Source organism: Micropterus salmoides, unplaced genomic scaffold (assembly GCF_014851395.1).
Source record: "Micropterus salmoides isolate LMB-PRFRI ecotype aquatic unplaced genomic scaffold, ASM1485139v1 Ms_hic_scaffold_6, whole genome shotgun sequence".
Taxonomy (NCBI): Eukaryota; Metazoa; Chordata; class Actinopteri; order Centrarchiformes; family Centrarchidae; genus Micropterus; species Micropterus salmoides.
Genome location: NW_024044348.1, coordinates 26,428,697 through 26,717,054, shown reverse-complemented (window position 1 = coordinate 26,717,054; position 288,358 = coordinate 26,428,697). Strand labels below are relative to the sequence as shown.

General features: G+C 40.5%; 1 protein-coding gene and 1 long non-coding RNA gene across 4 annotated transcripts; one reads left to right on the top strand and one right to left on the bottom strand.

The window, feature by feature from the left end:
- Positions 1 to 40,893: 40,893 nt before the first annotated feature.
- LOC119890752 lies at positions 40,894 to 42,808 on the top strand. Its single transcript, XR_005442295.1, has 3 exons — positions 40,894 to 41,353; positions 42,390 to 42,483; positions 42,580 to 42,808. It is a non-coding gene; the product is annotated as an uncharacterized LOC119890752 (long non-coding RNA).
- Positions 42,809 to 67,847: 25,039 nt separating this feature from the next.
- LOC119890238 (MAM domain-containing glycosylphosphatidylinositol anchor protein 1) lies at positions 67,848 to 270,349 on the bottom strand. Of its 3 annotated transcripts, none has more exons than XM_038701400.1 (18): positions 269,670 to 270,349; positions 268,427 to 268,516; positions 207,317 to 207,456; positions 184,864 to 185,038; positions 139,143 to 139,339; positions 135,512 to 135,644; positions 122,986 to 123,255; positions 120,614 to 120,943; positions 118,936 to 119,235; positions 111,467 to 111,733; positions 111,171 to 111,319; positions 101,440 to 101,620; positions 101,279 to 101,302; positions 99,478 to 99,630; positions 99,185 to 99,346; positions 91,679 to 91,809; positions 81,019 to 81,136; positions 67,848 to 71,939 (listed from the first exon to the last, which is right to left on the bottom strand). In XM_038701400.1, the coding sequence occupies exons 2-18, from the start codon at positions 268,491 to 268,493 to the stop codon at positions 71,854 to 71,856; spliced, it is 2,883 nt and encodes a 960-aa protein (XP_038557328.1). In that variant the 5' UTR covers positions 268,494 to 268,516; positions 269,670 to 270,349; the 3' UTR covers positions 67,848 to 71,853. The 3 variants fall into 3 exon arrangements, with proteins under 3 accessions (XP_038557328.1, XP_038557330.1, XP_038557329.1); XM_038701402.1 differs by having other exon boundaries at positions 81,028 to 81,136; XM_038701401.1 differs by lacking the exon at positions 269,670 to 270,349 and adding an exon at positions 269,202 to 269,337.
- Between the last annotated feature and the right edge of the window lie 18,009 nt (positions 270,350 to 288,358).

The window sequence follows — 288,358 nt, the reverse complement described above, 5'->3', positions numbered from 1 at the left end:
GATTTTGGATCTGCGGTCCCTGAACCAATCTCTGAGGAGACTAGCACTATCTCCCCGCACTTTCACCAAATGCATGGATGCAGCTCTGGCTCCGTTGAGTCTCCAGGGCATCCGCATACTGAACTACATCGACAACTGGCTCGTCCTGGCCCAGTCTCGAGAGTTAGCGGTTCCAGGAATAAATGAGAGAACCAACCGAACTCTACAAACATTTCAATGCCATGCTCTCTCTGTGGGTGCGCAGGCAAATATAGTCCCAAAAGCTACTTCCCCAAAAGTTGGTTCCACCAACTTTTGTTGCATGGTTGCCCCCTGCAGTTTGGGAGTGCTCTGAGTATCCTGGGTGAATCTAGGCTTGGAGTGCTCAGTACAACTAAAGCAAAGTAACCATAAATTGACACAACACCTCCCACTTGACCTCCTGGTTCTTCAACCCAAGGAGGTCACACCAGAACTGTGATGTGTCGGATTTAGTTACTCCATTTTTGATCCTGTTGCTACTGCTGCTCAACTGGAAGTAGTATCTGTCTGACATCCCTGTGAAGAACTGTTGCAGGTATCTTGGTTGGGTGTCACAGTTGCGACTGGGTAGCTGGGGAAGGATCAGAGATATACATCCCTCACAATTCCCTTCCTGTCAGTGTTGACGTCAATGACCCTGGCAAGCCTGAACTGACCTCTCAAGGCATTCTGGTCAGCCAACCAGACGACATCTCCAACCCACATTCCTGTGAACGGTGTGCCACTTGGTCCGGACAAACAGATTTGGTCCGGCTAACTGGCTCCATTTCCTCCAGAATCGGTCAACTTCTGTTTGGATGATTCTCACTCTTCTGTAAGGATAGCCTTTAAAATCAAAGGTCTCTGGATCTCCTCTGGGTCCAGTTCTTCCGAGCAGAAGCGAATTTGGGCTAATGTATTCCACACAGTCCTCCCGGCTCTGAGTCCTGGCATCAATAGGTCGTTCATTTGCAAGGTTGGAAGCCATATAAAGGAAAGTTTGAAACTCACCCCATGTGAAGACTCCATCACCCCCCAGATTGTGCAAAGCTCGCTTTATAATCCGACAGCAGCCTCAACAGCTCCGTTTCTGTGAGGTGAGTCTGCTGGATTGATCTTCCAGCTCCATTCTGTGCCATGCTTTGAGACTTCATCTTCAAACTTTGATTTCTCCAGTCGGTCCAGAAACATGTAGAGCTCTTTGAGGGCAGGTCTGACTCCGACGAAGTTCTTCCCAGGATCCGACCACAATTTCCTCGGATGTCCTCTCAGTGCCGTAAATCTTTGGTAGGCTAGAAGAAAGCCTTCAGCTGACTGGTCACTGACAAGGTCTGTGTGCATATCTCTGGACGCCATACAACAGAAGACGATTCCCCACACTTTGAGTTTCACTTTCTTTCTCACCTCATCCTTCACTTCATAAGGTCCAAATAGGTCCACTGTTGTGTACTCAAATGGATTGGCTGGAGTTATTCGCTCCGATGGAAGGTCACTCATGATCTGTTGGCATCTTCGGGCCTTAAGTCTCCTGCATGTCACAGTTATCAACAATCTTCTGAGCTAGTTTCCGGCCTCTTACTACCCATGCTTTCCTTCTCATCCAGAGGAGTGTGCCTGCAATTTCTTCATGATTTGCCTTATGGGCTTCTTGAGCTAGAAGAGTGGATACCCATGATGTACAGGGCAGGACTGGTACTGCAGTTTTTTCTTCATTAAAGATTTGGAATCTTCCTCCACAGAGCAAAAGTCCAGTGCTTTCCTCCCTGACCACAGCAAACCTGCTGAGTGTGGTGTCTGGTAAGGCTACCTCCATTTGAGCCGCAAGGAAGAGATCCCTGAGCGCATCCTCACATTCGATGATAGTGAGTGTAGTTTCCTTGACTCTGGACTTAATCTCAAGAGCTGAAGGAATTTCCTTCCTCTTTGGTTTGCTTGTGGTTGAGGTCTTGACCAGCATTTCCTTCCATCTTGTGGCAGCTCTCCACACCCAGGCAATGATTCTTATCAGCTTGGTTAAACTACTGAACCTACTTATGTCCAGGATTTTCCTCACTGAAGAACCAGAAGGTGGTCTCCTGACTTGGATTTGGTACCCTCCTTTCCCACTAGGGCTGCTTTGCAGATCGTCCTTCTTTTCATTAGAGATTGGGGACCTTGGCATTGTAGTGGTAGGTAGAGAATGTTGTTTTTTTTTCATCTGTGCTCGGGTCAGTCCTGCTGTAAAACATTTCCTTTGGAGCTTGTTTATGCCTTCTTTATCTTCTACAGCAACATCTCTAGCTCCATAGCTCTGGTCGCTACCATCTGAGAATGTTATTCCCCAGGGTTCTCCAATCCTTCTGACTGGTGTGAGGCTTCTATGGAAGGTAATTTGGTTGAGGCGTGTGTATTCCTCAAACAGGTGGATGGCTTCTTCTCTAAGTCTTTCAGACAGAGGTGCGTCCCATGTGTCTTGTGTTAGAGTTTTGCCTCCAGCTTCTTGAAATGCTTTTCTGACCAGAATGGCTCCTTTCTGTTTGGCAGGTGTTGCAAGGCCTATTGGGTCATACAAACTAGCTACTTGGCTAAGCAGTTGTCTTCTAGTCAATGGGTTTGGAGTTTTTCATCTCACCTCTTCTTCGACAGGATTTTGGCTCATTCTCATCTTCTTTTTTCTCTTTGAGAAGTTTATCAATGTCATGAGGTACAGTTTGTCTGGTTCGACCAGGTAACCAACTCCAAGGGCTTTGTTGTCTCCTTCTCTCATTTGGTTGGGGAGAATGAAGACTTCATCTGACGATGCTGGACGTTCTGATGTAGACGTCTGCCTCCCACTTTGGCCTGATCGGACCCACGGCTTAAGGAAGAATCCACCTGCCTTCAGTATTTCTTCGACTTTTTTGGTGGTTCTGTCTAGCTTTTCCAGGTCATTATGGGATGTCAGAATGTCATCTACATAGGAATCCTCCTCAAGGACTCTCCGTTCCTCCTCCAGATGAGTGAACATGGGCAGCCTTGCTGTCTCTCTCATGGCCAGTTGTGCGATGCACCCTGCTGGTCGATCGCCAATGTTGACCCTAGTGATGCCATATTCCTCAATTTCTTCATCTCCACTGTTTCTCCAGAGAAATCTATGGAGGTGCATCTCCAGATCTTCAAGCCACACAGAATTGTACATCTTTTTGATGTCGCCGAGGGCAGCATGGACTCCTTTCCTGAACCTTAGTAGCACTGCTCGAATGGGATTAAGTACATCAGGCCCTTTCAGGAGAAGGTCATTCATGCTGATCCCTCTAAACTTCTGTCTGCTGTTCCATACCAGTCGGACAGGTGTTGTTACAGAGTGTGGGTTTGGCGCCACCAAGTGACTGACGTACCACACTGGTCCTTTCCAGTCAGCAATGGTCTCTCTACTGAGTTTCTTTGCTGCTCTCCTTTCCACCATCTCATGGACTTGAGTTGTGTATGCTGTACGCCACTCTAGTTCTTTCTTGAGCTGTTTTTCCATCCTCAGAAACGTGGCTTCCACTGTGCTTCTGTTGTTGGGCAGGGAACTTGGATCTTCAATCCAGGGGAATTTTGTGTCCCAGTGAGGCTCCTGACTATGCGCATCTGACTTCACATAGCTGAGGCCACGCCTGATCACCTCAAGCTCTCTCTCTTCACTCAGAGTCATGTCTTTGCCTCCTGGCTGACAGTTACCACACCGGCATCCTCCACACATGGGTTCGCAGGCTCCACCAATGCTGTCCCACTTCCACCAATCCAAGAACTCCCTCCCAATAACAGTGGTTTTGGTTTCAGCTCTAGATTCTTGTATCTCAGCAATTTCTTGATACTTCACTGCTGTGATTCTCATTGATCGTGCAAAGTGAGTTTCAGAATTGTGTAGGGCCATACCCACTACTTCACAGAGATCTGGATGTGCTCCGCCAACAGTCTTTCCTAAAGGGCTTTCCCACAGGACAAGATCTCCTACCACCTTTATTCTCTGTGGAGCAAGTCTTCCTTCACGGTGGCTTATGAGAAGTTCAACATTTTCTGGTCTGTGAAGATCTTCCAGGTTGGTTTGCTTGCTTTGATCACTCTGTGAACTTTGGCAATTTCATCCAACCCATAACAGATCAGCTCATGAGCTCTTTCCGTGTCTCTAGGTGTCTTGACTCTTACCTTAAGTAAATATCTTTTGGTTCTTACTTTCATGGTCATTTCATGGTTACTTCAAGAAGCATAAGAATTACTGGTACCTCACATGTGCTTGAGTCCATCACTCCCTGTGCAGTGTGATTTTGCAGCCATATTGGTGAAGGCTCTCCTGACTTTTTCCGCCATGTCCGGGGTAAGCTCAGACATCCATATCTCTTGCTCCTCTGTGAATGTTTGCCTTCTGGTGCTGGGTCTTCCCACTTTCACAGATTCTTTCCTCTTGAATCCTCTTTTCAGGCAAAGAAAGAAATGGTGATCTGAGAGAGAGCTCCCTCTTCTGCAGTCTGTTCCTGCATAGGTGAATGTCCGTACATTCATCATCCTCTTTATGACATCTCAGACATCTTCTGCATGCTCCAAGCCTTTCGATAGCTTTCAGCTTCTCACCAGGTTCCAGTTCTTTAAACTGCTTACAAAAGAAGATCTTCTCACGATGCTTCTCCTCTCCACAGACAACACATCCTCCTTTCCTCATAGACTTTGTGGAGGCATACCTCTTCTCCAGGTACGTAGCTTTCTTTTCAGGTCTTTCACTTACACCCAATTGGTCTAGTTTCTCTAGAATGTCCTCTTGTGTCTTTAAGAATGTTAGACGGATGTTGAAGTGTTTGTCAGGTGTGACTCCATTTCTTGGATTGACCATGAACGCCAGCCAGTCCCTCTTTATATTATCTGGGATCTTGCTCTCTATGGATCTGATCACAAGGAGATTCTTTATGGCTCCCGTGCTTTCGAGCTCCGTAAGGTCATTCAGGGCCTTTTCCACAGCCTGAATTAGGTCAATTACCTTCCTTGGCTGGTGTGACTTTAAAGGAGGGATCCTCTCTAGGTCCTCAATTATCTCCAAAGCAATCGTTGGCTTGTTTCCATACCTGTTTTGAAGTACTCTAAATATGTCTTCAGCACTGTTGTATGTTGACAAGCTCAGGTCTCTACATATCCTCTCATCCACACTGTCAAGGAGTTGGAACTTCTTCACTTCCACTGATCCAGTCGGTTCTCCCTGCTTTTGCAGACTTTCCCAGTCTCTCCTCCATCTATGGAAATTTCTCCTAATCCCAGTGAATTTAGGTAGACTGGTTGGCTTTATTCTCACCACTGGTTGTGGAACTGCTGTTGGTTGAGGCTGTTGGTCTGGACCTCTTCTTTTCTCTTCTGCAATTTTTTGTGCGGTGAGGAATTCTGCTCTTCTGTTGCTCCCGAATATTCTCAGGTCTTTTAATCTGCCTTTCAGGTCTGCTGTCTGATCATGTGGGATCCATTTTTCCCAGTCTTTCAGGCTTACAGTTGCATCATGGATTAGCTTCCTCGCTCTCTCCAGCTGCAGTTCATAGCTGTCTCTATTGATAGCAGTGATGGGGCTTGCTTGGGATCTGTCACAGGCTTTTTCCGCTTCTTGGATTGCAAAGTCTACCTCCTCTTTACCATATCTTGGCCAGAGGTTGGCTTGGACTGCCTCACGGATGTCCCCCAGTCTCATGTCACACTCTTCAATTGTCTGTTCAAGTTCAGCCTGCTGGTGCTTGTTGAGCTTGACTTCTTCATCCTCCTCAGTTCCTACAGTAGACCAGCCCCGTAGTCATCATTTGCATCGCTGACATGCCTTGCCAAGGAACTAAGTTTGCTGAACTCCTCTTGAAGTTCACCTTTAATCATCTCATTTGCAGCTTTGCTCAGGTAGTTTGCTTGCTTGGTGAAAGCAGATTTAGCTAAGGTCCGCTCTTGCTTCAGTTGCTTGACTGTCTTCCCAAGAGTTTCCTTTGCCATGGTGAAAAAGTTTCCAGTCAATTCTTCCTTTGCGTTGACAGCTTGACTTCAGGCCTTTTATCCTTATTCTCACTGCCACCCATGGTTATCAACTGTCAAGTATTGTCTGTTTTTTAATTGATTACAGCTCAGCCCAAACTTGAAAACTGCTTTTCTCTCTGAAGAACGCAAAGGACAACTCAATCTTTTCACTTCTTGATTCTTTATTTTCTTTGAGATGGTTTGATAGACCAGTGATGGAATAATATGGTATAGTTTCTTGAAGGTGACTTGATAGATGATACGGTTTACGAGCAGATGCCTTCGTTCCTTGGAGGAAATCTTGGTTCCTCTCCCAAGGTCCCGTGTTGGGAGTGATCTGTCGCCGAACAATTATTTCAACAGACGCCTCACTCACGGGATGGGGCGTGGTCATGGACGGCCGCTTCGCAAGAGGCTCCTGAGAGGAGCATCATTTCTCTTGGCACATAAATTGCCTGGAAATGTTGACGGTTTTCAGAGCTCTGAGGAGTTTTCTACCCGCCCTCCGCGGTCGCCACATCCTTGTCAGAACTGACAAGTGGTCCCAGCAGAGACTGCTGTCCCTCAGAGCGATGTATATCCCTGGGACCCAGAATCAAGGAGCAGACCTGCTGTCGAGACAGGGGCTGAGGCCCGGGGAATGGAGACTCCACCCCGAGGTGGTGGAGTTATTATGCGAAGAGTTCGGCCCCGTAGACGTGGTCCTCGCTATCACCTCTCTGAGGAGGGTGGGGGATCTCCAGGCACTTTCGATTTCTCCCACGATGTCTGGAGTTTGCCCCGGGGATGCCTCCAGGTTATGTCCCTAAGGTTCCGGCCAGACTGGCAGGGTCCACGGTGCTGCAGGCGTTTCATCCCCCACCTCATGTGACGGCGGAGGACAGGAGACTTCATCTGCTCTGCCCTGTCAGAGTGCTGAGTATTTACACTCTGAGGTCTTCCCGGTGGAGGAAAGCAGACCAGTTGCTGTTGTGTTTCGGGTCCCCCAAGGCTGGGCTCCCCCCTTCTAAACACACCATCAGCAACTGGATCGTTCAGACTATTTCCCTGGCCTATCAGGCGCGCGGTTTGCCTTCACCTATGGCCGTAAGGGCGCACTCTACTCGAGGCATGGCGGCTTCTAGGGCCCTCCTCGCAGGGGCGTCACTCCAGGATTTGCGTGACACGGCTGGCTGGGCCACCCCTCACACTTTCATCCGGTTTTACAGTCTGGACCTGCCTTCTGCACCCGTGCGCCGTCAGGCTCTGCACGCTGGGGGCAGGCGGGGTTTCGGCACGGCCTAAGTGGGTATCTCGTTCTCATAGTGTCGTCACCAACGCAGTTTGAGTTCCCTCAAAGGGGAACGTCTCAGGTTACGTATGTAATCCTTGTTCCCCGAGAAGGGGAACGAGACACTACGTCGGTCTACCACACCTCACCCCGCCTGGAGTGTCTTGCTTCATAGAAAGGGCTAATGTGTCCTATGTGCCGGCGTGCTTATATACCCCCTCCGGTTACGCCGTTACACACTACCCTTCTAGTAACACCAATAGGATTGGAGTAGTTTCATTCATAGTTCAGCCCTGCCACGCCCAGAGGCGTTCCCATCGTGTCGTCACCGACACAGTGTCTCGTTCCCCTTCTCGGGGAACAAGGGTTACATACGTAACCTGAGACATTTTACAACACTATGCTTTTGACTATGGTTCACACTATTTAGCACACTCAGCACTAGTTTACACAATTTTGAGCTGTTGTACATCATTTTAAAGACCAAAGATGTGCAAGACAGTTAACTTACTTTACATCGCGTTTTGCTTCGCTAACGGTACTGTAGTAATTGATATAGGTCCTCAACAGATTCTTTTGCAGTTCAGAGATTTGACATTCAAACATCTGTTAGCTGTGAGCATCCATGTTTTTCCAAGCAGGTGCACTGGGGTGCTTTACATTAACATTTACATTTATTCACTTAGCTGACGCTTTTATCCAAAGCGACTTATAATTGCTGTGTCAGAGGTCTCTCAGAGGAACCCAGGTCTCTCACACCAAAGGCATGTGTCTTATCGACTGCGCCATCACCACCCATTAAGATTGGAAGTCTATTGACTTCCAACTTGCACATGAGGCCACTGCTCAGTTCCTGGCCAAGCTGTTCACACGAGAAGCACATTTCTGCGTGCCAGTCAGGCGATTGTGCTCCCGCTCTTTTCTAATCACAGGTAGAGCTGATCTTTATAACAACCTCATGAATTTATAATGTGACGCTTTTTATGTGTTCCTGGATACGTAGGGTGCCGTTTTCTTGTCAGATTCATTCACGGCGCACAGAGAAAGTAGTCAAAACTATTGCTGCAGATAGCGAGCTGGTCACTTCAGCCTCCTGTGTGTCCCTAGCCTAAGGGTTAAATGACCTCAACTACATTCTTTGTTTTCATAGTTTTACCAGCTGAAATCCAAACACACACTGACTATGATATTATTGCTTTTGTTGTGGTGGCAGCCCGGCTGACGGTGAGTGTCCTGGTTTTTTCTCCTTTTTATCAGTTATTCTGCCTTTTCCTTGGTTTTCTGTTCCCTGCCTGCCTGCCTGTGTTTTCTCCCCTGTGTGCTCTCTCTCTCTCCCCCTCTTCTCCTGAGCCCAGCCAACTACCTGCACCTGCATCTCATCAGCCACCTCGTCAGCCTGCCACACCTGCCAGTAATCACCTCATGCCTGCCTGCATTTCAACCCTAGTTCTCCACACCATCCTCGCTTGATCGTCGTTGCTCCATACCTGGTGCCACCTCCGTGTTCAGGCTTTCATGTTTCTTGTTTTTCCACATTTTCCCTGTACCTTGTCGTCTGTTTCCCTCCCAGGTACACTCACCCTCGTCCTCCCAGTCAGTTGGGCTCATCCACCGGCCCACTCCTCCTCAGACTTCCCTCACGGCGTCCTCCCTGTTCTCCCACCGCTCCTCGCTTCCTCAGCCCCAGTGTTCCCCGGCTCCCTGGCCCCCTGTCTCCTTGGTTCATCGTGCCTGTGCTTCCCCGACATCCACCTCTTCCTCCACTCCAGTCCCTCTACCCCTTTCTCCCTCAATAAACCTCCTTCCCTCCAAACATTGCATTTGGGTCCTCTCTGTCCCCACACCACACGACCCCGTAATAATAATAATAATAATAATAATCCTTATTTGTAGAGCACTTTTCAAAAACAAGTTACAAAGTGCTTTAACAAGTGTAAAGAATAACAAAAAAACAAGATAAGAGCATGAAAAATTAATATAAAATTAGTAAAATACAATAAAATAAAAGGGATAAAATAAAGTCAAATAAGATCGGGAAAGGCTCTCCTATAAAAGTATGTTTTAAGAAGGGATTTAAAAGAGTTCACTGACTCAGCCGACCTGATTTCCTCGGGCAGGCTGTTCCAGAGCCTCGGGGCCCTGACAGCAAACGCTCTGTCCCCTTTAGTTTTCAGTCGAGACTCTGGAACAGACAACAGACCTCTGCCCGAGGATCTCAAGGTACGTGCTGGTGCGTATGGGACTAAAAGGTCAGAAATATAACAAGGCGAGAGGCCATGAAGAGCTTTAAAAGTGATCAATAGAATTTTAAAGTCAATTCTAAAACATACTGGGAGCCAGTGTAATGAGGCTAAAATAGGAGTAATGTGGTCATATTTCTTTGTTCTGGTTAAAAGCCTGGCAGCTGAGTTCTGGACAGTCTGGAGTCGATCAATAGATTTTTGGGTTAAACAGGTGAAAAGGCTGTTGCAATAATCCAGGCGTGATGAGATGAAGGCGTGTAAAATAGTCTCGTGTCCTTAAAAGTTAACATAGATCGAATTTTTGCTATATTTCTAAGTTGATAAAAACATGATTGAACAAGCTTTGTGGTGTGCTGCTCGAAATTTAAATTACTATCAAACCAAACACCAAAGTTCTTTGCCACAGGCTTAATGTGATTTACTAGGGAACCAGCAGATGGCAGTATTTGATTTGCCATCTGCTGAGACCTGATGACCAGGATTTCTGTTTTGTCTGAGTTCAGCTGGAGGAAATTATTTGACATCCATTTTTTAACTTCACAAAGGCAGTTGTTAAGTGAACTCAGCATTCCAGGGTCTGTGGATCTGACGGGCAAGTATATTTGAGTGTCATCAGCATAAATATGAAAAGAAATGCCATGTTTATGGATAATATGTCCAAGGGGAAGCAGATACAAGGAAAACAAAATGGGTCCTAAGACCGACCCCTGAGGCACACCATATTTAACTGGACACACCATATTTAACTGGACAACACCATATTTAACTGGACAACAGCTTTGCTTGCAACCCACTAGTGGTCAGTGCAGTTTCATGATGGGCGGGTTAGCTAGGACCCATAATCATATTGGATTTGACACGTTTATGTGAGTTCAAAATGTGTTATCAAAAATATTTATTTTATTGTTTGACTGGAGAAGCAAGAGATGCATTTTTATATACAAGTACTAGTTTAGTATGTAAAAATAGATAACTGAACAATGAACACAGGGACACAGAATTAGAACGTGTAATTTCTATTTCTAAATTTACTGTGGTCAGACTTTGCAGTTGCAATAAAGACTTCAGGAAACAATTACGAATTCTGCATTTAAATCCAATTTTAATCACCAAAAACTTCCTCCCTGGAATCTGCTCCATTTTTGTTGCGTACAAATTGCCAATCCTATATCTCATGCCAAATATTTCATTAATTTCATTGATAGTAGTACAATATATAAAAAGTGACTTAAAATAAAAATATATTATTACTCTTACTGTATTTCCCACCATTTGCAATATTTCAAACCTCCAACTAAAACCACAGGTGATTTTGAAAGGAGTTGTAAATGAAGATTAATTAAGCATGTTTGAATAACCAAGACTCACTATTTAACATGATACATCACAGATATTATAGCCTTCTTGATAGTTGCTAAAATGACTCATCATGGAGTAAAAAATCGTCTCAATTGCTGGGTATGGTATAAATCACACTTTCAAAACAAGGCTTTGATAGTGTTGTCTCCCCTTTGTGTGCTCTCATTGAGATTTCCTGCTGGAGTTTGTGTTTGATAAGGCATGAAGCAGAATGGTGATTTTGTGATTTTTAATTAAAGCCGTTGGTTACATCTTTGGTTTGATTATAACAGTGTGGCATAGCTCTGTTTGCAGTGGAAGAAAGAAGCAGCTCTCTCACATCGCTTCTCATTAGAGACACTCCCGGGGCCTCATCAAAGATCCCCCCTTTCTGCCATTTCCCTCCCTCCCTTCTTCCATAATATGCCGTTTTCCCAGTACACTGCTCCGTACAGCTCCAGGACATGCTTAACAAACACACCAGCAAAACATTGCTCCTGATGCTAACTTTTCACCGTTTTGCTCCACTGCAGAAAGAATCACAGCAAAAATCTTTCACTGCAAAATTCACTCTTGCTTCTTTGCCAACAAATGAGGTTTTCGGTGACTGATGTTTGATCTGTACCGCATGAAGAAAAAAGATCCAGATTTCCCTATCCTTATGTTTTTCTAGGAAAATGGGCTCGGGGGAGAGAGACATAAACTCCACGGGAGAAAAAGCAACCCACTTTCAGGCTGTATTACCTCAATGTCACCAATGGTTTTTCACAGTAATGCACTGAAAAAAAGCCACAAGGTTATAGCATTTTATGACAATGGAAAGGACAGCATTACAACAGTTTCAAACAGCTTTAAGTTCCGACCAGCTGAATTATGAAACAGTTAACTTAGCTGGTAAATGCATTCACTTACCGAATCCAAATCCCCAAATGGGGTTTTATAAGTATAGTTAAGCCAAGATGCAATTTAAGATGACCAAAAGTACCTACAAAATAAATTTATGACAAATAATCAGGTTTGTGTCTTTAAATTGAAGCAATGAGCTGTAGGACCAATTACATGTATTTTCTGTTTGTGTTTTCTACACATACACATACTCAAACTCACACACAAACAAACTTTCATTAACCAGCCACACAAACAGTGGATGTGGAACTAGCCCAGTTGCCAGCTCATGAATCATAAGATGACAGAAAGCCAGAAAGCTTGTGTTTTCTTGGAAAGCCATTTAAGAAAAATCAGAAATAGTGAAGCAGGTAGAGAGGAGGAAGGAAGGACAGGGAGTGGAGTGGAGAAGAGTGCTTTAACTAATTCTTTAATGATATTTTCTCTGAACGTCCATGAAGGCGAGTACAAGATGTCCACATCAACAAGGCAAGGCAAGTTTTTCTGAAAAGCCATTAAAAGTGCATTTCCACCATGTGGATACCCAAAAATTGTAAGAGTCATGCAGGTGCAGTCTGAACAGACGAAAGATGGACGGAAGATGTGTTGAGTTTCTACTGTCCATGTAGTTGGGGGTGGAGCTAGACTGTTAGCACAGTGGGGGCGGAGCTTCATTGTGGGCCCACCTGCTACAAAGACATATTAACCAAGTTTACAGGACCCCAGACTCACTCCGAAAGTCCACAGAGTCTGTCTGCTTCGCTGCTGCTGGAGCAGCCTTTCTACTAAATGTTTTTGCTGAGTAGACTGAGTGTGTCCAGGAAGCGTCCCAGCGTCAAGCAGCACAGCGCAGATGAACCGGGCAGGAAATCAGACACAGAAACGGCAGAGAAACGGTAAATTTTCAAAATAAAATACCCATTATAGACTTTTGATTCTATATCAACAATAAACACAGTTAAATCAGACAAAAAAGAAACAGTTTTACTACGTAGCCTACTTAATCACACAAAAAGCACTAATCACCAAATCAACAAAATCTAAACATGTCGGCAAAGTCCGGCAGGTAAAACGCTCTTATTCTGAAATGCTCCCTGTGGTAGTTGCTAGATGCACCCATCAAGACGAGAAACGAGAGCTTTGAAGAACGTAGTAGAAGCACAAAAAGGACAATTAAAAACAAGTCATTAATGTGGGGCAGGCTACACGCTTCGCTGCAGAAATGCTCCTGAGAGGCTTCCAGTGGAAGCTGACGCCGTAAATAAACCGCACATTAAAACGTGTCTCCTTAGAATCTAGTGTGTTTGTTGGTAATTGTCGTTGTTGTTGTGGTTTATCATTGAAACCATGAGTAAAGGGACTGTTTCCTTTCATAAGAGCTGCTGAATTCTCCCGGTACAGTATATTGTCATATACCGTTGTTGTTTGTTCATGTCCACTATAATCAGCTGAGCTAAACTTCATAGTCCACGTAGTGGGCCCCCTACCAGTGTGGGCCCTGGGTCGGCCGCCCCCATGCACCCACGCTACCTCCGCTTATGCATGTAGTGGACGTGGGCGTAGCACCTCAGGGCTTTCTGCCAGAAAACCCTGATGGCCAACTTCTCCCACGTGCCACTTTTAAAAAATATAAATACTGTAAGCAATGTAAAAAAAATAAATCTTGACTTCTGGCATGAACATTACCCATAGTCATCCATCGCTGTTGCTGAAGAACTGGCAAAGCTGGTAAAGTCAGAGCTATCTCTTACTAAAGTGATATCTACAGTTTAATTGTCAATTGTGTGAATGATTATAACAAATATGGGATGAAAAATGGCTATTACTGAGGTATCTCAGCCACAGCGCTCCAATGGCTATCAGTGGACTGAAACAGATCAGTGAAAATTATTATTTATTTTACAGCTACTGAAGCTGACAAAGGGACAGCTCAGATGTTCTCATTTTTTACATTACAGGGGGACAAACTAGGTACACTTGATGGGAAAGGGTATTTCAAGTATTATTTTTTTATTATTATTCATGACTTCAGAGAGGAACATTATTTATAGTGAAACATGGCTCATGAAGTAACACCAAAGGCCTAAAGAACTGGTGCTGCCTTCTTCATTCTGCAGGATGTATGTTCCGTCCTTTGAAAACCACCAAAAAGCCTGAAAACGAGAAAAATCCCTACCAGGACTGATTTTTTTCACTAGTTTCTCTTGGTTAGACTGAACACCACATAATACAATTCTACATAAGTCTGCTATGCCAAGGACAAGCCCTTGTACGAACATGTTTCTATAGTGTGTAACACCTTGCTGCCACCCAGCATTCAAATTTGATGTACAGTTTGGGTTCATAAATCTTGACAGCACAAATCTGGCGAGAAAGGACATTGAAAACCACCAAAAATATTGCTGAAACGGGATGAGGCCAGTGAACCTAACAGAGGCCTTTATACTGTGTATTATTAGTGAGGTGAAGTGCTCGCCTCATGCACACGCTGCTCGCTGCCGAAGTTGAATTGTCTTGAACTTTTTCTGTTTACTAAATAGTTATCAGGCAGTGGTGGAAAGTAACGAAGTATAAGTACTTCATTACTGTACTTAAATAGTTTTTTTCAGTAAGAGTATTTTCTGTTGTTGCAACTTTTTACTTTCACTCCGCTACATTTACTCCGTTACATTCTGCACAAGTCCTCGTTGCATTGTTATTAGTCGCCTATGCAGTACACCTGAGTGGAGCAGCATTCAAAAACAAATGTAAAACTGATAAAGCCGACTTGGCATGAATCAACTTTGCCCAGCTGATGCGACATGCATACGAAATGCGTTCATATGCATGCATGTTCTTAAACTCGCGCATTCCAGCAAGACACATCTGTGGGACCAGTCCAGACAGGATGTGAGGGCAGTCCTCATACATCATTGTAAAACAAGACAGTGAAGTTTAGTTACAACACTGGACTAATGAAAGATGGGAAGCAGTGGATTCACATTGACTGTTAAAAAGCTGATTAGTGGGGCAGACTGGGCAATGTGGATGAACATATCTCACTAAATAATAAGCATCACATATTCAGCCCAGTCATTTTATAAATAGCATTTTATATTTGAAGATATATTGAAGGAGCCAGTTTGAATGGGCCTGATGAAGCTGACAACATTAATATATGGAAAATATCTATAATTTACAGGGGCTATGCTGAAGTTTGTCAGTAGAGTAGATCAGCCAATCATCAGCCAGTACAAGCACAGCTGATCCATATCCAGCCTCAGCCAGTACCAGCACAGACCCAGTCCAGACGTCTTTAGCAGGTCCCTCAGACCCAGGTCAAACACAGGCAGCCTCAGCCAGTATGAGCACATGACACAATGACCAGCAGATTGGCGCCCCGTCTTAACAGACTTCATGAGGTCTGAGATAGTGCGCAGAGGACTGTTCTAGAAAAAGTTTCCATTCAGGCTTATTAAAGAGGGAGGATTGTTGTGAAAGCATTGTGGTGTCAGGTGTGACTGTGCAGCAGCTCTGTTTTCGCACTGGGAGTCGCAGCCAGTTTTTGACCGAGTGGTAACATAGTTGGTAGAGTTTTGGAATATAAACATCTGAAAACTGAAGCAAACCTTGCTCTGTGTGGGACTGTGAGCTACACTTTATGAGAGGTGCAGAAGTTAACGTGTGGGTTTTTGGTGAGATTGTGAATTGAGAAGGGTTTTAGTGGGGTTTGGTTTCCACCTCCTTGTCTCATCTTAACACACCTAAAATCCCAAATGGGAGCAATAACGCAGACTTATCCTACTTGTCCTCTCGCAAATCAGTTTTCCTTATTGTGATTCAATGTAACTATATAATAATGCTGTATTCAAACCTGCCTTGAGTGAATTTAAAAAGATTTTGATGTGTAATACTTTTACTTTTGATTACTTTTAAGTAATTTTAAAACCAGGTACTTTTTCACTTTCACTTGAGTAGGTTTATACTGGATGACTTTTACTTTTACTTGAGTAACATCTTTCATCTGGTATCTGTACTTTTACTTCCACCACTGTTATCAGGACATCAAGTGGAGGGAATTCGCATGGGAGAGCATCCCGGCAAAACTAGATGAAGGCCTATCAGGTAAAGTTATGTAGCTTACAATTTTTAACATAAGTTAAATAGGCTACAGCTTTGTAGCGCACAGAAGCCGTTGCCATGGTTACTATCCATAGAGCGACTGCTGTTTTCTCACGGAGCGCTTATCTCCCTGGTTGATCACCGGGGGGAACCCACAAGGGCCAAGTGACTACTTTGCGATTTTAAGAATATTCCTAAGATCAACATCTTCCCCAATAATCAGCATTCAGTGTGTAGCTATCCACTTCGCTATGGCATTTATTGCATTTATTTCAGGTTTATTTAACAGGGAAAATGCACACTAATAATACATCAATAAATGTATAATGTGCCAGAATTAGACAAAAGGCTATTTTACATCTACTGTCCCTGGACAGATCGCAATATGTCACACCTAAAAGGATTAAAAAGGAAAAATAAAAGGATTAAAATAGTACATACAGGTTAATACAAGAAAACAAATGACTATAAATGTATAAAAAAATACTAAATCAACACACGCGCACGCGCGCGCGCACACACACACACACACACACACACACACACACACACACACTATAGCTGGGACAATGACAAACATAGGTTTAACCTATCCAAACACAAATGAGCCAGACAACCTCATAGGCATAGCACAAGAAGCACAAAGAGGCATTTAATTGTTCGCTTGTCTTGCTTTTGTTTATCTACTTCTCCCACACGCTGCATCCAACATAGTCTGCCGAAGCCTCCCTCCGCTGCTTGTTTGGGTGGGTGATTTGCAGACTGATTAACATACCACCCCTCCTGTGACCAATGGTTTGACTGTATGTTTATTCAGAGCCAGTCAGAAACAGACTTTCAAAATAATAATTATAATAATAAAAACTGAATTAACGTGAGATAAAATAAATGTCTACATGAATTAATTAATGCGTTAACGCGATAAGGATAACTCTAATTAGGATAACTAAATTATCAACTGTTACATTTCCATACAATTACAGTTTTTCTCAGTCACTTTGGTGCATTTCTCAGATCAGAATTGAAATTCTCAAAACTAATTGTTCAACCGCCACATCATGTTGTCACTTGTGCACATCAGCACTTTCTCATTGTTTTGAACAAATTGCAAATAACTTGACACACTGATGCAAATGATTATGCACAACTGTCTGCTGTTTCCTACATTATCAATTGCTTATGTCATGCTGATCACAATTAATTATACCAGTCTCTGTTGAACAATCTTACCCCCCAAAACATCTAGGCATAATTTCATTGCATTAGTCACTACATGCAAAATGGTTGAAAATATGGTATAATGGTTAAAATACTTTATTCATATCATTTGCTGATAAGTATATAGCTAAACAAAGTGTTGTTTCTTACGGACCATAAACAAAGTAGGAATAGACAACAACAACATCACAATAGCAACACTCAGACCATTCTCCCGCAATACCATAAATACCAGTAAACAGTAACAATACACAGTGAGCAGTATATATAAAACAAATGCTGTTTTCCCCTAAGAACGGGATAATTAATTTTCTTGTGATCACGAGATAACAAACCATAGGTGAATACAGGGGCTGGCAGGTGCGTTTCTTTAGAATAAACGGAGTAAAAAAATATTTGATTAGGGCTTTCGTATGTATATATAGACATTCTATACATGTCCATTTGAATTTTTTTGTAAATGTGTCCTGAATTGATGAAGATATCTGTTGTGATGTGGAAGAGAATCTGTGATACAGCAGACCGGAACGTCAGCCAAAGGGGTGTATCCCATGCAACAGTCCTGTCTCTTTCTTTTCTGTATTACAATGACATGCTCTGTCAACAAATTACAGTACGAACAGTAAAAGCATAGCTGTGATTCCTGTCCTCTCTCCTGCAATGTATAACTTTTTACTGGTGAAAGTGATATATGCCATACAAAAAAAGTGCAGCCTTGTGCATTTTCAATCATTGTCATCAAAATCTTATCAAAAGTGTACATCAGAAAATACTTACAGAGTACACTGTCATATTGACAAGATGGCTAAACATTTTGACTTGCTTGTTCATAAACAAGACACAAGGACTTGTCATTCTGATGGCACTGACAAGTTTAATGACCTAAAGATTTGCTTTTGAGAGATAGACTAAGGATTTTGAGCAAGTTATGGGCTTTTGCAGGTAAACTACTGTGTTGTGCCGTTTGTACTACCTGTTTTGAGAAATGCACTTACTGTTTTGCAAATGTTAAGGATGATTCGAGAAATGTACCAAAGCAACTGAGAAAAACTGTAAGAACAGATATTCATGGTACCCAGAGAATGGATCCTAATAACTTATTCTGTGAAATATCTCAACATCTACTACACAGATTGACAGAAATTTATGATTACCTAAAGACTTTGGTGACTTTTCTTCTAGCACCACTGTGGGGTTGACATTTGTGGTTTTTCAGTGAAACGTCTCAACAACAAAAGAAAAGATTAAAAAGGGCATCAAAATAGCATTACATTCATTGTAGCAATACAGCCAACTTAACCCCAACTGACCAGAGCAAAGTGTATCTAAAGAATTTGTCTCAACTTTCTCCCGTATCTACATGTACAAGGCAATTTGCTGTGGACATTTCACAACTCATCCACTGACGACACATGAGAGTTGTTGAGGTCACATGTGAGTTGTAAGGCTGTTCTGTAGTCATATGAAAGTGGTCTGAGTCAGAGGATGTATGGTGTGAAGGGAGGTGAAATGGCACTGTAAGCAGCTAAAAATAACTCAAAACTCGAAAAAAGATAAGAAGAAAAAGGGAATGTCCAAGACTACATAGAGTTTGCAGTACTTAGTGTTCTGGGAATTGTCTCACACAATGTGGCCTAATTATCTTCCATGCAGTAATTTGGCTATATGGTGAGACAGAACAGGGAAGAAAATTGAAAAAGGAGGAGGGAAGTTGTGAGCAAATAGATGACAGAAAACATGGTACGCCATCATTTATCCATTGTCTCTCTCACTTTCTCATTCTCTCTCCCTCTTTCACTTTGTATTCCTTTCTCTATTCACAGCAAATTGCTTTGAGACTGTTAAACCTCCTCCAGCAGAGCTCTCACCTGGGAACTGACCCGGTGTACGATCTATGCCTCATGCACTTCTAACTTTAAGTGTGTTGCCATCATCTTGGCCAATTAAGTCTCTTGTTCCCCTGAAGTCCTGCCTTCCTCCTCTAACTCTAGTCATTGGAAATGAAAATAAGGTAGAAGGTTTACCCCAGACGACAGAGGGGAATAGTCTCTTCAGGCCTGCGCCTGCTGCTGGACAAATCAAGCCTCTGATGTGTTCCTAATCTGGAGTTTAAATGTGTGAAAATGATACCACCCTGTAGAAAAGTCAATTTTTTATCATATGAGGCTAATTTCTTGTCATCTAGGCTTGTCACCCCACTGTCTGCAGCTATCATAAGTCTAATTATGTATTTTCCCAGGTCATGCATGGAGATGGGAACATGACAAGATACTGGTGTTAACCCTTTGAATACTAAAACCTTTACTGGTAAATTGCAGTGAAATGCAGAGGGAAGGATGACGTACAGAAAACATATTATTGTAAGACCTAGATTTTTAATGGTAAATTGGAATTCCATTTGTCCAGAATGGGTCATTGCTACTTCAGGTCATTGTTATTATATAGTGTATAAAGAAGCATAAATACTGTAGCTATGGCCACATAAAATATGCTTTATCTGGTGGTTTGTCCACAGCTGTTCTGTTGCTACCTATACCCTACTGCTTATGTGAGCTTGGAGAATTAAATGTCCCTCTGATATAAGTCTCATCTTCACTTATGGTCAGTGTTCTGTTTGAACATAATGGTATAATGGTAGGTTCAGAAAGCAGGAGACCGAAAAAATATAATCTATATGGTAACACTTTCTATGAAGATCATCGCTATAATGACTTATGCATATATTTATAACATTATATAATGCGTCCATAAGACTTTATAACAATTGTTATAATCACTTACAAACATGCATTAGGCACTATAGCAAAGTTCATAACGTATTATGACCTTTTGATTTAATGTTTTATAACTAATAGTAATACCAGTTTATGTCAATGTGCGACAAGAATCTCCGACCATGTTCCATAACACATTATAACCACCGACTCTGCCTCATTATAAATACACTTTAGTCACCATTTAGAATTGGTGATATAAAATGGAATAATAGCTTATAGTAATGTTTAAAGTTATATTGCATGTCTTTGTTTGCTTTAAGTAAAGTGTTAAAATATCTATCCCTGTATAATATATTACAGGTGGACATAATACCATATGAACTAATTATAAGACCTTATAACACGTAATTGATTGCTTTAAATAAAGTGACACACATTTTGCACAGGAAAACAATTTTTATTTATGTTTCTTCACTTTACGAACAATCTGTATGAATTTTGAACATTTTGCAGTTTAGCACAAAAACACAACATAATTACATCAAGAAAACTCATTCTCAGGGTGGTGAAAGATCGCTCAAGAGAAGACCTGTTGCCGACCAACATCATGTAAGAAGAGGCTCAGATGTTGTCACAGATGAATGGCGAGCCTATGGACAGGCCCTAACAGATGCAGTGGACAATTAAAGACAACCACTTCACAAAACGTTAACGTTAAAAGACATTTTAAAGTAACTGAATGGGAATACTGTTTGGGCAGTAGAATTCGATTTGATTACAATTCAGAGGGCGGTGATCAATCTTGATGCATTTTTTTTTTCTGTGTAAATTCTGGATAATTACTAAGCATTTCGTTTATACATTAAAATTCAAAAGAAATGTCTCCTCAATTGCTTAAAAGGACTAGTTTACATCCCTGATTTGCTTTAGTAGCCTCAGCTCCTCCATGGTCACCAGTGTCCTTCTTTTAACAACCAGTTGTCTGACTCCTCTGGACACTGAAATATAATTTAACTTAACTAGCAGGATATACAGTATGTGCACAGGACACCAGTTTAGCTTCAACCTGCTGTTCTCATTGCTCAACAAGTTAGGTAGTTATGACACGCAACTAATTAACATTACTCCATTACTAATTTAGATAGACGTTACACTGCAGCCAAAACCGTGCTTTACAGACCGGGATCTGTTAGCTAGCACTAACCGCCTTCACTTTTCCAGCAGTTGCGGAAACAACAGACTTAACGGACACACCGTGACCTACACTGCACATGTCTGCCTGACGGACAACTTACTAAGTAACTTTATATTTACAATATAAATAAATCTATAATATTTTCCTCCGCTAACTTTCACCGTCACGTTCTCCCCGTTCTGCTGCTCGCTCTCTTTCGCTGGCACACACACTCGCTTTGCACACAGGAACCAAAACAGCGATGAGTGTTGCTGCACGGTGTGCCGGTGAAAATCAATGTCGCAGTCATATTGATGACCGTGTAAAAGTTTAGTAGCGTGGTCATTCATTCAGCAGCGGTGAAATGCATCGAATACAACACTGGTCTCAGACCAGTAACAGAGATCACGGGTCTCTGTTATGTGCACACATCCGACTGTCCGGGTGCTGCACTTCCGCAGTTCTGAAGGTTCCGCCATTTGCGTTCCTTGAACATTATAGTATAGTACAGTATAGCTATATATACTTCTTTGCGATGCGGATATGGAAGATTCTGAATTGATTATGAATGAGAGAGAGAGCGAGCAGCAGAATGTGAAAGTTAGCGGAGGAAAATATTTAAGTTACTTCGTAAGTTGTCAGTCAGGAAGATATGTGCAGTGTAGGTCACAGTGTGTCTGTTAAGTCTGTTGTTTCATAATATAAAAATAAAAATTGTTTTCCTGTGCAAAATGTGTGTCACTTTATTTAAAGCAAACAATGACGTGTTATAAGGTCTTATAATTAGTTCATATGGTATTATGTCCACCTGTAATATATTATACAGGGATAGATATTTTAACACTTTACTTAAAGCAAACAAAGACATGCAATATAACTTTAAACATTACTATAAGCTATTATTCCATTTTATATCACTAATTCTAAATGGTGACTAAAGTGTATTCATAACGAAGCAGAGTCAGTGGTTATAATGTGTTATGGAACATGGTCGGAGATTCTTGCTGCACATTGACATAAACTGGTATTACTATTAGTTATAAAACATTAAATCAAAAGGTCATAATACGTTATGAACTTTGCTGTAGCGCCTAATGCATGTTTGTAAGTGATTATAACAATTGTTATAATGTATTATGGACGCATTATATCGTGTTATAAATATATGCATAAGTCATTAGAGCGATGACCTTCATAGAAAGTGTTACCATCTATATCTACATATTACAATGCAGTCTTATAGAGTGAATAATAAGTAGTGTGAAAAATATGTGAAATATTATGCACATTGTAAAGTTTAACATCCAATGTGAAATAAACTGCAATAAAAACAGGTGACTGATATGGACTGGTGACCTGTCCAGGATGTACCCCGCCTTTTGCCCGATGTCAGCTGGGATTGGCTCCAGCCACACCGCGACCCTGTTGCAGGATAAGTGGTTGATGATGGATGGATAGAGAAACAGGTGATTAAAAATCTACTAAATCATTATTGTCTCTAAATATTTCACATTCAGAAACAATATTTTACAGCTTTTAGCTATTCATCAATACATGTTGTATTATTAAAGTATGACCACATTAAAAATGTCATTGACCATCATTACATCTGTCACAGTTTTGATTGCCGCAATTGTGCAGAGCTCAGTGTACATAACACCAAATAAAGTCATTCGTTTCTCATTTAAAATTTATGGACCTACATCAGAATTCCCAGGTAAAAACATGAATTGTTTGGAGTTGATTTATTTGAGACTACATTTATTTACTCTTATCACTTCTGAATAGGTTAAGAATGTGTCATAAACTACCTACCAATTAAAATTGTATCATAAGCAATGCATTCCCGCTTAGTGATTGTGACTACAATATTGAGCATCACTAAATGAATGTGACTTTACTTGTTATTTTTAAATTAAACTAGAAGATTATATTAAACAATACACAGATTTATGGAAATAAATAGGTGTTGTATATCTGTTGTTGTGTTTGTCCTTGCTGCAAGGCTGAAGGTCTTCTAAATACTGGAAAATAACTGCTGATAAACTGTTAAAGTCTCTGCTTCCTTTGAGCTCAAACCATTAAACAAGTGGATTCTAAAAACATCTCTTAATAATTTATGGTATTGGAATTACAGGTGAAAAACAGTGTTATTTAGACACCTTCACTGTATTCCTTGAGCAGAACATCTGCCATAATTCAAGTCACAGTTATTTTAATCTTACTCATCTGTAGGAGGCCCTGACATCTTTATAAGAAGTACCACAATGAGTTTTAAGTATTCAAATTCAAAATGTCATGTGCATAGACATTTATTTTGATGATGCCGAAGGCAATATAATTTAGTACAGCATTTGGACTAGAGGGTTGACATGGCCATACATGTGTTTTAAGGGTAAAGAGGCTTTAGCATTGTTGTGTGGCATGCAAAGCTGTTTTCTCATTCTTCGTTCTCTGTGGTATTTTGTCCTTGTGTCATATATTCATTCATTCTGTGTTTCCTGTTTAACTTTACAACCTAGATCTCCTCTTGTTTCCATTGTTTCCATTCATGTCCTGCTTTCTCACTTGTTTGCCCCACCCTGATTGGTTTCACCTGTGTCTTGTTTCATCTATCTATATATACAACATGCAGATGTTCCTCTGTTCTTCATGTTATCTTCCTTTTCTGATGGATTATTTAGACTCTGGGTTATTGCCTTTAGTTTGCATTGTTTGGGACTGCCTGCCTCACCATTTGTAAATTATTTCACCAATTGCTATTAAACACCATAAATTGTGCCTGTTCCTTTGTTTTTCCTGTGTCTGTGACACCCTTGCCTCCTCCCTTTTGCTGTGACGTTCATTTGTGCCCTGTAATTAACTGAGCATATCTCTCTCATGATGAGAAAATAAACTGCAATTTAGCTCAGAAGGCAAATTAAGCATGTGTGTGTGTGTGTGTGTGTGTGTGTGTGTGTGGGTAGGGTAATGGTAAAACAAATGATAGCAAGAGGTTAATAAGAAGAGAATTAAAAGTGAGATTACACACTGATTAGCTTGTATGGTGCAGTTTGAACCAGAAGTAGGAGAGAGGAAAGAAAAGGAAAGGAGAGCTTGGTAGAGGAATAGAAAGGATAGACATTTTTTTGAAGGAGGGCGAGTAGAGTCTAGATGAAAGTAAACAGGGTTGCAACCTGTGCAAATGGGATATTTGTAGGCAATAAAACAAAGTTCAGTTGTGTCACATTTGTCAGGCAAGCAGAAATGCCTTCAGGAAGTGAACACGACAGGTAGCTTAAATCTTGTCTGCCTGTGTCACTCACATCACACGCTAATGAAAACACTGTAGGTTAATGTCAGTGGTTAGCTATCTAGTTTCTTATTTTATCAAATTGTTAGCTAACACTGGTGCTTTGGAATGATCAATGAAATTGAGGATTAGTTATTGTAGAGATACATTTTGACATCAATATAGAGTTTATTATTTCGGTCTTCATTCAAGTCTTTTTACAGTAAGCATGGCATTTGTTTTCACTCTGGAATCAGGAGTTTTACCCGACTAGAGATGATAATGCCGCCTGTATAGTGTCTTTGTTAATGGTTCAGCTTTGTGTGGGTCTGTGTTTCAGCGAAAATGATGGTCTTCTGTTGTGTGTGTGCAGGCCTAACTTGCTGGCAGTTTTGCTCTAGAATATTTGGTGACACCTGACTACAGAAGTTGTTGTGTGGTATGGGGCACCCATGAATGGGTGAATTTAAAGCATCAGATTTCTGTTCACTGAACCATGTGCTTGCGCACCTTGTCAAAGAGTACACACACACAAACACACTTATTAACTGTCCCCCCTACAGTGCTGTGTGTGTTTACTGATGGAGCATGGTGTAAGTCTGAGTTCCCTTCATTTTCTGCTTCATCCTAATAGAGACTACTTTCTCTTCATCATGTCCACCAGTGAGACAAGTGAGATCAAATGAATCCCACCATGCACTGGTCTTTCTGAGGCTCTCCCAGGTTGACATGAGTTCAGATTTGTCAGCATGAGATTTGATGATGTCTCCATTAGCCATGCCTGAGTAGCTAAGCCTATTAGTGAGGGGCTGGAGGTAATTGACGAAATAAAGGTAATAAAAGAGAAACGTGCTTGTAAAAGAGTGATGGAAGACTGGCAACTTGTTTGTTTGCTTGAGCCTGTTAGGTAATTTTGTAGCTCTGAACAAACCTATGGTGTAGCTGTGTCACTGCAGGTAGTGCAATAAAATGTTGGTATCAATTTTGATTTGCGCTTCTGCCTGTAAAGATCTGAGAGGCCGATGACGGAGCACTGCTGTAGCCCGGAGTGCTATAGCTCTTGAATGCTGCAGATATTGCATCGCAAAGCCCCTGACAATGCAGTCAAGCAAGGGAGTTGAGGTTGCAAAGATGAGTCAGAAACAGGTGTCTTCTGTCCACGATCTGGCACAGGAGCATTGTAAGGTCTGAGGGGGTTGTAATGGACTATCTGGGACTCGTCAGACTGATCCAGGAGGTAATGAATCCTGTATGTCACTCCAGGAAAATCCACATCAGATCCAAGGCACTCCAATACTTCAATGGGGCTTTTCCAGTGTGGAGCGAGATCTTGTTTTGTGGTCATTTAACCACACAAGGTCTTCGGACACATAGGGAGTGTGTTTGACACTGTCATACTGTTGTTTCTGCCAATTGTGGGCACAGTCTCTGTTCCATGAAGCAGCACTGAAGGCTGACAGAGGTTTCTGGGTCAATTGTGCAACATAGTCAGCAGGGGAACCTGGAGTAGATGAAGATGGTGTGTTGTTAGGCAACAGTACGTTGCCAGGCATCCTAGCTTCATGCCCACGTGTGAAGAAGAACAGAGTGAAGCCTGTTGTAGAGTGATGGCTGGTATTGTAGGCCAAAGCAACTTGGTTGAGACAGTCATCCCATTCACCTAACTGTTAAATAAGTAACTTGGCTAACTGATCAATTAGTGTTCTGTTGAACCTTTCAACCATGCCATCACACTGATGATGATATGGGCTGCTTCATGTTTTCTGGATACCCAGAGTTCAGTCTTAACGCCATGCGCCTTCCACGGTCCACTCTCCTCAACAATCAGAAACATTCCACTAAAAGAATCCTCTGCCTCTCATCAAACAGCTGATAACAATGTTTCCACGCAACAGCGAGGTCCCGGGTCAAACAGTCTTCACGAACAATCAAGACACGACCTATAGCCACACTTCAGAAAACGGTTAAAAATGTAACAATTCCGATTTAGAGTACAGACAATACAGCAAACTTTTCAAGCTAGCATGTCAGCGTGCCATGCATTCAGTTCTGTCAACACCAGCTTCTTTCCGGGTTGCGCATTACGCACGCCGTGACGTCAGCGCCACTGTTAAAGGGACTGTTCACATATTACCTCCATCTCAAGATAGCATAGAAGTCAGTACCAAAGCAAAACAGGACGTCAACCAACACCAGAATTCCGAGGCCTTCACCTCTCATCGGGGTTGACCGCGCCAGCAGCCTACGTCACACAGGACAATCACATCGAGTCGTCAGCACCCCGCCATCCAGCTCCCGAAGCTTCAGGTACCCAGCACTGGGATATGCCAGCACCCCAGCCGTCTACATCTACCAACCACAGCAGTAGGCTTCATTAGGGGCCTTTGGCCCTGGGATGCCAGCGCCACAGCTGGACACTTCCAGCAACTACAGCAGCCAGTTCCATAGGTGCCCCCAGCAACGAGATGCTAGCGCCCCCAGTCGTACACCTCGAACAACCCAGTAGAGGCATTAGGCACCGGGATGCCCATCGTCCGCTCCCATCACCCACTAACCTGACTGCACAAGATGGTCCATTACATAGTGTACTGACTGGACTGTACACACAGACTGCCATTCTCAAGAGTGCTTTATTGCTCGACCTCAGTTTACATGCAACATAATGCAACACCAGCTAAACGGCACCCTCTGTAGGTTGTCAGTATCAGTACATCTCCCATTTTTGTTTTCTTTTTTTCAATCTTGCTGCCTATTAATAACACCAGCTGCACAGAACTTTGCTGCATTATAACAGTAAATATATATATATTTTTTAACTTAACACTCTTCTGTCAGTCTTTTAGGTTTCGTTGCGTGACGATGTGGTCTTGACCTGTCTCAGTGGAAGGTGAGTGTTCTGTGCTGTTTCCAGTGACAGCTGTAAAGCTGGGTGAGTTGTGCTCTACTCCTATTTGTTAGTCCATCAGAAATGCCAATGTCTGTCCCTTCAAGACAGGTGCGTGGCACTTTCAGCAGGTGACGGCAATGCCTTCCAAAGGGAGTGTTGAATGTGCACAGTTTTGTGCTTTCCTCATCCAGTTTAATTTAGTAGAACCCTGATGATGCGTCAAGCTTGGAAAAGAAACGTGCCCCAGCCATTGCGCTTGTGATGTCTGATTTACTTGGCAGCCTGTAGTGTTCTTTTTTGATCCATTTATTCAGATCTCTTGGATCGATGTAAAGTCTCAGATCTCCGTTCTTTTTTTCCACAATGATGAGGGAATTAACCCAGTCTGTAGGTTCCTCCACTTTTCTCACTATCCCCTTGCCTATCAGGGATTTTAGTTCTCTTCTCATTCTTTCTTTCAAAGCCAATGGCACTTTCCTTGTTGCGTGGATAACCCGTTCTGCATTGTCTTTCAGTTGTATTTTGTACTGGTTAGGTAGGCAGCCGACACGGAATACATCCTTGTACTCTCTCACTATCTCAGTGGTGGAATCTGCAGATGTGTCTGCTTACCATCTGCTGCACCCCTAGTGGTAACTAGAGCACTATCAATGACATGGATTCTCTTAATAAGCCCTGGTCTTTCACTTGCTTTTAGACCTAAGATTGGCTGTCTATCCTCCTCAACTAGGACAAACAGTGCACTTTTGGTGCGCCCCTCTCCTGAAAGAGTAGCTCTGAAAACACCTTTGTATGGGATCGGTTGGTCATTAAATGCCCTTAAGTCCAATTTCTTGGGTCTCACTTTTGGCTTAATGCTCAGCTTCTTGAAGTATTTTCTTGGCAGTACATTTACTTGTGCACCTGTGTCAATTTTCATTGGTATTGTTACACCATCCACACTCAAAGGTGCTATCCATTCATCCTCATTACCGTCCATATCAGTTAGTGTTACTGCTTCGATATACAGTGGTTCTCCGTCCTCACTGTCACTTTCCTCTTGTTTCTGCCCAACAACATGTACCTTTTTCTTTGTAAAGCAGGACCTGGCAAAGTGATTTTTTCCTCCACACTTTCGACATTCTTTGCCATAAGCTGGACACTCTTGCCCACAGTGGCTACAAAACACACTCCACTGAAGTCCATCTTAGTGGAATCACTGGCTTCTTTTCCAAACGTATTCTCAGATAACCCAACTTCTTAGACGTGCTCAACATCAAGAGACATTTCAAGACCCCTGCAGCCTTCCTCTTACAGCAGACTCTCTGTCCATCTGCATCCACACCATCTGCACTGGTTACAGCATCCCTCACTTCACTTGAACCTTAGATGTCACATCCATGCTCGCTCTCTTCGGTTTCATTTCACTGCATCTCCTCTTTGCTTGACCTTCGGTGTCATGCCCGCAATTGAGTCATTCCTCAAACAATACTGCTTTCTACCAAAGCAATCCGAAGTCCAGTCAATCGGGCCAGCTTACTTCTTCAAAGTCCAGTCATCTCTGAATCCTTTAAGACCCTCGTGAACTATAGGGAATCCCACCGCACAACCATGTGAGATCATCCGAGACCGGTCTAGTAGCTACTCGATTCTGGTTCTACCAGCAGCTCTGCCAAATTACTCTTTCGCAAGGTATTCTCCCATCCATTACTTTGGTCACTCCTCCAGGATCTGAGCTGCCATTCAGGCTACCGCGGTGTCATTCCCGAGCATCCAATACAGATCATGCTCTTGGTCTTACAAAGCGTACCACCACTACATTTAAGATCTCCAGATCCCAGATCACCCAATGTTCTCTCAAATAACTGGAAGCTTTTTGGGGGTCCGTATCGTAGCTTCCCCACAACGCTTTCGAATGTCTATTCAGCTACTGCAAGCTTCATACATCTTCTGTTTGTTTATCAATAAATCATTTAATCATACCTGTTGATTGTGGTCCTTGCTAGTGATGTGGTGCTAATTAGCAGAGTTTCAGGAGCGGGACCACACATCAAGCATGTCATCGCCAGCATTTCCATAAATACCCACACGTCCTAACTCCTCCCCTTCGCTCTCATATACTGCATCCCTCCCTCCCACCCCTTTCTCTACCCTGCCTCCTGATCTCCTTCTTCCTCTCCATAGGTTTATAAGGGGGTCCGTCGTGCCAGGGTGCTACGGTGGATTTCCCTATCGTAGCTTCCCTACAGTGCTTTCGAATGTCTATTCAGCTACTGCAAGCTTCATACATCAATTCAATTTTATTTATATAGCGCCAAATCACAACAACAGTTATCTCTGAGCGCTTTTCATAAAAGAGCAGGTCTAGACTGTACTCTGTGATGATATTTACAGAAACCCAAAAGTTCCCACCAAGAGCACTAGGCAACAGAGGCAAGGAAAAACTTTTAAGAGGCAGAAACCTCGAGCAGGACGATAGCTCAGGGTAGGCGGCCATCTTCCTCGACTGGTAGAGAGAGAGAGAGAGAGAGAGAGAGAGAGAGAGAGACTACACAATATACACACAGAGGTACAGACAGTAAAGGTAATGTGACTATAGACTGAATGAATAATGGTACAGATATTTACAGTAGTGTTAATGATAATAATCGTAATGTTAATGATTATAATAACAATAATAACAATAGGACTAGTAACAATAGTTGTTGTAGCAGAGGGTGTCGAGCAGGAACACGGGGGCAGCAGGTGACTCGCAACCACAGATCCAGACTCCACAGCTCCAGAGACAGAAGCACCTGCAGGAAGTGATAGGAGGAGAGAGGAGAGGGACGAGAAAGCACAAGACTACGGGAAAGGGGAGAAGTCGAGTTAGTAACATGCATTAATGGGATGAGGTTGCATAGAGAGGGAGAGAAAGAAGAGGACAGAGGAGCTCAGTGCATCATGGGAAATTCCCTGGCAGTCTAGGCCTATAGCAGCATAACTGTCATGATCCTGTCTGCCATGTCATGTTTTGTACTTTTAGTCAGTTTCATTATCTGTTGTTTTGGTCTGTTGGGTTTTGGGGTTCTGTCTTGTCTGTCGTCTAGTGTTTAGTAACCTTTGTCATGTATGTTACCGCAGTGATCCCTCTGCATGTCTGTCTCTGTTTTCCCCCGCTCTCTCTGCCTACCTGTGCCTCGTTAGCCTCATGTCTGTCGCCTGTGTTGCTGTGTGATCGCTTGTTGTCTGCCCTTTCGTCGTGTCTCCCTGTTTTCTTTGGATTTTGGATTACCTTGTTTGTGACCAGCCACTCTGCCAGTAAGTGTGCTCGCCTTTTGTTTTCTACAATAAACCCTTTTTGAACTGTACCTCCTCTGCCTTGCATCCTGCGTTTGGGTTCTCCAACCTGCTCAACCCTGCCTTCACCACAAATCCGTGACAATAATGTGGTGTCTGAACAATAATGCTGCGATGATGTGTTGAGAAGAAATCCGCTTGACACTGTTCTTGATCATAAAAGTTTATTACATCAAGGAATTCAGCATCAATTACAAGCTCTGCAGCAGCTTGGAGAGTGACCCAGCCCGATAACCACTCTGTCTCTCTGTACATCAAACACAGCTTATATAGGACATGTTTAGGTATCTGCTAAATACCATATAAGGGCACAGTGCTGTAGGATAAGTGTAAACATCTGTTAGACACCATAGAAGGGTTCAGTCCCTTCATACACACTACTCTCTACTCCCCCTAACACTGGGTCAGAGGTCAAATTCCATTGGAGGGTTCACTCTTTACACACCCATCAATCATTACTCCCCCTTAAGAGTTCACTGAGCCTCTATCCAGCTGCTAGAGTGTTATTTTAAACTGTAATGGTCAAATGCACATATGTTATACACCACAATAACTAAGGGATGGTTCAGGACTCACCTGAGCCAGCCCTAACTATAAGCTTTATCAAAGAGAAAAGTCTTAATCCTACTCTTAAATGTGGAGATGGTGTCTGGTTCCACAGGAGAGGAGCTTGATAGCTGAACGCTCTGGCTCCCATTCTACTTTTGGAGACTCGAGGAACCACAAGTAACCCTGCATTCTGGGAGCGCAGTGCTCTGGTGGGGGTAGTAAGGTACTATGAGCTCTTTAAGATAAGATGGTGCCTGACCATTAAGAGCTTTGTAGGTGAGAAGAAGGATTTTAAATTCTATTCTGGATTTTACTGGAAGCCAATGCAGAGAAGCTAAGACAGGAGAAATGTGATCTCTTTTCCTGGTTCCTATCTGAACACGTGCTGCAGCATTCTGGATCAGCTGAAGAGTCTTAATGGACTTTTTCGAGCAGCCTGATAATAAGGAATTGCAGTAATCCAGCATAGAAGTAACAAATGCATGGACTAGTTTTCCTGCATCATTTTTAGACAGGATGTTCCTGATTTTTGCAATATATTACGTAGGTGAAAAAAGGCGGTCGTTGAAATTTGGTTAATGTGAGACTTAAACGACATGTCCTGATCAAAGATAACTCCAAGATTCCTCACAGTGTCAGATATAGTTTAACCAGAACCCAGAAGCAGACGAAGACGGGAGGTCTTTTAAAGAGTTTATTGAAGACCAGTCGAGACAAGGTGGGAGCAAGTGATTATAGCTGCGTGGCAGCCTCGAAGATAGGCAGGGGAGGCAGGCAGAGTGTAATCCTCCAGAGAAGCAGGCAGGTATGGGCACAAGGGTAGGCGTCCTTTCCAGACTAAGAAATCCAAAGAACAGAGACGAGATTAACCAAAAACACAAAGCTAGAGACCTACGGTATACAACGTAACAATCCAGCGAAGATTGAGGAGAACTGCAGGGCTTATGAAGCAGCACAGAAAGACATGATACGAATCAGGTGTGCTAATCAGTCTGGCAGACAGGTGTGTGAGCCAGCCCCATGCTTCCCCACCAGTCACGCCTTCTGCCAACCTGCCAAGGTAGAAAGTAGGTAGACCCACAAGGAAGAGAGAGAGAAAGGCGGAGCGACAGAAAAACCAAAACACACCAGCCAGCCTCACATACTCAAAAACAGAAAGTAACAAAACACAATCATCCACTCACAGACCCTCCCAGCTTAATCATAGTTTGGACATCGTGACACACGGTGGTGCTGGAGGCCAGGGCGATGCCATCAAGGGAAACTATATCTTTAGATAATGCATCACGGAGGTGCTTGGGGCCTAGAACAATAACTTCAGTTTTATCTTCAGTTTAACATTAGAAAATTACAGGTCATCCAGGTTTTAACATCCTGAAGGCACATTTGAAGTTTAGCTAACTGATGAGTTTCATCTGGCTTGATCGATAGATATGACTGAGTATCATCTGCATAACAATGAAAGTTTATGGAGTGTTTTACTGATAATATTGCCTAAAGGAAGCATATATAAAGTGAAGAGAATTGGTTTTTATGCACTGCTCCTCTTCTGTTTACCTTTGATTAAAATCATTTCGATGGTCGGGGGGCAGACACCGTCACTATAGGGTTTTCACTAAGTAACTCCTGGAATGGAGGAGCAGAGAAGTGTGTTAGACTGCGACATTGCGTAGGGTTTTGGGTGGGTAACTGCTGAAATAGAAGGGCAGAGAAGTGTTAGACTGCGACTCCTGGTCTCAACTCTGGATTGTCATGGATTTGGTCCACTAATAAACTTGGCCAGATTTCTAGAAATGAGAGCTGCTCCTTCCCAAGTGGGATGGATGCCGTCTCTCAGAATCAGACCAGGTCTTCCCCAGAAAGTCTGCCAATGAAACATCTTCTGTTTGTTTATCAATAAATCATTTAATCATACCTGTTGATTGTGGTCCTTGCTAGTTAAGGTCCTCTTTGGGTAGTTGAAGCACAAATGTGGAGGAGACAGACTGTGGAGCACACTTTAAGTCTGTATGCTCTGGAGTTGTCTGGTTAAAGGAATCTGGTTTTGGATCAGTACTGCAGGAGATGTGGTGATGTACAGAACTGACAACACAAGATGGACTTACAGGACTTGAATGTCTCTCATTAGGGTGTGAACTGGCAGGAGTCGTACAGGAGGTGCTCTGCTCTGTTGGTCTGATGTCAGCCGGGCGACGTGACATAGCATCTGCATTGAGGTGGCGGTGGCCATCTTAGTGAATTACTGTCCACTCAAAAGAATCAAGTTCAAATTCTGTAGTATTTTGATAATGGGCCAAACTTTCCCGCTATCTAAGAGGTAAAATGTTGTATTTCTCTTACTAATAATATAGTGTTCTCCTATAGTTCTTTGTCAAAAATGGCCACCCTGGGATGGAATTGTATTTGTGCCATCAGTCACCAACATTGCAAAAAAAGATTCCTGACAACAAATCAAACATTATTAGGGTGCTGTATCACCACAAGGGACCAGAAAGTCACAAAGTTCAGTAGATTATCTGATGAAAGAATAGAAGTCTTTTTTATTAGTTTAGGTTTAAAAGTCTCACAACCAGTTTGTGTTAGGATTTTTGTGATTGAGTCAACAATGTAATACAGCTGAGACAAGTGTTCATTTTAAAATCATCATTCTATTAAGTACCTTGTGAATATAATCATTTTGGTAAAAAGACAAAGCTCCCTCCCACTTGCAAATATTTTTTTTTACAATGGATAATAATTACTTAATCTGGTTTATAATAATAAAAAACTGGAAGGTAACCTGAGGAAAATGCACCAAATTACAACAAAGCTATGGTCCCTAGAATAAAATTTGCATCTTCAATTTGCACACTCTCTCTCTCAAAGCAGTTTGTAGTCATTCTACTCATTTGTAACGTGATCTATATTTCCATAATGAACATAACAGCAAGAGGTAGGAAAAAAATAACAATCTTGAATCAAATCTTTTCATTTACTCGTTTTCAGCATGCAAAGTTGTTGTTTTTTTATCAAGCACATCTGAACACAATTTAGCTCCAAAGCAAGTTTGTTCATCTTGTTTTGCGCATGCACCCTTCTTGTGTGTTTTACTTTTATTTGTTGATGTGCTCTCTCTTCTGTATTACCAGAACAAATTTAATTAGAGCTGAAGGTATACAAATCAGTGTTCACACACCAAATACTATTTGGTCCCCTAATAAAGGACTCGAAGAGAGGAAGGAAAGAATTACAAATCTGTTTTCAAGAGTTAGAAAGAGAATTGCTGCAGGAATGTGATTCTTTAACAAATGAATGTAATTTTAAAACCCGGCCCTATAGGCAAAACTGAATGGACACTACTGAAGAGTAAAAGGACAGCGTTTTCTCTGTCTTCTCCTTATTATTCCAAATGTTTTTTAAATCATAGGAATAGAAAACAGCCAAACTGAAATGTGTGGAGTCTTCACTTGATTTTTAGACAAGGAAAAGCTTTATTTATGTGACCTTTAAAGTAGGGGTTACTGTATGAAAAAACAGACAGAGAAAAACAGACTTAACTTCAATCCCAGACTGAGCCATATACTACACTTATCAGTTTGAGTTAGACAATAAAGACTTGCCATCACAGAACTCTCATGAAGTGTAATTTCAGTCTCACACAGGGATTTCTTTTTAAAACACAGACACGACAGCCTAGCACACACTCAGACCACATAATGCATTCAGTGATTAATTAAATAAACATTATGTAGTAATTTAATCTTAAAAAACAGCATAATAGGTTGAATGGTGTCTCTGTCATTGCCTCTCCAGACCAGGCGCCTGGTATTGCACTATGAAGCATTGGAAACCCAGGCAGGAATCCTTTTGCTTCACGGCTTATTTCTTTACAGCACCAAGTCACACACCAACATGACTCTTCGTCATGTACAATGTAACCAACCTTCTATTTTCAATTTGGGTGTCATGGCAGAGGTTGCAAAAAGACGGAGGAATTGAAGAGAAAAGGGGAAACTGACCAATCAAGACACCAGACAAGAGTAGTTGGGGGGGGGGGGGGGGCGAAACCGTGTCGTAGTCAGATTCAGTGGATTCCTGGTAAAAGTCTTTGGTAAAAGTTTCTATGTTGCCACGGCAAGGCAATCGATCGTTAAGCTACAAGGATGCCACCGTCAGGCTAACGTTGAGCTAACAGGTAGCTATCGGTAAGCTAACATGTAGCTGACATGCGGTCTGTCCCTGGATCAGCCAACCAGGGAGACCCCATGTGTCCACGTTGCACCACATTAGCTGCGGCTAATGACATCTAGCAACCAGTTTCATTGCTGCTCGTCGATCTCGTTGGTCAGAGCGGACCACTGGTCAGCTATGGGTTGAAAAGTAGCTGTGTGAAATCTTGTTGCTCCTTTTGTGGAAGTTGTTGAACAAATGCTGTCTGTGCCTGTCGAACCAGCCATACCAAGCACACATTTCCCACACTGTGAGCCAGCTGCTGTTAGCCAAGTGGCTAATCTGCAGCTTGAAGCTCAAAGCAACAAGCAGAGGTCCCTTCACACACCCCTCCCCACAGAAAATGTATGAGCCCACGACAGCGGACATTTCGCTTTGTACAGATATTTTTCTGAATTTTTCGGCACAGCTGATGGGCTTGGCCAGGCGGCTGCTCCTGTGGGCGCACACTCATCTGCTCTTCATCAGAGCGGAGTACATCCCTGGCGTGCTGAACAGAGGGGCAGACATCATGTGGAGGGGGGGCCCTCGCCCACATGAGTGGCACCTCCATCCCGATATGGTGGCCTAGATCTGGCTCCAGTTCGGCGTGGCAGAGGTGGATCTGTTTGCCAACTGGGAAAACACTCAGTGTGCCCTGTGGGTTTCACTGAGCCTGCGGGATGTCCCCCTGCTGGGGGTGGCCACCTTCGCGCACTCCCTGTGGCCTCCCCAGCTGCTGTATGCTTTTCCGCCAGTTCGGCTGATCCCGCGCCTTCTGGACCGCCTACAGTTTTCAGTCTTGGCGGTGATTCTGGTGGTTCCGGAGCGCACGAGCGCGTCCTGGTTTCCCTGCCTCCAGCGGTTGCTGTCACGAGGGTTTTAGTGTCAGGACGGTGTTCGCTCACCCCCTGGTGAAGCGTTTCCTGGAAGGGGTCTTACACACGCAAACCCATGCCCCTTTTGAGCCTTAGAGACGGCAGACCTGAAGTTTCTTTCGGCCAAGGTTGCCTTACTTGTCACCTGACATCGGCCAGGACGGTCAGCGATCTGTCTGCCCTCTCTACAGCTCCGTCGTGTCTCAGGATTCAGGGTGACGGCAGCTCGGCTGTCCTGTGCCCCAATCCTGCATTCATGCTTAAGAGTTTCTCCAAATCCTTTCAGTTGCCTGTGATTACTCTCTCGGGCTTCTTTCCTCCCCCCCATGGGTCTGAGGATGATGCTACATCCCACCTCCTTTGCCCAGTGCGTGTGCTGTTACTTGGCGCGTATTGGCCGCCTGGTGCCGTTCGCAGTGCCTGTTTATGCACTACAGGGAGCAGTACAAGGGACTTCCCCTGTCGGCGCAGTGCCTGTCTGTGCGAGGCTATTTCACTCTTTCGTCCGTTTCTACCTGTGGTATGTCTCCTGTTTCTCGCTGTCTTACTCAGTACTGAGTGATTTTCCCTTGTGAGTGTGCGGTGCACCCTCTCCCATGGGACGGTGGGGGGGAGCTCGCGCCGGCCCTGCTCTGTGCGCAGCTGATGCGGTCACTGTCGTGACTCCGCCTGCTTCTATGCAGCTGCTGGGCCACCTATCCGCAGGCGCACGGAGGGGTAAACCCAATAGCGATAGCCTTAGAGAGCTGTGCCTATACTTATAGAATCTGGAGTTACAGTACGTAACTACTGTTTCTTTTATTTCCTGTACCTCTTGTTCTCCTTCTAACCCATTTCAATTTGTTTTCCTCCCTTCCTCTCCCCTGGCTTTCTTTCTACTCCCTCACTTTACTTTTCATTATCTATTTTTACTGTGTCTCTCCACTTTGTCATGTTTTGTGCCTTCTCCGCCTTTCTCCTCTTCTATTCTCCCTTCTCTTCCTTTGCTCTTCCTCTCCCATTCTTCCCTCCTCTCTCCCTTCCCCACTTTACTGCACTTCCTTACACACACACACACACACACACACACATGCGCACACGCATACGCACACACACACGCACGCACAAACACCTTGACCTCAACTCCCTCCCTCATTCTCCCACAGGCCAGCTTTGTTTCTCAGTATTAATTGGCCCAGTCTTCCTTCTACTTCATTGGTCCATTAATAAATTATTTTAAGGCTGAGAGGTTAGAGGAGCTACAGGTCAGGGAAATCAAGAAACTATAGCACACAAACACATAAGCAGGCCTACAAACTCCAAATACATTGCACACATGAATAGCCTGCTAACCTTTTTATTTAAATGTAGAATGCTGAATGGGCAATAACAATAAATTTCACTCAACTTAACTTGAATACATTTACAGTTGTTAATTCCTTGCACACATCGTCGAACCAAAAAAATACAGAAATAAATAAATCACGTTACTCCTGTAGCCTTATTTATTTAAAGCTGCATTAACCAATTTAAATGCCAAGGTAAACTCACAGAAACAAAGCCCTGTCGTATTATCGGCCCAACCACTTGTAATGGCTACGCTACTACAGCTACCAGGCATAACAACAACCTGCTTCTAGCAAACACAGAGCAACATCAGGAACCTATTGGAGTTTTGTTTCTCACCACATTACCAATGTAAATGTTCACTTACATTTTAATTGTGGTGTGGTCCAAAAAGTGACCACATTATAGCAGTCACACTTTATTTTGTCTCTCTGCTGTTTTATGTCTTGCAGGTAGCGTACAGCCTTTGTTAGAGAGATTAGATGTAAGTGACTGCTGTGGTTTTATATAAAGGGATTGATGAGAGCAGTGAGATGCAACCATACAGCACAGAAAACCAAAACAATGAACTCCATTAATTTTTTTTCTCAGCTTTCAATGTTGGCATAAACAAATATTGTAAAATGCAAGCTCCAGTTTTTCTCACTGGCAAACCCCACTGTTTCACTTCCTGCCCATGGTATTCACTTTGAAATAGGCAGCCTTTTTCAAATCTCATGTCCATGGTTGTTCATATTTTGCTGTAATTGTACAGTTAACTCAGCAATGTACCAATTTCCTGGTTCCAGTAGGAAGATAATTAAAAGAAGACATCTAAAACTTTGAACTTCAAAAAGTAAATACAAAATGTATATATTTAATGGGTTCATTGCTGGAGATGTGTAACAGACCATGCAGCGTTGCACAGTTTTAGAGTTTCTGTTGAGTAAGAAATAAAGTATGAGGTGGAATTGTAGAATGTTGTCTTTTGTAACGTCCAGTGTAGCACACAGCTGCACCCTGCTCCACTTACGTTTTTTTATTCATATTGTTTTTCTTTTGTTCTCTATCTTCAATACCAAGTGTATTATACTGCCACTCCTAAGACTTTCAGTGGATTTGCTTATTTATTCCCCTATTCCCATCCTGGTTTGGACACTAACAGTGTGTGTCTGAGTATGTTGTATGTGAAGACAGAGACGTTGCCCACAGCTCTATCAGCTCAGGCTGTACTGAGACACGGTATCATTACAAAGTCCACAGTACAGCCTGAAACAAAACCAACCCACTAGGAATTCGCCCAATCCTTCTAATAACCAATCTGTCACTGCTGATCACTGTAATACATTCTGCACCAACATCCTGTCACAACAGCAAATACATTTAGAATTAAAAAATGCCTTTAACTCATCTACACATTGTGATTGCCCTGAAGTGACACTCTGGGCAAGATGTTAGTTCAGTTATAAAGCCAGTTATTGTTCTTCATGATGTTCAATAAAGTATAAAGTTCATGTTATGATTTCATAGGATATCTTTACCATACTCTATAATATTCTATTTATCAAGACACAAGTGTGGCAGAAATTGTGAAGGAAGAAAGAAAGAAAAAAGTAAAATTTGTTATTCTACCAGTGGTGGAAGAAGTAATCAATTTTCAAACTTAAGTAAAAGTACAAATACCACACGAAAAATGTTACTCAAGTAAAGGTAAAAGTCATCCAAGATAATACTACTCAAGTAAAAAAGTTCCTGGTTTTAAAAGTGCAAGTCTGTGGGACTTGCTAAAGACATCTGGACATCGGTCCGTGCTGGTACTGGCTGAGGCTGGATGTGGATAAATTGTGTTTGTACTGGCTGACAATCCCACATCTACCCTACTGAAAAACTTAAGCCCCTGTAAACCTGCTACAGGTTTATGCTGCAGACCTGACCTATACTCCCCTGTGACTGTCTGAGGTGGTAGGCAAGCCTTTAATACCAGACAAACATATTGATTGATTGACAAATTGATTGATTACTGCAGCCGTGACCTTTTTCCTGAAAAGACTGAATGAGGCAGTGCGTGTAGAGTAAATAAGGAAACCATTGGGTATCTTTGTTGCTGAATCATGAACTAAAATGGAGCCAGATGCTGGCAAGCAGCAGTATGGTTGTGGGGCAGAGGATGAGAACTTTTCTTTATTTTGGTTCCAGGCCACAAATGCTAAACAAGTCCTGATGTACAGTACCCCACTGTGTCAGACATGTTTTTAGACTAAGAAAAACCTACAAATCTCATGCAGCTACACATGCAATACACTAGTACTTCCTTAATGATTCTCTTGTGATTCTGGAAAAACTTAAAACAATACAGATTCCGCATCAAAATTTTTATTTAAGCACTGTCTTGCTGTTCCAGGTTCTGCTGTACAGAGATGACTTTGCTTTCAAGCCTCTGCTGTATTTGCTGTGTTCCTCTGTGGATGATACCATTTCCAATTTATTAAGACATGCTTTGTTTGAGAGGGTCTACAAATTAAAGTGCCGGATGTTGTCCCCCCCCCTCGCTCCACCCTCCATCTTTGTGTGTCTTTACACAGCAGAGTGTTGCAGTGAGCATGACTTTGTCTCTGAACCTCTAATATACAGCCTAGGCCCTCTGTGCTCTCCACTGTGTGTGTGTGTGTGTGTGTGTGTGTGTGTGTGTGTGTGTGTGTTCTGTTGTAGTCCTCTCTACGCTGCCAAAGAAACTCAGCCCAACTGAGTTCTTTCAATTCATTAGCTCCCCACCAACGTACCCTGCTAAAACAAGCAGAAGTGTTGGTTGTTTACTGTGTGACAATACACAACAGATTTAATAAACAATCTGATTCAGCAAATAAGCATTCCATCTTTGCTATTCTGTTTATGCTCGTTGTTCACACTTTATGAACTGGTTGTTGAACCCGTGGAACCATTTAGGAAAATTTTGTTGTAAATGTGTTTTTATTTTTCTCTTCCACTCTTGCAATATTACTATTTAGGTACAGCCATGCTAGCAGCTGTGGTGCTGTATCAAAGCAGTGCTTTCAGGTAAAATCTCTTAAGGCTAACATGCTCACAAATATGTGGTAACATGTTGATGTTAAGCAGGTAAACGTTGAAACGAAATGTTCACCATCTCATTTTAGCTTGTTAGCATGCTAGCATTTTCAAATTAGCACTTAACACAAAGTGCAACAGGGGCTAATGGGAATGTCACTGGCATTAATTTGGTCATAACCCCAAACTTTAGATATTCCAATCCATCTAGTAAATGTAGAGATTTTTCTGGTTAAGTATGCCAGACAGACTTACTGCCATCCCTAGAGCCACACCTCTAGTGTGGATAAAAACAATGAAACAAAACCCATTTTGGACATTGTGCTCTGTTTACAACAGAGGCTTACCTTGAAGGGGATATGAAATGTCCATGTTTTGGCACTGGTAGTAGCTACATATATTAGAAAAATCACCTTGCATTAAAATTTATTTTAAAAAGTTGTTAAAACCACAGATATGACAAAATTATTTTCGTAATTTCTAGCCATCTAGCAAGTGAATCGCCATTTTGGAGTGACATCACAGCCTACGTAACGGGGTTGGTTGGTTCCGTTGGTGAGTGAAGAGAGTGAAGCGTTCCTGGACCGGACTGAATACGCACTTGATTTGAAATGGAGGAAGACAAACTTGAAAGACCTTTTGAGCCCGTGTCTCCCATTGACCATTTGAGCCGATATGGCGTGGAAACAGAGCAGTGGTACGTTGCTATGTCGAACAACCGGTGGTGGTTTGGGGCGAAGAGCGGGTTGGCAACGCTACCTGGTGTCAGTGTGGCTGTTGTACTGCGATGCCCACCATGTCAGAGTCCATCTGCTGTCAAGAGGCTGATCTTGACCATGTATTGCGTGGTCAATCCTGCATCACCATGGTGCCCACATTTACCATGCTGTGCCGGGAGGTAGATGTGTTGGAGGTGGCAATGCTTTCCTTGAAGGATGTCAGAGCGGAGACACTGGAGCGTCCCATCAACAGCTGGTAAGTCAAGCTAGCTTTAACCGCCGCTGAGTGGACCGATAAGGTTAACTGTGTGCAATACAACAAATACATGTTACACGGTGTTGACAAGAGACAGCAATATGATGGCAGACATCGCGAACAATGTTTCCATGTGTAGTTTGTTAACATATAACCTTAGACGTCGTCTTTTTGTCTGGTAACGTTACTAATAAACTTCACTAGCTAAACACTAAGTTAGCGTTAGCTAGTTCATGCTTACAGATGTTAGCTAACAATGACTGTACCTAACGTTAGTTGTTCGCTGGTTCGACCAGCTTACATGCATCTTGTTAACGAGCCAGTGTGATGCAAACATGTATGAGAGGTTTAACATGATTATATGATGGTAGATGAACTATTTTATGCATAGTTTGTTTACATCACGTTGTGCAGCATGTTATGAAAACAACGTTTGGGATACCGCGGTCAAAACACCGTGGTGTTGTTGACAGTTTGATGTCGGAATATTCCTACATTCGGCCAGGTTTATTGTCAATAACTTTTGATTGAGATCATCACTACACAGCAGCCATATTCTGTAATCTGACAGAAATTATTCACACTCTTGTAATTGATAGCAGATACAAATAATACATAATTTAATGTGCTAGATTACATTACCAACGTCATTCTGCAGTGCTAAACCCACTGGGGGTTTGGGAGTTGACCTCTGGGATGACATAGGCCTTCTGTATGTTGAACCACTGTCTTTTTGAGATGGTTTCCAGGCCAATGGTGTCGCACACCTCCATGAATGGACTGCATTCATTTCCAGTGACAAATACAGCAGCAGGGACAGAAACATTGCATTCCATAATTCCTCTAACTAAAGGCTGAGAATGCCACATATAGTCATGGCCATCAATGCATTCTGTATTCATCCTAAGCCCAAATCCACTTTTGGAGACTGTCGGTGCCCTCACCAAACATTTGCCACAGCCTTCCCAATGACACACATGAAAGAGCTTGGGATTGGGATTATCTTGACTCTCTTCCATTAAACTTTCTACCTCAGACTCTTCACAGCCCTCACTGCTAAGGTCCAGATCTTGCTGAGATGACAGTGCCGTAGCTGGGGAGAGACCTTCCACAGAAGTACAATATGAATGGTAATTTTGTAATATGTGGTTGTTAACTATGTCATCCGTCAAAGTGCCTGTGCAAATGTACTGCTTATTGCCTCCCTCTTCTGTATCCTGTTCAAGTGGATCAGTCTGGGTGCTGAAACTGACTGTCGAGAGGGTGTGGACACTGCCTGTCTCCTGGTCTATCTCCTTACAGATGTCAGCTTCTGGGAAATTGCTGCTGGCCACCAGACGCATGCATGGCTGCCTAACCTGTAAACACATTTACTGTTTTTAGGTACCCAACTGATATTGACAGCCTTATCATGGAATACTTTGTACTTACATCCTGAGTATAGGTTTAAAGCATATAAAAGAATCTTATACTGAAACACTGTTTCTTGTGTTATTCATTCATTAACCATGTATAGACGTTTTGTTGCAGTGGTGGTTGGGGGTAATTATTTTTGGTTCAATGTCCATACCTGTTATGGTCTGTAGTGTTGGTTCAATCAGTGAAAGTGAGTTTTATTTGGTGTTTTATTAACATAAGAGTAACGTGAGTAACAGTAGGGAATGTTTGTTACACTTCTGAGGGATGTTAAAAAAAAAAAGATGTGTGTGTGTATATATATATATATATGTTTATTTTTTTTCTCACTAGTGCCCATTATTTCTCCCCTGGTGAGAGATTTATTTGTGATGATCAAATGTACAAAACTGTAACGTTAATTGTAACATCTATGGACAATCATGCAACTTACTACATGAGTAATCTGACTTTAACTAATGTTATAGCATATTAACTATTAACATTTAACAACTATTAACATTAATGTCAAAGAGTATATTACAGTCATGTTATAGTCATATTTATATCGTCACAGTGTGTGTGTGTATGTATACATATGGGTTGGGAGGGGTAACGTGTTTATGAATGCTGCTGTTTGGACCGAGAGAGACGCTCATAATGATCAGCTACGTTTCTATAATAGATGTTGGTGAATATTTTTTTTATTTTTTATTTTGGTGTGGGCATCTTTGATGCTGACTTCTGTGGGTCGCTGAATGCCCTACCTATCTCTTCCCTGCCTGGCTGGCACGTTTTAGCGCCCTTTCCCCACAGCCGACTGATGCCTCTGTCCCGCTGTTGTCAGAGTATGTTGGCCGGTCAGTAGAGCACACATTATAGGCAGTGAAATTGAAAACAGACGGAGCAACTTCAGGCTTTAAACAACTAGTTTACCAAACTCAAAGGTCTTCTCCTCATCGTAATCCTCCTCCAGAAAATGTTCACTGCAAACCCTGGAGTCAGCACCCATCGGAGGGCTCTCTCTCTTCAGAGCCGTTAGCCAGCGCAGCAGTACAGTTTTCCGTTTCAGCGGCAGAAAATGGACTGTTTTGTCCTTGGCTTTGACCCTGTAAAACTCGTTTTTACATCCAGGAGCAATACAATAGTGGCCTCCCTTTTGTCTTCTTCTGTCCTGTGGCTCCTCAATCTCCATCTTCCACTAAGCTACCTGTCTTTCAATGTCTCACTAACTTAACCTCTTTCTATCGCTATCTCTATCTTTCACTAGCTCTGTCTTTCACTGCGCTTTTACTGAACTCAGCCCAGACCCTTTAAAGCCAACCAACCCCGTGACGTCACAGATTATAGTACTGTACAATGGTGGCGCCCTTGCCGCGAAAAATATAAAAATATAATTACTAATAAGTTAATAAGTTAATTTTATTAATAAGTTTCTTTTTTGTTTTATATATTTACATTTGTCATGTTTCTTATATGATTAATGATTATAGTGGAAATCCATCTTGTAAATCATGTAAACTTGACTCAATGCTTCATTTCTCCTTTAAAGGAGCTACAGTAAGTTTTTGATTTTAATAAATCAAATTGTCATTGCCTTATTGTCAATGGGCTCAAAACTCACTTAGAAATGAAGCACACACCTATTTTCTCCGTTGCTTGCATCAGCCACTATTCTGCTTTTAATGTGAGGCCTCCGGGTCGGATTCAGCCAGCTAATGCTACATTAGCTCGGACCTGCCGCTGTTTGCTTTGAAATGTTCAATTTAGATTTATTGCCTTTTACTAATACTCAGGTACACAGCTTCTCCACCTCTCAGTCGCTGTAACTAACATGACCCACATAATATACAACCCAGAGGAAGAGACACTACAGTAAATTTACTTACTGCAGTCTAAGTGTTAAAAGGTGTGACACAATCTCGTTATAATATTCAGTCCAACTCACTACCCGTTTCGTTTTCATCCAATACATTTAGCTGTGCTCACATTGCTGAGCCTCCGGTGAAAGATACACAGATAGTAAATGTAGCGTGTTCACGTATGATTTTTAATAAAATTATGAAATTAATATTTCAGAAATATTGCTTCATAAAGCTCTCGTCGAAGGGCACCACTTAAAGATTTGCTGTCCGCCCAAGGCTTTAGGTCCTTGTATAGCTTGATAATTACACGAATTTCTGGTAATTCATTAGTTATTAATGGTTCAGTTATTCTAAAATCATTAAATTGAATCACTTTCAAATTTAATCAGTCAGTCTCAAATCTGAGGACCCAGGATGCTAAACAATACACACACACAAATCACTATGATCAAGGTGAAATTTATTGACTAACTAAAGGGAGTACAACAGTGTGAGTAAATATGGGAATATTACAGGAATAACAGTCAAACATGAAACAAACCAGAAGGCAATGAACAGAATATGCAATAAGCCAAGATCAGTATAATATGCTCGATGGGATTTCAGTTTGATATTGTAGAGGGAGAATATTCTATGAGAATAAGGGAACGAATGGTCGTGAATTGTGTTGCAAATTTAGTTTAAATAACCTAGGGGTTTCTTAATTACAGATGAGGACCAACTATAGGACACCAACGAGTCTCAGAATGTGGTTTGTTTTGCCTTACTTTTGTCGTAATTCCCCGTAGCAAAGGCTCACTGCCGGTTGGGCTCATTGTTGTTGTCCAGGCCCAGCTGGGCTGGCACCCCAGTGGCGTCTCAAACTGGGTTCAAACCGGTGGATTTGCTCAGGAGTCCTATGCGGGAAAACGCTTGCAGCAACGGGTGGTCAGCCCTGGCTTTGCACTCTGAGTTCGTTTGGTGTCGCTATAGCTCAGTGGAACACACTCCAGACTCGTTGGAGCCATTCAACTCGAGGCGAGGATTGGGTTTCTGGGTCAAAAGTTGCTTAGAACGGTCGGATAATGTTAAAACAACAAAATCAAATAAGACACATACATTCGCTGTAGGTTTGCGAGGCCCCGGGAATATAGGCTATTTAACGTTGCTGAGGAAATTAGGAAACTCTTCAAGATTACTTTCTTATGATTCTCTAGTCTTCAAACATCACTAAAGGATAACAACAGGGTCATTACTACTAAACTAAGAAGCAAATGCCACTAGTAACCTAGCAAGGACTATTATTTAAACAGAACAAAACACAGTTTAAACATTTGTTGGCTCAAGAAGGCAGGGATTTAACATACCTTGGCTTATCACATTTGCACATCAGCTAGAAAAAGAAGAGATTGGTGTTTTATGGCCCCAACCATCCTGTGGGAAAGGAATCAGGGTGAAGCAGGACAGCCTGATACTTTTGATGTCAGGAGGTAACCTGTGGGGGAGAGAGGGGTTGGACAGCCCTCTTGCGGTCCTGCAGAGTGTTTCCAGTGACACCTTTACGGCGAGAGGGGTTTATTAAGGTTCTTGAATACACCAACCTTAAGCGATGCATGTCTGATTGAGTCTATGCAGGTCCTTACCAAAACATCAGGCGATGTCTCTAGTTTTGCATGTCAAAAGGCCAACTCCAGGGGAGGAACCCCACCCCCCCCACACACACACACACTTTGGCAGAATCTGATCTCACCTCCACCTTCAGGTGAGAGGCTGGTTGATCCACTACGTAAAGATAGTTACTGAAAGCAGCAAGAGCTAACGATGCAGCACTTCAGCTACATGTAGTAAAGGTACCGTAATCATGTAATGAGCATGGATTAGTTCAACCTGCAGCTGATAAAACTATTACTGTAAGTAGCTTAGTTACATCTAAGCTACTTTTTATTTTTTTTAATTTTCTAGTATATATATATATATATATATACAGTATAGGCTAGATTATATTGAACCAACTTCATTCCACAGTAGCAAAAGAAGAAAGACTAAAAACCTGCTCCAGGGTGTGTGTGCATGAGAGAGAGCTAAATCAGACACACAGAAACTCTCCAACTTGCTGCCATATCATTGCAGCTGAAAGTGTTGCCTCATGCAACAAACGGAGAACCATTGTTGTTTGTATAAAGTTGTTTAATTATCACATCATTATCATTATTATTGTTTGTTATTTTAATAATTGTTCCTTTGAAAAATTCTACTGCTTGTCAAAAAGCAAGACATATTTTAATGTAATTTCATTGTTTATTAATTTTTTTTTATTGTTATGTGAATTTGTGCTCTGGCAACATTGCAACCTAAACAGCCTAAACATTCATGGCAATAGGCCTGGGAGAGAGAGAGAAATCTCTCATCTCATTCTCATGGAAACAAGCTTCCGCCACTACATATCAAAGTTTCCTCCTCACTAGAGGAAGAGGTGTCCAGGCTGGACCCTGATCATTCTCACAAGAGCTGTTAAAATAACTATCACAATAAAAAGTAAACTCAGTCGTGCGTGTCTTTATTCCCCAGCAGTAAAGTCGCAGACATCAGCCCAAGGATCGTTACGTGATGTCACACGGAAGCGCTTCCGCCTGCTGCACGTTCAGGTCCGTGTGTGGCGGTGGTGTCACTTACTGATCCTTCAGAAATGCTTGTGAAAATGTAGCTTGTGTGGAAGCTACCGTGCTACTCCTTCAATAAAAGAGCTTCGTTACTGAAAAGCTATTTGATTCAGAAAACAGCGACGCTACCGCCAAGCTACTGAGAAATGTAGTTAAACTAGTAATGGCGCTACTTGTAGCGATGCTACTGTCCAACTCTGGTTGTGTGAAGCTCTCCCTGCCTGTCTATAGCCTCTGTCACTCTGCCTTTTTTCCGGGAGGATTTTTCCGAAATGTGGCTAGCTGTGCTGAATGAAGTAACTTTAAATAGCCAGTGTTGAGTTGCCTCTGTGACGGGAACGTTGAAGTAACAGAACCAGAACACGTCTGTGTGAAAAGCCACAGCCTGCATGCTGGTGTTTCTGCGTTTATTGCAGGATTTCTGTATGGAACTGGTTGTGTTTCGGATTATGCTTGATCATGAGTTCAAGCGAGCACGCGTATGAGCACACGCCTGGTTGCAATCGTAAAACCGCACCACTAGTGGCCGCTGGAAACTCTTATAACACATTAGTCAAAATATTTTGACTAATGTCGACAGGAAGTCCAAAAGAAATAATCTTGTTTCCCCTCTTGGGTAGATATCTAAAGGACATTGAGTGATTTATTGCTTTATTCCACATTTTATACAGCATGCCTAAGTGCCTCAGGTTAGAATAATATTTCTAATATCACCTCCAGCTCTCTTTTCGCCTTCCCACTATTTCCCTCAATACATATGTACATACCACCTAATTCAGAAACCTTAACAATCTGGTTCAAAGTTCCACAGAAAGGGTAGGCAATATATTGAAAACATTAACTCTGCTATGTTTTTTTTGCTCTGTATACAAAACCTTCTTTGTCTCCATCCAAAAAGAGCCACACAAGTCTAGCTAAGCATTGAGTATGTAACACACAGCATTTTAATCTTTCATCCTCTATCACAAACTCTTGGGTCTTGTTAGACACTCAATTCCTCGTCAAAGTGGTGCCTTCAACATCTTCACCACAGGGGTCTCCCTTACCCGTTGGCATTGATGGAATTTTGTTGCTACAGTTCAACAGTAGAGGCAGCAGCAGACCGGCATTTCAGTAAAGTGCACAAAGAGGTGGAGTATTTTGGTGGTATAACAATGCCTCTCAATGAAATGCAAGTCAGGTCTAGCCAGCACCATGCTCTGGCAGACGACATCTCACCTAATAAAGTTCTGAGAAAGGAGAATATGAAAGACAGTGAGGGAGAGAGAAACAGAGAAAGCATGAGGCCAAGAGAGAGCCAATACTCTGGGAAAGAAACCGACAGACCAGAACATGCAAGGAGGCATAGCTGAGACAGAAAGAGAAAGAGCCCACAGGGGAAGAGAGAGACAGAGAGGGAGACAGAAAATAAGCAGTTTATGTTTAATCTAGCAAAGCTTTTCTGTACTTTAAATCATGCTTGTTTTGTGAAATTTGATGATTTGTTGATAATTTAGTTTATAACAGTTTTTACTGGATCAATTTTTTTGCTTCCCCTGTGGTTCGACTTCCTGGGAATTACAAATGCTATAGTTTAGCTGTCGAACTTTTCCAACAACTTTTCAATAACAGCTGAAAGATAAGCCAGTCACATCGGTGATTGTATTTAGTGTTATCTAGCTGTTAGCACCAAAGGAGAGCAAACAGACTTAGTGCAATGCTCTCTATCTGGTCCATGCTGATGCGGACTAAACAGTTTATACTGATTGTGCCTGTTTGTGTGTCTGTGTGTGTGTGTGCGTGTGTGCGCGTGTCTATGAGCACATTTATGCAGAGTGTGTGCAAACACAGGAACAGATAAGCGGGCGATTCAGACAGAGTGGGTATGAGGCTAATTGGCCGGTAATAAAACCACTGGCTTAATTACTCACACAGATATTTAGCTTGTCTGAAGCAGAAATCAGTACTGGAAAAAATCTGCACAAGGTCAGTAGTGTACTGCAGCAACTCTGTCTGTCTATCTATCTATCTATCTATCTATCTATCTGTCTATCTGTCTATCTATCTATCTATCTATCTGTCTGTCTGTCTATCTATCTAAGTTAAGTTGCTGGCCCTAAGGCTAAAATAATCAGCAAAAAGGTTTACATTTACTCATTTGGCAGACACTTTTATCCAAAGCAACTTACATTTGAGGAACAACATACAAGCATCAATTAAGTAAGAAATCTACAAGTGACAATAGATACTAATAAGAGCAGAAATAATTATTAAATAAATTATTAAGAACTATTAGTGCAACCGGCATCAATGGGGTAAATAACTAGGGAAAGAAGTAAAAATTAACAAATTTATTACAAGAGAATTGTAAAGAGATAGAACAAGAAAAGCACATGAAGTGCATGTTAGAGGTTAGGGGTTAGAGGTGTAATAAGAAGATGTGTTCTCAGAAGAGATGAGTTTTCAAGAGCTTCTTGAAATTAGAGCGTTCGTTGGAGAAGTGCAGTGGCCGAGAAGAAACGTAAGCTTGTATTGTAGAGTTTAGATAGATGGGTGCAGACCCAGTAGTCACTCTGTATGCAAACATTAGTGACTTGAATTTTATTCAGGAGGCCATGGGTAGCCAGTGAAGGTCGCTTTGTAATGGTGTGACATGAGTCGTTCTGAACCACTTGTAGAGGTTTCACCGCACATGCTGTAAGACCCACTAGGAGGGCGTTGCAATAGTCAAAGCGAGAGATAACCATGGTCTCTACCAGAAGCTGGGTGGCGTACTGAGTAGAGTAGGACGTGATTTTTTATATGTTGTATAGAGCAAAGCGACACGACCGAGAGACAGAAAAAGACAGTGGGTCATCAATCATGACACCCAAATTTGGAGTGTATGTTGAGGTGCCAAGTTTTAGTTTAATGTTATGGTGGATAGATTGCTTGGCTGGACTGACCAAGAGTTCAGTCTTATGGGTAAGATGTAGGTGTCAAGCCTTCATCCATGCGAATATGTCAGAGAGACAGTCCGTGATCTGCGCCAAGACAGTGGGGTTGTCTGGCAGGAAGGAAAGTTAGAGTTGATACCAGATGCTAAGAGAAAGATGCTAAGAAAAGCGTTGTAAAGCTGAGGGGAACTGCAGAGTCAGGTGATAATTTTCCATGGGTTTGTCACTAAGTGACCGCTTTCACATTCCACATAATAATTTAAGTCATAGTTAATCAGGAAGACTAGGTCGGAACCTAGTATTTGGATGGACTGTGTATGGTCAGTGTACTAAATTTTGGCCACACTGTTACACGGCTCAGTGGCAGTGTCTATAATGTAAATTAGAAGCCAATCCAAAATCAGCAGAATATTCTCTTGCTAGCTTGCAATGGATTTGGAATGAGTGGCAGTGAATCACCGGAACCACTGTAAAGAACAGCCAATGGGGAAACTTCAATGATGAGGAGTGGTGTTCTTTTATCACTCAGTAAGTCAGCTTTATATATTGCTAGCCCCACTTTGCTGCAGTCCAGTCAAAAATACGGCGGGATAAGACTGAAAATAAAAACTTAAAAAATGGCTGAAGTGTTGCTTCATTTACACAAAGTTACTCTGTGGTGAATGGGTATGACACGATATTGAATATATATTTTTCCTTCCTATAAATGCCACCTGAGGGCATGGTGGTGTTACCTGAAGGGACTGGGGCAGATGGCTTGATGTTTTTCCTGGTGAATAATATATATATTAATCATATATTACTATTGAAAGAAATTAAGGATTGCTGTTGCTCACAGTTCAGACAAATAAGAAGGTTACTATTTATTGTTGCACTCATAGTCATCCATTAAAGTATATTTCATTTTAAGTTCCTGCTAATTAAAATGACTACAGTGTAATGGAATAATTACTTTTAAATAAATTAAGGGAGTGCAAGACACTATAGACCATTTTGTACTTGCATCTGGCCTCTGTCCCAGTTCCACTGATGTGACTTCAGCAGTCTACTGGGTAATTTATGTAAGATCCTCCTGTACAGCACTGTCAGTGCATCTGCATGTGAACTTCCATCCATCCACCTATCGTCAACCGCTCATCCGGCATACAGGTTCGCGGGGGGCTGGAGCCTATCCCAGCTGACATCGGGCGAAAGGCAGGGTACACCCTGGACAGGTCGCCAGTCCATCGCAGGGCCACACATAGACAAACAACAACTCAGGCTCACACTCACACCTAAGGACAATTTAGGGTCACCAATTAACCTAGTCTGCATGTCTTTGGACGGTGGGAGGAAGCCGGAGCACTCGGAGAGAACCCACGCAGACAAGGGGAGAACATGCAAACTCCAATTTCTCTCAGAGGATACTCAGATGGCAAATAACTAATAACTAATAACTAGTAACTGGCCAGTGGGCAAAACACAACATGGAAAATTAGAATTATCTACAGGATTACTATACATTCCCCTTTAGAGAATTTGACAAAAAACAAAAATATCGAATTTACATGCATTGTGTCCTCTGGTTAATCCATCTGGCTTGGTGAGAGTTTGTGAGCTAGAAAACATTACAATTTCATCAAAGTTCTGCCTTGTCTGCAACTTCAAATTGCTTCTTCCATCCTTTTCCATAGTGGGCGTGGTGATGGCCCAATGGATAAGACACATACCTTTGGTATGAGAGACCCGGGTTCAATTTCCCACTGTGATTTCTCCACCAATGTGTCCCTGAGCAAGACACTTAACCCCTAGTTGCTCCAGAGGCATGTGACCTCTGATAAATAGCAATTTTAAGTCGCTTTGGATGAAAGTGTCAGCTAACTGTAAATGTTCTCAGAATGAACATTTTGCAAAAGGACCTAAAATGTGATAAATATAAGCCACATGTTGCATATTTCTAAACATTATCTGATAGAATACTTAACTTTCTACTGAACGTTGCAGTAACCACCAGTAAACCCCTCTGATTTCACTAGGCGACAAAGTCAAAAGCCTATAAATGTAAACGATCCTTTTTCCCATAACAACATTTTCACTCATGCTAATGAAGAATTTATTGTTAGACAATTTGGCAAAATAAATAAATGTTGAAAAGAAAAAAAATCTCCATAGCATCTGAGTACTACATCCAAATCAAGCACAGTAAATTGACTCAGCATGTAATCATAATCTCATTAATAGGACAGTCAGTGTCCTGCCTGCTGAGAGTACGCACTGAAATCTAGAAACTAGCTCTTCAGTGCATCCCAGAGAATCTGTACTAGTTTTTAAATCTCTTTTAAAATTAATTTCTAACAGCTGATATTCTCTCATGTATGAAGTTGCTACAGGCAACAGTAAGAGTGAAGAGTGGATAAAAGAGAATGTCCTGGCCTGGTTTTCTAAAGCTTTATTTAAGAGGGAAAATGTAGTTTTGTGAAAGGATGAGCCAATAAAGACCCCTCAGGGAATGGATGTGCTCCATGTCCTCTCCTACTAACCTCTGGCTCTCTCTGTCTCACCCCGTCCTCTCACACACACACACTGAAACACAACTGCTCTTACTGCTCTAACTCATTAAGTCCTGATCACAATGATGAACGGTCCATTTAGATAATGTGATATTTGAAAACCAAAGAATTACTTTCAAAGATTCAATTGATGATGGACTATGCCATGGACTAACCATTATTTTGCATGGAGTTCAATAGGTCTACTCTTACATTAATGCCATGGTCTTGTATTCTCACAGATACAGAGCCAATAATTTATGCAGGGCAGAACTTGGCCAATGATTAAAATTCAAAAATGAGTCAAATCTAATTTTATAAACACCTCCTATCTAGCAACTCCCACTTCTACCAGTTCAAGGCCCTTCAGTGTCAGGGGGTTGAATAAAGATAAGAGTCATCTCTGCCTGCGCTCACCAGGGCTTCAGGACAGACACCAAACAGTCTGGCCCAACCAAATCATCTCAAAACAAAAAGAAAATTATATCAAATATTACAACGAAACACCAAATTACTGAGTAAATTAGAATTCTGTCTGGCCATAAACAGAGAGTACATGACCACAGTGACTGATAGAAAACTAAGGAAAACGAAATAAAACAATGTAGAGAAAAAGCGGACACAGCTTGGCCATAGAAACCGGCCGTGACAGGCCGAACAGGCTACCCAGGGAGGCCAGGATGTGTTCACTTTGTCATAAAAAAGAGACTGAGACAGAATCACACTTCTTACTATACTGTGAGAAATATAAAGTGTGAGAAAAGTTTCCTTTGAAAAAATAAACAATTTGTATCCTGAGTTTATCTGTGGGGGCACAAGTCAGTGTGCAGTATTAGCTGCAGAATATGTTGACTGTCATACATTAAGAGAAAGAAGCTCTGTAGTAAATGTTTACAGAGAGTACATCTATAAAAGTATTACAGTATTACAGCCCAGGTTATTAATTGTTATCCATCCATCAATTATCTATACATGCTAATCTGTGCAGGGTTGCGGGACCCAATCCCAGCTGTCATTGGGTGAAAGGTGGGGTACACTCTGGACATGTTGCCAGTTCATATTGAAGTGGTCATATTGTGTTCATTTTCAGGTTCATAATTTAATTCAGCTGTTGTACAAGAATAGGTTTACAAGGTTTAATTTTCAAAAAACACCATATTTTTGTCATACTGCACATTGATTCAGCACCTCTTTTCACCCTGTGGGTTGACTGCTCTGTTTTAGCTATGGAGTGAAGCATCTCACTTCTATGTGAATTAGTTATATCAGTCTCCTAGTTAAGTACTACTAGCCAATCAGAAGCAAAGTAGGGTGGGTCCTGACAAGCTGTTGACCAGGGCTTTGGTTCAACTGTACATGTTTCCAAACCAGCTTTGCAACATGGACTGGATTAAGAGTTTCAGAGTAGTAAGTTATTAATATGTAACAAATTTATCTTTCATACGTAACGTATTGACTGTGCACTGTCTCTACATAATTGACTGCCTAACGATTGGTATGGATGTTGGGGGTGAGGGGAGGCAGCAGGTAGATGTCTTGTCACTGTGTGTGCAGCAGCTCAGTGTGCTTCTTTGAGGGTAAGCCTGACTAGCTGCTAGGCGAGCATTATGACATTTGTTACATAGTGAGGTACGTAAATTATGGAAGTAAAGGCTGGACTACAATCGAGCTGTTTTCAGGCAGTTCAGGAGTAGAGTTTTGTGGGCTTTTTCACTTTGCAAACCTATTACATGCACAAAAAAGATAACACAATAAAGGACCAGGAAAAAGCCAAAAGGTATAACGTGTCCTCTTTAATTGTTATGTAATGTCTTAATTATATTCTGTTTAATGTGATTGTTGATATTAATGCATATTTATTGCTTATCATCTGTCAATGGTTTTTGATCTGTCATGCCAAAACAGCTTATTTGAATTTGAATTTGATAACAACAATGATAATTATTACTGTATAATATCTTCAGTGGAGTGCAGATGTCCGATGTGCCTGAGGTAGTAATGCACGGATCGGCTCTGAATTCGAACTGCCACCCACCTGAACAATTTATCTTCAGTATCTTTAACATGATGTCAGAACTGTTACTTCTTCACATTCTGGTGATGATGTTACTTATTTTTTTTATGTTTCAAAGTAAAATTCTTTCGATATCGTACACATTGTACCTTTAATGATTAGAGTGGTTGCTCAGTGATTTTAAATGTTTCTATGCATGCAGTAATGTCACAGCAAATATTGTGGGACATTTAGGCACTTAGTTATAGTTATTACTTATAATTACTTATATACCATAACTTAAAGGACAGAGGAAATTCTCCAGAGGAAACAGAATTAAAGTTTTAGCTTATGAAATAAATGATTTATACAGCTCTGCCGGAGCTCAGGATGTATCAGAACGACGGCTGCTTAACTCCAAACAATTTCATTGTATGAACCTGGACTGTGTGCATGTGACCTTTTGGATGTGTAGAAGAAAACATTAATTAACATTAGATCCTGACTGATCCTGTCAGAGTGTCAGGAGATTTAAATAATCAATGAAGTTATACTGCTGTGCGTTCTGCGTAAATGTGCACGGCATCTCTCTTAATGGGGAGAGATGCTTCACCTTATGTTCCCACCTGTAACGCATCTGCTTTGAATTATAATAATAGCTTTATTTGTATAACAAACAATCAATATGAAACGCACAAACAAGTCAAAATAAAATAAAATATAAAAATAAAAATAGGCATCACAATAAATGCTTTGTTTTATTATAAAGATGTGTCTTAGGGTGTGAGATAAAACAGGGAACTGACTTTTCAAGCCGTGACAGCAAAGGCCCTGTCTTCCCCTGTGGTGTCCACATATTAAAAAGGCGTCTCATACAGACGCTGAAGGGTACCATGTGCGTCACGCTCTGTCAGGCTTTCTCATAGCGTTGGTATTTGACACCCTGAGATGTGTTAGTCATCAGTGTAACATTGAAACTGGATATATTTGCAGATAAAGTCACCAAGAGGGAGCATATAGATGAAGAATAAAATGGGAACCAGAACACTGGGGGAACCCAGAGAGCATGTTTGTGTGGGATAAACGTGAGACAGCTGTAGTCACAAAGAAAAATATATTAAATAGGTAGGACCTGAACCAGTGAAAGGCCACTGTTAGGACTTACATAACTTGTAAAATGTGGGATATGTTAAGTGTATGGTGCCTCCTGTCCTGTTTCCATAACATCATTGTGATTGGAAGCTGACGTCTCTGCTCCACGTTGATTGGTGGCTGGGGTTCCAGGTGGTGGCAGATGATTGGCTGCTCCTGAAACTTTGCTATTTAAGCAGAGAAGATGGCGGTGGCCTGTGTTCAAGGGCATCTTGTCATCTTCCTCATCTTCTAACAGGCCATAATTTAATCTTGCCTTAACTGTTAATTTACTTTGGGTTACTTTTGGTAGTAGGGGTGGACTGCCATTTCTGCTACCCTTTTTTTTCTCCTGTTTATAGTAATTAGGGAGGTCAGTTGTTTGTGGTTGTTTGTCTTTTGTTTGTTTGATAGGTTAGTGCGGATTTCCAGTTAGAATTGTTTTTTTGTTATGTTGGCCTTGGCTCACCCTGAAGTGAAATTTAGTTTATTACTGTTTTTTTCACTCTATTGTAAATAAATATTTTATTCATTCTTTTATAGTAGTTTAAGTTGGTTTAATGTGGCTCTTTGGGACTTGGGGAAGATGGAGGTTGTTTCATGTTATGTCTGGGCCCCTAGACTGGGCATAACACCACAATTAAAATGGATTCATCAGAATGTTTTATGTTTTATGACCCGGCCTTTGCACCTGGACACAGACTCTGGGGGCATGTGGGGAACAGGGAGTGCAGTGCAGACTGTGTGTCCGGCGTGTATGCATGAGAGTAGTGGAATTAAGGGGAGACAAAATGCAGGTTATATTACTCTGTAACCAGAGTAGACTAGGCTATATAGAGACAAACCTTATTCAATTTCAAAAGTCAACTTTAAAGTTGAATTGAAAACTTGACATATTGTAGATCTTTTATCTATCTTTTATCTTAATATTAATGAAGAGGTACAGTGTTTAATAAATAAAAACAAGATTGTTCAACAGCAACCTTGGCGTGTTGTTTACCTTGGACAGTGCCTTGCATCTTCCACTGACTGTCTGTTTCTTTCTGCTTGTAGTGTATTAATGGACAGTGTAGCTGCAACAACATAAGCGCAAGAATGGTATTTGTAATGTAATTTGTAATGAAGTTAAAATCTAAAGCTGAAATTCTTGAAAAATATTAACACAGAATTGGTCAATCCCATTTAAAAGTGTTGTGAATTTGTGAGTTATCAGATCAGCCTAATAGCTGCAGCAATCAGGGATGTATTTAAAATCTTTATATCCTGTTTATTCCAGGTTAAACTGGGATAACACTTAACTAAATGTATAATGGATTGGTATTGTCTTGTAAATCTAAATGTGATTAAACGTGCTTCTGTATGGCACCCTGTTTTTGTCTCTGTTGTTCTTAGTCAGAGAGTTCCTGTTTGACCTTGCCTATGCGGCACAGACCAATCGATAGCTGTGATTATAACATCAATGTGAGTCACTTGAATCCCAGCTAGATGCCAAGGAACATCAGTATTCATGAGGATAGGTCATACTCCTTGGTATTTTTTCAGTCTAAAATTAAATTGTGCTGATTATCTAACCCACTCTCGTTCTTCTACTTTACTCCTTTTCCGTATATCATTCAACAATAACTGACCTACAGAATTCGGCTTAACATGGACTTGTGGTACATACAGGAATTAGTCTACAGCCATGCCAGCAGCTCTGTAAGGATGTGTGCTTAGGCACAGCAGTTATTTGAGGTAAATACAGCATGGTAACATGACAATGCTAATGTTGGATGTTTAGCGGGTATAATATTTAACATTGTCACCATCTCAGTTTTGCACAATAGCATGCTAATATTTGACAATTAACATTGAACACAATGTGCAGCTGAGGCTGATAGATATGTCATTAATTTTTTAGCTATTTGGATATATTGGAAAATGTAAAATCTTGACCTGATAATGGTACTAGATGAAAAATTAAGATTTCGCTAAAGCATCATGGTGGTGGTAGATGAAAACTAAGATAATCACCAAAGTCTTTAGGATACATTGTCTGGGAACCATGAATGTTTGTACAAAATTGTACAAAACACTTTCTGGGGAGCAGGTGTGTTTTTACAAAATTTCACAGCAATCCATCCAATGGTTGCATAAATATTTGCGAGTGACACCTGACAGCCTAGGCACAGATGAGCATAAAGTTGCTCTGAAGGCTTATATTCTAGCAACAAGTCCACTTCACTCCTTGACCTCAAGAAGGCTTTTAATCATCAGGAAACTGCTGCTTAAACTGAGAATTGCCACCATCCTGACAGATACCTGCTGATGGATGCTGCAGACGTCATCCCGTCAAAATTACATCATGTCCTATAAAGGCAGGGAAATGTTGGAGAGGATGGTAAAACCGAATGTGAAGCATTCTGATTTTCTATATAAACTGAATAAACTCAAACTCTAGAGGTCTAGAGATTACCTAAGCATTCACACACATTGCTCCATGTTAAATGTACAGTGTTAGGCTGGAACATTTTGAACATTGTGGAGAGTATACAGAATAATATTTCAGGTCATCATAGACAGTCAACCCTTGTTATCTTGTGTGGTGGGGTTTGTAGGATTCTAATCTTCCTCCATGTAATTAAGCTTCAGACATGTTGGACAACCAAGATCATATCGGTTCTGTTTAATATTCGAACTGATGTTGGACCAATCTGACCATGATCCTCTATCTGTAATTTAAATCAGTGGTTAGTTGTGCTATTCTGAGACTTTCAGAGGTTATTTTGGGAGTTTTTAAAGTCTGCTTCAGTATTTCCAGCTTTTACACACACACACACACACACACACACATATATATATATATATATATATATATATATATATATATATATATATATAGCGAGAGAGAGAGAGAGAGTTAGCTGTTAGCAATAAACCATTTTTTCTCAGGTAGGTCAGAAAATATTCACCTCACTGACTCATAAATGGTGGAAGGAACTGCAGTTCAGTAAGAACAGCACAGGCTGTTCTTGTCCTTGAACCGAAGCTGGACACTAACCTTTTCAAGGAGTTAATCACATGGATATTCAAGTCTTTTGGAGTCCTTCATAGTAAATCACTCACCTGAGAACCTGAAACATTTATCAGAACAATTCAACATTTTACCTTCAAATTCCTGCCTCTGAGGAAGCATTTAAAGAAGCCGCAGAAGAGCAGCGTTTGATGAATAATGTAAAGAGGACAGTCATAAGGATGTAGAATTTTTCCTCCTCTATACTCAGAGTGTCTGGAATAAAGCACATAAGATCTCCAGTGGTTGAATATCAAACAAATGGTATTTACTCTTCAAGCATAACAGAAAGTTTTCTCAGTAAATTTGTCACTCCTTTGAGAGCGATGCTAACGTTAAGGTGTGTGTTTAACACAAAGCTCTCATCCATGAGATGCCTAGCCTTTCTCTATTGGAAAGAACGAATAGAAGTAACAAAGAGGGGGAGGAAAGAAGTAAAGACCTGACATGTTGTGCTGCATGTACACACCTTGACACTTAATTCTACTCTTCCCTCTGTTTGAATTTTTATTTCATTTTAACTGACCCCATAATTCTAAATATGTCCATACAAAAACGTCTGGCTACATTTTGGGGGAAATATGCTACGCAAGACATCTAGATATTTCCATGTAGATGCACAAGAACATTTAATCTTCAGTTATTCTGTTATTCTGATCTGGCAGCCTCTGCCATAGCAAGGCCTTGGCTCACCACATGATCAACGATGATAGCCCAGACTTCACTAGAGAAAACAGTTCTGCCTCCCCGTCACTGATGACCACCCATTCAACAGGCCCTTTCACCACCTCTCTGACCTCTCTGTTGTTGCCCATGACCGACTCTCTGACCTCTGTGACTTATCTGTAATTGCTCATGCCTACCTTTCTCCACCAGATCTTCCTCTTCCTTGCTGTCCTGCTCCATATTGAAAGAAATTGCCAGTGTTTATACGCCATCTTTTAATGGGTGACCAATTGATGAAATCAATCAGCAATAATAGGCATTCATGTGTTAGGTAAGGTTACATGTAATTTAAATGTTCATACGAACACACATTTTATGAAGCTTACAAACCAATTTCAAATCTATAGATTTATCAAACGGTTCAGTGATTAACCAGTAACATCAGTTGGATTAAGTGTTGGTCAAAAGTATTTATGCAAATCAGAAGAGAAGCATATCAAAAGTATTGTGAACATTGCATTCTGAAAGACAAATACTTCATATGAAAGGTATTTCTTTGATGACACACTGATTAGGTGTGGTGAAAAGGTTAGTGTGTAATTTTGTGTGTTGTACTTAGTCAATTAAACATGTGATTCCATGTTTGAAATTACAGCCTTTTTGATGATCTGCTTTGAGTTTTGTACTAAGAGTTGTGAAATTTTACTACATACTTGTGATAATAGTACCAAAGCGATCAAAAAAAACTGTAAGGCCTTGGTTCACCACATGATCAACGATAATAGCCTGGACTTCATTAGAGACTACAGTTCTGCCTTCCTCTCTCTGATGACCCACCTCTCTGATGGATCCCTTGTCCACCAGCTCTTCCTCTTCCTTACTGTCTATTGTGCTTCATACTGAAAGAAATTGCCAGTGTTTACACACTGCCTTTAAATGGGTGACCAGTTGTGGTTACAAGATGAAATCAATAATGAGTATTCATGTGTTAGATAAAGTTAAATGCAATTTAGATGTTCATAATAGGTGTGATGAAAAAGTTACTGTGTAATTTTGTGTGTTGTACTTAGTCAATTGAACATGTGATTACCTGTTTGAAAATATAGCCTTTTTGATTTTGAGTTTTGTAGTAAGAGTTGTGATATTTTACCACATATTTGCGATAATAGTACCAAAGCAATCAAAAAAGGTAAAGGTCTTTCAAATTGTTTTTGGAAAACAATGAATTTCACTGTCACTTACATTCAGTATCAACATTTTGTGACTTGCTAGATACGTTCCTTAACAAATTTTCTTGATAACATTAATAGAAAGTAATCCTTCAAAACATATTTGTTGTGGCAAATTAGTTGTATATTAATGTAACTTCTAGGAGACAGGGTTGATATGAACATGTGTCATTTTGTGGCAATTCTCAATATATAATTGGGTTATTCACAGAAACAGGCACTCAAGAACTTGCTTAGTTAGTATGGCCAGTTGTCCACATGAATGTACATCACAAGAATCCAAACGTCAAATGGATTTCTCAGGAGCAAAGCTGGGACCTCTCAATAATGAACCCAGGATAATCTTTGAATCAACAGGCACAGCAGCAAAGGCCTCCTCCCCTCTTTGTACAAGTGCCAGACAACAGGAGTCATAGGCTCAGTAAGAAATCCCACCTCCCCAGTGTCACAGACAACAAATGAAGGAGAACAGCGCAGCTCTGAACCATTCAGCCCAAACCCCTCCACCCTGAGCTCCACTAAGAGGCGGCTCAGAGTAGAAAGCACACATTAATTAGACTTCTATCTGTACATCTCTGCTTTGCTCAATTGAGAGAGAGGATTGGAGAGGAGAGAGAGTGAAAAGAGAAGAGATGGGAGAGGTGAAAGAAGAGAAGAGCTATGGATCAGCACGTCTGATACTGTGCATGAGAGCTGACACCAATCATTTCTTTTTTTCATGTGGTTAGGTTCTTTTTTTCTGTGATTTCACTATGCCTTATGAACAAAATTTTATATAAATGTAAGTGAGTGAAACATGAAAGTGGAGCTTGTGTGTGTGTGTGAGAGAGAGAGAGAGAGAGAGAGAGAGAGAGAGAGCAGCCATTTCTTGGACCTTCGGCCTTGCAGTTTATTCTGAGAGGAGAGAGCTCTCCTGTCAGAAGTCAAAGGTCAAAACAACTTGAGCAAAAATACCTGAAAACCTCAGCTGTATGACACCTTTCACTTTTCCCGGCTCTTGAGACTGAAGTAAGCAAGCTGAACAGGAACAACCTGTTACAAAAAGGTCAAAACCAAAAAGATTGTTTATACTAAGATTGAGTATATTTTTCGCCTATGTCTATTTTAGTTGGGATAGAATAGAAATGGGAGACAGCGAGAGAAGAAGAAGGACAAAAAGCTGAGGGAAAAAGGCACAAACAAATGGGGAGAAACATAAAGCAATTGCAAAACACATTTAGAGACAGTGATAATGTCAGTGCAAGTGAGTTAATCACACACCCTCAGCGCGTAAGTGAGTTGTGATTACTGTATTTGTTGTGATGGTATGACTTTGTGGTGACATCCTACACTGAGGTGCTGAAAGATTTGTGTGAGTTTTACACACATTTCACAAATTAGGGATGCATGAGATGGCAGCCTTGACAGTAGAGTCATTAGCAAGCAAGTGCTGAAATTTGTTTAGCAATTTATTAATTCTCCTTAATTGCTGTGTATGTTGCATCTACGACATGTGCAGTCTCTCATGTCCACCCAGAACACAGAACAAGAGGGTCATAAATACCATAAATACATAAAAACAAGAGTATTAAAGAAATTATTAATTCAAAAATGGTATCATTATCTTTTGTAAGTCAAAACACCAGTGTAGTTTCTACTCTGATGAAGCATATTTGATGGAACGCACATAGTTTATATTCTGTGCTCTGTGTACTATTAGTGTTTCTGTGCATATTTGTTAAGTAGTCAAACATGGTTTGGTCTATTAATCACACATAATGAGTGATACATTGTGTGTAGTAATTACTATCTTTAGGCACCTGTAACACTTCTGTAATTAACCCCATACTGTTGTGGTGTATTTTCTAGTAAAAAAGTCGCAGCAGGCAGCATCTCAGGCAGTTTTCGAGTTTGAGTGGTGATTTGAAACACTTTGCCAGCAGTGCAGTGAGTCACACATGTCCTGCAGCTATTTAATCTCTGTAGCTTCAGTATATGTGATTTTCACACTTAATGAATGTGTTTTATAGCATGAACTGTATTTGAACGGTATTTCTGGCTAAAAGTACTTGAAACACCTAGTAGAACTTAATTTCAAAGCCAACCCTTGAACTCATCATCAAATCTTGTCACTCAATCTGATGACATTAAGATGGTGCAATAGAATCACATTGAAATGTTGATTACACTTTTGTTCTTAAAAACAAATCCAATTCACTTTCATTGATGAGAATTAGATGAGAAGACTGATTTCACTGACTATGTTGTTAGGACAACATGTGTATTGCTCATGCGTTGGTGTCTGTAGCTACCTGTCTTCTTATCTTCTGTATCTTAAACCTGACTTTTATCCAGTTCTAATCCACACTTTTGCGTTACATGTTTTAGATAGAAGTTTTTATGTGGGTTAAGGATTTTATTCATCCGACATGGATTTTAAGCTAGACAACTGTACAAACTGTTCACTACAACACTCCTGCCACTATGCTAGCCTCTGGAACCCCACAACCAGCACCAGCATCTCCTCATGCCCTTTTCTCCCCAACCACACTAATAGTTGGGAACTCCATAACATAATTTCTATAACGTTACCACTCACTGCTTCCCCAGCCACCACAGCTGTCATTTAAAAAAAACTTCAGGACTTAATACCATCGCTCCCGTCCTCGATCACTCCATGTGGGAACAAATGATACAGCTCTTCACTAGTCTAAACTGACAATCAGTTTTTAACCATCTTTTTAACTTTTTAAAGCAGTTTGGAAAGTCTGTTTTTATCTTTGGTCCCATTCCCACAGTTGGTTGGGGTGCTGGCCACTTCAGTAGACTCCTTGGCCTCCACGACTGGCTCCAGTCCGCCTGCAGGGCTCACGGTGTGTGTTTCATTGATAATTTCCTGGCAAAGAATGTCACTTTTTAAGAGTGACGGACTTCACCCAAACAAACAGAAATGTTAGCTGCTCACATACAGCATGACATACTCATACATTACTTACGTGAATGCCTAATCATTCATGCAGCACACCTGGACACACCACTGAACAGAACTCAGCCTCACTGCCACTGACAACTGCCTCCACCTGCCGGCAGAAAAAGCCGTCTCCTCCCAGCGCTGTTGCAAATACTTCAATTCCTGTAATCATCACGCATAGACCTGCGATCTGAAATGTGTAAATCCCACACAGAAATCCTAATAATCTACTAAGGATTAAGACAAATGCACTTACTCCGGCACCCAGTACAAACACACTTCAAATGGCACTACTCAATGTGAGATCGCTTTCAAGAAAGACTTTTATTTGAAATTATTTTATTTTATCTGCAAATCTAGATTCTATGTTTTTAACTGAATCTTGGTTGCAAACTGACCATAGCCAGCTAGCCGAACTGAGTCCTCCTCTGTATAATTGTTTTAGCAAACCCACGGTCAGTGGTCGTGGTGGTGGCCTAGTGAGTGTGCACAGGAAAAATTTTAAATGTCATCAAGTACGATGCGATGTGATGAATTTGCTTCCTTTGAAGTTCTCACTTTTAAAGTTGGTGGCCTACAACCAACCATATTTGCTATAATTTATCACCCCCTAAAACCGCCTGATGGATTTTTGTCAGAATTTCCTGAATTTTGATCTACTCTTTTTTTAAATTATGACAGAATGGTTCTTTTTGGCAATTTTAATATTCATGTTGATGACCCCACCAATGTTAATGCAACTGACTTTTTAAATATTGCCACTTCTGTTAACTTTAAACAACATGTCTATGAGCAAACACATAACTGTGGTAATACACTGGACTTGGTTTTTACCCTGGGTGTTAGTATTTCCTCTATGGGATTACTGAATATGACCATATCTAAATGTGAATCACCCGTTACTCGTACTGCCTCACTAAGCTCCTTGTGTTCTCACATCCTTAATGAACAAAGTGTTTCAAAGTTTTGCACATTGTTTCAGAGCCAAAGCCAACACCTGTCAGATTCCCACACCAACGATCTGGCTGACCACTTCAATCATATTTGCTTGTCATCATTAAATATTATTGCTCCTCTAAAGGTTAGACCTAAGTCTACAGCTAGTAAGCAGCTCCGGATAAACGAGTATTTGCTTCCTCTTGGACACATTATCCAGAAACATGGTGTGTCTTTTCATATTTATGCTGATGACACACAGATGTACCTGCCTGTCAAATCCTGGTGAGTGGGTCCCAGCAAATGGCAAAGGAAAATACTCCCATCTGCTGGTTCCCTAGTGAATCAAATTAAGCCTGTTGCAAAGAATCTTGGTGTCTGGTTCGATAGTAGTTTAAGTTTTGAGCAGCACACCACAAAGCTTGTGCAATCATGTTTTTACCAGCTCAGAAATATATAAGCAATGTTATCCTTTAAGGACACAGACCATTTTAACAGACATACGTAAAATGGCTGTTGCATACGTGCAACAGGCTTTTTACTTGCTTAACACAAACATCTATTGATCGACTCCAGACTCTCCAGAACTCAGCTGCCAGGCTTTTAACCAGAACAAAGAAATATAATCACATCACCCCCGTTTTAGCTTGATTACACTGGCTCCCAGTATGTGAAATTTTATTGATTACTTTTCAAGCTCTTCATGGCCTCTCACCCTGTTATATCTCTGACCTTTTAGTCCCATATACACCAGCACGTACCTTGAGATCCTTGGGCAGAGGTCTTTTGTCTGTTCCAGAGTCTTGACTGAAAACTAAAGAGGACAAAGCGTTTGTAGTCAGGGCCCCGAGGCTCTGGAACAGCTCTGTCCAAGGAAATTAGGGAGTCTGAGCCAGTCCCTTCTTAAAACATACTTATAAGAAAGCCTTTCTTGATTAGATTCTTTTTATTTATTCTTTATGTGTGTTTTATTTATACTTTTAACATGTATTTTAGTCTCTTAAGTGTTTTATTGCAGTGTATTGGTTTTTATGCGTTTTAGTGCCTTTGCACTTGTTAATAAACTTTGTAACTTGTTTTTGAAAAGTGCTCTATAAATAAACAACCTGTCCAGGGTGTACCCCGCCTTTTGTCCAATGTAAGCTGGGATTGACTCCAGCCCCCTGCGACCCTGTACGCAGGATAAGCGGTTGACGATGGATGGATGGATGGATTATTATTATTATTATTATAATATCTCTCTGGTAAATACATGACTACAGCCAACAACCCTCTTACAGCCAGTTTGCTTAGATTAGCATAAAATCTGTAAACAGGGGACAACAAATCTTACATGCTTGAAAAGACTGATTCTACTGTCATATCCTTCTGTTAAATATATGTCTACAGCTAGTTAGATTAGTATAGCATAAAGTCTGCAAATGGAACAACTAATCTTATTCACTTTCATCAATGAGAGTTAGATGTGAAGACTGAACGGTGGGAAACCCTTGCCTAGCTCTGTCTGAAGATATAAATCTGCCTCCCAGCACCTCTTTCAGAAAGCTCACTAATTAACAAAAACTGAAGTGTACAATCAACAACAGTTAATTTCTGGAGTTAATGTCCTACACTCTTTCTTGGCTGAGAGAAGTAACATTACTTTTCTGAAGTCAGAAAGGCAACTCCTCAGTGATGGTAAGGCCACAGGAAGTAACTGTGCCTGTGGACAGAGTCAGCCTACCCGTTCCCCGTCTCCCTGATTGTAGATTGTTATTTAGTGGTGTATAGTGAATAGGCCTACTTGTATTTCCCAAAAGCATATTTCCTTTTCATTCAACTGCGGCAACAAACAATGATAACTAAACCTTCTTGTTTCATTACTGTTTATTTATACTTTTCATAGTCATGTTTCAAATAAATTTTCTTCAGTACATGACAGAGATTTACAACACCCAGCACTGTTTGATACCCTTCTGTCTTTTCTTCTCATTAAAGGTGGATTTCACATGTTTTGTTCCAAAATGGATCAATACATTGACCACTGTATGCCGTATGTATCATGGGTTTCGCTTTGTTTCGCTGTGACCAATGCACTGTTTCCCAAAATGTACTAATTAATGAAAGGACAATGCTTGTCACAGTGAGTTACAATAGTGAGGTAAGGCCTAAAAAAGTAGTTTATATGGTCTTATAAACCTGACAATTGTCAGGTGAGTCCTAAAAAAGTAGTTTATTTGGTCTTAAGCCATATCACTTTGAAGCTGCTTGGTGAAACAGAACACTGCAGACACCATCATGTGTGTCCACTGAAACATTGGGATGTTTTCCTAAAATAAACCTTTGACCTGGAAACCAGGGTAAGGGTCACAGCGTTTTCTGGAAAAGGTCATTCCAGTCTGTAAACCAAGGCTGTAAGACCCTAATAATGTTTTAAGCAACAACACACGGGAAGAATTAACCGGCGAGTGTTACCAGCACTCGGACACTGATTATTTCAAATTATCTTATTTCTTACGAAAAAAAGAAAAAAACTTTTGAACATGTACCTCACTTTATTACTGTTGCCAGGAGGAATATTCACTCTACTGCCACGCAGTTGCTCAGTGTATTGGCAGCTTTGAGGAGGGGGCAGAGGCTGAGTAATTCCAGACAGTCTCTTGCAGGTCAATTCTAATCAATTCAAGACAGTACAGACAGTGCAGAGGAGATTGAAGATTAACAGTCACTTTGTCATTCCAGTTATTATTATGTATCTGCATGATGGCAGAAATCTATTTGTAAGTGTGTGTGTGTGTGTGTGTGTGTGTGTGTGTAGCTCTACAGGGGGTCAGTAAGGTTACTAGCAGGAAGTGGAAATGACTAAGTTACTCACATTTAATGGACACAAACAAGAGCCCACATTTTTTGGGGGATGTGTGAGCGCGGGTGTTTCACTCACTTAATCTGCGTTAGGGGATTGCAACTGAAATAGATGTTTTGGAATAGACTGGTCTTCAAATACTAATTAAGTAGATTAACTGTGTCACCTACCTGTTAAGAGAAAATCAAACTGTTCAGGTAAATGTCATCATTACTTAATGTGGTAAATATTTAGCAACTTGTCTTTGGTTTGTCTTCAAATCAAAATCACTCAAAAATGGATTTAAAATCATCTCAAAACCACAAGAGACAACTAATAAAGCCATTATGTTTTCTAGTTAAAAACCAACGGGCTGTGAAGGTAATGCCTTTATTGAAGTTGAGTTTGGTTCTATTTATGCAATTTACAATGTTAAGCTCAAACATGTTTTGATTGACCTTCAAAATATCAGTCTGATTCATTACGTTTCTGGTGCTTAAAGTTGAATGACTCACACTTCTGAACTATTGTATGCTAATTGACAGTTGTGCTACACATTCTCCCTGTGCTAAATGACAATCAGCATGTTTAAGATGCTTGTTTGTTTGTTTGCTACCAAAGCATGCCAACTAGGACAGATATTTTCAACAAAATCTTTTGATTTCTTTGCTTTTTTCCCAATTTAATTGTATTGACAGATGTTATTTTGAAACAAATTAAGTACATTACTCTGTTATTCCCTACTGATATCATAATATTTAACTTGATTCACAAGTGATGCTTTTAGCATGTGATTTTGTTATGCAAGCCTCTCTTTGTATCTGTCCTAGCTATGACATGACCAACATGAAATGTTGCTACAGCTGTGGTTACACTCTGAATATTGTGAAATGGCAATTCCAATTATTCCGATAATTATTAAAAATATTTTTATTATTATTACTATTATTTATTACTGTTATTTTATTATTATTTATTAAAACCAGTTGCTTGATTTACATTCTGTAGAAAACAATGGTTTTCATTTGGATGGGAATTAAGCACTGCTTATGGTTAGTCAAAGTTGAGCTTAGTGTGCCAGTTGGAAGAATTTATTTGATTATTATTTGAAAAAAAAAAAGCCTGCTCTATCACAGGAGTAGGTGGATACAGTACCATTTATCTTGCCATATTGCCACATATTTTAATACTCATTGGTAAAAAGTCACAATTTGCTGCTTTGTCAGTCAACACAACGATTACAGGAAAGCTTAGCAATGGGTTGAATTATTTGCACACGTGTAGGATATGCTTTTGATATTCTATTATAATATAATACAATGCCTCACCTTAAAATGTGAGGCATAAATTGTCATAAAAAGCCAAAACACAACCAAAGCGTGTGTCAGTTTGAAATACAACAAAGGTTACAGACAGCACATCTTAAAAGGTCCACAGTGTTCTGTCTGTTCATTTGCAGCTGTTGCATGTCCAAATGCACTGAAAACAATGGTAGGATTTCCCCTGTTTCTACTGCCATTGAAATATGAGGCAATATGAGGAATGATTTGACAGTTAGCAAGATGAAATGCCATGCACATCATTTCTAAAATGTGTTTAGTACTATATGGGTAATGTACTGACCCACAATGTGTTGCTTTAGTGCTGAATAATGCTTATGATAACTCAAGCTGTTACTAAACCACATGTAGCCAATTCACTTAGTCATTTAAGCCGTTGGAATTTGAGGTATTGTAATATTTCCCCCCAAAGCTAGCACTTTTTGCTGTGCTGTGTTTTGGGAAAATGACAGGGGCCTTTTGGGGAGATTATAAAAAAGGGAAATATTGCAAGCTTAGCCTTAAGAGTATATGATTGGAGAATGAACAATTACAGGAAGGCATGTCACTCCAATTCACTTCAAAAATAGTTTCATTTAGGTACAACCTGCCATTTACCAAAGTAAATGTGTGCTGACAGTGATAAAGCTAAGATACAGGAACAGAATACATTTTTGTATACAGTAGTTGCCGAAGGGCTTCTGTGTTCTTATAATACCCTACTTTCACTGATTTGTCCAACATGCAACACAAAGTTTAGTTTTTGTGAACTAAAAGCTTGCACTGATACACTATGATGTATTACACATACAATAAAAACCAGTGCCACTCACGCCAGACTGGGAAAGCCAAACAGGCACATCATGTCTGAGTGTTATGTACTATTGACTGAAAAATCAATACAATTTGTACTGGCCACAATAAAGAAAACAAAAACAAATAAGAAACAAGTGCAACGATCAAATCAACATGACAGAGACAATAAAATACATAAGGTGTAAGACTCACATGTAATGCACATGTTAATGAAGCAGATCACCAGCAGATTACTGGAGCAGAGCGACTGGTGAATGGGGAGTTTTCTCGTGATTAGTTGAAGCATGTTGCAGCAAAACGCAAACATACTGTCCACTGTATGATGAAAATAGCTACAGCTTTAATTGTGGAACTTCATGAATGGTGAAAACACTGGTAATTATAAATGACAAATGAAGAGAGATGTGTTTTGGACACAAAATGTTTCTCTGCTATCTTAAACGCAATCATAAACTATTGTATATAGATCTATAGATATGAGTATTGCTTAACTTTAACAATCATATCTATGTGATTATGAAAATTGTTTACAGTACAGACATTCAATGTTAATTAAACAATGACAGAGAGTCTGATATGCAGTCTACACTGCACCCCCGCCAGATACTGATCTTCTCCATCTTTCACGCCTGCCGTGTGTGTGTATGGGGAATTCATCTATGACATTCAATAACCTGTGAAGAAAGAGGTGCTCTCTGACCATATAATGAACTGAACTCACTCCAGGCTCTTTCTGACCCCCTCATACCAAACCATGCTTTTCTCTTCATTTGAGACATGTACAGTTGTGGTTGATCAATCCATACATCTGAGTCATGATGTCCAGTGATGGGGAGTTCATGGTAAGGGAGCAAAAATGTGCAAGTTGCTTCCAACATCCGTCTGTTCTCCTTCTCTTTCATTCACTGATGAGACACGTAGCTGAGGCAGAGGGTGAGCTGACAGCCTGCCTGTGATGTCAGCAAGGAAAACTGAGTATGTGTTCGTATGTGTTTGTGTGCGTGTGTGTGCGTGTGTGTTCAGTATGTGCGAAGAAAAGTTGAGGTTCCTATCCAGGTGGCCCTGGTCATCCTTGCATTTCCCTCCTCGTGCTCAATTCAGGTTCTGAATCAAAAATCATCTTCTCTTCCTCTCATAAATATTAATATAATACTTTATTACCCATTGCCCTTGACCCTTATAACGCCATAAACAAAACAAAAAAAGCAAACTATCAAAAACATTGAATAGGTCTGACAAATTGCAACATCACACAATAAGTAGAATAAAACCCAAAGGAACAGCAGAGGTTGTATAAATGTTGTGCTTCTTTAATTTCACTTTGTAAAGTCCTCCACTGTCCTAGTTGTGTTTTAGTTTAAACTTTGTTATATTTAATATATATAGAGATAAATGTACACGTATGATCCGCACTGAGGTTCGTCTCTTGTGGCAAGCAGAGGGCAAGCAGAGAGGCTACCAGGAGCACCTGTCTTTTTTTCCTCCGTTTCTGGTTTGTCCTTTCCTCACCATTCATTTGTTTATTCATTCTTACATTTATCAGTTTTTTTTCTTTCTCTTTGTCATTCAGTAGCTCCCACGGTCCCAAAGGCTGGGATGGAAGGGAGATGGACTTTGTGAAGAAAGATTTTTCCCACTTTCTCTCTCTCTCTCTCTCTCTCTCTCTCCTTCACCTTCTTCCTGGAATCCCTGTTTCCTCATTTTTATTCCCTTAGGTCCTTTGTCATCTTTGGTAGAGTGTCCGACACTTTGGTGTGTCTGGGGAATAGGGTGGAGGGGCCGTCGAGGATTGCTGTTCGACGGAGTGGAGATACATGAGAGGGTGCATGTATGGATGAAGAAGGTTAGTGAAGGAGAGGAAAAGGTGACAAAGTGACACGCTGACATGGTTAAAGTGAATATAATCAGATTAATAGAGTGACAAAGGAGAGATTGTGTAGTTCGACTGTCAAAGATCATCAAGTATGTTCACCTTAAATACAGTATGAGCATCAGTTGGTTATGCTGGAGAAATCTTTAAAGAAAGCAGAGGAGAAGAAACTAGACAACAATGTTGTGTTATCTAAGCAAGAAGAATGAAATGGATGCATGAAGGATAGAAAGACAACAAGTTGAGAAGGACAGATGGTTAGGGAGACAGGTAATTAGAGGAAAGGGCAGGGAGAAGGGTAGAGAGAGAAGTAAAAGAGCGTGAATCAGAGCAGTGTCTGTCACTACAGACAGGCGGTGTTGTTGGAAGTGCTCATCATCTGTAGAGTAGTGACAGCAAGCAGGAGAGGCCAAAGGTCAGCCAGCTGGCCAATGGGAGCGAGTGTGATCCACCAATCAGAACTGTGGAAAAAAGAACAGAGTTGTCTTATTAGTTCATACATGGAAAGAAAATCCATAGTCAGCTTCTGTTATTGATTTAATGGCTTGACTCATGACTTTATAAGGTTTTATAGCAAGTTCCAACAAACACAGTCCTATATTTAGAGGCATATTGAGCAATCCAGAGGGCATTTTATACTCTAGCCATCAATTCAATTATTTTTACTCATAATTTATTTATTGATTGCTGTCAGGATGTAATTAAGAATTTCAACAAATATAACAAAACAGGCCTCCAGAATAAATTGCCTACCTTTAATATGATAATCCGTTTCATTAATGATTATTTACCACTCACAATTAAATAAATCTCTAAAACATACATCTGAATCAAGAAGCAAAAAATTGCCTTTCTTTTTCTTCCGAAATGGACTCTCTGCAGTATATATGAGATAAAGGTGTAAACTGTAGCCTAATCTTTTTATTTAATGTCATTTTACATGTCATTTCATTATTTGTCCCTTGTAAACTTAATTTTATAGGACAGGCCAACCCTGCCATTACTTTGACCAAGTAGATACATAGATAGATAGTATATATTTAACTCTTTGGCCCAGGGCTGACTGAGTGCAGCAGCATGTGCAATGAAAAAGCCCTGGTGTGGCTGAGAGTTCAAAGTGTTCTTCAAAAAGCATAATTTGGACAATACCAAACCATGTTGCCAATGTTGAAAGCAGGAGGAGGGGTTGTAGTCAAATCAATCTGTGTTTTAGGATTTCATGTGGAGAAAAGTGAGAGACTGTCAGGGAAGAAGGAAAGAGTCGAGCGGAAAAGGAAGGACAGCAAGAGAGGCACAACCAAGAATGAGGGGGCAGATGAGTAAACAAGTAATTAGAAGAAAAGTTACTGCTGATGTCAACATCACCAAAATGTGACTTGTTCTTCTCCAGGTTGTTATTGTTTATGCACAGTTAGTGCACACATCTTCCACGTGGTGTAATTGAATTGTTTGGAACACTTTCACTAATAGTAATAAGCTTTGGTTGTCCACATGAGATCATCCAACGTTTCCCATTGATTTTCTTTTATGTTAAAAATCACACGGAAGCAGTGTACCTCAACACAGTCACACTCACTTACATGCACACAATATACACAGCATTACATTAATGCAGCACTAGATTACAAATGCAAACTGCTCAAAGACAGTTTCATAAATAAAAAGTAGGTATTGTATTAAAGAGATCAATATGATTTCATATCACAGGTCCATCCTCCAGGCAGAAAATCAATATTTATAATAAAGCTTTGATCTTGGGCACACAAACACACACACACACACACACACACACACACACACACACTCATTCGTATAGTAAAGTTTACAGGCAACATATTGAACAGGAACATGATGTTTTAAAGCTCTCTATCTCTCCCCCTTCCTTTAACTCACCCTACCCCATGCTATCGCTCTCTCCGTTTCAGTGATTATGGTCTATACCGGTCTATAAAATGGAGTTTGAAAAATAATGCAATGCTATGGGCGTATGCAGTACAATGTATTTGTGTGTGTTCGTTTGTGTGTGTGTGTGTGTGTGTTTGTGTGTGGTTCCATATATGTCACATCACAGACAGTGCACATGCATTTTAATCCACTTACATAAATCTTAGCCTCTACACCTGCTTCTTAGTGCTGCAACCAACTAAAAAATCAATGTCTGTTTAGCTAGCAATATCCATATGATCACAGGCATAAAATGTATGCTCTGAATGACGGAATAACATTCAGCTCATTTAGTCATCATTTTATATATAAAGGTGTGATAGATTACATACACATATATTTTTTAATAAACAAATTCTTTCTAATTTTACTCATCATCATGAGAGCTACATAAACAATCTCCACTAAAGTTACTAACAAAAACTACTAGACTATTAGATCTACTGATAAATTTCTTGATGACAGACTTGATACTTATTCCGCTTCCAAAAACATGTTCTCCTCCTATTTACTGCTCTGCTGATCTCATGCTGTCTCCTCTCTTCTCCTCTCCTCTGCTGCTCTGCTCTCCTCTCCTGTCTACCGACAACAATAAATGCATGTGTTCATTGTCACCATCAAATAATTAACTGTAAACATCACTGCAGCTTCCAGCACACCTGTAGCCGATAGTGATGACACAGAAACGCTTCTTTGGAGACCAGTTCAAGGGACCCTGCAATGTCATGCTCTCCCATTGGCTGTATGAACAGAAGCTGGATTTGTGGTGCATTCAAGCCAAGCAGGAACCTTCAACCTGCATTCTTTCTAATGGCCAGCAGGGAGCAACTCCACTGGCTGCGAAAAGAATTCCGGTTCCATTAGATCTAATGTCAAAATGATCCTACTTCTCACTTGATTTATTACCTCAGTAAACACTTTCCTAAGGAGTTTATCGTCTCAATCATTAGTTTCAAGTCTTCTTCAATACAGCATGATGTTAATTTTGTAAAATACGGTCCCATTTAGAGGGAAATAGACGATAAAGCAGGGTATACTTTATCACTATTGCATATCCCTACCATGGTGACCTGCTAATCAGGATACAGGTGACTCAAATCCACTGCACTGTGTAAATGTTACCAGCACCACTGAACAAGCCTAAATGCCAAACAGGAAGCTTCAAAACCATAGCCCACAAACCAATGGGTGATGTCAAGTGACTTCTTTTAACAGTCTATGGTTCAAGCACAATTAATTATATTCGTTTCATGAACACGGTTTAGTAAAAGTGTAAAACAGTTATTAGCGATTCTCCCCCCAAAAAACTGAGCAGGAACATTTTTCCCTCCCAACCTTTACTCCTGGAACGGCGTGCCTGTGCATTCTCCCCATTTCCACCACTGAACATGAGTGAATAGAAAATTGAATATACCCCTGTTATAATACATAATCCAAACTGCTTATCTGGAAGTGAGAACAAAGGTGAGCATTAACTTAAAGAGATGGTATTATGCTAATTTTCAGGTTCAAAATTCTATTTAGTGGTTGTACCAGAACAGGTTTATATGGTTTAATTTTCAAAAAGCACCATATTTTTTTGTCATACTGCACATTGCTGCAGCTCCTCTTTTCACCCTTTGTTGAAGGCTTCGTTTTAGCTATGGAGTGATACACCGTGTCTCTAAATGATCTTTGTTGGGAGTTGCACATGCGCAGTTCCTAGTTAAGGACTACTAGCCAATCAGAAGCAGAGAAGGGCAGGTCAGCGAAAAGATAACAGCTTCGATTCAGCTGAAGGCTACATGTTGCCGACCAGGTTGGCAACTTGGACTGGAGCAAGAGTTTCAGAGTGGTGAGTTATTAATCTGTAACAAAAGTATCTTTCATCCATGAAGTTTTAACCGAGCTCTGTCTCTACATCACAGTAACAACTTCATGTCCACTGACTGCTTTGAGGGTAGCTAGTGTTTTTCCACCGGTGTTTTTGAGGGCATGTCGGAGTAGTTGCTCAGCGAGTATTATGACACGTATTTTCATTGTGACGCCACAAGAAAGGGAAGTAAAGGCTGGACTACAAACGAGATGTTTTCAGGCAGTTCAGAGCAGTGTTTTCTGTGGGAGATGGGAACTCCCTTTGGGGTGGATTTTGGGCTTTTTCACTTTGCAAACCTACTAAATGCACAAAAAAGATATATAACTCAATAAAGGAGAGGGAAAAAGCCAAAAACCGTAATACCACCTCTTTAACTTAGAACTCGTGAATATCTTATTTACTGTCATTTGTAATCACATGTAACACACCTTCACAAACAGCTTTGTTTTGAGAAAACTCAATATTCTGTTGCACCTTTTACGCTAACAGTTAAAATCCTCAAATAACTGAATAATTCTCAGTTCATGTCACAGCATACTCAAACATTTAAAATGACTACCCAGACTGTCAATGTTAATGCCCATGACATCTTGATGAGGTACTTCCTGGTTGAGCTAAATTAGATTAAGCAATTTCAGAGTTCATTTTGATCTAATGTTTCACCTACGGAAAGTTCTCAGAATATGATGCAGTGGATCAACGTGATAGAAGAGCAACAATGAGGTGAGGAGGAAATGCTTTCAACAGAGGACAGAGAATACAGTAAAAAATAAAGCAGTAGGGGACAAGCTCACCTTCCACCACCTCTTATTTCAACACACGCAACTGAGCCAGGTGGAGCCCTGCGATTTATGCAGGCGGAGATGCACCAAACATGTCAGAGGCAATCATCCTTCATTTGTGGAGGACCATAGGACAAAAGTCTCCTGTGCACGCTCATAGTTAACCTGAATCTAATGTGTGTGCGTGTGAGAATGCATACACTACAGTTGTCAAATGTGTGTATTTGTAAGTTTATGTGCATTCCTGTGTGCTTCCATATCCAGTAAGTCTCCATTGAAAACACTTCACATGGGTGAATGCGCATGAATGTATCTCTGAGTGTGTTTGCAGTGAGTGAGTGTGTGTGTGTGTGTGTGTGTGTGTGTGTGTGTGTGTGTGTGTGTGTGTGTTTGTGACACACAGGTGTGATGTATCAGCTGGGTGATGCTGCCAGGTTCACCTGCTCTCCCTCCACATCCTACGAGATGCAGGGAGCTGCAGCAAAGTCTCAAAGCAGAAGTGCCTTCTGGCTCAGAAATATACCAATTCTCTCTCTCTCTCTCTCTCTCTCTCTCTCTCCCCTCTCTCTCTCACTCACACTCACACAGAGCCATGTGACACTGTGCTGTCTATCTATCTATCTATCTATCTATCTATCTATCTAAACATGTGCTGATATTGTTGTTGTTGGCAAAGGTGGTAAACATCTGGGGCCATATGTGTCATGTACGCATTAAAACACACCATTACACGCACATAAACTGGTATTAACAAAAGGAGAATGTGGGCATACTTCAGACCACAGTATGTACAGTTCTCCAAAGATAGCTGCAGGGGATATGATAAGGAGGAGATCAGTACTCAGTGCAAGTACTTGTTTGTTTAGGTTGTTTGCCAATTTCAACACTTCTGTATGTCAATCACAGTCCCATTCATTAACTTATTTAAAATATTTTTTTTACATTTGAGCCACCATTTCCGTGTTCCTGTAATCATCATTTAATTGTATCCTGAATTGTGAAGCACTTTGTAAAATCTGTTTCAATAAGAGATCTATAATGATTGATCATCTTTCTGACATTTAATAATGACTGAGATATCACCGTGATGATGGTTTACAGGTACATGTGATAAATTAGTGTTATGGTCCTATAAAAAAAGCCACAGCTGTGCATAATGGTCACCCATATCTCGAACCTTGCGATGTAGCACAGTGGGTGAGGTTGCATTATTTCTTCTTTGTCGTCCTTCTAATTGACAGGTCTAATGAGTGATGGAGCAGGCAAAAGTATTGATAATGCAAATGCATGATTCCTGTTTTTCTCAGCCGCTTTGGTGCATTTCTCAGATCAGAATTGAAATTCTCAAAACTACTTGTTCAACCTCCACATCACCACTTTTCACCACCAGTCAAAGGTTAGTGTGTTCAATCCTTACTTAGGACCACTTTTTCCTTTTTTATCTTTTTATAATCCTCTTCAACAAAGTTCTTATGAAGAGCCTGTTTCACATGCTCACAATAAAGCACATGCTGGACTGTGCGTATCCTGGCGATTGGTCCACATCCATCAACCTATGGACTTTTCATTTCCCCATCATTCCCAGGCAGAGGAAATTCCTGTGCTTCTCATTCAGAGGAATCCATTTAACAGTACACATTTCCTGACAGCTATTTCGGAACCTTTGTAATAGCTGTCGGTAAATGTGTGATTGGATTCCCCTGAATCTCTTCATAAAAACCTTGTTAAAGAGGATGATAAAAAAAAAACACACAAGAAGGAAAATAAACTCTGAGAGCACAATCTTTAGATTACAAATCCTGTGCTCTACCAGCTGAGCTAACCAGTGACACTATAACTTTTACACACCTGCCGACCACTGTGTTCAGCTTTTGTGTGTTTTCTCCAACAAAAAATGATCCTGTTATCACGGGAAACCAACATTCATTATCTCGAGATCACAAGGTACTTATCCCGTTATCACGGGAAAACGGATAAAAATAAAGATTTGAATGGTTGGCCGCTTAGGGCTTCCATAGTATTCTAACTGTATTTTTACAGTTGTTCTATGCAATGCTTTAAAACAGTCCTGTCCTTTTCTTTTCTGTATCACAATGACATTATTTGTCAACAAATTACAGTACAAACAGTACAAAAGTGTAACTGTGATTCCTGTCCTCTCTCCTGCAATGTATAAAGTTGTCCTGGTGAAAGTGATATATGCCGTACAGAAAAAGTGCAGTCTTCAGCATTTTCAATCATCGTCATCAAAACAAATGTGTACGTCAGAAAATACTTACAGAGTACACTGTTATATTGACAACATGGCTAAACATTTTGACTATCTAGTTCCTAAACAATGACACAAGGACTAGTCATTCTGATGGCTCTGACAAGTTCACTGACCTAAATATTTACTTTTGAGAGCTAGGATATTGAGCAACTTAAGAGTTTTTGCAGGTAAACCACTGTGTTGTGCTGTTTGTAGTACCTGTTTCGAGAAATGCACTTGCTGTTTTGCAAATGTTAAGGATGATGAAAAACTATAAGAGCATTTCTTCATACATTTATGGTGAACCGTGGGAGTGGAAATTAAGCTGGCACATGTGTGCCCAGCTCCACAATGACTGAGGTTTATAAAAAAGAAGCAGGCATACGTGCAGCTTTATAAATCTGACAAAAATAACATGTATGCATATTTCTATCGTTCAGTATTAATTCTTAATCTTAATCTCACATACTTGTATGAAGACAACCTTACTCAAGAACTTTGGTTCGGACTCAAATGAACCAAGTACATTCATGACCTTATAAGACTCATTACTGACTCTGTCCATCTTGCATTAATGCAATAATGGTGTTATGTTATACCTGATTTTGCACTTTCTTCTAAGTCTTGTGTCTTTTGATTTCATCATACCTGGCAAGCATGGGTGGAGTTTAATCCTTCTCTAATCCTCATTTTACCTTGCCAACTCATTGGTGGCAAAATCTGTACTCAAGATGGACCCATTTGTGTTTTTTACAGTGGCAAAGATTCTTCAGTTGCCTGATAATTACCCATCTGTCTGCACTGTATGTCTCTCCCTGCACAAAACCTGCAGGACACACATACATACACGCGCACAGTCCCAGAGCTCAAGAGTTTTCGTCTTCCTGTTTTCACCATCATCCATTATTTACTCTATCCGCCAGTGTCTTTACATGCAATATGTGCGAGATCGCTCACACTGGGGGTTTGAGGAGGTAAAAGAAGGATGTTAATAATTCACTCAGATTTTTGCAGTTTTGTGTTGTTTCCATGGCTCTGCATTTCCTTTGTAGTAGGTTTTAGCAATGAAAAAGTGAACAAGAGCATGTAGTTTCTCACTACATGTTGCTAGATCTAAAAATGAATGCATGTCTGTGCCTCCTGGAGGAGGGTCCCTCTTCTATTGCTCTTCCTTGACCGCTCAAATTGCAAAACACTAGAAATTTAGTTAGATACATGATAACATTACTGTACAGATACCAAAATAACATAACGTCAAACTAATTGGCTGATGAACAGTTAAAAGATTAGTTGTGCATTCTATCATAGTAATGAATCACATCTTTGTTTCTTGTTCAGTTTCACAGTTTCAAAGTGTCCCTACTTTACCTAAAAGAAATGGCATTGTGCAAGAAGAGAAAAGTGCCAAGTGGCTGTTGTTGTGCAAGTGTGTATGTTTGTGTTTGTATGCATGTCTTGGCTTAAACTGGAAGATTTTTCGTTTCATGTACTCTTTCTTCTTGGTTCTTCTTTGGTTCTTCTTTGATCCCTCTCTCTCTCTTTCTTAAACACACACACACGTGCACAAACACACATACTTTCGGTCACTCTCCGTCTTTGCCCTTTTCTCTATCTCTGACTCTTCTCTACACCCCAACCCTTTAGGCTATTTGAGTCTCTCTCCACACGGTTATATGGACATGCACTCATTCCTCGTAACTCTCTTTTTCTCTCTCATCCTTAAGGCATGGTGGACCATCACAAGCAGTATAAGTAGCAAAATAGTATTCTGGTATTCTATTTATGGGCAGACCCTTGGTTTGACTTGTCTAGCATGACGGCATGAGCGGTGTGGAAAAACTGTGATTAGATTATGGAGTAAAAACAACTGTTGTGGTGGGCCGATGCCCTGCCACTGTTGAATCCAGGTGTCTTTCTCTTTCTCTCACTGCACAGACATTCCTGTCTTTTTCACTCATGCTCTTCCTCATGAAATCCTTATCAGTACACACTTTCTGTTGGTCCTCTCTCTCTTTCTCTCCAAAGGGGAAATAATAGAAGCTTTTAAAGATGAAAAACTGTGCAGAGGTATAGATATAATAAAGGGTAAATGACTATTAGAGAGCAGAACATAAGAGGAAAAGAGACAGGGTATAATGAAGGTGGGTGTGGAGGAGGCAGCGGGGGTGTGCTGTGGAAACTTAGAGCTGAAAAAATAGAGGGGAATGTCAACTAAATACAACGATGGACGGCAAATGATGAGGCCTCCAAATCGCCTACATGTCGGTGCTCTGTGGTGTCCACTTGTCTCCGTCCAGCCCCCACACTGACAAGATTTTCTCTGCACAATATTCCCACACCTCCCAAACACCAAAGAAGACGTTTAGTTCTCTTTCTTTCATTCCTTCGTTCCTTTGAAAATCCTGTCTCTACAGTAATTCCCTTCTCTGCTGCCCAATTCATTTCTTTTCAGTTGAAATCAATTCAGTTAATCTCAGTTTAATTCAGCTCTGTTTCAGCTTCCTAGCAAGTGCTTTATTGGCATGTCTGCTGAAAACAAAAAAAGCTATCAACTCTTTTTTTTTATACTGTGTTCATTATTTGAGTTTCTCTTAAATGCGCCTGCACGCACAGAGCATGATGGGGGAAAACAGTAAATCACAGCTGCTTCTTTGTGATTCTTTCTCTGGGTGTTTATGTCTCTACACTAAAGAAAAAGTCTAGCTTACCTGTCTTACCTGCGCTGGCTACAGTGTTCTCCTGCTTGCACTTCCCTATGGTGATGGACACGTCGTCAATGGCAATATCCCCCTCAAAACTTGGGCCTCGAATTCCTTCAAAGACAATCTGTTTTGGGAAGAGACAAAGAGACAGACGGATGCTGGTGGGTATATCTGATAAAGTATATATCAAGTTGGTCAAAAACACAGCCATCACCCTGCTCGAACAAACTTGACTTAAACGAATGACCATCTGGAATTTTTGTCTGAATAAAATTTTACATCTAAGTAAAAATGGATGTGATAATAACTTTCATTTCAGATTGAACATTAAATATCTCAAACTGGTCAAAATAAATTAAATGGCCCTGCAATTTAAAAAGACAGTATGCTGAAACAATTAAACAAACAGCACAGATAACAACATGCAGGTAGTAGTATGCTTCAGTATTAAGTATTTATCTTCTTTCTTATCCCATAATCATTTGTGGACCCACAACAACAAAACTAAACAGGAGACTCATCTGAAAGCTTTCCAGGCGACTTCCCCATTGTAGCCGCCAGCCATCTGGTTTTGACTGACAGCCTAATTACTGTGGTGTACCAAGGCACCCAGCTAATCAGAAACCAGGAGTATTCTGTCCAGAATATGAGGAGGGAAACAGAAAATAAACAAGGAAACTTTGTTCCTCTAAAATAACAACAAAAGCAACTCTCACAACTATAGCTATTTGCTTTAACTATATTGGTGCCTTGTATTGTAATTTTAAATATAATAGCCACTGTGCTTTCTGTGTGATCATGTTGGAGGGAGTTACGATCCTACAGTAATAATAGCTTATTTGATCTGTGGTGGTTTCCAAAGAAATGGGCATTATGCACAAACCGGTGCGTGGGCCTGTTCATATAGCAACATTTTCCACTACATCTATCAACTTGCCCTTGAGCAAGGCACATAATCCTCAAGTTATTCCACTAAAATGGGGAGAGGAGCAGGTGTGACTGTGTGTATGGATGTGATGCTGATGGAAAATCTGCCTGTATGCCTGTATACATACATAACAAGAGAGACAGGAGGTCTGGCAAATACACCTGACTTTAAAAACGCCATCTGTTAACGCCAATGTGCTGCGAGTGTTTTACCCAGTGAACAGGTAGAACAGACCTGTCATCATATTGTGTGTGAATATATCAAGCTAGACCATGGGTTCAATTAACCCAGTTCTGACCCACCAAGGAGAAAAGCCTGGCCCGACCCCATATACGTTCTGAGCAAATGGAGGGTGGAGAATTGCAAAAACACCAAACAGTTCCTCATTGCTGGAGCATTCCATTACCTGTGTTTTAATCTGCGAGTGTTAGCGCCGAACAGCAATGTCAGTTTGAAGTATCAAACAAAAATTCATGGGGCAGATACCAATAGCCTATTCATTGCCATAGACAAGCACCAGCATAGCTGTGCGCATGTGAGGTAATTTCTCCAGTTCACCTCTGCAATGTAATCCTTAAAAGTTAAAGGTCAATAAAGAAAGTAACCGTCCCGCACGTATGACCAGCCTCTGGCTCAGTTACAGTAGCTCTTACTTGAGAGTTGCTGAGCATATCTTTCCATGGTTCATTTAGTCTAAGTTAACTGATTCCTGTGTGGTACGCTGACTGATGTGTTTGAGCACACACTGCAGGGCATGAATGCCATAGCCCCAACAAACTCGCACAAGCATATATACAGGTAGCCTAATTCATTTTCCTTCTGTTGCTCTATATGTGTCTCATGCTGTCCTCCTATCCAAATAGAGAGGCAATTCAATTACATTCATAAAGGGGAGGGAAACACAAGAGCGGTCCCACCTCTTTCCCACTTGCTTTCTAATTTGGTCCCCGAACGGGAGATCTTCTTTGAATGAATAAATAAAATAATTAGGAGAACCTTGAAACTGATTGGGCGGTGTGAAGGGGGAAAGAAATGAAGTTGGTCATTTGTGAAAAAGGATTATTTGATTTACAGAGGGTAGCTGTGAGGGAAAGTCAGGGGTAGCAGAGGGAAGAGGCTAATTGGTCAAGAAGCCATGGTCACCTAATTTATAAATAATACAATGCTGTTTCTTTGCTGTGTGGCTGTGGCTAACATTTCATTTTATTTCTGTACTTTATTCCTGTTGTCCATATTGTTGTATAATTAAAGATGACGAGAAAAAGAATAGGGCAAGGAAGTCCTGAGACTGGCCTTGACACACAGAACAAATAACCGTCTCCTTTGAGTTGCAAAACAACACAATCACACCGAGCATAACTTCCTCAAAGATATCAAACAGAATGGCACAGCACAAAGAAATGCAATATCCTGCTACCCAACACAGGATGGCAATATAATGATTTTAGGTGTTTATTTTTTTGGAAAGGCTCAGGAAAATAGGCCTGCGCCCTTTCACTTAATGATTACTGCTGACAGATCAAGTGTGAGTCACCAGTGCCAACAGTGCCTCACACTTAAACATCACTTCGGGGCACTTAGCTGAGGTGAAGTATATCTCAGAGTTTCTCAACCTTACAAGTGGCAAGGCTGCTTGATGTACAGTCATGGAAGATTTTTAGTATTGATATTGGCTATTGATATTTCTTTATATTCTTCATATCTTTTTTTATTAAAAACATAAAGTATTTGCAATATTTCAGTATTTCTGTGCACTAAAAAGTACATTAACAAAGAACACTTTTCTAAAATTCACTGCTAAGGGTCAGTAAGATTGTGGGATGTAAAAATTGGGTCATGGGCCGTAAAAGGCTGCTGCTGTATCTAATGTGTCTGATATTCAACTATGACATTTAAAAAATACACAAGAAATATCATACTGCTCTAGAAAGGTAGACTACAAAATCTCTACTGAGTAAAATTCTCTTAATTCACAATTCTTGTCATAACAGTGTGCACCGTGTGACACAGAGTATGTGTGAGGAAACCTTAGTGAGATAGACAGCTCAAGTATGTGTGTGTGTGAGTGTGTGTGTGAGTGTAACTACAGGATCAAAGGGTGTACAATAAAGTGTCAGGTTGGAGTTGTGAATGTGTCGTTTTGTCGAGCCTTGTAACCTTTAATGTTCCCATTGATGTGCTGTCCACATACCACAGGGGACACAGTCGTGAGAGAGAGAGAGAGAGAGAGAGTGTGTGTGTGTGTGTGTGTGTGAGAGAGAGAGACAGAGAGATGTTCAGAGACAGCTTTGAAATACCAGTGCAGAAGAGAGTCGGTGCAGTGTGAGGCACACAAATGTGGGTTGGCCTGGTTTCCAACAAGCCCCCCAGGTACCAAACACTGCGAGGAACACAGATGGCCTCTGGGTAATCCACAGAGGAGCGAGTAGGGACACAAATAATCTACTACAACATGTTATCTCTTTTATTTCCCCAACCATTGATTTTATGTGCACATGTAATTTCTGCTTTATAAGTTGGTCTCAATGAACAACCAGCTTTGAGGCCAATTCACTCTGATTATTTTAGGCTTAAGACAGGTGGTTAGACAGATGGTGGTTCTGTCGAACAATGAAAACATTAAGCACAAGTAATCGCTACAGATGATTGACAATGTCATAATGGACACGCTTTTTTCAATGTGTATGGACAGCTAAAAAAAAGCATAGTTTTCCCTGAAGATGCAGTGAACAAAACCAAGAGCAGAGAACACTCATACAGTGGTAGTTCATATTTCATGAATTTACAACTTGAATATACACTGACATTATGCGGCAATCATGGCCAGCAGGCAGTAAACAATTTAAATTCTAAATGCTTCCTTATCGGTTGGCTCCACTACTGTTTACAATAAAAGCCTTGTATTAATGTAAGCCATGGGCTGGTCTACAGCTCTTTTAGAGAGGTAGGAAGGGAAGCTGTGCTCAAAAACATCATTACTTTTGTTGGATGGAGCACAAAGAGAGGGGGAATACAGAGACGAGTGGCAGCACCTCAAAGACCTTCAGTGTATGCAGTCAGCGAGCTGTGCACAAGACCAGAAAGTTGGCGTTCTCCATGGACATGCTCTCAACATGAAGCAGAAATGAAACAAGCATCAATATGCAGTCACTCCTGCACTCTGTGGAACAAAATATTTACTTCAAAAAGCCATCCTCTGGGAGTTCAACTGAATTAGAAAATCATGAGAATGTTGTTCAAAGGGGACATAGATAATGGGGCACAATAAGGTTACTGCACTTTATTTTGCTTGGGAATTTAGGTTAATGGTTTCTTCACTTCTACAGAAAGAGAATCAACACTAAGCTGCCAAACAACGGCCACAGACACAGCCGATACTGTACTCAACGTTACATGGAGTGTTCAGCTCCAGGTCAGTTAATAGTAGCTGATACTGCAAACTGCTATTTACACTAAGAAAGGAACATTATAACATTGCTGTAGAACCCCATTCATAAAAACACAGGTTGAAATCACGCAGGGAGTCAATCTGAAAAGGTCAACATGTATTACCCTACCTGAATTTAAAGCCCTCCTCCCAACCTTGATTGAACTCTGCATGGGCATTACTCAGCTTTGGTAAACAAGCTTTTGAGATGGCAAATTAATTTAAGTTGTGAGAGTTCCCAACTTCTCTGAAAAAGAGAGACTGTAAGTCAGACCAAGTGAGGACGTAGAGTGGGGGAAACTGGAACTTAAAGCTGCGCTGCACTAATTTTACTATACATGTTAAAGCTGATTTACTACTCAGCCTTTTGAAAGCAACTGTATTATGTTTCTCTGGTTCTGAAAGAGCTTTTCAAGTTTTACTGTATCAGAATTTATGTAAAGAAGCAATGAAAATGGATGCCAAAGGCTGCCAACATTCACATCTTGCATCATTTACTTGTGAAAACACAGCAATGCCCAAACCAATCAGTTGACTCCCAGCAGCCACTACACAATCCCTGCTCATCTTTAACAGTCATCTCCTCTTTCATAAGAATCACTACTAAAAGTTTTAGATGCAGCGAGCCATAGCAATTGGAAAAATTAACTTAATAGAGCCATACTTTACCATTTCAGCTAGTAGAAAAGCAACAAAACAGCAGAACACAACAGCAGTTGTGTCAGGTAATTCCCATTGTCAACAGCAGACAGCTCAATAATTATTATTGATTGTAAGAAAACAGCACTCCCCAGAGAGACACAGAGGGAGAATAAGAGACAGATAGAGAATGGGGGAAGACAGGGCAGCTGGGATAACAACAGCAACAGTGTGGAAAGGAGAGACAGCGATGAGAGCTGAAAGAGAGTGTGGTGGACGGGCCAAAGAAGAAAACTCAAGAGAGACAGACAGGTATGGAGAAGAGAGATAAATGGGGTTCACCCTTCTTATCTCATTTCATCAGGCCCTTGGGGAGTTCGATACAGAAATAAGAAAAGGAGGAAAAGTGTGAGAAGGGGAGAGAGAGTAACAAAGTATGTTTATCAGCTTGCCTCCTCTGGCTGGTGCTGGGATCAAGGCTGCATGCTCGCTACATTATTTAACAACTTTATTTGTTACATGGCAGCAGTTTGTGTTTGTGTGTGTGTGTGTGTGAGAGAGAGAGTGTGTTAAATAGATACAGCGAACTGAATAACTTAGATACCTAGTAAAGTTAGTGTAAAAGTTTTAAAAAAAAATTTACTTGAACGACAGCACAACAAATATGCATATAAGTCATGCAACCTGAATTTAAATGATTTAATGGATCTTGCTTTAATTCACGACATTGGATACAAACAGCTGCGTCAACTTGGTAAGATATATTTTTTGCCATTATATCATAAAGGTTAAGGGTGGTGAAGATCTTAGGTTGTGTGGGTTGACAGAAAAAAACAAAGAGGTTAAAAGTATGTTGTGACAGAAATCCTTAACCAAATCTGTGCAAACTATTCTCTTGGCCTGCTGAGCCTCCACTTTTTAACAGTGTGATTTCTGCACGACTGTCACTGGTTTTCAACATTATGCCACCACTACAAGACAAACAACACAGGTTGTCCCTCTAACCAGACTGCAGCAGCAGATTTCACTGATTAGCAAGTGTTCAGCCAGAGACAGATCCTGTGATAATCCTGTGATGACCTATACATGACATTTTTTTCCAAAGCAGATATTACTTAATGTAGTGGACAAATTTCCAGGACATACTTGGTCAAGGACAAGCACACAAACATGTGATGGATTGGACAAACGTACACATGCACAAATGTGAGAGAGCAGTAAGGCCATATAAATCCAAACTCATACACCCATGTGATGGACAAAATGTACAGTAGATACAGTCCAGTATATGCATGCGCATATGAGAAAGACCACACAAGGAAGAGCGGGACAAGAGAAAAATAGTCATATACATATATGAGGCAACCTTCAGTTGCCAAGGAGACGATCCCTCTCTTGCATGAATCCTTCCTCATTCATCCATCCTGCCTCGCCTACCTTTGCCTGAGTCACGATACAAATGGGAGGGATGAATATTTAAGATGCAGTAAGTGCTTTATTGATTAAACAAACACACATTCACATGTCTCATTCCCTCTTGTTCACACACCCTCTTTGCATGTTTTTAAAACCCCTCCTGCTATGCTCACAAACACATATACATGGTTCCCCTGTCATCTTCTTGACTGTAAAAATCATATCTGTTACCAGCAGGTGATGGTGTCTGGACCAATTAAGCCGCCTGCTTTTACACTGCATAGGCACAGTCTGGAAGAAACAAGGCTCTCCCTGGTGTCTGACTCTTGGTGTCACACACTCACTCTGGCACAGTGTGTATATACACTGTATGTTAGTTGTGTGTGAGTGGTATTTTCATCTGTGACGTGTGTGTCTGTCAGCACACGTTGTATGTCCCTGTGGTGTGTTGAGTGGGTAGATTCTGTTTTTAGCTATGAGAGGTTATACCTTCAGATCCACATTTTTCCCATTTGGTCCTTAACCTGCATTTCACCCTTTCACTGACACACACACACACACACACACACACACACACACACACACACACACACACACACACACTAACACTCACAGACACATCCTGAAACATATAAACACCTCAGGCTGCCGTATTGTGGGGATATAAATAAATGCTGTTAACACACTGGATGTACAGATATGACAGGATGAATTCTACCAGCTAAAATCCTGCAGTTGTAATTTATGTATCTTGATTTTAATCCCTTGAGAATTAGTTTGTTGGAATATTGTCATAATGAATTTGAATACTGAATTAAATTGAGGGCATCATGCGAACACATTCAGTATATCAGTAATATAAGAGTATAATGTTTTTTGACACTCCCCTCATAAAACATTAGTGGTGGCTTATAATGAAGAAAATAATAATAAAAAAACCCAACAGAGTCTGATGTTCGTAAGATGTGACTTTTTGTGATAGTTACTGAATGTTCCTTCCACCCTTTGGCGTGCATCATATTGTACTAATGGCTATTCTCTTATTTTATAGCAAACATATCATGTGCTGAACAATACTAGGTATTGGTTAATATTAAACAACTGAAAAATTTAGAATTTGAACTAAATTGATAGAGGCTTGGTGTGTTGGCTTTATCTGATCATGTGGAAAAAAAATGAGATCTGGCAAAAGGGTGCCACATGACCAACCTGTTGGCTTTCTCTGCCACAAAGTGTACTGAACAAATGAGAATGGACCAGGAAGTGTGAATGGTTACATAAGAGATGACACCAAGGTAGCCACATAAGGAAAGTACTGTAAACTAATTATGTGTGTGGGTGTAGGTGTGTGTGTGTGCAGCAGTTTAAAACTTTTGTCTATAGGACTTGTTAACATCCAAATGTGATAAAATTTGCACTGTCCAACATCACAGAGGAGCCCTAAAACATACAGTATGCCGACTGTTTCTGACTTAATTTCCCCTTTAATAGTGAAAGAAACATGGTGTTGCAGAGGCATAGTTAATGAAGAGCAAATGCAGCCCCCAGCTAAGGCCTTCAGCCCACATTCATCATGGATTCAATTTCCCTCATGCACGTACAGAGAGTATCTGGAATCATTACAACACAACTAGCAGGCATCCCCTGCTCATAAATAAGCCTGTTAATTGACCTGTCATAGCTAATTGCTGCGGGGGATAGGAGACTGGTGTGTGTGTGTGTGTGTGTGTGTGTGTGTGTGTGTTTTTAAAAAAAGGTTTTGTCTGTATGTGTGCATGTGTCTGAATCTAGCACAGTGTTTACGCATGTAAATGTTTGTGTGTAAAGATAACGCAGGTATATGGAGAGAGTGTCGGGTTGAGAGTATGAACAGTTGAAGACTCTCTTTCCTGAGTTTGTTGATTTTAGAGCCATTAGTCATCAGCCTTGAGACGGCGGTCGTGAAGCGGACCAGGGCAAGAATCGACACAACTGGTCCACCTGTCCCAGCACAGGGCCAGAGATAAAGATAAGCAGAGAGAAAAAGACAAAAAACCCCACAAACACAAAGAGGAGGATAGAGGCACACAAAACAAAAAACAACATCATTTTTTGCCCTCACTTTTTTTGCCTTCTCTGTGCTGGGTTGTATTCTTACCAAGGTCCACACAAATACACACACACTCACAAATGGACATAGTGAGTGAAAAAAGAGGAAGAGGAAACATCATGTCCAGTCAGAAAGGAGGACTGAGTCATAAAGTTTACTCGGCCATATCCCTACAGGGAAGAGCTAACTGCAAGCGCAGCTGCCAAAGAGCCGATGGGACCTCGATGATGTGTCAACAGACAGTCCTCAAACACAGGCGCTTCCTCTGTTATGTCTCTCAGACTATTTTCTCCCACTATTGACTGAATGTGTCCAGTAAACTTTCAACTTCGGGTGAATTTAAACAAGGAAAAAATTTTGTACAGCTCAAACTAGCGAAGGCTGTATGTCCCTTGAGCATAATTTGAGCTTGGTCAGATTTTTAGACATTAGAAATATTTTAAAATCAATTGCTAATCAAGTACAAGCTAGTTTTGAAGGGACGGACATTAGTAAGTGAATATCCATTGAACAGCAAATCAAATATGACAGGACTAGAATTGGCCCAGGTGTAAGCCTCCTATTATTCTCACATAAACCTATTTACCTTTGTGAGTAGAAATGATTGGGATCATTCCTGTTTTTGTCAGGTGACACATCACTTCTTAAATGGCAATTTAATACCCTGTTAAGTTTGGATACATCACAACATTCTTTTCAGAAAATGCTAATAATATTATTGTAATTTTGTTGTTTTTTATGAGAGGGACTAAAAAACTGCATTTTATTCAGATTATTCATCAGAATCCCTTTCGTATTGCCAGTTTAAGCATCAATACCACTCTATCAGGTCGCCGCACTGCTAATTTAACAAGTTATTTTGTTTTTCTTATTATCTTTCTCATATGCATGCTATTTCTTTCAAATCGTTGTGAAAACTTGTTCTCCACCCTGACAGTAGCACATTCTTGATGAAGCGAATAATCCTCTGGTTACTGTGTGGATAGGCTTGCTGCTGACATTCAGCAGAAAATGAGCTGAATGTTCACTCAAAGGCTGTCATTCATCAATATTCCCCAAAAATGTGAAAATGCTCTACCCACATTTTTTTAATACATGAAAAATACACCTTAGTCTAATGGCTTGGGCTTAATTTATCTTTATCATATTTTTCATTGCCTTCATTAGTACTACTTTTGCACACATTTGTGTGGATTCATAAATAATAATGTGATACCATATTGAATCCAGTGGGCAAACTCTCTCATTGATTACTTTCTGAGACTATGATCAGCTGCAGTGGCTCAGATCCTGGCAGGGGCACTATCAGAACAGATGTTTTCCAACAACCCCGCTGCTAATAACCTTCACTTTGTTTCTAATACCTGTTGATATTTTGCCTCCACCAAGTAACAGAAAAGAGATTTTGGATATGGATATAACTCTGACATGTGTTAACTCAGTTGACTAACTCTGGTTCTTTGGAGCTTTTAATGTCACTGTGGATAATTTTCTTGTAAAGAAATGAATCAAATTCCGAGCAGAGTTTCAAGCCCAATTCTTTGTGGAATTCCTTTGATTCCCAACAGCCAGCAGAATACAAAATCCCCTGCTCTATCTAGGCTGCAGTGGAGGCTGTCCTCTTGGGGAAAGACACAGTAGAGAGAAAATGGCTTCAGTGGAGGAAATGTCTCAGAGAGAGATGGCAGGAAAAAAGGAATACAGTGAACATAAAAGCACACAATTCCATTTTTTCCTTCTTCTTAGAGCTAGCCAGAGCAGGTCTTACAATGTTGTCAGCACGGTGTCAGAAATTAACCCTCAAGAGGTGAGTCCTTGAGGCTGATTTAAATTCAGAGGATGAGTTCTTTCAACATCAAACAAAGACAGAGCACACTACATGTTTCCTCCCAATAGATGACCGGGTCATACTTTAGGTCAAGTTATGTCTCTGCATGCAACACGTTTGGGGTGCTTAGTGTGGCTGCATGGGCGTGGGAAGTATTGTAACTGCATTTAAGAAACATGGTCTTAGGTGACATCCTCTGGTCTGTTGTACTCAACTTTTTCTGTAATGGCAGACATATTCTGAAACAATGTACTGCTGGTTTAAGAGCACAAGTTGTAAACGTTCTTCACTGCTATATTGTTCTTTGGGGGGTAATTAAAGTAATCGCCAAGCCATTACCTGGAAGGGTCCACTGGGGCTGATGTCAAACAGTGCTTTTTTCCAATCCGGGCCCTGATGGCCAGACTTCGTCCACACCACAGAGTCCACAGAGGCGATGCTTCTCACTCTCAGAAGCACATTGAGAGTGCCTGTGAAAAGTATGCACACACAGCCACACAGGCAGGCAGTACAAACCATTAGAAAAAGTCAGTGAACTGAACTACTGAAGAGCAATATGTTAAGCTGGGAGCAGACTTTAATATAAAGGTGAAAAAATTTAAACAAAATGACACACACATAATATCTTATTTCCACCAACACTGACATATGTTTTAGTCTTGACAGTGAGAAGGGAGCACATATCGAAAAACTGAATAAATACAGTAGGAGCACTAAAACAATTGGCTATAATCTGAGTTGTGTCTACACCGTTGAGATGATTCAAAAAGGAGCAATTTCTGTTCAGTCTAGTATCTCACGATACCAGAAATTTAGTAGTCGATACAAAATTTTACAATTCTTGATTTCATACCATGTTATAAACAAAAACAAAACAATCAAAAAGTATAGCTCACTAACTGTAAAAAAACAAACAAAACCCCCAGCAGAGGCTACACACACACAAACACACTCACACACACCTCTACTCAGAGTGCATGCTGTAGTTTAAATTTACTAACATTGTGACAGACCATTAGTCCAGAAATATTTAGTTACAACGCTAACAACATTATGACAGATGACACAGACTGGTAAGAGGTAAAGATGGCAGCCTACTACCACGAGCTATGTTTACTGAAGTATCGGTTCTTAAGACATTCCTAGGTCAGACTGATTATCACTGGCATATATTTAGTCACCCAACATCACCAAATATCTAGCTGCTATGAAATTACCAACATCATTATAATCCCCATTTTTTTTTTGTGGGAGAGACACAGAGGGAGAGAGGGCGAGAACAAGGTATACAAGGTCCAAGGTATAACAATAGTAATGCGGTAGGGGTACAATGCATTGCACTCTACAATATATATACTAGGGTGAAGCTTTGAGTTCAGATACTGTATGTGGATGACATTTAGGTGAAAATGAAATGTATGGATGTGTGGTGACATGTCTTGAGCTCTACATTGACAGTCCAATAGATAGTTTTATATTACACTGACAGTAATGGAGCAAAAGGCTGCTGTCCTTTTTGCAAGGAAGGAAGAGAGAAAGTCCGACGGAGGTAATGAGAGAAAGGAGTGAGAGGTTCATTTTGTTTCCAGTATACACTTCACTGCCACATGATGTTTGGTTTAAATCCTAAAAAAAATTGTAACTACTGTGGAAACATGACATAAAAATCAATTGTCCTGAAACTTGAATCTCTCTCTCTTTCCCTCTCTCTCTCCATCTCTCAGGTCTCTAAGGTGTGAGAGAATCATTCATCTTCTTAATGGTCCCCAGCCAGCTCCTAATTGGAACATTAACCAACCACCAGTCTCTTAAACAAATACGCAGGCAGGGGGCACAGTATCTCAGTATTATATATTATAAATATGTGTGTGCACATAAAGTACAGGTTTTCACATAAATGTATGTTTGCCTTTGTGCACAAATGCTTGTCATTCTGTCAGGCTGGCAGTAATTAACTTCCTACTCTGTCATAAGAGAGGTGTGACTAAGGAAAGCTTACTGTTTATGGGGGCAAACAGGGAAGCTAAAAAACATGTTGAGGTTGCCCGTATGTGGTACAGAAAAAGAGGCGGTGGCAAGCAAAATCTCAATTATTACTTTAAACTCTGATAATAAACATAATTAAAACAGATTTGGTTACTTTTGTACAAACCCACTCAAGCTGTTTCTAGTCTTTACGCTAGTGCCTATTGCAGACTGCACAGCTTTCAACGGTGGCAAATCACTGTACTGTTAAAACTGCATTACTTGCTGTATTGTAATCGGGAGTCTTAAAGTCGTTGTGGTGTTGACAGTACATGACTGATTGGCGAAAGGGTGTCACACACTACACGAGCTGGCAACGAGTCTGTCACCCGACGACTCTATCTGGTCTCCAAACCACATTTTGTCAAGAAAACACACATGAGAAGTGACAGGGAAAATGACGCCAAAACACATGAGAAACAGGAGTTTTTTATTTGATATAGTTTTTTTAAATACCTATAAAACACGAAAAAGGAAAAGCCAAAGACTATGGGTGAAAGAATGGATTAGCACACCAGGCAGCAGGGATTGGCTGTGCTACAGAGAGAGTTCAAGGTGATTAAAAAAAATTAAAAGATTTTTTAATGAAAACGTAGCTCCTTGCTCTGCTATCTGCCTACTCTCATTGGCTGGATGTGGAATTGCTGACAGCTCTAGATATTTAGTATGCCAGAGATCTGTCTGGCGTCTGCGATGCCCCAGCAAGCCTCATATATGTGTCGTTGACTAGTTCACATGATCAAGTTCCGAATGGCTGAAGTGTTTCATAACTATTGCTTTAACAGCAGGATCGAGTTGTATAGTGTTCTACAGTTTGGATCATGCTCCATGCAGGTACGGACAGCAGAATGCTCACGGTGAAAATGATGTAGTGATACTGCAGCCGGAATAGTCACATTAGACAGTCACATGCAACAGTTACAGCTAGAGAGACAGCTAGATTATGAAAGTATCCTGCCCTCTCCCTTCAGGCCTCTGTCTAACAAAACTTTACATATGCAGTGGTATGCATGGGTAGGCAGGTAGGTAGTTAGACAGGCAGGTAGGTATGATACAGTATGTTTGGCTGGGCTTATAACAGGCCAGCAACAGATATCATATTTATTACTTTTTTTAGACCATTTGCATTAATTGATTGCTGTCGGGATGTTAACAGAATTTAAACAAAAATACTTCTGAAATATATTACCTAGCATAGCTTTAACTTAGAAAGGACATGGACAGCCCGTAGTTACACAACGGAGAGAAACACTCACTAATTCTGGTGTAACCCACTTTCACCTGCTCAGCCCACTCTCTCATTCTACCTCCACATATCTGTGCTTCATTGTCTCCCTCCTCACTGACCACCTATCTCTCTCTCTCTCGTATCTCTGTTGCACCCTCACCATCACTGCCTACACACACACACACACACACACACACACACACACACGCATACGCATACAACAGAGAGAAGAGAAAAGAGGACTCTGATAAGCAGTCTACTGAGTGGACTGAGGTAAAGCAGAGGGTGTTAGTAAGTGTCAGAGAGGCAAAGGAGAAGGCACAGCTCTATCAGGGCTACTTGTCCGTAGAATCATGAGTGAGGAGGACAGCAGAGACACACAACCACAAGCACAGACAGCAGTACACACACACTGCTATACTTGAACTCTATCTTTGAGATAGGTGGTGGTGTGACCCATCCACCATTGTGTCCCTGAGCAAGACATGGCCTAGTTGCTCCAGAGGCGTGCGACCTCTGACATGTATAGCAATTGTAAGTCGCTTTGGTTAAAAGTGTCAGCTAAATGAATAAATGTAAATGTAGATACAGGGCGGCTATGGCACAAGTGGTTGAGTGGGCTAGTAATCAGAGGGCAGGTTCGATTCCTGGCTTCCCCAGTCCAGTTGAAGATTCAGTGGGTTTGATACTGAAACCCAAAATGCTCCCGATGACTGTGCAGTCGGTGTGTGAGTGTGTGTATGGATAAGCGTACTGTCATCATGAGCACTTTGGATAGGAAACTGTATTACTCTTGATAAGCACCTGGCATGCTTTCACTGTGTGAATGTGACAAGTGTTGTAACCAGAAAAGCGCTCTATAAAAAGTCAATTTACAAATTATCGTTATTTATATTATCTTTTGATAATTGGGGGCCCCCTTTGCTTCTTTCCTCCCTCTGTCCCTTATCTACGCCTAAATAGGGTTCATGTTCTGTTTGTCTGAGCTTCTACTGCTAGTTAGCTTCAGAGCCAAATCAATGCTAAACAATTATAGTCCGTGGTGAGGCTTCTGTCACAACACCAAGCCGAAGCGTGTTACAAAACCTTCTGAGTAAATAACCAATTCAGGAGCATGAGAAAAATGATAAAACTAGGCTTAGCTAAATCCTTTTTTATTCAAATGTTGCTAGACAACAAGCTGATCATAACATTTTCCTGAAAATGAGAGTCTAAACCTAAAAAGTTAAAGAAGGACAATTTTAAAACAGTAAGTAGTGTCTAGAAAAGGTAACGGGAAGATTAGGTATATCGTCATATTCCTCTTCCACACCTGTAAATATTCACACAGCAAACTAATTAAAAGTCTTCATAAAACGGTAATCCAAAACAACATACAAGAGGTACAACATTTAAATAACCTCAAACCCTAATTTGTTTTCCATCACTATGAACTGAAAATAATCCAGTGATTTCAAGAAAGCTTGCCAGTAGCACTCTGCAAAACTGAGCCAGTCTAAAATACTATTCAATGCCAAACAAAACTAATTAAATGTTGTTTATTGTTGCTGCCAGCAAGCCCAAAGAGAGACACATTAAGGTGAACCGCAACACACATCACATGGGAGGTCTTTATTTGCAGCGCCGGCCTATTTCATACCTAAAATCCAAACTACTCAAAGGGCATTATGCTTTTGTTCCTCATTTTGCAAAATCCTCAAAAGAGACTTTTACCTGGTTCATATTCACATAACCTTATGGTTACAAAGTGCTGGCATATATGTGGGTTAGAAAAGAACATTTCAACAGCAATTCTAAAAATTGCTTTGTGTCAGAGTACCTAAAGCCTTCCAAAATATTCAGCCCTTTTAACACTTTGCAGTACTTTTACGCTATACAGTGGATTACATTAAAACTAAAGTACTTCAGAATAAAGCACTACCTCTTGCATCCCCTCACTACCTCTGAACATTAACAAGTTCATGACCTCTCCTGCAGCTCTCCTATTCTTTTTTACCTCCCTTCTAAGCCTCTTCATACTTGTTTGTTTGCGCATCCTTTCTTGTCGCACTTCATTTTTCTCAGTCTGTCTCTTTTTCCTACCATTCTCTTCGCTCTCTCATGCTCTTCATTAACCCTCCTTTCTTCTTGCCAAGGCTGGCCGACCCCCATCCTCTCCTCGTCTCTTCTCTCCTCTCACTGACCCCCTCTGTCTTATTCTCATCTTGTCTCTTTTCGTCATTAAGAGTCACACTGTGTCTCCCTGGCAGGAGTGTGAGCTCTGCCAAGGTAAGGCAATTAAAGTGACAACAGATTGGAACAGACTGGAAGAACAACAGAGTAAATTGAAGGAGGGCTTGTAGCAGAGCTGGGCGTAGCTGGTAACATTATGTACTAATCGTGAGCAAGCAGTGTGTGACTGATGTAGCATTGTCTTGTCCCATTGCTTTGATGTGAAAAACCAACAAGTTCTTTGAGCAAAATGCGCAATAAAAATGCTTAAGTAAGTGCTATTGTTATCCACTACAGATTACTCATAAAATGCAATTGTAACATGTAGAAATCTGTTGTAAGAGAAGATAGACAGAAGAGAGAAGGAGCATAGGAACTAAACTCTCTGTGTCTGTAGTATACCAAAGGTTAGATAACCATTTAACCAAATAATTTGAAAAGTAATAGCTAACCAGAAGTATGTAAGGAAAGTAGTAATATTGTCTTAATTTTGAAGCAACAAACATTGATTTTTCACCACTGGGGGGATAAGAACTCACATCAAACTATAGTATTGGTCCATCAAGTGCTAATTTCTAGCATGTTACAACTGCCTACTTACACATTCAGCAGGAGCACAGCAGAATGAGTATCCATTTAGAGACATGTTTTTGGCTGTCTGATGAATCAAAATCCAATATTAACTCAACTTTAAAAGGGTACAATATGTAAGAACTGGCCACCAGTCAAATTCCTAAACGAATGAAATTGGGGCAGCATAGCACCAGAATAACTACTAAATCTTACTAATGCTGGCCACACTCTTGAGCCAATTTCTGGTCCAATTGGCCCCTCCGGACAATTGCGGGGGCAGCCCCGATCCGAGGCAGTCATCAAAGTGTTGTTCATACACAGTTTTATTCTCTTTTTTCTGTTTTTCTGTGCAAAACATTGCACACACAACTAGCTGACGACGACAGTGTGTCTCCATGTTTGTTTATTTCTAAAGTCACGTTTGATTACGAGAATTTCTGGGAGATCCCAAGTCCCCTGGGTCGCCACTCTGAAATCATTTAGTATAAACGAAAAATAAAAGTGTGTGGTCCCACGTCTTGACTGAATCCTCTGGTATGTGGGTTCTTAAGATCAAAACATAAAAAATTGGTTAATTAATCGTTATGTCTGTGGCATCCCACATTTTCAAAATCGGTTAAGATTGAAGAATCCTCTAATGTGCACCAGGCATACCTGTGGCTGCAGTTAACTAGTTAGCAGAGTTAGCCATGCAGCTAGAAGTCCTATTGCTTGCTGAGTCTACCTGCACTGGGAGTTCGAGGCACTGGGGAGTGCTGATGTTTACACCTCTAGCACAGGCACTTTGGACTGCTGGGAAGAGGTTTTGAGGCCCGTCATGGATGGTCCGGGGCCAAACATAGTATCAGAGACCGAGCTGGACATTAGCATGCTTTTGTGTGTGTTTAGGGTTCTGTGCATATATGTGGGTGCATTTCCAAATTTGTGCAACTCTATGTCTATGTAAATCTCCTCACTAAATAGTATTACTCCCTGCTTGCAAGTGATATGGTTATATTCAACTTTTCACTGTTTGATTTATTACTGAATACTGATGAGACACTTTACACTCTCATTTATACGGTTAAATTTAGATCATTATTAAATAATCATATCTGGGTGAGTACACATTTGCACACTTAAATATTGTGCCCTCCTATACACAGGTCAGAATGTTACAAATGTTACAGTGAAGCCTGGGTCCTTGGGCTATGGACACATAAATCAACAATGTGTATGTGTGTGTGTTCCTTCATGTATTCACAAGTTTTACTATATGTTTTTTGTGGGGATCCATGTCTGTGTGTGTGTGTTTGTGTGTCTGTGTGTGTGTGTGTGTGTGTGTGTGCAGGTGTGTAGGCTACAAGTTGTATGCATTCTAGCTGTGTGACAGAGCATATTATGATGAACAGCTCCGCCAAATGACTGATTGTGTCTTGCTACTGCCATAAATCACCCACCCACTGCCCCCTTCAGCCACCTCCAAACACACACAAACGCACGCACAAGCAAAGTCACAAGCTAAAACAGAACTTTGCTAACACCCGCTCTTCTCTCTGTCTCTGTCTCTCCGTCTCTCCCACTCTCTAACAAACTCATACACACACACACACACACACACACCTATGATGTTGTGTCCGACAAGCTCTGCAAGCGAGGGTCAAGCACAGAGTTCAGCTGCTGACAGGAGCCCACCAATATGAGAACCCGGTTAGTATAGAGTGTCAGCATGCTCTCTACTTTTTATCCATGTGTGTTATTGTGCTATGGATGCTCGCATGTGGTAGACGACAATGTGTGTGTGCATTATTCTCTGCTGTACAACTCACCAATATGTTTGCCCTTCATGTGGTAGTAGAAGGAGACACAGTATGGGACTCTGCCTGACCCCTTGGGCCCCCTGACTGAAGTCACATTAAAAAGTGGAGAGAGCAGACGAGCCTTGTCCCCCTGAACACGTGGCCGTGACGCTTCAATGTACATGTAGTACCCTGTAAACCAACAAGACAACATTCTGTTGTCCAGAGTCTCAAATGCAAAAATACAGGTCTGTCGCTGCACTACTACGACTACTATACACATAACTGAACCTGTACATAAACTCATTACTAAGTTTCCTCACCCTCCTTGGTTCCACTGCGGTCAGTCTCAGGGCCGGTATTGGCAGATCGCTTGGGATTCTGCGTCAGGTGATTCTGTCTGGTCCAGTCAAAGACATCACTCCGGTCTTGAGAGAAACCACAGATCCGCTCATCCTCAAAACCACACACATGATCTGGGATGTGTGTGTGTGTGGGGAGAAAAAACAAGAGTGGAAAACACATATGATCAGTGACAGGTGACATCATAAACTACAGGTGACATTTCTTGTTTTTTTTCCACCCACTTTTACCAGGAAATTGATGCCAACGATTTAGCTGTATAATAACCTCTGCCATATGCACTTTAAATATGAGGATCAGACTGCCAAGCAATTACTGACAAAGTGATAGGCACAATGTAGGAGGCAGGGTATATAGGTAATGTGAAAGTTAAAGTGGATCCCACATATTATGCATATTCTGATATAAGACTCCCACATGCAAAAACTGTTAAAGGTAAGTATGATTAGGTCAGGGTATGTCAAATGTAAAAAAAAAACATAAGCAGTAGGCAATATGACTGGGAGGATGCCATCCCACCCCATAGTAGCGAAAAGAGTGCTGGGGCAGATGGATTTGTAGTTGTTCCTTTGTTCTCTTAGTTCCACCCTTCTATGAGTTTTGTCTTGGATCTCTAAACTACACAGTATAAATACTCAGGCCACCTGATCTGAATCAAGAACCTTGCGATACTTAAAAAATACTGCTACTACTAATGATAATAATAAGAAAAAAGACAAACTAAATAAAGATTAAAGAAGAGTCTTATATGTAGAAAAAAGTACCTTCTTTAAATGGGGAAATGGGGGCTTCCATTCATGTGTTAGTATGAGAAGTTTATGGAAGTTGTAGTTATTTCATTTTAAGGAGCATATATGAGAAACAGAGTAGCAGTGAGAGAATCCTGATAGAGGGGCTTCTCTCTATTGTGGTTGTCACCTTCATTAGTCCATCTGGAGGGATCTGCCATTATCAGAGACTCGCCAAGCAAATGAAGATCGAAGCTCGCGAGTACAACAACAGCTATCACAAACCATCCAAGCTGACAGATTCAGTGAAGTCTTCCCAGACACTCACACAGTTTGCTGCAGATTCATATGGCTGGCACTCCCTGCGCGGATGGCCTGCGTGCGTTTCTTTGTTTCAGGGAGCTAATCTATTACTATTCACACCCTGCTCCACTACATGCGCTCCTTTCAATTTGCACTGTTGTTCTCGCAGTCTGTTCCAATCTGCTGTTGTTTTAATTGCCTCACCCTAGCGGAGCCAACTGCCACTCCTGCCAGAAAAATGTCGCATATCGCTTAATGAAGAAAACAGACAAGATGCAATTGACTGAGAAAGAGAGAGTGATGGTAAGAGAGAGGATGAGAGGCAGGGATACACATATTTAAGGGGGTGTGTAGCATAGTTTTTATATGGTTGGATCAAGTGACTTTCAAATATTTAGCCCATCTACAATAATATAAAAGCATTAACCAGTCCCGTATACTCCAATCTTTGCCACTCTTTGATGACATTTTAAATGTCACAGACCTGCTTCCAGCCATCATTTGTTAACCCACTCTCCTCCTTAGCAACAAGATTTAATAAAGGCAGCATGGCAAACTTTGCCTTGACAAACTTGTGCTGATATTGCTTGCATCATACAAGCTAAATTAGCTTGCACCAAAATTCATTGTGCCTTCCTAACTTGACTACCCTGTCATCGGTCAGTTAACAACAGCAACACTGAAATGTGGAAATGTGGACTAGCAGAGGATGGCAATAGAGAAGTCTCACCTGAAGGTCTTGGGTAGGTGTATGCTGTAAGAAAATAGTAATGATTAACACTCAGATATGCACAATACACTTATCTATGTTTTATACATGGTATATCAATGAATATGAAAGATAATGACTTTAGATTTTCTTTGATGAAACTGGTTTTAAAGAAGACTCACGCTCTGAGTACTGTATGATGCGACTGATGTAGTCCCCAGTGCTGTAGGTGGTGATGGGGGCCAGTCGGACCTCATAGGACAGAGGGATCCTCAGGTCTGATATGGTGTAGGACATCAACACACCCTTCTCTGGCTCCTTACCCTTGAGGTCTATCTGCTTCGACAGTAGGTTCTGCTTGTTCTGGATTTGTACAGGTGAACACACACACACACACACACACACACACACACACACACACACACACAGGAATGATGCAAACATGTTAAGAAGTATACTCACAAAAATGCACAAGTGTGACTAATACACAGCACACAAAAACAGATGATCACCAGAAAACGCAGCAAATGTGAGTGAGAGGCAGAAACAGAGGCACATGTGGAGGTGTCGTTACTGTCCATATGAGGCATACCTCCCACCTTTTCTCTTTTCCTCCCCTACTTTCATCACCCTCATCTATACCACTGCCAGATTCTTACCAAATGGTAAAAGTCAACACATAGCTCCAGCTCATCTCCCATCTGGAGGGTTTTCACTACAATATTGACTGCTCGCACAGTACAACACTAATAATGCACTCAACATTTTTATGTAAACAGGCTAGCAAAGTCAAACTCGGGGGTTGAAGATCTGCTCATATTTTTCCTGTTTTCCTGGCAACAACTGCTCATCTGCAGTTAGATTAAAGCATGCCCATAACCTCAGTGTTCCACAGACATTTGATCTGTGTTGTAGAAACAACAATAATATATCTCCACACACCTTTTAATCATCATATCAACAGATTTTCCAACATCTGTTAATGGTTCTCACATTTCCATTAATTGTCAATGGAATTAGGTAGCAGCATACAGAATGTTCTGGGCATGTAGCCAGTCAACATACCTCAGGACTTGGTTTGTATCTATCTAGGACTGCGTATGTTTTCAATCTCATCTTTCATCCAAAACAAAGTAAAGCAGCTGTCAAAAGAATAATTTGTTACAATCTCTTCTTGCAAAATGCTTTGAAGGCCATCAAAAGCTGCATGTTACAGGAATGAAAATGGTTAAGATGTTAATACGGGCCTATTGTTGTCTTCTCATTTTTTTGAAAGTTTTTGTTAGTGCCACTTTTAATAGAGCTATTGTTGTGTTATTCCACCCACAGAGAGAAGGATCCATTAGCTGTGTATCTGCCTCTGATCCCAACTACTTAAAGACCTGACAGTGAGCTCAATCTAATGCATTAGGTCACCCACTCCACCATAACACCTTAGTACACCCACAGCATGCCATTAATACATGCAGCAGTAGTGTGTGTATATATGTGCGTGATTTGTACGTGTGCAAGTGTGTGTGTATGATAACTGTCTACACTACAGAGCCCTTACACTGTAAGCAATCTGAGTATAACAAGTTTGTGCACATAATATGCACTATAAATTTAGAAAATTTATATGATCTACGCCTATGACTTAATATGTTGATTGATTTACTGCCCTGAAAACCACAAAAGTTGACTATAAAAGTTAACAGACATAAATATTACCCAAAAAAGAAGCAAAATAAAAAACGTTTTATGTAACAATATGTCCATTCCAGTTTTGTCAGATATATATTATATATTATAAACCTTAAGGAAAACTGGCTACGACTATATATAGATATCGGTATATATATACACATATATTTGCTTTTCCTCCTGTCCTCTGACACTCCTATTGCCATTTGGATTTCTATCTGTTCACCATCAAATATCAAACTCAGCAAAACTGAGCTGATCGTTTCTATTGTGAAGACCATGGTGACTCCTGCTCAGGTTGCAAAGAATCTGGTATGACTCCAATTATTGTGTGAGTCCCACATAGCAGCCACAGCCAGATCCCTGCAACAACATACTTGGAATCAAATTCGTCCTTCCTCACCAGGCCCTACGCCACTAATGGTTGGTAAATTGTCTTGTCTCAGTGCCAGTCTGGCTGTTACCATTTCAGTTGCTCCAACTTTTTACCCTCTCTTGCCAGTCATGGAACATCCTTGCACAACAGCAAGTATTGTTGAATGCAGGCAGGCAGGCAAAATTTCATTTTTTTAAAACATAAACCACATTTCCACGCAATAAACAATATGCCCTCCTCTCTAATTTACATTAATAGTTGTAAATAATCCTCCTATGTAATTTTTAACTACCAATTTTCCTTGAAATCCTTTTTTTTTATGATGCTGTTGTGAGCATATACTGTAAATATTAGAGGGCATTGAGGTTCTGAGCTTTGTACGCGACTCCTGTTTGCTTGTACTATTAGCCCATTCTCATTCCCAGGGCATCAAATAATAATATTTGACGCACAAAGTACCCTTCACTTACATAACGTTACTTACTTTTCGTTTCCTAAACCTAGCCAAGTATTTTTTGTGCACAGACTTAACAAACTGCAATCATTTCACGTTAACCACCTCTTAAAAGGGCATTTCACGCAGACGCTGAAGGGTACGTTGCAGTGGCGTACTGATGGTGCAAACCAGTGCAATGCTCAGGGTCCCAGCTGATTACAAGGACTCACGAGGGACAGGGACAAATGATCGTGAACAGATGCCGTCATCCATTCATTCACACTGTGTAGGCATAATGAGTTGCTGTGCTTTTCTTTATTACTATTTGTTCTGTGGTTAGTGACATACTGTATCAGCTACTTTGTGTTATTTGTTACTGTAGGCTGGCTAAAGCTATTGCGGCCGTTTGATAATCTGAGACAGCAGGTGAGTGGAAGACAGGCTGTTAGATTTTCTTTTGCCACTTTGGCTGCTGTCCCTGGTGCTGATCAAAGGCTGCAGGTTGGAATCATTGTTGAGACCTTACACCCAGGTGTCCACCAAAGTACTTTTTGGGGTAAGGGGCACAAAAAAAATATTTGCACCAGGGCCAATCACATGTTACGCTGCTGGTTCAGGCAGCCACTGTCCAAGGTTTTGATCAAAAGTTGGTTTGCAGGATGGTGTAGTTACATGGTCAGCCTCAAAGCGTCAGTATTTGATGCCCTGGGATAAGAAGATGTTGGTACTATAGTTTGAGTAATCTAGAAATGTTCAGTTAATCTACTATTAACCTTGTCCTCATTAGAAATAAAACTCCTGCTTTCAAAATAATATACTTTAAGTATCAAGTATTGTATTAACATACTCGTTCTGCAGCAAAGGTCACAGTGGGACACCGTGTGACTGATATTATACATGACATTATTATATTGTAAATGATGATTCATTAGTGTGTAAGTAGCAAATTTTGTGATTCCCAACCACAACCTAGGGGTCAGGCAGCTCCAAATGGACACCTTTAGGAAGAGAGAAATTTTTATCTTGTCTTTGTTCTTTTGTTAAATTTGAGAAGTTTAGGGGGGAAAGGTCTTTTTGATGGAACTGCTAATAACTCACAGACATCTGAAACTTGGCAAAGGCCTAAACTATTTTTTGTAGAGGGTCACAAGCTAAATAGTTGGGATCCACCACTGGATTGATCTTGACAATATTTTGTATATTACAGTCTTATCATACATTTTTTAAATCTGTAATCTTAAACTGTAAAGTAACATCTAACCATATATGTCAAATACATCTCGTGAAGTAAATTACGAGGTATATTTCCCTGCTGGAATGGACAGTGCATCAACAGCATAGTGAAAAAGTTTTAATGGCCACGTGTATTACCAGCAAAGAGGTTGTGAAAGGAAGCAAGGTGGAGTGTACTGGATGATGCCACTAAACTAACCCCTTGTGCTGTAGGTGGTGGTACTAATCCCATTATTGGATCAAGACAGAACTACTGATACTGCTTTTATTTTCTAACTGATTGGCTTTTCTAAGTGGCAATGTGACATATGGAGGTTCTGAGTCGTTCTTTCATTGAAAGTGTACTGCTCAGCAATTTTTTCATTGTTGACACGTACAGTAGTGCTGCAGGCTTCCAGTAAATCGGCATTGTAAGAGATATTTGCCTCAGTTGCCAACTGACTACATAAACTAATACATACTTACTGTATTATTATACAGTGTGTACTATTTTAAATGGTAGCAGTCACATAGTAAAATGTATTGTGCCCCTTACGCTCACTTTCATCCGTATAAACATTTACACACTGCTCACACAGCATATGCATAATTATGTGAAATACATCAGGAAAGAAAAGCTATGCTCATGTAATATGCATAGAGTGTGTGTTAGCAGGGAGAGATGAGTTAATAATGCTGAGGAGTCTGAACTTCAGAAGGAAGTGGAATGTGCTTTCTTTATGAGTGGACAGGATCTGCGTACACACGCGCACACACACTTGTTTTGGTCCTTTTACAGTGTGTGGCAGATAGATGCCAGGAAAAATTAACCAGACGAAAATCATTACGCACCAAGTGGACCCGGAAACACACTGCATCAATGAAGTGCTGAAGTGTGACCATAGTGTGAAGTCAGCTGCACCAAATGCAGGTAACAGTGTTCCTGCCTCTGTCTGCCTCCCTCACAAAGTCAGTGGAAATAATGTGTGTGTGTGTGTGTGTGTGTGTGTGTGTTTGCGTGTGACAGGAAAAGCGATTGAGAAAGATATACAGCATACGGAAAAGGGACCAACAGAAGGAGACAGTCAAAGTGACCGGAGTGAGTGACATATGTAAAGAGGCGGCGAGGTGGTTGGATGATAGACTGATATGGAAGTCCATATACCTCTACTGACATGTCTGTGTGTGTATGTGTGTGTGCGTGCGTGTACGCATGTACCACACGCTTTCAGGAACCTAGACAGTGTTTTCAGCTGAGTCTCCATCAGACTGTCAACAAAGAAACAACAAGACAAAGAAAGTGTGAAAGAGAGTGAGAGCGAAGGAGCAGCCATGAGACAGAAACACAGTGACGTGTGTGAGAGAAATCTGGACTGACAGCGTGAGAGGAGGTGGCCGCTTCAAACACTAGGAGTGTGAGGTTAATGTTTCTATTATCCACTATTAATAGATCTCTTTCATGACCACCAGTTCACTGATATAAGGTGTGTATATGTGAACAAGTCATCATCAATGCATATATGCACTGTGTTCATGCGTTTGAGTATCTATGCTTGCATAGGCCTATGTGCTCTCTTTTTGGCCTTGTGCATTATATTATACGAGTATATCTGCATAGGTGGGTTGATTATGTACATAAATTATTCATACATTTGATTTAATGTACAACTCTAATTCATCATGAATATATCTAATTTCTCATATATATGATAATAGGGTGTGTTTGCACAGGAGTGTTTGTGTGACTGTGTGACTGTGTCTTAGTGCAGAAAGAACCTGGGTGTAGTTTTGATCTGAATCCACAAGATACACAACTCCATAGCTGCCGGCAGAGGAGTGGTCGATATAGAACTGAGGTGGAACTGTTGAGATACGTGTGGTGTGAAAAGGGAGAAAAAAGCTACAATGATGAAGAAAACAAACTTAAGAAATTTAGGATTAAAAGAAACACATATGTATATTCTGGCATGGTAGTGCTCTTTCTGTTAAGAAAATTCACTTGCTTTCTGTTTGAACACACCATCAGGGAATGAGGAAGAGATGTTCACTGAACATCAAGTTCAAGTTTAATGACTACTCACTCATAACTTCCTTCGCCCTCTTTGTTCATAAAATGAAAAGATGTCAAATTTATTATTGGCCACTGTAGACTTTTTATTTTCAAGCAGCTGTCATTCTTTTACATACATTTTATACAGTGAAGCTAACTGTCCCCCTGTTTTGTGTTGTCTGATGTTAATATATTTTTCAGTAGAGGACACATAACTTAAATTTCCCCCTCTCCTATTTAAAATATTCCTAAAATATGTGAACATATCTGCAGTTGCTTTTTTTCACACAAATTTGACTAAATTAAGTAAATGTGAATCCAGCATGATATTTATATGATATCCCTATAAATGCATATGTAAGAGAGAAGACTAATGCATTAATTGTGACAACCTGCCAGACAACCTGAGCTACCTAAGTCTGGCAAATAAAAGAAAGTTTCTGAAATGAGCATCACAGAAGGCTTAGTAAAGCTGTCTTGTTGCAAAAAGGTAAAATTATCACATATTAATTAGCTCTTACAAATTATAAAACACATATAAGAAGCCCTAGGTGTGGAGGTTGTGGTGTAGAAAAAGGGTGTAAGGACAACTTGATGAAACAAGAAGGGCCTGTCAACACAGGGGAAACCACCTGCAGGGAGAATGAAACTAAATTAAGAAGCGTAAACAGGGATTTCACAGCCAGGCAATGAGTCATGAAACCATGCCTGTCACACACACACACACACACACACACACACACACACACGGAACATACGCATTAGAGGCCATTCATATATACATAAATACATACTGGCACAAATGAGATGAAGCAAAAAAATTTGAAGCAAATGGACACACTAAAGGTGTGTGAGCAAAGTTACACCTGTGTGCTCAGACCTACGGTAAAGAGCACTGCTCTACAAGAACTGATCTGGGTCCTCTTTTATTCCCCCTGTGTGTCTGCATGTCTCCCCTGAGAACCCCTACATCATTTTGTATGTGCTAAAAAGATTGTCAAGGCGTTAAGAGGATGAGCTGGAGAACGTGTTGCAGAAATAGATGGGTTGTGAAATTGAGATGGTATTACATTTGAATGTTCTTATACTCTTTAATGGTCGAGAGGACCAGTGAGATTCACTGTTTTTCTTTAATTTGCATCTTATTTCTCTTTCGCACCCATTCATTCACTTCCCCGCTCCCTCTCACCCTCTGCTTTCCTTTTTTACTCTCTTTTTTCACCACTCTCTAATTGACATATAAAACCATGCAGGTAAAAATCTTGAAATTAAATTAAAGTTTAACAACACTTAAGAAGTCCTAAACTGCCACTTAATGCAACTCATTATTTTAACGCTGTCAGCATAACAACTCGCAGCGACTATTTATCGGCGCTATTTCAGTTGCCACGGTTCATCCAACATTAAATGCCATTAAGTCTGCACTTATAACACATTACCTCAGAGCCGGAAAAACATAAAGGGGAAGGGGAAAGTGAGAGAGAGAGAGAGAAAGAGAGTGAGAGTGAGAGAGAGAGACAGAGGAGCACAAGTGGAAGCAAGGAGGCCTGAGAGATGGCAAAGAAATAGGAAGAAACGGGGAAAAATGCAGAGATGCTGTGTATGAAATATTGGTAGAAGGACAGAGGATAAAAGGAGATGGAACAGGCATGCAATCAAATGTGCAGTGTATGCGCATGTGAAGGCCAGTGCTCATTTTCTGTCTCCCCATAGAGTCTTACTTAATGAGGTAAGCTGCCAAGTCTTAAAGTAGGAGGGGAATTAGCTATTCATCCGCACAAAAGCAAGCTGGCAGACCCTGCATTCCCTCTGTTTCTGTGTGTGTCTCTCTCTCTCTCTCTCTCTTTCTCTCACACTCACACACACACTAACCCCCAGCCAGTTGTGTATAATTCACTATTATCCTTCCTGTCTTCTGACTCAAGGCCTGTAATCTATGAATAGATGTTTGAAACAAAACAAGAAGGTGGCCTGAGGTTGCTCTCCTATTGTGGACAGAGGTTCCCAACTTCAGATAAGGGGCCTGTGCAGAGGGCTCCAAACATGTTAAGAGGGGTTAGAAACAGTAAAGCCTATGACTTTCTGGAAGATAAAAGTATACAAATATAAATATAAAAGTATATTGAGCATTACTGAGTCTGTAGGTTTTTAGATACTGCATTTACTGTTATGGAGTAGCTATGATGCATGTTACTTGTGTAATCTAAGAATGTATAAATAATATCTCCCTGAGCATATCTAGTTTTGTTTACTGGCTTAAAATCTACTTGAGGGGAGCGTATATGTTAAGGTTTTAGAGGTTATTCCAGTACATGTTTATTCAAAATTCAAGTTTGTAACTGCAAGACTAATTTAACACCTCTCACAGGGTTGTGAAAATGAAGTCATGTCAATGCAAAGTCAATCATTTGAGGACACGATGAAACATGAAAATACTCTCTTAACTGTCTCTGGACAAAATGCGAGGAGTTGGCAGTGGAAGCCTGGTCTTGTTAAGTTGTGGTTACAATGTTTTACAATTATTGTCTGTCTGGCACACAATGCAAAAATTTTGCTGTGACAGCACAGTAACTGTACGGGGAAAATTTGAAATGATGGTTAGACTGTAAGGATTTGGTTTTGTGCTGTTGTTTTTTTCCTGTGTTTATTTGATATTGTCATGGTTTGGAGTTTTGTAGTCTAGTTTATTATTTTGTTCATTCGCTTTAAGTTTTCTTAGTAACTGTCTTGTCTCTCACCGTAGTTCTTAGTCCTGTGCTTTAATTCATGTTTAGTGTTGTACTTCTGTGTTTTAATGGCGGCGCCATTCTGCATGAAAATGTGTACACGTGAACAACGCATCTTCGGCACTCTCCACCGCCAAACTTGAAGTGGAAGTTAAGCTCAACGTGCAACAGTGTCACCGTGAGCGCGTCGTCAGTGGAGCAGTCAACTAACAACAGACACAAATTCAAAAAATGCACTGCAAAGTGTTCTGCGTATATATATGTATGTATATATGTATATAAATAAGTGTATATATTGTTTTATGATATGTTATTATATATGTTACCTTATTTTAATATACACTTAATATGTTAAGTTCTACGTGTGTAGCATGAAGGGACTGCAAACTGTCTTTTTGTGATACAACCTTGTGTTGTATGACAAATAAACAACTTGTAACTTAAACTTAAAATTTCTAATATCTGGATCCAAAGTAGTTCCTATTTTAGTCTTACATTTTCAACACAAATTATTGTTCTTCACATATTTGCCACATCCAGACACAATTTTAAACTATTTATAGCACTGAGTTTCTTCTCCAAGTTCCTTCTGCCGTGTCATTTTGACATTAACAGACTCATTACTCAAGAAGGAGCCAGATGTTTAATAAAATTGTGACACTTTCCTGTGGTAGTTCCAGATAGTTTATAATTGTGTTATCAGACACATTTTAAAACATAGACATAATACAACTTCTTATCTGTAAGTACTTCCAGAAATGTTTTTTTTCCTACCAGGTTAAATCACTCTACTACTGTATGACAGGAACACACCGTCTTCAAATAAATCACCAATAGCGCTTAGTGATATGTAATATTACAAGTGATTTGCAAATGTTACTGTCTTTAGCCATTTCAAAAGATAAATGATGCAATGTAGGGTCAGAGGGGAGAGGAGAGGAGAGGAGAGGAGAAGTGGCCCTGGCATGGTTGAAATTCAGTGCAGGTCTCCATTGATTGACTGCACATGCCTGACACTCCCCAAGCTCATAAAGCCCCATGTTTACTTATCATGCACGCTTCAATATATACGGACATTTGTGTATGTGTGTTCTTGGCTACGCAAGTCATGAGCCTGTTCAGTCAAGGTAATACCAAACGTGCAAACAAAAGCATGTGACCAAAGTTTGCCATGGTTTAAGCCAGACTGATCAATGTCAGTCCCATGAGTACTTAACAAAGTCAGTGAGTTTCTGTTTGGCAAGGCATGTACCTGCCTCTTCTCTAGATCAAATGCATATACCAAAGCTTAAGTCCAGTACATCAAAGTATGTGTGCATAGTATGCATAGTGCATGAGTACCCGTGGTTTCACAGGTTTGTTTGTTTGTGTGTGTGTGTATGTGTGTCTTAAAATGTATAATTGTAAGTATGTATGTAGGAGTACTTTACCTTTTGGACATTAACCCAGTAGCCTATGATACGGTCTGTGGCCTCAGGATCTTTTTGAGTCCACTGCACGTTGTAAGAATAGTTGTTTCCTTTCAGAATTCGGACTGGATTGGGTGTGTCGTAGTAGAACTCAGCATTGTAGGGTTGTGCTGTGCAGGTGGGGGTGGGGGGGCAAATGTCACAGATTAATGATGCTGAAGAAGATAACTGCCCCGTGAATATAAAATGGATGAACACAAGATAAATTATATTACCCAACTGGATAACAAAGCACTGTCTCATGTCTGTTCACTCACCTGAGACATTAAATGTGCATGTTGATGTTCCTGCACTATTGCTGACTCTGCACTCATAAGAGCCATTGTTGGTGGGTTCAAGTTTAAACTTTAGTTCTGGCGTCTCCTTCAGATCTGGCATGGGCATGCGGATGGAGTCGCCATTTCGGAACCAGCGGATGTCGGTCAGGCGTGGTGGGTTTGATCGCAGGACTGTACACCTCAGGGTCACCATCTGATAGTTCCTAGAACGCACATCCTGGAAAACTGGGTCCAGCATAGGAGGATCTGCAAAGACAACAGAACTGTGACTTTTAGTCCAGTCAAAACATATGTTAAAGTTTTTAAACATTGTGTAACCTGCTATGTCAATTAACAAAAGGGTGAGGGGTGCAGCAGCAAAATCATGTCATATGTATGTATGTACACATTGTCCATTAACTATCTCTGCAGTCTTAACTGCAACCAATAACTTAACAGCAATGCCTGTGTTTGTTTCTTTGTTGCATACAAACATCATGCACATCATGTCATTCTTGCCACTTTTAATTGCCTGGACATGAACAGAAAAAATGCAATTATGGAAATATTCAGTCAATAATACTAAAAAGAAGACATACTTCATTACTATCTACATCAATAATTTAATCACCTAAATAAATTAAACTTTCATTTGTATTACTTTTCCTGTAGAATTTGTTTAGTATGGTGTAACTTTTACATAGCTGCATCTGTATATCAGAAAGGAAATGTTTTGGTGTACACAAATACTAATCAATACATTTGTAGACTATCAAATTTTAAAGGGGCATTATGTAGTTTTTTCACCACTAGCGGTGCGGTTCTAAGATTGCAACCAGGTGTGTGCTCGACGCGTGCTCGCTTGAACTCATGAGCGAGCATAAACCGAAACACAACCACTTTCATACAGAAATACCACAATAAACGCAGGAACACCAGCATGCTGGCCGTGGCTTTTCTTCAGACATGTTCAGGCTCTGTTACTTCGATGTTCCCTTCTCAGAGGCAGATCAACACCAGCGCCGTACCTTTCATTCAGCGCAGCGAGCCGCATATTGGCACAATACTCCCGAAAAAAGGCAGAGTGACAGCGGCTATCTGACAGGGAGAACAGACAGAGCTGGAAACTCAGGTAAACTCCCACTGCAACGTTACAGTAATAGTTTTATCAGCTGCAGGTTGAACTAATTCATGCTCGTTACATGATAACGTTACATTTACTGCATTTAGCCGACGTACTACATTGTTAGCTCGCCTGCTGCTTTTCAGTAACTATCTTTACTATCTGTGAATCTGTCTCCGGATGCTCAGCAATATTGGGTGATAATGAAACGGTTATTGAGCAGGAATGGATATTATAATGCGATTGTGTCACACTTTATAACAGTTAGACCGCAGTAAGTAACTTTACTGCAACTAGTGATAGCGGATGGCTCTTCCTCTGGGTTGTTGTGGCCGTTTTGTTGCAGTGTTTTATGTTATGTGGGTCAAGTTAGTTACAGTGCATGAGGTGGAGAAGCTGTGTACCTGAGTAACGTTATTGGTAAAACCCATAGACTGTATATAAAAACCACAATAAACATAAACTGAATGTTACGAAGCAAACAGCGGCAGGTCCGAGCTACTGCAGCATTAGCTGTCTGCTCCTGGCTGCATCACTATAGGCTAACGCTAGTAAACAAATCGCTATATATATATCCTTTCTGCAGGCTAAATCAACAGTGGCACTCAGGATATTTTGACTTTCTGTGTTTCTCCATCTTTACTAATGCTCACTTTGTTTTTACTCGACATCATCTGAACCTGTTTGGTCTGATGGGCTTCAGCACATAAACCTTTATTGTTGTTTTGGATCCTTACGTGGAGCCTGTGTTTTGCTGTGAGCCGGTTGTTTTATGGTGTTAGTGGACTGCATGTCATTAGCTGTCGTGTTGTCACTGTAGTACGAGAGAGGCTGGGGAGCGCGCACAGGGAAGAATCCAACCCGGTGACCTCACATTCAAAGCAGAATAGTGGCTGATGCAAGCAACGGTGAAAACAGGCGTGTCCTTCATTTCTAAGTGAGTTTTGAGCCCATTGACAATAATGTAATGAAAATTTGATTAATTTCATTGAAAAACTTACATATAGTCCCTTTAATATTTGTTTTGTGCTTTTCAGGGTTTGTATATTAAAGGCATTTGTTATCAACAATGCAGATGTCTTAAAAGTGTAATAATGTAGCAAATTTAAGCTTTTTTTAAATTACACAATAGGAGGCCAATAGGGACATATGCATAACTTTTTTCTCAGAGGTTGAATTTACTCAGTTAAACACCTAAAATCAGTTTACTGCCTTGTACTTCTTCAGAAGCCTTTGTAATTCTCTGCTTTCTTGGATTCAGCACATTATCCCCTTTTGTGCTGCAAAATTACTACAGCTTTTCTCACATGCATACACTGCACAAAATATTAGGGACACTTTGTTATTAAGCGTAGTTATGAGGTGAATCCATGTAAAACAAAATACTGTCCCTAATTGTTTTCCTTTTTTAAATCTATTTCCATCATAAAGGATGAGACGGAGATAAACTGAACCAGAAAAGTTTAAGAATACATTTTAGGCTTAGAGACTGAGCTTAGAGTATGTGGAAAATGCAAAATGGACTACAGTGGTGTACTTACATCACTATCAACCATGTCTCTTTTGTTCTCTACTGTATATTTTCTCACAGCATCAGAAAAAAAATTGTTTTGATCCAACAGAAAGCAACTGTTTTTCCCACAGGGGATGAGGCATTTTTATGAGGCAAGATCCCATCCCTGCTGCTAACCTATCCTAACCAGCTGTAATTAACCTGTCAGCAACAATGTGTGGCTCTGCGGTTAATGACTGACTAGCTGCTGTTGCCCTCGGGTCAGCCAAGACACAACACAGCCAAATTACTCTGCCACAAATCACCAGCCAGCTAGTTCACCCCTGGCTAATCATGTAGATAATAGACAAGATGCTAATGGTGGTATTGTCGTACTAACGGTGATGAGATCTGGTGTTAAGGCCCCTAGAGGTAAGGCGGCATGACTAGAGTCCCTTCTAAATCAAGTTTATCAGACACAGATTTGTAATTATAGTCTAATCTATGTTATGCCTGTAATTTAGACAGATAGGGTTACACATGAGCTACACAAAGAGGAGAAAAAGAGACAGAGACACACAGAGATAACAAAAGCAGAAGGGAAGGCGAGGGAAATGGAGAGATGCTCTTATTGTGCTTAATACAATGTGGAAATATCTGGGCAGAATCAACAATCTCAGGAGAAATGAAAATAATAACAGAAAGACATTCAGCAAGGAAGTTCCATAATCACAGTGATCTGTGAAATTATTTTGATTGGCTTTTTATTAGAATGCTTTATGGCCATTACTTAATCCTTGCCTTTTTTTATTTTATGTTGTATTGACTCTTGTGTATTTTATTGGCTTTATTATTATTATGGATTCCATATCTTTACATGGTTAAAGTAAAACAACAACAACAACAACAGTAACCTATAACATACTGCTTAGTTAACACTGCCAAGCTTGAATCTTCTTTTGAAATCTGAAGCTTATGAAAACACATCTCAACATTCTCTCTGTGAGTAAAGCTTTTAATGGAGTTATATAACTAAAATTCAGGAACAGGACCACACCTCTCTCTCACACTAATTCAACCACCTGTGCCCCATCCAATTCCTCCACCTGTGCCTTCCTAACCCAATCAACTGCACATGTGTATATAAGTCCATCTAACCCCTCTCGTTCTCGTTTGTCTTGTTTATGACCTCTCCGTCATAAATACTATTCATTACTGTTTTTATATCTCATATTGGAACGGTCCTTGTTAGTGAACTGTTGATTTTGTGCTATAGGTACGGGTATACACACCCAAACCAAATCCATGCTTGGAATCACAGTTACTATTCTGTTCTTGCACTCCAGTCAGAGAAACACGAGTAAGCACCTGCATACCAAAAAGGACTGGAAACCACCATAACATTTAACTTCTCCACTTCGGTGTTTCCTGTTTTTTTTTTTTAGTCTAGACTCCCAGCATGTGGATGCAGCAGATATTCAGCTTTGCGATTTCTGACTTGTGGAATCTAAGTTGTCATTTACCGCTGGGTGTCTTTTGACCTCTTGAAATGACTGTGTTACCTACATTTCCTGCAGACACAACAGCGCAGTATGAGACAGCTGAGGGATGGGGGAGCGGTCAAAGGTCATACTGTAATCCTATGGACTAATTAGTGTATGGTCACATAGCCTGCTCCTGCTTATAGACAGACACACATATGCATACTGATGGCTATCTGACTTTGGAAACAGCTGGCAAGGGTAACTAAAAAGCAGTCAAACTGTGGAGTGATGGCGAAAGGAGGGAGATGTGGGGTGGTTTGTGAGTACAAATAAATCAATCCCCAGTGGAATTTGGTAGACAAGTTATTACACTTCCTTACCTGGCCTTCAGTTTTCATTTTAATAATTTTCTAAGTTTGTTAGCAGTAGGTTTCACTTTTTCAAGTTGTGGGGTTACTTCAATTTCTAACCCAACTTTTCACATTCTCTGGAGCAATGTTTGTGCATTAATTTGCCACTCATTCGGGACTCACAGCACAACACGGCACTACTTTGTAGTCGGAAGACCATGATCCATGTAAACACACCATCGCTATATGTCTTATTTGATGCAAAATGGATTCCATCCAGGAATGCAACACCGACCAAACCAAACATTTATAGAACACAAAGAGAAAATCAATTTACATGAGACCGAGAGAGGGAGGAGGTGAGTGGAGCATAAGGTGGGATGAAGGGAGAGAGAAACAGCTCTTAAAGACGACGACAATGAAGAAGACAAATGATAGGGAAAGTGTGGTGTGAAAGTGAGAGAAGTCGATGATTGAGTACAGGAGGCGGGGAGAGAATGAGAGAATGCAGGATGCATAAAGGGAATGACAAGACAGAGGGAGGTCCTCTCTCATGGCCAGCAGTTAGCTGATTGATGATGATGAGAATGGCAATGAGGAAGAACAGCCACCTCTTGCGGAAGGGAAAGTGGGCAAGAAAAGAAGGAAAAAAAGAAAGAAGAAAAGAGGCAAGAGTGGCAAGAATCTGCGTATCCACTTAATTTCATCTGCCATAAAAAATGATGGCATCCTTCCCTAACATCAGTCAATAATGCTAAATGGAGGGGGACAAGACAAACATGATAAAATAAACAAATGAAATAAGATGGGAGCAGGCTGAAGGGCAGTGGGAGAGAAGAGAGGAATCTTTTTTCCCGCACTTTCTGTTGGCTGTAGCTAAACTGTAATGTCTACTTGTTTATAGTGTTTCTCTATCTGCCAACCCATTTCTCTCTTTTTCTCTTCTAACCTCCCAAATCACTTTATTTTTTTTATTAACACCTGCCCATGCCCTCCTCACTTTGTCCACCACCCCTAACCCTCCTTCCCTGTTTCAAGCAGCTCTCTCTTAACCCTGTTTCTCTTTCTCTCTCTCATGTATCTGTGTCATCTCTCTGTTTCTTTCTCTGTCTAGAGTGGGGTGGCCACCTGGTCCATTAATCAGACTTGGCCAGTGTGGACAGCAGAGCTCACAGGGTTGCCCTTCCACCCCGCCTGCATTAGCAAACTCAGTAAATCCTTCTTGAAGAGAGGGGAGGAGAGGAGAGAGGAGAGGGTACTGATTTTGGTGTGTTTCTCAGACAAACACACAGTTGGTTCTTCTTTCAAGCTTAACCTTTTTTCCTTAAAATTCAACAGAAACTTATAGTGGCTGTTCCAGGGTGTAATTTTAATTGCTCCACCAATATAAATAAACAGGTCCCTATCTTGCTGTTTTGCTTGATTGGCATCAAATGAATGCAGCTACATCAGCAATGACTTTGGCCCCTAACAAAAATGAGCATATTTACATAACGTGAAGGAGTTTAAGCCCAGAGAAAATGTATTTATCCAGATAGATTGACTTTATTTAATAAACTTGTGGCTAAAAGTCAGACCAAAATATAACTCAATCTACGAATTTTTGAAGTTGCTTGATAATTACAGGCCCATTCATTTTTCATCTCTTTTTGAGCTACTAGTGCATGATTTTGTGTTTTACATGTACTCTTGTTGCATTTTCTAGCTTGTAGATTTCATCACTTCAATTCACAGTAACCTTTTAACTTGACCCTGTACACATGGCACACTGGGAGCGTGCTGAAATGGGTGTATTGAATACTGAATTTGTGTTAATATAAATTTACTGAGTTAAACCAAGCACTTACCAATGCAATGAAATGCTGCTATGTACGAAATCAGGCTGCAATCTATACAGCATGGGCGCCGAAAGTCGGGAGTCTAAGGAGCCATTGAACCCCCCAACACACACACTGACACCTTCTATATGGTGAACTGATTTTGCCCTCCTGGTGTGCCATTACAATGAGCACATCCAGCGTTAGTTTATAGAAGGGGGAGACATTTTCATGCATTTGTGATAGTGTTCTTGGATGGAGTTTTTATTTGTAACCTCCTGCTACTGATACATACACTGTTTTCCTGGAAGCTAAAATAAAATACAATTCTATAAAAGAAAGAAAATTTCATGGAAAAGTTGGAGAAATGCTCAAAACCAGCACATTAGATAAATGAGGAGAATTACTTTATAGTTTGCAGAAAAAATTCAAAATCAAGTTTTTCATGTTACAGTCTCTCACGCTGTTCAGTTTCAACGGTGGGCAGGTAGATGAGCAATAGTCAGATGTGCCATTGCTTGATGCCATGAGTTCCGGCACAATTCAGGCATTGCAGAAGTAAGTAAAAGTAGGTAATCTCATGGGAAGGGAAAAGGTGTTGAAATGATGTGTTACTTTAGCAAGACAGATACTGTTCCTTTCTCAAAGCCCATCCTCTGGGAGTTTTATAATGATAGACCCCACTGGAGTGCTCACAAAGGGGAAGGGGTAGGTTTAGAGAATACTGCCTTTAAGCTTTAGTGGTGTGTCCTCATTTCCTTTAACTCTCCCTTTTTACACTCTTTACATTTCCTTATCTGACTTGAGGGTACAGAGTTTTGCGCAGAGTGTGAAGATTATGCCATTACTGGTGGTGGGGCATAAGAAAAGTGCAGTGTTTTAATGGATCTCTCGTATACAACAACAATAGCAATAAATAAATACTTAAAATTTTTCTATGTACTGCTAAAATTACTACTACTACTTTTTGATGCTACTGTTGCCTAGGGATTATTAAAGTTTGATATTATCCGGTCTTATGTTAGTAGACGATGCAGCAATGCTAGTATCTGAAAGCACTCACAACCAATCTGGACAAACTGAACTCCAAGAGATGATACATGTACTCTCAAAAGGGAGCGCTGTATTCTGGTCTACAAACAGTGGTGTTTCATGTTGTTGTAGGTTGAGCTCTTGGGTGAGCATAAGCTGATCCACACTTACACTGCACATTAAGTTGGACCTGTGCCTCTCTGCGTTTGATGTTAAGTCCGTTGTAAGGTGCAGTCTGGCACCGGTACAGTCCCATCATATCCCGGCTGACGTTCTTAAGCCTCAAGCGGCCATCAGGTGTCTCCACCATGGTCTTCCCTGATGGCATCAGCAGGTCCTTTTCTGTCCGTGACCACAGTATAGGTGGACGGGGTTTGCCATCTGCCACCAAGCACACCAGCTCAGCGTTACCTCCCTCTCTCACACTGACCACCTGACCTCCTGGTGGAACCAGCAGCACTGGAGGAGAAACTGGAGGGAAGGGAAGGGCAGAGAAAGAGGTAAAGGAATATTAAGAAAAGGTTTAAGTTTTATTTTCTCACTTCTATGTAGATTGAAGCAAACATAATTAATGTTTTTAAAATATACAATTTTATTACAATAAAAGATAAAGGAAATGTTGATGTATATATAGCTTGTAAATAATTACTAAAAAGTTAGATAGGTGAGTAGAATACAATTTCATATTATTAAAATATAAGTGCTTTTGTAGGTAAACTAAAGGAAAAATCTTGACAAAAGTTTTCATGAATATTTGTTTTCACTTTAACCTTTCTAGATTATGTGGGGATATGAATACATGCTTAAATATAAAAGAAGGGTTACAGTATATGGTATTATATAACAAGTTAGGAAGTGGACATGACGTAAAAATTACAGATGGTGTGAAAATAGAAAGTGAATAACAGAGACAGACGGGGAATAAAAAGGAAATGAAAGAAACTGTCATTTACAAGGATAATTTTATTGGACAATTAAACAGTTTTAATGCAACATAGGAACATTAAAAAGATTACTGCTCAGCATTAAGTGCTAACATTATGGTTAACCACACACCACAATGCACACAGAGACAGTTATACATCACTATAATTCTCAAATTCTTTGTGTAGTACCAACAAGGGGGGTGATGTGCATACAGAGACAGAGAAAGGGGGAAAGGTGTAGATACTGTCTGAAGAAATACTGTATTAAGGTTGTCCCTTTCAAACTACAATGTTGGTTGAAGAAAAAATCATATTCAATCTGCAATAATAATCTGTTCAAATACAAAAATATAATTCAAAGTGTGTAGTGTATATGTGTGTGTGTGTGTGTGGACTGCAGTGTCAATCTGACCCTTTCCTTGCCCTGTTGCTTGGTATACCTAGTTACTGTTTCTCTCTTTCCTAACACAAAACTAGAAAGTCACGCTGACCAAACCACAAAGCGCTATACTGTATATTGTATACAGTATGTCCTGTATACAGTATGCACATATAGAGTCCAGCACTGTAAAAAGAAAGAGTGAGAAGAGAGGAAATAGTTGAGAGGGACGGGGCAAAATGGTGTGAAAGATACCACCGAGATGAAAGACAGAGGTAAACTATGAGCATCTAACCAGTATATTTGCCCCCAAATACACTTTTGAGTGATGCTACTGATCAGCAGTTACATACATGCATTTATTTACAATCCATCAATATGTTGGTATTTGTTATTGTTTGTGGTTAAAATTGAGAAAAATGTATTGGTCCATGAAAAGACTTTTCCCTCTTGACAGTTTAAGTTAGCTATTTCACTTTCAGAAAATGGAAATTTGTCTCATTCTGACACAGATATGAAATAAAAAAGGAAAGGAAACTCTCACCGCTGTTCTGAGAGATGTTGACATCCACACGGAGCTCCGGCACCCTACTACCTGGAAAGTTCGCCACACAGCTGTAGGTAGCCAAGTCTCTGAACTTCATGTCCACAATCTCCAAGCTACTGGTGCCAGGTGCCATGTCTGGGTCACTGCGCAGCAAGATCACGCTATCTGAGTTGAAGACAAGTGCACCGTTCTTGTACCAGGTGTAGTTGACCTTGTCCTGTGGGGTGGCATCAACGTGGCACGACAGCTTGAGGTCCCGACCCATTTGGATGGTCTCGCTGTCCTTGTTGGAGTCTGGTGTAATCTGGAAGGTCAGGTTGCTCATTGCTGAGTGCGGTGGTGGTATTGGGGTGAAGAAGACAGAAGGAAGGGTTAAATAGATGGTACAGTGCGAGAGGTTGGCTGTGTTGAAGTCTTAAAAACAATGTATGGGGGAGGGATGTCACCAGCAAAATAGTTTTAATGTTCACTAATAAATGACTGAGAAAAGAGCAGAATGAATTCAAGAATTAATAAAGAAAAACAGCATTTTGTGGATATTCTTTGGGATATTTTCTTCTACATATAATATACTAACACCCAATATCTATAATCTTAGCAAATAGTACAAATACATGCATTTGAAAAATGTGTGTGCAAGTATAAAAAAAGGATAATCTCCTGACTGTTTTTCTGCCAAGGTAAAAAAAAAAAAAAAGCTACCAGAAAATCCTAACTGAGGTCGCATTGCACTGAGGTGACAGATGAATTATGTATGAGTGGTGCACAGCATCGATGAAAATGTGTGTCCTTCTACTGTAGGATTATTATATGTTTATTAATCTCTTACCTGCTACATAAACTTTGTTTTTGTTTTGAAATTACTTTGGGTCCATATATTCATGTATGTCATGTCAATAAAGTTTGTTTAAGTTTGTTAAATAGAAATTAATTTAAATTTGACAAAATAAATGGAATGACATCAAAAAGAAGGGATTGATATAGTAGTGTGAGTGAGGGAGAAGGGGAGAGTAAAAAAATTAATAGAAAAAAACATGGATGGAGGAGGGGGAAGATGGTTAATAAAGCATGTGTAGAGTGTGTGACATTGTGTGTGAGGCAAAAGGAGGGGGCAGCATGACAAAAAGAAACCAAAAGAAAATGGAAATTGAAGAGGACAGAAAGTGCGAGAGAGAGGAAGAAGCAAATTGTGAGGGAGGGAGAGACAAAGGAGCTATATACAGAATAAAATAACGGGGGGGGAACAAAATCAAGGACAAAGAGTAACTCTCACACTGTCACATTTAATTTTCAGTTTCAAAGGCTGCGTTTCCCCAACAGATTTCCATGTTGAATACAAAACAGCTCTCTGTTTTCCCACTAAGGGGAGAGACAGGCTGCTAGGAGGAGCGGAGAGCTTGATTTAAACTCCTTTTCGAGCTTGTTAACAAGATGTTTGGGATGCCATGGAGATAAAGCCGTGGCCATATGGTTAACGTGATCCTGCAACTTTACCTGGTTAGTGTGGATACAATCTTGTGTGTACATGGTATGTGGGAGCCAGTGGCTGTGTGTGCATCCAAGTGCATGTGCGACTGTGTCGCCTGCCTAGCTGCAAACTTCTATCTCAATGCATTCACTGAACACACGCACCTGTGTGTCTGTGTATGTGTGTGTGATTCAGCGTCTTGCCACCTGTGCTGGTGTGACAATGCGTTCAGGCCCATTAAGCTAACAGGAGAAATCCATCCAGCATACGTTCTCTACAGTGTTAACTAACTGAAGAGACTGTTGCTAATTGCTTCCACTCCAGTCTAACTAATTGGAGTGAATAAAGATGATTAAAGGGACTAAAACTAGCTGGAGGGGAGGGAGAATAGAAGCCTTCTGTTTTAACGGCAGGGGAATTAGAAAAAGAGAAATACTTAACCCGCCTATTCTGACAAGATTCACATCATCCTTCCATAATGAGGGAGCAACTGCTCACGTGTCACACGCAACACAAACACATATAGTACACGCACGAATGAATACAATTGCACACAACCACACATTATAGTTAATAAATCAAGCTAGCAAGGACTGGACAGATGGCACTTTCAGTAAGGTAGATAAATTCAGCTTTAAACATTTTATTGAAATAGGCATGGACTTAACTGATGAAAATGAAGAATAAAGTAATCAAACATTTTAATAATAAAGAAAAATATATCGCATATGTGTCTTTGTTTTGTCAAAAATATTTTTAAAAATCTGAATGCTATCAAAAGGAAAGAAAATAATGCACACAAATACATACTATAATTCTCAAAATACCCCTGTTAACCAAGAAATCTCCCAAAGACAGTCCCTCTGTCCTCTGGGAACAAACACACCTACGCATTACTTACTTCTGACAATGACATTGACGTTCTTGCGAGCAGGGTTGCCCACATTGTTGACAGCTGTGCAGCTGTAGAAGCCTGCGTCAGCCGGTGTGACAGCCCGCAAAATCAGGGTTGCCCCTCGAACTTGGGCGCTGAGGGGAAGGGGGCCTGGGTAACGTGACCACATCACAGTGGGGAGGGGGAAACCTGCGGTCACCTCACAAGTTAAGAGCACATCCTGCCCGGGATCCACCACCACCGTGTCGTTCACAGACAGACGGATCACTGGGGGAGCTGGGGTTTGGGGGGACACGGGGAAAGAAGAGAGAAGATATTATTACAAATGCAAATCTCTTTCTCTCTGGTTACATGGAAAATAACTAAGATGTTTTTATCTTTTGCTTTGCAACTGTTGTACAAAATTGGTGGTTTACAGATGCGGTTACATGATTTCGCATGTACAGTAAGTGATGACATTATTCAAAAGTGAGCATGGGAGTTTGTTTTACAATAATGTGTGTGTGTGTTAATACCTGTGTGTGTGTGTTAATGCCATTGTGCATTCATAAGGTTGTGTTTCAAATTTTCTCTGTGCACACAAATCAGTAAACCAAAGGCAATTCATGTCTCTGCCCCCCAGCTCTCATATCGCCCATATCTTCCCCAAGGCACTGTGTCATTTTACTATGACTGATCTAACAGGAAAAGTACTGTACAGGATGACCCAAAATGCAACTGCAGAGGGGGGAAAAAATCCTGTTGCCAGACAGAGATCGATTGTACCCCAGCAGTTTCGAAATACAAAAAAGGGCAGAGCAGTAGGAGCAAGGGGCACACACACACACACACACACACACACACACACACACACTACATAGTACAGTATTGAACAACTGATGCAGAGAATAAAAGGTAGGAATAAGCAGAAGAGAAAAGAGAGATCAATCATCTAAGAGGAGGCTTCGAGAGAGTGAGTAAAGAAAAACACCCACAGTGACAGTTATACCAGACAGGTTCTGGTATAACAGTGTGTACTGTCTGCACAATTAAAAAATAGAAGATGAAAATGAAATGCAGATTATTTTGTTACTTGGACACACATAAGACACTTTTCTCAAACTGTATGCAAACCAGGAAATCCTACACAGTTAGTTAGAAGTTACTACACAAAAGTACAGAGACTTTGTAACAGGCATTGGCTGAGCTTTCACTTTTTAAATGACAGTGGTGGCTGCAAGGCTGGACTTCGGACAAAATTTTGTCTCTGGCATTTTTTTAATTTTTGGCCCAGACCGGTCACTGCTCACAATTGGTTGAACACCACCCACCTGAACACCATTCTAAAATATGCATACTGTACTATTTCCCAAAACCACTACAAAGTGGTGTAGTAAGTGCTGTGGACAAGGTTACCAGTGGACTCACTCACTCTTGACTGACTCCTTAATACAATTTAAGTATGCCCCACAGATAGTAAAAACAGTAATCTTTACTGTATCATAATAGTTTCCACATCGGTAAAAATAACTTGTTTCCTGTTGTTATTAATTGAATGAATCATCATTCATCATCGTCATCATGGCATGGCACACCCACTAACTCCCTGTGCCCTCCCTGAGAGTCCATGTTACCCAGAATGCTAAGCTCTGCTTAGTGCTTAAACTCCCTCCTCCTGCTCACTCTGTTCCTCGGCTTCCCTGTCACACTGCTCCTCTTCCTGCTCCTCTACCCGCCAGAGGCCTCTTGCTGCATAATGGTGGGTAATTGCTAGTGCTGTTGCTGCTTTAGCAGCTTTATTATTATTTTTTTTTTATGTTTTATTATAACATCTCAGTACCCTGCCTTCTCACAGAGGTTTGGTTTCTTGGGGGGGGGGGGGGGGGGGTAAGAGATGTGATTGAGCCAGCCTAGTGTCATAGAAAATGAAACCAATGGGCTGCTGCCCCTGCTTTATGGGCCAGTCGTTACTGTTGTGGCAATAAAGTGAGCCAAGTGCCAGGTGTGATGAAGACGGCCTCAGAAACTCAGGATGACTTACACTGCATGTTTAATGAAACTCGGCCAAGGAAATTACAGTGCCAGCGTAAAAAGTGTGAACACATACATTGTCAACACCAAAATCTGAAGAAAACCTTCTTGGTCCACATTATTTATCTCTCTGCTTTCCCCTTAGTGTCTATGGTCTTCTGTAGAAGGTCATTATTAACAGTCTGCTGGATGTTTAGACTCCATTACCACACTGCATTACCTAAGTCGTGTTGCTATCTAAAGGTGTCATGAATTTGCATTTCAGTTGGTGACAGTGAGTCTGTAAACGTACAAGACTCCAAGAAAACACAGTTATTTGCTAGCCTTGACATTAAGCCATAGTGTCTTTCAGTTCTGCCAGGGAGAGAGACAGAGGCAGTGCAGGGAGCTTCTACTTCTGGGGTCCACTAGAGACTCCAAGTGTAACCTGTACTTGCGCCATACTTCACCTGTTACTGAAATAAGCCCACTAAGATTCCCCCACAGCTAGCAATAAAAAAAAAGAAAAATGAAAATGATATTCACCCCAAAGTGCGTCAGTTCACTGGGAAAATTAAACTTGCCACGTCAGAGGTGTCTACAATCTACAATCTTTTAGGAGAGGTCGACAATTTTTAGTGATAGTTTGAAGCCTATTGGCCAAAAAATATATTGTTTTATACTGAAACAGAATCAAATGAATGTAAAGTCAAACGGGTTTCCCATTACCCTCCTCTGCTGCTCCATGGAATGTGTTACGGTTAGCCTCTCAGCACCTTGTTTTAGTTTTAGTCACATACTGTATATAGGCCCTATTGTTTGGTTCAGTGCCATCAACTCAATTTCATTTGTTACTTGAGCATCACCAAACCACCCAACACTCAAGAAGTAGCCTGCTTTCAATTTTCAGGTTATTCTGATTCATTCCTCACTCATTTCTTAGTAACTACTGACAATTCAGTGTACTATATTGTAAAGTGTTACCGTTTTAAATCATGTAATATAGCAGGTCCTGTTCGGCAAAAGAAGAAAAAACTGACATGGGTATCGTGGAAAGAGAAGAGCTGAGAGCGGATCCATCTGAACAGTTTATTATTAAATTAGTAAACACACCTTGTTTATTTGTTTGTCTGTGTTTAGCAAAACTAGTACCTGCAAAAGAAAAAAAACTACTGGCAAGTGGAGGCTGATTTATGTTTAGTGGCATACTCTGGTTACACTTCCAGTACATTTTGTGTGCTGTTAAAAACCTCTTTGTAAAACAAGGTTGTCTCTTTCAATGTCACACTTTTATATGGAGAATCAAGCAGGCTTTCCCTACTGCCTAATGATGGTGAAAACCCCGTTTCACATGGTTATACTCTCTAGTTTGATGTAAAACCAATGACTTTTTAAAACATTCAAAGTGCTCCACATCACAAAGGTGGTAATCCTATCTGCAACATCTTGTAATGGGTTTTTGCCTATCTATGCCACAGGGCGTAAATGGGGTGACAGGAGGGTAACGTTGAGAGAAATGAGCTTGTGACCAAAATGTCACATGTTTAAATCCCTCGAGTGGCTACAAAAACCTTTGGCTCCCTCACCAATTACAATAAAAACACCCTGAGGCAAAGCAGTCAAGCGGCAGTTTCTCTACTCGAGCTGCTTTACTGTCCACGAGTTACTGATCTGTAGTTGTACTGTAAATGTCTCTGGTGCAAATTTGTGTATGTGTGTATAACTATACCTGCACGCATTACACATCAAACCTTGAAGAAGATGGGCTACAGCAGCAGAGGACTACACCAGATTCCACCCTTGTCAGCTAAGAACAGGAAAATGAGGCTACAATTGGCACGGGCTCACCAAAATTGGACAATAGAAGACTGGGAAAAGGTTGCCTCGTCTCGATTTCTGTTTTGACATTCAGATGATAGGACCAGAATTTGGCGTAAACAACATGTAAGCATGGAGCTGGAGCTACAGTGGAAACACCTATTTTGTTTGCCACTGTGAATTCATTCCAATTCAATGGCTGAAGACAGATGAAAGAGGCTTACATTCTCTAATAGGTTTAGATGCTTGTAGAAAATAAACAAATCCAACCTCAGAGTCAGAACCAGGTGAGCCTACGGCAAACTGAGCAAAGAATTATTTGCAGTAATGTGCGCTGTCTGTCATCTGGGCCAGTCACCTCTTTTTGCCATTAGTTAATATGGTGCCTGGGAAAATTAAAGGGCCTTGACCATATTGTACACTTTCATGCCATTTCTTAGATTATTATCACTCAAAAAATGTTAAAAAGGTACTCAGTTGTAGAGATGAAGATGGCCCTTTTCACTCAACTGCCACTTTCAGTTAATTATAATCAAGCATATTTATCAAAAAAAAATTATGTGTTTGTACTGTATAGAAGAAGAAGAAGGGATAAGTTTATAAATAAATTCATACACTTGTATCAATGTATTTTCAACATTTCATTAGAAATCAATACACGATTGAATGTGTTTTAGTAATAAGGGGATACAAGGGTTAGGTTATCCTTATTCTTACCTAATGCAGAACTGCCTGCATTCATCAATATTGTATCAAGACTTCTGTGGCCCACTTTAAGTAAATGATTTAGTGATGATAAAGTGGAATTACTAATACTCCAATTGGAATGTTTTTTGGAGCATTTATTAATGAAAGTTTAAGTAATGCATTACCATGTATTCAAATTAGCTGTTAGGGTTAGGGGCTAGAAAGCCACTTGTTATTAAGCTAATGTGAAGTCCACAACTGTAACTAATATATTTTCATAAAGTGACGATCCAGTGTGTGTCTTTCCTACAATCCTTTAATTGCAATGTCATTATCAATATTGGGTCATTAAGTTGATGATGCATTATGAATTCATACATTTTTATCATTGAGGTTCCCTTGAGCAAGGCATTTAAGCCTCATACTGCCGTTGTGAGTTGCTCATAACCAACATATCAGCGATTAATGAAAGATAAAAAAAATCGTATTATGTCATGCATCAGTTATGCATTATTTGAGAATGGGCATATGTACCCTTATTAGTTACTTTGTAATTTTTTAAACAAAACACTTGTTTACCATGAAACGTACTGAGTTGTGAACATACTGAGAATGCATTTCAAAGGCCTTAAATATTAGTATTTGAGCATTTTGAAGGAGTATACTCCAGAAAAGGGTCTTTTAAATGGGCTCTAGAGGACAAGAAGGAGGAGAATCCAGGCTTTTATCGACCTGAGAGAGTTAATCCTCAGTGAGAGACCGACCCCACAGAGTACAGGAAGCAATTCATTCCTCTAATAGACTTTATGCAGTACATCCTCTCATCTAATCTCTTTTTTAACAGATTGCAATCGCTGTAATGAAAGAGGTGCACTGAGGCTCAACAAACTAGTTTACAGATGCATGTTTCTACTAATACAAGAACGCACACAACGCTGTGCACACACACAGACAGGCTTGTGCTCTCTTAAATGGGACAAAAATGTGCATGCAGAAACGCACCCTAATGGGATATCTCTTTAGGTAACCTCACTAGTGAAGGCTCTCAAGCTGACAAGAAATTTCACTGGTGTAACAACTGCAATCAGCACATAAATAGCACTGTCCACTTCCATTGTATCAAATCACAATGCTAGGAAAATAAACCCTTGGAGGCCTGAAGAGCTTTCTTAGTATTACATGAACCTCAATAGAAACTGTGTTGCTTTCTTGTTTATATATTTATTTATATTCAGTCAGTTTATTAAATACAGTTACAGTAAAATAAAGCATCCGGGCAAATAGGATATATTGTTGCAAAGCCCTGTATGTTATCATAATTGATTATACTGGCATTTAAAGGTCCAATAATCAAAGAGAGATTTCGTGCTGCTCATGTGGTTTCCCACTGGTTAGTTATACTCAGCACTGTGTGTGTGTGTGTGTGTGTGTGTGTGTGTGTGTGTTTATTGGTAGGTTAATAAACACATATATCCTTGTGTAATATATACTGAGATTTATTTATTTTTGTTGTTCTCTTATCGGGATGGTTGTGCCCATAGCTAAATTTGTCTTTGCAGTAGACAAGTCATTCTCCACATTTGGAAACAAACACAGAAAACAGACACAAAGCAGCAGACAGTATACAGTAGATAAAGCATAATAAAAGTGTGCAACAAATAAATAAACAACTAAACAAATTAAGCATGTAATCCCAAGAACAGAAAAGGTACAGTGGAGAGAAAGTCTGGAAAGAAGAAAAAATATGTGAAGCAAAGGGGGGAGGAACTGAGGATTTGAGAATTATAGCTTCAATTTCCTGGGGATGCGTGGGTGACGGTAACAGTGGGATCAGCCAGCACTCTTCCCAAAGTAATGGGATTTATGTGCAGCACAGCGGTTTACAACCAGGTAACAAATGCCTCTCTCTTCCACACTCATACTTTCTCACTCTCTTTGTCAGTTTGTCACCTCTGTATCTTCAATATCTGCGTTTTTACCTTCCCTTACCCCCATCTCTTCACATTCATTCCTCTTTCTGCACTTTTTTGTCCAATACATTCTCTCCATCGCTTGCTTCCTCTCTCACTACCATGCTGTATGATCTGTTTAAGATTTGCAGACTTCATTTATCTATGAGTTAAAGGCAGAAGGCTTATCGGGGTGGAATCAGCTGGAAATAAAAGCTTAAAGGTTTAGATGGAGGTGTATGCTGACAGGAACCCAGGAGCAGTGGTTGTCACATTTATGTCAGTCAAAATATGGTGGGGCCTAGGGGCCTAGGGATTCGGAGGGTGACTAGCAGCCAAAACGTTGCTGCTGATCCTTGGTGCCAACAGGAGGAAATGTTCCGGGTGTGACTTGGAAAATGGAGGATTGGTGGTTATTAGCTTATCCGTATTTTGAGTGCACTGTACTGTGGCCAACCCAATACCTGACCTTGAGATATTCTAGTTATTTATAATGATATATAGATTATGTTATATGGAAAATGAACACTTTAGGACATTGATCTAAATCGCATCATGAGACAAAAAGCTATTCTCACTAGAACTCACGGGTGTAATTAATTAGTTATATGTAACACCTGTTATTTACAGCTTTCACAGGTCAAAATGTCTACTGTGAAAAAGGCCTAAAGAGAGAAGAAAGTGTGTTCTTTCTTTGTTTTTTACACTTGTGTCTTTGAACATCCATGGTAGATGTGTGCCTTTGTGTATATATACACTTATATTTGTTTATGTGCATATCAGCTATTCTTAAAAGACTTGCAGGCAATTACTGTAGCTGAAAATATACACCGTAACAGGATGAAAGAAACTTCAATCCTGCTTGATTTTGTATTTTCAGGTTCACAAATATAACCACAGTTTGATACACAAAATACAATGTAAATTTGCCAGTTTGAAGACAGTATCTTTAGTTCAGAACAGTTTGATAATATTGCATCGGAAGCCAGGACTCGTACAGGATTAGGATAGAGTGTCAAGATGCAGATTGTGACTAGAATGTTGCCAATTTAAAAAGTGCAATTGGTATCTAACATTAGTACAGTGCAGCTCATGTGTATAAATGCGTGTAATTGTGTGAAGCAGAGTACTGCTGAAAAGAGGCTGCATGTCAACTTATAATCAAAACAACATGTCGGAAAACAGGAAAGTTCAAATGCAAAGGGTATAGAAGTGAATTTCTGACATTCTTAAAGCCAGTTCCAGTGACTTCACAAAAAGCGATTAAAGCAAAATGATTATTGTCAGTGGTGTGGCTCTATATCCCCACCCTGATCCGCTGAGTGGACTGGATTTGTGACTGGTTGAGAAATGTCATATCCCAGCCTAGGCACACATCTGTTGGTTAAATAACTAAACATACATTTGTATGGAAATAAACAAAGAAACAATATAAACAAACCGTATGTATTGTAATGGATTAATTAACAAAACATTTAAATAAATTAAGTTGCCTTTTTTCAGATCTGCTCTCTCTTCCACCTGGCCACTCTCAGACATGGCTTACAGCCTTCCATAAAACTGACTGCACAGATATGGTACAGTGTCCCACCACAGAGGTTTCACAGTACTAAGGGTTATTGCAGATTGCCCATTGATCTTCAACTTTTCAAGGGGGATTTCATCCACGGAAGGATTTGCCACGTATTGATCTCATCATATATATTGCACACTTGTATGACTGTCAAATTATTGTGAAGGTATATTGTAGTAAGAGGTCCAGTAATCAATAAAAGACTGAATCAACTCTCCCAGTGTTCAGATTTACTGGCTGATTCAATTCTCTCAAGCGTGTCAAAAGATTTAAATTATGGTGTGTGTGTGTGTGTGTGTGCGTGTGTGCGTGTGTGTGTGTGTATGTGTGTGTGCGTGTGTGTGTGCGTGTTTCTTTCGGCAAACATACCTGCCACCAACATTATTCAGGAATGGAATTGAAAATTGTAGCGTAGTTGAATTTTTCTGTGATCCAGCATTTTGTTCTATTTATGTCAAGAGAACAGGAGACAAAACATCTACAGCGTTTCCAAATTATCACCTATATTGACAAATAGAGCTGAATAATGAAGCTCATGAGAGGCACAGCACTTAGGGATTGTCAGAAAGTCTCTGATCGTTATCTAAACCTGACAATTACTTACAATGTGATACTGATATGTTATTCTCCTTTTACTTTTTTATGTGGAGCAGCTCTTTTTTTCACTGCACCATTTCACTACTGTGACAATCCATACCAATTTACTGCCCAGATTAATTATTTGCCTTACTGTGTGTAGCACAGTGTTTAGCTTGAAATGAACTTGGTAAAATAAAACCTTGCTGTGTCTTCTTTTTATCAGTTCTGTTGGAAAACTTGCAAGTCACCGAAAAATGGCATGCCATTATGTGCGGTGGTGGTATTCAGGCTTTTGCTCAGGGTGAAAGGGGAGAAAATGACTCATGTGTTGATGACTGATGGCTGAAAAACCCTGGACTTTCAGAACCCTGAAATATACAGCAGTACATTTGTGAGGCATGACATTTCATTCTGCATTCTGCTACATTCTACATGCTACATTCAGTTATGGTGGAATTCAATCTATTGCAATTTACAGGATTGCTCCACCCCTCAATAAGGCCAAGGCCTCATTTCAATTGCCCCCCCCCCGTACTACACTGCTTTAAATAACATGACAAGATCCAGAGCATCGCAACTGTGTTCATTTTATGAGAGGCAGGGGAAGAGGATTTGGCCGCTGTCAGCAGTTATTGGAGGGCAGAAGCTACATACTCAAATCCCAGGTTGGGATTATGATATAAAAATCAATCAATTCCCTTGTCTCAGCACCGTGAATCAGCGGTGATGGTGTGACCTAGTTGGATGTATCTAATCTAAGCAGTGACTGACGCCACAAGGACAAAAGGGAGCTCAGTGTGGAATAACAAAATACGCTTATTAGATAAATATTTTAGTGGATAAAAACCAAAGCAGCAATTTACTGTTTGTTTTCCTTTTACAATCTCCCTATCTCTGTCTCCATGTCCATCTGTCTATTTATTTCCACTCTCTGCCCTCTGTGCATCAATTTCATTTTCTCTGGTCTCTATCTCTTTTGTAATTTTCTTTCTTTTCTGTGTTTTCCCATCCCGTGTCATTTTAGAGATCTGAGTCTTTTTTCTGAGATAACATCATGTTTATGTTACCATCTCCTGTAGCTGGAATTATTTAAAACTCTGTAGTACTTTATTCCCACTTTGCCTCTTAACATTGGTGCTGAAATATGTTCAGCCACAACAACATACAGGCCTGCAATAGTGTTTTTTTCCCTCAGTTGCATTTTTCGTTTTTCTACTTCCATTTGTATTTTTAAGTTTCAAAACACACATTATGTTATTTTGATTTTGACTGCTTCTTTTTAAATTCTTCAATGTGCGACGAGAATATAACCTGTGTGTATGGTTGGATGGCAGTATACCATTGTGTAAAGCAGTGTGTTTTCAGTCACTCAGTCAGGCTATGAGGTCCAGACAGATTGGCTGTTCTGGCAAGTCTCTAAGCCCGTATGCCAGCACCAGGCAGATATGTATTATTATGGTTTCTCTCTCTCTCTCTCTCTCTCTCTCTCTCTCTCTCTCTCTATGTTTACTGAGTCTTGGGGATACAATTGATGGAATGAGAGTGAAGAACACTCATCACATACACCTGGAGCATTAAGACCTGTTTGTTTTCCTGTAGTACCTGTTGATTTTGAACAACACTTTTTGTGACTTTTGTAAAATTTAAGAAAAGTTACAGATATGCACTGATTTGAGGGCCAGTGAGCCAAAAATGAGCTCACGATGGATAGGACTGCTGAGTGTCCTAATCTTAGTTAGACCTTTTGAGTATTACTTTAAAACATTCAGAAGCCATTCATATGTTCAAATACATCAGAACACAATTAGTCAGCCTTAATCTGCACAAATGTTTAGTCTCTATCCTTTTTATTATGTTCCATTCAGATCACTCTCTAATAAAAGCACTTCTCTTTTATCATAATTAATCATTTATCATCGCTGGTCCAATATGTCGTTTGCTCTAATTAATAGCATGTCTGTGAGCTACAGTACATTCACCTGGAGCTGATTCATTAGCGTCATTCTGTGTTCCAGAGCATTTCAGCAAGCTGTTTCCATCTCGCACTTACTCTCTTTTCATTCATTTCCTCCCCTTCCTGTATCTGTCTGCAACTACTTGTTTCTCGTTCTCAGTCTTTCACAGAGATGCCAAACTCTGTTTCCTTTCTTCTTAACTTAATCACAGAGTTTGTACTCTGAGGTTTTATCTTCTCCACCTTCAGCTCACTTTAGAAGACTTTAGCTCTTATCTGAAAAACGCCTTATTTCTCAAGTGATAACCTTTCTTTCAGTTCAAAGTCCGTAAATAAAAAGAAAAAAGTAAAGAGTCATGGACTGTTATGGTCATCATAAAAACGTAGCAAAAAACAACCCTTTTCTCTCTTTACTCTTTAGTATGTGACTGAGATGTTATGCATTCCATTGTATAATATATCATTTTATGTATAATTATTTTCTAATTTGTTTTCTTACAGCTACATTCAGTGCATTTATATATGATCTTTTTGATACAAATGAGAGACCAAACTTTCAAATTACAGGTTTAGTTGCTTGTTCAAAAATATTATTTTACACTTTAGGAGATGCGCATTTTTTCTTGCTGACAGCTAAATGAGAAGATGGATACCAGCCTCATGTCTGTATGGTAAATATGTTATGTGCAGGACTGTTTCTTGGCCGGGGGTAGTGACTGTCACACTACTGAGGTTTAGAGTAGAGCCAGTAGGTGACGTTGATCAGAGCCAGGCTAGTTATTTCCCCTTGTTTCCAGCCTTTGTGGATGCACATGATGCGCAGCCCGCCTGTTACCAACTGCTTATTTAATGATGAATGAATGTTAATGTTTCATTTTCAGTTGGTGATTTAAAGAAACTATGTTTTGGTTAAAATGCTGGTTTACTAACCTAAAGCTTCGTTTCAATTTAAGAAATCATTACAACTCTGCTATCTTTTCAAGATTTTCTTTTCAAGCTAAATTATTTATTTTCAAGACTGGATTATGACAAGACGCCCTGAGCCGTCCTCTTATCTTCAAATGGCTCTTGAGCTTGTAGAAAACAAACATGTTTCATTACAGTTGACATCAAGGACTTTCCAAATGAATACACTACTGAAAGGAATGAAATATAACTGATAATGGGTTTGAAAAATGCTATAAAGCACTTGTTGAGCAAGATTTGCCAACATAAATTCAGGCTGGCTGGCATTTAGAAAATGAGGCCAGAAGAAATGGAGAGAAGAAGAGAAAATAATAATAATAATAAAAAAAAATAAAAATACCTCACGAGCATGGGGCTTTCCGTTGTGGTGTATCAGTCTGATTGTAACAGACCCGACAGGGTTGTCAACGGCAACAATGTTGTAGTAAGTAACAGACTTGCCGGGCGATGGCGTGCAGATGGACAGAGGGGTGTAGAGTGAATTGGAGATAACAGGGAGTGTGACAACTGAATTACAGCTGACGGCCCTGAGATGAGTTCTCAGCAACAGAAAAACAAGACAGATAGACAATATGGCACGCTGGGAGGCAGACGAGGAGATAGATTGAGAGCAAGTCTGAGTGGAAAGTCAAAGGGCAGAGGAAAAACCCATGAAAAGAAAGGAAAGGAAGACACATGACGAGAGAGAGAGAGAGCAAGAGAGAGAGAGATTAAAGGAGGTGAGAAAATTAGATGAAAGGAGAATACTATTTCTTGCTAAAGTGAGGGGGAAGGCATATTAACAAAGGGAGAAAGAGACAGTGAGAGAGAGAGATTCCTGAGCCAAGACACAATGAGCATTCAGAGAAAAGTCAGATGAGATGGGAGAATCAAAGAAAGAGAAAAAAAAAAAGCCAAAGCAAGAAACTGCTAGAGGAGGAAAAGATCTTGGCTGTGTGACGCCATGTACATGTCTGTGCACACACAAGCATTTCAAGCATTTGTTTGTCTTCAGTGTACTTTCATCAACAAACTCACTTGTGGCATTTGTGAGCCTGAAGGTGACCGACTTATCCTCGATGTTACACACATTGCGGACAGACACCTGACACGTGTAATCAGCAAAGTCCTTGGGTCTTAGGTTTTTCAGCTTCAGCACCTTGGTCTCACCCTAGATGGGACAAAAAAACACATGCACACGACACCGTCATGCTAACGTCTTACGTTCTTCAAAACTTTTTTTTACCACATAATCTTTTACGTGGTAAAAATGAAAGACACGTATAAACATAAATCTAATATGGCTACATTTCCATTGCGTGACATGTAACATTTCATCAATGCGAACGCTCAGAGCTTTTCTAAACTGGGTTGTAATCTGGCGTAAAAGACACTTCAATTTTTGATGAGCCCCACTGTGATAAACAGGGTCAAAGACACACTGAGATAAACACACACAGGCACTAACACATACTGTGTTTGCATGTCCTACATGCCCTGATTATCAACTGAACTGAAGCATCACAGATCTATGAAGTAATATGGATGATGAATTGCAAGTGGCTTTCACATGAGCCCATTAGGAAAATGAAAGTGATCTGAGTGCAAAAATGAAAAGGCTAAATCCCTTCACCCTCTCCCAGACTGTTCATAAAACAATGTATCTTACTACTCCGGTAGCTTTCTCTGGGCTTTTCATGTAGACATACTTACTCTCTTGGACACACAGAAGCAATCACACAGTTATTTTTGTTATTTGGTTAACTTGCTGGCTTTTGCTGTCTAACTGATTCAGTAACTGGCTGACTGGGTGGTCAGCTACTTTCTAACTTGTCGGATTGTGTCTGTTGACAGAGAGGTCAGAACAAACATGTGACACTACAATAATTAACAATTTAGACACCGGACAAATAATTACCTGTGTGTCTGCATTCTACCGACACATTATTATGGATTATACCGGAAGTGGGCATGATTTACACCAGACTTTGTTAGAAATTTTCTAATCTGCTTTATTTTTTAGTTCACAACTGGAGGTTGTGTATACAATGGCTGTAGGCCCAAATTAATAGACTGCAAAATTTGTCTGAAGCTTAAGGCACGCTTATGTGTCGAAGCACCCTTGGCACATAAGCACGCAATTTTGAGATAATCCCTTTCTTTAGCTACTCAGTTTACCTTCTTCTGTCAAGTTGCCATGCTTGCAATATCTAGTGAAAACTGAAGAGAAGTTATCGAGGATGAGTGTCGCTGAGTCTTGAACTTCAACCAAAGTACACCTCCATGTTTTTAGCACTATAGAATGTTTTTTTAACATTATGGCGCAAATATATGTGTTCTAGCTACTCGTACTTCCTGTTCATTCTGTTTCAGATAACAATGACCTGGATTACTCTGATAGTGAAGAAATATAATCTGATTAAATTAAGGAGTGGGCAATTTACTGTTTTCTAAACCTTGTACGGCAAAGTTAATGATACTTTAGTAACAATCAATCGTCATCAATTTTTAAAAGATAAAAGCAGTATTCTCACTTCTATCCAGCGACCATGGATTACTTTGGTTGAAATTAACGGATAACAGATTTTATCAGCTGCAGCTAGCTAGGTAATTAAGACAACAAGACAATAGAGCCACTCAGGGGGTTGTGGATGTTGAAAAGACCTAAAGTTGCATGAATATGATTCATGTAGTGACATAAACAAACAAAAGTGCTCTGATGCTAGCAAGGCTATTTTGCTTACTTGAATCTTGTATATTTCAATCACCTGAGGTCCTGGTTAGCTTGGTTAACGCCTCCAAACCTACAACCTGCTCATTAGATCCCGTTCCCTCTTTTAATTGTTTTCGGTCCTGACACTCTACTGAAACTGCCTGAATCAAACGACCTACTGATTGCAGTTGATTCCGATCTAACATCATTGTTAATGCTTCTTGACTTGAGAATCAACCTCCATGTGGCCAAGCATATATCATCTGATCTATGACAATGTAAGTGAACTACATAGTGTATGGGGGTAGCTAACGAGTGAGCTATTTCTTTTCTTGGTGATGCCGCATAGATAAGATGCTTGCCTATGATGTGGAAGCCAGGGTTCAATTCCCACTGTGAGCCATCCACCAATGTGTCCCTGAGCAAGACCCATAACCCATAGTTGCTCCAGAGGTGTGCGATCTCTGACATAAATAGCAATTGTAAGTCGCTTTGGATAAAAGCGGAAGCTAAATGAATAAATGTAATGTAAATGTGATTTCTGTTGAGTTTCACACGTGCTGTACTGATGACTGCCAAACCAGGGCTCAACAATAAGGATTGCTCGACCTGCAGCCAATTCCTAAATTCATCAAAACAGAGTTATTAGTTGTTGGTTCAGCCAAACATGAGCATCTGTATGAGAACCTGAAAGTTAACATTGACGTCTGTATCATTTCCAAAACCTCTACCATCAAGAACCTTTGAGTGATTTTTGACTCTCGTCTGACATTCCAGAAGCACATGAAGGCTACTACCGAGACATCTAAGTAACATTGCCAAAATCTGCAAAATCTGATCACTGCTATCATCGCATGATGCTGAAGTTGTAATCCATGCATTTGTATCCTCCAGACTTAGATTACTGTAATGCCCTTCTCTCTGGTCTCCCCCGCTGTGCCACCAGAAGTCTTCAACTTGTCCAAACTTAAAATACCGTGCTCTCTAGTCTCAATGGACTTCTACTATATGTTAGGGAAGCAAGTTTAGTGGATATTTTTAAGTATAGACTGAAAAAAACTACTTGTACTCACGTCACTACAGCCTCTCCTAGAATTTTTGTTGGGTCGAGTACCTTTTAATATCCTCTATATATAATCTGACATTTTAAAATGTAGCTATTTTATCTATCTTGTGTCTTCTGTATTTTATCTTGGGTATTACTTTCTTTGAAAGTGTACTAAGACCATTGTGCATGGTGATTTTGCACTGTAAATAAAATGTGATTTGATTTAATTTGACTTGTATTGTTAATGACAGATAAGAAATTAAATCCACATTTACTGTAGTGGGGGTGGAGGCATGAAAATTATTTTGGCTATTTGAAGTGCGTTTGAGAATCAGTGCTGTAACCTCACGAAATACTGTAGTGTGAAATGCTCCTTGGCCTTGGAGGTAAATTACTACAATAACGCATATGTAGCTAAACATGCTAAAGATTGCATCCGATGTTACAGCAGAAATAAAAACAATACAGAATTTTACATATATACAACAGATTTTTGATCACTAGAACGCTAACAAAAAAACACACGACCCTCCAAAATCTTAAAATATGGGGTACCACTATTGTGTGGAGTAATTGACAGCTTGACAAACCTGCTGACCTACCAAGTTAAGGTTAAAGCTGTTGGACGATCGGGAGAGCAGTTTAGTGAACAGTCAATTCAACTCCTACTACCATGGTGCTTTAACAGTGATTGACAATGCTGCATGTTCAACAGGAAAAAACTAAATACACGCAAGAGACAGATTTAGAGTGAAAGATTTTTCTCAAAACAAGGAAAAAACTTCAGTAGACAAGAATACAACTCAATGGGGAGGATTTCTGAGGCTCTTCTTAAAGAGAAAGGCAGAGAGCAGAAAGTGACAGCACAGCTAGCAGTGTGTCTGTGCTGTACATGTGTTCAGGTGTACCTGAGTGTAAAGCGGTTCGTAGATGTCCACTCCGTTGTCCTTGCTTTGTTCGATGAGCATGTTCCCACGTTTCCAGATGAATCGTGCGGGAGGGTTAGAGTTGACGGTGCAGCGCAGGAACACCGTCTTCTCCTGGTAGTAACTGCCACGCACATCGCTGATGGTCTGGTGCACCGTCAGAACTGGTGTGTCAAGGTCTGCAAAACACAGCACAGCAACACAAATAAATAAAAACAGGAAGACTCCGATATTGCTGCATGTTGGAGAATATTGGTTATTACACCCCAGAAGCTTGTTCATAAAGGCCTTATTGAGCCACACACAAAAAAATTAACAGCAAGGAAACCACAAGATACAGTTTTACACTGTAAAATGATCTAGGTGGTTCAACTTAAAAACTTAAGTTCAATCGATGCCTTTAAAATTTGAGTAAACTCAACTTTAAGAAAAGCTTTGTTTCAACTCATGATGATGCTCATGATACAATTTATTTAATTAATGATAATTTATTGTTTGAATACTGTGAGTTAAAACAACTATCTATATTACATTGTCCATTCAAGGAAACTTGCTTTCTTTTGTCTAACAAACATACAATTCTACACCCCTTCAACTCACATTTTTAAGTTCAGATAACTAAATATAACACATTTCAAGTTAGTTTAACTTGGAAATGCAAGTTCACCTGCTGCCTTGCAAATGCAAGTTAACTCAACTTGAAGATTGCCTTTGTTTCAACTCATAAATTTAAGTTCATAAAGTGGATATAACTACAGTGTTCTAGTTGTCTCAATGTTAGTTAAATGAACAAGTTTGAGTTATTCTAACTCATAGTTTGAAGTTAAAGCAACTTAACCAAATTAATACTACTTTCCATTTCAAGTTAAGGGATTTAAATTCCAAATTTGTTTCAGTTTACATCTATAAAGGGCCTTAAAGACAGACCACAACAACAGCACCACTGTGCTATTATCTTCAATGACTTGTGACAAATTTCAAAAATCAGAACTTGCTATATTTATTAGACAACTATTTACAGAACAGCCTCAGAATTGTGCTTGGGAGCAATGTTTTTGATCACAACAGTGATTGATTTTTTCCTATACACAATGAATTAATGCAAGTTTAACTTTCTAAAACTCATACAGTTGAGTTAAAATCCAAAACTTGTGAGAGCTATTTCAGTTAAAAAGAAGTAGGTTGACATAACTAAATGGGTCTATGATTTTTTTCTGTGTATAAAAGCACAAATCTTTCAGTTTTCTGTTTATATGGTGTCACCTTTTCCATGCAAAACATTGGAAATATTATGTGTGGCAGGGATGAGATTTGGTAACTGGGACAAAATTGTAAATATGGGCAAACACGTGCTGTTTGTTTGGCTGAATTGCCGACCCACACTGACCAAAACTGTCCAAACAATCTGCCTATTGATCACAGCTTCCAACAAGCACCAATGTCCAAACAATCTGTGCGTTTTGCCATTCCCCTCTCTAGCTGTGACTTTCACACTTTATATATATTGCTTTCTGCCATTTTTATCTCTTCCCCCCCCTCTTTCCTCGTTTTCCCTGCACATTTCCTTCATGGGAGTGTCATCTCCCTTTTCCTCCAGTGGATAGGATTTCAGCTGCTGTCATGAGCATGGAGGCTGCTCTCCCCTGGTTTCTGCCATCTCTCCAAAACTCACTGCCACTTTCATTCCTCATCACCATCCCTCCCTCTCTATCCCCTCCTCCTCGCTCCGTGCCTCTATCTCTTACAGGGCAGAGTTGTGTGTGTGTGTTTGTGTGTGTGTGTGTAATCCCGATTCTTTGCAGCCTAATTGGACTGTTGCGGACTTCAAACATCACGGAAACAATTTCTGCCAATGCCAGGGTAGCCTTTTCCTCTCTTTTCCTGCCTTTCCATTTTACCACTCTCCTTCCCTCTCATTTCCTCTTTTCTCTTCTCTGTCCCTCACTTCCCGCGAGCAATAGAAAAGAGGTGAGAAAGCAGTTGCGTGAGTAGTGTGAGTGTAGCAGCGCCCATGTGATGGAGGAAGGAGGGAGGTATTTGTTTGTAATGTATTTTGTGGTTGGGACGTTTGGGGGTGCTGTCGAAAAGGGCGCAGCTGTCACATGACGATCGTGTCACACACACATGCACACATCCTCACATCTAGTCCTATGTCTAGGTGTGTGCAGCCTCAGTATAGCATCATGCACCTTTTTTTGTGGTTTGAAGGTTAGAGCAAATGTCAGTGAATTTTGCGACTCCAATATATATATATTTTAAACACAGGTGTTGTATGAGACTACAACTGTCTTTTTCAAATGAAAGGTGAGTCACAGCGTCTTGGAAAGATGTGATATAACTATCTTTCATGATTGGAAGCTATACAGTATGCAGAAGCCTTGCCTGAATGCCATGTGAAAGAATGTTGAGTCAGAATGGTTAAGACACTGAAACTATCATGTGAACACTACAGATGTTTCATCACATCATCTTCACAATATACTTACAACAATTTTTTTTTTTAAATGGTGAAGGGCTGTGATGTCACTTTTATATACATTCGATGCATTTGGGTAGTTTGACTGTGTTTGCTGTAAATAACTGTGCAAAATAAAACTAAGCAATATGAACATGCAGTAGAAAAACAGATCAGACCTTGCAATGACCTGAATAATTACATTGAAATCCACTGAATTGAGTGTCTTTATTAACTGCTACTGTATGTTAATTAAGAAAATTAAGGTTTTGGGAAATGAGCTGTAAAATACGTGCATGCATTTTTAAAATAAGAATTTCACTGAAATGTTTCTCAAAAAACATTTTTTAAAAAGTTTTATCATTGTGCTTAACTGACCCTATAGTGAGTTGGTGTACTTTGCCACCTTTAAAATGCTCTAAAACAGAACAAAAAGCATGCAACATTACTGTTGAGCTTTGTATACTGTGACTTGGCTAAGCTGCTTACTCTAATGCAGTGAAGTATTTTTGTGTCTCTGTTATTAGAGATTTTCTCAGTGATTCAGTTCTATGCTCTGTGAAGTGCTCACCTGTTTCCATTCCTTTCATCTCCCCGTGGACACCCTCATTTATAAAACGACAACCAACAGATTTGGACAAAAGGCCCAGCGGGAAACTAGACAGTGAGGTACCAGCAGCCTCTCTAAAAGCCTCTGCCAGCAACAGGCCATCAAACCTAGGCATCTATCAAAGATATCTTCCTCTTCGCCACGTGTGCATGTGTGTGTGTGACAAAGATCAGGCAAAAGAGCAAGGACCTTTGTATACTTCAATTTGTGAGTATGTGCATGCAAAGGTGTGTGTAGGTGTGTTTGTATGTGTGTGTGTGTGTGTGTGTGTGTGTGTGTATTTGTCCAAGACTGGCACAGGATTTTATGATTTTCACAGATCATTTGTAGCACAGGGGGAATCCTAGCTGACTAATGCCCTGGTAGTGTGTGTATGTGTGTGTGTGTGTGTGTGTACGGGTGTGTCAGAGGACTCTCTGTCACACACGCACACACAGTGAGCGCGACTATCTGCTGTCATTCTGTCTGTTTGGTGACACTACAAATGTGGTGAATGTGGAGAAAGTGGAAAGTGACAGATTGACAGACAGAAGCAGATACAGACAAGTAGATTCTCAAGAACATCACATAACGCTGATGGAATGGACAAACACTGTAGAGTCACTCAGAGCCCTACAGTGCATGTTCATATAAAGCCAAGAGGATTCTGACAGCATACCACACTGTTGCCCACTACAACACAAAAAAAATTATAATTCACAATCCCGTTTACTATTGTCATGAATAAATCCATGACAATACTTTTACAGCCTCCCCCTCCCCACATAACAATTGTGTTGTTAAAGCTTTTATAATCCAAGCTCCCAGGGTGAGTCTAACTTTACTCTGTTTGGGCCCTTAAGAAAATAGAGACACAAGATGAAACTGCAAGTGTACAGAAATACAATATGAAACTTTAATGAAGCTTCTGATTTCCCCAAAGTCCTGCCTTTGCACACAGCTTAGATCAATTGCACAGTGCTGCTTTTGTTAGCCACAGCTTTTAATGTACATCTACACTTCCAAGTTTCAAGTTACACTGGGGGTCTGGCGTTGTTTTCCACTTGGACCCCACACAGTGGTGCTGACACAAAGACATTTTAGTGCTCCCTCAGAGTGCAGCTTGGCCAAATACATGTGGATCAAGCACAAGATCACATATCTTTTACGTTTTACAAAGCTAATACTATGTGATAAAAAGTTGCACCTGCTTTCTCCAGCTCAAAGACAGCTTATCAGAATATGTGATTATTTCTGATTTATGTCTGTCTTTCAAGACAAGCCTTTGAATGTTTGTTCATACCCCGTTTTAAAAACTGTTGATTTTGGGTATTAAGGGGTCAGATTTGTCTTTTAATTAAAATAAAGTTACTTTTCTCAAGTGCTAAATTATAAATGAATCAAATGGGGGATTGAATTATGTTTGCACTTTCTTTTACTCAAAGCAAGCACTCAAAGTCTTTAAAAAAATGTTTTGTTAAATAATTTTAGTAATGTAGAAATATGTGATTGAATATGCAGCATAAAAGGAAATACATAAAGAGAGTTTACGGTTAAGAATTACATCACTGTTCCTGTGAAAACACACAGCAACTTACCAGCAGTAACAAGCCAGTATCTTTTCACTTATTACTGTTTTTACAAAAAAGTCTGCAGAGTTTGTACTGATTTTCCTTCTTGGTGCTTTGTTGTATAGTTGTCTGCGTTGGTAAAGTAAAGACATGAGATAAAAACAATGTCGTAACAACATAAAAAAAAATAGAACATACACAATGAAAGTCCCACGCAGGATTCAAATCTACAAGGTCACAGATATGGAGTTCACCTTAACTACCAAGGTCACCTGGATTTTTGTTTTTAACATAAACTCAGACAGAAAAAACAGACTGGAAACTGTAAAGCTATACATAGTGCCACTTTATCTGCTGTCATTTTAGATTTTTAACATTTGCATCATGGCAAACAACTCTATTAAGATCACACTTTAACAATAAATTAGACTTCACTTCATTAAAAAAATTATAAAGAAAATAAGAATAAGGCACATCTCTAGCACACTGTCTTCTGGTTAATTGAATTCAAAAGGGTCAAGTCAACACAGTATTTCATACAGTCTCAATCAGGCAACCAGATCCTATTAGACCAACTGCCTGTTAATGAAATCCTTTTATCATTAAAACACACTATCAAGTTATTTTACTTCTGTTTGTTCAGACTAACCTCATGTCCCAGTCCATCTTAATTATATTAACAACTGATGCAGGAAACCTTCTTATTCACTAGCATGTGCTTCAAAATTACCAACTTTTTTGAGGCATTCCCTGGAGGTTTTGCGAAAGCGGTCAGGGAGTCCAATTATGTTTACCCTTGAAAATGATGTTTGTTGTTTAATACAAATTTTGGGGCAAACTAATTTCCAGAAAACACTCCTGTACGGACTTTGTATGCTTGCTGTCTGAGGAATCGTTTGATCGGAAGTGTGATCAGAATTACAAACTTATGACACCTAGTGACTACACTACTACCAAATGCAATACACCCAGTGGAGAAATGCATGGCAGCAACAAAAAGAAAACATTATTCCCTATTGATGATCCAACATTTTTAAAAGTTTATCTGCTGTATTTTGAAATGGTGTCATACCGTTCCAAACCCCTTAGCCCTGCACAGCGGAATAAATCCTGAGTGACAATGTGGGATACAAAAAAGGATGGAAAGGAAATGATTTAATGTCACAGACATAACAGTGGTAAGTATGTATGGTATATTTTATAGACTCTCTGCAATATGTCTGCATGCCATCAGTTCTTCACAATGGTAACTGAAAAATCTGTCCCAAATAACCAGAGTAGCCTCGGTAATGATGGAAACAGAGATTTACTCAGAAGCAATCCTTCTGAGCGGTCAGGGTTGACTGAGTGCGTTTTTGTAACAAGTTGACCTCTGCTGGGTGCTTTCCCCTGCAGGAGGACGCCCTGGACTCCAAATCCTCTTTGATTTCCAATAACATGTCCTGTACTCTAATAGCTCTCTAGAAGTAGACAGCCATTAGGGGACCAAAGGGAAGATGACAGGTTCAATTGAGTGTGAGTGTGCAGTGGAGGAGAATAGGGTGTGGGGTGGAGCATGTGTGTGTTGTGTGTGGATGGTTGCGTGAGGGGATGTGATGGTGTAAGTAAGGGTAGCTATGTTTAGTATCTATTGTACAACAAAAAAGAGCAAGTGTATTAACCCCAATAAACGGAACCATAATCATTGTAATTCACTGAAGGTCAGCGCAGAGTCCATTAACAATTTGTTGAATAGTAAGTGGAAAAGAAACTGTGCATGTATGTAAAAAAGAGAAAAAGAGAGGGGGGAGTGTGACACACTGTAATCATGTTAAACAGATGTTACAATGAGCTTTTTATTTAACACAGAGCAAGTAGGTGAATATATGCTGCTGCATTGCTTTAGTACCGCCACTGAGCATAGGGCTGATCAAGTTAATACTAGGTGGAATTTCCTTTGCAAAACCAAAAGACATTAGGACATTAAATTGCTGCTTGCTCCATTTTTGTGGCTGACCCTGCAGTCTTCACTGGTAATTTTGGCTAGCAAATCAGGAAATTGGCTCACAAGAAACAACAAGACCACTTCCCTTATTTGATCATTCCTAGCTAACAGAAATTGCTCTGGTCCGTCGTATTTCTGCTCTGAGGAGCAGGGATCAAGGAAGAATGCCTAAGACATAAGAGACATAAGCAAAGATAGTCATAAGCAATGCTGCAGCTGATCGGACTGATCTGATACTACATCACAACATACTGCAGTTTTATACTGAATTGGAAAAACAACAACAGAATCAACTCAAGACTCTCAAGTTTAAGATTTGTTTTCTGATTTGATCTGTTTTGTATTTGTTTTCATGTTCACCATCTAGTTTAAAATAGCAAATCTAAGGTCTTATTGACAAAATAATCAAACTATTTTCTGAATTCATTAGAAAGAATATTATATCAAGACTAAGAGGAGAATCTGTTGTCTTTTAGCAATAAACATATTTAAATTGTAATTTCCCCTCAGTCACATGTGAGGCTTTTATTTTCACGTTTTCCACAACACTGGGGCTAATCATTTTTATGAAATATAACCTGGATCATTTAATGCTTAATTTAGAAACAGACTAACTCGGATAACTTAAATCCGTTGGAATACTTCTGGGTGTTTGAGCAAAATGTAATGGCAATCAATCCATCCACCCACTGAAAAACCTTGAAAATGAGTCCTTCAAATGAATCCAATTGAACTGGAAGCATACTCGATTCCAGTAAATCAGATTTCAGTTAAAGAAGACTGATCATCCATTGTCAGTGACTGACTTTAAATAATAACGTCCCAATATATCCAGAGCACCTTTTTTTTTTTACTGCTACAGTATATAACATGTGGACTTTTATCTACTTTGAGGATGTACAGAGATGTTTGTATGCAGCCACAATATTCTTATTATCAGCAATGTTTGATTGTAGTGATGGTCTAAAACAACAGCATACTAATGTTAAACAAATTTGTAAAAATCTGTGAAAATAAATCCAACTTTTGTGACAAGGAAAACAAAGGAAGCGTTTTTATAGGGAATTATGTTGGACATGTAGATGTAGAGACAAATGGTGCTTAACAGCTAAAAAAGAAAAAATATATGAAAAAATGACAAAAATACTGAATTTGTCAGGTGGAAAACAGCTAAAAACCACCTTCTATAGACAACTAACTCCAAACATATTTCAGTGTGCAGTCATAAGCGATAATCACACCAACTACAGAAAAAAACAACTCCGTCTGTCTCTTTTTTTTCTTGCACACAGACATACATACACAAGACATTGAAAACACATTACCACACACACATGTGCGCACATACACACAGAGAGAGAGAAAAGCCTGTGCATACAGAGAGGCACAAACAGAGGCAGACTTGCCGTTTGATCCAGCTTCGCGTCTCGTCAATTATTCAGCATTCTGCTCATAGACATCGCCTTAAACAGGGTATAAAACATGCACGAGGCCCACATTTGGAAATAATGAGAACATTGCCTGTGTTTAAAATGCAGTGTTGAGAAGTAAAGATTGATTTAGGCTGATTTTCTCTGCCCAGTTTTTCTAAGTATACCAACAAAAATCACCAGCCTTTTACATTTTCAACCCCGCAAATCATGGGTCCTTTCATTGATGCCTTAGACATCAGATGTTGGAAGAGAGGAGTAGAGATGAAACAAAATTGGCAAGACTTTTCCAGGATTATTTTTAACTTTGTATACAATGAAATGAATGGAAACTACTATATATTCTTGGTGCAATGAACAACAGCAATATGCTTTGTCTAAGTTTGCACAGAATGCACAACTATGGATATGATGAGTAAAAGCAGAATGGTCAGAGAAGAAAAAAGAGAAAACATGCAGGGACAGTGGTAGTGACATGAAGTAAGAGAAGTGTTTAGGTAAATCAGATTGTCCTCCTCCAAAATATGGCCACTGAAAATGATTAATGTTCTGATCCGATGTCACCAGAAATATATATAAAAAAGAAGAAATAATGATATTAATAGTTTCTTAGGTACTGTAGAACTTTCCTAATAATTACAAAGAACTGAAGTCTACCTATGAATCTACTGTAGCATTTTGTGTTACACCCCATATTGATAGGTTTAACAGCAAGCCACAGGACCATGTGTTAAGAACAATTACACAATGAGTCTTCTCCAAATCTGTATTTACTGAAAATGGCGCATTTCCGTTATGCCAGTGTGTAATGTACAAGCCTTAATTATGCTTTGTCAGCAAAGAGCCTGGGAAATGGTATTAAACATTCATGATGGTGTGACTATATTATTTTAGGCCATAAAAAGATTAATTTGGGCATGGTTATTTACCCTGAGTGTGACAGTGTAGCTACACAGTGGTGGTGACAGCAAAAAGGGTGTTAAGGGACAAAGAAGCATAGTTCACTCACTCAGCCTGCGGGCTAAAATAGCACATACAAATACAAAAATATACACAAAAAGGCACACGAAGTTATGCAATAACATGGGCACACACATCCAGACATGCATATGCCTACACACAAGATGCACACACCAACAAGCACACACACAAAAAACTCCTTAACGGCTAAATAACACAAGAATCTCTTCCCTCGCTGTCCCCCAGGGCAAAAACAACACTGTCCTTCTGTGCCCCTGTAAGTGCCCTCTGAAGTTATCTATGGGGAGCAGCGTGGATAAAGGATGCCCTTCTTACTCCTGCTGCGGTCATATGGATGCTTGGGTCATGTTGTGAACAGCTGAGATCCATTCATTATTTTGTGAACACTGTTTTGATGCCAAGGTTAAGAAAAAGATGCTCGGTAAAGGTGGCAAAAGAAACATGCAGTATATTTTACATTTCCATTACACCTAAACACACTCAGATAACTCTCTCTCTCTCTCTCTCTCTCTCACACACACACACACACATATTCACAAATGTGGGCACAACCAGGTGACAGATGTCTAGAGCCCAAACCCTTGGCCTTGGCTTACTGTATATTTAATTAGATTTGGGGCATGCTGGACACTGTGGACCACTGCAATATTAAGAAAAACACATATAGATACACACACAGTAATATAGGTTGTTGCTACTCTTTAAATGATCAAAATGCTTGTGTTTTATTGTGTTGTGTTGTGGGACGAACACTAGACTCAGGAGCAATCTGGACAATGCCTTTATTAAAACAACTCTAAACCACTTCTGTGCTGCTCAGATACTAAAGTGCTATTCTGGCACAACTTTACTTTACAACAAATAAATAAATAAAAACCAGGAATCTCCCAAGATAACAACAGGCTGGAAAACACAGAATGCACCATGTCTCCTCACCAGTCCAAGACCGAAGTTGGGATAGTTCTTGTCACTTTCTGTAGTTGGTTTTTGTGCCACAATGTAGAAAATGTAGAAATGTAGAAAGGCATTTATTATCTTTACTTCTAATTTCAATGTGAATTTTACAAGCAGAGTTCCTGTGGTATTTTCTTGACTTTTTCGTATTGTATTTTTGTTCTTGGTAGTTTCACCAGAGTCATAAGCTGACCTCACAAAGTTGTGGAGGTTACTGTAGAAAGCAGAGGACAAGGATACTTTTCTGCTGTTAACTTTCACAGAGCCAATGGGTGGGCTTGTGGTCAAGTGTCGAGCGACTACATCCTCTGCTTCTCTATGGCTAAATGAAACCATCCATTTACAAATCATCCATTATATCCATTATGTCATATTCCACTACATGATTTAAAATTTAAACACTGTGTAAAAAATCAGCTCAGGAAACTCCACATAATTTGAGTTGTGCATAAGTCTCATATTCCAGTCAATATGGTATCATGACAAAGATCAGAAAATATGACAGGTCAGTGGATAAAGCCTAAAAAGCTTGTGCACATTAATAATGATGTGCTAATAAATAAAGATCTATTATTTGTGGTAATAACAGCCCACAAGCTATAAATATAACTCCTGTCCATAACTGTCCTATACTATCATCCCCTGAAAATTAGTTCTTCAAGACCTAGAGCAAAGATGGTAGCCAATATCTTTAGCATCACATAACTGGCAGGTCAAAGGTTCAGCGATTCTCAGCGGCAGCTAATAACAAACCTTGCCCTCGAGCAAGACACTGAAAACCCACCTGCTCCTCCCCCTCATGGACCATTAGGTGGTGAGTAGGAATTTGCAAAGATGTCTTTTGTCACTGCAGCCACATTAACTATTTATTTACTCTGGACATAAGACAATTTAACATCTTTATGACCTTTGCAAGGCTTCATAGGGTCAAAGGTGAATTTTCACAGTAATACAATATTATAAGCTCAGCTGTGGATGCTTGCATCAGAACACATTTCAATTAACTTCACAAAATACAGTCCCCTCCAAAAGTATTGGAACGGTAAGGCAAATTCCTTTGTTTTTGTAGTTCACTGAAGACATTTGGGTTTAAGATCAAAAGATGAGTATGAGACAAGAGTTCAGAATTTCAGCTCTCAATTCCTGGTATTCACATCTAGATATGTTAAACAACTCAGGACTTACCACCCTTTGTTTGAACCCACCCATTTTTCAAGTGAGCAAAACTATTGGAACATGTGACTGACAGATGTTTCTTGTTGCCCAGTTGTTGCCTTTTAGGTTGATTTTCCAAACATTAAATAGCTCTGCATGACTAGTCTAAGTTTTCCTCCTTGGTTCAAACCTATAAAGACTGCATTTCCTGTTAAAGAGGATAAACCAACATGAAGACCAGAGAGCTGTCTATGGGAGAAAAGCAAGTCATTGTCAAGCTGAGACAAGAAGGAAAATCGACCAGAGCCATTGGACAAACATTGGGCAAAGCAAGCACAACAATTTGGAATGTCCTGAAAAAGAAAGAAACTACTGGTGTACTGAGCAACAGACGTCCAACAGGTCGGCCAAGGAAAACAACAGTAGTTGATGACAGAAATATTGCGAGAGCTGTGAAGAAAACCCCCAAAACATCAGTAAGTGATTTCACCGGTGACCTCCACAGTGCAGGGGTGAAGGTGTCACAATCCTCTGTTGGAAGAAGACTCAGAGAGCAGAAATATAGAGGCCACACCACAAGATGCAAACCACTCATCAGCAGGAAGAATCGGAAGGCCAGATTGAAATTTGCAAAGAAGTACAGAGATGAGCTGCAAAAGGTCTGCAACACAATCTATTGGACTGATGAGACCAAGATTAATTTCTAACAAAGTGTGGAGAAAGAAAGGAACTGCTTATGATCCGAAGCATACAAGGTCATCTGTGAAGCATGGTGGAGGTAATGTCATGGCTTGGGCGTGCATGGCTGCTTCTGGAACAGGCTCGTTAATATTTATTGATGATGTAACTGATGATGGTAGCAGCAGAATGAATTCAGAAGTGGACAGAAACATTTTGTCTGCCAATTTACGGAGAAATGCATTGAAACTAATCGGGAGGAAGTTTATCATGCAGCAGGACAATGAGCCAAAGCACACTGCCAACAAAACAAAGGACTTCATCAGGGGGAAAAAGTGTAGACTGGCCAAGTCAATCACCTGAACTTAACCCAATAGAGCATGCATTTCACCTCCTTAAGAGGAGACTGAAGGGAGAAACACCCCGAAACAAACAAGAACTGAAGGAAGCTGCGGTAAAAGCCTGGAATAGCATCACAAATGAAGAATGCAACAGTTTGGTCATGTCGATGTGTCGCAGGCTTGAGGCAGTTATTGCAAGCAAGGGTTAAGCCACCAAATATTAAATGTTATTTACTTTAAGATTATTTGTTCCATTACTTTGAATGCTGTGGTCTAATATAAACGGTGATACATCTAGATGTGAATACCAGGAAATAAAAGCTGAGATTCTGAACTCTTGTCTCATACTCATCTTTTGATCTTAAACCCAAATGTCTTCAGTGAACAACAAAAACAAAGGAATTTGCCTTACCGTTCCAATACTTTTGGAGGAGACTGTACCTGTGCAATACTATATACAAATATGTGAAAATATATAACAAGGACACTCATAGCTGGCAGAGTAAATAAGTAAATATGATTAAATTTAATACATCGGTAAATGACAAGGCTACCAAAACTCCCATCTCAACTCATCACACACACACAAACATCAGCATGATTGTTTGTGTGTCCAGTTGTATTGCTCACACTGATATCTTTGTATGTGTCTGCTAGTCAATGTGATCTCATTTATGGGTGTTACAGGATTAACCGTGTCTTCAGTATTTTGTTTTCACCACAATAACAGACAGAGTTTGGGAAGATTTGTGTATCTAAGTGTCAAATTATAGAAAGGACAAACCTGCATCCCCACTCTTGAAAAGTCCAAACTGAGTCAAGGTGGATCTGCTCTAGACCAAAATATAGCTTCGCAGACCACCAGCAGTCCTTCAAGTGTTATTTTAGAAACTGCCCACAGCAAAACTCTTCACAGAGCTTATTAGGCAACACTTTGAGAGAGAATAAGCCCACCTGGCTGTGGCTGTGATGGTTATTGCCTATTTTTCAGACTGATTTGTGTGGCACTCACCAGCACCAGCTCTGGCTGCACTTCAAAAGTGCTGAGCTAGCCCACTCTTAACAAAATTTAACATCATGGGTTTGTGGTAGTGCACCCACCGGATGGCCATTTCAGATTTTTGCTGGGTTTATTTTAATTCCTGCTTTCTTCCTTCTTCTTCTTCTTTCTTTTTTTACCATTTGTGTCTCTTGCAGGTTTTCTGTCCTTGCCTACAATTTCTACAGACACAAAGATTATTTCCCCAGGCTGGAACACTTGCAAAAGTTTTACAGACCTGATTTTGGGCTAGGGAGTAAAAGTGCTGTACTATTCCCATGCTATGATTCACTTTGGACTGAGGTTAAAAACAAGTACAGTTTAAGGAAAAATATTTTTTTAAGCCTGTGAAATTGGGTTTTCAGTGGTGTAATGGAATGTATTCTCACATTCAGTACAATAAAACTACTCCATTCGTAGAATATGTTGAGATCTAAAATATCTGATAACTAGTATGTACTGCATGTGTGTGTAGGTCAGAAAAGTAGTAGTGTAGTGCTTTACCCTGTAATAACGAAAAGACCTCTGAATAGCCGCTTCACAGCCAACTCCCTCCCTCCTATCACAATACGTTATTCTCTGTATCTCATTTCTCTTTATTTCTCAGTCTCTGCTAACTCTGAATCCCATTACTATTTCAAGTCCTTTTCTTCCCAAGCTGGATCTTTCCTCAGGCTAAGAGGGACCACTCTGGGCTAAATGATTTGCCTCCTCCTGTGATGTTGATATTGGTTTATTTGCTCCATTGATAGGTATTTACCTGTTAACACATCTTGCTCTTTTTCCCCTCTTCAGTTAGGTCTGTAGTAGAGTTTGTACAAAGGCTGTCACATAAGGAAATGCATTCACATACCATCTCTGACTTTCTTTGTTCTAATATTTTTCTATATTTTTCTAATCTTGGATCTTTTCTATGTTTCATGGCCATCTAATCCTCTAGTGTCTGCCCCTCCATCTCCATCCTCATCCTATTTCAATTTTTCTATCTGCCGATACAGAGGCTGTGAGCCTGCCGGGAGGCACCTCCCATACTTTATAACACTGCCTTCATTACCCAGCCCGCTGCAGCTGGCCATAAATGAAAAACTGAAGATGTCGGAGGAGGGAAGGGAGGAGAAAAGTATGGATGGATAAGGAGGATGTATAAGAAAAGAGTGGAAAGGGTCAAAAAACGTAGGAGTCAATTGTGAAAGAGATAGTAAGGATAGAGATAGAGATAGACTAGGAGTGAGCAGGCATGAGAGTGAGCAAGAGGTACATTATACAGAGAAGTGAGGAAGAGCAAAGCCATAAAATCTAAGTTGGAAGCTATTGGATACTGGCTGGATGAAAAATGCCATTGCCATAAAATAATATTAGAATTGGTCTGGCCTTATGATGTTGATGAATACAGATGCTGCCCAACGGGGTCTTTGACTAGGGGGAACTGGCTAATTTGAACAGCCATCCCACCTGTGAGGGCGGTAAAAAAATATTAAAGGAAATGTAATGAAAGGTTCACTGTCAGTTGTTTAGTTTATAGCCCCACATTTCCATCTCATAGCGGGTTAGGTGTCAGACAGAAGTCCCTCTTGATAAGAATAGCTGCCAGCGGGGTAGTTAACCATGTGTGCTGGATTTATTGTTAACGTCCCTAAAATTAACCACAAACCCAAGCAGAAATGGACCTGCTGCAGCTTTAAAAAAAATATAATGTATGACATGAATCAAACCTTCTTTCAACCTTGCACACTGAAGTTAGAGCTTAATTTAACCTCATCCCACTCCAACACATCATCAATAATTGGCCTGGAGGGGCCATGAGGACTGGCAAATTGATGATGGCCGAGTGAAAAGAGACCAACTGAAATCTGATCAGCTATATTGACTGGAGGATATTGAAAAGACAGCTGGACGTCTTAACTAATGCAACGTCAGGGTAATCCCATTTTATCACATTTGAAGTGGGTTTAAAGAAGCCATCAGCAAACCATAGGTCATTTTGATCACAGGGGAAGTAAATGAAATAAAAATTATTCTCCTTAATGGCCTAAATAAAGATCAATGGTGCAAAGCAAAGTGCTGCCACCAGTTGCAACATGTAGATTTTGATGAAGATAATTATTTTAGTTTATTTGCTAAGCATAAAAATGTGTTGGTGGCTTTTGTGCAGAGATAATTTACAAGCAATTTGCGCTGTGCTCGTCATTTGCGTCAAGCACAAGCCCTTATGGTGCAGTGCAAGCCATTAGAAATAATGGATTTCAGAGTGACGTTACATATACTTAGCAAAGTGTTTCTGCTCTTACATATGTCTTTCTTTCAGTCCCTTTCTTTTATAATCGCCTGTCTTTCTCTTACTGTAAGTTGTCAGTAACTTAGGAAACCTAACATGAACCACTTGATTTACACTTATTTTCTCTGAGAAAAATATCAGTGTGCTTCAAGAGCCAGTGTTAAGGTCAAGATAATTTCAAGCCTACACTGCATTGTATAACCTTCATAGAGAAGACAGTCAATAAATAAGGGATGAGAAAACAATGGGGAAGAAAAAAAGACACATTTAAGATAAAGCTGGCTACACGATGGCGGACAAGTGGATTGGTCTTATCTCTTCATGATGGTCTGCAGGACAGCTTACATCCAAACCATACTTCACCCTATTGTGTGTGTGTGTGTGTGTGTGTGTGTGTGTTCATGTCTGCACTAACTGTGTGCCTATATAGTGGTCTTGGTACTAAATGCCTTAATTTCTGGTGACTTAATTCATGTGTCAAATAAAAGGAAACTGGTTTTAAAATGTGAAAACAAAAATTGCAAGATTCTGATTATGTTTTTAATCTAACCCACTGGATTTAACACATTTACACACAGCTATTTCTGTCCATCAGGATATCTCCCCCTAATACATATTCTTTTATATCTCCCTGTCTCTCTATCAGTGTCTGACACACAGCCTTTTGATTGGTAAAACAGTTTTCTTATTTTGTCTCCACCCAGAAAAATGATAAAAGCCTTACCTTACTTGAACATATATGAAACATTGGCATATTGCCATCGAAAGATATGGTGTGATGGTTGCAACATCACAATGGCTCGTGCAATTTTGCTGGCATTCTATTACAATTCTGCAATATTTCCTTTCTGTTGCTGGGCTTCCTTTCATTTCTCCTTAACTCTTGCCTCCTACACCCTTTCTCCCTTCTCTTCTTTTCTCCGTCCACACCTGCCCTCTTCTCTCCTATTCCTACTTTCTCTTTCAACCTTCCCTCCTTGCTGTTTTGCCTCTCTCCTTCCTTTGCCCTCTCTTCCACGCTGCGCCTTTGTCTTTGTCAAATATACTTTATGTTGAACAAAGTCTTCAAAAAGCTCTGCTTTTAAAGGAGTTAACCGTGATGTAGTACCTCAGCGTGGAGGGGTGGTCACATGGACGACCCCAAACTGTCAGGGAAACCCATGTCACATGTTATTAGTGACTCACCACACTCAACCACTGGGAACCCAGGGTGAGGAAACTGTAGGGAGTGTGTTGCCTTGTGCATGCATGCATACATACAGTCACTTCAACCCATTCTATCAAATCCTCATAATTTTACACATTCACATAGGGATGCAAACACACCCCACACATAGAGACTGTAGGTCACCCCATATACTGTACTCACAAATCAACCATCTTGCCTCTGTTCTAACACAGTCCCTTTGAGTTGTCTTTATAATATGGACAGGCACATCTGACATGGATCTTCAAGGTATTTCAGAAGAAATTCTTTTTTTGGTGATCCACTTGTGAGCATGCTCCACAAAGGAGGTTCTTAAATAAATATAGCCATCACACAGCAGTATCTGGACAAAAGGGATACCACTACAAGTATGGGTTCTTTTCATTACGGTCCTTTGATGAAAAAGAAAGAACATAATACGGTATATTTCAAATTCTGCGTCCAATAAGATATGTGACTCTGGTTCAGTGGAAACTGTGATATGCTTTCATGATCATTGATTGTTTAAGCAGATTTGTGCGGTGTTTGTTGAATCGTAAAGAAAATCTTTGAGAGATTTCACTGACTGCGATTACAATTTCTTAAGCGCTATTAAGGAGGCCGTTGGAGCAATCTGAGCGATATGTAAAATTCTGGATCAGTTAGATTCTACCGTGTTGAGGCAATCTGACACAACTAGATGGTGCCTGAAATTTGGATAAATGAGGCCCCATTTGACAGTGTAATTCTAACATGTCATATTAAGCATATGTCTGGGAAGTAATGGCAGGCTGATTGTGGTTTGTGCTCATCACCTCCATCTGCTCATCCATCTGTCTCGACAAATACAGCTGATTTGCAAGCAAACTATGGAACTTCTCAAGTTGCACTAATTGGGGACCTTTGATAAGGCTGTGTTAAAATGACCTAATTAATGCTGTGACATAATGCTGATGGTATTCACAATTCTATACCTGCTATAGGCTATTGATATCTACATTAGCCATTGTAGCGGTCCTTCTTTATAAATGCTTGCATAATTCATAGTGTACTGCTTTTTTTGAAAACTCACTACCACTACAGTGGTAACATCACATAGCTTCAGAGTGATGGACCTCTAAAATATCTATTATCAGCGTTATTATTGATTAAAGATATTTTTTCCAATTTGAGTATTTGCTTAAATCTGCTTGCAGCACAAATATAGGAAGGGATTTGAACCCCAGCAAAACTCCGCTTGATTGATTTTGAAAAACAATCACTGCTGTAAACACTACCAAAACATTGCTATCTTGGATGACACTTTCACCTGGGATACTAACTGTTCACCTTAATATTTTCAATGCGAGATTGGGGTTATTGTTAACACTTTATGTCACACAGTTTATTGAGGAAGTGGCACCAAGCTACCAACTACTACTAATTACAACCGTGTTTGCATGACTGTCACAGGCTGTTTTTTAAGCTGCTCACAACAGTCTGTCAGAGGTGAATCAATACAGTTCAATACACAAGAATGATATAACCTCAGCTGTAGATACAATTAAAGGTATCTTAGATCAGTGCTTGTCAATATTTAATATCTTAGGATCCCACCGTATGGCCGGCCTCTGCTTTCAAAATAGTGTTTACCACTGAAGCTGGATGTGGCCTTTTAAAGTAATTGACCCATTAACTGCTCCCCAACACCAATACAATGAACACAATCGCAAACGTTCTAGCGTGCAACCATCACTGGCTCTCTAAAAGTCTGGAAAACACCTGCCACGTGTGGTGGCCATATCCTTGGCACCCATCCTGCCTATCCCTCATTGAAGCCCTGTTTGACATACAGCTATATAATTGTCCCAGCTGAACGGCCCTCCAGGGAAACCAAATGACCTTTCACAATAGAGAGGCTAGGACTAGAGCTGGATGAAGGACATAATTCTTGCATGATGAACTAAGTAACTGGTCCAAAGTAACAGCACTGTGACAGCATGTTGTGTAAGGAACAGAGCCACTGATACAGTGAGATGTTAGACACATCAATGCAAGGACATTATTCTGGAGGCATTTCAATGTGAAGCACTTCACCTGGAAGACCAGTTCTTTTATGTAACTCAATTACTTTAGGTTGTTGATGATGAAATGATTCAGGAAAATAACAATTATGAAGCCAACATTACAAATCCATAGTTTAGCAAGTTAAGTGCTTGATAGACTGAATTAAAAATATGTAGCTGTACCAAGGAATGGCAACAAAAAATGAACAGAGTATGTTGCAGGTTATAGTAGTATATTGAGCCCATTTTGAGAGATTAGCCTCCGTGGAAATCAGGTTGCAAATCAACAGCGTACCTTCAAATTTTGTTGACCTACAGCAGCCCTATTATGGAAATCAGTATAATTTGTAAGCATACTGTAGCTTTATGTGAGTAACAGGTTTTATGTTATCCACAATTACACTGTGAAAATTAGTGGCTTTAAAATACTACAATTCCAACCTGTAATTATTTGCCACTTATCAGAAAAAATATTGTAGTTTTTAATACCAGAACATGAAATTAAAATGCATCATTTCATGAAAAAAGAATAAAAACTATGTCTGCGATATTATCTGAGCTATTCCATTTGACACATTAAATTCTGCAACCTCTGTATAAATGTTTCTAAAGGACGGCATTTGAGCCAAAGCTTCCTCTTTCACAGACAACTTCACTATTGAATATTTAACATCACAAGCATTTAGCTAAACGCTGATCTCTTGAGGAACTTATAGTACAAATAACTTCACTCTTTTATGTGTATATTGCTATCTGTAACATGACAAACATCCCAGTACTACTGTGATACAAGGAGCAAAAAACCCATCTCTTGCACAAGATCAACATTTTGAGGTTTTAAAAGCAGAGAGGAATGTTTTATTCTGTTCCCTTTGCAGATCAAAATATTTGTGGGATACATTTAAGTGCTTTACCCTGTTTGGTTTGATTCATATTCGCTTGGACACAGAGAAGCCATTATCCGCAGGTGTGGCTGCCTTGATGTCTCAGTATTTTCCTCTGTCAAGGTGACACCAACCAACTTGATCAGGGAATGCATGTGTAAAAGTAAAAGATGCTTTTTGCTTGAAGCCAAAGGTTCTGCTGAAGACTCAATCAAACCCTCTAACTCACTCTGTCCCTCCCTCATGCACTCACACATGGTGTCTGGCAGCAAGAGAAAATAATTAGGCCAGGGTGGCCGTCTAAAGCATAAAGATCCATTAGTAACAGATCTTACACATTACGGGCTATCTTTACAGGGTAACTGGAGACTGTTGAGAAGGGTAAAGAGAAACAGACCATACTCCTCTTTTACTTCCACTTTATTTTCAATACTGTTAGCTAACATATATGACTGCTAGCAGTGTCCATACATGTTAGCATGTATATAATACTTTATCTTGTGTGACAAATACCTGAAGTGCACATTTGGCCAAATGCATATTTAACTGTATTCAACAAATTCAGGTAATTTCTTTTAGAAAAGGATGGCTTCTCTTTTCAGGACTCATCAGTTTCTACTTTTAGATCCTCCACACCTGCTAACAATTACCAAGAGGGACTGAATCAGGGTGCTACGCTGAAATTATGTTCACTGGAAATTTATTAACTACATATTTACACTGACAATATCAACACAGAACAATGAAATTAAAATACCAGAAAACTGCAAAAATAATGGTGAACATGATGTTTTCTGTGATTAATTTCACCAGCTTATAATGTTGCACATCAATATGGAATTTGTACTAATTTGTATATAGCAGATGTTTAGTGAAGAAAATCTGGAAAAAGAATAAAATCATGGCATTTGATAGTATGGTGTGATAAAGAAAAAAGGTATGATAAAGTCAAGTGCCTGTTAAACACATGTAATAATAACAGAGCAGAGTAATTGTGAGGACAGATGGACACTAATTAAAACAAACATGACCCCACAATACACATTCACAGTATTGTCTTGTGAATTGTTACAATATAATAAAGCCAATAATTTTAGATTTCATGATGCATTACAGATGACACGACATTGTTGTGAAAAGTGATCTGTAAACAATGTAATACTGTTAAAGTCCCCATGAAATCAAAATTTATGTTAATTTATTCTTATCACATATGCCTTGCACTATTTGTCATCAATACACTAGCATCTGGCCCAACAATGATAAAAAACATTGTTCTGTAGGAATTTTTTATGGTATTTTAGAGATTGACAGTTCCTGGAAAACAATTTTAAAATTCTGATGACTCATCCTGCACTCGGGGGCATGTATTAATTGAGCGTCCAATGAAAAGCTTTCTTATTTTTATGATGCCTCCAGAGTGGAGTGTTTCTGGGTTAGGGTGTCCAGACATCCCCATTTTCCGGGGATAGTCCCCAGTTTGGTGGCCTGTTCCCGTCTGGAGCTGTTCCCGGAAATGTCCTCATTTTTAACTGTGTTTTAATCATGTATAAGGTGTTAACAGACCTGAAATCAGATTTTACGTGGCCAGAAAGACTGGAGCATACAGGTGTCGTGCCAAAAAGTGATCGTCATCCGAAAACTGATTGCCGTCTGCAGGAGTGCCCGCAGCATGTTATAGCTGTATCTCCCAGTCTCTTTACGACTACAGTTGCTTTTATCTGGATCAAACAGACATAATGTGCAAATAAACGTCGCTTTATGTCCGTGGTAATAGCTAAGGTATGTCTCTGTGATACTTTAACGTTTCTTTTAACGGAATAATCACAATTGTATTATTATTATTGGCCAAATAAGTATTTGCAGTGTTGCCGATGGAATATGTGTTTGGTAGGTCTATATCCTTGTTTATATTTGGAAAACGGAATGTAGCCTATAATTAACATGACTTACTGCTGAGTAGGGGTGTTGCTAGAGATACAGCTCCCATGTAAATTTTTGACTTTCATATATTTTTGATTGAAGTGTATGAAATGTGTTAGTATGTGTCTTACCAGCTTCCCTTGCTTAGCCCATTAATAATGGCGCTGTTGTGTCAGACAGTGCGTTGACCAGAGCATAAGCATACACACCTATGGTACCACCTAAGAGAAATTCTGCTATGAGGCTCTCATACCTGACTTGTGAGCCATGTAAACAATTTGCTATTGCTGCAGAGTCACACCTGACACTGCAGTGCTCTCACTACTACCTTTCCTTTAAAACAGTCTGTCTCTGTAATAAGTCTGAATGGAAACCTCTTCTAGAAAATACCACTGCTGATTTGAAGGGACCTCTGCGCAAGCCTCAAGCCTCCATTAGGGTCTGAGCTGCTTGTATCTGTAGCTGCCTGTTGACCTCTGGCTGTGCTTTTACTGGCTGAGGCTGCCTGTATTTCACCTGGGTCTGTGTGACCTGCTAAATACATCTGGACTGGGTCTGTGCTAGTACTGGATTTGGATCAGCTGATTTATGATCCAGCATCTACTCTACTGACAAACTTCAGCATAGCCCCTGTAAATTAGAAATATCTTTACTTGCAAGATATTATTGTAATCAGCTGCTTCAAGCTCATTCAAACTGGCTCCCCAGATTTCCTTTAATACATTTTCAAAAGGAAAATACTATTTATAATATGACATGACTGAGTATGTAATGCCTATTATTTACTGAAAGATGTAGGCTACATCCATATTGCCCAGTCTGCCCTCCCAATTAACATTTTAATAGTCAATGTGAATCCCATGGTTTCCATCTTGCATTAGTATAGAGTTGTAACTAAACCTTCACTGAGAGATAGATAATTATTGTCTCGTTTTAAAATGATGTGGTCATATGAGGAGGGTGATCACATCCGTGTGTTGTCTGGTATGGTCCCACTAATGTTGCTGCTGGAATGCAATAATGTCTGGCTGCACACTGTAGCACCGCTCAGCTGGATGCGCGACTTTCATTTCATGCACGCGCACATGGGTATGAGGAATAGTATGAGCGCATGTTCACGCACGACGCAGTTTTCTTTTCAGTGCTGCAGCTTATAAACATTGTTGCACGTCTGCGTTTATCAAACATAATAAATAGTTGTATTTCACTCTAATATTATTAAGACAGTCTGGCAAGAAACCAAGACCAAAACAGACTGAGAAGCGAGAGAGGCACTGCAGCTACACATGCTGCTCACATCAGACTTTGAGAGGAGAGAACGAAAGTAACTCTCATTGAGTCAGTTTCTCTTCTTGTACACAGAAGCATAGTCCCTCTTAGTCCTCTCATCAATGTTATAACACTCACTTTCAACACTGACTCGTTTTTTGTGACGTTTCAAATCGCAACAAAGTGCTGTTTCACTTCAACCAGTAGTTTTATTTTGAAAGTGTAACTGGACTTTGCATATATATTATTGCTAACTTGACTGTGGAGCCCTAGAAGTAAAAAAGTGACGCCAAGGGGTCTCGACAATTTCACTTGGGCACAGCACATGGATGCAGGGGCATGTGCCCCAGTAAAAAAGGTCTAGCGACGCCTAGGCTGCTGAGTTATATATAAAATAAAGACAAGATCTCTTTTGCAATTATCCTTACGACTACATTATTTAACTTGCTGTGTACCAACCAATCCAGTCCTTTTAAATACCTGTAGTCCTGTTGAAATACCTTTGAATGGCCAATACAACCCATGTAATGTAGTATTCCATGCAGTATTGACTGAAGGGAGATTCTGCCTCAAAATGACTTTATTTCATTCAGAAGTTATATTTGACAGATTATAATTCAACTAGTATTTTTTACCTCTTAAAATAACTTTAAATGGCCAAAACAACACTTAAAATGCAGCATTCTACTTGCCAGAAAGTGATTGAAGCCTCTACTTATTGACTGAGAGGTTATTTCTCCCTCAAAATGGTTTGATTTCATTCAGAAAAGTTAAATTTGACAGATTATAAAACTGAAATTGTCCCCCTTTTTAAATTTCATATATAATACATTTTTTAATGACATACTGACCATCTAACCAAAAATGTCCCCGGTTTTCATTTCAGAAATCTGATCAACTCATTCTAGGTGCCGACTCACTCACTGATTACTGTACAAAAACAAAAAAACATCTTTACGAACTGATTTTGGTGAAACTGGATCATATTTGATGAACAACAGTATTTTCTGGTCCTCACTCTGATGTCTCCCGGCTGCCCTGCCTCAACTATCTGTGATTTACAGAGTTCGCTGATGAAAAGATAGCTTTATTGCTGCTAACGTGAAAGCTAACTGCTACTAGCTGCTGTTATCTAGTTAGCTCAATTAGCTGTCATATTAGACGGCTCTGCCTGGACTGGGAGTTCGGAACACTGGGGGAGTATTAGTGTTTACTGTTACACTTCTAATATTACTTACGCTATGGAGGTTTTCAGGCCAGCAGGGTTGTAAAGTTTATGGCCAGAGGCGGGGGACCCTGCAGGGAGTGATGTGGAGTGAGTGAATACAGTACTGAGGAAATTTAACGTTATAGAGCTTCAGGATGGACCGATAACTTTAGTTTTTGCTTAACCGTTAAATGCTGCTAACTATCTGAATGCATCTATAGCTAGTTAGCTCAGTTAACATTAGCCGGGCTGCAAGCGGTCCTAAGCTGACTCTGGTCCCAGGGTTCCAAGATCCAAACCCGGCAAGAAAACCTCCTCTGTACTGTAACATTTTTCCTCTCGTCAAACTGGCCTCTGTCGGTCTCGGATGATGTGTTTGGTCCTGGTTGCTGTGGTCACTTGGCGGGAGCTGGAACTAGTCCGCAAGACGGGGTGGGGGCGTAACGCACATTCTGCGCTATTGGCTACGGCAAATGTCAATCAATATTTGTGACAATTCCTCCCTAGCTTTGTGTTTTAACAGGAAACACATACATATCCAGAAGCAAATAGCACTCCAGTTTCCGTTTCATGGGAACTTTTAAGACAGTTTAAAACTCACATTGTTTAAATTCACAATTTGTAATTTGAATATAATGCCAGAAGTGTGATTACATATCGTATGCGTAATCAATCTTTTCTGTTAGCCTCCACTTATGATTTCACACCTTGCAAAATCAATCTACCCACACAGTGTTAAAGCGTAACTGCACGCACACACACACACACACACACACACACACACACACACACACAGAACAGTATAAAACAAAATGGAAAAGATAGTTTTATTATAAACACACTCAGAGAGGGCTGCCGTTGCCTCCTGAGCACTGAAAATAACTCCAAGGTCAGTGAGCTTCCATTAGGGATTCATACCATAGCAAAGTGCTAATTAATTAGGCCTAATGTGAGACAATAGTTGGATTGTCAGCTTGTTCCCTTGTAGTAGATACAATGCAATGTACTGCTGGACTTCTGGAGGCTATTTCAGGTCAAATGAAAGCCATTTTTTTTGCTTAATCTAGTCGCCAAAAGCTTTACTGACTATACACGCTTTTTCAGCATTGCCCTTATAAACATAGCCAGCGAAGCCACATTCCCACTGAGCAGCTTCTCTGGAGCATGTGAGGGTTAAAAGCCTTACACAGATGTCTGATAAGAAATGTGATGTAGTAATACAAACCTGCAGACACTGTTAAAGTGCTTTTGCTTTAGTCCAGTATATATTCTCAGGTGAAGAATGGAATCTCTCTGCTTTATGAAGTCATTGAATCCCCTTGTTAACGAGACACAACTTTCACAGAAAAAAACAGAACAAAGATTGCAATGTAGTTCAGCTGATGAAGAGAAGCATGTGTGACCATTACACTGATGCCACTTGACAGCTAGTCCATTAAAGGACCATAGAAATGTGTCATAAGTGCTTTATATAACTGCCAACCATTTTCAAATAATGTTACACTGTTTTTTGAATATTTTTATCCACCTTCATAAAGCATATAATCTAATTGCTAACACATTTTATTGAGTCATGCTTTAATCTCTGCTTTTATATTACATTACTGCTGTGTATGTGCAATATATTAACAACAACATATCTTTGACTAACTAATTAACCAGAATTTATGTTGATGAACTACCTACTGAAGTACCAAGTCCCTGCAGGTTGATCTTCATACTGTATTGAAAGAAGTGAAGCTTAGGGAAAGTTCAATCAATATAGACAACATGTTTCCTGTATTAACATTAAAATATCTCACAAACCTTAATCAAAGTACTTCTATTGCCTAAACCCAAATCACAGATGAGCCTCAGGATCTTGTGCTTTGTAAGCCCTTCACCAATCCTGACCACCTCAAAAACAAAACAATTGCTGATAAATAACTATGTTTGTCATAATTGGATAAACAATTTAGTGGTATATAAACAGAATTTCTAGGAGACAGGGTTGATATTTTTGTGTACATATGTAGAATAATATATAATAATAATAGAATAACTGCATTTTTTCACTGGCATACTGTGCGCTGAATCCTGCTGACATGAAAAAAAATCATCAAATAAACAGTGGGCTAAATAATTAGCTTTCTCATGAAGAAGTTATGAAAGAGACCATGAAGCTGAATGCTGAGGGGGTACAAACTCTCTCCTTCACATGTATGCAAAGGACTTGAAATATCAGAAATATGAACTTAATCAAAAATATGTATTCATGAGGAACAGGACAATAGCTGCCTCACCTTTTCATACCTCCCTGCCTTCCCATATCTGTGGAACATCTTTTGCCTGTTCAGTCATAAAAATAGGATGCACTGTGGGACAAAATTAAATTTTATAGAAAGAGATATGTGTTATTTTCCAGTGACAATAGTCCTCCTGTTGCTGCTTAGCATACACACTGAAGCACATTGACACATTCACTTACTGGTACACACATACTGTACAATTAATTTTCCTCTGAAATACAGATGGACACACTGTCTCTTTTGCTGCCACCTACGAACACACACACAGACACACACAAACATTCACACATTCAGTATCTTATTAAGTCAAGCCCATTCATCTGAAAGAGACTGTGTGAATATATGTGATTGGTAATGAAATCCACCTTAGTATTCCATCATTAGTTCTGAAGTGGATATGACAATGATATGATGATAATCTGATAGCAGTGGAGCCAATAATAATCGTATTCTCTCCCTTACAAATATCAAATGAGAACTTGGAGTGACTAGACTGGCTCCTTATGGTGCAGGTGTATTTTTACTTCATATCGTGAGTCAAATTATTTCATTTACATATTTGACTGGAGGTGAGATAGTGGTAATGAAAATCTGTTAGATGCAGAGAGAGAGCAAAGAACATGACCGATAGGCCTGTCTATTACTGTACATATTCCACCTGTTAATATTTCATATAAGCTGCACAGCTCTCCCTTGGATGTTGCTACATGAACTTTTTTATTATTTTTTTTATATACATTGCTATCTGGAGTCAAGTTAATGTATGACAATGATATGTGTTTCTTTTTAAATTACTGCTATGGACACATGAGCAAAGTGGATTTAGACAAACTTAAGTCCAGTGACATTCAGTATTCAGTTTACTGAGCTGCTGCTGAGAATGTTCAGTAAAACACAGGCTTCTGTGTACATACACACACCACTTGTTTGTTTTTAGCATGCTTGCTACTGTATGGTAAAATTAGATGTAATCATCCATCCATCAATCCATCCATTTCTGCTCATCCGGGGTTGGGTCGCAGTGGCAGCAAGCTAAGCAGGATGTTTCAGACGTCCCTTTCCCAGCAAAGTTTCCCACTTCCTCCTAACCAACAAAATAATTTAATTGTACTTAAAAACCAGGGATTTCAATATCTCTAGATGGAATAATTTGGTCTGGACAATGTATTTGTGGTATTCTATATTCACAATGTGTGACTCTGGCCACATTCTGGCCAAATGGCTGTTTGCATATTAATGCCACAACACTCAGTGTAGCATCAAGACAATCTTTTCTGATGGAGAGAGCATTGAGGCAGCAATGCTAGTGTAACATGCGCTGAATCTCAAAGTTCAAGTGAGGCAAGACTCCGGCAAGATGAAAGGAGGTGGACTCTGTGTTTTACATCAATGATGCTTGGTGCTCAAACGCAGGCAAGATGGACTCAAGATGGTCCCAGGTGTATTGTGAAGATGAAACTTTCATATTGTTATCTGGTTGCTGCTATTTACATTCACCCCAGATGCAAAAAAAAAAAAAATGCACTGTGGAATGTTTGGGGTGTATACATGTATGTATATATTTAGATAAATAACTGTATATATTGTTTTATTTTACGTGTTACCATATTTTAATTATACATACAAATTATACATATATACAAATTTTGGTTTTGTTATGCAGCCTTGTGCTGTATAATGACGAATAAACAACCTTGTACCTTGTACCTTGAAACAGTTTGATTCTATAATTTCAGTTTCCAGTGAAGTCACAGCTTTGTATGTTATAAACAGCTGGTGAAACGAGGGGGAAGCAAATTATTGTGTGCTTGTGTTTCATTGTTCTGAGCTCATACCTTGACTTCAACACACACATTTTACTTTCAGGTTCAAGTACATTGCTGCAGCAGGACACAGTTGCTACAGAGGCATTTACCATGTATTTATTAAAAGGGACCAGCCAATATTTTCAAAAGCCACACAGTGTGTGCTTCAACAATATTTCAATGTCACACCATTGATTTTTGTCATTTGAAGACTCCTTAAGGCAATAATCTACAGGTAAAAACATTCTTTTGTGCAATGGTCAATTTTTATATTTTGAAGTATTTTGCTTTCACAAAATGTCTTCTTTCAAGAAGAAAGAAAATGGCCAGATATTTTCATTTAGGTGTTTATTTAACTACACTTGTCAATTTGCATCTTTCAATTTCTCCTAAATTCACCAAAAGTTAGCATTAGATAATGCCACTTTTCCATCCATCCATTCTTTCTCTATACCTGCTTATTCATGTAGGGTAGCAGGATTGCTGGATTCAGCCCCAGCTGACATTGGGCAAGAGGCAGGGCACACCCTGGACAGGTCGCCAGTCCATCACTACCTCTTTTCCAAGACTGTCCTCACTAGAAAAATGACCATATAGGTAGTCATTTTGCGGGCTTTCACTCACGAGACTGGCTCCCGTGTGAAACAAGATTGATTTAGATTCTGTGTTAAAGGCGTTGACAGCCCCCCTGAAGCCCCTTACCATTACTCTAACCTTGTGCCAAAACCTAAGTCAGTAGATAACCCTACAGCTGCACACATCAGCAGCGCTAGCGGTTTAATCTCCTTTGTGTTGCTGTGGTCTCCACGTGTTTATTTCATGTGACATAGGTCACGTGATTTATGTAACGTAGGTCCAGTCGGAAACAAAGTTTGAAATTGCCGTTTTGAAAGGTTTGGACAAAGGTCACTGGTAGGAGCGTTAATTTAGGAAACGTATTGGGAGGCATGGTTAAAATGACCTATGCAGCCGTTTAGGTTGGAGGACTTGTCTTTTCCATATTTAAACAGAATTTCAGAAAACTTGTAATATAAAACAATTTTGTCTTAATGTAAGTAGTCAAATGGGGAAGTTTCATGGTGACATTTATTAGTTACCCTATAGCAGGGGTCGGCAAATATGTCTGGCATCGGACCAAATTTTGCTGTGACATGGCGGGCCAGAACAAAGTCAAATCATTTTAAATCCGTGCATACTTGTGTGCATGCTTAGCTCAGTTGGTACTGTGCAAGACTCCTGTTAGGAAGGTTGCAAGCTCAATTCCAACTAACTGCAAATATGTTTTTCTCCCTTGTTAAACAAATTGAATATGAGGACACTTTTCTACATGCTCACAATAAAGCATGTGCTGCAGTGTGTGCGCATCCCGGCATTTCATCCAGATTCAAAAATCTATGGATGCTTATTTTCATTTCCCTAAGGAGATTCAGGGGAATCCATTCACATGTTTACTGACGGCTTTTTCAGAGGAGTGTCTCTTGTGAATGTCCTTCAGAACTCTTCAAAGTAAAAGCTCTCAATAAACTCGAAATATTGCATTGCTGCAAAAAACCTTCTTGTGCTACTATTTAGGAGGTATAGATCATTCTGGTGAATGATTATGTTTGCGTTCTGTATGGACACTACAAGACACCGTACCTGAGGAAGTGCGCATGCGCACTAGTTTACCTGTCCTGTGTGTACATCTCTAGCCAGGTTGTTAGTATAGCTTATTGCCTGTGGCGGTGTAAGTTCATTATACTCAACAGAGGTTTATGTAATAAACACATTCGGCTTGGATTCAAATTACGCACTCCTCACTCATTTCTACAGGAGGCATAATCACTTAAGAGGAAGAGATTGTGTGAGTAACTGTAGCTGTCATGACTGAGATCTATTTCAGCACCAGCCGCTATCAATTTTTTTGTTCTTTTTTTTTTTGCTATCAAAGCAATCTGGCCACAGTCCAGATATTATTGCTGGTGGGCCAGCCAATAATCCACTGCCCTATAGTGTTTGGCACAAATCTTGCAACTGTTGTGTAGGTGCACCACAGCTGTCGCCATGTTAGCCATGTCCAATTGTGTCAGTGCTGAAAATTTATTTCACTTATTATGCAATTTCTTTCTACTTTCTAATCAACATCCTAGTTATAATCATAGATTAATTAGGTACCAAACACACACAGGGTGAGGAAGTATGAGATGACTACATGCTGTATGTCTCCTTTAAATTACAGCAGTATTATTAACTTCAACAACATATTCAACATAACAGCACTGTACTATATGCAATTTGGTAGATAGCTGAACCCAAAGTGCCTTGCTGCTAAATGAGTGCTTACATTTTTGGCAGATGGGTCCAGTGGGACCTAGACCTGACAGTGTTAGCACCATATTAAACTCACTAAGATACTGTTCAGCAGCACCATATATCACTTAAGTGGAACATTTGTACTTTCAAGCATGTAGCCTTTGGTACTGACTGCCCCAGATAGCTACTGTCAGCTCACAGTGTGCAAATCACAATGTGGATGCTCCGTTTAGGTATTCAAGTGAACTGCTTTAACCTGGAAATAGATTTCAGAAAAATAAACCAGTAATGGAAGAACAAAAGCCAGGGTTTGTGTGTTTCAAAATGTGTAGGATTCATAAAGCTCCCAGGGCCGTACCTATTATTGAGACACTAGGTCATGTCCATGGTATTTTTTTTCATCTTGTGTTTTCATACAGTTTTGCACTTCATTTAAGGCCCAATCTGCAGGCATAAATTTCATGCAGTATTTACAGTATTTACATGCTGAAAATCATCTCAACTTATAACCAAGCAGAAGGAAACCAAAACAACAAATCCCGCTAAATTAGGTCTGCCCCTTAATTGTCAACTAAAACGTTAGTCGAAGAAAAAAGTCTCGAGTCATGAGTCACATACGCATAATACACTTCTGAGTAATGAGTACTGTATCTGTAAGCCAGGTTATTTTCCGTAGCCCCAATTTACAGATGTTTTCTAAACGCCTCGCAAGCAGACTATTGGTAGGCACTGTACAGGTTACTGCGCATAGCAAAGTTAGCTGGTTTGCATTAAGATTCATTAGCCATAGATTTTAACTGTGTACTATTTTACTTTGAGAAACACGGTGAAGCAAAACCACTCAGAATACAACCTTTTGTGTGATGTAAAGTGTATATGGTTGGCGGCTGTTTACCTCTACAATCTAAAAGCTAAATAAGTGTAATGTGCATGGCTGCTGATTTAGCTCTAATAAAGCACATAAGGCCATTTGAGAGAATTTGAATTGTGGTTAAAACTAATCGTTGAACAGAGGAATTTTTAATTTTCTTTACAATTGGTACCAAGAGTCAAGTATAATCTCTTTTCAACTTTTATATGCATATTATTTATTTGGTTGTGCATTCTAATGTTATTCCCATGTTAAATTTGAGTTGGTAGATTTGAGTCAAGTGGAATTAATTTGGGTTTCTAAGAAATTGAAAACTTTGTGTACAGGAAAAGGAGAAGTGTACCAAAGAAATGATACTGAACAGAAGAACTTTATAAATGTGCTTTTATATTCACTTTTATAAGTCAGTGGTTGGTTGCGCTTACATAAAGTCTGCTACTCTTTTAGCCCTGTAAAATCACTAATCAAATCTCAAGTGAAACAAACCTGAAGAAATTAAATGAATAAAATAAATAAAATAGGAAAAAAACAAGACAACCTTGAAAAGAATGAACAGTTTTTAATCTTTGTGGGCCCCAAACTCAAAGCACTTGCCAACAAAAACAACATTTGAGAGCAACCTTCATGTACCTTTTGTTACCGGACAGTGTAAGGAGTACCTGAATGGACCTCTCTGAAAAGTGTTTGAAAGAAGGGCTGGATGTGTGTAGGACAACACACATTCAAATTCTATTTATAGTTTTTTATACCCTTCAATAGTCTGAAGAGGTCACCCTGACACCACCTCTCTTTAGCTTTTAAAGACGTTTTTTATTTAGTGCGCCACTCTACCCACTCATCTTAAGGTCATGTTTTCAAATTCTATCTCAGTCCCTCCCCTTTTTTCTCCTTCATGTCTATTTTGCCTGTGGCGGCTCCATCAAATTATTCTACATTACGTATATTACGTAATACAGAAGAAACTCATACAAAATGCAAACACATCCTGCTAAACTAATGGTGCTTTCAGACCAAAAGCGAAGCGAGCGTTTGGGGCAGTGAGTTTACATACAAAGTCAATGCAAAGACGTGTAGAGCCGCGACGCCCGACAGGGAGCGACGCGGTGCGAAGGCAAAGCCAAGGCAACGTGAATTTCTCGCGTGAGTTGAATATTTTCAGAAATTTCGTTTTTGTTGCCATAGCCTATCAACGTTGAGATTGTCCATACGTCACCGACAGCTTCAGAGCGTTGTGTGGAGAGGGCCAGGCGATTGAAAATCTGCAGGCCGGCTGACAGCTGCTAAACTTGGCTAGAGGAGCAGGGAGCAGTGCTCCAGCTTTCGGACAAATAAAACACCCGTGGTCGTACTGGACTTTGCTCACAACTACGCTGTTTGCTTAAGGGAGGAGCTCGGAGTAAACTGCTTTTATTAAATTAGCTTTTCACTTCAGTTTTTAGGATTACAACGCTGATTTATCTTCACTCGAGCTTCTCAGCAGCTAGATTCCGTACACACGCAGTTCCAGAGTTGTTAGCGTCGTTTGGCACTACATCATATTTATATAAAAACTGGACAAAACTGGACATTGCTGGGAGAAAAGAAAGCGAGGAGGTTGAACTACCTGAGTTCAGAAAACATGTGTCTGTAACTTTATTCCAGCTATCGTTGTACTTTACTGTGACCAAGTTAGCATAGCATAGCCCTGATCGATCCGAACTCCATTCAGAAAACAAACATTTTAGAAGTTGTTGTCCGGCTGTCTTGCTGGCAGACCTGACAAAGCATGAATTCAATTCAATGTTTAACAAAACTGCATCATCATAACACATAGACATAGTGTTATTTCGGCATCAGTTTGATCCGTTTATTGCTATTTAATCACAACAAAACGTTTACTTTGGGTTCATACAGCTGTAGTAATGGCAAGTTGTGTTTATTCACGTTATCGCGTTAAAATCGCCTTCTTGCGTTGTGTGTGAACACTTGCAGCGAATGTACTCACGCAAGGGAAGCGTCGCGTGGCGAAAATTCGCATTTGGTCTCAAAGCACAGTAACACATAGACAGATGTGAACAGTTGTCATGGTTGTTAGAACCACCCGTGGACAAGTCTGAACGACCATCGTCGGTATTTTCAGTGGTGGCGTAGACTCCCAGGGGGTCTACACCACCACTTATCCCCCACTTACAATGCTGTCCTTTCATTACTTCCCAGGAAAACTGAACAAGCATTTCCTTTTGGCTTAAGGTGAAGATACCAACGATGGTTGTTCAGACTTGGCCGTGGGTGGTTCTAACGACATGACGACTGTCCATAGCCAGTGGCACTAATGAACCAGTGGTATCGACAATCCTAACAAACGATCTCACAGAGGTTAAATAGCTCAGTTTCGCTACCACTCAGTCAGAACTGAAGAAGTCTCTTGGATGAGGGATGAAACATCTTCTAGTATCTTCAACCAAGTCCAGTTGCCCTTGACCTCAACCTTCGTTGGATAACTATGACCTGGACGACTGGAGAACCTTCACAGACATATCGTTGTGAAGCTGACAGAGTAGACTGACCAAGTGTGTTGGAGCATACGATTTTTAATGTCTATATTCCAGCAGTGTTTCCGGAGCACCATGCCACTTCCCCTATACAAAGTGTATTCTGTTTGTGGCACAGGATGGCACTCCCTTAAGCCTCGAATATACTCGGGAGCAGACGTAGACACAGACAGCTGCGGACCACGCGGACACAGGCTACTTCTGTTTATACTACTTTCTGCAGTCAGCTGGCGGACACGTTCCACACATGCGCAGTAGATTGGTTGGTGCCCTGGTAGCGCTAGTCGCCATGCACCTGGCGTGGACCATACACGTACCCCCTCTGATGACAATTTTTTCATCACACAGATCCTAGCGGACCCTCGCGTACTCACGGACGTGGAAAGTATAATCCTTGCCTTACACTAAATGGCAGTAAGCCCCGACTTTTGGTGCCCCTCAGTGAGATAGAGCGCTATCAATCCACTGCATTTTCCATAAAAGGAAAAACATAAAGCAAACATAGGACAGCCTTCCATCTAATATAATGGTGAGTCATTCCTTTAAGATGAGCAAGATGTTGCTTCTTGATTGAGTGAATTCAGACCATGGCTGACAGATCGAAATAGTTAATAATAATAGGTCGTTTTTTGACTGTAGCCCCGAATGTAACTCAACAACAGCAACAAAATATTTTCTATATTAATATGCAATAATCCTCATGACGCAGCCTGTCTCGCAGGTCTTCATAGAGCGGAGGCTACTCACAATAATATTGCTACATTTTGTTTGAAGTTCATGTAACGTGACACCCCCACCGTTACTCAGCGAGAGAGAGAGAGAGAGAGAGCATTGCTCACAGCTTCAGGGCTTGTCTGTGACTTCTGAATTGTCCCTAGCGAAATTGTAATCAATACATTTATATATAAATGTTAGATATAAATGTTATTGGTCAGTGTGTAGTAAGTAAGTCTATTAACGGTCGCTGCAAAGTAGTGAGAGAATATCATGACACCTGACCGTGACACAGACACCTGACGCTCTGTGTCCTGCTGTCTCTGTCTCCCTCGCTGTGAGACAATGCTGTTTTACTGTCTCAAGGATGCTTCATTCCCTCTAAAGTGGCTGTGAGCTGCACTTTATAGGAGGTGTTGAAGTAAACATTTTTGGTGATATTTATGTCTGAACAGAGTGTTTTCAGTTTCGTATTTCTTAGGATAGCCTAGCATAGGCCTATACTGACCTTGGGCTGGCCCAATCACATCTCTTACTAGTCCCCATACCCTATCCCTATGCTCGAGCTGTTTCTTGTGTTGTGGGCCAAAAAAATAAAATAATTCCCCAAATGCGTGAAAATAACCGATATATAGATATAAGCTAAAAAAAAAAAGAATAAGCGACTGATTACTGCATTACATTCTATATTCTTATCATTAAACACTTAATTTCCTGAATTCTGGAGACATTTTCTGCATCAATTTATGGTGGAAAGAGTAGGACAAAATTTAAAAATAAAGACATTTCCACCATAAATTGGTGCAGAAAATGTCTCCAGAATTCAGGAAATTAAGTGTTTAATGATCAAAATCTTGGTGAAAAGGTGCCATATGCACATCTAAAAAGACTTTAGGCTACTTCAGGCATGCCTGCATTTATGTACACTCAGCTGGGATTAATTTATATGAGAAAGTTGATCTACAGGAGAAACATATCTGACAGCCTTACTGCATTATATTACACTATATTTTTTTATTTTGAATTGTCACTGAGACATTTCCTCAATAAATTGGTGCAAAAAAATTCACCAGAATGCAGGAAATTGAGTGTTTAAAGCCTGGGGGAGGACCCCCAGACCCCCCATGTTAATATTATCAGTGCTGATTATTACCAGTAGTGTTGCTTTATAGATGTACTTTGGGTAGGCGGCAACGGGGGGTAGGGGGTGAAAACATGAAAGATTTCTGGGCTGGGCTAAGCCTCCAATGTTTAAAGAGCCTGGAAACGCCCCTGCAAGGAGCAGTTTTTAAGGGAAAGAAATTCAAGAAAATTTGATTAGAAAACAGCAACTCCTCCCCAGCATGTGTGCCCACACTGGATTTCAAGGTTACAGAGGCTTAAGGGTGATGGAATGTTGGAGAGAAATCTAAAAGTGACCTCTTACTCTCCGTTCCAAGCCCACTGGTCAAATGCAATAGGAAGATGGATATCTGAAGCTTAACAAAATAAGGGTTTTGGAGACGAGGCAAGGATGTTCACAAATTGCTAGCATGACATCAAACACTACGCTTCAGGATTGCTGCCACCAAAGACATCATCTGAAAGCTGACAGTAATGAGGTTGCTTGGGCTGGTTTTCTTTTGTTTGCTATATGATCTGAAATAAGAGGAAATCATATGTCCTTTTTACTGTCACTATATTATGATTTTGAGCCAATATCATAAGTTCTACTTTCTATTGCTGCTAAAGAAATGTTAATAATATTTTTGAAAACCAAAATCCCAGTGACCACTGAGGACTGTGGCCATGCATACTGCATTCGCACACACACACACATACAGCACAGAGTTAGTCTGGGAGTGGCATAAAAGAACATGGTGTCATGGCAGAGCAGCCAGATAAAACAGGAGACACTGCTTAAGGTAAGTGTCACAGCACTTCATCTTACGTATAAAAGTGAAGACATGCTGTGTTCTCTCCTTAATGATGGTAATTGTTATTTTGTTATCTTCTAATTTAATTTACTCATTCAATACACCATGTCAAGTGAGAAGAGTTGGTCAGATAAAAACCATTAAAGACTAAATCTAATCTAATCTAACAGGACTAAAAGTGTACAACCTACAACCGTTTTACATAAATCTGTTTTAATCTACTCTATCAATTAACATCATATAACAGTGATTAATGCCCAGGTCATAAAAGATTCACCACAGATGGGGGAAAAAAATAGTTTTCTGCTTTTCCTCCAGCACAAGAAGCAGTTTGTTTCTAATGAACTACATAATAAGTGGGTGGTAAGTTTCAAAGATGGCCACTGTGATTGAACAGGCAAAACAAAGGTTGTTTTACAGAACCATCACACCAGAAAATCCACAGAAAACACAGATTTTAATGCTTTGAGGCAAGCAGGTGTATACAGTATAAAGTAGACATGAAAGGGACTATAAGGAGAGAAGCAGATGCATTATGGTTTTCTCTTTTGAATGGCACTGTATTTTACAGTAGTCTACACAAGGTGTCTGTACTATACACCTTACTATATATCACGGACATTGAGAATCTTCATCAAACCTCCAATTTTGTTAAATTCCTGTTTCACTGTGTATAATAATACACATGTTTATATGTCAAACTAATAATGGCTCCCTTCAATAGTAGCTGTTATGGTCACAGAAGCCTGGTATTGTACACACACCTAAATGGACCAGAGCTTTCATTAATGTTATTATTTACACCTGTGCTTTTGGTGCCATTAAAAGAAACCATATTAACTGTGACAAAGACAGGCCTTTACTCCTCAGTGATTGCTATCATTTTTTATAATGACAGAACTCATTGTATTGCCTAAAAATGTCAGACGAGTAGGGTTCTTTCAAAAAAATTTGGTAAAATTGACTATTTGATCTATAAAACAAGAAGTCACCATGCACAGCAACAACAGTCAGGTGCTGGTAGATCGCAGGATCTACACTATATTGCCAAAAGTATTGTGACACCCATCTAAATAATTGAATTCAGGCGTTCCAATCACTTCCATGGCCACAGGTGTATAAAGTCAAGTACCTAGGCATGCAGACTGCTTCTACAAACATTTGTGAAAGAATGGGTCGCTCTCAGGAGCTCAATGAATGGTGATAGGTTGCCACCTGTGCAACGAGTCCATTGTGAAATTTCCTCACCAAAGGTGGAAAGTAACGAATTACTCATGTTACTGTAATTGAGTAGTTTTTTGTGTACTTGTACTTTTAAAGTAGTTTTTTATATCTGTAATTTTACTTTTACTTAAGTATATTAAAGTATTATACTTTGCAGCATTTTCAATCACATCCATTACTGAGTAAAAAAAAAGTGCAAGGAAAAACTTGCGACACTTCAAATGCAAGAGAACAGCTTTATCATGCAGTGTAAGCTGTGAAAAAATGCTGTTTTAAGTTACTGCTAATGCAAACTGAACATTTTCCACTGCTGCAGCTTCACAATAAAAGCATTTAACTAGCGAAACACAAGTTGACAGCGGACCCGTTTGAAATATTTCAGTGAGTAATGCAACAGTCAGGAGCAGACACAGTGAGCTGTTAGATAAAGAGCTGCAGGCGACAGGCTGCACACCTCCACCTTCTCAGCCAGGTAACCAACTACTTTCACTTTCGCTGTTCGCAGACTCATGTTTTGTGCAGCATAAAGTCAGATCATGACTGCTCAAATAATTATGGAAAATACCAATAACTGTTTGATAATAGCTTGTTTAGCTGCCCGAGACTTCTGTGCCCTGTGGTATTAAATAACAGCGCAGCTGCATAATAGTGTCAAAACTGGTTGATTAGCCTAATATATCATGCCAATCAAAATTACATTTACAATTACAGATTTTAACCATCACTCCTCAGTGAACTGCTTCCTTGGCTGCGGTCTGAGAGCATTTTGTAGTTAAGTAGGCCAATGTAGTAGCCTATGTAGATTTATCAATATGGATTTAGGTCTACCATGTTTTTTTGGAGTCAGTTCACACTGAGCACTAAGATAATAAAAACGTTCATTAGCAAAAGTTGAAAATATTAACAGTAATATGGGAATTATTTTTGAAAATCCGGCCCCCACAGTGTCTGCTTAGAAAAAATTGTGCCCTTTAACAAACTGGTGGTTAAAAATAAGTTTTCACAGTTTGGCAAATGGCCAAAAAGACATCGGTGCATGACAGTGTTGGTTGGAATTAGCAACTTGATGGTAACTAGTTATTTGTTATACAAACGCTTATAATCCAATTAAAATTACCAACTGTTTGAATGTAAATAGGGATATGACTTCATATCCAGTCCAGTGTTTCCCGTTTTCCCAGTCCAGTGTGGCCTGGCAGAGTCTAATCTGTTCCGCCACAATTTCCTAATGAAGCGAAAACATTTTCAAACTTCTCATTATAACATAAAGGTCTCTAACATTGTTTTTTGCCATTGATTCACACTGTGTGATCACAAAGTAAAATTGAAAGCACAATATGGTTTTGTCCCCTTATCAAATCACAAAAAACTGCATTTAATTAAATAACTATAACAAGTATAAATAAATACTAAATGAGCTACTTTTTACTTTTACTTGAGTAGATTTTTATAATAGTAAATGTACTTGTACTTAAGTAAATTTTCATCAAAGTAATAGTACTTTTACTTAAGTAGAATATTTTTGTACTCTTTCCTCCTCTGTTCCTCACTGCTAAATATTCTACGGTTAACTGTTAGTGGTAACAACATGGAAATCCAAGCCTTACATCACCAAGTGCAATGCAAAGCATTGGATGCAGTGGTGTAAAGCACGCCACCACTGGACACTAGAGCAGTACAGACGTGTTCTCTGGAGTGACAAATCACGCTTCTCTGTCTGGCAATCTGATGGACAACTCTAGGTTTGTCAGTTGCCAGGAGAACGGTACTTGCCTGACTGCATTGTGCCAAGTGAAAAGTTTGGCGGAGGGGGGGTTATGGTGTGGGGGTTGATCTTGGCCCCTTAGTTCCAGTGAAAGAAACTGTTTCACCAACAGATTTTGGACAATTTCATGCTCCCAACTTTGTGGAAACAGTTTGGGGATGGCTCCTTCCTCTTCCTACATGACTGCGCACAAGTGCACAAAGCAAGGTCCATAAAGACATGGACGAGTGAGTTTGGTGTTGAGTACCTGACTGGCCTGCACAGAGTCCTGACCTCAACCTGATAGAACACCTTTGGGATGAATTAGAGCGGAGACTGCGAGCCAGGCTTTCTCGTTTAACATCTGTGCCTGAGCTCACAAATGCGCTTCTAGAAGAATGGTTAAAAATTCCCATAAACACACTCCTAAACTTTGTGGAAAGCCTTCCCAGAAGAGATGAAGCGGTTAGTTGCAAAGGGTGGGCCAACTCCATATTAAACCCTACAGATTAAGAATGGGATGTCATTAACCTTCATGTGCATGTAAAGGCAGGTGTCCCAATATAGTGTAGCAATGAAAAATCCAAAACAAGCCACCGCACACTGAGCTGACTTTACTATGATTTATTGTGAACAATGCATTTGATCTGTTGAGAAATGGGAAAGTAGAAAGTGCAATACTGAGTTGACACATACAGTGCCCACAGTCGCATAAAAATGTCTTTTGACTATGTGGGAAAATCAACAGCACATATTGTGTTTTCTCCAGGCCAAGGAGAGTTTCAAGATTACCAGGAATTTGACTTGATCCGGAAATCAAATCATGGAACCGCAAAGTAAGAATAAAACATGTTCCGCCATATGAACTATATATCAAAATACTCCTCTTCAATATCAGTCCAGCATGAGAGCAATGACCATTCCTTCATAGACAGAACCCGAATGAGAAAATTTGACAGGGGATGAAACTAAGTAAAAGAAAGTAGAAGAGACAAATCCTATGGAGACGAGGATGAGCGACGGCGAAAACACAGCCAGACTAAGGAAATCAAGAAGAAACATGCACAAACAGAAATATATATTGAAAGAGCAACCGAGAGTAATAACAAGTAACAGAGAGAGAGAGAGAGAGGAAAATAAGCAGAGAAAGTTAAGAAGGGAGAAACATATGGAATGAGATGTGAAAGAGAAGATGAGCAAAGGGAAGAAAGTTTGTGTGAGTTTTTGCCACGCTGTGTGACTCAGACAGTAGAGTGGTGACCCAGTGATTCACCCTGTGGCTTCTGCCTCTGTCCCACTAAAAAGGTCAGAGCTTCTTTTCAAATACCTGTTACCGCTTCTTTCTTTCTCTCCCTGTCTATACCACTATACTTTACTTTCTGTGTAAAGTGTGTTTGTTTTTGTGGCTTGTACTGAATGTGTGTGTGTGTGTGTGTGTGTGTGTGTGTGTGTGTGTGTGTGTGTGAGTGTGTGTGCATACTGCGTTTCTACCCAGTGCCAGCAGCAACAGTGCCCATTCCTCCTGCTCCAGCCAGGACTGGTGTCACCCTGAAGCACAGAGACTGTGTTGTGACAGAAGACTCTGGCCAACACGGACAGACTAAATGCCACCTAGGCCGCTATTTATGGGTGTGAAAGTGTGTGTGCGTGCGTGCCACTGTCAAAAACACCAATTCTAGAGCACTTGTATTACTGCACGGGGGGTATTTCTAAAACCACAGTGCTGGAATAATAGATTACACATCCTTCTACTGACTCCAATAGCCAGTGACAGTTAGGGTGATAACTGCCAAAGCTGTGAAAGAACTTGTGTACATTTGGAGTTTCACTGTCTTATACACGATTGACTTATTCTGTCATTACTGACAATGCCACAAGAGATTATTGAAAAAGTCAGTCTGACTACTGTAACCGTATACCACCAATCAACGTCCATAAACCCGCTGAGAACTCATAGAAAAAAGATGATCCTTATAACACCAGAACTTGCCAGAGATTCTTATTCTTGTATTTGTTTGTTATTTGTCTCAGTTTTGTCTGAGGAGGACTGTCAGACTTTGAAAACCCATTCTTTGGATTACGGTAATAAAGTCTGTTTTACTGTCTTTTGCAGTGTTCTTATAAATATTATCCCATCATAATCATCATCACCATCATCATCATTACCCCCAACACTTTTCCACTTACCTGGTTGTGTCCTGAAGAGAGCAATGAATCCACAGAGAGGACTTCATCTGAACTAAGCTGAACTAACATTTTTTTCTCTAATGAATTCAGTTTTTTAAAAATCTGATGTAAGGTTAAATGTCATTGGTTGGGTTTCTGAACCAAGTCCATCCCATCAGTAGAGGCTACTCAAAGTTAAACCCCGCCTGCTCACTGTCCCACTGCCTCAGCGGTTAGAGTGCCAGGTCATTGGTCAACTGATTGATATAGCCTTTAGAATTTGTTGACTGAAGGTCCTACATGTAGGTTCATATGGAAAACAAGCTGGCAGGTAATGCAGGTAAAGAAGACAAATTGAAAAAAGGAAGGGAAGAAATGACTGAGTGAGATACGGGTAATATACAAGTGACTGTTACTTTATGTGCCTTCTATTCAAAGCAGACTATTGTATATGCACCTTTGCTCCGATCCTGAAACTCTCACACTGTCTTTTCCGTTTCAATCTGTCATTCACTCTGTCTCTCTTTATTCTTTGCTACTGTTCCTCTTGCTCTTACACACTGCACTTTGAAGTGAGAGTGTGTGCTTTTGAGAATATGTAGATACGTGAAAGTGTGTGGCATGTATGTAAATACAAAGGGTGTGTGTATGCTACATATTTGTGTTTGTATATGCGCGTGCATGCTTTCTTGCATGCCTGCTTGCATCCATGCGATTGTCTAAAAAAGCAAAGTTAAATCCGCATGCAGGGCAGATGACCTAATGCCAGACACTGCTGTGTTTGGTTGAGCCTCACAGCTGAGAGGGGAGAGACCCCAGCTGACTCACTTCATACGCAGACACACACAAACACACACACAAAAAAGGACACTGCTTCATCACGCACTGGGGTGTGTGGTTCACAGAGAAAGGCAGGAAGGAAGAAAAACATGGTGGATGAGAGGACAACATAAAAGAAGGAGGAATGAGGGAAGAAGAGAGGAAAAATAAAGAGTGAAGAGAAAGTGCAATGCTAGGTCATTTCAGTTAAAAAGGCAAAGGCATGGGAAAAAAACACAAATTGTGTGATCGAGAGAAACAGAAAGCGAGAACTAACACTCATGTTTGTACCCTGCACAGGTAACAACATGTTCTGCCCTCCAGTCCAATAACTGGTCTGTTGGATGCATCTAAATTGAAAAACATATGAGTGCCAGCAGTACTGAAAGAGTGTCTCTCTCCCCCTCTGTCTTTTGCCTGCCTAAATTCCATTTCTCCTTCTCCCTCTGTTCATTTTTCTTTTTTACCTCCTACTCCATCTGTCTTATTCTTCTTCCTCTTCTTGTTTCTCTTCTTCTCTGCTTTCTTTCGCTTTTTTTTTGAGTGGAAATTACAACTACCTCAATTCTACAATCTATTCAGCTACAATAAATCACCACTCTTTTCTAGTTCAGCCTTTTCCTATACTCGCTGCTCAGTTTTTCCTGGAATGGTCGAGTTCTTGTTAGGTAACTACACTCTGACCTGCACATCCAAGAGAGGTCAGCATTCGCATACTGTTAGTACGCTATAATTTCCCGCGCACATTGTCTATTTTTTACTTCACATTTCCCCCTACACATTCCTGCTTAAACTACACATATTCTTCTGTTTCTTCTTACACTTACACATCTTTGTTGAAAAACATCAATATACAATTTTTGACATCTCCCATTGGTTTTTGACAGGGCTTTTTGGAGCTGGAAGTTTGTGTTTATCACTAGCTGCCATCTATTCAGTTGATTTTGGCAACAAGGTGCAGTCTGGATGGAGCAGATTAGATCGGTCCTGTAAATCAAGCAAACCAAGCCCAAAAGTAATGAAATAATTATTTTTTAAATTATTGCCAGCAAGATGAATATTAGCGGGAAAATGAGCTAATCAGCTTTATTAAATGTGATATTACAAAGAGTAAGGTCTAGACCTGATCTCTTTGAAAAGTGCAGTGAGATTACATCTGTTATGATCTGGTGTTATCTAAATAAAATTGAATTGAGTATAATTGAATATACAGACAGGTGACAAATAAAAGGATATACTGAATAAAAGGGTGCAGAAACATCTGTCATAGTCTAACTGATACTGGATTTTTGAGGCTGATTTTCATATTGATGCTTTAAAAATACATCAATCTGATAACAATATATCAACCAATATTCATTCATTACACAACAAACAAGAAACATGATGGAAATACCTTAAACTTTTTTAAAAACATATTCTAACCAAGATACGTACTGAGCAGTACATTTTACAGTTAAAAAATAAACTTGCATTCCCAATGTTTGTTTCAACTGGTTTCAGAGATTCTGTGCCGGTTGCATGGAAGCTGTTTTGGCTGAACACCTTAATAAGAAACCATGTTATTTTTTTCTTTTAATTTGTCACTCATCTGTACATTAATATACATAAATTGCATTGACTTTTTTGGTACTTGTACAGTATAGAATTTGGTGGTCTTTCCAATTGTCCTGCTGTTGAAACTGCATATTCAGAGACACTGAGCCATAGAGGTTGCTGTGCCCGTGTTTCTCTTTCTTTCTCCGTCCCTACTTAGGTTGCCTCTTCCCTCACTCTCCCATCCATCTTTACCTCCACATTCATTTATTTCTCTCCAACTCTCTCTCTATTTTATCTCGGTACCCTGGGTTAATTGTTACATCGTTCTAGAACTAAAGTCGCCCTGTGCAGAAGCGTGGCTGATCGCCGCTGGGTCTAACACAGCATGGGTGTTGGGGAATTGAACAAGCATTGGCCGTCAGAGCTGGTTAGCTTCACAAAGCTCCTGTCACAACTACACACACAATACAACCTGTTTACTACCCAGGCCCCCTACAATTACCAGCTCCCCAGCAGGGGCCAAGCTAGCGCCTGGGGAGAACTAACACTAACAGCAGAAAGGGAGGAAGAAGAAGGAGGGAGGGAGAGCCCCATTAAGAGGCTGAGGCAGGGCGGTGTGTAAGTGACAAATCCTAGAGGGAAAAGCATGAGGCGAGCATGTGTGTGTGTGTCTATATGTGTGTATGCTTGCGACTGCATAGTTTGGTGTACTGAGAGAGAGATTTGATGCTAAAGGAGGGGTGGCAGACCATGGTGTTGTACTGCACACAGAGCAGAGCAGAAAAAAAGGAGATAAATTTAGCAACTGAAAGGCAGGTAATAGATGTTTAGTGTTATCGGGCCCTTGGAAAATCAACCTTTTTCTATTAGTCTATAAACCCACCATTAAAATGATTGAATCAATGAAGGCAGGAAATATCTATGCAATAAAGTGATGTAACTGACGGACAGGGGTTTTAGGGTGCTGGGAATAAAAAAAACCTTTAAAATAAACTGTATACAATTGCATGTGTTGGGTTTATGCATCAACCTGTCGCCATGACCTGGCCCCTGACACACAGGGACAGTGGGGCAGTGAAACAAGCAGCAGCACAGGGCCCCTACAACACAACACTGCTTCTCAACAACTTCTACTGTCTGTGTTACAAACAATAACCAAATACCCATTATAGAGCCCCAGACTACAGGGACAGTTCAAAAGATATGTAACAAGGTCTGAAAAGGAGAGCTGATCTCCCTAATTATAAACCGATAAGTCACTGACGTGTTACTAATTGTGGCAGGTGCTGTTGAATCAGAGGATGTGACAGAGCTAAACAGCACATTGAGGATCTCTCAGTCTCAGTAGAGTAGTTGGGACTTGGGTAAGTTGAGAAACAGTGAGTTAGGGAGCCCGTACCACCTGGACTAACTGTTATAAAACTCTTGATTTGTTCCACAGACTTCACTTTTCCCAGGAGTATCTGACAAAACAGTTTGTTCTAATTACCCTCATTGGTGGAGTACACACACCTGCATTATCCATACAGTAACCAATGGTACAATTAAGGCAAAAGTATTATCTTATCTATACCCTTTCCAAATACTCTATTTGATCTATTTGACCATACTTTTTATCCTTTCCACCATAAGTCATCAGATACCCCTGGAAGCCATTCCCACCTGAAATCTCATCCTCCATCCTATCTGTCTTTCATCTTTCCTCCTCCAATCTTTCCATCTCCCCCATCTCAGTCTTCTCTAACAGTGGGAATAGCTGTAGTGATAGTCAGCTGTGGTCTTAAAGTGGAAGGGGTTGTTTTTTTTCTCTTTCTCCCTACCCACTTACACTGCACATCTACACGGATGGACTTGATGGCAGCCACCCCCACCCCGTTGTCGGCCTTGCAGTAGTAGCGACCCCCCTGCACCCTCTGGATGCCCTCGATGCGCAGTGTCTCGTTGTAGATGGATGTTTCCTGAAACTTGTCCGATGCACTGCCTGCCGTCTTTGTCCACCGTACCTGAGGAGAACAGAGGAGGGGAGAAAATGTTAAATTGACAAAGATGCTGTCGGTGAAAGCAATGTGTTACTGAAGGGTAGTATAAGTCAAAGTGTAATGGAAGAAAGTTAAAATGTTAGAAAGAAAAATACTACTTTTGAGTTCCAAAAACCTTAAAAGGTAAAGTATAAGCAAAAAAGCTCTAATACCCAAACAAACCTTCATGTTTCCAACTTACAGACAAAATGTATGTAACGTTACTTAATTTACATGAGTTAAGTCACGAGTTATTTTACCTAAAAATGGTGCCTAAACCAACAGATGTTGCATTTTTGTTATTGTTAACTTCACCGCAGAGCCCTACACATGTAAAAACAATGCTAAAGGGTACCCAGGCTGTTAAAAAGCAATGCCATGGGGACTTGACCAAGCTCCAATATGTGACACCCTGGGAAGAGAACAGGTTGGTCTGGCCCCAATCCCATTCAAACAGATTTTCACCAATCTGGATCTGGTATAATAATATTTCCTAATACTTCTCTAACACTAATTGCCTAAAAACAAGGGCTGGGCAAGTTAACATTAACAATTATTTCATGTCACGTTAAAGACGTTTTTATTATTATTATTATTATTATTTTGAAAATCCATTGCTCACTGGCTCTGAATACGCATACAGTCAAACCAAGTGTCACAGGAGGGGTGAGATGTTGATCAGCCTGCAAATCATCCTTCCAAACAAGCAGTGGAGGGAGGCTTCAGCAGACTACTTGGATGCAACATGCAGGGAGAAGTAAGACAGCGCTCCGCGAGTAAATGTCAGGCGCTCTATGGATAGTAACCATGGCAACGGCTTCTGTGCACTACACAGCTGTAGCCTGTTTAACTTAAAATTATAGGCTTCATAACTTTACCATGCAAATTCCTTCCTGTTGGTGTCCTGATAACTATTTAGTAAACAGTAATAGATTCTGGAAACTCACAAACAACGAGAATCAGTCTCTCTTCCAATAAATTGTGCTGCATGTCGCGTACAAAAAGTTCAAGAGCAGGCGTTTGTGTGCGTGAGGCGAGCACAACTGTGACAGTTTCAAAGGAATCGCGCCCGTTTGTCGCTCCACCTTGTGCTCAACCACTTCACCTCACTCTAACAGGGATACTTGCTACTAAACATAGACTGTTCATGTTGCTCCCCGATAAAAGAAAAATGTTTCTGCAGATACTTGACTTGATTGATTGACCTGTTGCTCAGAAGGTGCCGGTTATGATGTTATGATAACTTGTTTTAACAAGCTAGATAAAAGGTAATGCCCTGGCTGTGTTAAATAGCTTTGGTTTTATATTTGAATAATTCATAAATTATAATAAATTAATGTTTAACTTGAGATTTACAAGAAATATTTTATTGCTACTGTGAGAAGAATACTGCTGGTGAAAATGAATGAATTATTTGTTTAAAGTGTTTGTAAACCACATGTTATAGCACTTTTGTGTATTTACCAGTACATTTAAAGTGCGCAACACACTACTTTAGACTTCATAATTCAATATTGTGCATAACAATGCGATTAATCGCAGAAAAACATGCGATTAATCACAATTTTTAATTGTTGTCCAGCACTACTAAAAACTAAAGCTCAGTGTTGGTGTCGATCTCTCCATCTTTGTAATGAAAATGTGGGTTCCCTGACAAAACGGTCAATTACAGTTTTTTACAACCGCTAACATCATTTTGTCTAATCTGTAGTCACATTTTCACTACTCTAAACACAATTAGCCCAACATCAGCCTGTTCATACCATACCATTAACACAATTCATTTTTACACAGAATATGCAGTCAATTAACCCATTTCTAAAATGCTAAGCTTTTCTTTATGTACAAGCTTACCCAATGCCAAAACTATGGATGTTTTTTGTGTTATTTACAAATGCTAGCACACAACATGTCAAAAGAATTTTCAAGACCTTAAATAATGTATAAAGCCTCTACCTCTGCTACAATAGCAGCTCAAAATCTATATTGAAACAGCTGATAAGCATTTCTGAATGAACATATCATTGAAACATTTGATGTTTTTTGTAATTTGGGTAAAATAGATCATCACAGCTAATTCCAATCTCAACAAGAGAGTTGAAGTTCTTTCAATTACATACACAATGCACCAAAAAGGGGACTTTCTGGAGTTGAGTCTATCCAATGAGGATACAGAACAACACGTAAAAAGGAGAGAAAGAAAGAATATTGTCTGAACAAGGAAGAAGAATAATTGGGCCAGGGAGAGGAGTAGCTGAACCAGTAAGTGTTTGTATCCAGGTGCACAGCGAGAGATGACATTACAATAAATGTGATGTGGATGAGAACATGTGGCCAAATGCTGAAGATAATATTGATTAGAACAGGACAGGCATTTTTTCTTTCCCTTCTGTGCATTTTTTTGTTGTTAGCACGTATAGCATCAATAGGGTAAATACATAGAGAAAGAAGTAAGAGTTAACGAATAGTGCAATCAATACAAGAGAATTGTAAGGAGATATAAGACAGAGGTTAGGAGTTAGTGATGTTATAAGAAGAAGTTCTCTCACAAGAGATGAGTTTTCATGAGCTTCTTGAAGTTAGAGAGGGACGCCCCTGCTCTGATGGCATGTGGTACGTAGCTCGTTCCACCATTGTGGTGTTACAGATGAAAACAGCCTGGACTGAGTTTGTTTTGTGGATGGATGGCATTGCAAGTGGCCAACAAGGAACGCAAACGTATTTGACAGTATTTTTACCCATTCTGAACCAAAAGCCACATAGGTTGGATTATTTGTTGGTCACTGGCAGCAATTTAATGCTGCTAATAAAGCTTTTACTTCTTTAATTCTGTCACTTACATTTTTTCCTTTACTCTACATTCTATAAAGTAAAGATGACTCATTCACTTTTACATAGTTTGTTGCCAAAAATGCACACATTTGACCCTCAAGCCAAAAATGTAGCGTGGTTTACAGTAAAAAGAGAATGAATTACAAAAAACAATGGATTTCACATTGTCCATCGACTGTTTATATTTAGAAATTCGTTGTGCTATGATTGATTGATCTGTTCCTCTTGGAGAGAAAACGTGCTAGTGTTTTGACAGAATGATTTGCTTTTGAGTCACGTTTGCTGTGTTTTGATAGAAATTTGAGATTTGTGTATGTAGAGAATGTTTTATTGCATTTTGAAATGTAGAGTTGGTGCTTAAAGAACAAAAGAAAATGTACTATTTGTTAAGAGTTTCAATAAAGTATCTTATGTTTAGGTAAACGCTTGTTATCAATTGACCCTTCGCTAAGCCACGGCCACCTTAGTTACTGTGGCGAAGTCCGACAAACTGTTGGCGCTGCCACTGCCTATTACTGCACTCCCTGGAGGAATATTGACAAATTTGTTGGAAAAAGCGATCTCAGAAAGAAGCAAACAGTTTTGCAGTTGCATTATACATTTGAAGGTTGTATTCAGGCTGTCAAACTGACTCAAACAGACGTGAAAAAAAATGAAAGATAGAAAAGCTAAAGCCTACCGATCACACAGTAGGCCTACAAGTGAACCACTGCATCCCCCAATGATTGAGACAAAAGACAACGATATTAACGATCATCAATGTTCCTGTAAAGTTAGGTAGACCTCTATTCATTATTACAGTTGTTACAAAGCAGAACAGTAGGGCTTTATAACATTACATTCAGTAGGAAGTTAGCTAGCGTTAGCTAACTAACATCACATTAGGAACAACCCACGGCCTACATTTTTCTGGATTTATTTTAGGTTTTGGAAAGAGAATAAATTGTGCTTCTCCTTTCAATCTTTTTAGGTAGTTGCTGTGACTATTACAAGTGGCCCAGGAACAGCATTTGACCATATCTTAAAAATACGGCAGAAGAAAGCTAGAAAACGACTCCTTTTGCATTAGAGTGAATGGGGCGCATCCATGAAAGTGTCGGACCTCTCTTAGAACGAGTCCTATACTGCGCTGTGATTGGCCAGCTATGTATTCGGGGCGTGACTTAGCGGAGGGTCAATTGAAAAGAACAGCAGTAGCATTTGATAGACAGGCCAAATAGAAATGTATCAAAGTGAAACTCAAAAACAGAAGTAAATGCTCAACAAAGACAGCAACACAATGAATCTCCAAAGCTTTTTTATACATAATGCATGAAAACTGTCCAAGATATATGCTTTTTAATGTATGTCTACATAAAGCAAATTAAGTAATAAAAAATATATAGAGAGTGCATGAGTGAGATGGAAGAGTCTTAATTTCACTGGGCAGGTCATAAACTGATCAAAATTACAAATGCAGTTATGTTTTCTATCTCTGTGGTAAAATCTCTGTCTGCTCCATACAGGGGAAGTTGATAACACCAAGCACTGTACTCATGGTGTCCACGATGCTAAATTCAGACCATTAAGAGTTTTGACAAACTCTATATGGCTTTTTCACGCTTCAATTATCCCATCAAGCCGCGGGAATGCTGCCGGGGCGACAGCTACATGATACTTTCACTTGACTAATCAAATGCACAAACATAAACGCTCGCTGCAATGATACATGAAAGCCTGTAAACTCATCAGCACTGGATTGTTACGCTCACTCTCATGTCTGTGTGTGTGTGTGCGCACAGTCCATTAATCCCTATTAACCCTTCTGTCTGTTATCAACATCGACAAGGCTATCAACCATGTCCCGTTGAGGAGGTCAGAAAGGATAATGGGCGAAAGTCACTGATACGGTGTGTGTGTGTGTGTTTGTGTGTGTGTGTGCGTCTGCAAATGTTTTTGTGAAACTGTGTATTTTCTGCTTTCATGCACAGTTGTCTGCTTGTGTTCCTGGATATGTACACAGTATACACATTCATTCCTGTGTGCAAGTGTTCGTGTGTGTGTGTGTGTGTGTGTGTGTGTGGGTTAGAAAGCAGGTTTTATGGATTAGCAGATTATCAGGGCCTGTGTAAACGCTCCCTGCCTGTTTATTCAGCTCTGTTTGTGGGAGGGATTTGGAGGAGGCAGACTGCCATTGATCAAACCAGCCAAGGTAAGCAATGATCCGTACCCAGTCTCTCCATGGTTTAGTGATTCCAGTTTGTGTGTGTGTGTGTGTGTGTGTGTGTGTGTGCGCGCATGTGTGTATGGGTGTGTGGACCTTTGTAAGCATGAAGTGTGCATCTGTGTTCTTCTGCCTTTATCCTTTTCTATTCAAGGATTATAAAATGAATGAAAATCTTACAAATTACAGATATTTTGTTTGCTTTAGCAGGGAGCATTTCTTTTGCAGGTATTTGCAGGATTAAAGTTCAGGAACATTAAGAATAGGTTCAAGTTTAGAATAATTTCAATGGTGAGATTATGTGATTGGGGCTTAGGAACAGGGGAAGTAAAACAATAAGCTAAAATCAGTTACTGTATACTTGCTGATGTGTCCCTTTTTAGTGTGTTATATGATAACATTTTGTTTGTATGTAAAAATCAGCATGTATTGTATTCAAAATATTACAGAAAGTCAATGTGGATGGAAATAGCATTTGAGTTTACAATACTGCTGGGAGTATAAGGAGATGCTGGGGTAAAAGGCATAGGGAAAGTATGCAAGGAAACCGAGAGACAAAGTGTGTGAAGAAAGAAAAACGGCGCGAGGTGGTGAAGAATACGGTAGGTAAGGAAAAGGGGAAAAATAGACTGCATGTGTGAGTGGGATATAGTTTTTTTTTCATCAAGTGAGAGCCAGAATGAGAGGGATGGATATATACAGTATCGCTGGCAGCTGTGTGATGGGGAGAGAAAAAGTGCATCACACTGGGATTCGCTACACCAGAGAAGCAGATGAAGCGAAATGGAGAGAGGTGATATAGCAAATAAAGGGGATATTGTGTGAGATGTAGATGACAGCCAGGCAGCGGAGGAGCCTATATCTGCCTGTGACACCAGCAGCTTAAAACCATCACCTGCACTCTCTTTCTCTGACCTCTTTTGGTCTCCCTCCACACCTCTTTCTTCTCTCTTCCTTCAATAGACGCGTGACACTGCTCTATTTTTTCCACTCCCGTCCCGGCGGGTTGGTCTGGATATCTCTGTCAGTCCTTTTTTCTCTCCCTCATCTTATCCCCGTCTGGGCTGCTTTTCTCTCCCTTCCTTTATTTCTTTACAAAGTACAGGGAAGCCAAACACACACACACTTGTCATCAGATCTCATGTCTAAATGCACATCCCTTTACACACATACAAAACACACTCATTCCCCCAGACTGTCTCCCCTATACAGACACACACACACACACGTGCTGGGAGATGAAGATGCATTTGTTGAGTCAGAACCTTTTATAATAATAGCGCTTACATTTGGTTAGAAGTGTAATGTGAAGGGAAGGTTCGGGATCCCCTGGGATCCAACTCGACATGAAATGCAGCAGGTTTTGTTCGCTGTTTCTGTATTCAGCTGGGGAGCTGTATGCTGTCTAGGACACAGATGTTTCAACAGGAGAACAGAGACAGTGCAGAGAATAGAAGAACAGCCTTGTCAGAGTGTTGCAGGGGGAAGTTAGGGACCAATTTGTGTTTTTATGGGAGGTTTGGCAGAATGCGCTATTAGGCCCTTTTCATTCAGTGATTATTAAATACACTAAAATACTGACCAGACCCGAGTGGGCATGTAAGTTTAGTGGTCACATTATGTGTGATCATCATTCAAAGCAATTCCCTTTTGCACAACGTGTTTTTTCCAACCAGGGCATTGCCGTTTCTGCACTGATAGAACCATAAACACAAATAACTTGTTTGATACAAATAGAGTCTAGAGTTTGGTACCCCATGTTGTCTGGTGATATATTCATTTTGAAATACATTTCACCAGGTGTTATTCAAAGACAAGTTTCAAAGTTCAAACCCAGAAAGTGACATCAATATTGTTCTGTGAAACTTGCCTCTTCCCATTTAAGGGTTGACGCTGAAACCTATTACTTTTGACACATACAGCAGCAGTCCCCTCCTGCAGTGTTCACATTGCAGCGGAGATGTTTTTCATGATTTGTTGTGCAATGTATTGTGGACTGCTGCTGTTTATATGAATTAGATAAACAAATGTTTTTGGGCATTGTCAACTATGTTGCGACCTGACAAGCAAGTCAACATTTTCTCAGCAGCAGCTCATAGCATCTCCACCACAGAAAATATTCTGTGGTCCATAATACAGATGGATATCTTAACAATACACCCAGGTGCCAGTTTATTTGTTACATACACCTTGCTAAATCCACTACAATCCAACAGCCCTGCCATAAAACCTAACTTTATGAAGCTTATAATGTTCAGTGGACAAAATAGTAGATATACCTTTCAATGTTTGGCCTCCAAAATGACAGAGTTGAATCAACACCTCTCTGACACACAGTCAACAAAAAGTGAACATTATGAGCTTCATAAAGGTAGGATTTATTGCAGAGCTCTTGTATGGGATTGCATTGGATTTCGCTTTGTGTCCCTAACAAACTGCCAACAGATACCAGCTTTAAATCAGTAAACCTGTGTTGACTTGCAGGGAAAGAGAGAAGGACATCTAACTATGCAATATGAATATGGATCACAAACCTTGAAGGGATGCTTGGGAAGAAATGAGGTACAGCTACAGAAGAGAAGCAAAGAGAAAAGAAGAGCAGAGAAGAGACAAAGTAAAAGGTGTGCTCTTAGGTGGGGGAGAAGAAGAAGGCTAATGTGTGTCAACCATACTGACGGTTTCAGTGGCGTGCAGCTGTCTGTCTAAACATCTCCTCCCTCCTATCGCTTTCTTGTCTGCGTATTTATGTGTGTATGTGGTCTTAGACTCTTAACTTTCTTCTCATCTTTCTCGTTCTGGCTGTCTCTCTCTCTCAGCTTTCCCTTCCTACAAGTCTAAAGTTGTTCTCTCATCTATCTTGCACATACACAAACACACACTCTTTCCCCCCCTCTCCTGATCTGTCTCTGAGCCTTTCACTTCTCTCCTCAGAGTGACACATCACAAAAGGATCCAGAAGATATGGTCCAATGGCCACGGCCGTCATTGCCCTGCTGTCTAAACTGGAAACTGTCAACACTACCCTACAATATACGAGAGACCTTAATACTGAATTAGCATTTAGCCTAGAAAAACGAGGTTGAGATGGTTGTTTACATCTTGCTCTTGTGTTATCAATATTCAGCACAGCTGTCACTATGCATTCTTTGGGGGGGTGATGCCCCGTCAATACTGAGAAAATACACTACCCAATATATAGTAAAAAATGTGATAAATATATCCTCCTTTTATGAATCCTGTCAACGGATCTGTCTCTTGTTATTTCCTATTTATTATCAATTTTATTAATGACAATGTAAGTTTGTGACTTACATTACATTACATCTGCGTAACAGTATTTTATTATGACGCCTTCATTTATCTCAGACGAGCCCACCTCAGCAGACATCTCTGAAGGCTAGGCAAACCATTGAGGTTGCTGCCTTAAAAAATTGATTCATATGCTTACCGAGGAGCAAAATTTCCTCCGGGAGAGACTTAAAGACAGTAAAGGTGATTTGAGGAAATTACAAGTTAAAAAATTGACTCTTAAGCTGATTGTGATGACATAACTGCTGTTGTTGTGAAAGAATCCCTTTGTTGTTAGTTTTGTACAGCTCCCTACATTTTAAGTATCTCCCTGTTTTGTAGATACAGTGGGCAGGGTTCCTTATTCATTGTAATTTACCATCAACCACGGAGTCAAATACGACTGTGTAAAGTTAAATCATTCCTTGTTTGACATCAAGCAATGCTTAGCTTGCAGGCCCCCACCCCCTACCACTGCTGCTTTCTGGGGTGTTACAGAGTTTGAATCCTTTATATTCCCTCACAGTTACTCACCATGAGCTTGCTAGGCCTGCCTTCTACAATTTATCTAACTCTTTTCTTGATGTTACACCAGCGGAGTCGACGATACAGTGCTTTATCCATCCAACTGGCTCACTTGCCGTGAATAGGCTTAAGATGGTAATCCTGTTATCGGGGAATACTACTTGGCACGGACACAGACCCACACACACAGGCACTCAGACATACACAAACACCTACATAAGCACAGGGGATGCAGCGTCTGAGGGAAAGTGTAGGAGAAGGAGAGAAAACAGTCAGACGTGACAAAATGAGAAAAAGAGTAGCGCAGGTTGATGATAGCAACCTGAACCAACGAACAGACACTGAGAAGTAATTGCTCCCGCTTTGTAACAAACAATGGCTAAATTGAATGACTTGAAGTGACAAGGTGTGGAAGACATACATAAATAAACCTGCACATGGAAATGTCTATTTTAATTATCTGTCACTGGGAGAAGAGATGGAGGTTTCGAATGAATCTGAGAGGAGAGGAAGAATAAATGGATGGTTAAAAGAGTGAGACACTAAAGTGAGTATAAATATAATTTTAAGCATCACCGCCTGAATGGACTTTACTTTGCTGATTCATGGCATCAGGTGTTAGGAAACTCAGGGAGAAGAGAGCGAAAAAATGCGTGGGAACAGGTGACTACAAGAGAGACAGCAGAGAGCTTTCTTTTCTGTTTGTGGGAGAAAAACGGGTATGAGAGTAGAAATTAGTAGAGAAAGGGGGTAAAGGAGAAGAAGTGATGAAAGAAGGAGCTCAGAAAACTGTGTATAAAGAAGAGATGAGATTAGAGGAAAGGCTGGAAGAGAAAAGAGGGTTAAGCAGGAAAGGGAGAAAAGGGATGTAAGAAAGGGTCAACAAGGGGCACAGACATATTTGGGAGAGAATGAAAGTATGATCAACAAGAAAGAATAGTAAAACAAAGACAAGACTGGACCAGAAGTAAAAAGTAAGACTGGACCAGAAGTAAAAAGTAAAAAATGACAAAAAGAAATGAAGAAAAATGAAAGGTGTAGAGCAGACATTTAAAGGGGCATTATGTAGTTTTCAGCGGCCACCAGTGGTGCGGTTCTAAGATTGCAAGCAGGTGTGTGCCCATACGTGTTCTCGCTTGAACTCACTTTCATACAGAAATCCCACAATAAACGCAGAGATACCAGCATGCAGGCTGTGGCTTTTCTCCCGACATGTTCAGGCTCTGTTACTTCAAAGTTCCCGGCTCAGAGGCAGATCAACACCTGCTCCGTACCTTTCATTCAGCACAGCGAATGAAATATATTGGCACAATACGTTACTCCCGGAAAAAAAGCAGAGTGCCAGCGGCTATAGACCGACAGGGAGAACAGACAGAGCTGGAAACTCAGGTAAAGTCCCACTGCAACGTTACGGTAATAGTTTTATCAGCTGCAGGTTGAACTAATCCATGCTCATTACATGATGACGTTACATTTACTGCATTTAGCCAACGTGCTACATCGTTAGCGCACCTGCTGCTTTCAGTAACTATCTTTACTATCTGTGTACCTTTCACCGGAGGCTCAGCAATGTCAACACGGCTAAATGTATTGGATGATAACAAAACGGTTAGTGAGCTGGACTGAATATTATAACGAGATTGTGTCACACTTTATAAAAGTTAGACCGCAGTAAGTAACTTTACTGTAGTGTTAGTGGATGGCTTTTCCTCTGTGTTGTTGTGTCGTTTTGTTGCAGTGTTTTATATTATGTGGGTCGCGTTAGTTACAGCGACTGAGAGGTGGAGAATCTGTGTACCTGAGTATCGGTAAAACTAAATTGAATGTTACGAAGCAAACAGCTGTGGATTACTGCTAACGATAGCTGTCTGCCTCTTCCCTGTATCACTATAAGTTAGGCTAGTAAACAAATAGCTCCACATTTGCTTTGTACAGTTACATCCATTCTTGCCAGCAAGAATCAACATTTTGACAGGATACCGGTGGGACACAGGATAGTAATATGGGTCGTGTTAGCTGGTGAAGTAATGTGAAAGGGATACAACTTTGCACCGGATAATGTTAGCAACTGCTCGGCGTTAGCCGGCGCACTAACGTGACTTTCTGGTGTACTATTTTTACCCGATATCATCTGAATCTCGTTTGGTCTGACAGGCTTCATCAAGAAATATTTATTGTTGTTTTTATTTTATTATGGAGTCAATGTTTTATGGTGTTAGCAGACTGCATGTCGTTAGCTGTGTTGTTGCTGTAGTCAGAGGCCTAGTCCACATGGATACGGGTATTTTTATGACCAGAGTTTTTCCTCCTTCGTTTAAAAAAAATCTCTGTCCACATGGAAACGCAAACACACGTTATCAAGCGCTGTCAAGAGCATGCCAGACCACCTGGCCACCGATATGGCCCTAACCGTAAAGCCACATTGGCCAATCAGAGCCTAATAAAATTGTAAACAAATCAGGCAGTGGCGCACAATCTGACATCAAACACAGCGCATAACGGTGCACACTCTGACGTTGCAAGGCAACCGGTGTTTCTGAAAATCCTCACCCTGTCAGGGGTTTTCAAAAATGTTCGGTTTCAGTGACCTGATACTGCATTTCTGTGAGGACGAACGGCCGAACCACTCAAAAAAAGTCACGGTTATGAAAATACCCATGTTCGTGTACACTGGGCCAGAGAGAAGCTCGGGAGTGCGCACAGGGCTGAATCTGACCGAATCCCTCTAAGTGAATTTTGAGCCCATTGACAAAGCAATGAAAATTTGAAAACTTACATATGACCCCTTTAACAGAGCCATGTCAGAAAAACTAGGTGAAAATGATATGTTTATTCATTATGTCAGTCAAAAGGCTTTTATATTATGTAATCTCCATTTAGTAATGACTGCCTGTTTAAAACAGTGGCCTAGGTAATTGAAAGGCCTGCTGTAAGTAATGTCAATATAAACATAATTGATTTCACATCAAAAAGCTCTTACATACATTACTTATTGCAGCCGTTTGTATCCGCATAAAACTGAGCAACAGTTGCCACCAGTCTGTCTTTTTTTTAGATATATTTCACTGTGAAACACATTCCAGCCCAGTGCAGAGATCTGCAGAGATCATACAGCACAAAGTTCAATAAAACTGACTCATTGATATTGAACACGCCGTCCCTCTCTCTAACCTTGTCATACAATATAGATTCCTTTATAGCTCTTTCTGCCCCTGTAATATGAGACCAAGTCCGTGATGAAATTACAGGAAGCAGAGGAATCATCAGTATTTACGATAATGATCTTTGAAAAAATATATACTGTATATTAAACTTCTGTCTTCATGAAGTCACTGATGATGATGGCGCACTAGGTTTGATTTTTGTAAGCAACAGCTCAACATGTTTTCCATTGCTTGCTCTTGAAAGACGCCAGATTTGAGTGTATTCAGAAAATCTTAGCTGCCTTCTCTCCCATGTGAAAAAAAAAAACCTTCGGACAGAATCAGCAGACATAAGCAGCTCTCTCCAAACGGTCTGGATGTCGACAGCAGTCAGCAGCAGTGTCAGCTGCTACCTTACAGGCTACGCCCATGTTGGATGTGTCAGTTGTAATGAGCAATGGCTAATTAGCACAAGCATGGGATAGCAAAATTTGAGCTCTCACTTTTGTGTGCGTGTGTCTATGTGAGTGTGTCTGTGTGTGCAGAGCAGATGATGTCATTGCTGAGTGGCATGAGGATGCCAGGATGCTGAGAAATGAAAAATGGATGGAGGGAGGGAAGTAAAGAAAGATATAAACGTTTGATTCCAGCCTTTGTGAAGGCCCTCCTGCTGTCTGTCTGTCCATCTGTTTGTTTTTCTCTGTCTAGCCACAATTTAATATAGAGTCTACTTTTTCCCCACCATTTCATTTAACTTTGTGAGCACAGACAGTTCAACATCATTGTTATTATTTTTAGCTTGACACAGGGGCTTGTCTGCAAAGTACAATGCATTACCACGACAGCAGACACCCCAGAGGCACTCAAATATAAAGACAAGGTATAGAGTCCAGTACAGAGTTATACCCCCAGACTCATCACCAGCAATATTAGTTTTTTATTCTTTTTGGTTTGTTTTTTTGCCTTGAAATCTAATTTATTCTCCTCTCCATCAATGCCTCTATGTAGCCAAGGACACAGATGCAAAGACTCATCTATCACAGACACATCTGAAGTAGTTTGGTTCTATTTTGACTAGTTTCCATTTGAAACTAAAGTTTGAAGTGAAGTGACATGGAGACATGGAACAAACGCTTCATTTTAAAGTTGCCTTAATCAAGTGCTGGATAAGTGATTGCAGTGAAAAAAGGTTGATTAGAATACTGAATTTATCCAAACACTTCTTCATGAAGGCAAGCAGCATTCCACATACTTTAAGCCACAACAGTGTCAACAGTTTTATCTCCCACACATTTTGCTTTGTCTACTTGTATAAAAGTGCCTGTATGTAGCTTAGTAAGAGAATGACCTCCCAAATACCAACACCAAACAATGTTCTATCTCCTTCTATTGGAAGAACACATTTATCCCCCCCCCCCCCCCCCCCCCTCCATTCTTGAGTTTGGAAAACACATACAGCGAACACAATGAAATCAATTTGCCAGCTCATCCTTGAGTCTTGACCCCATCTGATTCTTCCACTAGCGGTCAGCATGTACTTTGCACAGTGCAACTCATCACCGATGTTCCCAAATCTCTCTTTATTTAGTTTTCTCACTTTTCTTCTTTCTTTGTCTTTCATTTGCTCTGTGTCTTCTGTTGTTATTTACAATGATACTCTCAAACGTCATGTTGTAAATTTCATACACTCGAGCATATGGGTGTGGGTGTAACGTCTTGTTTTATTTAAGCTGGGTCGAAGCGTTTTCTTCTTGAGGTTTAACAAAGAGTTGTATCATCAAGGAGAGTCAAAGGTTGCCCAAATCTTTTTACTTACCCGTCCTCTCTACTTTCACAGTTACAGATTTTCATGTCTACAGATGCTGCATGTTCTTCTCCGTTTACTGCATCACCATATGCCCCCGCCTCATCTCCTTTATCATGTCTTCGTTCTATTTTTATCCTCCCCACTGTTCCATCTACATTTTGCTGCCATGTTTGATTATCAAACAGGGAAAACCAGGGATCTGTAAAAATACTTCAGCTACAACCTCTGCTGCTTCCTGCCTGTCTAGTGACCCCCCAACCTCTTTAACCTTTTTCTCCCCATCTTGATCTTCTGTTTCTACTCTTTCTACTCCTCTTCTTTCTGTCCCTCCGTCCAGTTAGGGGTCAGGCAGTGACCTTGTTTGCGTCCAGGTTGTGCTCCTGCTGAGTGCCTATGCAGCCTCGTGCTGCCACCTGATCAGCCTTGCTTTCAGCCTCACTATCGATCGCCTTCCACTCACCCCTCAAGGACGGAAATCCAAACCCATATTCCAGACTGCAGCCCTCATCCTCCTCCCTCCATCCCTCCCTCCTCCCTACTTCTTTCTTTTCTCTGCCTCTCCACTTTTCTCTTCTCTGACTCTCTCCACCTTTCCCTCTCTTTCATCACGCACACACACACTCTGGTCTCAAGGTTGCAATGACCAGCAGACCCATGAATAAATAATAAGGAGGTAGGAATCACTTTCAGAAAAACCATTTACTCTCCTATTGTGTTCTTGAAGAAGCCATGTGAGTGTGTGTGCAACAAGAAAAGCTTTGTGAGCGAGACTACAATGCTTTGTTAACTAAAAGCCCCGCTGTCCCTGGAGTTAACTTGAGCGATGCTACAAGCGCCTTCTAGGTGACCTCTAACACTAAGCTTTTTTCTTGTGTTACTGTCTTTCTATATCTTTCTTTCTTTGAGGAGTCATAAAATATTCAGAGAAGTAATCACTGTGCTTGACAAGAAGACAGGAGGAAATTATTGCGAATCGCTGCCTTAACGTGTTGCCTGTACTGTCTATACTCTGTACTGTAGTGCTTTAAATTTCTTAAAATGGAGTAAAGTCATATTTGTCAAGAAAAAGAAAACCATTTGAACCAGTTGTTTTGTACCTTTTTGCAAAAATATGCACACAAAATTGACTCCTCCCATACCAGGCGGCTCCTTCAGGTGAACTAACTGTTTCTGACTTGATGTAGGGCTTGTTGCAGTTGGTCTGAAGTGTTGAGAAGATAGAGGAGACAGAAAGAGTCAAGGGATGAACAAAAATAGGAGAGCAAGACAAAGAAAGGAATGAAGAGAAAAAGATCAGTTTGGAGGAGAGAAATAAGACAACTGCAAAAGAAGCGCAGAGAGGACAAAGGGAGATTTGAGGTAAAGGATAGGAAGAGTGGGAAAGACAAAGAAAGGGAGGCAGAGGCTGAAACAAAAAGAGGAAGAAAGAAAGACAGAGACAAAGAAAGACAGAAAGAGAGAGAAATGATTAGATTTCTCTCCCCTCTGTATGGATCAGGGCGAGAGCTCCCTTTTCAATCCAATCAAGCTCAGGCAAAGGTAAACAATCAGTCTTGATAAAGGATCGGATAAATCCTCAATCAGACTCATTCTCAGTAAAGCAGCTATTTACTGTGTTGGCCTCACACGCCTAAATTGGATCCTCTTTCTGAGGGAGGTGAAGAGAGAGAGAGAAAGAGAGAGAAAGTGGTTGGGAAAATCTAAATTATCTCAGTTCGAGAATAGATTAAAGTTTTGTGAGCCAAAATGGCCCTTGCCTTAAAAAATAACACTATAAGTGTTTCCCGTTAATACATCTAGACTGAAAATGCAAAAATCCACTGGCAATCAGAACTCATACATCATATTCCTATGATCTTAAATAAATCCATCAAAAAGTGGGACACGAGAAGCTCTCTCCCAAAGCTAGAAACCAGAGACAGATAAAAGATTCGGAACTGCAATGAAACAGCTTTTCTGATTAATAAAATATAAAGCTCTAATGTTTTTAAAGACTCAGTGTAGTTCCGGGGTGTTTATCGGCAAATGTATTAAAATGCTGTCTGCAAAAATTTGTAAGCGTATTGTTTCACAGACGGGTGAAGACAGAGAGCATTATGAAGACATTCAAGCTAAACTGGAGTACATCCATAAATGATAACAAAGCAGCCAGAAGACTTGAACATCCTGTGTGTCTGCCCAAACCTAGGGGCCAATACAAGCTTCTCAGAGAGGATGGGAAAAGGCAACATGGTTCACTTTGGTAGCTGTTCAACTGTTGTATTTCATTTTCTTCTTCGTGAGATGAATCCAAAAACACTCTTGCTCCAAAAGCTACAGCATCATTGCTAGTATAAAAGTAAAAAAACATAGCTTTTTTCTGAATATTTTGGCTACTGTTAATTTTATATTCCTCTGCTTTGACAATACTGACCGGTCTGCTTTGGGTCATAATCTTTTCACAACATTGCCACAACATATTTGTCTGAGATCGCTGCTACTGTAATAGGGTAAACATTGTAGACTGACTAATCTTGCATAGATGTAAATCAAATGCATAAGGCAGGCACATTTTCTAGCATGTGGAGGTGACATACAATTCTGCCAAAATGAATGCAAACTAAGCACTTCATTTTGTGTTATGAATGCTTTTCAGGCATGAATTGTTGTAAGCTCCTCGGGGTCAATGTCACGGAATATTTTCATCCCAGGGTCCCCTGAGCTTCATGGTTTGGGTATTTTGTCTCATTTCTGAACATGTAGCAAAAAAACATTAAAACACACACTGACAGAAGAAAAAGGCTTCATGAGCTTTCAGTTTTGCTTACAATGACATAAAAATATAATAAAATATTGCATCAGAAAACCACAACTGTGGTTGCAATGACAGAACAGTCCATGTGTGTAAAGAAGAGGTGGTATGGAAAGCTGTAAGGATGGGTGAAGGAGAGCTGGGGTCACAGGGATAGGGTTATCATTACAGCCAATGGAGCGCAGGGGAAACTCTGTAAGCCCAATGGGACCAACTGCAGAATGCTGCAGTGTGCTATTCTAGCAGAACACACTGGGACAGAGGTCAGCACATTCACTGTTTACTTATTTTCTACTCTTATTCTATGCTAGGCTAGTAGGATAGATGCTAACCTGACTTCTCTGGTTATTGTGTGTGTGTGTAGGTATGTGGGTGGAGGTGGAGCGGTGGGTCAGAGATTTAACCACCCAGTGGAGGGAGTCAAACCCTCATTGTGAGAACGCAACAGCTTCTACAATGTACTTTAAAAATAAAAAAAAATCTCTACTTTTTTCCTCTATAATGCTAATACATGTGTTGTGCATGCTTGCACTACATACACATATTGGTAATGTAAACTGTGCAAGTTAGGCACACACACATTGACGTGCAGACATAATTATCTTGACTTTGAATCGTTCTTTCCTCTTTATCGCAATAAGCATCACCATTTTTTTCTCTTATCTCTGTATCTTTCTTCATTCCTCTGGTGCCTAATCTTTCATCGCTCGTTTTCTCTTGCATTGTCCTCACACTGTTTCATCCTGTTGTTACTATCTAATCTCTGTCTCTCCCTCCCTCTCCTGGCATGTGTATGTGTATATACATATATGCCACCTTGTACTTGACAGCACTCTAATACATGACTGTTTCTAACTGACAACACTGACGTGTGTTGTTGTCAATATGTGCTGCATTAAACATTAAGTATAACATCATGTTGTTTATTTCAATCTATATTTACATATGTGCTGACACTGTTCAATTGTTAGTTTGACATCATCATCATCATCATCATAGGCAGGTATAATTTTAGGCAGGTAGAGGTTTAACCTGCAGTTACAAGGAAAGCCAGGGTTGACAAACTCTGACTGCCTACATTGGTGTTAAACAACACTACGACAATGATAAGATGTTGGTAAGTTGATTTGGTGTCAATTGGAGTTGGTTCGCATTTGCATGAAAAGGACATGTTAGGCAACGCAGGTAGAGTTTTTTCATAATACTGAATGCTGCGTAGTTTCCCCAGAAGAATGCACAATGATAATGTCAGAGTATAAGGAGGCATTAACGGACAAATCTAACAATGTGGGGGACAACAAAGCCATGGAGGCTTGTTGGCAGTGCATTAAGTTGTTCCTGTTGTAATTCTCTTTAATTTGTAATATGACTGATATGTAAAGGTACACCTGTGTATTAGGGCCATTGTAGGTTTAAAAAAACAAATAGGAAGAAGGGTAACAATCTAAGAAAAAAAGAGTGGTACATTTATGGGAAGAAAATCACAAATCTACAAGAAAAGGACTTGAATATGAGAGAAACTCTCTGAAGAATAGTGTTGTTTTTTTTTGTCAAAGAACTACATTGTTTCATTTTGCAAGGCTTGAGTTTCGTTCTTTTAAATTTGCCATTTTCATCTCAGATCATTACCCCCCTCTTCTGGCTCTGCGTTTTTTGGACACATAAAATAGTCTAATTCAATTATACACTTGGGCTACATCTCAGAAATTGATGAATGATTGACGCTGATTGAATGATGAATGAATAAGAAATGAATCAATGTCTGCTCCCTAAATCACAGAGGCTGCAGGGCTACCTGTATGAATGTAATGCTATTGTGTTAAGAATAACTTCATTTCAGCTGCAACCCCAATGGAAAAACACACAGGGCAACAAGTCAGGATGTGGTGTGTGTGTATGATCAAGTGGTATGTATTAATAGTTCTCATCATTATCACTGTGTACACATCTGATGTGAAGCCCACACTTATAATTGCCTATTCATGTACAGTATAGGGTAACATCAAGTTAACCATGAAGATAACCTGCTCGGAGCAGTTTAGAGATGCAGTGTAAATTGCCATAACAGCATACCTCAGGTAAAACCTACAGTATACACTTTTCTTAGTACAGGTTAATAGGAAAGTTACTCATGAAGTTACCTGGATAAGCCAGTAACCTCGCTTCATAGTGCAGGCCTCTAGTGTTTCCTCTGTTTCCCCTTCCTAGTGTTTTTGTCTATCACCTGTTTGTTCTCCCTGTGTGTGTGTGTGTGTGTGTGTGTGTGTGTGTGTGTGTGTGTGTGTGTGTGTGTGTGTCAGGGCATGGCACTCCTTCCTGTCCTCCATAGGCTCCAATCACCAAATCACCTATTATAATATTAACACCATACCAACGCTCCATTCCTTGCCAGATTGTCCGTTCACACTAGTGTAACACATGTCACAGCCTTAACTTGACAAAGTACTTTTTTGCCTTGCTAGTCTACTCTGTTTCTGACTCCTGTGTTTTTCCCGTCTGTGCCTCATGTCTTGGTCCAAAGTGAGAAGAATTCAGTTTGCCTGCATTTTTCAACAAGCACTCTGTTTTCTGCCACCTGCACAGCTCACAGCACCGTCTACCCACTCTAAAAAACTTTGAGCCTGGATTACATTTTTGCACATTTTTTGAGTCTGTCAATAAACTGCTGTTTTTTGCTTCTACTCCAGTCTCAGTGTCCGCAACTGAATCCTTAGTTCTTTCAGCCCATAACAGTATTGTGGATGTAAGAAACTAAACTGTGGGCTATTTAATAGTTGTGAATTCATAAAGTGTAAAATAAAGAAGTGAAATGGGAATTATCAGAAATTAATATTTTCTATCACCCATCACTTGTATGGGAAATCTTTCGGAAATTGTGAAACAATTTGGAGCTGACCCTTACATACATATTTTGCTGTTCAAGATGATACAGTATCTTGATGATTTGAAGACTTGAAGGTTGTTGTTTCAACCACAGTTCTTCTGTTCGAGGGCATTACACTACTAAAATGTTTTCACTGCTGCAACTCTTTCTCTTAGTCTGTTATCTGTTTCTATGTCTCTGTCTGCCTTTGTTTGTTAGTGTGTCTACATAAACATTTCGTCACAGACAGACACACACAAATATATGCACACACGCCTGCAAACCCAGGCATGCACACACTCACTCAACCAATGCCTCTTTGCTAGAGGCATTGTAAGTCTTGCTTGTGCACACACTATGTACATTTTTTATTCTGACAATGTGACCAATGTGATCATTATTCAAAATACACTCCCACCTCCGACCCAGAGTACAAGCAATCATTGACGCAATTTCCTACATCTTTGAACGGCTCCAGGGGAATATTGTGTGGTTGTGTAGTATGTGTTTTTCAGACTACGTTTTTTATAATGATTATTATTCCAGCTCCCAGTTGAAAATAAGTTTTATTAGAAGTCGGTCTGTATTTGTTTCAGGGCACATGGTAAATGTGGTGTTTGTGTGTGTGTGTGTGTGTGTGTGTGTGTGTGTGTGTGTGTGTGTGAGAGAGAGAGAGCGAGAAAGACTGACAGAAAGATGGATAGATCAAATGAGAGCGAAATTACAATGTCGACAGGTTAGGTCAAGTGTTCGGTGTGTAATTAGATATTGCAGCTACACACAAATGATTAGTTAGCATTAATTCATATGCACAGACACACAACTACACACACACACAAACACACAGACAGTCCATACACACGCAAACAGAAGAAAACAAGGCCTAGACACAGGCACTGTTTTATTTATGTTGATGTGATGCCAGTGGACATGCACCCGTGAGGAACACTGCTTTTCTCACCTCAAACACTCCCACACAAATACACACAAAACACACAGTCCCTCTGCAGTCACCTCAGTTCATTTTACATCTAGCTCTGTAAGCTCACACACACACACACACACAGACAAACACACCCTGGTTGAAAATGCTTCGCTGGAGTTCAACCCAGGAAACCAGATGTGTCCAGTGTTGGCTAAGTCTCTCTGAGTGTGTGTGCTTCTTTGAACATTTGTCTGGCTGCCTGTGCATCTATGTGTAAGTGTTTGTGAGCACATGAACATACAGTATGTACATATATTCAGGCGTGTGTGTGTTTAAATGCTCTCATACAATGAACATGTCTTTTTGAAAGAATAAAGTTCATGCTGTTGTTTAACCAACTAACTGGCTACAGTCCAAGCGCAGCATGTGCAACACAAGCTGTTGCATAATAGCATTTGTTCTTCTTCACTTATTTCCAATGTGTCTAAAAAAAACAGAAGGACATTCAGAAGCGGACAGCAAATCATTTTATACTGTGATTTATCATACATTGTATTGTAAACTTATGATCCTTTTTGTGTCTTGCTATATTTTTAGAAGCCATGTGTTGAAAATCCAGTGATGCAGCTGCACAGTTAGCATTGCTAAAAGGCAAATTGTAAATACATTGTAGCTGTTTACAGCAGGCAGAGCACATTTAACTTACCAGCTGTTCTGGAGAATTAAACCCATGACCTTTAACTTACAAGCATATTCTCTAAATCCTGAGCTACTGCTGCTCTTGTTCATCAGAACGATTTGAATAATGTTTAACCAAATATACTGAATGTGTCACTGACAACACGGGGTACTCAGGGAAGAACCAACTGATAGCAGGGCATCGTTTAGTTAGTGCCACTGTTAGGCGAATGAAGGAGGGGATTGTGTGACTCAGCACAAACAGAAGCACAGCGACACCATAAACATGACTAATGGCCCATGGATATATCATATGATTTATGTTAGCCAGAGCAGGGCGTGTTTTGTAACTGATGCTAATCATAGGATATGTCCATGTCGCTTGTAGCCTTTTCAGTCACTAGTATGTTTTACCCCAACATGCTGGCTTGAAAACAGGCACACCGTGTAAGCAAAGAGACATTTCGCCAGATTAAGGGAGGTGTTCATGCATTATAACAACATCAACAGCTTGATAAGACCTTGGGCTTTGCTATATTTGTGTCAGGAAAATGGAACTGTTGTAAAGACAGCTTGAATCTGAGATGTGCATTTATAATCCAGAAAGTTTAAGTACGAGAGGTCTACAAATTTGGAATTTCTTATGGATGGAAGCAGGCATGAGTAGTAATCATGGCTCACTGATTACACCATTTCCACAGATAGTTCTCAGCTGTGATTCGCTGGAGGATGTTATTTTTAAGAAAAAGGCATGGCTCTGATGTAGTGGATTGAACACTGATTAATATCCATATAGAAAAAATTAACCAGCCATCCTGATATTGATTATTCTATGCAATATAGCATTTCATTTAGTTGTGAAACGACACTAAATTTCATTTATATATTCTACTGATACCGAATAAACCATTTAATTAAAATAATTTTTAATTATATTCATATTTGTGCAATTTGACCAAACACTGGAAAAGCTTCATTCAACTATTAAAACATCAGTTTCCATGTTCATCTAGTGTGTATAGTGATTACAGAGAGTGTAGCATGTTGGATGTTGACAGGTTGTGTTCAGAGCCAAGAAATACTATTGTAAAAGTTTCCTTGAGCAAGAGTCTGAACACCTACCTGCTCACTCCGTGAAAGTCAGTCTAACAGGATCAGCTTTAACATATATGTAAAACACTATATCAGCAGGTGGTTTGGGAGCTTACCTGTGGTCGTGGGTGTCCTTTAACAATACACTGAAGCACTAGTGTGTCTCCTTCTTTGATGGTGTAGATTCTCTCACTGATGTTATCATCCTTGACGTTACACGCTGCGCCTGAGTGCACGATCTGGGCATTGGCTGGAGCTATGAGTGAACGCATGGACACACACGCATGCACAAACAGGCATGTAGCCATACACATAGACACACACACACACACACACACAAAGAGGGAGAGAAACCACATTACATATTTAGTAACGTCTCTGCAGCAGAAAAAAGGTCATTCTCTTGTGGGTGCATGTGTAATACTAGTGCCAGTATTGATGACTCAGACTAAGAAATATATCACATTACTCCTGCATCTGCATGAACAAAGCCTTTTAGGAAAATGCTGTAGTGTTTGATGTTGTTGAGAGATGCAGACATTTATGGCAATACTGAATCCATTTGAAGGTCAAAAGGCTGAATCTTCACTCAGTGCTTTTGTCTTATACCTAGTGCTGGGCAATGATTCAAAATTTTAATTGCAATTAATCGCATGATTTTCTGAGTTTAATCCTATTGCTGTGCGCAAAATTTAATAATGTATTCTAAAGTAGTGTATTGCCCACTTTTAATTTAAATGTACTGCTATAATCACAAAAGTGCAACAACATGTGGTTTGTAAACACTTTAAACAAATAAGGTGCTTTTTACAGTATTCCCTTTAAACAGTAGCAATAAAATATTTCTTGTAAATCTCAACTTAATCATTTATGTAATCAAATCATATATAAAACCAAAGCTACTGCCAGGGCATTACCTTTTATCTAGCTTGTTAAAACAATTTACCATCAGAGTCCAGAGCCAGGATCATAACATCGTAACAGGCACCTTCTGAGCAACAGGTTAACATATTTCAATCTGTTTTCTTGTTTTTTTCTGAACAGGTATCAGAAACATTTTTCTTTTATCAGGGAGCAGCATAAACAGTCTATGTTCAGTAGCAAGTGTCCCTGTTAGAGTGAGGTGAAGTGGTCGCCTCATGCACATGCTGCCGAAGTTGAATTGTCTTGAACTGTTTGCACGCAATGTGCAGCACAAATCATTGGAAGAGAGACTGATTCTTGCTGTTTGTTAGTTTCCAGAATCTATTACTGTTTACTAAATAGTTATCAGGACACCAACAGGAGGGAATTCGCATGGCAGAGCATCCCGGCAAAACTAGATAAAGCCTATCAGGTAAAGTTATGTAGTCTATAATTTTAAATTCATTAAGTTAAAGAGGCTACAGCTGTGTAGTGCATAGAGCGGCTGCAGTTTCCTCACAGAGCGCTGTCTTACGTCTCCCATACGCTGCATCCAGCGTAGTCTGCCGAAGCCTCCCTCCGCTGCTTGTTTGGATGGGTGATTTGCAGGCTGATCAACATCCCACACCTCCTGTGGCCCATGGTTTGAGTGTATGTGTATTCAGAGTCAGTGAGCAACGGACTTTCAAAATAATAATAATAATTTTAAAACTGCGTTAAGGTGAGATAAAATAATTGTCGGCATTAATTAATTAATGCGTTAATGTGATAATAACACGTTAACGTGCCCAGCCATACTTATACCGTATAGAATGTGCAATAACAACCATCTTACAAGTTAAGTGCACGTTACACAGTAAAAGATGCGTTTAACGAAGTCTTGGCTGCAGTGTCAGACTGCACCATATCAGTTATGAGGCATGTCAGATGGTGCCATGTATCCCTGGTGTATCATATCACTAAGGTGGAAAGAAAAATCAGGTGCAAGAAAAGACATGTCATTACCAGCTGGCATCATCTATCTCCAACTTTCTCATGTTTCGGCAGTGGCAATCGCCTCTAAAGTACATCGAAAAGCCAGCCAGGGAAGAAAGGGCAACATGAATGGTCAATTTTGTAAAGTGAGTTTGAGGTAAATATGTCTTTTAGCAGCAGTCTTATGCTTAGAAAACTTGGGTGGTAGCAACAGTCACATTGCGGGACTTTTGACGCATTTCTTCGACAGTCGACAAAATCGACAGTCTGTCTGCCTAGGGCAGTATTTTAAGGATGCTTGTCAGCGACTTCAAATGATTTACACAAAGAAAACACCTGCATCATTGGATAGTAAAATATAGTATTTCTTTTGGTTTAGGTACAACATATATTAATTAAAATTTTGTCATAACCAAAATCCCAGGTGACATTTTGTTAACCATCATATTATATTACACATAAAATATACTATATCAACATACTGCCTATAGGTCCATACTCAGATCTGTTTTACAACACTGAAGAAAAAATAAGCTGTGATGGCAGAAACTGCAGAAATAATGGATGATAGATGCATGATGGGAGATCTCTGCAGTGTCACAACTACAATGTCTGCACAGCACAGCACTGACCCATGCGTAGGGCTGGCTTGCGTGCAAGTAGCCTCAGATGACTTCACCTCCCCTATGATAAGGGGAGACAGGAGAGAGGAGGGGAGAGACACAGACAGAGCAAGAGAAAAAGAGCGGGTGAGGAGGAAAAGACCAGAGAGGAGTGTGAAACCCCCAGAGAGAGGCATGGGGGACGGGGCGGCACAATGATGTGATTAGCATCGATTCACAGGGGGGAACACATTTTCACTGGGCTCTACAACTGTTATCATTGAACAGACAGAAAGGAAGTGGGCAGCCTGTTCACCTTAAACTTCAAATCGGTTGGACATAACAACACAGAGCGCCATCTTATCTGGAAACCAAGTTCAAAATGAAAGAAGGCTCTGAATCTGTTGCATGTTCTACTATGCAGAACAAGATGGAGCTGTTAATAGCTGCAGGTACTGGGGCACAGTGAGTGTGTCTGTCCACTTACATTTACATTTTCCACATTCCTGTGTAAGGATCTTTCGCTCTCATAAAACAGATTCAGTTGAATGCAAACATGTGGCTATTAAAAACTTGCGCCGTTGTCTTTTGCTCCTAAGCCAAGCAGGTAAATTCACAAACAACTGGACTCTTACATTGTTAGGCTGCCCGAGTATAAAATCAAAAATAAGCCTCCTGGTATTAAAGAGGATATTTTGAAGATCTTAACTGCAAAGGTGCACCTTACCATAACCGACAACTGAAAACAGTCTGCTCAATAGTTCTCCTCAACAATAGTTTTTTTTGTTGTTGTTCTCATTTTCTGAAAGTGGATGTTTTGGAGAAGAAAAGATAAACAAGAGCGTTTTGTGGTATGATACCCACAATGCCTACCGTATATATGCCTTCCTCTGTGTATTTGAGTGAGTGTGTGTTAGCTTCGGCGTGGATACTGTGTGTGTGTGTGTGTGTGTGTTTGTGTGAATGCCTGTTTGAATATTAGACTTGATGCTCTGCACTGTTGTGTTTGAGGAGCTCATCAACATTGACTCCTTCAGTCTACTAATTGTTCTTCCATAGGCCTCTTTACCACAGCCATGTCTTCTCCAACAGAGCAACATCTAGGTACGCATGCAAACACCAAAATCTGTATCGCAAAATATGCTTTTCTCATCGTCTTAACCAAAGTGTCTCTCTTTGTCTTTGCAGAACATGGTGTCTGACTTAAAGCAGACGAAAAAACAAAATTTAAGGTGCACAAAACCCCAAAACACATTGAAAAGTTGTAAATATGAGTTCGATTTTAAATGCAGCTCTCCAGATATAGAAGATGGGAGATTTGAACTGATTTAGTTAAGAAATTTAACAAAATAAATCAAATTTAACCATTATTTCACCAAACTGGTTGTATGGGCATTTTTCTTCCTTTTCAGAAACTCAAAAAGCTTCAGATTCAGGCAGCTACACATATTCACACAATAAATTCACAGTAAAATCACAGTCTTTATCTGCTGGACACTGAGCAGATCCAGTGGAGCAGTTGGGGGTTAAGTGTCTTGCTGAAGGGCAAGATGATAGCGGTTGCTAAGGGATGGGAGATAATGTCTTATTTATGTTCATTTCCCTCAGATCTTCTCACTTAGCATAGCTTTGACCAATGCTCTTCTAATAACAAGCAAACTGCAACCTCTAGGTTTCCCTAGTGCAAATGTTTACCAATCAATCAATGAAAACGAAAGGATGAAAGGCCATGAAAGGATAAAAGTATTAAAAATACCATGTGGTGTAACAAAGCTGTGTTCTAGAGGTGTGCTGCGCTAACTCAGAACTCAGAGAGCTGATATAAATGGTGAATAATTGTCTCCTTACAGCTTATTGGCGTGTCTGCTCAAGTTTGTCTCTCCAGAGAGGGAGGGAGGTCGGACAGAGCGGCTCCTCTGTCTGCTCTCGCCTCCGGCAGCTTGGCTGCTTCAACTGTCTGATCGACTAGAGAAAGGGAGGCTGAGAGAGAGGAGGAGGAATAAAAGGCAAGACAGAGAGGAAAAAGAGGGTGAGCAAAAAAAGGGCAGAAAAATGGTAGAAAAGTACAGAAAGAGGGAAGAAACTAAACAAAAAGAGAGAAAAACAAAAACAAAAAACAGGGCAAAAGCAAAGCTGAATGAGAATCAAACAGTAGAAGAAAGGAGACAATGAAACCAAGGACAGGAAAGTCAAATTAATGTAACCAGGAATTTGATAAAGCAATTGAAAAGAGATCAATGGGAAGGGGTACTTAAGGTGAAAGGAAATATAGAATAGAAGTAGATGGTAATAATCATAAGACAGAGAAAGAAGTAGGCAAATGGGGACGATACAGTCAAAAGCAAAACGAAGAAATGATGCAAACAAGGCAAGGGCCAAAACCGAGACGTTCCCTTTCTGCTCTAGTCTCACACGCAGCTCAGGTATGCCAACACATATCACATCATCAAAAAAACCTAACTGGACAGTCCACATATAGCCAACTAACCATCTAAATGACATTTAACCTCTTTGTAACATTTGCAAATATTTGACAACTGTTCAAGTTAAATAGAGGTGTTGCATCCCACAAAGCCACGTGTGCATGGTCACTAATATATACACAGCATCTGCTGCTTTGTTGCTTGGTTGAATAGTTACCATAGTTTATGATTAACTTAGCACAAAGTACCAAGATTGTCATGTCTACGGCACGAGTACTGCCATTTTTTCTCTACACTAGGCAGGTCTGTTTACATTGTGTGAAAATCAAAGTCAAAGTGAAAAGTGAAAAATATATATGTTCACGTAGTTTACCTGGTAGCTTTGTCTATCAGTTAAACTATGTGAGCATGTATATTTATTATATTTTGCTCAACTGGTGTACTTCTGGCAGGCTTCTGTGAGGGGTTTTCAGAATACAGAACACTGAAGTAAATTTATGTCATCAACAAATTCATATCTTAACATTTTACTTTCTAAAGAAATCTGATGGTACTGCAACAACTATGAGATCCATTTATAGCATATTTGTAGCATATCAACAGCAAAAACACAAATCTCGAAAAGGTAACAAAATAGTATCAAGGATCAATAGTCTAAAATCAGACCATAGGCCGTAGCAGAAAGGGGGAAAACATGGGAAGATGTTATTAACACAAGTTCTAGCACAGTGCTGGGTCCTGCTCAGAGGTGTATCAATGCAGTTAGCGTGGAAGACCATCATCACTCATAGAAAGCAGCTGTTTTGACAGCGATCTATCTGACTGTGATGATTCATCAATCAAAACTGTTCCAGGGAATGCTGATTGAAATTGTTGTCAATGCATTATTGGGAACTTTCTGAGACATTCAATGCGCATTAGTTGTAAGTGAAACATAAATATCGGCAAATGCCTCGTCTGATTAATTGATTCGTCACCGCCTGCCATGTTTGTTTTTGTTGAGGGGACAGGACATCTCTCACTAAAACTAATGATGAGACAGGAGAGCTGGTGTCAAACCGCAGTGACAGCTTGACAGAGTGCTGAGCAGTGTGGTTGTGTTAAAAGGCGCGCGCGTGTGTGTGTATGTGTGTGTGTGTGTGTGTGTGTGTGTGTGTGTGTGTTTGTGCCATTGAAATGTGAGCGTGCGCACATGCATGTGTCAATGTCTGTGCCTCTGAGTTTCCACGTACATTATACTGTATCTTGCCGGAGGAATCCCACAGAAGGTCATGAATCCCGTCGAACACTAAGTCACGCAGAGCATGATTGATATGCGTAGTTACTTTATGGGAGCTGCTCATGCATGCCGATGAGCTCTGTCTCAATTCACCTCATTCACAAGAGACCATTTAGATGCTTTGGCCCTTCCCCTGCCATCACAAGTATAAAGGAAAGGGACGGAAAGTAAGAGAAGGAGATAAGAGTAGTGGTGAGTGGGTTCCCTAAGAGAAAAGTTGCAGACTTTATCGATTAACTGCAGTAGTGGGAAGTGTTCACCTGACCCAAATAAACACTTATCACACAGACACACAGACACACAGACACACAGACACACACACACACACACACACACACACACACACACACAAAACTGCCTCACAACAAAAAGTCTGGGTGACTCACATTGCCTCAGCAATTTTATCAGGATTCTTCTCTGCAGACAGGATGGAGAGAGATCAAATAGTTGATGTCATGACCCCATCCTTTTCATTTTGGCTCGATTGGAGCTCTAGATATCAAAACACGTCTGAGACATTGATTTAACTTTTGACCTAACCGCTAAATGGCTGTTATAAATGAAAGGACTAACCTTCAGTAACCTCTTTGGTGCTTTCAATCAACTGTAAATTGCTGTTTTCCTGCTTACACACTCATATGAACACACAAATGCACGCAATGAAATAATAAATACATATATTCTTTTGGGCTGTTGGGCTTTTGGGCTCTGTTTTCCCGTGTATTTTTATGAAGTCACCTAAAATCCCTGTACCACTAAAGAGATACAGCTTCCCTTTAGCCAGATGTTGTCTTCCTTGAAAAACATGAATTACATCAAGGCTGAATTCAGTGGCAGGTATCCAAACCCAGACTGTGCCTGGATAAACCCAGCAAGCTGCCTTTTTTTCCCCTCACTGCTTTGTGACTTTCTAATTTGATTCTTGTTTTGGAGGCATCTACATGTGAATAGAATTTCCCTTTTGCCCTTTTTCTTTCCAGTGGATTCAAAGGTTAAAAAAGAAACAAACACAAGAACATTTTGTTATCCAATGTAGTCCAATTAGAAAGTCACAAGCAGTTTATAATTCTGTCTTAGCTACCATAGAGTTTGACAAATAAGAAAACTTTTAGAGTTGGAGTGAAAGAACTAATATATAATATTTAATGCTGATATGCATGAAAAAAGATCTGAAACTAAATTTAGTGCAAACTGCATCGCTTATTGTATTTACTAATTTGTGTTTTTTACCAAACCAATATACTATATTCATAAACCTACTGCAACATTGAAATTTTTGTCAGACCTTAGACAACCTTTGTTTTAAATACATAGTTAGACATCAATCTTTATAAAAAGTGATTCCTGTAGTGCTGTCATCACTGTTAGGTTGATAGATAATAAGTACAGATTCCAAGTAATCTCTTCTCCTGACTAAAAAATAATCTGGCACATAACTGTGTGTTGATTGGTGAGATTTAGGAGTGCTTGTAACAAGTTTTTTAGAAAGTGTGTAGATGATAGCTGCATATATTAGCTTTCTTGAGCCACGACAGTCACATAAACTGTAAAGTGAATATATACAAGATAACTGTCATATCTATGAGAGAGACTCATTGTGACTCTGCACACTGATTTGCCCTCCCGGTTTGTTGTTGTTTTTTGACAAGACATTATGATTACAAGAGGTAGCCACGGGAATCGACAGACCAGTGTGCAGATTCTGCTTTATTCAGTCTGTCCGACCTGGCAGTGGATATTGCTAGCAAGCTAGCTAGCTGACGTCAAGCAAAACGAAACCCGAAAGCTGGCCTTGACTGGTAATCTGGCATACCGGGCAAATACCCAGTGGGCCAAAGCACCTTTGGGGCCGGTATAACGTAAATTATTTATTTAAATAACTGTTTTTATTTATGGGCTAACGATCGGCCCATAAAGCCAGGACAGCGACACTGGGCCTGCCTAATCACATCTCTTACTAGCCCCCCCCCCCAAAAAATAAATCTAATCCAAATGCGCGAAAACAACCGATATGTTTGCTACCGGGACTGCAGTAGTTTTAACATCAGCTGCAGCACCCGATGTAGAGCAGGCACAGACACTTGAAGAAGTAAAGGAGGGCTGTAGCCCCTGGCAGTCTATGGTGTTAGCGAGTGACAAAGTGACAGGGCCCAGGGAGAGAGAGCAGGAGGAGAGTGGAGGTGAAGTGGTAAGCATGGAGTGGCTCAACCTGTAGGAGGGAGCATGGAGTTGTGTGTTTCCACCCCTTTTTAAAAGCATTTGTTAAAAATGTTCTGAAAAATAGCACCAAGAAATGTTAATTAACAAATATAAAATGCTATGAAAAAGGTTTATTTGCACAGTAAGCCTGTAATGCAAAGTAAATATAGAAGAAAACTGTGTTGTCCAAAAAAAGTAATTTGGGTTAAAAACAATAATATAAGCTACTGATTACTGCATTATATTCTATTATATTTTTATATTCTGAATTCTCACCTGCCACCTGAATTTTGTGTTTCCCTTTCATGCTCAAAATCCTCTGGGGGAAGACCACCAGACACCCTTATCAACTGTTTAATCAATACATTTGTCTTTCTTAAATAGTAGTCCTTTTAAAATCTATTCTTGTCTTGTCATGGCCCCAATCTTGTACCCCAATCTTGTACAATGTTATATCTCATGGGTTAAGTGTTTCATCACACCCTTAATCTGAGCCCTTAAATGGAAGGATGGTGTATTGGTGAGGGGTGTCCGACCGCTTTTAGCAGGCCGCCTGGACCAAAAATGCCAGGGCCGATTTTTTTGTCCCAGTCCAGCCCTGCCCGAAAGCCTGACTGTTCACAAAAAATGTGAATTAAGAATCATGGCATCAAGGTGTGTAAAAAGCAATAAAATGCTGCAAGAAGTCAAGAAGTGACAGAAAGAGGAAGGAAAACAGCCTGGTCAGGACAGTGAAAAACACAGATATCACCTGATCACACATCACAGTGAGCGGTATTGATTAAATGACCACGGTGGAGGATGAGACAATAAACCTACAGTAGCATGTGAATTAATTACACATACACACACACGTACACTAATCATCACTTCCCTGAGGGGAGCTTAATACAGAGTGCAAACAGACAGAAACACAGTGACAGAGAAACAGTGATAGAACAGATAGACAAAATAAAATCTTCCTTCCACGAGAAACGTGTTTAGTATATTAAATAATGAATGTCTATATGTCCAGTAATTCAGTATGTGGTCATTCTCTCCTGGAATTTTTGGTTGTATCTTCTCTGTTTGTGCATGTTTATTGCATGGATTCATCTACGATAATGTTTGTGTTGTGTTGGTGTATATGTGTGTGTCCCAGTGGGGAAGACTATGGATGGGACAGTTTATCAGACAGCCAACAGTACTGACTACAAACCCATCAACCAGAGCCGTGATTGATTTATTTTATCCACACCAAAGAAGGACTTTTCTGGGATCGTGAAATCTGCATGCCCGGCTGAATTTGATGGTGCGTGATAAATGCTGTGATACCTGGCATATGTGTGTGTACCTGTGTTTTGTCAGTGAGTGACTGTGTACTTTCCACCACAATCACAATAAGAGGAGAAAGAGATTGTGCGATCAACAAAAGTGTCAGATGACAGCAGAAGCTAATAAAGGGGGATCATTGGAGAGCAGAGGGAAGATTGGAAGCGCAGGGAGGTGGAGAAATAAAAAAAACTGTAATGGAATAGAGAGAGCACTGCAGGCTTCACATCCAAGGACAGTGAATCTTCTCTTTGAAATATTGTTCAGTATAGATTATTGGAAGGGATAGGGCATGAAAACCTTGGGAAAAGGGAAAATTCAAAAGATGCTTTTAATGATCTCAACCTGATCCTAACGTAAGCTCCAAAATTTTGTTCATTTTTTTGCAGTCCTACGGTCTTTTGGTCTTTTCTCCAAAAGGTCCAAAAACAAATCCAGAAATGTTATATAAATTAGCTAAAGCAGTGAAGAGGGAGGCAGTTGTAAATAAGTTTGCAAATCCCCTTATAATTATGTCAAACATATACACAGGTCAGAGTTTACCCGAAGCCAAGGCCAACAGGAAAATTGAATATGTGAAAAATATGACAGTAGCTTTGTAATGTTATGTAGACAGAAAGAGGTGAAAAACATGAAAGAAAGAAAAGACAACAAGCCAGAGGTGGGGGATTAGGTGTTATGAGGACGGGAGTGATGTGAAGTGATCTGGGGTTTGTAGAGCGCGGTCAAACATGACTCGTACTCTTCCATAAGACTGTGTTTGCAGCACTTGAGCTTCCCCAGGATGAAAAGATAAAGAGAGGAGAGAAAGAGTTCCGACAAAGAGATGAAAACCGCTTAGATCTTTGGTGCAGACGGACAGAGGGGGATACGAGAGGAGACCGAGGAGTTGTGTGCGGGGAGGGGATGGGGGGCACGGTGAAGAGGAGGAAATAAAGAGAAACGTGTGACTGGCATTCTCTTTGTGAGAGCTCCGTTTACAAAGCCTGTCATATCCGATTTCCAGTGTGTTGAAATTGACAGGCCGAGAAACAGGAGAGAAGACAAAACACAGACAGTTTATTTCACACCAGCAACAAATCTTCTACACACAAAATTATCTTTTTAGGTATCTGCTAATTTTCACCTGACCAAGTGGGCCTCAGAAGATGAAAGCATCAGATAAACGTTTCTTTGGGTGTTAAATACACTGGATTTGAATGAATAAGGACCTTGCCAAAACCGCTGGGTATTACAGTAATAGGATTTTGGTTTAGCTGTTACATTCCACTGTTTCCCAGTAGTGTCAAATCAGAACAGATACACTTTCAGGACAGAATTTGTAAAGTCGACTAATAGTTGTTACAGGACATGATGTTAACCGCTACTTGCGTGGTTAGAGATGTTAACATCTGCAACATAATTCACCTTGTTGCACCCAATTTGATCGGCCGCTTGATGTACAAATTATCTAAACAATTTTGAAAAACTACTACTTGGTTGATCAGTTGGTTAACCAGTTTGATCCAGAAAACTGAAACATCTCAACAACAATTGAATGAATTGTCATGACATAGAGCATTCATTTGCCTGCTGACTTCTCTTCTAGCACCACCAGCATGTCTAAAGTTTCACTTCTCTTGTGAATATCTTGAGGAGAGGGAGAGAGGGTGACAGAGAGGGAGGACTCCTTTTCTAGTTTCAGGCTGAATCTTTGAATGTTTGGCCCATTGCAGCTGGACATTTTCATTGAGACAGTGTGACTGAAATCAGCTGTTCTTATCATATCTGATGTGTATGAGGGGCTCCCACGCAGTGCATATTTGAAGAGTTTATAAAGTTTCCCCTAGCTCAACAACTCACTGTAAACTGCACAAGGGTCTAGAGACTTTCTCCCCAGGCGACAAAGGATCAAATCTCATACAGGTTAGGGTGGTTTGAATAAGACACACTTTTGTGTTGGTTTCCTGTGGGTGTACCAGTTGCAGTTGGCTTCATCACACCGTGACTACACTATGACATGTCTAGGATTCTCTTTGTTTCTGGTTCCCTTCAGTTATGTTATTTGGCATTCATGGTTCCCAGACTTCTGTGATCCTCTGACTTTCCCCTAGTGCCACCATGAAGTTGACATTTATAGTTTTTAGATTAAATGTCTCCACAGCTAGAAGGAATGCGATTAAATTAGCTACATACATTGACTTTTCATCTAGCGCCATCAGCTCAAAAATTGTCCAATAAATACTTTCCTTTATGACCAAATACCTGCAAAACAAATTTAGTTTAACAGTCTCAGCTGTATGTGGTTTCAGTGCTAATTAGCACTGAAATGATGAGCAAGCTAACATGCTGTTGACGGCATTAGGAGCCAAGTCTGCACAGTAGTGAATGGGGTTGAAGCCACATTATCGAAGTCCTGCCCACACACCCTGCCAACTCATTCACAAGCAGGGCTCAGCTGTTAATTATAACGGTGAAATATATCTTTTAACAGCATCAAATAACTAATTAAAACCAAAATTATCAGAAAAGTCAACACTTGAACAAGTGTAGACTGCAGGTATATACTCATCTTTGTCTGACACAAGAGTCAATCTTACATACAAAATGAGAAGTCATGCAGATGGACTAAATGAAAAAGATTTCCTGTTCACAGGAAAGTAGTAGTTTTTCAAAATTGTTTAGATATTTTGTACATCAAGCGGCCAATCAAATTGGGTGCAACAAGGTGAATTATGTTGCAGATGTTAACATCTCTAACCACGCAAGTAGCGGTTAACATCATTTCCTGTTGTTGAAAGATCATGGTCAAAGCTTGTACTTAAGAGGGTCCATTGATTTCTGAATGTTAATGATGTGGTGAGTACAGTGTTATGCAGACTGAACATATACTGGCCAAAACTGACTCAACTTATAAAAAAGCAAAACTGAAGCATGGGGATTAGATTATGTGTATATGTACATATATTTTTGAAACAGATATTTAAATCACCTTGACGAGTGAAATAATGTTGCTGATATTGGATTGGTGGTGTAATTCAGTCTAAAATAAACAAACAAAGATCCTCAATTACCTCCAAGTGAAAAATAAATCAGTGTGCAGTTAGAGTTACAACAGCACATATTGATATCTTGATTAGAGTTTAAAGTGTTCAGACAAAGTCGCACACACAGACAAATCCACATACATACACAAACACATCACTCTGAGTGGAGCTTTATGCTGCTAAAAACAACAGTAGTTTTCTGCCCAAGGGTGGGTAAATACATCATCACTTCTTTCTGATTTCTAGAACTAATTAAGTGCATCACGAGTATTATGTTTTGACACAATGATGTGAGGCTTACAGGGGATATTTGCTGGACAAAATCTCTCTCCCTTGTGTTCAATATCATTAGGAAATTGCTGAAATTAATCTTAGAGGACGGGAGAAGAACAAGAGATAAGACAGAGGCACAAGCTATGCCTTCTTTTAGAAAACTTAGAAGTGAAAGGAGAAGTGAAATTTGAGCTTCACACTTCCTACATCATCATTCCCACCAACATCTGGGTATCTCAAAGCAACACAAGCATCTGTTAAGACAAGAAAATACAATGAGAGCAACGAAAAGAGAGAGAGAGGGAGAGAAACAGGCAGGTACAGTAAACAGCTGGTGAGGCTTAGAAATAGCTGCAAAGGTTTTTCGCTTCTTCCATTGTGTGTGTGTGTGTTTGTGAGTGAGTGTGTGTGTGTGTGTGTGTGTGCGTGTGTGTGTGCATATGCCACACAAATCACCGTAGGTATAACATATGGTTATTCTAGTCAATGCAGCTTTCTGGAGCAGGATGGGCATTACGACGAGAGACAGGGAAAAGTCTCTTTCTAGTTTCTGTGATTATCCTGTGATGGAGAAGAGAGATAACAGAAAGTCACAAGGCAGAGAACAAAACACTCAAATGACAGAGAGGAATGAGACTAGAGGAGAAAAGCACTGTACTTAGGACCAAAGAGAGAAGTAGTGAAGGCAAGGCAGTGTGGCATGGTGGTCATATGCCCCAAATCATCTGTCTGCCTGACTGTCAACCTGACCTTATTCTATTCAACCATAATGCACACACACAGCATGACATAACAAGAGGCACACTTGTCTTGACACACAGTGGCAGTGCATATGAACAAAAGAAAGAATTCTTGGGTTTGACTTACGCTGCCTTTGCAGACACTTTTCAGACTAAAGACTGATTGGGGGACAGCTTATTTTGGGCAGTGGTTGGGGTTAGGGTTATGGTAGGGTCTATGTCATGTCCTCAAAGTGACATGAGTAAATGTGCATGTGTGAAAACTGCAGCAGCACACAATGCATACCAGTCGGTCCCGGTGAAGTGGTAGGAAGGAAGGAGGTACTAAGAAAGGATGTCGATTAAGAGGAGAGCGAGAAGGCACGCTTGAATAAAAGGTCAGAGAGAGAGCCGGTAGGTAAGTCAGAAGGCAGGTGTGTGGGTGTGTGTGGAGGCGACGAGGGGGGTCCTCACCAGTAGAGTGGAGATAAGATGTGCAAACGAGGCGAGATATTATGTACTCTATCAATTTTAACGGCCATGCCAGTGAACGTATCTGAAATTGGAATATTGAAACTGGCCGAGAAAGGGAGACAGACAGACACGGAAATGCTGAGACAGACAGTGGAAGATACTTATTGGCAGACAGAGGAAGAAAGGCACAAAGGGAATGTCCAACAGTAAGTGCAATGTGTAAATCATGTAGAGAACAGGTGAAAAGGATAAAGTATTAAGAGCAGGTAGAGATGCAGACTAAATGGTGGCACCACAGAGAATGAGAGACAGAGAGAAAAAGCATGAAAGGCAACTTAAATGGAACTCCCTGTCAAAACAGCCAGAATTTTGATATTGATATTAGCCTCACACCGAACGGCTGGATCCATTTTACCAGTTGATAAATCGTACTTCATTAATGTGTCGCACTTCATTCCACGCAGGTCTTTTTCAGCTGCTATCAGGATTTAATGAAGTGCTGGCTCACAATAAAGGCGGGTCTCAAACAACAGTGTGCAGAGAATGCCCAGGATCATTTTGTCTTGTTCATCAAGACGGATACACATCTGTCAGTGGATGGATGGACGAATACAAAGAGACAGATGGAGTTATTTTTTTTCATTTTAAAGAAATGCATTAATTAATACAAATGGCACTGATGGCCAGCCCAGTTAACCGCTGAGAACACCAAAATAATCAAATATTAAAAAAGCCCCATTGTCATTCCATGCATATACTTGAGCATATAACAATTGTTGACTTTCATGATATCTTAGGTAAGACAGAAACAGAAAATGGTAAATTATTTTAAATGACAGGGGGAATCAAGTACCATTTCTGAGATTTTTGTTCCACGATATGTAATTGTGTTGTGTTTTTCAATTTTTCCGAAAAGGTAATGATATCGGGCTGTTTTATTTATTGCTGCAGTCAAGACTCTAGAGAGCATTATTGCCATGTGAGAGAGAAGTAAGTAGTGCTGATTGATGACTTTCTTAGTTTGCTGCCCTCAATGACACAGAAAAATGCAAGTGCAGTACAATATATAAGATCAGAATACAATAAAAGAATGCTGATTGGGCAAATGTGCTTCAGCTTTAGTGCAGTTAAGAGACAGAATTAAATGGGTGCACAGTCTCTGAATTGGAGGGATGAATATGGGCAAAAATATGTGTCACTAGAAACTGAATTTTAATCATTTTGATTTGAATTGCTCAACTTAAATAACTGCATTTAAAAAATTAATTTTCATAGCATACTTTGAAATATAACCTGTATTTGATCCTCATTAAAAATTCATCTCTCTATATACTTTCATATTCAGTTGCTGTGATGATATATCTTGTATGTGTGTGTCTATCAGGATGTATGGGTTTGAATTTGTAGTTTTGGCCTGATTTAGTGTGTTCTTGGTGTTTTGTTTGTTTTGTGTTCATTGTTTTGTCTGTTTTATATATATATATATATATATATATTAAAAAATCTGAAAAAAATTAAATACAACAAAACGTAAACTTACAGTAACTACAATTTGAGATAATGGCATTTCTTTCTCTCTTTCTTTCTTTCTTTAATTCATGAGCAAACAGGCTATAACAGCACGCACTGCACACCAGGGCTAGCAATCTGACTTTTGTATCTGGTGTTGTCAAAACATACAATGTAAATTGATGCATTCTTTTAAGTGGAGTATTTACATTTTTAGAAATGAAAAGACTGTAATGTAACACAGTTTTCCCTCCCTACCAAACTGCAAACGTATTAACATTCAGAGTAAGAGAGAAGTGGAAGACTGTTGAGGTGTACGGGGGGCTAACATCTGGTGCATTTGGCAAAGACAAGCCGTGATAATTACATTTAAAGTGTGAGTGGAGGATAGGAGAAGGGAAGAATAAAAGAAGAGACAATGCATGTTGTGAAACCGTAAATCTGTCTCATCTAAAAACAACTCAGCTTGATAATACACTTACAAAAACTCTGCCCTTCTTACAAGCTGCAACGTTTGCCAAGCACAACTGTTATGGAAATCACCACATGGCCAAGTGGTTTATAATACACAACAAACATAACCCTTCATCTCACTTCTTTAGCACAACGTCCAGTGTGAACAATGTCCCCAATTTGCAAAGGGAAAGAATTAGAGAGCGGTGGAGGGAGGGGAATGAGGGGAGGCACGGTTTAAAGGATAACCGTGTGGTAAGTGAGAGACTTCTTAGGTGACGTGAAAGAGACATTTTTAATTCAATTTTCTGCACTTTGGAATTTATATTCTAGGTGATAATTAAGAGGAAAACGTTGATTTGAATTCTAACTGAATACACAGGAAGAGCACTCACATGGTGCACACATTACATGCACTATTCACCAGTTTTCAGTGGAAAAAACTGGATTACTAAAGAGTGAAACTCAAAATGTGTGTGTGTGCACGCGCGTGTAACATCCAGTACCATCATCTATGATGGATTATCAGCTACAGGCCTGCCCTGGATGAGCCCTTAGATGAAATTGGAGCAGCGAGCTGCACGCTAAAACCTGACAGGGACAGCTGGTCAAGGATAAACTTCATGCGGCTGTTTAGCTTCAAAGCCAAAGATCGGTCAAAGAAGAAAAAAAGCGGGGTCCGTGGGTTAATCTGGAACAGGAAACTTTTACTTTTACTTGTTTGTTGAGAAAAAAACTAAATATGCAGAAGCAATGTTAGAATCCATACTTTCGTTTTCAGAGCCAGTTATTCTGTTGGGAGTTACTGGGGGCTGGAGCATGGCAAGAGGCAAGGTACAGACAAAAACTTTAAAACTCACAATCACCCTTACAGAACATTTCCAGTTGATATAAGATGTTTTTAGACTCAGGAGAAAACATAGTGTATTATAAGTACGAAACATGTTTTAAAACATGTGAGTGGAGTCTAAATAAATATATCTCTTCTGTAAATGATAAATAAATAAATAAATAAATAAAAGCTACTGTATACTGTACCTAAGCAATAAAAATAGTTAAAGACAAGACCATGGTGCAGTTCTACATCACATGCACTATATACTCTACACCCTTTCTATCCACAATAATCACAATAATCATTAACCCCTTAACGCTGATTGACGCAAATTTGCATCACACCTCTTCCCTTCAAACTGCAGCCAAGATAGCACATGTATTCCCCCAATGCCTGTTTGTGCATATTCGATACATACCTAGGAACCTTTTGCAAGCACTGGTTTCTCATTTATTCCTGCTGTCGCTAATTTGCATCATACCTGCATCATACCTGAATTTGTATGTTTTCTATGTTCTATACACAAATTAACAATCTCCACTTAATTTAACATCAGCTTGAAATCAAATGAAAAGACAAATAATTAAATAAATTTTTTTTATTGTAAATAAATTCAGGCGTCAAGGGGTTAAAGCTTTTACTAAATTAATGCATAACATTTTTAAAATCTTTAGACTGGTAATTTCAATGGATTTCAGTAGCTCATGTATTTTACGCAGTTTGGGGTTGATCATTAATTACACATGGTCTCCATAAATTATGTGCTGAACATTTCCAGAGGAACTGTTGAACTAAAAGAAGAGAAATAAAACAATCCTCCGATTCAGAATTTTTCTGATGTGCTAAACTTGTAAAAAGTCTGGAGATACCTTAAAATTACTTCAGTGGTTACTTCAGAGGATTGTGCAACAGAGAAAATAACCTGAACAGAATAAAGACCTGTACTGAAAGTCTCACAGCCTCCCGCTGTCTGTCAGTCTGTCTGCTGTTGGTATATTAAATTCTCTTTAGATATAATTTGGCCACATGATTACATGTTTGACGTAATATATATATATATATATATATATATATATAATATGTATATTAGCCAAACTGCAATTTCAGACAGATAGAAGAACACTGAGGGCGGATAAAGATCCAAATGGATTATTTTCCAGCTGAGGATGCATCAGATACCGACTTTATCTGACAAGAATGATGGTGAACCCTGAAATTCATTGCAAGGCATCACATCCATGCAGCAGAGGCAGAGCCAGATGTAAACATTCGGTGCTTAGCCCAAACCTAGGTGGGTCCGGGGGCATGCACCCCCCGGGGAGATTTTTTCCCCATTAAGCCGGCTAAATACACCATTTTTCATGCTGTTTGAGATGATAGACTGCCTAAAAATCTATACACTATCTGGGAAAAAGATGAATGTTTCTTTGGAAAATATTCGTCCTGTAGAGCTACAATCAATTCTTTATTTAATTGTTCTCCAGCAATAGTTAATCCAAAACACACCAAATGTTGAGGATCACTCATTTTCACTCCTGGCAACTAAAAAGAGACAAAAATTATCTGATGTTACTATTTTTAAGTTACATAACCAAGCTACAGTATAAATATATTGTAACAGGAATCTCTAAGCACCTCATGATTCCATTTGATTATGATTCAGAGGGCTGCGGTACGATTATAAAATAATTACAAAATCTTCCAATAATCTCTTTTTCTTTGATTTCTGGATAATTACTAAGCATTTCATTTGCACATTAAAATCCAAAACAAAACGTCTCCTCATTAGATTAAAAGGACTAAATTTCATCCCTAATTTACTTTACGGATTTCAGCTCCTTTATGGTCACCACCGTCCTTCTCTCACCCCTACTGATCATAAACTTAACATATCATCATAAAGATGCAAAAATTTTAAATGCATATCTTATTCTCTTACATTTACTTCTAGCATCTGTGCTCCCTTTACTCATCTTCTATTCACTCCTTTCTTCTAAATGCATTTTCATCTCTTGTCGCTCTTCCATTTCACCTGCTTCCCTAGTCCCTATATTCCAATGTGCAGTTAATCCAGCCGCTGCCCCTTGCTGTGATGCCTGTCCTTCCTCTTCCCTAGCTGACTCATCTGTGTGACAATATAGTCCCTCAAACACAGTCAGATCAGCTAACATCAGCTAGCAAGTAGTGATGAGTGGATGAGGCATTATGAAGCTTTGGGGCTTTAAGCTAAGCAAACACAGTTGCATCTGATAATGTGATGTGATTGGACAGTAATATTAATTAAACTAGCCTATTATTACTTTTGTTAGATTAGTACAGGAACATCTCAAACCAAAAAATTTTTGAATATGCTGGAAAAGTTAATTGTGAGCACCAGAACTAGACTGAGAGATTAAAGACTTAAAAAGTTTTTGAGTTAATTAGCTGATAAGAGCTCTTCTCAGGTCGACATTTTTGTATAATAAATAATTTATTCTGAAAATCTTATATTAGCCTCGGAATCTGACGAACATCTCTAACAGCGAGATTATATCACCTAATAACATCTAACTAGCCAGCAATACAGTCACTTAACTCAAGTGTTACAACTGCAGACTCACAAACCTGAAGTCCCTGTCATCCACGGTTCACTGTCTGACGCTGCTTCTCTCTGTGAACAGCCGGTGAGGTTTACCTGGTTTGTTAGCACGCTCGCTCACTGAGGGGGCGCCAGTGAAACAACACAGACGACAGCCTCTTATCACAACGACAAAGAAGAAGAGTTCTATTTTTCTTCTTCTTTAGTGTTTATTAGCAGTCGGCAAACCGGCTGAAAGATGCATTACCGCCACCATGGTAAAAGAGCTTGAAATGAAACAAAGTGGAACTTATTTTAAAAACCTAAAAGATCTGGGTCTTAAGCCCAATTAGCCCCCCCCCCCCCCCCCCCGCCTGTGCCATGCAGCCAGTTTAATCACAAGGTAAAAATTCTTCATGTTTATGCATTCTCAACAATAACATATTCGAGTATTTCCCCTTTACTTTTTCTTTTTGTCTGTCTCTTTATCTATGCAAACACAGCTTTCTGAAAAACAGTGTGTCCATTATGAACAAAGTAGAAGCAAAGCACCAAATATTGCAGCAGTGCAATAGTGTATTTTTAAAAACTATGGTTCATGAGCCCAGCCAGGGTGGGGAAAGGGCTGCTGACATGTTTTTCCGAGGCATTTTTTACTGGAAGAAAGACATTATTTCCCAGATTTGCAATGTAAGCCACAAAAACAAATACCACTGTTACTGAATGTGTTTGAAAGACAGACGGTGACTCATCAACAATGTGTTATTTAACAGTAGATTAAATATTAACTAGCAGCTGAGAACAGTCAAAACCCCTGAGGAGGGTGGTGGTAAGACAATAACAGATTGATGGAGAGAGAAAAAAAAGAGGGAGTGATAATGAGACAGGCAATGAAAGGACAAGCGGAAGGAAGAAAAAAGAATGTGTCTAGATTAACACAGTAACTAAAGTATGCACTGACCTCCACTTATGTCTGTACTGTTTGCGAAAGCATGTGGTTAATCCCCACTGTCACAACACCTAATATTATGTACCTCAAGTCAAATTGATCATTTATTGGATAATCGCAACTTTCATTAGCTAAAAACACGTTCTCATGAAAGATTCATTCAGGCAATCACAACATTGTGTTCTTAATAACTTTTCAAATATGGACTAACAAAGAATTCTTCTCTGACAGGAAAATCACACACTGAGCGCCATTCTAGATACTTAAAGCAACATTATGTAGTAATGCCTGTGTTAGAATTCATTCACCCTATTACAAGGCAGTGTGCCAACAAAATGATTTTAAAGTTGTTATTTTAAGATAAAAATACTACAATGTTGCTTTTAAAGAGGGTAGTAAGAATTTAAAATAGTGTGAAATTGGTCATCGGAGAGTTATGTTGTACTTTCAACACAAAACTATTTAATCAACACATTAAACAGAACACATTTTGTTCTGTAGTGTAGCAAATATGAGAAAAAATGAGAAAAGCAGCATATGCCGAGAAAGTCAACTTGAGTGTCTTATGACCCATATGAACCCCCATGAACAATTAGACACAGAGAGTACGTAATGATTGTGTGCGTGCGTGCGTGCGTGCGTGCGTGCGTGCATCCATGACTCTCACATCGCATTTACATACAGATATTGAACAAATAAGCACACAAACAGCATTAACCATTCCTGCAGTTCTTTTTTTTTGCTCACACACAAAGCATCAGGCCCTTTGAGCTCTGTGTTGTCATCCTGGCACCTCTGTAGTTTCACTCTGGGCTTCAGAACAAAAGTAAAAAAACAAGACAACAGAGTCTTTTGAAGTCTCCTCTCCCCTGTTTTGTCAAAGAACTTTGACAAGAGTGGAGGAGGAGCGTTGATGAGAACAAGAGGAGATGGCTCCTAATTGGCTGCATGAAGAAGAGGAGGACAAGGCCAAGGAGGCTTCCTAATAAAACTCTACTGTGAGAGACAGCATGCGCGTGTGCGTAAACTGCAATCTCACCAAAGGCCTGCATACCAGCATTTAAAACGGGAAAATTGCATGGCTAAATCAATTCATTCCAATGAAATTGCTGCAATCTATGGATTCAGTTATAGGGGTGAAAAAAATGTTTTGCAGTGAGATGTACTTTGGTGAACTTTGAACTGCATATTATGCCATTGACCAATAGCAAGCCATCTTAACAGTGCTGTCCTTTCAGTGTACAGAGAGCTAGAGCCCAAAATGGAGGTTATCTTAGCTTATTAGCTGTGTTACACCACTGACTTTTATTTAGCATCCTCTGACAGAGTGTAAACTGCTAAAAAAGTTAAGACAGAATTAAAGGGCTATAAACAATCTACAAGTGTGTAAACATTTAGTCTGATTAGCAAAAGTGCTAATGAACTGGCTAGCTTACAGGTAGCCAGTTCATTAGGTCAGAGAGTTTTCTTCCCCCTCTTCAATACTTAAGTCTTTACTGTAAAATCCTGAGAACAAATCCTGTGACCAGGCCATACATGTCTGGAATAATTTCATTCCGCATATCATAAAGATTGATAAAGAAACTGCATTATTTTGTCAATTTGATCCTGAATAGTTACAGGCACTAGGTGCGAGCAAATCTCATTTTACAAAAGTGCAAGGAACAGTTGATACATTTAGAAAATTCAAGTGCTGTTATTGTTTTTGTGCTGTCATCAGTGTGATGTTTTTGGCAAATACTGTAGGCCTACATCTATATTAATTCTACAACTTTTGCAAATGAGCAGGCAGCTGTAATGCAGTATTTCACTGCATTAGTAATGCAGAACCTCTCTGCAATAGTAATGAAGGACAGATTGAGGATAGAAGTATGATGGGGGGGTTCTATAATGGCCATTACCAGGGCTGACCCTGAATAGCTGAAGGTTCAATGCTTCGATGGGCTAAGCCTGATTTGACCGTCAATCTCACAGTCAAAGCTTCGAAGCAAAACAAGGATCATGCCATTTGGTGATATGGAGGTGCTCAACGTCTGATAGAACTACCAGTTTTTTCCCATTAAGTTAATATACAGCTTATTACAATATAAATTTCAACAAATAATGCTGTAAATAAACTTGTGAAAAGAAAGAAGCTTTTAATGTTTTTAAAGTGCATGAATAATTTCAAAATTGTAACTCTAAGCATGGGGGTCAGTGCACATGTGTAGGCGTAGCATGTATGTGTGTCTATGGTGTGTATGTGTTAAGTAGCAGTAGAGGAACATCTGCTGAAGAGACAGAGCCCCTGCTTCACCGATATTGTGCCAAGTTGTCCGCACCTCGCGGGACGTTTGGATCATTTATCACCATTGATGAACCATACAAAGAATATTATATTGTTTTTAGATAGTGCTTGAAATAGACCCAGGAGGAACTGCAACGTGCATGCAGTTGTCCGCCGCATAGCATGCACGCAAAAATGTGCACAAGACCGGTGAATGGCAGGTAAGCAGAGAGAAAATGGTAAAACAATAATCCTCAGTTTAGCTGTAAATGTACAGTGTAAGTTGCAGTGACTGATAAATTGAGACTGCAGCTCTGCAACTTCTCAAGTTTAAAGCAGAGCTACCGTGTGTAACCCCTCGCTCGCAATCACCACGCACAAACACACACATGATTTGACTATCTGTCGACTAAAGGCAAGACTTGACAATTCTGATTCGACTATGTAAATCCTTAGTCAGGGACAGCCCTACACATTATTCAAACATGCAAGCATACAGCAAGATTGTGGACGCTGTCATAAGTCTGATATACAGTAACAACAAAGCTATTCTTATGTACTGTATGTACAGCAATGCAGCATTTTCTGGATATTCTGTCAAACTTCAGCACCATACAGTTTATTGTGAAAAGAGTTGAGAAATATATGTCACAATAAAAACATAAGACATCCCATAATGTGTAAGCATGCACACACACACATATGCACAACAACTGGTTGAGAAAATCCCTAGATGCTGCTCTCTCAACCAACTTTTCAAAACAAGCATTAGAAGCCTGGAAGGGCGGAGGAGATGGAAGAGACTGCGATAAAGCGACAGAGAGGAAAAAAGGGGGCTGGATGAGAAAAATGAGAGGCGGAGGGGAAAAGAGTAAATTAGAAAGTCAAGAAGAAAAAGGAGCAGAAAGAGGAAAGAAAGAAAATAAAACAGAGTAGCAGAGAAAGTGAAGAGGAAGACCATTTTCAAAAAGAAGAAAACAAAAAAAAATGAACTAAAGAGAGAGTGAGAAAGACAGAGCACGAAAAAAGAGAGAAAAGATGATGACAAAGACAAGGGGAGGATAGAGAAAGCGAAAGTAGAGAGCGAGCAATGTGCTGTCACTGAGTGAAATGCCATCCGGCTTGTCACATATCTCTACAATATTAATTACACTGTGCCACGCATCTGAATAATGGAACAGCCCTATTTAACCAGACTGAATAATTTAGCAGCTGCTTGGCCTAGTGTATATAACAGGATCAATAAGCACCGAGTACAGGTAATGAAATTCCAAAGGGAACCTCAAGGAGGAAAGTTGAGTTCACCTCAGAGTTGGAGCCCATCCAGACAACCTGTGAGTGTGTGTGTTTCTGCTTTAATAGTGTGTGCACACCAGTGTTGGGCACACACTATAATAATATAATAATAATATTACTTTTCCCAGTAACTAAGTAGTGGAAATAATTACTTTTCTAAAACGGTAATATTATTACTAGTTACTAAGGCAAGTAACGCTGCGTTACTCATTACTGAACGCACCATCCTTGACGTAAATCCACGACTGCGACAGCTCTGCGGGACCGGACCTTCTGTTGTTCATGTTCACTGAGAGCCAAAACTAGAGGAAGAAAGCAGAACGAGGGAGAGAGGTGTTCTTTCCACAGCTGTAAGTAGCCGCTGCCATTATTGTGTTACAGTCTAAGATGCAAAGAACATTGTCATCTAGTGTAAACTCTGTGCGACCAGCAAAAGTCTTTCAGCAAACAATTCTACATTTGAAGCATCTGCTCAAGCAGCACAGCAACGTGAAACTTAGAGAAAGAAACTCCGGCAGCTACTGTTACTGATGCTTGGACTCATCAGGAGAGAGTGGCGTTAACATAACGTTTTGAATACTGCTCTTATAAATAGGCTACATGTGCAGCAAAACCGCTGTTTAAAAGTCAGGATTTACATGCTTTATTTTTTTATTTCAGCCGGTGGTGTTAAGAAACGTTAGGCCTAGGCCTGTTATGGATATGATGTTAGTTAAAAAGTCAAGGGAGAGGCTTTGTTTGGGGGTGAAGGGGGCTGGTAGGGAAAGCAGTGTTTCCCATAATTAGCCTAGAATTTGGATAATTATCAACGCGTACAGCCACATATTGATTTTCCAAATTTTTACTAGGTGTACTTAAAATCATTTTTGATTAAGTAGCTGTATTGAGGAGCTTATATTCGTGCAGCGCCTCCTGGCTCGCTCCCTCTTTCTCTCTCTCTCTCTCTCTCTCTCAATTCAATTGAAATTAGCTTTATTGGCATGAATGTGTAACAATATTGCCAAAGCATCATACATACAACATAAGAACAATCAACCCCATACATTTCATTAAACAAGTAATTAAAGCGTAAAGTAATCAAAGCGTATGTGTGAAAAAAATGAAGAAATATTAAAAATGAAAATAAAATAAATAAATAAAACAGTAAGCGTGTGTGTGTTAAAAAATATATATATTAAAAATAAAATAAATAAATAAAACAAACAGTAAGCGTGTGTGTGTGTTAAAAAATTTAAATATATTAAAATTTAAATAAATAAATAAAACAGTAAGCGTGTGTTAAAAAATAAAAATATATAAAAAAATAAAAATAAAATAAATAAATGAAACAGTAACGTGTATGTGTGTATATATTAATAGACAAAACATTTTAATTAATTGATTACTATAATAAATTACTATATTGATTACTGAAAATAATAATAAAATAAATTTAAAACATGGGCCCTATTTTCACATATTTTGGTATCAAAAAGCTTCAGTGGCTGCAACTTATTCCTCAGGGCAATGGTGCCAGTCAAAATTACATCCATAAAAAGTGCATATTTTTTCTCACTGACAGACTGAGGCTGTTATATGAGGTGCCAAACAAACATCATGGGAAGAATCCCTACAAGTGACTCCCAGTGACACCCTTTGTTTTTACCATGAAACAGAAGTCTCGCTCAAGGACAATTCTCACTCTGAAATTTCATGAGAGGCGAGTTGAAGAAACCAGTGGAAACATCAGTCACAGTTAAAGAGAGGAGTTTGTTGTGTTGAAGTAAAGTCTTGCTAGCAGTTTCACTATGTATGCAACAAACTCATCTCCCTCGTTTCCACCGGCGTTTCCTGCAACAACTCGCCTCTTATGAGAGTTCATAGCGAGAATTGTCAGAGTGACTATAATACATAGGAGACTGCTGTTTGTTTCCTGTTTTCAACCAGCAGTCAACGTGGCTTTTTTTTTCAAACCACGACGTAAGTTTTAGTGGCATCTGGTGTTGAGGATTGCAACTTGCAACAAATGTATCACTGCTCGGGGGGTCACTTTACTACCTGCTAGAACCCCACTGTGGATTGAGCCACTGACCTTCCTGTTTCTCTAACTTTTAGGCTACCATAAATTAATTGGCAATCAAATTAAATTAAACAGTCCATTTAAAATCCAGTCAGTAAGGTGCACTGAGGCAAACATACTTTCAAACATAACTTGGTCTCTCATCACATGCAGCCCCTGATGAATGTACATGGGTGTTGATCCCCTGGCTCCATCTGGTTCCACCTGGCCTGCATCAACAAGGTTTAGCCCACTGGGACATGCATACTGTGGTTGCATGCTGAGGTAATGCAGTTGCTTTTCTGGGCTGTAAATAAGTTTTAACACAGTGATATGCAGTATAATGTTCCTTTGTCTTGGCTAACCTCCTTACTGCATATTAACATACACAAATATTTAACATATTTTGCTTTTCAGATTCACAGACACTGTACAGACATACTATGTAGATAATGCAGGGTGCGAATTATGCAGTGACAACCGGGGGTCAACTTTTTTTCCAGGTCCAAAAGAAAACCCAGTACAGCACAGGCGCAGGCTTCAGTGAACTAAAATCTAACAATGCTTACTATAGCCTTGCTTATTTAACTAATGTCATCAGTATGAAGATGATGATAAATCAAATTCATTACACCAGTTCATGTGTGCCCCAACTTTTGTAGTCAGAGGTCACCAAGTATTCTGGAGCAAAACTGCCAGCAAGTCAGACACACAACAGCAGACCATCATGACCGCTCAAAACAAACCCACACAGTGTTGATAGAGAACTAAAGACACATAAAATACAGTCTGCATTATTATATCTAATTCCTAATTTTTATCATTCTCATCAAGTTTAAAGTTTCAACTAATCTTTTTCAACAAATATCTGCTTTCTTCTTGCTCATGTCGACCGTGAATGATGTAATCTGTGTCCAATAAAGTAGTAGTCAGACACTGTTGTTGGGGAATTGGGATTTTTTTGGGAATTCCAGAGTTAAAACAAATGGCATGTTTATTGTGAAAGGACTCACAAAAGACTTCATATGAAATAATGAACTCTATATTGATGTAAAAATGTATCTCTACAATAACTAATCCCCAATTTCACTGCTCATGCCCCAGTGTTAGCTGACAATTACATAAAATATGAAATTACATAGTGATAATGAAATGATAGGGTGGGCTCTCAGCTAGCTAACATCAGATAGCTTATTTTAAATAAAAGAAACACGAATCTCTGAAGGTAGGAAAGTTAAGTGTATTAAAGCAGCTAGATAGTTAACTACTGACATTAACCTGCTGCGTCTCCATTAGCGTGTGATGCACCGGACTGGAGCAGCTGCGCTGCGAGTGATGCAAATGGACAAGACGTTCAGCTAACGTCATGTTAGGGGTGTCTGAAATCGTATTTCGTAAGGCATGAATACGGGAAATATATTGAAATAATTACAATTACAGGTAAGAAAGACCCCCCTGAGCTGTTGTTGCCTCTTTTTGGGGGGGTCCAAGCCTTAACTAGGGGGTCAGAACATTCAAATATGCCAGTCCCTGGGAGGGACGTCTGCTCTCCTGTAAAAAGGTTGAAGCAATAGTGGCATTGTCCTTCCAGTGAATGTGTTTTTGTGTTCACGTTGTGTATGTCTGTGTGTGTCCCTTAGGTAATGCAGCCATGTGCATGCATTCGTGTGTGAGCGAGTGTCTATGCAAATGTCTCAATGGAGCCTGTGTGTGTATATGTAGAACAGTGCCTCGGCTGGGCACGACAACCCACAATTAATCAGCCCTGCCATCCTCCCCTCCCTGGGAAATGGATGTAAGCAAAAAGTTAAAAGACTTAATTCATAAATAAATCACACAGTAAATAAGAGGTGTTTGTGTTGCCTGCGACAGTAGACGAGCCTGTACGTAAGCCAACAGAGGGAGAAGATTTACTCTCACCGCTGCACATGCTGAATGAGGCAAGACCATGGAAGACAATAAATATGCATTACTGGGGGCCAGTAGTGTAGAATACCAAGGGCGTAGAATTAGGTAAGGACAGTAGGAACATGTCCCTTCCATTATACAGTGACTACTGAATCGTCCGTAGCAATAATTATGATAGAAAATGTAAATATGACCTCTGTTGTCCATTAGTGTCTACTCAATGTACACTGCTCAAAAAAGAGAACACTTAATCATCACAGTATAACATCAAGTTAATTAAATTTCAGGGACATCAATCTGTCCAGTTAGGAAGCATAAGTGATTGTGAATCACTGTCACCTGATTTGGTTTAAATGAAAGTGACAACAGGTGCACTGGAGAGGCAACAGCAAGACAATCCCCAATAAGGGAATGGTTTTTGTGTGTTCACAGACAATTGCTCTCTCCTTATTCTTCCTGACTGATGGTTCTCTAATTTTGTGTTTTGCTAGTGTCCTTGTCAATACTGGTTGCATGAGGAGGTGCCTGCAGCATATTCAGACTTCACAGGTAGTCTAGCTCCTTGAGGATGGTATATATCTATAAGTGCCATTGCAAGGTTTGCTGTATCTCCCAGCACAGTCTCAAGAGCATGGAGGAGGACTACAGCACTATGCAGCGCGATTGGCATTCACCAGAGAACACCAGAATTATCATTAGAAGTCCACCACTGGCGCCCCGTTGTCTTCACAGATGAGAGCATACTCACACTGAGTACATGTGACAAATGTGAAAGAGTCTGGAGACGCTGTGGTGAACATTATGCTGCCTGCAATATCATCCAACATCACCGGTTTGGCGGTGGGTCATTGATGGTGTGGGGAGGCATATCCTCAGAGGGTCACACAGACCTCCACGTGCTAGCCAACAGTGCCCTGACTGCTGTTAGGTATGTCAGACCTTTCACTGGTGCAGTAGGCCCTGGATTCCTCCTGGTGCACGGCAATGCTGGGCCTCTTGTGGCCAGAGTGTATAGGCAGTTCCTGGATGATGAAGGCCATTGACTGGCTCTCACAATCCCCAGACCTGAATCCAATTGAGAAGCTCTGAGACGTTATGTATCATGCATCCGACGGCACAAAGTAGCACCACATACTATCTAGGAGCTCACTGATGCCCTGATACAGATCTGGGAGGAGATGCCCCAGGACACCTCATCTGCCATCTCATCAGGAGCATGCCCAGATGTCAGGAGAGCATACAGGCACGTGGGGGCCATACTACTGAGTCACACTATGAGCTGCCATGATGAAAGTCATGTAGGTTGAATCAACCTGTGTTTTCATTCTTTTTTACTTTGATTTTCTGTGTGATTTTGAAATCAGCTTCAGTTGGTTGGTGATTTTGGTTTCCATTGACTGTTGCTACATCATTTAGTTCTCAACAAATTATACAATGTACAGTAAAGAACTTTGAACATTGAACTATTATCTTTATTGAGATCAGATGTGTGATTTGGTATAGAAACGTTTAACAGTTAGCTGCAAAGCAAGAGAATAGCATTTACCAAAAGGCAGATTTGGGTGTCTGTCAACTACAACAAGTATTAGTATCACTGTTAGAAAAAACAAGTAATCTTAGATTTTGAGAATTAAGTCATACTATTATGAGAAAAAAGGTTGCTTTGAGTCATAAGTGCATGTTTTAGTTTTTCCTGGCAGTTTACAGTTATTTAGTCTTGTAAAAAGCCATACCAGCACAGCAATAATATAGGCTAATGCACAGCAGAGTATAGAGAGGGTAGATTTAAAAAAATAATAATAATTTATTCTCATTAAATTACAACTTTTTCCCACATAAATTATGATTTTATTCTACAAATGTCAGATAGCGCAGATATGTTTTGATTATATATATTTGATTGTGGATTTTGCAAGTTTTGAACATGAGCAGAAAGGTCCTGAAACACAGGTGCTATTAAAGTCCTGGGGTTAATAAATTAATTTTAATTAATTAATTTATCACTGAAGGGAATAGGTGCCACGTGCACATTTAAAGAGGTTATTCCTCCAAACACAAAAGAGGAGGGAAGACTAAATCACACCTATGTAACCCTGTGGGTCTGTCTATTCATAAGAGATTATTTCTAACTCTGTTACACCTACATGTGTCTTGACCGAACATTTTGTGTTTCCCTTTACATAAATAAAGACATTTCCACCATTAATTGAATTACCATTGATTATTCGTATATCGCAATGGAGAAAAGTAAAATGAAAATTCTATTTTGTTCAACTGCTGTGTTGACATAGCAGCTCATTTTCACACTTGAACGGTAAGATATCATTTTGAGAGACACAATGCTGGATCCTTGCTTGCTTGCATGTAGGGTGGTCATAACGGGAGCTCAGCATAGAAATGCACGCCAGCCGACATAACACTTTTTGAGGCATGCTACATTCATCCTGGCCATACAGGACTTTGGGCTGTTTGTTGTTAAATGTGATTGTTGTTTAAACACAAGCAAAATGAGGTGTGGTTAGTAGAGGAGAGAGGTTGAACTGAAGATCAGACAATGCAGCAGGAAGCCAAGGCACCACTGTTACTGCTTTACTTTTTAAACACACTCACACCACATTCTTAACATGCCACGGAATTATTAAACATTCACACGCAAAGAGAGAGGGAGAGAGATAATCATATGGACACACAATCTACTTACTCAAGCATATATTTACAGGCACTGAGCCATAGTCTATAGAGTTATTACATCTCCACATTCTCTCACTCTCTATCTCTGTTTCAGTTTCTCTGGGTCTCGGTTCTCTCTGCTCGGTTTCTCTCCCAACTCATCTGGAAAACGCAGCCATCACCATGGTCATTGTCCCCCAATCAATGGTCATTACTTATGGCATAAAACACACTTCTGAGCACTGCTTGGAGCTACAACACCCTTGCCCATTAGCTGCCTGCCTTTTGTAGCCATTTCAAGTGGTCAAGGTAGAATTCAAATGCAGAGTGATCATGCCTACTGTCTCAATAGCTGAAATAGCATCTATCAGCATTTAGTAATATGCTGCACTGTTCCAAATTCTATATGATCATTTCTTTTTAATACTCTTTCTTTTACATCAATATGCAATAAGCACATTGTGATGTGAATACGAAATTGCACAAAAATGCATACCCTCCTGTAATATATTTTGTAATTCTAAGATGCATTTAAAAATTTTGTTCTAAACATAGACTGTATAAAGGAAGAGGATGTACTCACTTTGATGTGTGATGTGTGTGATTGGTTCGCGGGCTACCGATGTAAGGCCTCGAGTTTGGTAGTTTGGCTGAGACCATCTTGAATTTTTTCAGACACCAGATATTTGGACGAGAAGGTGGTGCTAGCTAGCGCCCTGCGATGGACTGTCCAGGGTGTACCCCGCCTTTCACCCCAAAGTCAGCTGGGATTGTCTCCAGCCCCCCCACAACCCTGTACGCAGGATAAGCGGTTGACGATGGATGGATGGATGGATGGATGGATGGATGGATGGTGGTGCTAGCTAGCTTGTTTAGCAGCTTTAAGTGACTTAAGCATTAGCTTCCCTTTTCAGACAAAGAGGTTCCTGCTTGGTTTTAAGTCTTCCGTTCAGTCCTTGTCACACACATAAACAATTGCACATGCATACACACAAGCAAGTGTCCTCAAAAATCCCTCCTTATCCCCCTGCAGAGCCTGCCTTTTTGCCATGACTTTCATTTTTATTAGTACACTTGGCATCTGATTAAGCGTTAATTAGCTAAGCTGCTGTGCTCCCACTGTCTATACACCGAATAAGGTCAAGAATAACAATGACATAACCATCAGGTTTCTTTGAGATCAACTCAGAAGTTCATGGACTGTGACAATACAAGTCATTTCTTTCATGGGGCAAGTACATTTCTTTTGATTCTGACAATAGCAGCAGAAAATAAGGTGACCTGCACAAAAGTGATAAAATTCAGCCAGTAGTCTGAGTACGGCTCTAACAAGACTGTCTTCACCAGAACAATAACTGCATCAGGCATTTGCTCAAACTCTTAAAGGACCTCTTTTTGTTTTCTGATAAGCAAACTAATTCTAAACCCTAACCTCATGCTATCTTGCCAATGACTCTCAGCAACAAAGGCCATTAGTATTACACCAGTATTATGACAGTGCTACAGTCCCAGCCCATGTTCTGATAGATAACAACACTGTATAAAAAATGCTGCGCCCTCATTTATTTGGGACCACAATGGGATGCCAATGGGAAAAAAAGTTAGATCTGTCTCAACTTTTGCCACAACCCAGTGCCCAAAAGGCAGTTTTTCTCAAGTCATGAAAATTTGACATTCTGGGGATGCATGGTTTCACAGAGCAATGACACACCGCTGCCTTATGTCAAGATGTTTCCAATGCAATTAAAAGGGAGTTTATTTTTCACTGATGCAAAACACAAATGTCATGTTTTGATGTCATTACTTCAGAATAAAAGAGCCATGGCTTTTTTGTAGACAACTACTGGGAAAATGTTAGTTTCTCCTCTGACAAGTAGCCTAAGAAGACAAAAATGCAACACAGCTCTGAAATACACACTCTTTTTTTTTGACTGGAAAAAACTCTCTGCTGTGTTAATTCAGTATTGGTCTCTCCACCTGCACATACTGACCACGACTGTTCCAGGTGTTTCTGTCAAAAGGATTTCTGAAAAACGGAAATCACTGTTTAAACAAGGCCAAGAGGAGGGAAGTTCTTGCACCAGAAGAGTAAATTACAACATTCACCACAACAACCTTGATTATATACAGCAGTATAAGAGTAGCTAATGTTTCAACATTTTTGTTTGTATGTGTCAACAAAATCTCTTGACAAACACTTTACGTTTTTGCCATGTCTGTTTCAGCCTAAATTATCTTGTAGCCATACCAGCAACACTCTGTAATAGCAGCATGCGTTGCCATGGCAATTAACAAGACTTGTGAATATCAAAGTCACAGAGACAAGAGGCTTATGACTTTCACACAGAGAGATCACTCAACTGACAAATGGATTAATTAAAGCTCGGGCTTACTTTTACCCTGAAAGGCGTTATTTCCTCTGATCACAGGCAAACAAAGGGTTCTCGCCAACAGTCCACATTTTATGCACTTCTACATTTAGTAATATTCCCAATCAGCTTATAAAATTTCTGTGGGAACATGATGTGTGTGCGTTTGTGTGTATGTGTGTGGGAAGGGGGGGTTCTTGTATTTTATGAGAGCCAATGTGAATTTAAGACCTTCAGAATAATTTCCTTTCTCTTGGGACTTAGATTTAGTGTTAAAGCATTCACAATATTTTGGAAAATACACTTAGATGCTTGCTTGCCAAGAGTTATTTGAGAAGATCAACACAACTCTCATGTCTGTCTATCAAATGACTACTACAGACAGAGACGAACAGGGGGACAGTGGGAAACAACAACCGGCTCTTAAAGAGGTGGTATTATGCTCATTTTCAGGTTCAAAATCTTATTTAGGGGTTGTACCAGAACAGGTTTACATGGTTTAATTTTCAAAAAACACCATATTTTTCTCATACTGCACACTGCTGCAGCTCCTCTTTTCACCCTATGTGTTGTACGCTCCGCTCTTGAGCTACAGAGTGATGCATCTTACTTGTACAAAATCTTTGTTGGGAGTTGCACATGCGCAGTTCCCAGGTAAGGACTACTAGCCAATCAGAAGCAGAGAAGGGCGGGTCGTAAGAAACAAGGTAGTGTGATCCAAATCAAAGCCGCTTCAGACTGCGACCGTAACCTAGCAGATGTCCACAAGCTCACAACATCATGTTCCACATCTTACAATAAACCACTATAAAAATCACCATATTTCAACTCAATTTTACATAAAAATTGGCCAAACAATTTGAACGTTTGCTCAGTAGCTTTCACATCAGGTGTAACATTAGCATTATAGTTATAACTTCAGCTGTGTTAGCCAACGTTTACAACAACTCCACACTTGAACAGTCTGTGAAGTTACATTGCCGTGTTTATTTTAAATATAATTCACAACCAATAAAGCATACTTACAGGTTGTGATTGTGAATTTCCAGGCCCAAACAGAGTCAGAGTTGCATCATCTTTTAGGACTAAACATTGAACTGTTGCCGGTGTTCTGACGATCTATGCTGCCTTGCCGAAAAATGCTACCATATCGCAAATCGATAGACTCGACTCTACTCGGCCCTGCTCCGTTTTCCATTGCAGACAGTACCCAGAGATAGTACGTAGCTGCCGCGACGTAATGTTCAATGTGACACACACACCAGCGATCCACACAGCTTTCTCTTTTTGAAGTTAAAACGTTTCAACATTACTCAGAATGTAAAGACAGATAAGCGGTATGAAAACCTTCCAGCTGTGTTTTCCTCTGCCATTGTTGCTGCAGCGATCTGTGAGCGGGCGGTTGGCCGGCCTCACACGCTCCTCCCGCAGGTTGGCACAGGCTTCCCCCGCAGCCACTTGCGGAGCTCCGAAAATATTCAAACACATTTTTGTTCCGCCATCACTTCTTGTAAAACTGTCAATATTCGAAATCAAATCAACTTTTCAGAAGTGGATTTAGTGATGAAATTACATACGAAAACTGTAAAATATAAAACTTTCTGTTGCTGGCCTCTGTCTGGTGCACGCAATGATGATACAGTGAATAGTGAATATTCTCCCTGACCAATCAGCAGTCTGTCGTGTTTTCACGTTACATTTTAGTATCCCTCAGCTTAATTGGAACCTCAGGAGGTGAGGTGATATGAAAAAAAGTACCTGGAAGCAGGTACAGGTACAACATTTCTACAATGGAAAACCAAACAAAGGCGAGTCGAGCCAAAGGGTCTCAGCTCAGAATAGCTTGGTTTGAGGGCGTGCCTGACCCCGCTAGCCGCTTGGCAAGCTTTATGACGCGTTTTCATTGTGACGTCACAAGTAAAGGAAGTGAAGGACTGGACTACAAACGAGCTGTTTTCAAGTCGTTCAGAGCAGAGCTTTCTGTGGGAGATGGGAACTCCCTTTGGGCTGGACTTTTTTCACGTTACATGCACAAAAAAGATATACAACACAATAAAGGAGAGGGGAAAAGCCAAAAAGCATAATACCACCTCTTTAAATCCATACAAAAACCAACATGTGAAAACTACAATTAAAAAGAACACGAGAAAAAAAAAATTTCTGCAAAAGAATTCACCAATACATTGCATCACGTTTTGAAAATGTGAAAATTACAATAATACAATACAATAACACACCTCAACTCTGTGATGATGCAAAATGACAATGTCAAAACAAACAACGATGTGAAAGAGGTCGCTCGTAGAGATGAACCTACAGAGAATTTTCACTTGAATTGCCTGCTTCCTTCAGTTTTACAGAGCTTTGTAGCGAGTTTCAACTCATTATTTTGCTCTCAGACCCGCAACTTTAATGTGTTGGTTTACTCTCACCACTCTCATAGTTTTCAGCAAGCAAATGTTTTCAGTGAAATAGCATTAAAAAACCACTGTACACTACCTGCTCAAAACCATACAGCAAGTGGACAAAGTTATCGATTACCTGCTGAACACAGAGGAGCATTTAGCAGCTGAGCCATATGAGTTGGCAGAGACCAAAAACAGAGCTAAAATGGAGTGGATATGGGACTCTAGAAACACTAAATGAGTAATAAAGTTGCGCCGTAATTGCTGGATGTGTAAATAAGCGGTATAACTATTTGCTAACAAGTTCACCATATCAACTTAAACATGATGATAGTGTATCCTACTTTTTTCTGCTGCCCCCCAGTAGCCAAAATCAGTTATCGCAGGTTTAAGGTTGATTTTGGGCGATGCATATATGGGATGTATGGAGGGTACTGACTATGTACAAAAACATATGTGTACACTATGAGTTTGCACTGTATGTGTGCTTGTGCATGTGTGTATAATAGGTTCTGGCTTTACTCCTTTAGGCTTTGCTGAGTGTATAAGCTGAGCACACTGATGAATAATGAGGCTATTACAACCACAGCAGACCACAGAGCATTGCCTGCTCTCATTCAATACCCTTGGACCCTTGCTCTATATTTTCTTTCTATGAAACACTCCTGCTGGAGCATCACGGGTAATTCAATATTCACTTTATGGAATGAGTCCTGTGGAGAATTGGTAAATGTGAGTGTGTGTGTGGGGGGTGTGTGTGTGTGTGTGTGTGTGATATTTAAAAATTAAATGCACATAAGTATGCATTTGCAAGAGCCTTTTATTGACCTTCCTTCATTCTGAAAGCCCTTTACTGAAAATTAACTCACAGATGCATAGGCCTTACCTTTACCTTTCCTGAATCATATTTGTAACCTCATCGTATAATTTAAAATATGTCTTCCCGCTCAGATGACCAGCAACAATGCCCCAGTTAAGTCACTTTTTGAAGTACTGCCAAATCTGTGAGGCCATACCTATAGCAATCAAAGAAAGGTAAAGAAATTATCCTACTTCTGGTCTGTACTCACTTTATACACACACACACACACACACACACTACTGTCCTTCCAAGTCAAAAAGAATCACGCATTGCCCTCTGTAGTCCTTCATCAGGATCACTGAGAAAGCTACAGGATTACAGTGCCATCCACTTTCCACCCTTGTGATAAAGTTTCTGCCAAATGCCACATATGTCAACAAGGAAAAGAAAAGATAATTAACGTGTCTTTCAGTATGTGTGACGGACAGAAATAAAAAATAGAATAAGATACAATAGAGCTCCTAGTCTGTTGCATACTTCATAACAGATTAAGCATCCCTTTGTAAACCCTTCAGGGTCAGCTGTTTTTCTTAACATCTTAACGTAGATCTTAACATTTAACGAGAGCTTGTCTGAACGAATGCTTTTATTGTGAAGACACAGATTTTCACAAGTTACATAAATGGCCAAGAGGTGTTCCTGTGGGATAATTAAAAGGAGGGAAATTTCATGGTTTAGAAAGTGAAAGATGAAAATATCCATCCATCCATTGTCAACCGATTATCTTACGTACAGGGTCGTGGGGAGATTAAAATATATCATATATTATTATATATATATATTATTCTGTTAATATTTATATATATTAACAGAATAATAATTTACTAAATTTACAGATTTTTGTTACAAACGTGTCCAAAAAGTCCTTGAAGTGTGCTTAGTTGTATTTAAGACAGCCAGCCAGGAAGACAGCACATCTCTGACCTTGTCGCCTCCTGCAGCTCCTGATAATCGCTGCTCTCTGATCAGTTCCCCTGTGTAAAGACATCTTCGCACCTCCCTAGTGGGTGGCTCTACATCTGTCCTAGTTCAGCTCTGAGCAGTGTGAGACGACAGTGAAAAGAAAATCCACCCTCAAAGACAATTAATGTGACCGACAGTTAGAGTTTCATAGGTACAGGACTTTTCCTCCTCAGCCACAGGGGTTTTATTAGCACTCATATTCTGTTCTTTATTTCAAACTGCTGTTACTGAAGTGAAGAAAGCAACGTGTTTGTGTGAGCTCTGTCATTACATCCCAATGTTAAAGCCACAGCACATAACCACAGCCACACAATGAATTGACAGGTCAGGAGAGATGATTCACTCACCCTGAAAGAAGCTGGGAAAGCCATAATTTTCATGTGTGTTTTTGTTTGTGCACAGCACACACACACACACACACACACACACATAGGGGTGCTTGCTTTGGCTCGCTTTCTCAATTGACTTCACTTACAGATGTCCACCCACACACAATAACAGGATTTCAGTGTCTTGTTCAAGGACAGACTATACACTGCAACGTTCTAAGACCTGCTGAACTAAAAGGGCTACTTTTAATGAGTATGTGAGGAAAGCACTTACTAATAACGTAAAAAATACAAAATTAAATTAGATTCATTGAATACACACCCCAGCGACCCTGTACGCAGGATAAGCAGTTGACGATGGATGGATGGATGGATGGATGGATGGATGGATGGATGGATGGATGAATACACACATTTTACCCCTCCTCCATACATCGCTGTAAAATAATTTATCTCCCTTTATTAGCTTTAATAAAATACCTAATTTAAAATCACTTGTCAAGCTCAAGGACAACAGCTAAAACTAAAAGTTAACCCAGGGTGCTCACAAACATCTGAAGGGGTAGTATGCTCTAAAACCGAGCCAAAGTACATTCATCAACACTCTGGCAGGGAGCCGATACTGTGGTGAAGCGCATTTATATTGCATCAACAATTTTCAATTCAATTTGGCACCAATAAAAAACATATTTTCCTGGGCACTGATTCAAAGTGTTCACTGCCAAACAAAAAGCAGCAATTAGAGAAGTGGGCATCTTAAAGAAAGATGAAAGTGCATGAAATCCCCCTGTTACCAATTACAACATTCATATGTCTCATGGGAAAGGTATTTTCAGTCTGGTCAGGCATGCAAAAATATATGTGTTTTTTTTCTTTTTCATGCAAACCCTTTAGAATAACATCTTAAATTCCAATCACATTTCTTATTTTCTGTTTCTCTTCAAACACATAATATTGAGGGTACAATTCATATTCCACTGTTTTGCCCCATTCAAGTCCAGTTTTTTCTTTGTTGCCCCAAATCATGATTCATTTATGTTTTCTACATAATACAGCTGCACATAGTGTTGTGTATAATATTAATGAGTGCCTATTGTGCCTGTGAATTTACTGGGGCAGAAAGGTTTGGACAGTGCTTTCAATTTTCTGCATGTTCACAGAAGTTCAGATGCAGTACCATCCAATTCTGTGGTCAAAGTAAATGTATACGTGTTTTTTCTTGTCATAGAAACAAAAAATTTGAAAATCAATGTGCATCAAAATCACATAAAAATACTCTATAATATACTGTATGTACTTTAGCTTTATTAAAGTATGGTTACTAAAATAGCTGTGAAAGAGCTTTCTATTTTGAAGCTTTCTTTTTAACTATCTATATTTTGTTAAGGTGTACATTCATTGTTTTCCCATGCCAAGTTATTGCAGTAAACTGTTGCTACAGCAAACTATACAGCAGGGCTCTGTAGTATTGTAGTAATGTAAATGCTCCGTATTTGTATAGCGCCTTTCTAGTCTTTGCGACCACTCGAAGCGCTTTTACACTACATCGCATTCACCATTCACACCCTGTGCTCAAACAGAAACTAACGTGCACACACCGGTGGAAATGCCACCAGGGGCAATTCGGGGTTCAGTATGTTACCCAAGGACACTTCGACACGCATCCTGCCAATCTTTCGATTAACAGGCAACCCGCTCTACCTCCTGAGCCACAGCCACCCGAAAGACTGTATTCTCTATCCAAGCTAAGTTTACAAAAAACCCTTCATACTTCACAGTGAATGCGTTGTAGTGGAGAGAAGCATGGCGACCTGCATTTGCATGTGAATGACAACTTTACAATATGTGTCACTGCTTGTTCCAGAGGACGGTGTAAATAATAACTACTGTACCTGCTCTAGAATAGAAGAGAGTAAAATGGGATATGCAGCAAGTCACAGCTGGGATGCTGAACTCAAAACTCAAAAAGAGCACTGTGTTGTGAAATCAGCTGAAGTAGCAACCTCAACTATTTCAATGTATTAATAATACTGTTAATGTATATTTACACTACTACAATATGATTACATTTATGGTGTCAACATAGGGCTGGGCAATAAAACAATAATGATAATTATTGCAATATAATTGTTCAATAACAATATAACAACTTTCAAACTTTCAATCTATCATTAATAAATGTTTTATTTAATTAATTTGAATCATGAATGAATTTGCACTTGATTTTTCAATTAAGATATTGATTTTGCTGAGGAAAAGGGACTGAAAAAAAGATTTACTAATCATATTTGTTGAAAAAAGATTTTATGAGAATCACTTGAATATTCTCCCTCAGATTTGTGAAGTGATCCACTGTTTGGCGTCAAGTGTTTGTCATGTTGACAAACATAAGGATAGTTTAAAACCATAGTTAATCATCTGATTTCTTCAATTTCCACTCAGGAGGAATAATGAGCCTTTAAACTTGCAATAAAAAATGATTTGATATTTATCGTGAGAATTATCAATATCGAATAGTATGAAATGTTTTTATCGTAATAAGATTTTTGGCCATATCACCCAGGCCTACATCAACAATTTGTTCAGTGGTTGTTACATTTGAACTCTATCTTTGGACAAGCATGGGATCTATCATCTCTCTCACGTCAGTATAGTTTCCATCGAGTGCACTTTAGAGGTCCAGGCTGTGCAAAGAGAAAATGGAGTAGATGATGTGTAAATCCATCCACTGCAAGCACACCTACACTTTTTGGTTCACCCTGTGTTGGTACCTCCCATGGCATGGGTGCTACAGAAAGCTCATACATATCCACATCCAATGTGAATAAGGGTCCCAAGTAGCCTTATATTATAAAGTATCTGGACAGGTCTCAGTGGGCCAGACAAGAAATGAGAACCAGCTTTCCCCTGTAGTGTATGCCTACAGACACTAGGAGAGGGTGAAATATAGATAGGGAATCTCTGTTAGTTAAGAAAGTTCTGGTGTATAGAACATATTTTACCCTCTCCTAGAGTTAGTGACATTTTGAACTCACTGAGAAGCATATTGGGTTCACATTCTTAACACAGTTGAGTCTTTGGCCTAAATGGAGAACTGAACGTGTCATGTTTTAATTTATTACACTTGATGTAGCAGTACTTGTGTTTTTTGTATCTTTGTAACTTTAAGATATATCTGTGTTCTTTTGTTTCTGATGTGATTATCGTGCATGGGGTGTGACATGTGGATATTGACTATGGTAACTGCAACACTTGGATCCATTATATTATCTAAGTCCTCTTCAACCAGTTATCCAATGACAATTGTACATGTTTTAGGTTGGCTGTGTATGTGTTCCTCATGCTTTTGTCAAGTTTGACTCTGATTAGGACACAGTAGTGATGAAAAGAAAGTCTGTCAGTGAGCTCCATTCCCTTTTATTCTTTTACTTCATTGTGCCCCCTCACCCCAACTTCTGAAACCAAACCAAGGCCTTGACTTTCATTACATGCATAACAGACTGAGAAGTGTAAATAGGATCAGCTAAGTATACTTAGTTTTCCCAGTGCATATATTTAAGGCATATCCAATCCAGTTTGCAACATGCCTTCAACGAGAACATTCTGTCTGATACGCTGAAGGAAAAAGTACCGTATTGCCGTGAATTTATGACGGGAGAGAGAGCAAGAAAAAGAGAGTGTGCACATCAGAGAGAGACAGAGAGAGTGAGGGCACAAACAGAAAAAGACACAGACAGCAACAGTGTCAGAAAGAAAGACAGACAGAAACTGGTGAATGTAATGATGCCTCGTCCATGACCCCGCTTTTTCAAGTGAATTTCCAGAAATTTATATTTGGGCCTATATGATGAGCGGCTGTATGTTTTTTTGTCTAAAATCTAAAATAGTTCCATATGAACATGATTCACCAACCCACAGTAACATGCGTCACTACACTGTCCCACATAGCCTCACATACAGTAGAGATGGTGTAAACAAAATGTATTTCTCTGATTCCTTCCTGCCGTTGTCCTTACAAATCTATCCTCCTCATTTCTTTCATCCACCCTCAATTCATCCATCCTTTCCCTCAGTCCTTCCTCTGCAGCCAGCTCCTGCACAGAGGGAATGGCAGCAGCCACTTCAATAATTCACTTCCCCTCAGAACAGGTTGTGTTTGCATTGCAGGGTGCTGCAGGCAAGAATAGAGAGGGCGAGGAAGAAAGATTAAAAACAAGGAAGAATGAAGAATGAAGTCGAAATGGATGAAGACTTTGAATAGAAAGGTAGAATGAAGGCAAAAGAAAAAACACAGCTGAGGAGAAAGCCTGTTGTGAGTAATCATGATGTGGAAAAAACAGAAAGACTGGGAAAACGGGGAGAAAGTCAGCTCTTTCAAGTCTCTTGTGTATGCCCTAAAAGGTGAGAAAGCATAAGATAATGAAAGAGAGAGGAGGAGTGTTGTCCTATCAGACAACATATTGAAAAAGGCTCCCTGTGCAGAAAGGGAAAAGGGAAGAGATGAGGATGGTTAGAGTCTGATAAAAGCCAAAGCAGCAGTAAGCCAGCACCTACCACTGAAACATTTTCCCTCTGCTACCTGTGCATATCCCACAACTACAAACTAAGTCTCATAAGTCTCTGCATCCATCTCTGCCAGCTCTTTTAGATCACGTGTGTAATGTCTGAAGTCGTTTATTTAAACACTGAATCCTTTAGCTTGGCTAGTTTGGGCAGACGAGATCAATGTCATTCACAAACTGATGAGACTGATTTACAACACTGGACTACAAGGTTGTAGTGTGGTGGAGCCACAGGAGGAGTATACAACTACTAAATACTGCTACTAACTCAAAACATAAAGTGTAGTTAAGCTCTTGTGTTGTTTCTCCATTGGTGTTAGGTATGTTGCCATCTAATAAACCAACCCTGGCCTATACTGTATAGCAATTGCTCGTGCTTAAAAAAACATAAAAAACAAATAGACAAATACTTTTAGTAATTGATTCATATGTAAGAAATTAAGATAGGTCAATAGACTGAACTGCAATTTTGATAAAAGATTGTCATTGTAATTTCTGGTTTTCTTACTTTTCTATTATTTTAACTGAATGTGTTTGGGTTTTGAACTGTTGGTGGAACAGAATAAGACATTTTCCACAGATTAATCAGGTTTGCTTCATTGCCAAATGCTTGTGAGTCTGAGATTTTGATTCAAGTTCTCTTGTACCTGAACAAGCAAATAAAGTTTAGGTCACACCCTCATTCCCACTTTTGCTCGCTCTTTCACACCGACTCATTCCCTCTGTTTCTGTCTCATTCTCTGAGCCCCTCGTCGGTCTAGCACTCTGTCTCTAGGGAAGCCTTTCTTCTTTTAGCTGCTCTGTATCTGGACCTGCCCTTTTCAATGTCACTTTCACTCTGTCTCTCTCTGTTTTTTAATATGAGCCTTTCACTCTGCCATGTGTCCTTTTTCTCTTCTTTCGTAAGGCAGAGCCAAGTCTTTGAATGTCAAAATTCAATTTGATTTCATCAGCTTCGCCTAGACGTGTTAATGCCTGAAGTGGAAAGGTGTTGTTGTTGATAAATAAATGAGGAGATGAATTTCAGACACAGTTATTATGTCAATTCATTTTCACGTACATAAAATGATGAAACTCTGATTTCTTTCTACATCACTTGAAATCCTCAAATGCTATCTTAAAATATGCACATCACAGCTGCTCAGAAAACCTACTGTTGCTTTCTGTCTGCATTATGGCTGTATGGCCAGCTGATGAATCAGAAAATTACATAGAGTATCTCTGGTTTCTTTGGATGAAAGTGTAAAATTTACCTGATATATTAACAGCACCTCCTCCTGAAATGAAAGATGTCTGGAGAAATAATTTTGTAATGTGAGATGACTTGTCCTTACTGAGCCACAGGCATCATTCGAAATAATATTCTCATACATGCACTTGAAAATAGCAGCTCTCATTTGGGGTTTTTTTCTGTCATCACTGAACAAGATTCCAGATACTTCTTACAGTGAGAGCCCTTTTTTACATTTTCAAAAAATGAGACTTTGATTGTCTCAATCTAACTAGATTTTGATTAGAAAGGACTGCAACATATCTTCATCAGCACAGTTTATTAGAACAATAATGTGGTTGCCCTGATATTTCCAGTTTCTCTGGATTCTGATGGTAAAAAGGGCAACAGTCCTTCACAGACACACCGATGCTATAGCATCACAACTCATCTCTGCACACTTGTTTGCATTTTTCGATCACTCAGAGTCAGCACTACGTCATGTCGTTGCTCTGATTGCTTGTAGGTCTATCCAGTTGTGTATACAGGCATTTTGGTCTGTGAACGTTGATAACTCCCCTTGTACATCAAAAATTAACTGAAAGATTCCAGAGTAATTCACATTTGCAAATCTGTCTGGGTAACTTCCATCAACTACATTCCCAACCAGGGGTACTGGTACCCAAAGGGTACAAATATAACCACATATTTCATATACGGTGGGAAATAAACTCACAAAATCTACCAACTGTAATTGACCAACTGCACAGGACACGACTCACACCAAACTTAATCAGTTAAAAAGCCTTAAAAGATCCATCACAGATTTTGCATTTTACTCCTAGGAGTATGAACAATGTTGATTTCTTAAGTCATTTCGAGTGATATTCCAACACATTTTGAGTGTCATTTCATGCCGTTTAGTTTGTACTAACTTATAATGAGCAGAAACGACATGCCATTTTATGCCAGCTGTCACAAGGAAAAACACCTGTGGAAGTCTGACAATAAGGTGGTGGCGATTAAGGTGGGGATCAGATGGATAGTAAGCTGGTCCCTGACCAAAGAGACTGGCATTCGGTTCCTGTGTAAAACAAAATTAATGAAAAATATAGGATTTATTTTTGTTTTTATTGAAGTTACGTAGGTTGCTTAACTTCATAAGTTAGGTAAGTTACATGACGCTGTTAACGTTAGGTACATCCAGGGTACATCATGTTAGCTGCATTACTAAAGTTAGTTACGTTAGCTACATTGTGTTAGCTACATAGCGTTAGCTACGTTACTAACGTTAGCCACATAGCATCCGCTACGCTGCGTTAGCCAAGTTAAAGTGTAAGTAGCTAGCCAGCTAACAATGTTAGTGTTGAAGGCATTGACAGCCTCCTGAAGCCCCTTACCCTTACCCTAACCATCACAAGGGTGTGGGCCTAAACTGGTACACCCTACAGCTGCATACATCGGCCATGCTAGCAGATAGGGTTAACCCCCTTTTGTGTTGCTTAGGTCTATAGGGACTAAACAGTGTTAAATTACATGCGAAAAGTAAAATTACGTGCGTTCACATCAGAGTCTCCAAAAGTCTCCAATAACACCAGAAAAAGTCACTAGATTTGTCCCTAGTCGATTTTTTGAAAAAGAGTAACTAGAGGTGTTTGAATATAGCGACAAACTCGCTTAGTTATCACTTAGCCATCCTGCAGAAATGAGGATTGAGCTACAGAGGTCTGGTTAAGATCACTTCTGTCAAACTCCTCTACCCTAGATTGGTTCATTTTCAAATTTGTAATCTTCACACCCAATTGACGTCGTCAGATGTGTAGGACCTGTAAACAGAATTTGATATGTATAATCCGTGGATTTACCTTGTGCACAAAATAATGGTTAGCCAGTGGGCAGAGAAGTCAAATTAGATTTCTAAAAGTAACAGTTCTGCTTCAATTAGTAGTAGGAATATAAAATTGACCAAAACTACTGAAAAAACACTAAGTCTAAACGTCAACAATTCCAGGATCATTATGTCTTGTATGAAAAAAAATATTGTGGCAATATCCATTTTTATATAGCTACGTTTCAAATCCATTCATATTAACTCATTTGGTACATGACGGGTGGTGTGGATGAAGGGGTATTTGAACTTATTTGGTAGGGCTGTGGGAGTACATCAGTCAAAAAAGTGTCATCCACGCTCAGCTAGGCTCTATGTGAAATGGGCAGCATGGTTTGCATAGAAAAACAGTAAATTTATTCTCAAATTTCTGTAACTGTCAAATTCCTGCCAGGGTTAAAACTGCACTTGTTTTCACTTAACAAGCATTTCATTGTATTCACAATAAAAAGAATCATTCAATTTCAGTTTGCTTGTTTTGCCCTCTTCCACCCAAATCAAACCACTTTTCCTGACGATGCACCCTTACCTCTGCCCTCGTTTCCTGAGGTTGCTGCTAGCCCAGGCTGTCTGCTTGCTCCCCAGTGTCACCCCTCCACCCTACTTCCCAAAGCCTATCTGCAGCTTTCAATGACAGTGTGCGCTATGTCCTATATATGCAGTAAGTGGAGAGGTGGGTGGATGCTTGCCACAGAATCGGTGGATGATAGCGAGAAGATGACAGGGCTTTGGAGGAGAGCTGGGTGTAAAGAAAGGGAAGGATAGCAAGGAGAGGGGAGGAGGGGGAGGGCAAGAAAAGTGATGAGGAGAGTTAAGGGGATATATCTGTTGAAAAGGTTTGGATGAAGGGAGAGAATTAGGATGGAATGTGAATGTAAAGTAGAGAATGGGTACATTTTGCCCCATTTTGACAGGGTGGCTATATGGATAACTGGGAAGGAAAAGAGGATCAGAGAGAGGAGAGAAGAAGGAAAGAGGGTAAGATGACAGGAACATCTTTCTTGACAGGTACAAGTTTACTAGATGGGTAAGGACAGAATGAGGGAGGAGGAGGAGGAGGGGGATCAGGATGTGTAGCTGGTGGCAGGTAAATTGCTACACTGACAATATGGGGACTTTTTAACATATCCGACAGATTATATCCCATCTCCTCTGAGCCAGCTGAGATGCATGGAGAAAGACGGGAAAGTGTGCAAGCAGCAAGCTAGAATTTCAAACGTTTAAAGTGCCAGATTTTTTTTTTCAGAAACCGTCATGAGCAAGGGAGGAGGGGGGGAGCAAGAGAGTGAGTGAGAACTAGAGAGGGAGAGGGCAAGATCTCCACGCGGTACGCATCGCTGAATTATTGAGGCCAGACGTGTGTAGAAGCAGTAGATAGATTTCCAGTGTTGATCCCTTCCTGCTGTCAAAAAGTTTAGTTGGACACGACCAACTCCAGCAGTTGCGGTTGTTTTGTTGTTGTTCGGGGGTTTTCAGCATTCACCACAGAGAAAGGCAGTACATGTGTGGGAGGAGCAGCCTCGAAAAGTGTGGTTTTAGCAGAGTGTGTGCTTCCTTCAACTTAAACCATATCTGTATGATAAGTTTTTTTCCTGGTAGTCAGTAAGTGTGTGCCGGTTTTCTAAGTGACAGATGAATATGTCTGTGATGAAGGTGCTACAGGCGGCAAGAACGGTTGCCTGTATGCATGGCACTTTACATGCTGTGAAACCCACCATTTGCTCAGTGTGAGTCAACAATATTGCAAATATTTTAAAGCCCCCTGGGGAGATTTGCACCTAGTGTAAAGAAAGACTGGCACAGTGTGCCAATGCCAACAGATAGGAGAATATTAAAAATAACAAAAAATATAAATTATATATGTATATTGTATGTATATACACTCATACATGCCATACATTCAACAAGGTGTTCCTCAGACTTTGGTCCATGTTGATAGCATCACACAGTTGCTGCAGATTTGTCAGCTGCACATCTATGATCCGAATCTCCCGTTCCACCACATCCCCAAGGTGCTCTATTGGATTGAGATCTGGTTACTATGGAGGCCATTGGAGTATAGTGAAGTAATTGTCATGTTCAAAAAAACAGTTTGAGATGATTTGAGCTTTGTGACATGGTGCACTATCCTGCTGGAAGTAGCCATCAGAAGATGGGTACACTGTGGTCATAAAGGGATGGACGTGGTCAGCAAAAATACTCAGGCTGTTGCGTTTAAACGATGTTCAATTTGTACTAAGGGGCCCAAAGTGTGCCAAGAAAATATCCCCCCACCATTACACCACCACCACCAGCCTGAACCATTGATACAAGGCCGGATGGATCCACGCTTTCATGTTGTTTACACCAAATTCTGACCCTACCATCTGAATGTTGCAGCTGAAATCGAGACTCATCAGACCAGGCAACGTTTTTACAATCTTCTATTGTCTGATTTTGGTTAGCCTGTGCAAATTGTAGCCTCAGTTTCCTGTTCTTAGCTGACAGGAGTGGCACTCGGTGTGGTCTTCTGCTACTGTAGATCTGCTTCAAGGTGTTGTGCCTTCAGAGATGATATTCTGCATACCTTGGTTGTAACTATTTGAGTTACTGTTGCCTCTTTGTCATCTCAAACCAGTCTGCTCTTTCTCCTCTGACCTCTGACATCAACAAGGGATTTTCATCCACACAACTGCGGCTCACTGGACACTCTTTTTCGGACCATTCTCTGTAAACCCTAGAGATGGTTGTGTGTGAAAATCCCAGTAGATCAGCAGTTTCTGAAATACTCTGACCGGCCCGTTTGGCACCAACAACCATGCCACGTTCAGAGTCGCTTAAATCCCCTTTCTTCCCCATTCTGATGCTCAGTTTGAACTTCAGCAAGTTGTCTTCACCACATCTACATGCCTAAATACATTGAGTTCCTGCCATGTGATTGGCTGATTAGCTATTTCTGTAAACAAGCAATTGATGAGGTGTACCTAATAAGGTGGCCGACGAGTGTATAATGTATATTTAATATACATTAACCCTCATCTATATTCTAACCAACTCTAATGGAAATAAGGTTTGTTGTTTAAACTATTTACAACATTTCCTATTTCCCTTTTCATTTTCTAGATTAATGAAGAAATTGGTCAAACGTAAAGTTCCCCTTTGCTCAGTAATGTGTTTTGTTTACTGTTACACTTCTTGTGATGTTTGAGCTTCTCTAATGCAGAATGATGTGAAGAGTTTGACACTAGAAGTCTGTTTTCACATTCTGTCTAATTTTACCACAAACAGAAAGTCCATCAGAATAATTTGAAAGATGCTCTAATCACTTAAAACAATCTACACAAAGTGGCTTTGAAACAATCTGACACATGTCAAAATGACTAATACTACGCAAAATTCACACAGAAAGTTTCTGGAAAAGAATGGAATGAAGCCAAAGAAAGATGTAAGAGCTGAAGACAGGATGGGGGGTGAAAGAGAAGGAAGTGAAGAAGAGAGAGAGTGACAGTGTGAGAGAAGTGCAGAAGGAGGCAGACGGTCTCTGATGTAAGCCATGTTCTCACCGCTGTTCACAACCGTCCTGTCGCCTTCATGAATAAGTTAGATGCCAAATGTTCCCTCCCTCTCATGTCCATCCATGCAAACGTAGAAAAACACACACACACATACACACACACACTATAGCCTGTTGTTCCTTCACTCTCAAGACACCGGAATCAGAACCCGTGCACACAAAATAAACAAACACCAAAATCACAAAACACACCTACACTCCAACAGCTTTGTTATTTTGTCCATATTAAAATATTAAATTGCTCTGCATACCCAAAATTGTGCACAAAGACACAAACACAGATACACATACGTAGATATTCCCTCCTGAAGCTGAGCCAGCAAGAGGTGCTTGATAGTGTCTGACAGAGTGACAGGAGTACAGAGGAGCAAAGTGAAACCTCCCTGACAGTTTTTCCTACTCAGAGGGCACCCACGTTGTCCTGTTACGCTCTGGACCACTTTCACCCAAAGAGCCGTGTTTGTGTGTGTGTGTGTGTGTGTGTGTGTGTGTGTGTGTGTGTGTGTCGGTGCAGAGAGATGAGAGTGGGTGAGAGTGAGGTAATGATGTATGAGTTACCAGCGAAAGGTAAATGCAGTGAGAGATGTTTGCGCATGTGCGTGTGAAAATTTGCGTGGTCTTTGGTGTGTGTGATTGTGTGCGTGGATGTGATCTGCATGAACAAGAACATTGTCATTCAAGAGAGTGAAACACAAAGACAGGAAAAAATAAATAAAAATGAACAGACAGAAAGGAGGGATACATGATGATCTGTGAGCAAATAATTTTAATAATTCTGCCGGCACTTCAGTATAGACGCATACTGCTGGAGCCTGCTTCTCCACATTTCACTCCTCCTCATCAAACCACCTCATCATACCACTCATCACAGTGGTATCAATCTTATGATTTAAGTCTCTGTAAAGAAAGTGGAGTATTTCCCAAAAGTTATACTCACTAACCTTGTCAGTGTTTCCCATACATAGACTTTACTTGGGCGGGCCGCCCACGTAGATTAACAGCTGCCCAAGTAAATTTGCCGACCCGTATTAAAATCGTTTTTGATCGCAGCGCATATTCGCTCCGCACATTCTCTCACTCGGTCGCTCTCTCTCTCTCTCTCTGTCTCTCACAAACACGGACAACAGACCCGTCTGTGAATTGAATGGTTGGTATCATAAACACCGCTGCACAAATCTGTCCAACACAACGCTGTCAATGACGGAGACCCATCTTCAAAACAGTTATTAGTAAGCATGTAAGGAGCCTAGCTAATAAGGATAGCTATGTTAACTTTGGAAAACAGTTAACAAAGTTAGCACTGGCTGACTTTCACCAACTTGATAGATAGGGGAATAAAAAGAGCACCGTCAAGTCAGACACAATCTACCTCCGGTAGACTTGTGAGTTTACTGTGAATTTAGAACAATGATCAGGCCTTGCTCCCACGAGGTCTATTGACGTTTTGCAGCGCAGGTGTTGTGCCGAATTCTGCATTCCTGCTGTGAATTGCATACACCTCGCGGGAGGTAACGCTCTGTTATACTGAGAAAAGAGGTGGATGCAAATTTCGGCAGGTAGCCTACAACATCCGTTTTGCCGAATTATGCATTCACTTATTAAGGTCCTTTTCAGACACTTTGCTGCTCACATTGTTTGAACACGGTTAACGCCACATGTTTTTTGCTGAATCTCAAGAAACGGTAGCCTACTTTTACTAAGTGTAATAATATGTTAACGATTCTTAACGTTCATAAAATATATGCTGATCATTTATGACTATTGATGAACCCCACAAAGAACAGTATAGCTTTTAAAAGCAGAACTTTAATGCATTTTCATGCAATATCCCGCCACAGTTACGAAGTCAATCTGTTTTCAGTATAGCCTTATGCCCCCTCAAGTCCTAGCCCACCTCTGCCTCTTTACTCTCTTTGAGCAAAGAAGTGAAATAAGAAGTTGTGTTACATGCAATAATGGGATGAGGTTGGATACAGAGGGAGAGAAAGTAGAGGACAGAGGACCTCAGTGCATCATGGGAAGTCCCCCGGCAGTCTAGGCCTATAGCAGCATAACTAAAGGATGGTTCAGGACTCACCTGAGCCAGCCCTAACTATAAGCTTTATCAAAGAGGAAAGTCTTAAGCCTACTCTTAAATGTGGAGATGGTGTCTGCCTCCTGAACCCAAACTGGAACCTTGTTCCACAGGAGAGGAGCTTGATAGCTGAATGCTCTGGCTCCTAGTCTACTTTTGGAGACTCTAGGAACCACAAGTAACCCTGCATTCTGGGAGCGCAGTGCTCTGGTGGGGTAGTAAGGTACTATGAGCTCTTTAAGATAAGATGGTGCCTGACCATTAAGAGCTTTGTAGGTAAGAAGAATGATTTTAAATTCTATTCTGGATTTTACAGGAAGCCAATGCAGAGAAGCTAAGACAGGAGAAATATGATCTCTTTTCCTGGTTCCTGTCAGAACACGTGCTGCAGCATTGGATCAGCTGAAGAGTCTTAATGGACTTTTTTGAGCAGCCTGATAATAGGGAATTGCAGTAATCCAGCCTAGAAGTAACAAATGCATGGACTAGTTTTACTGCATCATTTTAAACGACATGTCCTGATCAAAGATAACTCCAAGATTCCTCACAGTGGTGCTGGAGGCCAGGGCGATGCCGTCCAGGGAAACTATATCTTTAGATAATGCGTCATGGAGGTGCTTGGGCCCCAGAACAATAACTTCAGTTTTATCTGAGTTTAACATTAAAAAATTACAGGTCATCCAGGTTTTAACATCCTGAAGCCACATTTGAAGTTTAGCTAACTGATTAGTTTTGATAGATAGATCGCTAAATATAACTGAATATCATCTGCATAACAATGAAAGTTTATGGAATATTTCCTGATAATATTGCCCAAAGGAAGCATATATAATGTGAACAGGATTGGTCCGAGCACAGATCCTTGTGGAACTCCATGACTAACTTTGGCATGCATGGAGGACTCATCGTTAACATGTACAAACTGAAATCAATCTGATAAATAGGACTTAAACCAGCTTAGAGCGGTTCCTTTAATGCCAATGAAATGTTCCAGTCTCTGCAATAGGATCTGATGTTCAATGGTATCAAATGCAGCACTAAGATCTAGTAAAACCAGTAAAGAGACAAGTCCTTTGTCTGATGCAATAAGGAGGTCATTAGTAATTTTCACCAGTGCTGTCTCTGTGCTATGATGAACTCTAAATCCTGACTGAAAATCCTCAAATAAACTATTGCTCTGTAGAAAGTCACACAGCTGTTTAGCAACTGCTTTCTCCAGGATCTTAGAGAGAAATGGTTAGATATAGGTCTATAGTTGGCTAAAACATTTGGATCAAGTTTGGGTTTTTTCAGAAGAGGTTTAATTACAGCTACTTTAAAGTACTGTGGTACATAGCCTGTTGATAAAGACAGATTGATCATATCTAGTAGAGAAGTGCTGACTAAGGGTAAAACTTCTTTAAGCAGCCTAGTCGGGATGGGGTCTAAGAGGTAGGTTGATGGTTTAGATGAAGAAATTATTGAAGTTAGTTGGTAAAGATTGAGGGAAGCAAAGCAGTCTAAACATATATCTGGCTTTACAGTTGTTTCTAAGGTTCCTGAGTTTAGAGATAAGTCGGTGCCAGTTGAGGGCAGGTCTTGGTGAATTTTGTTTCTAATAGTTAGAATTTTATTATTAAAGAAGCTCATGAAATCGTAACTACTGAGAGCTATGAGAATACTTGGCTCAATAGAGCTGTGACTCTCTGTCAGCCTGGCTGGGGTTGTTCCTATTTTCCTCTATTAATGACGAGTAGTACGCTGCTCTGGCATTACGGGGGGCCTTCCTATAAGTTTTAAGACTATCTTGCCAAATTAATCGAGAATTTACCAGTTCCAGTACCAATTCCTCTCAAGTTTCCGTGATATTTGCTTTAATTTGCGAGTTTCAGTATTATACCATGGAGCTAACCGTCTTTGTTTTATTATTTTCTTTTTTAGAGGGGCTACAGAGTCGAGTGTTATTTGCAGCGAGCCTGCAGCACTATCAACAAGATGATCGATTTGGGAGGGACTGAAATTAGCATAGGAGTCCTCCCTTACTTTGTGACTTGATAATGAATTTAGAGCTTAAATTTAGCTACAGCACTATCAGAAAGACATCTTGTATAGAATTTTTTGCCCAATGGTGTGTAGTTCAGCAATACAAACTCAAAAGTTATCAAACAGTGGTCGGATAAAGAGGGATTCTGTGGCAACACTATTAAATGTTCAATTTCAATACCGTAGACCAAAACAAGGTCGAAAACAAGGTCGAGGGTGTGGTTAAAACAGTGAGTCGGTTCATGAACACTCTGAAAGAAGCCAATGGAATCTAACAGAGAGATAAACACAGTGTTCAGAAGGTCTCTCACTCGGCCTATAGACTGCACCACCTAACATGCATGCAGTCTGTGGTGCCGTGAATGCGGCCCTCGTGTCGTCCTGGACCAATGACATGTCAGCTATTAAGTGCCTCAATCGAAGAGACGGTTTTCAGTCTCCCCTCTTTCAGTTGCAACCGTTCAGGAGGACACTGTAGTCACATCTTTTGTCTCTAGTTCAGAGGAGTTTTGCTGGACTTCTGGATAATGCTTCATTCATATCCTGGACTGCATTTTTTTTCTTTCCATTTTCCGTGTGCATCCTTGAGAAGTGAGAGTGTCTAGTTTCTAGTTCTAGTACAGTGTCTAGTTTGTTTGGTTTATCAAGTGTGATGTTGCTGTGTGTTTTATCACCCTGTCTCACTTCGTAGCATATATTATATATTGCTGTGTTTGTTTTCATGTTTATAATCAATATATATATATATTTTAGGTCGGACTTCCCTCCCGTAATATAATCAATATAAAGTTTATGTCGGACTTTCCCTCCCGTTTATTAGTATGGCGCACGCTGACGGGTCAGTAAGGGACCATCACGAAATTACCTAGTCTGTGTATGATTAGTAAGCCTATGCAACAGAGCCTTTTCAGTCCACGTGTGTAAAATCTGGAAGCTCCCTTATTTAGTTCATGCTTTCTCTTCAGCAGTTATCCATCTTTGTTCATTTCGTCCTCATATATGTCATTATTCGCACTTGTTTATCTCATATTATATTGCCTTTATTCATTACTATTTCAGATGTCTAAAATGTCATTTGTTTATTCTCTTTACAGTTACCACACACAGTTAACACACACACCCACACATACACATAAACATATACTCATACTAGATTTCATTCTACAATAAACAAGTTGCAAGAAAAGGAGTGTGAGAGTGTCATTGGATTGGGAAGATTACCAACATCTTAATTGTTCTAACCAGGCAAACTGTGGAGGTGTACGGCCACAAAGACACATCAAATTCATTCATTTATAGAGGTCTCAAGTTTGGGTATCAGAAGCCAACACCTCTTTTATACACAGTACTGAAGCTGTCATTCTCAACGTCCACATAAATATTAAAATCCCCTACAATAATAACTTAACTGTCCGTTTTAAGGACTAAAGTTGACAAAAACTCTGCAAATTCAGATAAGAATTCAGAGTACGGACCAGGTGCTCGGTACACTATAACAAAAAGAATTGGTTGCAATGATTTCCAACTTGGGTGTGAAAGACTAAGAATAAGGCTTTCAAATGAGTTATAATTTAGTTTAGGTTTAGAGCTGATTAGTAGGCTAGAGTCGAAGATAGCTGCAACTCCACCTCCTCGGCCTGTGCCTCGAGGAATGTGAGTATTAATATGACTGGGAGGGGTGGATTCATTTAGGCTAACATATTCTCCATCACCCAGCCAGGTTTCAGTAAGACAAAATAAATCAATATCATAATCTGATATTAGTTCATTTACTAGTACAGCTTTAGAAGAGAGAGATCTGATGTTTAAGAGTCCACATTTAATTTTCCTATTCATTTGCACTATTGCTCTTGTGGTTTTAATTTTTATGAGGTTTTTATGCACAGCTCCTCTTCTGTTTACCTTTGATTTAAATAATTTCAATGGTTGAGGGGCAGACACCGTCACTATAGGATTTTCACTAAGTAACTCCTGAAATGGAGGAGCAGAGAAGTATGTTAGACTGCGACTCTGCGCAGGGTTTTGGGTGGTTAACTGCTGAAAAAGAAGGTGAGAGAAGTGTATTAGACTGCGACTCTGCCTCCTGGTCTCAACTCTGGGTTGTCATGGATTTGGTCCACTAATAAACTTGGCCAGATTTCTAGAAATGACAGCTGCTCCTTCCCAAGTGGGATGGATGCCGTCTCTCCGAATCAGACCAGGTCTTCCCCAGAAAGTCTGCCAATGATCTACAAAGCCCACATCGTTTGCTGGACACCACCTCGACAACCAGCGGCGGAATGACGACATGCGTCATCACTGGTCAGATTTGGCAGGGGTCCAGAGATAACTACGGTGTCCGACATTGTTTTTGCATATGTACACACCGACTCAACATTAATCTTAGTGACCTCCGATTAGCGTAACCAGGAGTCATTACTGCCGATATGAATAACAATCTTACTGTATTTACGTTTATCCTTAGCCAGCAGTTTCAAACAAGACTCAATGTCGCCCGCTCTGGCCCCAGGGATGCACTTAACTATGGCCGCTGGCTTCACTAACTTCACGTTTCTCAAAATGGAGCTGCCAATGATCAGAGTTGGTTTCTCAGCGGGTGTGTCACTGAGTGGGGAAAATCTGTTAGAGATGTGAACAGGTTGATGATGACTCGTGGGCTTTCAATGCTTACGACTATTCCTCCTTCGGACAGTCACCCAGTCACCCCTTCCTGGCTGCTCAGGAGATGCTGGGGGATGGCTACCAGAGGCTAACTCAAGCCGTTCCCCACCAACTTCTGGGGACTAGCTAGCTACAGTAGCTAAAGACTGATCTACCAAGGTGCGGAGCCGGACCATTACCGCTAAAGGAGGCAGAGGAGTAACTGAACATCTGACACACCGAGCAGGAGAAAGTAGGAGAGAGAGAGGGAGAAGGAGAATCCATCGCTGGCTGCTGAGCTAATGTTGCTAACGGCTAAGCTAAAGTACTGTAGCGTTAGCTACCAAAACTTTTGAACAACTACTGTATGAGATTGAACAGCAGTCACCAAAAGATGGAAAGAAGTGTGAGTGCTTAGGCAAAATTACTGTAAGAATAAGTGTTTAGCGGACAGTTGGCCGAAGAACAGATAATTAGCGAGAGCAGCACAACACGCTACCAACACACAAGCACCGGAAACGGAAATGAGTCAATACGCTTACAGCAGCAACGTCCAATCAGACCAGTGTGAGCACTGGCATATAGCATATAACACTATCTAAACCTTATTCGGGGGCCCACTATGCCAGACTGCCCACCTGTACCTGTCGCTAGGTACACTCTGAGCCCGGAGTGGGCACGGGCTCAGAGTGTAACTGGCAGGAGGCGATCAATCAGACCTCACAAGACGTTGTCTTAGAGCTCTTATCCTTTAGCCCCAGGTAGCAAGGCTACTGTAAAACACAGTCGACATATCACTTTGGTCATAGGCCTATGGCGCTGCTGCTGACCTGTGGGTTAATAGAAATGTTGTCAGGCTTTAATATCCAGTCAGCCATAGAGAAAAATAGGAAAATGGAGAGGAGAGGAGAGGAGAGGAGAGGAGAGGAGAGGAGGATCAAGAGCAAAATGTAGCAAAGAATTAGCTGAGCAAACAATAAAGCAAGGAGACTGTGTACTGTATCGTGTATGTGAATGTTCTCAAGGTATGACCCTTTTAATATTAAGGAATCAAGGGCTACAATGCTACACAATGGATCTAGTTAACGCGGGAAAAGAAAGATGGAAGCAACAGATAATTAAAGCACCATGTGCACTGAAACTTTTAGCAGAGGGGACGGGATCAGAGAGAGTGACAGAGATGAGTGGAGACAGACACAAAAAGAGGGAGGACCAGGAGGCAAACACAGTGCAGATAACACCACTCGCGTCTAATAGGTAAAGTAGTTCACATGTAAAATGTTCTATTTTTAATTGTGCTGAACAATGGAGACTCTGATATACATTACAAACAATAAAGACACATGCCACCATTCATCAGCTCTCCAGCTCTCTGCCAACTCATTATCTCCTATCTGTTCTGTGCAAAGAAAAGCTCTCCTAATCGTCTGGCACTTACACCATAATCAAGCTTCCTTACCAGACAAAACACTGACTTTTTCTGTCTTGCTTCTCATGTCTCCTTTCAGTTGGATCTATCTACTCTATCTACCTACCTGTTTGGCTTTTTAATATCTATTTATCTATCTATCTGTTTATCTAATTTTCATTTAAAGAGTTTGAGCACTACTAATTAAATTCCAAGGATTTTGATTTAACGTAATAAGAGAGGGGAAGGTCATTTGGTAATCGCTGACATTACTGATCACATTCATGTAGAGAGGGTGAAATCTGTAAAGCAAAAAGAGGGTGTGTGTGCGTGTGAGTACAGTGAACAGAAATATAAAGCAAAGAGGTAAGGAGTAGGAGGAGGATAGTAGGTGTCAGATTGTGGGAGGTAAAAGGTTATCATCCACTGCAGCTTAATGCTTCAGTCGCTTTCTATCACTGTCTCCCGTCCCCTCCTCCACTGCCTCCGAGTCACCAATAAATTATGGATGCTTATTAGAAAAGGGCAATATTCAGCATCCAAAATAAACGCAGAATTAAGAGACATAAAAGAGACACAAACAAAAAGTGCTGATGTGGGGAGAGGAAGAAGTCACAGGGGAGCCAGTGGCCAGGCCAGTTAAACCTGGAATGATCTCTTTCTAGGTCACCGGCTTCCAACCCATATGCCATGGCAAGCTAATGTACTGCAGCGAGTACAGCTCCACATGCTCAAACGATGCTCAAGTGTTGGGTGCTCTTCACACACACACACACACACACACACACACACACAGACTGCAAATAAAAAACTAGCAATGTATTCCAAACCTTTCATTCTTCCTTGGGCAACATCTTCAAAGTGATGTTAAATTTGTGCGCAATGTAGGCATTTTAAACTTTTTCACTTTCTGCATCTCTTGTAGTGCTTTGTTCTATGGCCAGTGGCAAGGCCTCAACTCTCCTGCTGCTGCAAGGGCCTTGCTTAAATCAAAAAAAAAATTAAATAACACTGTTGAGCAAAATCATTGATTTAAGTTCATTAAATTTCCTGTTAACAAGCACATAATGACGCATCGTATTGCAGGCTAATGCAGTTTGGATTCCATCTACAGCACCGGCTAATGCTTCTGTGTGAATTTGTCAAGCAATCAATAATTTGGTGTCATCATGTGATGCGGCACCACAAAGATGGAGAGACACTTTTCTGGTACACTTTGTCTGTATTGATGTCATAACTGTTGAGTCCTTCTGACGAGGAGTCACATCCTGTGATTGATATATATATATATATATATATATATATATATATATGTATGTATATATGTATGTATGCATATATATATATATATATGTATATACTATGTATATATATATATATATATATATGTATGCATATACTATGAGAGAGAGAGGGAGGGGCATACTATAAAATTAACTCAATGCACAACAAAGCCTAATGTGTAAAAACATATGGTGTTCAGCTTTTCCCTCTTCCTTTGAAGTACAGCATCGCATTTCCTTGGCGCACTCGTCTATCCAATTGCTATTGATAGACAGGTGTTGCAAGTTTTTTGACAGCCTATCAAAATTCGCAGAAGTGCAATCAATTCAACACTGCTGCAAGAGAAACAGTGACTGATCCACAAGTCCCTGCTGAGCCAGCAAACTGTTGCAGTGGGAATGGCAGGTGGTGATGGCACAATGGATAAGACACATGCCTTTGGTGTGAGAGACCTGGGTTCCATCCCCCATTGTGACCCAGCCACCATTATGTCCCTGAGCAAGACACTTAACCCCTAGTTGCTCCAGACATTATGCATGTCAACATGCAATTGTAAGTCGCTAAATGAATAAATGTAATGGGTAATGGGAAAAGTTTGTCTGCAGCACTATCACGTCCCACTCATGCATGCACTAACAGGTTTGCAGGCTCACACACATGAGCTCACACACATGCACGCACGAGCGCAAACACCTGCACACACAGACTTGCAGGCATGAGCTGAGAGAAAAAAAGACGCACGCATCCAAACACATCCCAGAGAAGGCTACAGTAAATGAACCTCACAGCCGTCCAAAGCACTGACATCAATCAGGCACACTTACACTGTTCGGATCCCGACGGACAGTGAGTCTCATCTGTCTGCTAGAGCAAGTGCTAAACAATTCCAAAGTGAAGGAAACCATTTTATGCATATCTGGATACACAGCGAGCGAGCGTGCCAAACTCGTTGGCTCTCTTCCCCATCATCCCTACTCGTGTTGTTGACTACAATTATGTAGTTGATTTGTTGTCACTGAATGACTCTTTTTAGCGGCAAAGATTTACCTACAGGAAACAGTTGTCGAGCAGGTACACGCAGCTGAGCACCACCACCACACAAGTCACCTGGGAATCTGAAGGCTGTGAAAGCTGGCCAATATGATTCCCACAAAGCTCTGGGACTCCCTCAGCAGAGATGGACGGGCTGCTGCTGCACATAAGACAAACAACCTATAACACTGTGCAGAAAACTATCATAGGCCTACAAAAAAAATAAATTATAAAAAGCAGCCTCCACCTCTGGCACTCACTGCATACCTTTCTGCTTCAACCGACTGCATATTTGTGACAGAGCCCATGAGGCAAGGATGCACAAATTCTTCATAACAATCAGTGTATCGCCCTGTAGAGAACCCAAAACTGTTTCATACACTTATTATGGAAAAAAAATAAATGAGGACAAGAATGCACAAGGGCAAACCGGAGATGAGAGCCTTCTGCAGGACAGCTTAACTAGATCAGAAAAGTTACTTCATGAAGAGACAACTGATTGAAAAAATGAACACACACTCCTAAAAAAATGACTGCTGGCATTGAAAGTAACTTGAAAGTTCTGGGTACCATATATTTTGAACTGTTACGTTGCAAAATACCTGCTTATGTATGCTGGCAGTATCAGCAAAACAGGTTTATGGTAAATCCTGGCTTTATCGAAGCGGGTAAGGCCTACATTTGCAGGTAAAAAATTATCCCAGATAAGTACATGTGATGCTACTAAAACTCAGGTACATTCTTTTTCATTGTGAGGCCATGTTTGACATTTCCCATTAAAAAAAATAAAAAATAAACATCTTGAGATCTCAACCAGCACTGTCACAGCACAGAAGCAGACACTGCTCTGTCTGCAGCCATGGGTCACGAAAAAAAAACAAATGCTTTAGTATTGTTTATTAAGGCCTCAATGTAATGCTTCAAATTGTGTTAACTACAGAACAAATTACAGGCTAAGAAAAGATTGCCCACGTAAGTTGGTTCTAATTTACACTAATATTAACATGTCACCCGCTGTATGAAGTATTAGAGTGGTATAAGCCTGACTGGTTAGCAAGCACTTCTACATGAGCCTATACATATGCTTCGGCGAATGACAGACTGGCATTGTGTGACTGCAGGCTGCTGGGATTGATAATGACAACAGCACTCTATGCTACCAAGACTAAACAGCCCTTGTTTTGAAATGGCTGCCACATTCCTTCAAACATCAAAATCAAAGTATCAAAGCTGACAGAACAGTTTGTGCGTTTGCATCGCCCCGGAGGGACAGGGGGATGCGTATCTGGCCTGTAGAAGAAACTGAGCCTCTGTGTTGCTGCGAGACAGTCTTAAGAGGGGACAAATCTCCTCTTCATCCTCAAAAGCACAGTGTGACTGTCCTGTTTAACCTGCAAAGACAAGCCTCCTCTCAGAGAGCTCTGCCGGTCCTGTCCTCCTCTTAAAACCTGTTGGCTTTAAGAGTGTGTGCAGTCAGCATGGGACATAGTGATGTAAATAAATAAATAACGGCCAAACAATAGTTTTACTATACTGTGTGTAATAAGCACTAATCTGCAGGCCTAAAGTGATTTTTCGCCATAAAGATTTATATCAGCCAAAAAATGGAATTAGATTGGATTTACAGTAAGGGTTTCACATCCACTACATCCTGGATGTTTTCCCAGCCGCCTGCTGTGACTACTGAGAAGTAATACCTCCCTTTCAAGTGAATTTGCTGTCGATCTCCCTGCAGCTCTTCTCTCAGTAGTTTAAACGACAGTTATTACACCGCCTCCCATTAGCGCGTTGCACTCAAACGCGGACAATATATGTGGCGCGGAGAAGCCCTTAATTAAGGTTATGGGCTAATAATTGAACAAATTAACATCGCTGCTGCAGTGGAGCTCAGTCAGCCTGCACTAATAAAGTATGCACTGATGTAATAATATGAATACATTTGTAAATAGCGCGTTCTTACCGTAAACTCCTTGGCCCCAGGCAAGAGGACACACACTAGAAAACAACAAAATCCAGAAAAGCTCCATGTTCAGCTCAGTTCCGTCATAACCTAAGAGTGAGACACACACACACAGATGGAGAGAGGTGAACACAGGCACAGGGAGAACAGCCTGTGTGTGACAAAAAAAGAGGCAACATCTGAGCGGTTGTTATGAAAAAGCAAGAAGAGGTAAGAGGTTCTTTCAATTGTTTGTTTTTTTCATGTTCAACTATGTCCCCTTCAACCCCTTAAGCCGTGAAAATAATATTACAGAGAAATGTAGCCCACGCCGCACAGACTACATCGTTTCATCCAACTTAAAGGGGGAGGATTCACAAGTGGATTATTGAACGTTTACAAGCAGGGCTGTGTGTGTGTGTGTGTGTGTGTGTGTGTGTGTGTGTGTGTGTGTGTGTGTGTGTGTGTGTGCTGGAGAATTGGAGATTGACAGGATTGTTTGCTGTTTAGCGTGACTAAATTTCCTCTGTCCCTCTCCTCATTGAATCATGGAGGCGGGGGTTAGGTGTAGTCAGGACAGGAGAAAACTGAGGGTCAGACTGTAAATTGGAAGATTAGCTACAAGTGGGGTCATGCCGTTTACACCATGAACACCCACACATTCAAACACCGCCTTTGCAGATCGATTGAATTATTCCTACAATGTTTATGCAGCTGCGAGAGGTTTACGATAAAACAGCGTTACTGTCGATCACATGTCGGTGTTGTTTTTTCTCTCTACCCTACTGATACCTACCTGTGGAAAACCTTGAAGAAAAAAGATGAAAGGCGGCTGGAGTCAGGGGCTAATGGACCCTCTTGTGTGACTTTTCAGACCGAACGAGATTTGCTCCGACGTCTGGCCCTCAGATTTGTATAATGGCTCGGAGTAGGCTGCATTGACAGGTCATATTATACAGCGCGCCGTGATCAAAGTTTGATTATACGATGCATGTGAGGTAATACCCTGCAGGATGCGCTCCGTGAGACTTGCATCCACTCTATCGTTGTATTGCCTGCATAAAAACCTACAATTTGAATATCTCTGGCGTGGCTTATTAACTGTAATTAGAGCAACGATGCTTTGATACTAATTAAATAGCAAACAAATATAAGCACACAGACCAGATGCAATGTCAATAAATAAAATATAACCCTGACACAAATGCCCAAATGAAAAAATTGTTGTCTCTGTGCAGGCATGTAATCCCTGCCGCGTCTCTACCTTGTCTCCGAGGTGCCGTCCTGTGGGCAAGTCTACTACCCAGCGCAGCGCGCACTCCTCCCGGCTCAGCGAAGAGGATTCCTCCGTTGGACCAACCCGCCACCTTTATCTCTCCACAAAATGTGTTAAAAAGTTATATGTCCTCTTCCAGTGGGAGTCCGATTTGAGCTTTACAATTCCAGCGGAGTATAACGGAGAGTTTGTTGCGCTCCCAGACCTCTCAAATCACCTCCTTTGGTGTCTTAAACTTTTGCGTTACGCACAGAGAGGCGGGCAGCGGAATCTTCCGTTCCACAGGAGAGTCCCTCTTTCCAAAAGATACAAATAAAAACCACTTTCCCTTTGAAAAACTCAAGCAAGGCTAGTTTGGCAAAACCCTATAAACCCAGTCTCCTTTTTTGTGAATTACCCTGTCTACTTTTAAAGGCGTGGTTGAAATGGCTGTACCGTCTCTCTCTGACCGGTGACAGTCTAGTGAAGCCCCTCTGACACAATCATGCGCTCTGAAAATGAGCTCCCGCCCGCTCCTTCAATCAGCGCTATGTCTGACTCCAAGTGATGCTGGCCAAGTGGAATATGTGCACTGACTGAGAACGACCGCCCCTGTCTGTGAAGGGAGAGAGAGAGAGAGAGCGTTGGAGAGCGGGGAGGGGAGGGAGGACAGAGGCTTACACATAGGCTAGATGCGCTCGAGCCTCACAGCTCCACACTGAACAGGTTGTCAAAAGAACATCATTGCTCTCCCTCTCTCTCCGCCCCACTCCCCTGTCTCCCACTCACTCTGAAATAGGTTTTCAAGCCTTTTGAGTGCCACAGGATGTCTTTAAGAGCCGAGGGGACAGCGGCGGTTTTCGTGTTCCTCCCTGTTGTCCAGTCTTCCGTGGGGTTCGCCAGCTGCGGCGCCACCAATCTTTGGTGCCAATTAGAACTGAAAGGCGCTCCAAAAGTTTTTGGCCTAATGGAGGAGCCCTTAGCACCACCACCCCTCCCCGCGGACCAATTATTTATGACAGCAACAATACACTGAATGTTGAACAACCCCCTATATACACTAACTCTCTCTCTCTATCTCTTTCTCTCTCTCTCTCGCACACACACGCGCGCGCGCAGATATTAGAGGACTACACACACTTAACGTCCCTCTCTGTTGCTCCACTCACAGGCATTAGAGGTGGCCACAAGGGGGCGTGTTTCAGCTCACCACTGTTGAGATGCACGTGCGCATGTTGAGGGCCTGTACTGTATGTGTGCTTTGTGTGGTGATGGGGGTCGAAATCAGCGTCAAGACCTTGTACTTCCGGCCTCTCTGTGTGCTTATACTTGGTTTGAGTTTGACTCTATAGCCAACTGTAGCCTATATTAATTTATTTGTTTATATGTTTGTCCTAGTCAGTTAAAAACGACATGCCTCTTTTTTAACCAGGAAGAATGAGTAATAAGTGGTGAAAAGGTAATGCTAGAAGAATGTTAGAAGAAGTTACCACTAGAAACAATTAAACAATGACACAGCAGTCAGTGTATTCATCAGGCTTAGAAGCAGCTGTAAGCAGTATGTAAGTGTGATATGAGACCTTGCAGACAGAGAGTAATGGAACTGTCGGGGTTTTTTTTCATCATTTACTCATTTACGTTAATTCTCCTTATTCAAAGGAATTCACAATTTAACCTTGAGGATTGACTGCTGTTAATTATCTGTTTGGTAAATGTTTAGTCTGAAGCCGTGAGTGGGTGGATTCTGCAGTTTTCGGATAATGGGTGTGTTGGAAAGTTCATGTTGCATATTACCAAAACCATTTTACAGCATAATCTCAGAGCATAACATCAAACATTAACATCCACCATTCTGGAACTTAATCTGTAACACACACAGTAGGCTATCCCAGATACAGCGTTTTACTCTTGAGCAAGTACAGCTGCAGGTTGTGTGCTTTGCTGAAGGGCACCTCAGTAGCCGAGGCAGTGAAGAGCATTTCTCACTTTGTGTAGCTGCCAACATTTCCCTAGAATTCCCTTAGATTAGAACTAGCAACCCTCCAGTCAATCTATTCAGTCTATTCTGCAGGCAGCCTCTGATGTTAAACTTCAAAGTGGTCTGACTCTGTGCTACTGTACTCTGAACTCTCCTTCTACACAGAGTGATTCATTCTGCTGAGACAGACAATGTTAATTAATCCCACATGACACTTAGAAACATTTACCAGAAATTTTCCAAGTAGGGCTATTGCATCAATGCACCAGTCCTTACATGCATGGTGGTATCACTCTGAAAACTTAGTGATTTTAAAGTAATTAAAGAAAAGTATTTAAACTGAGACTCAGATGTTATTGATGTTGGAATCACCAAAAACAATTCTGTGAATTTGTTCCTCATTTTTGTCATTATACCCAGAAACAATGAAATTACTTGAAGTAAACTGTTTTGCTAGTCAGCTGAATCATAATCATGATCACTAGGATTCCTAAACAGAATCAAGACACTCAGCAATTACTCAAGGCTCGTGCAGACTACATGACTTACAGGGTCAGCCATTGTTATTATAAAGATAGCAATTATAAAGAAAAAGAATATGGGTGAAAGAATGGATTAGCACACACAGGTAGCAGGGATTGTCTGAGCTACAGAGAGAGCTGGAGTTGAGTGAAAAGTGTTTTGCAGTGAAAAAGTAGCTGCCTGCTCTGCCAGCTGCCTTCTCTCATTGGCTGGATGTGGATGTCAAGTTGGCCGACTCTTCCAGATATTTGGCATGCTAGATATCTGGCTGGCATCGGCGATGTGGCAGTGATGTGTCGGGGAGCCATTTTGATGCGTCGTTGTGTAGTTCACACATAATGATTGGCGACCGCCGATCGACCGCTGATTTACCCCCGATCACAGCCGGACGGTTGCCGAGTTCTCTGACCGGAAAATCAGGCTAAAAGTCGTGTAGTGTGAACTAGGCTTTAGCTCACTCAATCCTGATGAATCTTTTATTAGAGTAAACAAAATCATGGGATCTGGCTCAGGAATCTGTCTTTTTCCTTCCTTCCCTTTTTTGCTCCTCATCTTGGGCTACAGCCAGCAGTCTTGGCATGTCTTGCTGGGAGCACATCATCACTGCTTAAGGCAATCTCAAATCTCAAAAGACAACATGTAGGAACAACGTTGGGTGGCAGCCACACACACACACTCACCCCACAACATGAAAGCATGTTTGTTTTTTTTTAAATTGAAGAAAACTTCTGAGACATGCAATAATTGCAGCAGGTCAGTATTTTCCCTTACACAGATGCACTTCTTACCTTTGTAATTTGCGGAAGCTGCACAGTTTCCAGGACAAGGACATTATTCCTACGTTATGTTCTACATGTGTAGATGCCACACAAGTCTCCAGAAAGTACTCTATTGTCCTTTGTTTGACTTAAGCATGTAGTGAGTTGTGAAAGCCTTATTTGTATGTTTACAAATCCATTATTTCTGCTTTTCTGTCTTGGCTAGCCAGTTATGGACACACTGCTATGTTCGATTAAAGGAGCCCTGTGGAGTTTCCTTGTAAACAAACAAGTAACATTGAGTGTTACTCACCAAAACCTTTTCTGTGTAACTTTGAGCCTTGATTCTAAACAAAGAGTTGCATGCCTTGCCTTACTGCCGCCTGATGATCAGTGGAATAGTGTGAAATGCGTTTGTGAGGGATGTGTATCCAAAGTGCTACTAGGAGTCAAAAACTCCATAGGGTACCTTTATAATAGCAAAACGACAACAAAACAAAGACTGAAGTAATTTAATCAAGAGACATGTTATGGATGAAACCCACATAGTAACAAAACTAAGGTAGTGATAACATAAGTGCTGTAACATCAAGTAAAAAGTAACACTGTATATTACAGCATGCAAATTACAGTGTCATTTTGTTGTACAGTGAGTGGACCCCGTTATAGCGGTCATGGTTACAGTAATCAGTCTTTATATGGATCAGAAAGTTTGGGACAAATGCTGTTTAAATAATTTGCAGATACAATGTTCATGTGACAACACATGGGGGAAACATTCAAACTGTTGTAGCCTACCCCTGCAAGCTGTCATATGCACAAGCTCTTTCTGAACTTATTTGTACGAGGTTTTGTGACTGCCACAGTGCATAACAATCACCCTTGCCTGCTCGCCATACACTGTGTGCGAGTGTGTGCGTGCTTGCTGTGTGCACTTGTGCACCATGTGATATCTTATTCTATTGTACTCAGGGACGTGCACAGACATCAAGGGGGGCAGGGGCTCAAGCTAAAAAAGAGTGCCACATCAGCAGAAATCACACATTTGACATTAAATTGCATTGAAGCAACAATTTAAAATACAAGTGAAGCAATGGTCTTTTAAGCTGTTTAGCTACATGACAGCTTAAAAACTCCTCAATTCTGAGGCTACCCTATTAATCAAGTTTCTACAGTCAGATTGAACCAAAACTATTACAGCCATGTTTTAGCTCTACCACACAGTATATTTCTTCAAGTTACATCCTACCAGTTTGGTGTGTACAAAACCAAAGAAGTGTGTGTTCTTCTGCAAGAGGCATATAGCGTTGGCATCTGATTGAATTTAAGTATCTACTCTGGATCATGAATGTGTAAATTGCACATCGCTTTGAAAATGCACACCACTTCATCAGACAAAAGGCTATAGTACGACATACTGGTTCTGCTGCTCAAAAGGCTTTAAAAATCAAAATATGATTGCACCGACTATTAACCACGTAATGCATATTTATTTCAGTTGCCTCACAATGGAACTAACCAGGCTACCGCAGTTCACAAATTTTAATCGACGACACTATTTTACACCTGACTAGCTTGCTTGTTGTTAAGCTTAATGGTGGGCTATTGCTTAAGTTAAGCTGGCTGTTTAGAAATAGTTTAATAGTAGTAACAAACACCAAGATTTAGGGCAAACACTAATGATACCTAGGTGTCACCAGCAAAGGCAGGTCAAGGAGATGTCACAAATTAGATGAAGTGCAAACAGGAGAGAGCCCAAATGCAAGACACTGGAGAGTTGACTGAAGATGCACAGGTTTTAATTCATAAAACACAAAAACTCAGGCCTACATGCAGTTCAGGTGTAAAATGTCCAAACAGCAGATCAGGCAACACAGAGACAGGCAGAACATTGCAAACACGACAATGACCGAACAGAGACTGAACAGAAACAACAAACATTTAACACCAGGGACTAACGAGCAGGCGGGTGGGAGGGATCAGGACCAATGAGACAGGCAGGCAGAGAGACAGCAGGGGAAAATAGAGACAGGCAGGCAGAGGGATTCTGGAGTAACAGACAGAACGCAGGTTACTGAACACTAAACACAGAAAGGCTTGTGCAGACTACACGACTTTCAGCGTCAGCCGATGGCTGTTCACACTACACAACTTGCTGTCTTGTGACGGGAGTCTTGAAGTCGTTGTGGTGTTCACATTACGTGACTGACAGGGGGGTCACACACTATACGAGCTGACAACGACTCTGTCACCCGACGCTGGTCTCCAAACCACGTTTTGTCAAGAAAACACATGTGAAATGTGAAACGGGAAATGAAGCGAACCTACACGTGAAACAGCGGTTGTTTGTTATTATAAAGATAGAAATTATAAAGACAAAGAATCTGGGTGAAAGAATGGATTAGCACACGCAGGTAGCAGGGATTGTCTGAGCTACAGAGAGAGCTGGAGGTGAGTAAAAAGTGTTTTGCAGTGAAACAGTAGCTGCCTGCTCTGCTAGCTGCCTTCTCTTTTTGGCTGGATGTGGATGTCGAGTCGGCCGACTCCTCCAGATATTTGGCATGCTAGATATCTGGCAGACTTCGGCAATGTGTCAGAAATGTGTCAGGGAGCCGTTTTGACGTGTCCTTGAGTAGTTCACACATAACGACTGGCAACTGTCAATCAGTCACTGATTTACCCCTGATCACAGCCAGACAGTCACCGAGCAGCAAATCAAGCTTAAAATCGTGTAGTGTGAACTAGGCTTAAAACAGACTGAAACTAGGATTAAACATAACACAGGGCAGACAAAGCCAAAATAATGCAAACACAGAACTTGGAGTAAATCCAAAGACATTAACTACGACAGAACTAAAATGCAGGGCTAAACCTAAGATACAAAACAGAACAGGTACTAAGTGAGCTAAACAGAACAAGCAAATTAACAATAGAATAAACAAGACTAAACAGAGGAAACACAAGACAAGGAACAAAACCCCAAAATAGAAAACATGGCCATGCAACTGCTAAACAGAACAGGGCAGGGAACAGAGAGAGTACCAACCAGGAAACAGGACTACACTAAACATGGAACAATTAAATATATACAGGTATGGTAGAGCTTTAGGAAAATGACAAAGTGCAAAAAGTTTTTAAACATGGAATACTTATTAAATATTATTTTATCTTTTTCTATTTTTTATTTGTTTTTGAAGAACAGTACAACTGAATGATTCTCGAGAACTGGCATGGTAACCTAAAGAAATTTTTAAAAAATTCTGTGGGAACAACATAAGCCCTGGAGTAACTCAAACCTGCATTGCTATGAGCAACCTCTCAAATATAATTAACATCTCAAGGTAATTAGAAATCCCTTTTGGTGTCTTTAAATGTACTATGTCTCCAGCCCAGACTCTTGTTTTTGCAGCCCATCAGAGCACTGTAGACTGTAATGTGATCTGAGGTGCTTGGTTTCAAAAAAATTCTGGTACCATGCTCTGTAATTGATGTTCCCATCAGTGTAATTCAATCAGATCTCAAACTTCTGTATATCAGCACCAAGCACTTCCCCACATAGAAACAGCTAAATGGACAGAAAAGATACACTTGAGACTGCCGATAATTTCATTGTCTGTGTGTGTGTGTGTGTGTGTGTGTGTGTGTGTGTGTGTGTGTGTGTGTGTGTGTGTGTGTGTGTGTGTGTGAGACATTGGACAAAAAAAGCAATATAACTCTGTTAAACAGCGATGTGATAACAGGCATCTCAACTTGACAACTTAACACGTCGATACACAGACAGGAAAGGAAAGTGGACGATGGACTGAGAATCCCTGAGAGAGAATGAAGACTGACATCTGACGTTAGAAAGACAGAGGGAGTCCAATAAGTCAATACACAGATCAAAGATTATGCAATGTTATCCTGATGCTATAAGCACAGGTGGAGCAACTCCAATTGGCTCTAAAGGATATGTGTGTCTATTTTTCCAGATAGTCAGGATGATTTCCCCAACCCTGCCCAGTACAAGCTGTATTTTGTCTGCAATACCCTAACCAGAAGCTGCCATTCAGCTACTACTATAGGCAGGTTATAAGGGTTAGAGGGCACTACCTGTGCTCAACTCAGGTGATCCAAGACTCCACTGCACAAGGGACACACAGTTAAAGACATGCCTACCAAGACTGATTGACCTACAGAGTATCCCACAACCTGCAGGGTCTCAAGGCAAAAAAAAGCTGACCATACATGCATGTCCACAAGATATATATAAGGATGAAGGTGTTCCCTAAACAATTAGAAGTCACAACTGTACCCCAGAAAAGATAGCAGCCACCATGGCACCTAGCAGGGAGGTGAGACCTCCCAGGATAACACATCAGTGAGACTGGGGCATCAGGGGTCAACAGAGAGGGGCCACAAGCCATCATCTCATTTATCGTGCTGCTTTTTCCATCACAGAAAAAGTGGATGGCAGGTTACTGTGTAAAGGTAATTTTTTTCCTGCTGTTATGTCTGTTCATTGTATTTCATTTTATTATTGAATAAATGGGTGCAACACATACGTTAAAAAACTAAACGATGGTCACTTACGGTGTGTACAAGGTAGTTAAATCTATCGTGGTCACAGTAAGTAAGTTAACAGGAGTGTGCAAGCCCACAAAGCTCCAGAGGGCATGTTTTCATAGAGCAAAGACTACAACACAAATTCTTCATTTTCTGTATTTTGTGTGCAGACTGACAAGTTGTATGAAAACCATTGAAAACTGATGTTTCTGCAAACCCCAGATTACATTCACCAACACAATTTACGAACGCTCACTGATTACAGGATTGATTGACTGTTTCAACAACATCTGATCACTGTTACAAAAGGAGGGTTAAGGCAAGGTTATTAAGGAAGGAAATTCTTGTGAGCTGGTCAACTCCATTGATGAAGAAGGTTTCAGAAACTCCGGATGGTTTAAGCAGAAACATTTATTGAAGCTTGGCCGAGGGTGGAAAAAAAGCAGAAAAAGTGAGATCACAGAGTAGTGCCAAAACCAAATCTCAAAACCCCTTCTTGGTCCACAACATTTATCCCTTAACTGTCCCTATGCGGTCTACAATGTACCTCATACTGGCCTCTATACATGTAACCATCTTATTGGATGGTGAACCTATTGGAGTGAGGTCACATGTAATACTTTCAGTAAGACTAACAGCTAAGACTGAAGAAGAGAACCATTTCATCCTTGGCTGTCTAGGCAACAGCTCATTCCTAGCTACCCAGCTGTCATCATGCACCCATGGAGGAGACAACAGTATGAACTAATGTTAGAGAGACAGAGGTCACTCTGTTTTATGTCTGCAAGTGGCCTGTATATAACCTTTTACCCACCTATGTCCTAGGTGAAATTCCTTCACTGTTTAGGTTAGGGACCCACCATCTCCACACCCCTACTACTTCACTGAGCTAAATCAATGGTTCTGTCACTGGCAGTGAATATTGGCATCAAACACAAATGTGTTTTTCACAATTTGCTCAATTTCTTATTCCATTGCATCTTATTTAAGGCTAATTGGAGAAACTGGTTGCCATCTCTCATTGGCAGTTTTAAAGAGAAACTATTTGAAGATATAAACTATTATCTCTCTTTTGACTGAGGGAACAAAATTGCAAAAGGTAGAAAACTGGGCAGAAATGAGTAACACACTGGTTACAGTATCATTTAAAAGTGGAGCATTGTCAGATGGCTAAAAACTGATGTCTATCAAAAAGTTTGTTCTTTTGCTTTGGTGTAATGTCTGCTAAACTTATGGTGCATTATGCAAAACCGATCACCACCAGCGAAAAATGCTTTCCCTAGCGTGTAGTAACAGAAAACCTTGTAGTCCTCGTAAGCTACACAGCAACCAAAAAACAAAGTAAACAAAGGGGGGAAAAACAATGATCATCAGTCACAATGTACAGCCACATTGAAGTAAGTGTGCGTGTGTGTGTGTGTGTGTGTGTGTGTGTGTGTCTTTGTATAGGACAGACAGAGGAGACATAGCTGTCCACGAGTGTGTGACACTAGCTGGTCCGTGTCAACCTTTCCACCCACCCTATACAAACACACACACACACACACAGCTGCACGAAAACACCAAACACACACACTTACGTCCAAGAAAGGGTCATTTTTCACTGGGTAATTGGCGGCAAGGCACATTGCCCTTGGGATTCGATAATTCATAACCTCCTCCCATCCGATATCGGATAGCGGGTAGAAATGAGCTGAGACAAGGGGTGGTGTGCGCAGAGAGGAGATGAGGGGATGGTTGCATCATTAGAGAGGCGCGGTAATGGCTCTTATTGATTCCGCCCCACCGGGCCCCCTCACCATTTCATGTTTAAAACAACACTGATCCTCATTACCAAGGCAGCCGCCAACCGCCCTGATAAGGAAGAGACTGAGAGACCAGGTGAGAGGAAAGTGAGGAGAGGAAAAGTGGAGGGGAAGGGAAAATACAATGTTAGGGAAAATGGAAGCGGGGAAGGAAAGGAGAGACGTGGGTAAGGAGGAGATAGGGTAAAGAGGAAAGACTGAGACAAGGTGAATAGGAGGAAACAAAACGAATAAAGTGGGAGCACAGCTTGTGTTTTCACTGCCTCAGTTTTGAGTGGTATAAGTAATTACCGTTACCCTTTAATGCGTGTAATGTAGTATTACTTGTTTAAATCTCTTCCCTACTCCCCCCCTCCCCCACACCCCCACAGTGTGTAATAAGGCAAAAGAATAGACTCAAACACAGACTGCAAGGATCTGTCTAATAATTCTCTGTGCTATTATCCTCTCTTTGCCTCTAACACACAGCTCTCTCTCTGTGTGTTTGGCCACAGGCAAACACTATCATTACTGCAACAGTGGCATAAGCCCAGCTATAATGTGTCTCTCTCTCCCCCGCTCTCTACTTACTCTCCCCTTGACTCTTTCCAAATTTGAGTTTTTAGTGGAAGGAGGTAATTTGCTAGCTGAAATTGCTCCAAACTCACAACTGGGGGGGATCAAATATTTTTTTGCTGGTATTCAAGGACTCATTTCTTTCTTTCTTTTTTTTTTTTTTATCTTTCTCAGTTGTGTGTTCATTTGGCCCATAAGTACAGTGGAAAGGGTTAGGGCCTCTTGGATGGAACTTGTCTGTGTTTATGTGTGTCTTTGCATGTTTGGTTGGATGGGGGGTCTCTATTGCACACAGAGAAAATGCATACAGTGGTTAAAAAAATACCACCCAAGTTGAAGTCCTCATCAAATTTTACGTTTTAAGTAATTTCCTTTCTTTGATATGTATCCTTTTCGAAAAGGCTTCTGGGCCAAGAATTAACATAGATATGAAGTTTTTCCACCTGAAGCTTAAAATAGCTAGGCAGAGGTGTCCTACTGTGTGTGAGATGGATATGACTTACATAAGACTAACACTACACCAAAATGCCATTTGTGATCTTTACAGGACAACTACAGTATGTTGTTCATATCAGGTCACAACTGCTTTTGAAATTTGGCATGGTACTGGTACATAGAATTAAGATTGGCACATTGGGATTCATGTTAATTCATATACCAGAACAATTATTGTTTATTGTTGTGCATTTATTAGAATATGCATTTGGTAAATACTGTCTTCGGTAAAAAAAAAGAAAAAAGAAAAAAGTCTTTGTTGTTGTTTGTTGTTAACAAAGTTGCATATTTTCAAGCCCCTTTCTTGTAAAAGACAGGTCATTCAAGACAGTTCACACACAGTAACACAGTAACACAATGGCTGGTGTTACAGCGCTGCCCCAACACCAGTGTTGACAGGCCAATATGTGCTATCCGATATGTGCTACCAGCCAAAAAGCTTAATTCAAAGTCAGCAATATTACTAGAGTAAAACTTCAATTAATAGCCGAGTCCCAAACAGCTGCCTACCCTGTTTACTGGTGTTTCATTTATAAAACTGTGAGTGTACATATTCACAAAAGCCAAAAATGGCATATTCCAAAAAATATTCAGACTTATAAAACCGTGTGTATGCACATTTGTAAGCAAGTTCACTTTATAAATCACAATCAACTTGTAATGTGGGAGCTCAATGTCCGACCCTTCAAACGCCAGTAGTTGCCTATAAATGGTAAGTGAAACGCCCCTCATTAATATTAATATGCACTGACTGCAGGAAGAAAAGGAGGCAAAATCTAACAGATAAGCTACAAAATTAAATTTAACTCGTTCCTTCGTGAAGCATGTTGTTTTGTGGGTAAAAAATGCACTTTCACGCAACGCTTGTACACCGGAGGAAAGGGGGCCCCGTAGCCCCACCCCTTTCTAACCGATCTGCATGAACAGGCATCCCTCCTGAGTAGTGCTGTCGCTGGCTGGAGGGGGACACACACACACAAGATTGGATGACCCAGGTACTAATTTGGATTGCCCCGTTTGAAAAGATAGTAAACCAAATGCATTCCTCTTATGTTAAAACATTTATTTAGGCTACACAAACAGTCCACTCACTTAACAAGGCTACCAATGAGTTAAAAGAAATATGACTTGTTGTTAATGACAATAAAATAGTGTTATTTTTCCATGCAAGTATTAATAAATATGATTCCCAATTAAACTGTATGTCACGGTCCTGTCCTGTGTTTCTCTGGTTAGCCTTGTTTATTATTTAATTAATTTGCATGTTAAAGTTTACTTAGTATCTGTCTTGTCTTTTATCTTGGTTCTTAGTTCCTAGTTCTGTGTCTTAGTTAATGTCTTCGTATTTACTCCTAGTTCTGTATTTGCATTATTTCAGTTTAGTCTGCCTATAGTTCTGTTTCAGTTCTGTTCCTGTTTGGATCTGTGCCTGCACAAGTTCTTGTCATATTGTTATTATCTGGTGTTTGTTTCGTGCTCGGTTTCTGTCTGCCTGTCTAGTGGTGTTGTAATCTGTTGTAAGTCTGATTAGTTGTTCATTTGTTTATTATCATTCTGTGTTTTGAGTTCCAGTTAGACTCTTGTTTTGTGTTCACAATCTGTTACCTCTGTAACAGATTCTCCCTCTGTATTCCCCTGTTGTCTCTCTGCCTGCCTGTGTCTCCTTAGTCTCATCCCGGTCACCTGTATTGCTCCCGCCCTGCTCGTTAGTCCCTGTGTTTGCTGTGTGTCTTCAGTCCTTGTCCGGTCATTGTAGCTTGTATTTCTCTGTCATGTCGTGTGCATATCCTCTGTCTGCCTGTTCCCCACTGCCTATGGATTTTCTGTGGAATTACTCTGTTCCTTTTGGATTATTTTGTTATGCTGGATTCCAGCCCTGACACTGTACAACATATTTGAGGCGTTCTTTTGCAGAAACAGATATCTCCGTTTGTGTTTATGATCCTAAATCAGGTTCTTTTTGTGTGCGCTGCAAATCTTAAATTATGTTTTTTTGCCCACTTCAAGGGAAATCGATCAAACGGGTGTGTTTTCTTATTCAGAAAGGCTTTAAGTGTAAAACAGTCAGAGGTAATATTTCGATTTATTTTCCACAACAGTAGGCCTTTCCATTTCAAACTATTTCGTCCTTCTGCTATGTGAGTTGCCGTTTCTCTTTTCTCCTCTTTAGGCATGGTTCACAGTTTACTTACAGGACCGCACGTTCTCCCGTCAAGTTTGTTTTTTATAGATCACAACCTTTGCGTGGGAAGTGGCCTATACGCACGTTTCCAGCCCTGTTCTGTAGGCCTACGTACGCACTGTTTATAAATGTTTATAAATGAGACCCCTGGTGTGGGAACACGTACATTTTGAAAAATAAACGTCTGGTCTCCTTTTTATATAAGTTCTTGGGATGTATAAAACCTCGTAAACTCTGCAGGGCGGTGGTGGTGGTACAGGAGATGAAAAGAGAAAAAAGTGCAGACTCACGTTACCTTTGAAGCACTCATTAAGTCTGCTGGTTAGCCTAAGTCTGAATGTGTCCATTCCTTGATCATTTCCATTCCTTGAGTCTGTAAGAGTCCACCGATCAAAAGACTCAAAACTGCTTTTCATAACAATTAATCCAAGTTATGAATCCTGTCATGTAAAGTCCATTACTCTCTGTCTGCTAACTTATGCCACACTTCTCACATCCTGCACTCAGTTGTTTACGTTGCTGCCTTCAAAATAAAAGCGCAAAAGCGGTCTGTCGGAGCTAGATCAAATGAATGACGTGTATTTGGTATCACTGGATACTTTTTATACAAGTAATATTCTGTTTGAAAAAAATAAACTGTTTTATAGCATTTCAGTTTTGTGCAAGAGGAATTAAAGGCCTGTCCCATGTGGGCGTCTGTCCCAAATAAAGGCAGGGTCAATTCAGGGATTTTAGCAAATAAAATAAAAATCACAAGCCAAGCTATTAATCGAAAATGGGCAAGTAGCCAATCAATACCTCACTAAAAGGCTGCCTGTTTGTATTTCTCACACTATATTTTATGATGTTTATGAAAAATAGGAATTAATGTACATTCCTCATGTTGAATTAAAGTGTTTACATTGAAAAACTTGACATGGTTTGTTTTGCTCTCCAGAGGATCCATCAGCTTGAGAAAAGAGACAGATTAAGCCTAGCTGAGCTGTTGGATGGAGTGTGTTTGCTTTACTGATCCAATTGGTGAGTAAGTGAAACAGTCTTAGCTGGAGACAAAGTTTAGTGTACAAAACAACACTGCAATCTCAGTGCCTGTAGCCCCATCCAGCCAACAATAAGAAAAGGACACAGACCTTACCTAAACCCTGGTGAACTCACCCAGCTTCCCACTGGCGCTCCGCTCATCGTGTGGTTGGGGGGCTCCCAGCCTTTCGCTCATTTCGTCAACTTGTGCACTAAACTTGGCAGTGGTTTCAGTTCATTTAAGTTAACAAATAGACACAGACAGAAACTAAACCAAAATTCTTCAGAGTGTTATTGTTCATTGTGCATCACGGTCTCAAAGAAAAGTTGCTTGTACAGCAACACACTACACACATGCACTCTGAAAGGCTCATATTAGGTATGAACCACCTACTTGAAGCTTGGCAACCAATAAAAAATAAAAAATTACAAACTGTGACTTTACCCTTCATGTATATAAATCACCATCATGTCAGTCTCTCTGATTATTTAGTTGTTTTTTTCTCTTGAAGTTAACAAGAAAAACAATCACTTCGGAATTTATTGTGGTAATACCAAATAAATCACACTCTAGATCTAGATCATGGATTGTGCATGTAAGCCTTTTTGTGTGCACTTTTTAAGATTAATGCATCTATTGAAATCTGTCCCAGAATCATGAGTGTTCTTTCATTTTTTTCTAACTCAAACTGCTAGTTCCCCTTCGAGGGAACTCGAACTGCGTCGGTTACGACACTATGGGAACGCCTCTAGGCAAAGCAGGTCTGAACGTGAATGAAATCACTCCAATCCTATTGGCTTGTTGCTAGAACGGTAAGGTGTGACGGAATAACCGGAGGAGTATAAAGCACACCTGTACACACTCATCATTAGCTTTTTTCTATTCAGCAGGCGCTCTGTATGTTGTTGAAGAAAGCTCCAGTCCTACAAGCAGCGAAATGTCTTACCCGAGGAAGAAGTCTACCAGCATGTCCGGCAATCAGAGGTACAGAAAGTGTGTTTTTCCTTGCCCTCGGTACATCACGGATGGAGATTCACATGAGATGTGTGTCTCATGTTTGGGGATGGAGCACGCCCGGGCAGCTCTCGAGGGGGCTGCCTGCGGCCATTGCGAAACCCTTTCCGTGCGGGTACTGAGGTCCCGCATGGCTCTCTTTTCTGAGGACGGCCGGATGTGTTCTCCCCGTGGTGCGGGCCCTGCGGCCGCTGCAGCAATCCGACTCCGAGGAGGTGGACGTGCTCGGCGTAATGGACGATGACTTCCGGGTGTCGGGGCAACGTCATCAGGCTGTGCCCGACTATGACGAGCTGCTGGAGGTGGTGACTAGAGCCGTGGCTAAGCTCGACATCGACTGGCCACAGGAGGAGCAGACACCACAGGCCAGTGGGAAGCTTGATGAAAGGTTTCTTAAGCACCACGCACCACCTCCACGCCGATCTCTGCCTTTTTTTCCTGATTTACATGATGAACTGAGTAAATCATGGGGCAGACCCTTCTCTACACGGCTTTCCACACCCCGATCACTTAATTACAGCAATGTGATGGGGGTTAGGGACCGTGGTTATGGGAGGATGCCTCGGGTGGAGGATGCGCTTGCGAGCTATCTCTCCCCTCGACTTGCGTCCTCCCTGGAGAAGCCGGCGTTACCCTCCAAGCCATGTCGCACCACATCCACGCTCGTGGGGAAGGCGTACATGGCAGCGGGCCAGGCAGGTGCGAGCTTGCGCACCATGGCGGTGCTTCAAGCCTACCAAGTCGACCTGCTTCAGGAGATGGTTCAGAGGGGGGGTCCCTCTGAGGAAGATCTGGCGGAACTTCGCAGAACCACAGACCTGTCTCTCCGGGCCACCAAGGAAACGGCCCACTCTATTGGTCGATCCATGTCGGTTCTGGTGGCCACGGAGCGTCACCTATGGCTCAACCTCGCGGGCATGTCAGAGAGGGATAAGAGCTGCCTCCTCAATGCACCGGTGAGCACGGCGGGCCTCTTCGGTGACGCGGTGGACTCGGTGGTGGATCGGTTCCAGCACGTTAAGACGCAAGGCGAAGCGTTCTGCCAGTACCTCCCTCGCCGGTCTGCACCCCAGGCAGCTGAGGCTGCCGGGCGTAGATCCCTTCCCTCTACGAGCTCCTACCGAGAGGAGAGGAAGCAGAGTGTCGCTTCTCGGGGGCCCCCCCGAGGGGCTGGGGCAGCGAGGCGACGCTCTCAACCTCAGCCTTCTGTGAGACGCGATCTGAGGACCGTCATCCAGTCCCGACGGAGCTCAGGGAAGAAGTCCTGAAGACCAGGGTAGGGGAGTTTTTTCTCCCCTCCCGCACCCCCCCCACCCCCCCCGGAGGCCGACCGAGGTCCCCTCCGCCGTGGCAACAGGTGATGTTATCCCACCGTTTACACGTTCAGGACGCACCTGCCACCAACGAGTCCGCACCGTACTGCCTGCCCCGAGGGTCTGCAGGCGGACGGCATCCCGACTCACCCACCGTGGATCTTCGGCGGCTCCCCCCTGCCGTTCTGGGGCTTCAGGGGTCCACCAGAAGATCACACGAGACACCGACCACCAGCCCCGAGGGGCTGGTTCCGTTGGCAGACTTTGCAGACGCTTGGCGGAGCCTGACGAACATTTCTCCGTGGGTCCTGCGCACTGCCATAGATGGGTATCGACTACAGTTCAGAACGTGTCTCCCCCCCAGACAGAGACGCCGGCTTCTACAGTCGGTACTTCATAGTCCCCAAGAAGGACGGAGGGCTGCGCCCTATTTTGGATCTGCGGGTTCTAAACCGGTCTCTGAGGAGATTCAGGTTCAAGATGCTCACCATCCCCGCCATCGTGTCGCACATCCAATCCGAGGATTGGTTCGTCACGATAGATCTACAGGACGCCTATTTCCACGTCTCCATCCGTCCTTCTCACAGGAAGTTCCTGAGGTTCGCCTTCGGGGGTGTGGCTTACCAGTATCGGGTTCTTCCATTCGGCCTGGCACTTTCCCCTCGCACATTCACCAAGTGTATGGATGCAGCACTGGCCCCGCTGAGGCTCCAGGGCATCCGGATTCTCAACTACATCGACGACTGGCTCATCCTGGCCCAGTCTCAAGAGTTGGCGGTTCGGCATCGAGATGTCATTCTGGCTCATCTGCGGCGTTTAGGGCTGAGGCTCAACGCAAAGAAGAGCGTGCTGGCGCCCACCCAACGGACTACGTTCCTAGGGGTTGTATGGGATTCGACAACGATGCGGGCACAATTGTCTCCGGCACGTGTCGACACCATATTGGCCGCCGTGAGAGGGGTGAAGTTAGGCCACGCCGTCACTATGAAACACTTTCAACGAGTGTTGGGTCTCCTGGCGGCTGCGTCCAGCGTAATACCATCTGGACTACTGCACATGAGACCCCTGCAGTGGTGGCTAAGGAACAAGGGTTTTTCCCCGAGGGGAAATCCTCTCCATCTGATTTGGGTTACGCGCAAGTGTCTTCGTTCCCTATCAGTTTGGAAGGAAACTTGGTTCCTGTCCCAGGGGCCCGTGCTGGGAGGGTCTTGTCGCCGGCTGGTTATTTCGACAGACGCCTCCCTCACGGGCTGGGGCGCGGTCATGGACGGCCGCTTTGCAAGGGGATCCTGGCAGGTGCATCTATCCGAGTGGCATATCAACTGTCTCGAGATGTTGGCAGTGTTCCAGGCTCTAAGGAGTTTCCTGCCCGATCTCCAAGGCCACCACGTCCTGGTTCGTTCCGACAACACAGCGGTGGTGGCCTATCTGAATCACCAGGGCGGTCTGCGCTCGCGCCCTCTGGACAGACTGGCGCGTCAGATCCTCCTGTGGTCCCAGCAGAGGTTACTGTCGCTCAGGGCGATGTATCTCCCGGGGACGCAGAATCAGGGAGCAGACCTGCTGTCGAGGCAGGGGCTGAGGCCCGGGGAATGGAGACTTCACCCCGAAGTGGTGGAGCTCTTGTGCGAAGAGTTCGGCCCCATAGACGTGGATCTGTTTGCGTCTCAAGAGACTACGCACTGCCCGCTATGGTTTTCTCTCATTCCTCCAGCCCCGTTGGGTCTGGACGCCATGGTACATTCGTGGCCGAGGCTACGTCTGTACGCTTTTCCCCCAGTTGCTCTGCTCCCGGGGGTTCTGGAGCGGGTCCGCCAGGACAATGTCGGCCTACTGCTCGTAGCCCCGTTCTGGCCAACCCGGGTGTGGTTCTAGGACATCATGTCGCTCCTGGACGGCCCGCCGTGGCGGGTCCCTCTGAGGAGAGACCTGCTGTCCCAGGCGCAGGGCCGGGTTCTTCACCCTTGCCCCGCCATATGGCGACTATGGGTCTGGCCCCTGAGGGGGCACAGTACCTAGAGGCGGGTCTGACAGCCGGAGCGGTCGAGACCCTCCTGAGCTCCAGGGCCCCGTCCACACGGAGGATGTACGGCCTGAAGTGGAGTGTTTTCTCCACTTGGTGTAGGGAGCGGTCGGTGGACCCTGTTACCTGCCTGGTGGTTCAGGTACTTGAGTTCCTCCAGGACCGGTTCTCTGCTGGTCTTTCCCCTTCCACCCTCAAGGTGTACGTGGCAGCTATTTCGTCTTTCCACACCCCTCTGAGGGAGGGGTCCTTGGGGAAACTTCCCTTGGTTGTACGTTTCCTCCGTGGTGCCCGGAGGATGAGACCTGCGACTCGGTCCAAGGTTCCCCTTGGGATCTGGCGGTGGTTCTTGGGGCGTTGGCTGAGGCCCCCTTCGAACCCCTAGAGTCAGCTGAGGCTAAGCACTTGACCCTCAAGATGGCCTTTCTCCTTGCTATCACCTCTCTGAGGAGGGTGGGGGATCTCCAAGCGCTTTCGGTTTCCCCGC

What these genes read in the sequence shown, in the direction of transcription:
- LOC119890238 (XM_038701400.1), bottom strand. Translation starts at nt 268,493, where the DNA reads ATGGAGCTTTTCTGGATTTTGTTGTTTTCTAGTGTGTGTCCTCTTGCC. An exon ending in CATCCGTGTAGATGTGCAGT is followed by an intron (nt 139,340 to 184,863) that starts GTAAGTGGGTAG and finishes TGTGTTTTGCAG; the next exon opens with ACCTTGACACACCAGTTCTG. An exon ending in CCGCAGTGGAACCAAGGAGG is followed by an intron (nt 99,347 to 99,477) that starts GTGAGGAAACTT and finishes GTTGGTTTACAG; the next exon opens with GGTACTACATGTACATTGAA.